Raw genomic sequence first — 288,358 nt, 5'->3', positions numbered from 1 at the left:
AATAAGGTTTGAGAAATAATATGGTTAAAAAAGGGACAAACTAGATGGGTCAAATGGTTCTTAACTGCTGTTAAAATCTAGTACTTGCTCCAAGACGTTCAGCACAACTGATCTTTTCTGTTCGAAGTGTTGAATTTTCATTGTAAAAGGCTGTCTCACTGTTTTAAAAGTAAAAATATATTAATACTAAATATGTATTAGTAATGTATTAGTACTAAATATGTATTAGTAATGTATTAGTACTAAATATGTACAATAAAAAAACTGTACTTTCACAGCACAAGGCATGTCAGCTATACAGCTGGAAATTCACTTGTGACATTGAACTGAATGTACAGTACTTAGGTGCATTAAATAAAGCTTCATAGAAAACCAATTTAAAACATATGGTTTAACAACAAAGTAAATTTAAGTTCTAGGCTATGCAACCCCTCCTCTGCTTAATCACTGCACTTACCAGTTAATAGTCTACTCTATGCACTCGGTCTTCACTGTTGCTGATGTTACTGGATGATGTTGCAATGATGTTGTGGTCAGTCTTCAGCAATGCTTTCTTTTGACAATACTAATAGGGATAACTAGGGTCGAGTATTTTGTATACAATATAATCATTAAAGAGGTGGTTGATGTTTGTCATATGTATATAATATGTTGTTTCAATAGGACAAGAAGTGGAATGTATATATACTGTAAATATACAAGCTTATTTAAAACTAGTAAGCCAGCTAGAGACAAAAGCTTCGAAATCTAGTCTGCTACCGTCTGTGTTTGTGTATGTGTGAGAAAGAGATGACAGTATTTTGGAGACCCACAGACACTAGATATACACATACACATATATATATATATATATATATATATATATAACACACACACACACACACACACATACAGAGTACCACAACACTCGCCATCCCTGCGAATGGGGTGCAAACAGCACTCGCCATTCCCAGGTTGGGGTGAAGTGGCCTGTGACCACATGCTCTAATAAATACAAATACAGGAACTCAACACTCTCCATAATATATATATAGATATAGATATAGATATAGATATAGATATAGATGATGTTTCTGATACAATTTTTTTTTCTCAAGATGGACAAGGTCCAATGTCTGGTTTTATGACACCAAACAAGACAACTGTTTTTGAGTTGGACATATGTCAGCTTTAGAATCCTTTTTTCTTAATCCTGGGACAATACTGTTCACTTTGTGGCTTAAATCTATATAACTAAAGTTATACAGTACATTGTAGATAGATGTTATTTCTAGTGCCCCCTCTTGGGGTTTTTTTTTTCTCATTTATGCATGTTTCAGAATATGACCTTTATACCCGTGAAAATGATTATTCAGGAGTATTCCAGCCTATAAAAACTCTATTTGTCAGTGTTAAGTTAGTTTTTTGCCCAGAAGAGAACACTGACTGCAAAAGTACCAAGGTGATTTGAATATTACTCAGCCTTTAAAAGCAGAGGTTGGGGCTCCTGAGTATACAATATAAATGTATATTTTCCAGTTATTTGTTGAAGTACTTTTCTGGGAATCCACCCACCTGGCTTTTCTCAAACTTAACCTACTTGAACAGAAGCATTGAAATGTTAAGAAGGTTCATAAACACACTGTAACTTTTGTCTTTAATGCATGGAAGAATGTTCATTGCAAGAATGCACCATTTCGTAGAAGACCCCCAAAACGGCAACCAAGAAACCAGAGAGCGCTAACCAGTGAACTACAAAAAAGGGTTCCTCCCATGCACACGAGTTCCAAATGGCCACTAATGTGCCAATTGTAAAAAAGGACATTTCATAGGGAGGCCCAAGCTCTTGCATATCATGGATAAGTAGCTGCTCATAAACCTTATCACAAAAAACATTGCAGCTCAGGACTAACAATGGTGTAAAGACAACAAAAATTGGGCCATAGAACAATGGCGTTGAGTTTTACAGAGTAATGAATCACAATATACACTGTTCAGATCAGGTGGACGTGTTTGGGTTTGGCAATTGCCAGGAGAACGTCTCATGCCAGAATGTAAATTATCTACAGTAAAGCTCGGAAGTGATGGTTTATGCTGTGGGGCTGTTTCAGCTGGTTTACCATGGTCGCATTAACTCTGAAAAGTAGATGTTCTTGATTACTCTGTGCTCCCTACATTTTTTTAGTTCTACGTAAATGACAAATGTTATAAGGGCAACAATGCCACCTGTCATATTTCCAGAGCAATGCTGGACTGGAATACCAAAAAATCAGTAATCCAGAAGGACTGGCCAGCTCAGAGTCCAGATCTTCACCTCATTTCTTTGCTATTTTTGTAACTTTTGTAACTTTTGTCTACATAGTGTATAAATAACGAAAAAAACTATAAAATTAAAATGAATAAATTACGCTTAAAATGTCAAAAAAAAATCTCTTAAAGGAAAAGAAACCTCTGGGGATTGCCGTTAACTTGGGAGTCCTATATGTTGATAACTTGTCCATCTGGTTTTTGCAGATGGCAAATCTTCAATTTACTGTTCAAACTTGTTCTAAATTTTACACTAGTTTCAAATACCTGAACTTTAAATTTGCTAGAAAAGGCAAAAAACTGCTGTAGCCATAGAAAATGACAGTGAAAGTCATATCTGGGAGATCATGTGGTGCTTTTACACCAGCTGTCTGATTCTGTGAACAGAAATTAGTTACACCTGGCAATCTTTGGCTGCTTCTAGCATAGAAATAACACAGATGTCTGCATAGCCTAAAGAATCATTTCAGTTCTTGCAGTAGAAAATAAAGTCACAACAGGAAATCTAAATGTGTTTAAGACACAAAAAAGTATAACAATTACATAACTGTATATCTGTATACCGAATTCATACAAACATATAACCTTTTCAATTTGGGGATTTCATTTTAGGGCTGAAGAGGCATCACTATCCTCTGTGACACCCACTGCTGTAGCAGGAATAACTAAGATCACAGAAGGCACGTGTCGTTGACAATGGTCATGGCCTTGCTGAAATTGGCATAGCTTTATTGTGAGGGGACGTGGCCTCACAGCCTGAACCCCTTTATTGTCACTCCAGGGGTGAAATGTAATAGGATGAGAGATTCAGAAAGTGAGAGATTTGGTAAGAAATCTCCAGTTTTTTTAAAGTGGCAATCATTGACACAGCAAAACCAGTGTGATTTTGCTGTGTCAATTATTGCCACTTTAAAAAAACTGGAGATTTCTTACCAAATCTCTCACTTTCTGAATCTCTCATCCTATTACATTTCACCCCAGGTGCCCCAAAGATATGGGCTGCTCCCAGGGACAGTGTTGTCTGCAGTATTGCTCCTACACCGTGACAGAAGCCGGCTCCTCTAGGTATTCTTATAGTGCAGAACCCGGTTCCTATCACTGAGCAGCACCAGCACCCACCTGATGACGCCACTTGGTGTATGCAAAGTCTTTAGCAAAGTGGGAGTAAATTATGTAAAAGAAAATATGCAGGCCATGCACATATGGATATATACTCCTTTGCATTGGCAGCATAGGAGCATACATCCCTGTCATCGGGATACATATGGTATCCCAGAGTCTAGGATGCCAGCAGACACCAGCATCCTTATAGTGAAAATCCCTTTTTCCAAAGCCCCTAACCCTCCCTTCTAGCATTCAGGGTTGAGCCCTGATTGGCTGTAGACAACTCCATAGAAACAATTTGAGCCAATCAGAACTGAGAGGTGTCCCCATGATGGAAAAAAGTAGCGCTGATACACCAATGAACATTCACAATATTTAATATCAAGAATTAAAAACAAGTAAACAATAATGGTAAGACAACAGGATCCGTTCTTATGAATGCCACCGCTAATAGTGATTTGCTCCAATAATATCCAAAGGAAAACATGTAATGGGCACCAGTTAGTGGTATGCTGGTAGTGGGTGGAATTGAATAGTTACCACAGTTGCCACAGTTGGATCACCAGGAGGAATTGTTCCATTCGGAGTGCATAAACAGCACTGTCTCTCCAAAATAGGTGAAGGTGCCAGAGTCCAGTGGAATGGAATAAATGGAGTGCGCGGTTGTGGCGCTGGGGGTGGCTGGTCCGGATCCAAGGAAATTAAAGTGCTGGGTGCAATGTCCAGGGCTCCTGACGCGTTTCCCTTTCCCTGCAACTAGGTGCAGCTTTGTCAAGCGAGCCCGAAGCGTGGCAAGCGGACACGGAAAACATTTTAAGTAATCCGCGGCCCCTTGTGGGGCTCGCTGCGCTCGCCATGCTTCGGGCGCGGTGGCTCGCTGCGCTCGCCACGCTATATAAAATCAACTCTATGCCCACTTGGATAGTGGGGAAATGAACAGGACCTTGTTAACATTGAATCCTATGAAAAAATGCATCGGATTGCATACGATCTCGCATACAATTTCGATGCGATTCGATGCAATTTTCCGACCCGATCTTAAAATCGGGCGCCCAGATACTACATAAGTCCCAGCATTAGTTACTACTAGTAGTTACTACAGGCTGGTGATAGGAGTGCTGAAGGCTGGAATGACAGGATTGCTGAGTACTGCCAATGACAGGGGTGCTGGGTATTCAGCTATGTCAGGACTGCTGAATATTTTTTTATCAGGGCCGTTTCTAGAGGCAGACAAGCCATGCAGCCGCACAGGGATGCCATGCCTGCCACCATGTGAATGCATGGCTTCGGCAGCCAGAATTCCACCTGGTTACTACCTCTTGCTTCAGTTGGTTACATAGCAAATTCAACTGTCCTTGCAACTGCTGCAATATTTTAAATGTTTTGGGCCACGGTCATGTTCACAATGTACCTATCAATTTAAGAAATTCGGAACCGCAAAGTTTATTTTTTTCACACAACAGGGAACCAAATTGTCTAGAAGTTAAAATAACAACTGACTTAATTTGCAAAGTACATAACTGAAATGACGATGGCTATGTTAGCATTAAAAATGTGTCCAATATCGTGGTGTATACAGTTTTTGAGTTCCTGTGGCCTTGCTACCAAATTCCATCTTGGTTCATTTTACCAGGATATCAAGAGATTTAAAAAAAAATGATTCTAGGCCTACAAAATTCCATTGCAGCCACTATCCACTTAATCACTTGAATGTGGACAAGTGGTACTGGTCAAAATAAAGATTCCAGGACTGTGACAGCCCACTGGATGGGTGTATCATCTTCAGGAGCACCAAACACCAGTTCATTCACAGGGAGGCTACTTTCTGTATCACATACTTTACTAAGATGAACAGTATACTGGTATCAATCAGGAAACCTTGGGGATATCCTAGCACACTGGTTAACACTGCTAGCACTCCCCTCAGATGTGTTGTTTCTGATAATGCATTTAATATTTTGGGTCAATGGGTCAATGTCAACATGTCCTATGTTTTGCACATACAATAAACGTTTTTTTTTAAATTGATAGGGGCATCCAGGAGATGCTGTCTGTGGAACATAAAAACTTCTGGATATTTACGGCACTTCATACAATAATTGGTGACCATGTGGAATGCCACACTTTTTATGCTTCAGTTAATGGAGTAAAATCAACAAGCCATCCAACCATATACAACAACCCAAGACATGGGGAGATGAAGGGGAAAGTAACTTTGCCCCGCAGTGGAGCATACATTCCATTTTACGCAAGCTACTGAAACCTTTTGTAATAGTAGCAACCAATGAAGTCAGTAAAGGCATTGTAAGCCTGAGTCTTATGGTTTCCTTAATGAACTACTGAAAAAGTAGCTAGGGAAAACAGAGATAAGAGATAGGATAAGTATACTGGACTTGTATAATAAGTTCTTTATTCCCTTTGCCAGGGTTATCAATAGATATCAGATGCCTACATTTTGGCAACCATGCTTGATCCCATATTATGGCATATGTGATGTATTTCTTTCCAACTGACATAGACCTTAAGAGATGCAAGTTATCAGCTCATGTGGCACATGACACACCAGAGTCTCATTATTTATTTTCTACTCCAACCACTGCTGGCAAGAAAAAAACGATCCTTTCCTAGACGCTCACTGCTAATGGGGATATGTCCACTAAGCACTCTATGGTAAAACAACATTATGACATCAGTTAAGGCCTAAAAAAATTGTCTAAATATACTGACAAATCTACCGTGACTCAATCTGATACAGTAATCCTAATTATAGGTGGATGGGGAAAATTTTAATGACAATGTGCAAATTGTCATCTTAGAAAGTTCCTTTGACTATTGGGGGGGGGGGTAAAAGGCAATTTGCAATAAGGCCCTTATTCTAGTTAACTCGGACGGATGCGTATTTTCGGGCAGGAACCAAGTGTTCTTAGCCCCGCCTACCGTACAGACCGATCACACCATCCGAATGCGATAAAACGCTGAGCAAACGGACCGCGAGTGGATGTTCCATGTGAACACCACCTGCATCTGTGGTAACCTCCCCCATCCTCCAATGGTCGCCCACCATCAAATGATGGACCGAGCGGTCAGGCAGCACCGAGTGCTCCAGATCACTCGGATATGTTTCCATATGAAAGCAGGGATATGGGCGGGCAGCTGACATCCGGCTATGTCAGCTGTCCACCACATTACCATACGTACACCCAGCATTTTCATGGGAACACCCATGGAACGCGGGGCGTACGCATATGGTAATGAGTCCAAACAGCCATTCACGCCCCTCTCCGCCCCCTGCTCGGGCGGTCCTGACACTCCATGTTTGTACGTGCGCCGCGTTTGCACATGCGCAGATATGCCTCTGCAACATGGACGTGCGGTGAGGTAAATGGCTCAAGAGTCCCTGGCAAGTACCAGAGCCAGATATGCACACAATATATGAGCCATGTGGTACATGCCAGCATTATACACATGTGCAGCAGTGTGTATTGCTGGGGATTCACTGAGTTTTGATAAGAGATCTGTAGAAAAGGTAGCCAGGTGAGGCACTGCCTCACCTGCCATAGACTTTTACTCCATCGTTTTGACTATAAAAATTATTAGAATAATAAAAATAAGATTTTAATAAATTATTTGTATTTTTGACATACTTTATCAATTCAAAGCGCCAGCATATGCACTAATATGACAGGAAAGGCTGTGCCTCACCTGCCTCACCCCACCGTACGCCATTGCTCTGCACATGCGCAAATACCAAACATCGGACGTCCGACCGAACACTGAGCCATCCGACTCAATCAGAATAAGGCCCTAAGTAGCTTGTTTTACCTAAGCTGCCTTCTCGCAGTGTGGGGAACCTTGTGAGTGATTTCCGTAAGTATTTACTTCCTAAAAATGTGGAAAATCTAGTTTCCATGAAAATGAACTGCAAATTCCACAATGGAGACCTCTCAAAGTACAGAGGATAAAGTGGATTCCAGTGCGGATAAGTTAATATTGTGTGTAGATGATGATATTAACAATGCTGAGGGTTGAGAAGCAATGTTAATAGTCAAAGGGGTCGATTCTATTAACCCCAAAAGGTGCAGATGATTCGCTGAGTGCGAATCATCACGAAACCCGGCACACTTTATGGCGGGCTGAATTCTCTGAAAAGTGCTGGCACCTCCATAGGGGTTCAAGCAATTTTCAGTGAATCTGGCCTTGCGAAAGTTGCAAGTTAGGGTTAATTCGGGTGCCGTTTTCAGCATGAAAACGGCACCCGAACTGCAACTCGCACTCTTTGGGGTTAATAGGATCGACCCCAAAGATTCCTGACAAGGTTTGAAAAACACTGTTAATAGCCATGGATTCCCAACAAGGGTTGAAGAGCAATGTTATAGGCAAGAATTTTCAACAAGGGTTGAAAATCAATGTTAATCACCAAGGATTCTTGATAAAGATGAAGAGCAATGTTAAAAACCAAGGATTCCCAACAATGGTTAAAGGGCAATGTTAATAGCAAGGATTCCAGACAAGAGTTAAAGAATATAGGAGGCCCCCTGCTTTTCCTCCTCCCTTATTTATTCTTTTATTCATGAGGCCTTTTCTTTAAAATGATTAATTGTATGGAGTCATACTGATGCCACAGCTTTCCATCTTGGCGCGCCATTTGCCAAGACAGGGACATGCGAGCATCTCACACGCACATGCATCCCAGATAGAAAGCTATGGCATGCTGGCAAGTTGAATGAGCACAACAGCTCCATATGTATACTTTACTAAACTTCCATGGCTATGCAGCAAATTTTCCTAGATGTTCTATATTTTTAGAATAACTGTTGTTTATTTGTGCCACTGCTCTGTCGATTCATATAGCCAGCAAGCCGTTACTTAGATTGGTGAACAATATTGTGCACTGTGTGGTTGTCACAATTGACTGGAAATGACCGGACATTAATGTTATTCAGGATAATACTACTGTTAAAAGAAAGTGGGCCCAAATGACATGACTAACTGTTTTTAACATAAAAAAGACAGATCCAAAAGCACACCAAAGCACATGAAGGTGGTTTTGAAAAATGAATGCATGATGCTCAATGTAGATCTCTAATTGTGAGGTAGAACCATAGGCGTGCGCAGGGGGGGTGCCGGGGGTGCACAGGCACCTCCTAATGACAGGACCTTGCTGCACGATTGCAGCAAGGTCCTACATCACAGAATATAAAAAAAATTTCCGGGAGCCGGCTGCCTGTAGGGGGAGCTGAAGTGCACAGACAGCTCCTCTCAGGCCTTACTGAAACAGTGCTGGACGAGTGGCCGGGTGAGGAGTGAGGAGAGGAATTCCTGGTGTTTGAATGTGCTGCAGGTAAGCTGGAACAGGGGGATTGTATGTTATATGAGGCTATGACTTTGTTTTAGAGGGGAAGGGGTAAGGTATATTGGTCTTTAATAATGATGGCTGCTTTTTTGTTATGTCATAAAGGTGTGTGTTTATCAGCTTGTTGTAAGTATACTACGTGTGCATAGGGGGGCTGTGTATATGTGTACTATGTGTGTGGGAGGGGACTCTGGGCCTTATTCTGATCGGAGCGGCCAAACGTGCGTACGTTCACAATTACCGCACGCTAGCCGTACGCGGCCGTTAGGGTTAGGTCCACCCACAAATCAGCCGCTTACGTACGGGCAGAAATACCGTAGAAGGGGAGTGGTGTACAAATGAGCGTACGGCAACGTACGCGGCCGGCCCAGCCCTTACACTCCGACAACTGGCGTACGACTGAGCGTACGGCGCCGTCTACGGCCGTCTTTCCTCCGTCTCCCCACCGCCTTCTTGCGGCGATCTGAGCGTACGCCAGCTTGCACGGACGGGTCCCTATTGTTTTCAATGGAAAACTCAGCTTATGTCACCGCTCGTGAGAGTGAGCGTACGTCCGTGCACGCTGGCATACCCTTCACATATATGGACCTGCAAATCTTGCCTCTCAACTACTAATCTGACAATTGATTAATTAATCTATTTGTTATTCACTTATTGTTTTCTATTAACTCAATTGTCTACCTTAATAAAGACTTAATAAAACTACATTTTAAACCACATTACATGTATATTTGTTATGTTCTAATGTGGCATTTTAATCACTATCTATGTGTCCCCATATTGCTGTTACTTTTAAATCAAGTTATGTTGGTGTTTCTGTATATGTACTAAATTATGTCCATAATTAGTTTGTCCAAAATGTGTAACATGTATACCTACCCTGATGTTATGTGTGATGTTTTAATCGAAAAACATTAAACATTCATGCATTTTCACTATGTGTTATTTTACTCAAAAACACACACATTTACACATCAATCATTACCCCTCACCTCAAATTACTAATATAACTTACATTACACATCTGTATGTACCTACCCTTACAAGCCCTCTAACATATTTATTATTAAAAACACAGGCAATTTATAATACAATATAAACTTTTATTTATTACAAACATAATAAGGGGGGGGGGGGGATAAAAAAAAATTAAATGCGGGCCTCCAGTAGGCCAAAAAGAAGTTGAAAATAAAAAAGGGTCAGGAAGATCTCCCGAATAAGGGCTGCCACCTCCTCCTGCTGCTGTTCAGTGTCTGTAGTGAAGGGATAAAAAAAAAAATTTATATATAACATAAACAAATGTTTGTTGTATTTGTACATAATAAAAAGTTGTGAGTTATGTGTGAAGGGCACATACATTTTTAAACTACATTGAAGATGGGTCTGCTGTAAACACAGTACTAAAAAAAAATATGTTAACACACACATACTGTACATAGTAAATAACATTAATTCAATTACTCCTTCATCAATGAATGTATGCTGTATCCCAATTGGTACTTTGTTTTTGGGGGACTGTCCTCTAACCTCACAATTAGCCTGTGCTATTTAAGGGTTATGACATTGTTGTGGCTTAAGCACTCCTTACTATTTTAAATTTAGGACATTGCTGTACAAATTATAGGCCTACAGCTATGTTTGTAAAGCATGCATCCGCATGGCCTCACACACTATTACCAAAACAATCTCTACATTTAAGTTGCACCAGTGGCAGATTAAGCCTTTGGGGGGCCCGGGGTACTTTAGAGCGGGGGGCCCCCTTGCACTTGTCATTACTGGCCGCACACTGCATGGCCGAATATTATACTGTCAAAACATAGAGTAAAGGCAGAATAAACTTGGTCAATGGTTACCTGCAGGGGATATAGATAGATATATATATATATATATATATATATATATATATATATATATATATATATATATATATATATATATATATATATATATATATATATAGACAGGGGGTTGGCGGCACTCGGAATAATAATAGACACCATATATATATATATACACACACCACATGAAAAGCCTGTGTTTGTCCCTCTGCCCCTTACTCTGGAGGAGACCTCACAGTCCTAGTGCTGCCTCTGATTAAAAACCCTCCTATGACTAAGCTGCTGCTGCTGTTCTCCATGGACCTGAGAAGTATGTAATGAGCTCCACCAATCAGAGCTCAGCACAAACTTCTCAGCCTCTGTCCTCTGGTGCAAAGTGTCATGGGACTTAGTCAACTCCCAGAAATGCACTGCACACTTGTGCAATCAGTGTGCCTTGCCTCCCGATGCTCAGCACCATAAATCATTGTCACATTGGCAGATAGGTGAAGCTGCAGCACTACCCCACCCATGCACAAAACATTTAGCAAAAAAAAAAAAAAAATAACTTAAACATTGTCTTTTTAAAAAAAAAAAATGACAACCACAGGGGGCCCCTAGCTAGAGGGGGTCCCAGGGGCACTGACCCCTTGCGCCTCCATTATAATCTGGCCCTGTGTTGCACATCATGCTGGGAACTGGAGTTACCCAACACCTGGAGCCACATAACTACCACACCACTAATGTCGGATATCTCATTGGATGTACTGTTATGTCAATTATTCAAGGGGTGAGGCATGGCCACACTCAAAAAAACCACCAAGGGGACCCTTGTTCCTGGAGAAGGACAGGACACACCTCATGGTCGCCCTGCAGTGATATGTTGCAACTAATGTTGATGTTGGATACACATATGTGGTTGTTGTGATTGTTTATGTGTAGAAATGTGTAGGTCAACATTAGACACATTATTTACTTACGGCTACTTGAGCCATCCTGGGCGCCGCTGGTTGGCTGTGGAGTGGTTGGGGAAGGCAGGAGCAAGGAGGATGGTCCTGGTCTTTGGCCCGAGGTACTGGGTGTTACTGGGGAGTGGAGAGGTTTGGGGGTGGGTGGTGGAGAGGTGTAGGGGGGTTGGAAATGGGGTGGGGAGGGGGGGGGTGGGGGTTGTGGAGGGGGTGTGGGTTGTGGAGGGGGGGGGGGTTGTGGAGGGGGGGGGGTTGTGGAGGGGGTGGGGGTTGTGGAGGGGGTGGGGGATGGGGAAATTGTGTGGGTGAAAACTGCACCCTGGGTCTCCTCTTCTTCCTCCTCCTCTTCTTCCTCCTCCTCTTCTTCCTCCTCCTCCTCTTCCTCCTCCTCCTCTTCCTCCTTCTTCTCCTCCTCCTCCTCCTCCTCCTCCTCCTCTTCCTCCTCCTCCTCCTCCTCTTCCTCTTCTTCCTCCTCCTCTTCCTCCTCCTCCTCGGCTGCCTGGTCCCGGGCTGCCTGGTCCCGGGCTGCCTGCTCCCGGGCTTCAATGCGTGCCCTTGCCCGTGCTGAAATGTTCATGTTGATGGCATAGAAATCGAAGATTGGGTTTCATAAAAAAGGGGGAAAGAAAAATTCACATTAGTCATGCTCATAACCTTCAAAATTATCATTGCTGTGAAATTTCAGACATTTATCATGCAAACTATTTGATATCCTACACCCAAAAACTGATCAACTACTTAAACCCCCCACCCCCATATACACCCCATATACACCCCCATATACACCCCCTATACACCCCATATACACCCCATATACACCCATATACACCCCCTATACACCCATATACACCCCCATATACACCCCCTATACACCCCCATATACCCCCCATATACACCCCATATACACCCATATACACCCCCTATAAACCCATATACACCCCCATATACACCCCCTATACACCCATATACACCCCCATATACCCCCCATATACACCCCATATACACCCCCTATACACCCATATACACCCCCATATACCCCCCATATACACCCCATATACACCCCCATACTCAGGAACATATTTATAAAAAGTACACCAAACATTGCTAAAAAACGCTGACATACTAGTAATCAAAACTTACATCGGGCAATATGGCGGCGAAGGCTGCTGAGTAGAACCGGCTGCCGCCGGCGCAGGTCGGACCAGCGCCGCTCAACCTGGCCCAGGCTTCTGCGGACGCCGGTTGTGGAAAATATCAGGCGGCGGGCAGCATTATACGCCCGCCGCTTGTCCGCATTTGATACATATGGGCCCCTGGGCCCCAGGTGACGATCCATCACTTCCACCAGGGCCAAAAGCTCAGATGTAGAAAAGGGCCTGGCTCTTGTAGAAGTCATATTGGCAATGGCGCAGTTATTAATTGCAGGTACATATATCACTTTTGGTGCTTGCTGATTGGTCGAAAAAATTGTTTGTTTGGTATTAACTTTATTAATCCCTCTTATATTAACAAACTGGATGCGAATAGAAACTTACGCGGACCGTTCCGATATACACACCACAACCAACAGCATGCATTCAATGAAGAGAGAAGTACTGTATTTACAGTGTGCGGAAAATAATACACGCACCCCGTCTACTCCTAACTACGCTGCTTAAAGGGGGCTCAATACACCAATTGCCATGAAGAGAAGTACTGTATATATAGTAAGCGGAAATTAATACACGCAACCGTCTACTTATAACTACGCTGCTTAAAGGGGGCACGATACAGCGATATGCATGGGGAGGAGTACTGTATATACAGTAGGCGGAAAATGATACACGCAACCCTCTACTTATAACTACGCTGCTTAAAGGGGGCACGATACAGCGATATGCATGGGGAGGAGTACTGTATATACAGTAGGCGGAAAATGATACACGCAACCCTCTACTTATAACTACGCTGCCTAAAGGGCCACAATGCAACATGTTGCTGTATGACAATTTCATACACATTACATATGTAAGGAAAGCATTATAACGTGATGTTTTGAAATGTGACTCACAAAGCATACACGAACTCCAACAGATACCAGCTGACAACACTCATCATTGGAATGACAGGTGCACACATTTCACGATGTAGCCCACAATGCTCCACAACCTGTGTAGATACATATACGGGTGATTGATCAGGTGCATTGAGACCTGCGTAATTTAAGCGGCAATTATCGGCGGGAAATATCGGCGTAAATTTGCATCTACCTTGCGGGGAAAAATATACGCCCCCTTGTTCGTGGCGGGAGATTAACATATAAATATTCAGTCAGATGCAGCCCACAATTGCTGCAAACATGTCTGACTCTGACGATTCAGCAGCAGAGGACGCTCTGCAGAGAGCACAAGCCGAATCCATGCTTCAAGCATTACAGAAGAGGGAAGAGGAGCGGAGAAGGAGGGCCCAAGAGAGGAGTCGCCTGCAAGATCAAGCGGGCCCCTCAGTAACAGGCCCTGGTGAACCTCCACCAGCTCCACAAGGGCCAAGCAGCCAGCCAGAACAAGAGGTTGCATCTCTCCAAACAGGTGTGACCCAGCAGGTGCATGGTGAGAGAGCTGGGGCCACCAGAAAACGTGCTGCAACATCTAGGGTGATGACTGAGCAGGATACCACCACCAGAAGGAGAAACCCTGCATTTGTAGAGGCCGAAATGCGAATTCTCGTGCCCAGGGCACGCGAATGGATTGAATTGGCAACCAGGAAGCCAGGTGCCAGTGCAAGGAGAAACCTTTGGGACAAGATCACAGAGGAAGTGAACCAGGTGTCACCAGTGGTCAGAACTTGGGACGCGGTGAAGAAAAGGTTAGTGTGTTTGTCAGGGCAATTTGTTCAGCAGTCTCCAGCAGGAACTGAGGCCCTTATTCTAGTTCACTCTTTCTGGCCAAATATTTCTTAGATGGACAAAACCATGTGCACTGCAGGTGAGGCAGGTGTTACTTGTGCAGAGATAATCAGATTTGGGTGGGGTTTTACACCTGCCTCACCTGCAGTGCACATGGTTTTGTCCATCAAAGAAATATTTGGCCACACATGGCACAAAAGATCACCCACACTAGGAAATGTCACGTAGCTAGGGGTACCACCTAGTCCCTTTAATTCCGGACACATATTAATTACACAGGTTCTGTGGCTGGCTGACTTCAAGACTCCACTTCACCTAATTTTAAACTGCCACAGAACCTGTGTAAGTAACATGTGTCCAGAATTAAAGGGACTAGGTGGTAACCCTACACGTAGCACAGTGGTGCACATATCTCATGGTGATATTTGTATTTTTAAACTTGTAGGTGGACTGACTTCAAAAGTGCCCTGAAGAGGAAGATGACTGACCGGTACAACCACAGCATGTCCACCGGGAGCGGTCCTATGCCTGACCATTTGGAGTTTACCCCCCTGGAGCTGGACTCCTGTGACGTCATCGATGTGGGGGAGATCAGGGGGATCTCCAATATGGACAGTGAGCTCCCGGTGGAGGTCTTTGCTGCTGCTTTTGATGGTAAGTCACAGTAATGCATTGTATTTAGAAAGATATTTTTTATTGCGTATGTGATGGTGACATTGTTTTCAATTCTTATCCTAGCAGAAGCAGAAAGTCAGGATGTACCGGCAGCATCGGCCTCTGCAGAGCCACAGGTGGAGCAGGTGGTCCAGCCTCCACCAAGACGTCGCCCCCAGCCCCAGCCTCAGGAGACATTGAGTGAGAGCCTGTTGGTGACGCTGGACAGGATCGAGCAGCAAGGGGTGGATGCTGCGATCCGTCAGCAGCAGGTGGCGGATTTTCTGGCGGAGTGGAAGGCCACAAACCAGCTGCAGGTTGAGGCGTTGAACCGCATTAATGAAACTCTGGCGGCTGGCATGCTAAGCATTGGCCAACACCTCAGCCGCCAGAATGAACTTATTGCGGAGCAGCTGTCCACCGCCAGGTCCCTAAGGGACAATCCCCCATCTGCTGCCCCACCCCAAGCTGCTCCCCAACCTTCCACCTCGGCTGACCCTCCTGTGGCGACTAGGGGAAGACGCCGAAAGCCAGCTGACCCAAAGGCCCCTGTCCCCAAGGCCCCATCTAAAAGGGGCAAAAAAGGGCCCAAATGAGACCTGGGTCACTTCCTCTGTGGTTGGAGGCCAAAGGTTTAAATTGCACTGGACATCCGCCTACTGAGTTGCCCATCGATCCATTTGCGTGCCATGGGCATGAAAGTTCGTATTTTGACCTCTACAAATGCAGGTTTTTTTTTTTGGTGGTGTGTATCTTGCTTAGTAGTCACCCTGGTTGTTGCAGTACGTATTCTGGTGTCCCCATTTCTTTCACCATTGCATTTGCAGGGTAACACATGTTTGGAGATATGCAACCTCTTGTTCTGGCTGTTTTATTATTTGTGTGTCTATTTTATTTGTTTTTTTTTTATTTCTCACATTAAAGTGTCAAGCTGTGATGCTGAACAGCAAATAAATTTATTTTACAAATTAAATCTAAATTGTGGTATGTGTCATTTCTTGTGTGAAACAAATACTAGATTTATGTGTACTTACTGACCAGGGTATTTTTGAACATTTGTTGAAGTGTGGTGGAAGTTTCCCATGTGTAACCCTCTCCATGGCCATTCCCATGTTCCTATCCAACTTTTCCCTGCTAATTAGTTTGTGTCAGCACATGTGCAGAGCAACTTAATAGGTGAGAAAGCAGTTTGTGTGCAGGTGAGGTAGCTCCTACAGTAGTAGGTAAAAGCAGGTCCAGAACAATGCTTTCCTCATGGAGTGGGTGAGGCAGACAAACAAGGGTGAAAAGGTACATTTGTGTAGGAATTCATATGTGTCCTCCCAAAAAAAAGATGTGTGAATGGGCCAAACATGATAAATTAGCTTGTGAACAAACATGCATAACTTTTAAAATATATATGATTTGACAGTGTCATAAGCAGATGTAGGAATCCTTTGTTAGAGAGATGAGAGTGCAATAATGTGATTGGTGGCATCTTACATCCAGAGTGTAGTGAAATCCAAATCATAGCAGATGAGATAGTGGTACAGGTCATAATTTGGGGTACTATACAAAGATTGTGTTGAAAATAGTGGTCATGTGCTTCAAACATTGCAGAAACATCGTTTGTAGGTGTTAGATGTGGTTTATGTTATTGTATCCTAAATACAAAACCTATGTTAGTATTAGAGTGAACACGTTGACACATGTCGACTTGTGTAGATTGAGTGTGCTACTGCGTAAAGTCTATGAAAGCAGGTAGTGAATGTGTCTGTTTATCAAATACCTACCTTAGCGTATAAAAAGATTCTTACCTTAAATTAAACAAACCTTTAAATGTGGAGAAGTATAGAAACATAAGCTTCCAATGTGTTTGCGTGCTGCATGTGTGGCTTGCAGGCAGTGAAATCATGGTTTGGAGTTAATAGACTGCAGCATTGCTTATTACATTCAGGTGTATGTGTTTAAGTACTAATCAGCGTTAATTAGCCAACTCAGGCGCACGCTGGCAAGCGGTATCTGTAGGAGTGGTTTTAGCTGGCGGTTGGCGGCCGCCTGTTCCGAAACGAACGGTGCCTTAGTCGATCGTGCGGTAGTAGCACCGCTCATTTCTGGTGCACGCCCCCGTGTACGCCCATATTTACGCCCATTTTCCCTCATTATTTCGGCCGCTCCCATCAACACGCCCCTATGCCGCCCCATTACCCGTACGCTCGCGTACAGGTTTTTTCGCACGTTGAGACAACGGCCGTAAGCGTTGTGGAGTGTTCGCGCCGGCGCATTAGCGTATTTGCACATGCGCAGATCGTGAAAAACCCCGGGACGTACGCGTACGGCCCGGACGCTCCAAGCAGAATAAGGCCCTCTGTGTACTGTGTGTGTATGTGGGTGTGCAAAGGCTGTGCATATGTATACTATGTGGGGGGGGCTCTGTATGTATGTATGTGTGTGTATACTATGGGCCTTATTCAGATGCACTCGGCTGCATGGGGGGGGGGGGGGGCGGAGATGGGCGGGGAGCGCCGGTCTGCTCCATTACCATATGGGAACGCCCAGCGTTCCATGGGCGTTTCCATGAGAACGCTGGGTGTTCTCATGGTAATGAGGCAGTGACGCGGGTGTGTGGGGCGGGTAGCTGACATCACCGAATGTCAGCTGCCCACCCAGATCCACGCCAGCGTGCACGCAAATGTAAGTAACTTAAAAGTCACTTATATAGGCGTGCACGCTAAACATCATTCGATGGTCGGTGGCCATCGAATGATGTGGGCGGACACCCGAGCAATGCGAATGGATGTTTATGCAAAACATCCATTCGCTGCTGTGCGGGCTAAGCCGCACTTTGCTGCGAATTTGCTTGCGAATCAACCTGAATAACCCCCTATGTGTGGGGGCGGGCATTTGCCCCTGGGTACTTGGGGTACAAGTGTGGTGCACCCCCTAATAAAACGGGCTGCGCACGCCTATGGGTAGAACATAGAGACCTTATCAGTTACAGTATGTCAGCCCAATAATATGCATCATATAATGTGCTCATAGCTACATGGAAATAACTAATAAGCTCATGATTGATGTTACCAATGTAATAATTAAATGATTTCAGCAGATCTGCAGAAAGGACTGGAAGCACTGGAACTTGGAGCAGCAGAAGTGACTTGTACAGTAAAATAATTCAATATTTACCATTGATAACCTGGAAAAAATATTTCTACCAGTATCCTTATAAACAAGCTGTGCCTTTATCCATTTCTATTTGTTCATTAATAGTTTCTTATATACATGTAGCTTAGCAAATTCTGTTGCACTATCCATACTTCAGTGAGTGCGTAAGCTTACTTCTATATATTAAGATATACTAAGCCAAGGAGAGATCTACTGTACTAAAAATGTATGTTTTCCAGACTGTAGAATATGTCGGTTAGAAATGAATGCTGCACATATTTGAAAATGTGACAGATACAGATAGAGCAGCAAGGGTGAGCCCCATTGACGGCAATGGACACGTGAGCATGTGAGACGCTTGCGAGTCCTAGTCTCGGTGAACGGCGTGACGAGAGGGTTTGTATAGGCACGCTGAGACAGGATGCTCTGGCGCTACAATTAGCATAGCTTCATGTGTAATACGATTACACCTGTGCATCAGCTAGGTGTTCTGGAAAACGTAACCTGTTGGTAGATCTCAAGGACCGGGTTGCCCAGCCCTTCCCTACAGTGTTACAGGGGAATTGATTACCATTTCCAACTGGTCAGAACTGCATAAAACATGCAACCCAGACCAACTGTTATATCACATTTTGTAGATTTGAATTGTATAAAAATCATTGTTTGCTCAGTGCCACTCCGATTTGAAGATGATGGCCAGAAAACACACTGGTTGTCATGAGCATTTACTTTTAGTCCCCATACAGGACCAATAGTAAACCCAAACCAGCAGAACAGTATGAATAAAATGTATTTTGTTAATACTAAGGGCCTTATTCTAGTTGGCTCTGTCCCCTCGTGTTTGCACGGTGGACTAATGTTGAAGCCCTGCACATGTGCATATTCGCTTATGCGCATGTGCAGGGCTTCCGTGCGGGTGCCTTCGAAGCAAGATGGATGTGGGCAGGGGGTGTTTATATGCGAATGCCCTGCATTTCCTGTGTGTACCCACAAAAATGCTGGGTGCGGAAAAAAGCAAGGTGTCCCCATGCGAACGAGGGCAGGAACCTGCCTTCTGGGGGTGGGCATCTGATGTTACAGTATGGCAGCCACCTGCCCAGTTCGTAACAGGACGCCGCAAGTCGGCGACCATCGAATGATTTTAGAACCGCACGCATTCGCAGTGCAATGGGGACATTTGCTGGGCGTCGGGCATTTACACGACCAGCGGCCCGCGTAACATTGCTGGCTAAGCAGCAAAATACCGCAAGTGAACCAGAATCAGGCCCTAAATTCACTCTCTTATGTAACCAATAGTTGTAGATAGCCAACAGGCTTTACATGTGATTATATATAATATACGTGTCTGTTGAATTACTACAGCATGTTTAGCTACAGCTGACATTAGTACACACAGTTAATAGGAATTTATTGTTTGTAATTACACAACATTAAATTTAGAAAAGAGAAAAGTTCCATAAAGTCTTGGACAACTGATTTCTATATGGATCTAATAAAATTCAAATGAGGTAAATGCAGATAAGCAAAGAATAATACACTTCTATAAAATACTAAAAGCCATATCTGCTTAATGGAAATGTTAAGCTTTTGTACTGACTAAACCTATTATCTGAGAGCATGTTGCTGTAGAAAAAAAAACATTTCCAGTCATTTGCAATCTGCAGGAATCGCAGAACTGAAGTACAACCAATTTTCAATGCTGTGTGAAAATCACTAAAGCAGGGCTCTCGCATCCCTGTTCTTAATGTTTTATATGATTCCTACTGTATGTAGTACATTGAATTTTTTTGAAAAGTTACTTTTACTCTTTTGATGATTTGGTATACACTATAACGCAGATGTGACAACACATTGCAAACATTGTACCCCACATATGCTGTAATGCTGTGTACACAAGGGGTAATATGATTGCTCAGTGTCTCCTTTTCATCAGCGATGACAAGGAGACACTGCTACAGGGCGGAGGGGGAGCGCAGCAGCGTCTGCTTTGATGGGAGGAGGGAGGGAGCAGCGGCATGGGGCTGGGGAGATCAACGCTGATCTCCCCGGCGCTGACCTCCCGGCACAGCGATCGCCGGGGAAAGCCGCTGCTCCTGCGACCATTTGGCAGTGCACACGGGAGCGCGCAGCTGGCAATTTATCTCTCAGCGACCATATTCCCAGCGATTTTACATGAAATTGCACCCGTGTGTACTCACCTTAAGGCATAGTAAACATTCACATATAAGCTTTGATTAGTCTAGTGCAGTGAGGACAATTATGACAGATTTCAAGGACATATATTATCCTCAAGGAGGGTGATCACTTGGTGCAGGCTGCAATTCCCTCTGTTATAGCAAGGGGCAAACGCAGGATTTTCAGAAGGGGGTTTCCAGAGTGGGGCAGAGCAAAGCACAGAGATGGACACTTAGGTGACCCAGTATATGCCGGGTCAGTTAAAGTATTATAGATAGACCAAATGTATATAAATAATAATAATAATAATAATAATAAACAGCAGTGTAGACCCCTGGGCATAGCAATGTATTGGGGCCCCTACCTATCCTCCAGTGGTAGGGGTGGGGGGTGCTATGAGCAGAAGCTTTGATGTCCCACGGGTGGTAGGGGGTATTATATCAACATGTAGGGCCTGGATCAGTAATTTCAACTAATTACCCCTTTACTGCACAGATGGTGTGAGATGAGGTGGGAGAAGGGGGCATTGGGCAGAATAAAGGGGTCCTGATACATAACTTCCAGGGTGATAGAGGATGTTTAATACGCAGATGAGGGGTGTATAGTGGAGTGGGCTTATTATTCATAATTTTCTGGTGGGAGGACAGCTTGCTTGACTGCAGATATCTCCAGTTCCCGGAACTAGATTTCTTAGCTTTTAATGGAATTAAAAACGAGAGAATCCTACCTACAGTACCAAATGGTACTAGGGACTAAGGGATAAGAATTCAGGAGGCAGAGCAATCTTCCAATGAGTATATAAAACTACATACCAGGTGTGTGGAGCTGGAACAGTAACCAGCTGCTGGAAGGCTGATATCTCTGGTTCTGGGCACAGTAGAGACAAGCTCCTAGTGTCCATCAAAGGGGGAGAGTCCTGAAATATCTGACTGGGAAGAGTAATTAACAGGCTTGGATGGGGATTACTGATTTGAAGTCAGATATCTCTGGTTCCCCAGGGCCGATTTTTAAAATTCTTGTACCCATGGAAAGAGGGCACCCTCAGCTTTCAGTCTAGGACCCTTAGATTGCTGGGGGGGTTTCTGGGTACTCAGAAATCCCCCTGCATGAGCCACTGATAGCATCAGCATCCATTTTGTTTTTGAATGCTTGACTTTCATATTAATTCTCATTTTAATAAAATAGTGGAATGTTTGCAACCCTTAACCTGTAAACGCCTTTCTTGCATGAAATATGGTTTAAGAAACGTACTGTGTTAAAATATCAATGACCATGGACACTGCGTAATTTAGACTTGATCGTACGGCTGCGTTTTTTGCATGACTGGAATTCATGACCAAGCTGGGCATGCATATGCACCGCAATGCGCACGCACGTTGTAGCCGCACAAAAGCGGATCGCCACTGGGCGAGGGGCCTATGCAAAGAAAACATTCACAAAGTCCTTTGCTAGGACAGTGACAGGAAGAGGGTGGATATGGGCAGAAGAAGGTGTCAGCTGGCTGTTTATCACACTCACGCACTCACTGTTGCTTGTGCTCTATCACACTGACGCACTCCCTCACCCCATGTCCTGTGCTCTATCACACTGATGCACTTCCTCACCCTGGGGCCAAATTTCTATCACACTCACGCTCTCCCTCACACCACATCCTGCGTTCTATCAGACTAATGCACTCCCTCACCCTGGGGCCTGCGTTCTATCACACTGACGCTCTAAATCACGCTGGGGCCAAATTTCAACCACACTCACATACTCCCTTACCTCACATCCTGTGCTCTATCACATTGATGCACTCTCTCACCCCGTGGCTTGTGCTCTATCACACTGACACTCTTCCTCACCCTGTGGCCTATGTTCTATTTCACTGATGCACTAACTCACCCTGGGGCCAAATTTGTATCACACTGACGCACAACCTCACCGTACGACCTGTGCTGTATCACACTGACACACTTCCTCACCCTGTGACTTGTACTCTATCACACTGACACACTTCTTCACCCTATGACCTGAGCTCTATCACACTGGCACACTACCTCACCCTACAGCCTGCGCTCTATCACACTGACACACTACCTCACCCCACAGCCTGCGCTCTATAACACTGATGCTCTCCCTCACCCTGCGGGCTGTATTATATCACACACCCTGGGGCCTACTCTGTATCACACTGACGCAGGCTCTTACCCTGCAGGCTGTGCTCTATCACACTGATGCGCTTACTCACCCTCCAGCCTGCACTCTGTCACACTGACGCACTACCTCCCGCCCACCCGCCGAGCAGGGCAGCCTGGCTGTTGGCTAGCTAACTGAGGGGGGGAGAGCCATAGGTGGGACAGTAACTAACACACATACAGCACTACAGTCTACCTACAGTATCTGCAGAGTGCAGCAGCAGCCACCTGTAGCTCTACCCCCCGGTCGAATCCCCTCTGGCCCCACCCCCATTGGGTCTTGTATAGCCCTGCCCACCTGCAGAGGAGGGCAGCCTGGCTGTTGACTAGCAATCTCAGGGCAGAGAGCCATAGGTGGGACAGTAACAGCGACAGAGACTGAGGGAGGCCAGTGCTGTGCTGATAGGGTATTAGCCCCTTTTGACACTCTATGACTCCGCCCAGCATTATAGACAAACTCACAGAGTGACAGATCTGGGCAAATATATAGGAGATTCTTTTAGTTATTCTTTCAGTCACCCACTTAGTCCTGGGTGTGCCCAGGAAATGGCTAGGTGTCTCCATGCGAAAACAGGCAGGCCGATGCCTGCCAGGGGTGGTTGGCTGACGTTAAATGACGTCAGTGCCTGCCCCATTTTCAGAGCCGGATGCCACAAAAATAGGTCAGAATCATTTTGTGCTCCCCGGCGGGCAGTGTTAGATGACTCACTAAGCAGCAAATTTACGCTGTACAGCGAGTCAACCTGAATCAGGCCCTTAGTAAAAATTGTCATGTGTATTATTTTAATTACTGTTCATTAAATCAACCAACCTCTATAATGATTGCATGCTAAGGTTCCTGTAATTCCCCTGCTGTGTTTTGCATTACAAGAATAAAAGCTTCATGAAAGACATTATTCTAGTTTGAATACAGTTCCAACTCCTCTTCCTCTGATCGGAGTTTGCTATGCATTATTTCCGTACATGTTTTTGTGTGTCTCAGATGCAGTAATTGACTGCTCTGAGATTAAAAAAAATAACATCAAGTTAAGTCTTAGTCTCTGTTTCATGGCCGTTAGAATTTCACCTATGGCCCTTAGCTCATTAAGGTGACAAATCAGCAAAGTATAAAGCACAGAAAAAGAGCTGAGGCCGATAGGGCATTGAGAAGAGAAAAATATTGACAGGTCATAAAGCTGGACGGAGCTGAGGACCACAGATGAAGGTTCAGGCGGCTTCACGCATCCCTGGGGCTGCCTGTTGCCCATTACAAGTCTAATGAAAGTCAGACTGATGAAGGCTTATTCCTATTTTGTGGCTCTTGGTTACAAATTTGGAGTATTTATTTCAATGTTGAAAAATTCATATATAACATTTGATAAGAACAAACAAAATAGTTTGAAACAACTTTATTTAAAAAAAAATTATAGAAATTTACAACTAATTTGTACATAAGAATATATAAGTAAATTGTTAGGAGAAGGGGACCCCTGCCGGACCCTAACTCCGTTGCCTCAGACAGGAGTCGGCAGCTGTGTGCAGAGCTAGGCTTCGCCTGGGCCCGTCTCGGCTGGGGAGCGAGTTAGGCCCGCTCCGCTCCGCTACAGGCAGGTCTTAAGGGTGGACAACACCTGCTGCCGAGGCCAGGAGAGCGCAAGGGGATAACCTAACTAACCCTGAGATGGCAAGGGACCCTAATCCCACTGAGAACAATGGCTCAACTACGGACGTAACAATACGCAAAGGTGTACCATAAATCCAAAGCAAGTGTAACAATACACAGAGGTGTCTCAGTATAACCAAAAGCACAGTAAAGGAGGTTTGGGGGAATACCCCACTTATCTGTGCGCAGCAGGACAGGTCAGCTGGAACCAAGGAAGGACAGGAGACTGCACACCGACACCGGAATGGCTGGATACTGGATACAGACACTGGGAACAATCTGGAAGCTGCACATGGACACAAGGATGGGCTGGATACTGGATGCGGACTCAGGAACAAGCTGGAAGCTGCACATGGACACACAGATGGGCTAGATACTGGATGCGGACACTAGGAACAAACTGGAAGCTGCACATGGACACGAGGATAGGCTGGATACTGGACACGGACTCAGGAACAGGATGGGAGCACCGGAACACTTCTAGCAAGACTGAAGCTATAACCGGCAGGAAGTAATAGATGAGGAAGGTTTATATAGTGAACACCAGGAAGTGATCAACACACATAGCCTGCAGGTGAGCATAGCAAGCTAGCAGTTGATGAGAACACCTGAGCCCTAATCACACACCCACACAGACAGAGTGAGCTGCAATGGCCCAGGCTGACCACCGGAGGTCACCAACGAGCAAATACCAACACAGACAGGAAAATACACAGGGAGCCAACACACAGGGGAATGCGTGAATCTGCGCATAACACCGATCCGCTGGAGGCGGATCGTAACAGTATCCCCCCCTAAAAAAGGTGGACTCCGGACACCTTAGTAGGATACGACAAAGACAGAACAGAGCTAATGTCTCCGACGAGACTTCTTCTTCTTCTTCTTCTTCTTTGGTAAATTGGTACAGGAAGCCGTCCCTGGTTTACAATAGGCTTCTTCGAAGACCATAGGGCCTTTATATACCGGATAACCATCAATCTCCGAATCAGATACAGACTCAAGCCTAGACCTCAGTACTCTAGAAGCTAACATTTCAGGGATATATCTGTTAGACGGAGTCAAGAAAGCACACCCCGCGGTAATAGCTAAGGGCTGGGCTTTCCACGCTGAATGACATGAGTTGTTCACGGGGGTAACATCACCAACGATCTCACTTGAGGTTGTGGCTATAGGGACCCCCCTTGAGGATATGGCCTTATGAGCAGATCTTTTGGCTGAATCTCCCAAATCCGAAGAAGGTTCTGCCGGCCAGGAGGTCGGCCCAGAGACATCTGAATCAACCTTATTGGGGCCAAATCTTTCTAATACAGCATCCTTAAATGCTGAGAAGTTCTTTAACAAGGGATCCTCAGACTGAACCAATTTGGACGCCCATCTGAAAGGCACACCTCTGAAGGAATATATTAGATATAACACCAAATTGTCAGGAGTGATGCCTAAAAACGGTCTGGACTCCATGATGATGACATAATGTTCTAATAATGCAACAAATTGGGCTAAGTCCCCATCAAAGACTATAGAGGTAGAAATATTATCCAAGACATCAGACATTTCACTCTGTTACCTGACTGGACTGCATATCTGGGACTATGGCCTGTGGGGCTGAGACTTTAAAGTCTGATGGTCCTTCTCGTGTGGCAGCACTAAGATGAGTCTCTGGCTGAACAATACAGTGATGCATTTCTGACTGGGCAGCACAATGGTGAATCTCCGGCTGAGCAGCACTAGGGTGAAACTCTGGCTGCGCAACACTGTGAAGTGTTTCTAAGTGAGCAGCACGATAATGAGTCTCTGGCTGATCCGCACCATGGAGAAACTCTGGCTGTGCAGTGCTACGAAATACTTTGGAATGAGCGGCACGATAGTGAGACTCTGGCTGAACAGCACAAGGTAGACCAACAGCTGTTCTCTCGAAGCCACCAGCAAGGCTGGAACTTAGCTGAGAAGCAGGACAATCAGGATTCCTCTGAGAGATGGGGCAGACAAAGTCCCCTTCTGGGGCAACAGGACAGACAGCGTCCTCTTCTGGGGTGACAGGACAGACAGCGTCCCCTTCTGGGGCAACAAGACAGACAGCGTCCCCTTCTGGGGCAACAAGACAGACAGCGTCCCCTTCTGGGGCGACAAGATAGTCAGAGTCCCCCTCTGGGGCGACACAGGCTTGAACCCCCTCTGGGGCGACACAGGCTTGAACCCCCTCTGGGGCGACACAGGCTTGAACCCCCTCTGGGGCGACACAGGCTTGAACCCCCTCTGGGGCGACACAGGCTTGAACCCCCTCTGGGGCGACGCCGGCTTGAACCCCCTCTGGGGCGACGCCGGCTTGAACCCCCTCTGGGGCGACGCCGGCTTGAACCCCCTCTGGGGCGACGCCGGCTTGAACCCCCTCTGGGGCGACGCCGGCTTGAACCCCCTCTGGGGCGACGCCGGCTTGAACCCCCTCTGGGGCGACGCCGGCTTGAACCCCCTCTGGGGCGACGCCGGCTTGAACCCCCTCTGGGGCGACGCCGGCTTGAACCCCCTCTGGGGCGACGCCGGCTTGAACCCCCTCTGGGGCGACGCCGGCTTGAACCCCCTCTGGGGCGACGCCGGCTTGAACCCCCTCTGGGGCGACGCCGGCTTGAACCCCCTCTGGGGCGACGCCGGCTTGAACCCCCTCTGGGGCGACGCCGGCTTGAACCCCCTCTGGGGCGACGCCGGCTTGAACCCCCTCTGGGGCGACGCCGGCTTGAACCCCCTCTGGGGCGACGCCGGCTTGAACCCCCTCTGGGGCGACGCCGGCTTGAACCCCCTCTGGGGCGACGCCGGCTTGAACCCCCTCTGGGGCGACGCCGGCTTGAACCCCCTCTGGGGCGACGCCGGCTTGAACCCCTTCTGGGGCTGCGCACTTCGGGACCCCACTCGGGGCTGCGCACTTCGGGACCCCACTCGGGGCTGCGCACTTCGGGACCCCACTCGGGGCTGCGCACTTCGGGACCCCACTCGGGGCTGCACACTTCGGGACCCCACTCGGGGCTGCACACTTCGGGACCCCACTCGGGGCTGCACACTTCGGGACCCCACTCGGGGCTGCAAACTGAGGCTTCGGGCCCCCACTCGGGGCTGCGGCCTCCGGGCCCCCACTCGGGGCTGCGGCCTCCGGGCCCCCACTCGGGGCTGCGGCCTCCGGGCCCCCACTCGGGGCTGCGGCCTCCGGGCCCCCACTCGGGGCTGCGGCCTCCGGGCCCCCACTCGGGGCTGCGGCCTCCGGGCCCCCACTCGGGGCTGCGGCCTCCGGGCCCCCACTCGGGGCTGCGGCCTCCGGGCCCCCACTCGGGGCTGCGGCCTCGACACAGGCCTGACCCCCCTTTGGGGCTGCATCGGCCTGAACCCCTTCTGGGGCGACACCGGCATCAGGCCGGCTCATACGCAAGCCACACGTCTGCAAGAAGTGGCCAGAATCTCCACAGTATAAGCATAGATTAAGGTTTCTACGCCGCTGACGCTCCTCTAACGGAAGCTTCGGCCGTAGATAACTTCTATGCTTTACCTGACCCTCTGGGTCTGAGGACTTGCTGCCTAATACTTCCTTAGGCAGGGCCTCATTAGGGGTTGAACGAACCCCAGTGACCTCTGGGAGGACCAGAAAAATATCAGTGATGAGTCTTTGCAGCTGCAGAAGAGACTGCTGCAAAATCTCCCACTGTTCAGGTTTTACGGCATTGAATGCCAAATTTAGAGCCGCTAATGATTCTTGCATGGCCTGCATGATATGGCCATGCAAGTTTATACACCAGCAACAAAAAACTGACACAAGAATAAACTGACACAAGAATAAACTGACACGGGCAAAAAACTAACACGGGCAAAAAACTGACACGGGCAAAAAACTGACACGGGCAAAAAAACTGACACGGGCAAAAAAACTGACACGGGCAAAAAAAACTGACACGGGCAAAAAACTGACACGGACAAAAAACTGACACGGACAAAAAACTGACACGGGCAAAAAACTGACACGGGCAAAAAACTGACACGGGCAAAAAACTGACACGGCTGGAAATCTCTGGACTGAGAGGGCAGAACCCAGCTCCAGAGTGCTGTATGGCCGGTTATAATGTTAGGAGAAGGGGACCCCTGCCGGACCCTAACTCCGTTGCCTCAGACAGGAGTCGGCAGCTGTGTGCAGAGCTAGGCTTCGCCTGGGCCCGTCTCGGCTGGGGAGCGAGTTAGGCCCGCTCCGCTCCGCTACAGGCAGGTCTTAAGGGTGGACAACACCTGCTGCCGAGGCCAGGAGAGCGCAAGGGGATAACCTAACTAACCCTGAGATGGCAAGGGACCCTAATCCCACTGAGAACAATGGCTCAACTACGGACGTAACAATACGCAAAGGTGTACCATAAATCCAAAGCAAGTGTAACAATACACAGAGGTGTCTCAGTATAACCAAAAGCACAGTAAAGGAGGTTTGGGGGAATACCCCACTTATCTGTGCGCAGCAGGACAGGTCAGCTGGAACCAAGGAAGGACAGGAGACTGCACACCGACACCGGAATGGCTGGATACTGGATACAGACACTGGGAACAATCTGGAAGCTGCACATGGACACAAGGATGGGCTGGATACTGGATGCGGACTCAGGAACAAGCTGGAAGCTGCACATGGACACACAGATGGGCTAGATACTGGATGCGGACACTAGGAACAAACTGGAAGCTGCACATGGACACGAGGATAGGCTGGATACTGGACACGGACTCAGGAACAGGATGGGAGCACCGGAACACTTCTAGCAAGACTGAAGCTATAAACGGCAGGAAGTAATAGATGAGGAAGGTTTATATAGTGAACACCAGGAAGTGATCAACACACATAGCCTGCAGGTGAGCATAGCAAGCTAGCAGTTGATGAGAACACCTGAGCCCTAATCACACACCCACACAGACAGAGTGAGCTGCAATGGCCCAGGCTGACCACCGGAGGTCACCAACGAGCAAATACCAACACAGACAGGAAAATACACAGGGAGCCAACACACAGGGGAATGCGTGAATCTGCGCATAACACCGATCCGCTGGAGGCGGATCGTAACATAAATAGAGTAATGAATGCCTGCTAATTACAGTTAAGATAAAAGGAGAAACTGTACTATTATCTTTTAGCTGTATGATTTATTGTGTAATGTCTGAAAAGGTTACTGCTGGGAAAAGTAAGCCCAAATTGATGGATGAATCAGCAGTAGTTTTACTTTCAGTGAAAGTGAACAACTATTGAGCAGTTCAAGTAAGAGAAAGCCTGAACCTATCTTAACACAGATATACATACTGCTCAATACAGTAATACCCCTTTCACATCACAGTACCAGTACAAGCTGGTTTCTTGCCAGAATTACTGGTCTTCAACCCTCCCAGCTGTTTGCCTTGCCTTCCCTTTTACCCGTGGATCAGGTCAGGGCAAAATGTGATTGATTACAAGTGGTGGAGCTCAAGACCCGGCCAGCGGCATAATGCATTCAACTAGTGAAGCTCCGAACCGGGCGTCTACAGTGTAGTTGCCGGCAGACGGGCAGCATTACCCTGCATCTATCCTCTCTGCTTCCAGCTCCACTGTTCATTTAACGGCCGCCGTGGAGCTAAGGTATAGGTCTCTCTTGCGACCAGGGTTTTGTCCATCGAAGAAGGATTTTGTCAGAAAGAGTGAACTAGAATAAGGCCCAAAGTCTGTGACAAGGCAGGAAGGAGCTGACTGGCTGGCTGTTTATCACTCTCCATTTTATTACTTTTGAAGCTTAGTGCATCTGGCCCTCTGAGAGCAGTGTCTTATGGAACAGGCAGCCTCGCTATTGGCTGCCTGTTGCTATGCTGACAGAACCGCCGCCCCCCGGCATGGATGCAGACAGGGCTGCATCCTACCTCGTACATGTTACACACACCCCTCCCCCCGCAGCATCCAATTTTCCATGTTACCCCACCCATGTGCAGGCCCCAAACACCCCATTCACCCATGCCACCACAATTAAAGATAAAATAATATTAAACAGCGTCATGCAATGTGGACAGCAGCAGGCCCCAGGAACTCTTTTGGGCCCGGTGCACTACACCGGCTGCACCGGCACTGGCAGAAGTTCTGCACATCACCAGTTGCACCAGCCCTGGCAGGTGTACACATGAGTGGCAGCTGCTCTTAGGGAGCCTTAGGGAGGTTATTCCGGTTCATATGCTCCCCCACGTGTTTGCATGGGGGAGCAATGTTTTTCTTCTGCGCATAAGCTGGATGCAAGCAGGCATGGCGAACTGCTAGTTCCCCTTCCCATTTGCACCCACCAGTGCAGGTGGGGGGCCAGGGTGGCGGCGATGGGCGGCACCCATGGGAATGCCCAGCGGCTCTGAGTGTCTGCCCCCAGCTTTAGTGCACACAACCTCCTCGGACTCCTGGACCATCAGACATGGCCTCTCACCTTGCTGGCTGGTGCCGAGTAGTGGAACACTGTTGGAAGATGCACCTGGCCCAGAGAATTGTGGACTCACTGAAGTTCGCTGTCTGTATGGGTGAATCAGTGGTGAGTTGGGACACACGCCGCTGAGCCTGGCCAGCAACTTCGGCCACCTAGATGCTGTGAATCTGCTGCCGCGGCACTGAGCGGACCTTGCCCTTCTCCTACACTGCATAACAAGGATCCCGATTCCTGCCTCCTGCCGGCTGCAGCTGCACAACCGAGTGATTTGTACAGCTGTCCCAGTAATACTCTGTGGGTGGCGCCAGCGGCAATTAATCATTGGAATTAGACATCAGATCTGCAGTGACCTGGGCCCTTATGTGGGGTCAATTAAGCCCATGCAAAAGGCCCTGGACACATCCAATAATGACAATACAGTACATCCTGTGCTGCAACTATAGGGCTTATTCATATGTTGATGCTTTTTCGATACTTTTGTAGTTTGCCGATATTGGATATTGCATGCTTTAGAACTCATGTCCCTCCATATAGCTGTGGTGTTGGTGTCTGCATCCTCGGCAGCAGTTTCACTGACCCCCAGCAGCATAATGTTACTGGACATCTGATCATGTTTTGGATCCGATGCCTTCCTTGGAGATATTAGAAATGTAGGGTGGGCATTTTTTTTACACAAGCTGCTGCATACAAACAATCTGTACACTGTGAGCTGAAATATTGCTTGTCCCACTATGACGTACTGTACTTCACACAGGCCCTTCCTGGAAACTTTAATGACACTGCTGGATGCCAGATACATGTAAACAGGGTATGGGTAAATACCGGACCAGGACAAGACCGCCGGACCGGTCATCAAAATCTGCATGTAGCAAACACCGGACGGCCCGGACCACACAGGGAGGCTGTAGCCTTCCCCATGTCTCCCTGATGATAGCTATGACAGGGGACACCCCCCCACCCCCTCCCACCTCCACCCCCGTATAAGACACCCCCTGGACATGACACCCCCCTGGACCGGACACTCCAAGCTCCAGACTGCAGATTTTGGAGTCCGGTCCGGCGGTCCGGGTTTAGTCCGGGTCTGGTTTTTACATAGTGCCATATAAACAGGTGTGAATGGAACATTCAATCTGTGGACCTGGGACAACTCATTTGGTGACAGTGAAGAATACATAATAAAGTAAATGCTCTTTATATGGCAAGAAATACATTCTCTATAAAGTACTGTTCCTAAAATATTTAAGATGATAAGCAAAAGCACAGATGATACAGCATATACAGCTAAATAAATAAATAAAATGTTCATTGGGGTAATCGAAGGCCGCGAATCTCCCAAAAACCCTTATACAAAGCCAGGATAAAGGGGGTCTCCAGCTTCCCCACTTTCTCAGCTATTACCACTCTGTACACCTCTCTAGGATTGTGGAGATGTCGAGACCCCTACAACATAAACAATGGCCCGCCATCGAGGGACATGCAGTGGGTATATCCCCGAGGGCCGCTCCCTGGCTTAGGAAGATACCCACAACACGACATCCAACCTTGACCCCCACACTACAATGTTGGCGTGGCTATAGGAACCTCCCCTTTTTTAAATCAGGTACATCACTTCTTACCCCCTTAATAAACAACCCAGAGTTTCCTCCAGGAGAAATCCTCCGGACACTCCCTATACGTAATTCGATGGATGTTTCCTACTTGGGGCAGATAGTAGATAAAACGGGACTGAGATCCTTCTCGGACCTGCGATCGGAGGCTGGTCTTCCGGCAAACCTGTTCTGGCTTTATCTCCAGATTCGACATTATGTTTCCTCCCTCCCCGGCAGGGTCCAGGGATGGGACCCTACTCCTTTTGAATCATTGATTCTCTCACAAGAGCCCCCGAGGCACTTAATATCTAAACTATATCAGATATGCCTGAGTAACCGGGCAGATGACATGCCTGCATACTCTGTAGCTTGGAATAGGGAGTTGGATGGGGCCTTGTCGGGAGACCAGTGGTCCAAAATTTTTAAATATATTTTTGCCTCCTCATCCTCAATACAGACACTAGAAACCCAATATAAGATTTTCTCGCGTTGGTACAGATGTCCGCTGACACTGCACCGAATGAATAGGACATTACCCAATCTCTGCTGGCAGTGCAGTCAATCTCAGGGCTCACATATACACATTTGGTGGTCCTGTCCATATATCCAACCTGACAGAAAAAATAACTGGCACTTCTTTACCTTTTTGTCCGGAGCTCTGGTTGTTTAACCTCATAGACCTACCAATATCCGCGTTCAAAAAGTCACTGATTAGGCATCTACTGAATGCAGCAAGGGCGGTTATTCCGTGCTATTGGAGGTCCCCAGATCCCCCCCCCCCCCCCGTCTCTCGCTGGCGCCACATGGATGAGCTGGCTTACCTTCAAAGAATCCCCAGAGTACTCCAATATAATTTCAACATGACCAAGCCTCGGCCCCAATGTGAACCTGAGACAGACCCCACACACCCACCCCAATATCCTCTTACCGTCCCCCTTTCTCATCTTTACTCTGTCCCTTTCACTTTATAAATATTCTATTTTTTCTTTGTTCCTTGTATGTTATAATATTTACTCAGTCTTCAGTGGCCTGGTTGGCCATACGGTCTTTGCTCGGAATGATTTATAGTACGGCATTTTGGGAATGTAAACGATTGTGCACTATAATTGAATTCCACATGGGAACATTCTGCTGTTTCACACTGTACCCGATTGCAAAATTTTGTTACATACTGAAGACTGATTGTATGACCCTTTGTCTTTTCTTAATAAAAATTGATTGCGTAAAAAAAAAAAAATGTTCATTGTAGCAAAATACTGGTTTATGTTGTGTTGAGAGGGGACCTTTAGAAGGTTTATTGAGCCAAAACCTAGATTTAAATTTACAAAGGTTAAATTCTCATACAGAATTTTGTACAAAGTTATTATTATGGTTCACAGGGCAGTCAAATCCCGTGTTAATATAATGGAACTTTTCCTTGTGGTTCATATGCCATTTGCCCTTTTATCAAAATGGGACACTGGCTGTGAAAATAAATTGAAACATACTGAGATATAATGGAAGCTGTAAAGCTAAGTTTGTGATATATTTATTGGCATTCAGCTGTAAATATGTTCATGTGGTAAAAATCAGAAGTTTAGAATACATAAATAACTTTACAAAGTGGAAGGAAAATTATCAAATAATTGTGCTGAAAATGGCTTGCCTATGAAGCAGAATCTTTCCTACTTCACGTTTATTTTCTTACATCAGAAAATAGTCTCGGGTATATTTTTTAATGTGTAGTTTTTTAGAAGAGGAGATTTTGCCCATGTCAACCAATCAGCAGTGGCACCAAGAGGAAGTTGCCGTAATGGTTATCCAAAACTTCCAAGTGCAATTTGCATATAATAATTATAGATCGCAAGTTTGCAGCACGCCGATGGTGGTTATAATGCCAATTAGCATGTATGCTGAACATGCACTAGTTGTAAGGCAGTTTATCCAAAGGCAACAATAATATCAACAGTTGTAGTTCAATTGTAGCAAAATAATTTCTCACCCACAGATGGTTATGGTGGCGGGGAGCTTAATCAGTTGTGGCTCAACCCGATGCTCTGTTAGAGATGTGACAGGCTCCTGTACGGAGCTTCCCCGTTCCAGCAGAAGTGAGGTAGAATATACAGGCGCCGCTGTAGCTGGTGACTGGCGGGTGGACAAATGTGATGCGGCTGAAGGAGAGCACGCCGGCTGACTCAGAGGAGGAGTTTCTGAACCTTGGAGATGCTTCAGGATACACAGGTGTGACGTCAACGCGTTTCGTACCCACAATAGTTGGAAACTTTATCAAGACAAATGATTAACCATTGGAGACACATTTGCCTTATTATTGACATATTTGTGCTTTTTATAGTCATTAAGGTGCTTTTAGTATAAATTGTATTGTATAAATTGGATGTTTTTTTCTATTTTATTATATTATATATAAATTCTTACAAAGCGTGTCCAGTGTTATTTTTGGTAATTAATTACTACTCAGAGTATATTATCCACTTAGCCAACTTAAAAAACCCTCCATTTCTCCATGAGTAGCTGCAGCTCTGAGTGGACATGCAGCCTGGAGTATGGCAGTGCAGGCATTGTATTCAGGAAGTCGGATATACATAATGGAGCATCACGGTGTGTGGCATATGTATAATGGTGCATCACGGTGTGTGGCATATGTATATTGGGCATCATGGTGTGTTACATATGTATAATGGAGCATCACGGTGTGTGGCATATGTATATTGGGCATCACAGTGTGTGGTATATGTATATTGGGCATCATGGTGTGTGACATATGTATAATGGGCATCACGGTGTGTGGCATATGTATAACAGTGTGAGGCATATGTATTATCTGGCATCACAGTGTGTGGCATATGTATAATGGGCATCACGGTGTGTGGCATATATATAATGGTGCATCATGGTGAGTGGCATATGTATAACGGAGCATCACGGTGTGAGACATATGTATAATGGGCATCACAGTGTGTGACATATGTATAGTGGAGCATCACGGTGTGCGGCATATGTATATTGGGCATCATTGTTTGTGACATATGTATAATGGGAATCACGGTGTGTGGCATATGTATAATGGGCATCACGGTGTGAGGCATATGTATAATGGAGCATCACGGTGTGTGACATATGTATAATGGGAATCACGGTGTGAGACATATGTATAATGGGGCATCACGGTGTGTGGCATATGTATAATGGGGCATCATGGTGTGGGGCATATGTATAATGGGGCATCACGGTGTGGGGCATATGTATAATGGGGCATCATGGTGTGGGGCATATGTATAATGGGAATCACGGTGTGAGACATATGTATAATGGGGCATCACGGTGTGGGGCATATGTATAATGGGGCATCACGGTGTGGGGCATATGTATAATGGGGCATCACGGTGTGGGGCATATGTATAATGGGGCATCACGGTGTGAGGCATATGTATAATGGGGCATCATGGTGTGGGGCATATGTATAATGGGGCATCACGGTGTGGGGCATATGTATAATGGGGCATCACGGTGTGAGGCATATGTATAATGGGGCATCACGGTGTGAGGCATATGTATAATGGTGCATCACGGTGTGGGGCATATGTGTAATGGGGCATCACGGTGTGAGGCATATGTATAATGGGACATCATGGTGTGGGGCATATGTATAATGGGGCATCACGGTGTGGGGCATATGTATAATGGGGCATCACGGTGTGGGGCATATGTATAATGGGGCATCACGGTGTGAGGCATATGTATAATGGGGCATCATGGTGTGGGGCATATGTATAATGGGGCATCACGGTGTGGGGCATATGTATAATGGGGCATCACGGTGTGAGGCATATGTATAATGGGGCATCACGGTGTGAGGCATATGTATAATGGTGCATCACGGTGTGAGGCATATGTATAATGGGGCATCACGGTGTGAGGCATATATATAATGGCGCATCACGGTGTGTGGCATTTGTATAATGGGCATCACGGTGTGTTGCATATGTATAATGGAGCATCACGGTGGGAGGCATATGTATAATGGGCATCACGGTGTGTGACATATGTATAATGGAGCATCACGGTGTGTGGCATATGTATAATGGGCATCACGGTGTGTGGCATATGTATAACGGAGCATCACGGTGTGTGGCATATGTATAATGGGTATCACGGTGTGGGGCATATGTATATTGGGCATCATGGTTTGTGACATATGTATAATGGGAATCACGGTGTGTGGCATATGTATAATGGAGCATCCTGGTGTGTGGCATATGTATAATGGAGCATCACGGTGTGGGGCATATGTATAATGGGGCATCACGGTGTGAGGCATATGTATAATGGGGCATCACGGTGTGAGGCATATATATAATGGTGCATCACGGTGTGTGGCATATGTATAATGGGCATCACGGTGTGTGGCATATGTATAATGGAGCATCACGGTGGGAGGCATATGTATAATGGAGCATCACGGTGTGTGGCATATGTATAATGGGCATCACGGTGTGTGGCATATGTATAACGGAGCATCACGGTGTGTGGCATATGTATAATGGAGCATCACGGTGTGTGGCATATGTATAATGGAGCATCACGGTGTGTGGCATATGTATAATGGAGCATCACGGTGTGTGGCATATGTATAATGGAGCATCACGGTGTGTGGCATATGTATAATGGGTATTACGGTGTGTGGCAAATGTATAATGGGGCATCACGGTGTGTGGCATATGTATAATGGGCATCACGGTGTGTGGCATATGTATAACGGAGCATCACGTGTGTGGCATATGTATAATGTTGCATCCTCTTTATTATGGCTGCAAATATCACCAAATTATTGATATTTCTTGAAGTGACACACGACTCGAGGAAGGCTACACCTTTTCACAATTTTCGACACACCAAGCTGAAAAGGTTAGCCATCACTGACCTAAGCAGACAAGGTGTTTCCTGTAAAACAAGAAGCACAGTTCTAAAGTAGCTATATATATTCTTTAAAAAAAACTCAGTATCCAGTGTTCTAAGCAGGGTGTTATAATTCTTCTTGTCACCCTAGGCAAAACTTAAAACTACTGGCCCCCCAACCCCACACTACCACCAATACTGTCCCTTTGAAGTTCCACAGTCGCCCCCTTTGTAATGGTGATGTCTTCCTCATAGATATCCTCAATTTTGTGTTAGGCTGACTCCGCTACCTAAACCTGCCAATTGGTAGAGCTGACCCTAGTTCCAAGCCACACACACACAGGTACTTCTTCACTGCAGTATAATAATTTATTTGATTTAATCCCTCACACCCTTCTGTTATGCCACCAATTACTTCATACTATGCCACACATCTGGTGATGAGCATTAGTGATAAACTTTGGTGTTTCATTTTTTCATAAACTTTCCTGCTAACTGTGTCTTGAGAATGTCAGTGTAGGTCCTTTCTTGCTAAAACAAATTCCATTGTGAAGGGATTAAAACTGTTATGAATAGAAATCTTGCTTGATTTGATTAGTTCCCTTGGTGACAGGACTACAGGCTGCATTAGTAAAAGTGTTCTGCGTGACAATACAAAAGCATATATGAAAAATGACAGAAGGAAAAATGTTTCTAGTTTGCATGGACTTTTATTTCATTATTATGTTGTATGTAATATACAGTATGACTAGAGCTGAAATTGAAATCATCCACTTCTGTTTATATGAAACATATATTGGATTGTAAGCTCAATAGTCAAAAATGGAGAGAGACAATAAGAGCCCCAACTAGTTTATAGTGTATTTGCTTCAGAACAATACAATAGATGGGCACGGTAATCATAGGACCAAGAAACAGCTTTGGATCCCAAATCATGAAAAAACAATGCCTATCTTAGTAAATCTAGAAAATAATGTCTACTTTGCCCTTTAATTTTATCTAAATGTAATTTATAAAGTTAAAGTGGGCTTAGATTCAATTACATCTCTGACTCAATCGCCCCCCCCCCCCTCCCCCCATTGTGTTGGCCCCACCGATGCTACTATATACTTGATAACTTACCTTCGAGAGAGAGAGACTACAGTCTTTTTAGTCCAGCAGTTGTCCCTGTTGCCAGTACTAATTAGGTATGTGAAACTACACATATTGTACTTGTTAATGACCAGGGGCCAGTGATGGGTAACAAGCAGTTAAAGGCCAGTGATGACGAACACAGGGATGGCACCGGGGGAATCTACAGCCAGTAACTGGCATTAGAGTACCACCCTTCACTCCGCCATTCTCCACCCCTATAACGCCAGTGTTCTCCTGTTCCTGGATCTGAAGCACCCAAATAAATATGCATTCTCTGCAACTAATACAAAAATGCATGACTTTAGAAAGAGGGATCCAAACTATGGGGTGACATGCATTAGGTGGGCCACTATTGGTCAACATGCATTAAGTAAACATGTGCAAAATATTCCACACAAGCAAAGGATGAACTGCTCATGGTCGACACATGAAAAGGTTGACATGAGATTTTTCCATGATGACATGTCAGACGTTGTGGTCGACCTTTGTGGTTGACTTACTGTAATTCCTGTGGCCCCTATGATCCACAAACAAATAGGAATAGTAAATATATACTGGCCTAGGACAATAATACACAATTGATAACCACCATTTTACCTATCATTCATCATTACCATATGTGCACTGAGACAGAAACATCACCAATGATTATTGCAGCAGGATGCTTTTTTTATAATTAAAATGATTAAATAATTACTCTAGCTGGTATTTTTTTTCTGGAGCACTATAGTTTTATCAGCAAATGAAAATTAGTCATACAAACCAGACGGGTTGGGACGGCAATAAAACGGATCTCCAATTATTTTGTGAAAATATAAATAAAAATTCCTATAATACTCATCTCACTTTCGAGCAAAGTGAGAAAGAAGTTAATTTCCTAGATCTTAATGTATACATGGAAAATGGAGGCGTCAGTACAAGAAATGACACAAAACCAACGGACAGTAACTCATACAGAAGTATAGAAAGTCACCACCACCCAAAGTGGCTGTCAAATATCCCCACAAATTCAATGAATACGCCAGAACTGCACCCAAAAAGAGGTATTCAAGGAACAAGTGTCCGAGACATAGAATAAATTCATAAGTAAAGGCTACAACCAAAAGGAGATAGAAGGGGTGCCGGACGGGTTCCCGACAGTCGGGATCCAGACAGTCGTTTACCCGACGTCAGAATCCCGACTGTCAAAACGCTGACAGCCGGGTGCCTGACGGCCACCCGCTCTTTTCCCTCGTGGGGGTCCACGACCCCCATAGAGGGAGAATAGAATAGGTGTCTCGCGTAGCGAGCCACCATGCCCGCAGCAAGGCGAGCGCAGCGAGCTCGCAAGGGGCTTTTTTGCGCACACGCCATGCTGTCTGACTCTGGGCAGTCGGGATCCTGACATCGGGATAATGACTGTCGGGATCCCGACTGTCGGAGTCCCGTACCACACCCGATAGAAGAACTTATTCAAAAATACGAGGAAACCGCACAGGAGGCTTTATTGAAGTACAAAACAAAGGATCAACAAAAAATAAAAACACCCTTCATATCCACATTTAACAACCAATAAGAGACCGTAGAAAACATCTTCCGTAAACACTGGCACATTTTAAAGGAAGATCCACTATTAAAACAGTATCCCTGAGAAACCTATCTTCGTGTACAAAAAAGCTGACAATTTTAAAAATCGTCTAGTAAAAAGTGCTGTCCCAGAAAAGCGATCAGGATCAAGGATAAAAACCACTGGCTTCCATCGCTGTGGGTCATGTTTAGCATGTCGATCACATAATAGCTCCATTAAAAAATTTGAGAGATTCCATTCCAGTTCAAATAAGAAGAATTTTTAAATATTTGATTTTATGACGTGCAACACTATAAACAGTTTTACTTAATTGATTTGCAGTGTATTGGAAAAACCTCCAGGAAATGAAAAGATAGATGGGGGAACATCTAAGAAATATAAAAAATGGATTTGAGAACCATTCAGTCTCAAAACATTTCAAGAAAAAACATGGCTGTTCCATCAAAGGAATAAAATGTATGATAGGCATTAGAAAAGTGGAAGGAAATTGGAGAGAGAAAGGCACAGAGACTTTTTTGGCCAAAGCCGAAATTAAATACATTTTTGATGTTGGTACTCTTGAACCACTTGGTCTAAATAATGCACTAGAAATTAAGTGGTTTCTATAAAATATAGGGCCTCTCAATTTAATATATCCCTAATCTTTCCCTTCTTTTTAAATTCATGATACTGTAGTCCATAAGAGTTCTATATTCATGATGTTCTTACCATTATCTCTTTATATTGTTATAAGTATGTGCTTAATATTTCTGTGTTAAAGAAATAATATGCGTTCCACCACAATGGAATGCAAACTTCCATCTTCCACTGTCGATATAGATGTTAGGATTAGGCCTTTTAAATAAAGTATTAAAGCTACGTAGGAAAGGAGCGCTTCACAAAGGTGGAACGCAAACAATGCGTCTCACTGGAGTGCAGTACTGAGAGACTCCGGCCACCGTAAGTAGACTCACTTCCGGGACATCGGTGCATTCCACAGAGGTGGAACCCACGCCGCTAAGACCCGGTTTCGGGGTCTGTTCTCTTTGCACTGGTACTAACCAGTTCATTGTGTACCTCAAGAGGAGTGAGGCACACATATATATAATATAGTTGATGCACATAAATACAGAATAGCGGCAAATTTATCGTTCGTCTGCACACTTCCTGGATATCTATTTCTGGCAACACAGTACTATTATATAATAATAATAATTATTAGGTTTATATTAATTTTAATATGAATTTTGTTGTATGAAATAATGTATGTGTCTACTCCAAATTTGTATATTATTTGTATGCTTTTGAATTGTATTTAATATGTGAAAACCCAAGCCCCGTACTAAACAGAAAGAGGAAGTTTCCCAGCAAGAACAGGAAAAATACCCCCGGAAATTACAGAATACGTACAGTCAACTTGTGCACACGCTGAAAAGAAGCCGGAGAAGATCAGCGTTGAACATCGAAACCAACAGAGGTGAGGGGCAGATTTATTAAACTCCGTGAAGTGATAAAGTGTCTGGTCTTTATCATCGGCCAATCAGCTCCGACCTGCCATTTTTCAAACCAAGTCTGTAACTTCACAGTTAGGAGCTGATTGGCTGGTGATAAAGTACCAGCCACATTATCACTTCAAAGAGCTTAATAAATCTGCCCCTCAGTACAGGAGGAGGAATGCGGGATCTGTGCCGAGGGACCTGCAAGGAAGTGAGCGGTCATTGCGACGGGCCTGTGGAGAGCCCAAAGTGGTGGTCTCCAAACTATTGACATACGGAGATCGGTGCATCAAGGTCACCACAGCACTGGGAGAAGTGGTACACACGGCTCCCAGTGCGAGTGGACCAGAGGCATGGCTCACAAGCCCGGGAATCTATCACCATTACTCTGTCCCAGAAAACACACCTGCTGACTATCAATGGATTATGGAGGTACCTGAAGATTTTTACATTTGAAAAGTGACTACAATTATTAAGGGCAGAAAGAAACCAAAGTAGCGTGACGCAGCTACATTTGTTTGCACCAGAGGGAGACAGAAACTGCTAGGAGGATTATACCCTAAATGAGCAACATTTAAGAACAAATGTGAATTGAAACATCGGTATCATCTATTTTAATTTTTATCTTTACCTTATATTTTTGCAAGTGATTTAGGTGTACATAGAATCACGTTATCATTTGCATTTGGTATTATTGTTTATGCCAATATTGTATATAATTAATTGAGTAAAAGTATTTAAAAAAAAATAATTCCTGCCTACATATTATATTAAGGTAAACATGTACACTCCACAAGATTACATTGGATAATTATTCCAAGTACAATCACTGGGAAAATACATTTTTGCACCAGCACATAACATAAGCCCCAAAGAGGTAGAGAGTAGCACTATCCAAAATCTATTAGGGTGTTCTCCTCTCCAGGCTTATGAGTAGCATTCTATAGTATAGTTTCCCAACTGTAGCCACAATGAACAAATGGTGACACCAGTTTTTGACCAATCACAAGGAGCAATCACGAAAAGAGGCTGATGATGCCTACAAGGAACATGTACAAAGCATATTAACCCATTTGTTTTGATCTGCTATAAGAAAAAAAAACTTTTTAAAACAAACTGTCTAAATCCAAACTAGTAATTCAACAATAACACAATTCTTTAGCTGAAAAATAAACAACACAAAAAGTTTTGGAAGGCAAGCAAAGCCATACTAAATCAGTTTGTTGTTTCTTTTTTTTTTGCCAGGATCAATACCATCTTGTATGTCTTCGACTGCATTAAAAGCAATTACAGCTTCTGATCTCTACAGGTAGAGCAGAGTGGTGTGTTTTATGCAGACTCAAAGCAGTTCTGAGCTGGCTTTCACAGCAAGACACTATTTCATTGGAAAAACCCATAATATTATAGCCCAAACACTGCTGTGTGTATTCTTTGTTTGTTTGTCTATCTATGTGTCTTTGTAATATTAGAGGTCTGTAAACATATTTTATAGCATTGGACACATTTTTGAGAAAGTTATACATTAGAGGTAATCATCAAATACCACAAAATTTTATTTTATCAAGTAAAAAAGTGTATACATTTCTCATAGGAGAAAATCTCCAGAAACCAGCATAAAATGCAAACACCATGTATAAACCTTGCAAACAGCCGATCCTTGCAGAGCTACACATATCTTGAGAAGCGTTTGATTCTGCAAAGTACACACAATGCATTTCTTTTGGGGCACAGATTATAGCTGCACACAGTATGTGAATATCTTGGTTTGTAAAAGTATTCAACCCTTTAAAGCAGTGTTTCCCAACCTAGGTCCTCAAGTACCCCCCAACAGTTCATGTTTTCTAGGTCTCCACACAGAATCACAAGTGAAATAATTGGCTCCACCTGTGGATCTTTAAAAATGCATCAGAGAATAATGAGTGCACTTGTGCACCTGCTGGGTGACCTGGAAAACGTTAGCTGTTGGGAGTACTTGCGGATCGAGGTTGGGAACCACTGCTCAGAAGTATCTCTATTACAAATGAGACAGTTCAAGGCAGTAGCTTTATTGCAAGCCAATGGGTTCTTTAATTATTTAAACTCAGATACTTTTGCATTGTGAGAACATGAAATATGTTCCTATACATTCTATAACTGTGTTGTGGAAGATCCAGCTTTACACCACAGGCATTTCTATAATGGGTGCAAGGGGGGCCCACTCTGTAAACAGTGCACCCATGTTTTCCTTACCTTTCTCTAATCCCGCACCTGAGCTGCAGTTGCGGCAAAAAAATAATCATCAAAATGACCACTGTGCATGTGCAGTAGAAATTTTAGCGGGCACCATGTTTCTAAAGACCAGAGCGTACACAGTAGGCTTTGGCACATTGCCAGAATCAACAGCAATGTGAAGAGGAAGGAGCCCTCCTAGAGTCTCTGTTAAAACACCCTTGGTTTTCACAAATTAAATTTTTTGTATTTGTACACAAATATTTTCTACTTGATGTGGTGAGTACATAACTGCATTTACAACAAAAGGAAAGTATGACAGAGGGTGAAAGCAGCAAGCAGGGAGAGGCAGAGGGTGATGGGGAGCAGTGGGTTACATGACAGGATAACAGTAAGAGGCAGTGGGTGGCAGGGATACAAGCACTATGTCCTGCATGGTGTGGTGACCAGGGAACATGTAACTTGATGATGGCAGTGGGGTCAACCTTGTTCTCTACACTGGGCCATTCAACTGAAATTTCTCAAAATGGTCTGTTGGGGCCAGGGGATAATTCATTGCTGGTCTGGGCAGAAGAGGGCCCATTAGTTCTCATGGACCCTAGTGCAATGCACCTGCTGCACCAATGCTAGTTCCACCTCTGGGCTAGATCATGTAGGAGAAAACAGATCTGCCTCCAGGGCCGCTGGCAGGGGGGTGCTGTGGGTAAAGCTGTCCCGGGTAAAGCTGTGCCTCTCTGTGGGCCCAGGCCACTCACTCTGCCCACCTCCCTGGCCAAAGTTAGATCATATCATTCACCACAGATTGGATCTCTACTACGATCCGATCTGCGGTGCTGCAGCTGCGCTTACCGCAAACATGATTGACAGCCGCCGCCATGGGAACCTTTTTGCAAAGCAGGACAGCTGAGTGATGGCTCAGCTGTCCAATAGCAGCTAAAGCAGCAGTCTGCAGCTTAGTAACTGGCTGTGCGCACAGGCTGCACACAAGACAGAGGTGGGGTTCCATCGGTGTGTGGACTCTGAAGCCCGTGGACTGGAGTGCTGCCGCTGCCTGGGGAGAGAGAGAAAGAGGAGCGTGCAGGCACGTCTCCTGGATCCTGCAGCCTGCCAGCATCAAATGAACAGTAAGCTTACAAGCTGATTGCAGTGTCTGTACACACTGACAGTGCGCATCTCAGTTTTATATTTGGATGCATGGATGTACACCAGGTAAGGGCATTGTAGCAGCATTAAAAGTCAAAGACACAACTGCAGCAAAAGATGCAATGAAGTCTGCAACTGATTCCAACTCAATCAGTTCTTGGGCCAGATGTATCAAACTTAAAAAGTGACAAAGTGGAGAGTGATAAACAACCAGCCAATCAGCTCCTTCCTGGCATTTTTCAAACCCAGTCTGGAACATACCAGTGAGGAGCTGATTAGCTGGTTGTTTATCACTCTCCACTTTATTACTTTTAAAGCTTGATACATCTGGGCCAGCATGAGTAGGGAGTATCCCACCCCCTCCATAAATTCCAACCCTCGCAAAACCCCCATTAAGACTTCTCCTAGAAATATCCTGGGCTAATTTCCTATCTCAATACACCCATGTCCATTCTCTCCGGCCACTTCATTACACATTGCCAACCTGTTGGAAAGAGCTGAGGCATTTCATAAGGGATTTGCCATGGCAAATTATCATGTGCTACAGTATGTATGAACCAAAGAAAACCATTGAAAAAAATGTTTCTCCATTTTCAGTTGGTTTCTAATCGGAATCAGTTCAATTTCATGGTAGATTCTATCCGAATGCCAAATATGATGGACTTTTCTACTGGGGAAAAACTATGGACTTCACCAGCAGATTTCTATTGACAATGAAAACTAATAGTAAATTACAGGCTTTTTAAATTGTAATACAATGGTAATGTCCATCGTTTGTCAAATTACAGAAACATCGATGCGTCCCCGCACATCAACCTTGGTTATTTTTGCTAGTGGAAAAGTGGAGTGTTATCTGGCAGTGTTATAATTATATAACTTTGAAATCCATGCAGTACAGTAACTGGTGGTCCTGGGCTCCTGTACAAAAGTGTAGCTTGGTATTTCCTTTAGCTGCATGCACTGTATCTACTCCTTTTATGGTGTATAATGCATTTTCCGCATGTGCCTGTAATATATACTGAACAATGTACGTGCAGGCACAGAGGTTACCTACACCATCTATATTTAGATTTTGTGTAATCATTCCTCAGTTTTCCCCTTTTGTATAAAGATCCATTTTTCCATCATAGTGTACCTGTGTGGCGGTTTCTACTGATGCAGAGCTATGAACAGATCTTTCGATACAATACAATTACAAGTTCCTCCTTTCCCCTGCTTCAAATCTTCAGTGGATTTATGTGCAAGGTTGAGGACGCTCAAGGCTATAGCAACCATTTTTTATGAATATCGCACTGACTTGTGGGTTTATTTACTAAAATGGGAGTTCTATTGAAGATGGGATGTTGAAACGGTCAGCCAATCAGATTCTATTATATTCTAGAAGGTGATAAAATAATTAGAAAGTAGATTCTGATTGGTTGCTATGGGCAACATCCCTTCTTCAAACTCCCAAAAGTAAAAAAAAAAAAAAACAATGGAATCTGTTATTGTATGTTGTTTTCTTGTGAAACACTGTGGTGAATATGGGCAGTGATATGGTCGAGGAGAAAGTTGGTGATTTTATTGATTTTTTTTAAATTGACTTAAGGCAAAGTATTGTCCACTGAATCAGAAGCTGAGTTCATACTCATTAGTAAACAATTTGATAATGATGCAGACACAAAATCATCCTGGGACATTAATCCCCATGTATTGTAAAAAACTGTGCCACAGTTGGCCGTTATTATGCAAGTTTTTGCAAATGTTGGGTAGCTGTGTTGAATAATTGCAGTAATGATTTGACGTTACTCGGAAATGAAGAACGCAGCAGGGAATTGAGTGCTGTGCGTAATAAGATTACTGCCTTTGAGTGTCTACACTTGAGCACTTTTAAGAGTGATGTAAACACTAATTGGATGGAGAAGTTGAAAGAACAGGTTGCTGTGTATAAGCGTGATATTATCCAATTTAAAAAAATGTAAAAGTAGTATCTGATTGTGAACAGAACTGTGCATATAATTGAATCAATGGTGGACAGAAACTTCAAGGTCAAGTACCACATAGGAGTCAGCACAGACTGAATCTGACACCTCGCAAGATGTTAGCAACATTAGAGCTTAGAGGAGGTGTACAAGACGAGGGGTTCAGGGTGCGAGGAAGAGGAAAAACAAGATGCCCACACTTGTCAAAGAAATTCTGATTTTCAATTTATCTTCTCATGTACTAAATGATATAGAAACCAGTGTATTGAATCATATGCTTTCATTTGTACCCACTATTAAATTTGATGAGTTAAAATGGGATATAGAGAAGTATCACCTTAATAGCAATTTAAATTACATGAGCCTTTTCGTTGTATAAAAGCACAGCAGAACACCTCCCTCTTTACCTTACATTCCAAACCAATTGTGTAAATTACAACAGAAGTCCACATACTGTATGAACCGATGTCTAACAATGCAGCCATCAAAATGTTTACAAGAATGTTGGACCACGATGCTAAAAGTGAGTTACCTACAGGGCCGTTTCTAGAGGCGGACAAGCCGTGCAGCCGCCCGGGGCGCCGCACGGCTTGTCCGCCTCTGTTTAGCTGCCAGGGCGCCCGCCAGCTTCCCCCACGCTGCTGTCCCCCCCGCACGCCCCGTCCGCCGCCCCAAAAAGATGCTCGACTTGGAGGGGCTGTGTCTATGGGGTGTAAGCCAATCAGCTCGCGGGCCGGCAGCCAATAAGGAGCCAGCCCGCGAGATATGATTGTCTGACAGCCGTCATAGTGAAGGGGAAGGAGAGATGCGCTATGCGCTCCCCTCTCCTCCCCTGGGAAACAGAAGCAGCGGCAGCGGCGGCGGCGGCAACGGGACGACGGAGACCCGGACTCTGCTCTCCCCAGCAGCAGCAACGGTGAGTTGTGCTGCTGCTGGGATATTTATCCTCTGGCACTGTGGGGGCATATAGGTCTGGCACTGAGGGGGGCAGATGTGTGGCACTGTGGGGGCATATTTGCCACTGTGGGGGCATATATGTGGCACTGTGGGGGCATATATGTGGCACTGTGGGGGCATATATGTGGCACTGTGGGGGCATATATGTGGCACTGTGGGGGCATATATGTGGCACTGTGGGGGCATATGTGTGGCACTGTGGGCGCATATGTGTGGCACTGTGGAGCATATTTGGCACTGTGGGGGCATATGTGTAGCACTATGGGGGCATATATGTGGCACCGTGGGGGCATATTTGGCACTGTAGGGGCATATGTGTGGCACTGTAGGGGCATATGTGTGGCACTGTGGGGGCATATCTGGCACTGTGGGGGGCATATCTGTCGCACTGTGGGGGCAAAGCTGGCACTGTGGGGGCATATATAGGTGGCACTGTGGGGGCATAGCTCTCACTGTGGGGGCATATATGTGTGGCACTGTGGGGGCATAGCTGTCACTGTGGGGGCATATATGTGTGGCACTGTGGGGGCATAGCTGTCACTGTGGGGCATATATGTGTGGCACTGTGGGGACATATGTGTGGCACTGTGGGGGCATATCTGCCACTGTGGGGGCATATATGTATGGCACTATATGTATGGCACTGTGGGGGCATATTAGTAAATGGCATCAGTTGTGCGGCAGCGGCGCGTTGGGCATAATGTGTAATAGGCATTACGTTGTGGGGAGTATTGTGTACTTGCCATCATGGTGTGCGGCGTAATATGTAATGTGTAATTGGCATCACAGATAAAAAAGTGTATAATGATTTAAGTAGCCTGTCATTGTTTGGCCTTGATCTGTGAGGCATACTAGGTAACTGTGTGGGGCTTTATATTTTTATGTCACCGTGTGGTCTTCAGCCCGCCAACTTGTGCGGGAGGACAATGACAATTCCTGCGGTAACCAATGTCTGGACATGCAGGTTGCAAAAGTAAGATGTAAGGTAATTGTTTTGCTGCTAGACCACGCCCTTATTTAAGCCACACCCCCTTTTAAAATAAGCCACGCCCCCTATTTCGCCGCGCGCGCGCCTTCGGCGCGCGCAATTTCTTGTATTTCATGTTATGTATTTGGGGGGGGGGGGGCGCATTTTTATTCTTTTGCCCTGGGAGCTAAATTGTCTAGAAACGGCCCTGGTTACCTACATATACATCATTGAATAATATCAGATTTCATTTATCAGGCTTTGCCTTCATATTCGGACATTGTCATTCATCCTGCTGACAAAAGACTAGGCGATTGTAATACAGGAACTAAGTTTTTGACTTAATATATCAGGTTTTACATGATCTCACTAGATTTTACAGTAGGGACTTTTACTCAAGACTTCTGTTGATTCTAATGTGACCTCTTAACTATTAAGTAATGTTTTATTGCTTCAGGATCCATTAACCCTGCTTCTTTACACTGTATCCAAGATACACAATGTATGGAAAATCCACCTTGCCATCTGATCACCGTGACTAGGGACTCAATATCCAGCCCATCTCTGTGTATCTGGATAGCCTGCTGCAACCCTGTATTATAAGACATTGTAATTTTCTGCTTTATGCTATGTAATTTCTAAAAAAAAAAAAAATGACAATGCACCGTTGAATAGTTTTTTGTGGAGCATTAATATTTTTAGCTTATACTGTACACTGTTATCCCCAATGAGGAGGGATTGATGGCAATACCAAAGCTGATTACTTTTAATCCATTATAAGCTGGTCCTCGTGTTTGATTTTATCATTGAATTAATGAATATAATCTTGACTAAAAACCATTTAATTGATGATGGCTCAATCCATTTGCAATTAACAGGATGTGTGATGGAGACCTGTGTGGCCCCTTTATATATTTTTTTGTAATGATTATATATCTGACAGAATTGCTTTTAAAATCAAATATATAGATTTAGTTATGATTTGGACTGGGACCAGGGAGACATTTATTGCCCTTATGACAGTACATAATGCCTCCAAATAGCCATATTAAGTTTTTATATCACCTTGATTAGTGTAGGATGTATGTACAGGTATCATTTGCGACAAGGCAAAGTTAACACTTTATTGTTTATCAAAGCGACTGACAGGAATACTTTGTTTCATTCATCCAGTTTTCAACTTAAAAATATGGTCTAAAATGTTTACACTTTATTAGGGCTATTTGGATATGTAGCCAGTTGAAGTCTGCAGTTCAGCATATTATGGCTCAACTAGCAATATGGTTCACTAAGGGCATACATTTATGTTTAGATATTTTCTGTCTAGGAGACAATAGGCGATGCCCAGGTATGGCCAAAGTATAAGGCGGTAATAGCCGAAATGGGCTCGTCGACTGTCAATCCTATTTTGATTGATTTTGGATGGGTGAATATATGAGTATCCCACCATGATTTCATATTTTATTGTGCTGTTGGGTGGTATTACTTAATTAGTGCACTCCGATATTACTTTTTTCCATTCTACTTCTACCATCCCTCACTAACAGGAGGGATATATAGGAGGTGCTGCTTAGACTCTACTAGCGGAGTTATATTTCAATATAAATAAAATATTAAATATTTCACTTTCCCTTATACTGCTGTTCTATAACTCACTTCTAGATTTGAGCCTATTATCATGTCTGATGGGTATATTAATTAATGTTTTTAGAACAAATCACAATGGTAAATTGTTCAGGGAGTCTTATTAGGAATAGCTTAATTTAGGTAACCAAAGAAAACTTGTCATTGGAATATTAAGGCTTTTACAGAGTATTGTACAGAGAGAAAGGGTGTATTAATTGAGATAAAAACAAGACTCATAATTCTGAAATTTAAAACACTGATATCTCGACTGCAATTATTTTAAATATACATTATCTAATAATTTTACATTGCTATAATAGCCTCTAATCTGTCAGTTAATTAAGCCTGCTTGTATCACATTGAAAAAGACATAAATTATATGTACAATAATATATATATAATACAATGCCTTTTTTTTGGCACCTTGATAAAGCGGCACCTGTTGCCACGAAACGTCGGTAAATCCTTTGCCTGTTGTGTTTCTTCTGCGAGTGCCGCCATCCCCCCTACAAGCCAATAATATATAAGGCAATGATCTTGTTCTATAAAGCATTATCTACTGTATTTAGTGTTCTTACAGTACATCAGTTTTACTCTATGTACTGTATATTGGGGGTGAATTGCAAACTGTAAAAGTGAAAAACGGTTATTTAATTATTAGTGTAGGACGGGAAAATTATTTAATGTAATGAGTAGGGGGGCATATAGTCATTTTTTATAGTGGATGGCTATATTTTTTTTAATATAATGTTGGTGGGCTAATAATTAATGTGCTGGGTTTAATGTTTAAATGTAATGGAGTGGAGGTCTGTGCTACTAATTAGAGTAATTAGGACAATTCTTTAAATGTTTTTGTTTGTGGGACTGGGCTGTTTAATTATTAGTATGGTAGAGGATAAATTTCAATTTATTGGGTGAGCTGAGTCATTTATTCAATGATCACGGTTTTGGGGGATAATAACTTAATGTAGTGGGAGTGAGAAATTCATTTATATTGTGGTTGAAATAATCTGTAAATGTAATGGGAGAGGGGTTCTACTTGTAAACTAGAACTGTGTACTACTGTGTGCTTATATGAAAACAGGGGTTTTTCTGGCAGGAACCCTATTAATGCAAAGAGTACAGCAAAAAAAAACCTAAACCTTAACTGGGGACTTTTGTTCTTCAGCAGGCGCAAATGGAGGATTGCTACAGAAGAGAGGTGGGGGGGAAGGTTTGATTTTAAAGTGACTGTCACCAGCCCATGAAGGATACACAATTAGCATGCAACAAACCCCTGGCTTATCTATAATGATTGCAAGTTTTGCAGTGAACATGGGATCCAGGGGGCCCATACACCACACACCCTACAGCCATTATTCATACTCAATTTTCGGTCATTCACACATACGCAATATACAGTAGGTGTACTCAGGAATGCGGCACAGGCACCATGTTTTCAGAGACTTGCGCAGTGGTCTCTGCCACAATGCCAAAGTGGGGGGAGCCCAATTGGCCCCCTCCTGCCTTAAATTACTGTACCTCTGTAACAAGCTATAGTCTGAACCAAACAAAGTGCAGTTTATGTAATAGAGTATTTCAGATACACACAGTCCCAAAGATCATGATAAGCCACTTATCAGATTCTCTCTATGGTGTAAAGATTGAGCACTCAGACACTTTTACAGCAGAGTGTTTATTATGGGAAAAGGGGAGGAGGTAAACCTGAGCACAAGTTGTACAAGAGTTGTTTTCAATATATATTATGTAAGTGTTAATTACCAAATTATATATTATCCAAAATACAGGATATAATATCCTAGATTTAGGATGGTCACAGTGTGGAGGAGCACCCCTGAAAGTAAAATGTTATACACAGGAAAAAGGGGGAAAAACGTACTGTCTTTTGTTTGGGGGCACGCTTTAACAAAGAACTTAACAGTTATGTTGGAATTTTTGTGGTATTAGTTAAGACAGAGCTTTTAATGAATTTGCGTAAAAACTTTTTGGACAAACTGACAGACTACATAAAATATGTAAAGATTAGTGCATAATTTGAAATCATTTGGGTGTCGTCATCAAGAACCCTAGTGGGTTTTAACGTTGATGATGATCTTTTTTATGCACCTGTAATTTTTCTATATAGAGAAATGAAGAATCTATAATATAAAACCAGCCATGGCCTTGATATTTGGCCTCTATAGAGAGGCATCCTGGACAGGGCCGGCAACAGAAATCTTGGGGTCCCATACACTGATATTATGAAGGCCCCACCCTCTTAAATGCTATGAACTCCCTCCCATGCTTGAACCTAAACTGGACGCGCTCCCTTACCCTGCGGCCTCTCTCTATCACATGGATGCCCACCCTCACACCGTAAACTGGACTCTATCACACTGACGCACTTCCTCACCCTGCAGCCTGTACTCTATGACGCTAACACAATCCCTCACCCTGCGGCCTGTGCTCTATGATGCTGACACAATCCCTCGCCCTGCGGCCTGTGCTCTATGACGCTGACACAATCCCTCGCCCTGCAGCCTGCGCTCTATGACAGTGACACAAACCCTCACCGTGTGGCCTGCGCTCTATCACACTGACTCAAACCCTAACCCTGCAGCATGCGAGCTATCACACTGATGCAATCCCTCACCCTGCAGGCTGCGCTCTATCACACTGACGCAATCCCTCACCCTGCGGCCTGCACTCTATCACACTGATGCACTCCCTCACCAAGCGGCCTGTGCTATATCACACTGACGCAATCCCTCACCCTGTAGCCTACATTATGTCACACTGATGCAATCCCTCACCCTGCAGCCTGCACTCGATCACACTGATGCAATCCCTCATCCTGCAGCCTGCGCTCTATCAAACTGACGCAATCCCTCACCCTGTGGCCTGTGCTCTGTCACACTGACGCAATCCCTCACCCTGCGGCCTGCGCTCTATCACACTGACACAATCCTTCACCCTGCGGCCTGAGCTCTGTCACACTGAAACAATCCTTGACCCTATGGCCTGCATTATGTTACACTGATGCAGTCCCTCACCCTGCAGCCTGCACTCTATCACACTGATGCAATCCCTCACCCTGCAGGCTGTGCTTTATAACACTGACATGCTCCCTCACCCTGCAGCCTACGCTCTATCACACTGATGCAATCCCTCACCCTGCAACCTGTGCTCTATCACACTGACACACTCCCTTACTCTGCGCTCTGTCACACTGACGCACTCCCTCACCCTGCGGCCTGCGCTCTATCACACTGACACAGTCCTTCACCCTGCAGCCTGAGCTCTGTCACACTGACACAATCCTTGACCCTGCAGCCTGTATTATGTTACACTGATGCAGTCCTTCACCCTGCAGCCTGCGCTCTATCACACTGATGCAATCCCTCACCCTGCAGGCTGTGCTCTATAACACTGACATGCTCCCTCACCCTGCAGCCTGCGCTCTATCACATTGATGCAATCCCTCACCCTGCAGTCTGTGCTCTATCACACTGACACACTCCCTCACCCTGCGTTCTGTCACACTGATGCACTCCCTCACCCAGCAGCCTGTGCTCTATCACAATGATGCGCTCCCTCACCCTGCGCTCTATCACAATGATGCGCTCCCTAACCCTGCGACTTGCGCTCTATCATGCTGACGTGATCCTCCCCCCGCAATCTAATCCTGACACTCCCAGTCCCCACTAGTGCTTAACCCTCATACCCTGAGGCCTAATCCCCCCCAGCAGCCTAACACACCCCACATAAATACAAAGACACCACTCACACTTACCTTTAAACCATCCGCAGAGTGCAGTCTCACTGCCTGTGTGGGCCTGGAACTCCAGCAGCCTCTCCACTGTGTCCCCTCCATAGCCAATTCAATAGCAGGAAGCACTGAACTCACTGAAGCAGCAGCTACATAGCTCCTCCCATTTAGCCCTGTCCAAAGTGGAACCCGTGTAGCTCCACCCATCCGCTGAGCAGGGATGCCAGGCTTCTGAGGGGGAGGCTAGGTGGTAAGTGCTGTGAGACTACTGAGAATCCTAGGACACGTGAGAGCCTCCTGTCCTGCTGCTGCTCCTGGAGGCTGTCACATATTCTGCTCACCCCACACAACACTGCTGACACCTGACAGTGACTCTCCTCAGGAGCAGTGGCAGCAGCCGGGTATATCTCATGACCCAGCCTGATGGGGGGGCCTGTTTTGGGGCCCGGGTCGTCTGTACCCCTTGACCCCCCCTGTCGCCGGGCCTGATCCCTGAGGGAGGGAACACCTGCCAGTGGGACTGCCTTAGGTGACTGGCAGGTCATAGGTAAAAAAAAAACACTGCCTAAAACTATTTTTAAGTCTGGACTACTCATGGACCAGTGGTTTGTGCTTATCAGCTAGGATGAAAAAATTTGCATACAAATTTTGCAATTTGCTATTAATTTTTACAAGTTCTAACATGTGCATTCTGATTTGAGTCTGCAAACCCACAGAAGTTGCAGTATAATTCTCCAGGGCTGTAATAAAAGGGCTTTGAACTGATCATGTGCAGTACTTTGAAACGTGCACCGTGAACAAGTACTGTAAGTGAATAAAGTAAATATTAGGCTCTTCTTTTACATTTCCAATTATGCGTAGTGTATGAAGCAATAAGACACATGAAATGGATTTTCTGATATCTCATCCATAAAGCAGTATGCATACTGTAGGCTTCTGCCTTAAATTTAAGGAATTTTATATTTGCGTTTAAAGAATGTGATTTAATACAAATCAAAGATATTGATATTAAAACCATGCAAAACTTTTAGGTATTTTATTCTTGGATGGAAGATAAGGGTTGCAATATAAGGAACAATGCTATTCTGTTGGAAGTTCAGTTGGAAGTAGTTGAAAGAGTAGGCTTCCCAAAAGGAACACTTGCTTTTCCAAGACAGAAGAAGGGCTGAGCTATATGCTTTATTAAAAATTTCATGGCCATTCAACATTAAAAGAAAGTTTACAACAGGTCCCTATTATGGTGTACCAAGTATGATGCTCCCTTTGAGCTCTGTTAAAATGACCCAGGGTAACTTTAGGCACCAGTTCAAATGTTGAAGTCCGATATACAGTACATGAGTAAAAAAGAAGGCATGATCTTCCCCTTTCAATAGAACATTTCACAGCTCATGAATAAATTGCTTTAAAGGATGTTGCTGATTTTTTGTTTTAATTGTCTTTATTTATAACAAAAGTTTTTTTTTACATTTATAACCAATCAAGATAAAGTAAGACAAGACATACAATACATGCATTCTATAAAGATAAATTCTCTCTACTTATATTTTATGCTGTAACACAAATAACTTTGGTACCGTACAGTTAACACAACACTGAGACATTCAGTTCGCTATTTACACTCAGACTGTTGTTGAGGCATACTACTATACCATATTTTGCCATTAATATAAACTCTTGAAAAGAAAAATAAATAAAGTTTTAAAACGCCAAACGGTTGTGCATAATTAAATCATATTTAAACAGGTGGAAAAAAAACATGCTATTAACTAATATTTACAAAATTCAATGAATCGTTGCATACCACCCTAAAAATTCTGAGTGGAGCAAGCGACCCCATATCTTGTGAAAATTCAAACTAGAGCCTCAAGAGGCAAAGTTCATATTGTTCATGCTCATATGTGAAATTTATTAAGTTGACCCATTCAAGAAATTTGGGGCCTTTATATGCCATTCAGTGTCATGCAATGATTAATTTGCTAAAGCAGAAAGATTCATAATGAGTGATCTCAAGTCGCCTATAATGGCCTCACTGCCCCAAACACACAGAATGATGTTTAGCTCAGTAAGAATGTCCCGAGTCACTCCCATACATACCATCCATAACCCCAAATCCCCACATTTAGGGCATACATCAGATCCTGAGCCTGCAATTTTCTTCAGTCTCTCTGGGGCTATGTACGTCCTAGGAAGTATGTTAAATTGCACCTGCTGGATCCGTATTGAATTAGTGGCTCCTTTTGGGGGCAACAATGCAGCCCTTAAGAACAGTATTTCCAAAATTGGTCCTCAAGACACCCTAACAATCCATTTTTTAAGCCTATCCATACTTAAGCACAGGTGTCTTAATTAATAACTCATAGGTCTATTTACTAAGTCTGTAAAGAGCTAAAGTGGACAGAGATAAGGTCTCAGCCATCCAGCTCCTAACTGCAAGGCTGTTGCAGGCTGTATATGAAAAATGACAAGATCCGATTGACTGGTACTTTGAGGAATGTTTATTAAGCCTTGGATGGAGATAAAGTAAACGCAAATAAAGTATCATCCAATCAGCTCCTTACTGCCATGAAACAAATAATCCCAACTGATTTACAATACAATAAAACAAGTAGTCTAGTCCATAAAATGTACAATACCTCCAGTTGTTAAATGGTTACACTATTTAAAAGCGAAAAAAGTTAATAATAGTACAGTATAGCTTTAAATGTTTCATTTAATGTCATTTTATAACACTAACCATAGTAATGATACTAAGCATATGTCATATGTTTATTTTATGTTAGTTTATATGGTTTATAATATTCAGAAACGTAATTTGTCTACATGAAATATAGTTCTATCAATGTAAGTTATGTGACATATGAAATTGAAATACTGTCCCATTCACTCAGCCAAGCATCAGTGAAGACTTCCCTTGATTCCATTTTTACATATCATTACCCCTGTTCTAAGTCATCTCGTATAGTCATGAAGTATTTATTGTTTAGGAATAGGACAGTTTGAAGGCTGTTTCTGAACTGCGTCTTTTCAGCATCTGTTTTAACATTTAACAAAATCAATTCAACCAGTGCTAATAAAATACTTATTTATGTTTAAATCTATATTTATGTTCTCCAGTATGAAGTAACTTAATTCCACCTCTTCCAGTGAACCAATAATAGCATAATGGAAGTGGCTATATCATACCATTTTGTCAATAAGGTGCTTTCCCATAAAATAAATGTACTTTTACTACATTTATTGCAAAAAAACGATGACATTAATAATAAAAGACAAGTGAAAACAACTTCCTACCATTCTAGAGTTTATGATACAGATACAGAACATTCTTTCACTAAAACAAATTGAAATCTATTGTATGATGCCATGAATAATGGTTTGTTCTCTCTTTCCAGAAAGAAAAATATATCACTTTCAATAATCTTTAGATACAAATGTCATGTTTAACCAATATAATTTTTTAAAGTCTGTAAAGTATTTGGAGCCTGGTGCTGTGTGTTACCAATAGCGTTCAGCATTTTAATAAGCACCAGAGTACATTAATGCACACATTTATGTGTTTAACACTATTTGTAATAAGACTTAAGTCTACACTGACTTTTATTGTGTCGAAGATAGCTAAATTTGGGTCGAACAGCCGTCTGACCCAAGCAGGCATCGACATGCCTGCATTCACAGGGGTATGTCCAGCATTTTTGTGGACATGCCCATAAAACGCTGGGCAGTCCCCTGCCTGCCTATCCTGGAGCGAACGCCTTGGCGAGTGATAAACTCGCCAAGGTGTTCAGTTTGGGGGTTTGCACATGTGCAAACCCTAAACACCGCAGGAGAAGCAAGTTTGGCCCACACTGAATGGGTCTGAATTGCCCCGTAAATGTAAGTCCAAAAAGGTATAGATTTCTGAGGGTTTATTAAATGTCTTGCTGAAAAGATGCAATGACTCACTGTTTACAGTACTTTTAATAATGACAGCTGATACTGTCAATAGATGAGAGCAGGCGTTTTTACTCTAAACCCATCAGACAATAAAAAATTATTAAAGGACCCCAAAAAGTTACTACAGAATGATCGCACACTTACAGTAGCATTGCAGGCACAAAACACTTGAAATGACCACTACAATAATGTGTCTGTAAGGCAGTGGGTAATGTACAGTGGTGCAAGTAGAAAAAATGTCAGTGGTACTGTGCAGCGCGCCTTGGGCATGGTCAGGGTGTGGCCATATGACAAGGCCATATGACACGGGAGTGGCTAAATGACAAAACGGGCATACCCAAATTTACAGCCCCTTTTCTTTGCACTCTGGACTAGGCAGAGGTATTTTATGTACTTTGCCATTTTAATCCCTAAAGATATATTATGATGATAAATAATTATTCTAAAAAAAACTGAATTATCTTTGTTCTTGGTAGATTTATGTCTTATGTATTTATGACAACTGTCCATGAATGTCCAGGGGATATTCACATTTTAATGGGTTTCCCCAGGACTTCTGAGAAAATAGACCCTCTTCTTTGGAAGTGAGGGTCTCTGTGGCAGGTTGACCTTGTTTGTGTGGGTAAATCTGTGATGCCCCACTCAGGTGATGCCCCTGTATAACAGTTTAAAGTACACAGCAAAGGTTCATGAAAAAGGAGGAGGCGTCACCGGCGACACGAGGAGTGAGGAATCAAGCCGGAGACAGAGCAGAGTCCGGGGCATATGAATAACATAGAGAGTGGGGCAGCCAGAGGCCTGACCGCTCCCAGCTAGCAGATAACAAGGACACAGCCGGAGGAGCAGCATGGTGCGAAGGAATGGTGGCCACTTGAAGAGAGGAGGACGGGCATTGACTTTGGTGCTGTGAGCGGCAACAAGACACGCTGCGTGGATCTCAGGCAGCGTGAACCTGCACATACACAGTGAATGCTCTCTGGGTCATTTGTTATGGCTCTATGGGGTACCAGCACAAATTTTTTTAGAGGTACGCTGTAACACCACACTTGCACTATTGGTAATGTAGGATGGAAGAGGGAGGCAGTGGGTGTTTCACTTCCTTCAAAGACACATACACATCTGTGCTCAGTGCTTCCTTCCTTCCACCTCATGCTCTCCTCTGCTGCTTTCTGGAACCACACCTCCTGTCCCCATACTGTTCTTATGTATAAAAGGTTCTTCACAGATTCTGCATCCTGCTTATTGAGAGTTGGCTCGTCTGAGCCTGACTGCAGTATGCCTGTATTATCTGTAAGTTTCCTACAGCTCAGATGCTCCAGGACCCGGGAGTGCCTCATTACCAGACATGTGCCACCTATGGATATCTGCATGTAGATGAGGGAGCCAGGAGTGTAGCCTGCTGGTGGCAACAGAGACTGCTGGGCTGATTAGGAGTGGGCGCGGAGCTGCCTGATGACTCCTCAAATGAAGTAACAGACAGTTAAACTGATTTCTCAGACTCCTTGGATCACTGGCTGAGAGATCAGAGGAGTCATTAGCCTGTTGGTCAGGAACATGGAGTCGTGACCCCATGCTGAATTGTGAGGACCCACTTTGACTTTGCGACACTCAGTTTGAGAATTTAGGGCATTGCACACTTATTTCTGTTCTGATCAAAAAGCTGGTTGTCAGGGAACCCCAATAACAATATTAATTTATCTGGGCCACCCCTTCTCTGCACGTGTAGTGCTGCTGGGCCATGTAACATAGTAATTAAGGCCAAAAAAAGACATAAGTACATCGAGTTCAACCTATTTGACTTGTAACTACTGTCTTGAGTAAGTGTGACAGGACTATTGCTCCATGCAAGTTGAAATACAGTAGCCTGCACAGTGGTTTCACACACCAATGATAGTTCCTGCTTTATGTAGTGTTTTGTGCTTTTGAGATATTGTTTTTGCATAACCTGTTCCATTTATTGTTTTACAGTATTATTTTTACATGGATTTGTTTGCTGGCAGCCTTAACCTTTGAATGGTACTGTATCTGTTTGGACTTATCTATATTAATACTCTATATGCATGCAGACATTTTTTTAATGTATTTAAGTGCTATTATTTATATGCAGACAAATGTAACTGCAGTATCAGTGGATTTGCTAATACAGGTTGAGTATCCCTTATCCGAAATGCTTGGGACCACAAGTATTTAGGATGAGAGATTATTCCGGATTTTGGAATCTTTTTTTACATACTATCCTGGTCCCATGGCGGTCCTCCGACGTCCACAGTGTGTCCCCCCCCCCAGTGAGCCCCGTGAGGGGACGTGGATTACGTAACATGTATTCTGCATCCCTTCGTGGGCTTCGCTGCGTTTGCCACGCTTCTGGCTCATATTCCGCATCCACTCGCCACGCTTCGGGCTCGTGGCTCGTTGCGCTCGCCACACTCTATGAAATCAACTCCATGCTGACGTGGATAGTGGGGGTATGAAAAGGTCAGAGGACACGTACCGCTGCCCCTCGCGGGCTCGCTACGCTCACCACGCTTCGGGTTGGCGTTGATCATGGCGTGGTGTTAACAATGGGGGGGCATTTGAATATAGTAATTACCCATCAGGGTAGGTATACAATTAAAAATGGGGTCTGGGGGGCATTTAACATTGGACCCAATGTAAAATCGGGTCTCAGGGACCATTAAACATTGGATCCTATGTAAAAATCGGGTCGGTCGCATCGCATCGCATGCGATTTGGTCGCATGTGATGCGATGCGACCGATATTTCCAACCCGATGAAAAAATCGTGTCCCATCGCATCTGATCGCATGCCTTAAGTTAAGGCATGCAATAAAAAAATTGGGCGCCCAGATATTACACAAGTAACATACCCCACCCAAATCTCTTTGCACATGTTACATTTTCCCCACCTGCAGTGCATATGGTTTTGTTCAGTTGGATTTTTTTTACTTTTTTTGTTCTTCATATCTTTTTGTTGCTTGGTGTTTGGCTATTTCTAATGTTCTCTCTATGTTCTATAGAATTGCAAAAGAAGCAGCTTGCCGAATAACTTGTGATTGAACAATCCTGATCGAAATCTGTTGATTTATGTTCAAATAAAAAGTTCTTTCAGAAGTCCACAAAACCAAATAGTCTGTAAATGATAGAGTGCCATCTCTCACAAGAAGTAAAGCATAAAATAGGAAAGGGATAATAAACTCTTGTTCTTGTTATGTAGAACATGTGGGCTTGTGGGTGAGTTTTAACCCAATAATGTAGTTATTAACAATGTTGGAAAAAGGAATACCGTTCTGAATATATTAAATACAATGACATATTTAGTGATTATCTAAAATTAATGAAATCCCTGGTTTTATTCCTTCTCCACCTCAGCTGCATAATATATGATGGTAAGCCTACAAGTTGAACCAACAACAAAATAAAACCAAAAATGGGAACTGTTGGTAGCTCACAAGGACTAGAGTTGTCTACTCTGTTTTAGGATTGACTAAATGTATTAATTAGCTACTGTTGATCACACTCTTCTCATACAAGCACTACACTCCCTGGGTCTTAATGATACAGATCTCTCCTTGTTCTCATTGTAACCTATCTGATCACTCTTTCAGTGTTCGCTTCTCTGACTCTAAATCCTCTTCACTACCTCTGTCAGTCGGATTCCTACAAGGAACTTCAGTATCACTTGTATGTGGACGATACTCAAATCAACCCCAGAGTTGTCACCAGTGGTTGTGGGCCGAGTCTCTGAATGCCTCTCTGACATCTCATCTTGGATGTCTTCTCACCACCTCAAACTCAATATTTCCAAAATGGAATTAATTATATTCCTAAAAACCAAGAACAATTACCATCCTGATATCTCCATAACTGTTGACAACTCGATGATCTACCCTACCCCACACGCTTGTTGCCTAGGGTTGCCTAGGGGTAAAACTGTCCTTTGTTCCCCACATTCAATCTGTCTCCAAATCATGTTACCATACCTCCCAACATGACCCACTCCAGGAGGGACCCTTTGCACTGTTTCTGAACATCTCCCTCTTAATGTATAATAGCCGTCATCTGTTCCTAGCAGGTAAACGGGTAAGAAAGGTGTTTCCACACAGGTCATAGCAATCATACATTAACAGGGAAGTCCAGAAGCAGAGCATTCTGTCCCTCCTGGAAAGGGTCATGGTGGGAGGTATATGTGTTACATGCATCTAAAAAACATATCCAATATACAACCCTATCTAACACAAGACACTACTAAATCTCTTATCCATGCACTCATTATATTCCACATTGACTATTGCAATAGTCTCCTAACTAGTCTTCCCAAGAACAGAGTCATGCCACTGCAATCCATTTTGTATTTTGCTGCTAGGCTGATCTTCTTAACTAGGGACTCATCATCTGCTGATCCACTCTGTCAGTCAATCCATTGGTTGCCTGTACTATATTCAATATAAAATACTTCTACTCGCATACAAAGTTATTAACCATACTACACCACTATATATTTCTTGACTTATCTCAAAATATCTTCCAACTCGACCACTGCACTCTGCACAAGATCTGTGTCTCTCTTCTGCACGGATCACTAGCTCCCAATCACTATTACAGGACTTACATTGGGCTGCTCCTACCCTATGGACAGTGCCAGATTAAGGTATAAATGGGCCTGGAGCTGAAAATGATCAAGGGCCTATTTTGCACAATAACAGGGTTGTGGCCAGCACCTAATAATGTGTGGGGCGTGACCAGTGTTCTGTAAATACTTTCAACCAATGATATATGCCTGCAAAAGGCAGGGAGCTGGCATAGGAAAAATGCAGGGAGATATATTGGCAGGTGCCCTCCAAAGGTGCACCCACAGAACGCCAATGTCCTAAGATACTTGTGGGGTGAGGTGGCACTCCTGTCATATAAAAAATACTTTGAAAGTCAAAACTTGGTAGACAACATTTCAGCACCTTTTATGTGGTCACCTAAGTTTACCACACCATATACCCCTTATACAAATCATGCAACACAATAGTAACCCCCTTATACTGTACTTGCCTCTTACACATTATGCCATATGGATTGAGACAAAATTCACACCAATCGAGCCAAAATTCCACCACAGAGACATAGAATATTCCCGATGATGTAAGGGAATCATGTGACCGGGTCACGCGGGAGTCATTCTGGCTGAGTACTTCTATAATATGGAGAACCGGAAGTTCACTATCAACCATCTTAAGTATGGGCAGAATATGCCCTTGCATGACGCTCACACTTAGGGACAAGCACCGATCTGAAGGACCCGTGGGAGCCGGACACGTGAGCTCCAAAGCGCCAAATCATTGGCGTTCAAATGGGAGAGGAAACACAGCTGTGTTAGATTATGCATCATGCATGGAGCTATATATTGCCCTGTATGGGTGCCTATGGACATTCATTACTGCCTTGAACATGACCACGGACATGGTCGAAACGCGTCGGCCATTGTTGCTGGGACTGTGCAGAGATCATCACATCACTCGGGGACGGGAGAAGTCAGACTGGGATCTTTGCTGCAGGAGACCTGGAACTGACGTTTGTGCCTGTATACCTGAATGCCTGTTTGAGAACTAATTGACCTAGTTCTCCATGCCACTTGGTAATTACAAGCCACCCCCTCTGTTAAACATCTGATGTGAATCTCTACACTTGTCTATATTTATACTCAGTTGAGAACGTGTTTAATAACATAGTTCTCAACAGAATTTGGTAATTTGCCATTTTATTGGAAAATTTTAAGTTTTTTTTTCCCCCTATATCTGTTCATATTGTATGCATTAAAAAACTGTATTACGCTATGGATGCTGTTATATGCTTCCTACATGGTTGATACTGGATTATTCTGGAGCGTGGGGTGTTAACTTCATTTCAAAGTGGATTGAAAGATAAGCTGATTATACAATTTTTCATATACACATGTCTTGAGGTGAAGGCACAAAAGTAGTTTGGGGTTGTTTCTCTACTTGTCACTATTGTTCAAATCAGGGAGGTTTTTTGTGGGATAACCTCCATAACTACTCCTGAGCTACACTTGCTGTCTTCGTCCAAGTGCGCATCATCTGTGAATCCAATTTCTAATTGCATATAAAAAATACTTTGAAAGTCAAAACTTGGTAGACAACATTTCAGCACCTTTTATGTGGTCACCTAAGTTTACCACAACATATACCCCTTTATACAAATCATGCAACACAATAGTAACCCCCTTATACTGTACTTGCCTCTTACACACTATGCCACACGGATTGAGCCAAAAGTCACACCAATTGAGCCGAAATTCACACTATGGCACACGGATTGAGTCAAAATTCACGTTATGCCACACAGATTAAGGCAAAATTCACATTTTGCCACATGGATTGAGCCAAAATACACACTATACCAAACGGATTGAGCAATAATGCACAATATTTTTCATAAACAGGGGCATTGCACACCAAAGGTGCAAACTAAAAATGTACACATTAAGACACACACCGAAATTTCCATTAAGTATTATGCAAAACGCCATAATGCCTATTAAAAATTATGCTACATACGTGCTGCTTACCTACATGCTCATTTCCAGGGGTTCCATGCTCATTGCCATGTGGAATTACATGCTCATTACCAAGGGGTAATACATTACCATTACCAAGGGGGTAACTGGGGGGCAGCCACTGCTGAGCAGAAGTGATAGCCATTAACAGCCGGGTAGAGAGCAGGGGGATGCCTGGCTATATTCAGAGCACTGAAGGTCCCGGATATTTGAAATAATACCCCTTTCACACTAGAAAATGCAGGGATTTACCCAGGAATATGGTCCAAGGATCATGCAGGGACATTCCCAGGCTGGCCCATTTTACACCAGCCTAGTCCCTGTATTTTGTGGTGTGACCAGTATCAAAGAACTTTTGAGTGGGATTCGAATGATTCTGGTCCTGTGAAACTGGGCCATTTAGTTCCAGAGAAATCTGCCCTCAAACAACATGAACAGCCATGAAATTACATTTCAAAAACATAATAAAATCGGTTTACCTGCAATATCTCTAGAACCAATGAGCCCATATGAACCAGCCTGGTATCAGATTGAAGGCCCAGTGATTTGGATTTTAATGAGATCCTCGAGCTTCTGTGATGCTAGAGGGGGAACTGGCAGCCGTTGGAACCGTGTGGGGATCGGAATTAACGGGTCCCATGTTATCCTATGGGGAATATGTTCCAGTTTGCCTGGCTGTATCTCCGGTTCCCGGGGGGCTAGCGACGTGGGGCTGGGCTCGCTGGAAAGCCCCGGCCCTCAGATACAATATGGGCCTATTTGGAGAGGGGGCCTGGAACAGTAGCTCCATCAGGCCCATTGTTAATCTGGCCCTGCCTATGGAATGCTCTTCCATGCACAATAACACTCTCTACTAGCCTCCAAACTTTCAAGCATTCCCTGAAAACTCACCTTATCAGGCCAAAATCTCCAGGGTGTGTAAACTTTTGATCAGGTTTATTTGGGTAGTTTCTGTTGTCATTATGATTTAAATAGAGTAAACACAGCTGTTTGACAATAAATGGCTTCACCCAACCACTAACCATGAGTGAAAGAAAAGCTTGTGAGTTATCATTCATATTCTATGAGAAATGACAAGAAAAACACAAATTCTGCAAGGTATGTAAACTTGTATATGTATATATATATATATATATATATATATATATATATATATATATATACAACTTTTTTATCAGGAGCACTCACGACTTTGGCAACCAGATTAAATATAAGAAATGACACACAGCAGACTGTGTTTGCAAGTCAACGTTTCGGGTGTTTAAACCCTTTATCAAGACATGTCTTGATAAAGGGTTTAAACACCCGAAACGTTGACTTGCAAACAGTGTTCTTATATTTAATCTGGTTGCCAAAGTCGTGAGTGCTCCTGATAAAAAAGTTGTCTACATACTCCTGCAAAGGACAGTGAGCACCGGACAAGCTGATATACCCAAGGAGAGTGCCAGGCACCATCTTTATATATATATATATATATATATATATATATATATATATATATATATATATATATATATATATTGAATATATAATAAGAGTGCCAAGTTCAGCACTTTTTGGCCAAATGAAATAGCCTCTGAGGTTTTTTAATGTGGCAATCATTTACAGGACAAAATCATGCCTTGTAAATGAATGCCCCTTTAAAAAAGAAAAAAAAATTCTGCCAGCATCCCGCATGGCAGCCGAACTTGGAGGCTATTACATTTATCTCTTTCCTGTTTAAACAATCTGATAATTGCCTTCCCCATTTATTATGAAAATAACATTTCTACGATTAAATAGCACATGAACAATCATACTTACCTTGCAACCATACCATACACAATAATCATAGCCTATAAATATGAAAGACACTATAAATATGCAGAAGAATCTGAATAATTTCAGTAGGATTCTATATATAATTTATTCTACATCTTTGGAGAGTTGTGCAATATATCATAAATCAACAGTTAAATCCTTATATACTTCTATTGCAATCTGTCAGCAAATATATTGTTGTGCCACTACAATGACTTTAATTAGGATTTTGTTGACACATATGGAAACAAAATCTCCAGCTAATAAGATATGATTACTGATAATACAATTGGGTTTCTAACATCTGTTCTTAGATGGAGTGAGTAGCATTAGCTTAAAAAACAGAAATCCTAAGGGAAAGATTTTACTGACTTGACTTCATAATTCCGCATTTAACAGGGAAGTTTGATCTTCATATTTTACTGGACACATACCATTAAAATAACACTTTGGCAACCTTGTAAAATAAAACTGTATTCATGTTTGATTGGTTAATATAAATGGAAATGCAAAATGAGTATGTTTTATACAAGGGATTCCTGGTTATGCATCAATCTGTAGTAAAGAAGTGCATTATACAACTAAAGCTTAAGCTATGAATGGAATATATTGGAAAACATATTTGTATTTTCTGTGTGTTCTGACATAAGACTGCTCATAAAATAAGTCAGATCCAGCATACATGCTTTCTCTATTTTAGTTATGTTTCTAAGATGTGTGCAAAAGATTTTGCACAGTGCATATTGGGCAAGATGAATGTAATGGTTAGCGTAACTGCTTTACAGCACTGAGGCCATGGGTTAGATTCCCACCATGGCCCTAACTGTGCAGAGTTTGTATATTCTCCGCATGCTTGTGCGGGTTCCCTCCGGGTACTCCGGTTTACTTCCACAATTCAAAAATATACTCCCACAATTAAAAAAAAAAGTAGGTTAATTAGCTCCCAACAAAACTTAACCCTAAAATGAAATGTGTGTGTGTGTGTGTGTGTGTGTGTGTGTGTGTGTATGTGTACATGTGGTAGGGAATATAGATTGTAAGCTCCACTGGGGCAGGGACTGGTGTAAACACTGCAAAAAAATATGTGTGCCGTGCACTATATAATAATAATTAAGTTTAAAAGACATCAAACCTCCCAAAAATTCTATTTTTGGAGGTTTGCCCATGCTCGGCATATGCACCAAGCACAGAATGACAGACTGGGGCTTGAATACAATGGTGCTTGGATATGGTGGGCAATGCCATCTTAGGATCCAACTGGATCCCTCCCAGAATCCCCGGTGGTGCTTTGCTAAATTCTCCATGCATATGGCGTTAGTAAACACCAATATGCATGCGGAGAGTGGCAAGATACATTGAAAGAAAATAGTGATGCCTGTTGCATCCCACCCTACATATATTTCACAGTCAAGATGAAAAACCCAGACTTACTAATGCAAAATCACTATATATCGGCGGAGCGTGTAACGGGGGCGTATCGTGCCTGTGTCCTCAGCAGTGCATTTACAAATCTACTTAGAGGCAACCTTAAAATGGTCACAAAGTTATCACAGCTTAAGAGTAGCAATGAAACTGTGCAGATTTTGGAAGTCACCATGACAGATGCACTACCATCGAAGTTTCAGCTAAATATTGCACAATCAGTGCAAATCACACACAGCTGATGTGTTAATGCCTGGCTAAACATTTTACCCTGATGCATACCTTATTAGAGTAGTTTACTTTTTTTTTGTATTGTCTGTCGGTTCAACATTGAACCAAAGTGTTACACAACCCAATATGTGTTTTAGTGCCGTTGATTTTTTAGCAGATTTTGGGGGTGATTCAACACTATATTGAAGAGGCCTAATTTGTCCCCTTTTAGATGGTGGGGGGGTCTGTGCATGCGCAAGTGTGTATTTGTGCACGTGCAGACTCTGAAATAAATGATTTTGGCGAATTACACACACCATTCACCATTTGACACGGGGAGGGACGGCGGTGGAAACTGGGCTCGCCCATGGGAACGGCCAGAGTTTTATGGGTGTCTCCCAAAAAACGCTGGCCATTCCCATGGGAGCGCAGGCGGGTTGATGCCTGCCAGGGGTGGGCATCTGATATCACAGGAAGTCAGTGCCCGCGCCCACTTTTTTGCGAACACCGAAGGAAATAGTAGTCAGTCTGAGAAGGCAGGACGGTGACCATCAACAGATTTCTCCTTAACGTATGCATGCAAGGGGATGTGTTAGTGATCACATCCCCTTGCATGGTACCGAGGGGATTCCACGCAGAGGGGAGCGGGCATTCAGTGGGCGGCATTTCAAAAATCGGTAAGCATCGATTTTTGCTGCTTACTGAGCCAAGCTGAATCAGGGCCTTAATGTGTATTTGTTGTGCTTATTTTAAATATAACATTAGTTTTCATGTATCAGCTCAATTTTTTTGAGATATAAACATTGATTTGTTACCCTCTTTCATATTAGGCCTATGACTGACATAATAAAACACAAAACGTAAAAAAAAATAAAAAAAAAAATATTCTCTAGAATAAACACACTAACATTACAGTAACATGATAGTGACTCAAATAACACCTTTTCTTCAAAATAATAAAATGAAACCATAAATGAAAAGAAAATTTGTTTCTTTTGTGGGACATTCTTGAATGGACTTTGGGGCCAATTTAGACTGGCTCGTAGTGGGCCAAATTCATTCCCGGCCCAATGGTTGGGGTTTGCACATGTGGAAGCCAAGGGAACAAATGGCTTCGGTGAGGGAATTCAGGCAGGAGCCGATCCGCGGAGCGACCTTTACCTGCTTGCTAGGCTGCAATTATACGCAGCCTAGTAAACAGGTTTTAACAACACTTTTGTTGGTAAGCTGCTCAATCAGAGGTGTATCAGTCAGGTGCCAAAAGGGAGGGGTAATTCTGTCTAGGAAAAAACATTTGGTATCCCAATTGCACACTGAGTGAAACATAACTACATAATAATCAGATAATACAGAGATTTTGGTTGCGTATATCTGCAGATATAGGGCTAAGCCCCCAGGCCGTACGTCAAGGCATCTCTGTTACTGGGGGCCCCTAATACTGGTTATGGGTTTGGGGGTGTAGGCCCCCAACATGCCGACACAGGCTGAGTACTCCAGGGCAGCACACACATTAAAGTTAGTGGGGGTTAATAAGAAGCACATAGGTGCTATGTAGGGAAGTGAAGGTGTGATTAAAATACAAAATATATACAATGTGATAGGAAAAAATAAGTGTTAATAAAGTGTTAGGGTGTGCTAACCTGGATCAGACCAGCCCTACCAACACAGGTAGGTTTTTCCTAAACATGTTTTAATCAGGCCCAGTAGTATGCCATCATATGTATATCCCATCTTAGCTGAGGCCCATAAGTAATCTACCTAAATAGTATACTGCTATATTGCAACAGAAATAAGGCCAGTTTCAATGTACAGTATGTCTTGTGTTGCACTGTATGTACAGTTTTTGTTATTTTATGTTCATTCAGGGGCGGAACTATTGCCGGTGCAGACGGTGCAGTGCACCAGGGCCCAAGGAGTTCAGGAGGCCCGCTGCTATTTGTACCTTAAGCCACCGTTTCCTTTTTATCTTAAAAGTCGGCAGCATGGGTGCGGGAGCCCGTGGAAGGGGGTAACAAGAACTATCGGATGTTGCGCAGTGGGGGGTGACCGTTTGGACCTCTGTTGTGGATCTGATCCATGGCACTGCCTCCCCCCAGTGATAGATGTAACAGCCGCTGGTGCGTAAGTATGTATTTATGTGTGGAATAAGGGGTGTGTTGGGAGTTAAATGGGGTTATGGAATAAGGCAACTGTGTCAGAGGCAGAACTAGCAGCAGTGCAACCGGTGCATTGCTCCGGAGCCTGCAACAATGAATGTGGTGGGATTCTGTGCTAGGGGCCACCTACATACTTTTTTCTAGGGCAGTAGATTTGTTAGAACTGTCTCTGCTCCTTCCTCTGTCTGCCCCTTGCCCGCCTGCCGCCCACACAACTGCCCTAGCCTGCTGCCTGCCTAGAGGTTGGAAAAGTTGCAGGTTTGAAATTTTTTTTTTATGTTTTAGATGTTGGGAATACCATGGAGAGGTGCAGGGATGACACATAGGGCCTTATTCTAGTTCACTCTTTCTGACAAAATCCTTCTTAGATGGACAAAACCATGTTCACTGCAGGTGGGGCAGATGTAACTTGTGCAGAGAGAATTATATTTGGGTGGGATTTTACTTCAAAGTGAGATCTATATTGCAGTGTAAAAATAAAGCAGCCAGTATTTTCCCTGCACAGAAACAAAATAACTCACCCAAATCTAATTCTCTCTGCACATGTTACATCTGTCCCCCTGCAGTGCACATGGTTTTGTCCATCTAAGAAGTATTTTGTCAGAAAGAGTGAACTAGAATAAGGCCCATAGTTACATAGAGCCTTATTCTAGTTCACTTTTTCTGACAAAATCCTTCACACAAATTTAAATAGCTGCCGAGCTCTCAGGATTCATATTTTCTGATGGTGAAGTGATACGTATTTGTTTGCTGAGTTTACCGGAGCCAAATACAGATGACCCTGAAGCATTGCACGAATCGGTCAGATGTAAAAATAAGTAAAAGTAAATCATTTTTTAAAAATAGAGTCGGTTCCCTCACCTCACAAGCATAACCAGCCCCGGGCTACTGGAGCCAGTCCTGGTTTCCGAAATACAGAAGATAAAATAATCAGGATTCCCCTGTATTTCAAAAACCAGCACAAGGCTCTTGGACTGGTCTTGGTTCCAAAAATATGGGGGACAAAAATAGTAGAGGTCCCCTGTATTTAAGTAAACAGCACCATGCTCCGACAGCTATCAGGGAATGCCACAGCTGTGGGACACTTTAGTACAAGGTCCTGTGGCCATTGCATTACCTATGTGGCTGATTAGCCCTGGCCGAGGTCACTAGGGGAGTGGGGACCCCCTCGCCCAATAAAGGCTTCCCTCTCCCAATCCACGTTGATAGTTGTAGTGTAAAAAAATGAATTAAATAAAGAATATTGGAATCTGCTGTGGAACAATAAGTCCCAGGAAGCCTCCCACCACATGCAGGGACACGGAGAACAACAAGTCTCTGCATGCAGGGTATTAATGGGCCCCCAGGGCAGGGCACGGGCCTAGGGACAGCACCTATCATGTCATTTAGCAGATTAAAAAAAACAGCTGCAATTAAAGATAGCTGACCCGCCTGCCATCTCTCGCGGGAGCCTGGAACTGCACACCACCTAGAGCCAGGATCCACCTGCAACTTCCTGCTGGAGCCTGGAGCCGTGCTCTGCCAGCACCCGCCTGCTACCTCTCATGGGAGAGAGGAGCCACAGACGACGGGAGATGGAAACCACCTTGCGACCTCCCACGGGAGCCCGGAGCTGAACACCACCGGGACCCGACTGCTGTCTCTCGTGGGAAGCAGGAGCTATGCATTGCTTGGAGCTGGGACCTGCCAGGTGAGCAGGACAGAGGACGAGAAGGACAAGCAGAGCTAGCAAGTATATATACACTCTTACACTCTCTCTCTTCTCCTTCTCTCGTCCTCTGTTACTCACTGTGCTCTATCACCCCGGCCCTCTCTATGGGGGGGGCGGACAAAAATATTGTGCCTAGGGGTGGCCTGACCCCTAAATTTGGCCCTGCCCCAGGGACTTGTAGTCCCACTGCAGGACCAGTTCTCAAAAATAAAAACCACACCATATAAAGTATCATTTTAATTACGTACAATCACATAGTGCCGAAACGCGTAGGTCCACAGGACGCCAGTCCTGCACCCACCCAGCACAACACAAGTCTCCTCCAGGAGGAGTTGAGCGCACGCCGCTCCAGCCGCCCCAACAGCCCGGATGACGCACGCCAGCTGAACCCGGAAGTGGAAGGAACGACTGTAGCAGCGGTGTGGACCTGCTGCCGACTGCACCAGGGAAGTGCGGACGCCGGTGAAGACTGGATGGACGCGAGGCAGAGATCACCTTTGCTGCAGCAACTGCGGGGTATCGGGTAAGTGTTCAGGTGCACCACCGGAGGGTTAGGGACGCCAGCCCCCGGTACCACCCTGCACTTTCCTTGACCACCAGGAACTTGTACACCTGCATGGACAGAGACTCAAGCTGGTGAACCGCCAGTCCAAGTGCCCCTCCCCACCCCATACCCACAAGTTTTACCCACAGCCAACCACCCCCCCCCCTCCCCCAACCCACCAGCAGGACCCCGGTGCTCATACCCGCACGGAGCCCCCACTGGTCCCCCAGCCCAACCAGGTCAACACAGGGAGGCAGACAAATACCAGGGCCTGTGGAAGACACAGCAGTGAGATCCACAGTGCACAGCTGGTTCCAGTGACGCCCACCCCCAGAGTGTCGACCCCTACCCCAACCTCTTATTGATAGACTTTTTATCCTATTTGTACCAGTCACAATAAAGACAATTTGTACAAGATACCTTGGTGCAAACAATCACCACACACATCAGAAGCCACAGAGTGCGCATTTCTATCCCCAATACAACACGTACAATCACATACCATACATACATACATACATATATATACCTATCTTGCTTGGTCCTCTCCAATCAAGTATGGATATGTGAGAAAAAAATTACATTCACCTGGTGCAGTGTACATCAGTCCTCTTCGGTACATGTAGGCATTGAAGGGTTAAAATTTAAAAAAGAGAGGATTGCATACCACCGGACTGAGGGGCGCATGTGTGTTTACACATGTGGCTCCTCCCTGTGAATGAAGGGAATTCCTTGAATTGCTAGATACTCCAGTTGCCTACTCTTTGTGTACTGAAGTTTTATTTTTGCAATTTTGCATTGTGGTAGTGTATTGTGTCTATTAGTGATTTGTAAATAATCACAAATAAACACAAATTAACTGGTACTGGTTTCCTAGCATGGCGCCCACGATTTGTAGTCATATGGCATCTTATGCATTGTATCGTATCGCATGCCATATAGCCGCATGAGATGCGATCCGATGCGATTTAAGCACCCTATACGATTTTTAATTGTATAAGCACCCTAATGGGTGCTTACAATGTTAATAGCACCCCCACACCATTCCCACTATCAACTGCAACCCGAAGCGTGGCAAGCGCAGCGAGCCCGCGAGGGGTGGCGGTACGCGTCCTCTGACCTTTTCTTACCCCACTATCCACGTCGGCGTGGAATTGATTTTATATAGTGTGGCAAGCGCAGCGAGCCACTGAGCCCGAATCATGGCGAGCGGATGCAGAATACATGTGAAGTTATCCGCGTCCCCTCGCAGGGCTCGCTGCGCTCGCCACGCTTCGGGCTCAGTGGTTCGCTGCGCTCGCCACACTATCTAAATTCAACTCCATGCCAACGTGGATAGTGGGGGTATGAAAAGGTCAGAGGATGCGTACCGCCACGCTTTGGGTTGGCATTGATAGTGGGGGTGGCGTGGGGGGTTTAACATTGTAAGCACCCCTTACGGTGCTTATACAATTATTAATCGTATAGGGGGCCCATTTTACATTGAAAACAACCATTAGGGTGCTTATACAATTTTAAATTGTATACCATTGTATATGGCATACAATGCGATGGTATACGATTTAAAATTGTATAACATCGGCTGCCATCGCATAACATCGCATACCATTGTATGGCTTATGGTATGCGATGCGATGGGAGCCGTGCTAGGAAACAAGTACTTTGTGTCTGCATTATTTAGCGAGTCATGCTTAATTAATCCTAAATACCTAAGAATACAATCTATACATTCAAAGTCCTTATATTTAAACTTGCATGTTTACAATTCTGAAACTGCGCACAGTGCATTAAAAATACATTAAAACATTTTCATTTTGAATCCGCTGAGCTTTGCTATAACAGCTCTACTGACCTGACTTGGACAAGACATATGGAACTAGGAGAAACTCCCAGTGCTGATGTCTTGTACCATTTCCATGCAGAGGACAACCTTATGATGCTCCTTGTACCTGGCTAATACATTCCCCAATGAAGTGCATGCCTAGCATCGCTGATGTCAGACTTATTTCAGCACGGATAAATATGCCTGAACAAAAGAATAAAAACACACTGTTTAATAGACATTTACGTGGCACCTCACACTTATAGGGCCTAATTCAGTAGTGGTTGCTAAAGCGCTAAAATAGATTTTCAGCAATTTTAGCACTTCTGCATGTGCCACAGCGCGCATATGCAAGGGCTTAAACTGGCATTATGGAAAATGTGACAGCAGTCTAAGTAATGGCAATCGGGCGATGGGTGGGCAGAGATAGGAGGTTGGGTGTATGTGGTCCAGACAACAGAGGTGTGTGCGCACTGTTTTCAGGGCGGTTTGCAGCGGCTGCTTGACATCACATGCAGCTGCATGTCAAAACAGCGGCCTAAAGCCTGTCTTTGCAGCTAGGCTGTGTAGTCAGGACCTACCACAGTTATGTGAGTGCTTCACTATTCTGTGAAGTGTTCACATTTTTTCAATGTGAATTGGGGGAAGACAGTGCATCATACACACACTGGCAGGTGAGCTGTCCACCCCCCCCAACACACACACACTTTATTCCCTGGCTGTATGAAACCCACTCTGCTCAAACTCCAAAAGGGCACCAATGTACATGTAACACTGAGTATGGCAGTGCCTGTGTACTTCACCAGTGGTTATTTGGTGGTTGTTATTTTCAACAAATGGCATTCATGTGCAAGTAAAGTATTGTAATGATGTGTACATGTAACTTAGCTAAGATGCATACCCATTGGACAAATACTATATAAGGTAAGAGAATACCAATTATAGCGAGTGGTGGTAGAAAGCATAGCTTCTATAAAGCAAAAATATTATCATACACTAATAATGAGTGCTGGAACTTTCCTGCTTCTGCAGAATGCTCTAGCTGTTGTGCTGCATTGGCATTAGACGTAATGTAACTTGAATTATAATGTGCACAGGGGGGTTTTTACTTCACATTTACCATCTGGAATAAGAAACTAAATATATATAATTTTATAAAATATAATAAATGGCAACAGTTTTGGCCTCTTTGTTTCTAATATTACTACTATACAGTAGTTGTTTTTTGTATACTAATTGTTTTGTTTATAAATGATGCTTGAGGACAATGATTAGTAGAAATGTAGGTAATACATTGTACTTCTAGTAGGCTGGTTTTAATAATATAATATTTGGATGATCTAACCATCTGTAACCAAGAAGCATGACTATATATTGAATGCATTGTTGAAACACATTTAACAGCCATTATGAATAAATAGCAACAAGAATTTCATCGACGCTTGTTTTTAAATGGAGGAGTAATAGTAAAAATCCAATAAAAGATTACACTAGTTGTAATAGAGAGAACTAATGATCTAAACCACAAAATAAATGCTCATATGATCAGCTTGTCTAGTGTTTAATCAGAGAGTTTATGTGTTGTTGAAAGCTCATCAATTTTGGAATAGTGTTAATGGTTTTAGTCTGAATTACCAGTTGCGTAGGCCAGTGTGTCGGCATCAATGAAGATCAATGACACAAAAGCCTTAAGTATTTATTTGCTATTGAATAATAAGAAGGATATGCATAAGGGAAACAAAATTGATTCCCTTTCTAGCCTACACAATAAAGTACCATTCAAACAATTAAGGTTGGGTATTAGGTACACATCTAAACCAATATTATGGTTCTGATTTTATGGTTTCACTAGTCAGTAAGTAAATAAATATTACCACTTGTAAACTACAATACAATAGTGAGGTATCTTGCAAAATGACATTTATATTACATAAAGATTATTTTTGGTCCTTTGTTTTCATATTTTTTTGTTTTTATACATGCCTGCAGGGCAAGCATGCAAAAATGCCTAAGCAAAGTTTTCCTTTGAACAGATCACAACAGCATCACATATTCCAGATTAATTTTAAGATATCATTGTAATAAAATTAAAACAGCTGTATCTTTAACCTTTACTCTCGGGGGGTAACTGACATTTTACACCTAAGTTGGTCACAGCTTTTAAAAAATAAACATGTACAATGATCCCATTCATAATACCAGTTTATAACAAGAGCTGAAACTGTTGTAATAGCAAGAGGTAAGATATAGAGGAATTAAAACATTTATTCTTCTCTGCTCCACTCACTTGCTTCGATTTTCAGATTTTGTACTATTAGCCATGGTGGATCTCTCATTTCTATAAACCCTACATGTGCAACTACTGCTGTGTGGAAACTAACAGAAGCAAATAAACCACCCGATGAGGAGGTAGCTGTACAGAATGCTGTTCAGTTGTACTCCCATTGGACAGACACACCAACAGGCAGCCATGGGGATTCCAGAACCTCCACAAGAGAGATCAGGCAAGCACAACAGGCAGCAGAGTTGGTATGGTTGCAACAGATAATGATTCAGGAGTCCGGAAATCTAGGCCGTGGGTTTGGACCAATCCAGACAACGAAGCTCAGATATCGGAGCATGGTGGTCCCACTTCTCCCCGTGGGCCAGTGGATATTTGTCAGTCTAGCCACATTGTAGTTATAAACTGCTGTTGGCAGCAACTAGAACTTAGAATCTCCCTTAATAAATTTGGGGGTTGAGCTTTTAGCTTTGTTGTCTAGATTCATGGAGCTTGTTTCCCTGCACAGTTCCATAGTCCTCCACTCCGAAACAGACTTGGGATGATTTTCTATGTTTTGGGTGTTTATTTGGATTATTTTATATGTTTGGAAACGTAAACATCACGTCTAGCATTTGGACACATGGTTCACCCTAAGCGACGTGCTGGTTTAAACCTCCCTGACAATGCATGGTACCATGAAGCTGCACTTTCCCAGTTAGCTGATTGAGTCCTCCCTCCCCACACAAAACCTTGGATGTACTTGGTTTCACTTCTGGTTTACCTCTACCAGACCTGCTCTTGATCCTCAGACCCCTTAGGCCACACTATTGCTTTCATGTTAAGGCCATCTTGGACACACTGAAGGTGTGGAATGCTAAGATACCAAACCAATTTAATTAAACATTACATATTAAACTGGGATGCTGTGAGGCTCTTAAAGGGGTGCCTCGGTATGGTGGTCTTAGACCAAAGCAAACTGTTTACGGTCAAAGTTATAGGCAAAACTAGTGCTGGTGGATGCTAATTGTAAAACATGTGTACAATCCAAAGCAATCAGCAATATAAACCTTTTATCCACCAGATAATTAAACATAAGGATGGCAGGTAAGCACATAAAAATTCTAATATTCTAGGGCCGTGATTTGTGCTCATTTGAGAACCACTGAGGTCTGACTCTGGGAAGTGGAGGCCTCAGGAGTAGGGGCTGACTGGTAGGTAAACCTGGGAGCTCTGATGAGCCTCTTGTTCATAGCCCAGAATATGATAATTGACTGTAGGTCCGAAGGCGTGACCAGAATTGAGAAGTTGTATAGTAAATATGAATTGTATATTTACAGATTGTAAAAAAGATGCAGTGTAAAACACTGATGAAGGCACAGTATGCAGAGGGTAAAGCAGAAGACTCAATAAGGGGTTGGTAATACATTACTGGTCACTTGAGACCATAAAGATACCGATGGTGCAGAATCAGATTCAATGGTGGAACTTTGAAGAGCGGTGTCTCAGGAACGATGGCAGAATATCGAATGAGCTGTGAATCAGGAACAACGGCTGAACATCGATTGAGCTGTGAATCAGGAATGATGACGGCGCATAGAATGAGCTGTGAATCAGAAACGATGGTGGAACATCAAATGAACTGTGAATCATGAACTATGATGGAACATCGAATGAACTGTGAATCAGGAACGATGGTGGAACATCCAATGGGCTGACGATCAATGGTGGAACATTGAAGGAGCCAAGCTAAGCTAGAAATAGTACCGATCTTGGATAGCAGAAATAACACAGGAGCTGGATAACCTGAAATATGTTAGCAAAGATACTGCAGTCACGGAGACACAACTGTATCAGCAGGTGACAACTGAAGCACTGGCGAGTTGGAAGCTCTTTCACTTGATCCTTATAGCCACTGGGAAGTAGAGATTGGCTGCAACATTAGCAGAGGGATGGGTGGCACAGGTGACTGGACCCAACATGACTGCCAAATGTTTGGTTCTGGAGCTAAGACATACTGGCAGCATGTAATAATGGTGGTGGCGTGGGAAGCTGCAGAGAGTGACAGTCCGACATGACAGGATGCACATACTGTTTATCTGTGGAAATAGTGGTGACCTCAGGAGAGACTGTGGGATCGCTGCACGCTTGAAGCTGACAATGCTGATGACAGGCAGACTTGGAGTGCAGAGACAGCCTGGTCAGACACTTGCATGGTAAGAAAGTATGTTTTGTTATATGGATCATGACAGGCTGCACTAAAAAATCTAATCCCACATCTTCAGACTTCCTACTCTCTACTTATGGGCATTACAACTCTGGCTGATATGTCGTCCCCCCCTCCCGCCCCCCCCCCCCAGATTCAACATTGGGTACTGTCTCTGAGAACCTCCCCCACTAGTTTCAGCACACCTTCTTCTCAGATCAAGTATAATTTAACAGCCTCCTTTTCCCAAGGTGCTATCTGTTCCTGGTATTGATTTCCATCACCTCCAGACCCAACAGATGTCCATTTCACCTACAACGGGAAAATAATCTTCTAAAAACATTCACCCTAAAGCAATGGGAATCCATCCATCCGTGCTGCAGAATCATACTTCAGAAATGATAACATGCATGTTAAACTCCTGAATGGGCTCTAGTTAACCTCCCACTAATCTTAATAAAATTTAGCCCAAATGTTCATAGTTTTGGTGGAGTCATTGTAGCATAGAAAGCACCATGTTTACTGGGACTTTCCCATTATTTGCCCCTTCTGGAAGGTGGTGTACGCTCAGGGATGTGGTACTTATATGGTGCCCATGTTGACCTATGTCAGCATAGACACACAAAAAAGTTTTGCTTTTTTGACAAATCAACATTTTAAATGGCAGCATTTAAACCATGTATTGGACTGTCTGCCAATGCTTGTCAGTATTTTGGCTGACGGTATTTTGAATGTTGGGAAATCATACTGAAGAGATGTATGTTGGAGTTTGGGTAATAGCTTTATATGTAAGTATGCTTATTTTATATTGAATACAGTAGAAAACAGGCAGCCAATGGAGGGACTGACAGCTGACCATATTACATATTACTATATATTACAGTAAAACTACAAATTCACCTACTATACAGGGCTGGCGCTAGTCACTCAGCAAGGTATGCAAAGCAGGGAGGCACCAAGCTGGAAAGGTGCTCACTCTGCTCTGCACCTTGCTGATATACAGTGTTGCTGCCAGCCCAGCAGGGGCGCAGGCAGCATGAACCATGGCTCCCCTTTCAGGGGAGGGAGGATATTTGCAGAACATATAAAAATGCGGACAATTTTTTTTTAACAATTCTAAATTTATCAATACTTCCCAAAGATCTTCAAATTGAATTTGGGATGCACAAAAAGCAGTGTGGCATCATGCCCCGTAAGGTGTTGTCCCCTATTTCATTATTATAACTGCATGTCATGCCCCAAATGCTCGCCACGAGTAGGATAAGCCCAGCACTCAAGCAACTGCTTCTCCAAGCAGTGAATAGATTCCATGCACACAGCTTCCATTCACTGTTGATCTGCAGCTAGAAGCTATACAGCAGTGTCTCCCAGCCTCTAGATTGTCTGCAGGACAGTTAGGTAAGATTTATCAGAAATTTGAGTTTGGGTTGTACACAAGCCAAAGTGTACCCAGCTTGAAATCTCAGGCAAAGGGACCCAGTGGAGAGCTGGCATCAGCAAGTGCATACACATGGCAATAACAGGGCAATGGTGGGGAGGAGGGCATGCTGCACGCAATCAGCAAGGCATTGGGCCTTATTTTGGTTCATTCTTTCTGACAAAATCCTTCTTAGATGGACAAAACCATGTGCACTGCAGGGGGGGGCAGATGTAACATGTGCAGAGAGAATTAGATTTGGGTGGGGTTTTACTTCAAAGTGAGATCTATATTGCAGTGTAGAAATAAAGCAGTCAGTATGTTCCCTGCACAGAAACAAAATTACTCACCCAAATCTAATTCTCTCTGCACATGTTACATCTGCCCCCCCTGCAGTGCACATGGTTTTGTCCATCTAAGAAGGATTTTGTCAGAAAGAATGAACCAAAATAAGGCCCATTACTAGCAACATCCCCCTACTAAATTGCATGTACAGATGCAGGGGAAGTCACTAGCAAGCAACAGGAGAGCACATACCAAGCAATATAGTGGGCGCATTAGGATGATTTGAATTATTTGTCCTAATGACTCATCAACACAGTAACGAGGAAAATTGAGTGAGTCTATAATCACACAGCTATGCTGGCACCATGTTTCTTTACATACATGATCGCAGCTAATTACAGAAATACGCCCCCCAAACATCCATGACATACCCAAGAGTTCTCTCTCTGTCAACCACAATGTGATCGAGGTGCACGCGCAGTCTGCCTACACATGAACACCAGCATGGTAGACATACATGACTTAGGCAGGGCCGGTGCAAGGCTTCTTGACACCCTAGGCAAAACGTTGGTCAACCGCCCTCATGTGCATACTGCCTCTCTCCTACATACATCCATACAATTATACAATGCATCCATATCAATCCCCTTCTCCTCTCCAGCCAGGGCACCTCTCACCCTGGAGGATTTAGGAGGGTGTATACAACTGTACCCACTGGACTCTTTTTATTGGGCTGTGACAGAAGACACAATAGATGGAACTGGTGGTGCAGCATGTTTCAGTGAATTTAATAGATGCAGTCACAGGTGTGCAGCTTACATTTTTGGGTTGTAGTTTGGACCCCTATATTGGACCTTGTGGCAATTGCATTGTGTATCTGATAACAGACCTCTCTATGGTGCATGTGCTATAGAGAAGCTTATATTTAAGTGTTTTAAAGGTATCACAGATTAATACTTTTTAACCTGTAATACATATAAACATATTAGGAAGTCAGCATTGTCTCTCGCTGTAAACTACATTCCTCAGGGGGGCAAGCTAGAAGCCCAGCTGCACTAAATCTTAATGACACTCTGCTAGGTTATCAGGACAAAAGGGTCAAGGTGAGGGTGCTTGGGCTGACTGGGACAAGTCTGAGACTGTGAGTGAAGCTAAAGGGAGAGAAGGAGGAGGAGGGGGGTGCCGACAATAACGGGATATCTACAACAAGCTCAGCTGTGACAATCTCACTGCTGGTGCAGGCTGTGTCAGTCTCCAGCAGTCACTGTGAAACAGAGTATGTACCTGCAGAACTCAGGAGGATGCAGCCAGTATTATGCACACATTCTTCTGGTGGGCGGGTGACACAGTAGTCACTCAGCTCCGTGCTGCTTCTGCTCTGCTGCTCTTCCAGCTTCTCTCCCACGCGGGTGCTCTCCCTCCCTGAGTTGTGCAGGCAGGATGATGCTGCGTCGCACATACAGTGGTATTCTGGGAAGGTGGGAGGGACTGGGCAGCTCATCAGTCACCACTCACCACCAGTAGCTGCACTGTGCGGACGCAGCATATAAATTAGTTTTAATAGACAGTGGACACAGACAGGTAACCCAGCTTTGTGCTAGTAATGGGCGTGAGGTCAGGCAGGTGGGCGGCTGCTGCTGTTGAGGGGCAGGAGGTCGGGCGGCTGCTTATAGTTAAGGCCCAGTGGAAACTGCAAAAATCGGACCTACTTGGGCTAAACAAAGTGCGCCCTCTAGTGGCCGCCGCCCTAGGCAGCTGCCTGAAGCTGCCTAATGGTAACGCCGGCCCTGGACTTAGGCCCATAGTTTTATATTGGCTGCATTACAGAAAACCGCAAAACTGCTCATCTCACTGATGGATGTTGGGGTCTATATTTTGCACCATTCAGTTCTCTTTAACAAGTATGCTGACTTTGGATTATCTGGCACGGTCTTTAATGTCATTGTGTAGTTTTGTAAAACTATTGGCCTCACTGAGGATACATGGGATCAACTGTAATTCCATGCAGGTTGCCGAGATTTTACTGCAGCTTTACATCTCTCACAACCTGAAGCCTTTTACATGTGTCCCATACTGTGTAATTTTGTATTTATTTTTCGTATGATAAAGCAATTGTTAGATTTTGAGTTGCATTCTTGCAGGGTTTCCTGGAATGTTAAAAACAATGTGAAAGCTGCTCAATCAAACTAGTAATGCCCCTCAGGTGGTGCAAGGGAGGGGGATTTAACCCCCAGCACAACAAAAGGGCAATAGTAATAAGATTTGAAAAACTAACATAATAGAAGGTAATTCAGAGATCTTAGTTACATATATTTTGCAAAAGATATGATAAGCATCCGGGCCTCGTCAAGGCTTCTCTGATACCGGAAGCTTCCTGAAATGTTATAAAGCTTTATTCTGGATACACTGAATGTCCACTATTAAGCTATAAAGACAGAAGGGCCAGAGCTTTGTACTTCACATTAGTATCTTAAGGCCCAATTCAGACCTGCTTGCTAGGCTGCGTATATTCAGAGCTTAGCGAGCAGGTTAACGCCGTGAGCAGATGTGTACGCTTACACATCAGCTTGAATGCGCCCACACAGAGGAAAAATCGGTACTTATGTACTATCTGGGCTCCCATGTTAAATGCACCCCATTTTTTCATACCCCTACTATCCAACTACGCATGGAGTTGATATTATATAGTGTGGCGAGCGCAGCGAGCCACCGTGCCTGAAGCGTGGTGAGCGCAGCGAGCCCCGCGAGGGGACGGGGTCTCATAAGAAAAACGGGAGCCCAGATATTACATATGTACCGAAAAATCATTTGATGGTCGCTCACCGTTGATTTTTCCTTTTTCAGTTGAAAGTTTTTGTCCTTACTGGGGGCAGGCGCTGACATCATCCACCCACCCCAAGCAGACAAGGGCACGTCTGCGTTTGCTGGGATCCGCCCACCGTTTTTATTGATGTGCCCGCAGTTTTTTGTGAGTACAGCCTTGAAACACTCAGTGCCCACCTAGAAACACCCCCTGTCTGTCAATCAAGCAGCGAGCACCCCAGCTAATGAAAAATTATCCAATGACATTCACTGCGGGGGGTGTGCACATGCGCATTATCGCCTATGCGCATGTGCAGACCTCCATCATCGGAGAGAGGGACGATTTCGGACCTGAAGAAACAGGTCTGAATCAGCCCCTTCATTTTTAGGTCAACCCCACTGTGAAGCAAGCCATTACTTCATAAATATAATAGTCAAGTGATACAGAGATATTACTCCTTCATTCACAGAATGGAAGTTTCTGGAAAAATGTAAGGATCCACTTGAGATGTAATGTAAATCTATTCCACCACTGTTTGCAATGCTTTTCCTTGATACTGACTGGAATGTAATAACTATTCATCATATTTTATAGAGGTAAGAGGGGAAATTTACTAACATTTGAAAATATAACCGAAGCCTGGTACAAATCCGTAGGACCAGCGTCAGCCATATTTTCTGGAAAATACCATTCGGAAATAGGGCAGATTTACTAATCTGTCATATTTATGGATTCCTATTAGGCGTCTGTATGCTGCCATATTCATTTTCGGCAGCCATACAGTATATACGACCGCTAAATACAAATACGAGTCGGAAGCCTACACGGATCAGACAAATCCATGCAGTCTTCAGTGTAAAAAATACATAAAAAACATAAATAAATGATAAAAAAATGGTGTGGGGTTCCCCCCTTCCCCCACTGCCGTAACCAGCCCCTGGCTCAAAAAGCCGGTCCTGGAAGGAGCAATCCAAATAGGGGTTCCCTTGATTTTTTAAAACCAGTACAAGGCTCAAGGGCCGGTCCTGGTTCCCAAAATACGGGGGACAAAGGTGTAGGAGTTCACGTATTTTGAGAACCAGCACCGGGCCCAACAAGCCAACAGTGTGACAAGCGCTTAATGTAGTTGTTTACATTCGGCACTTCTCACCCTGAAGTGCGCTATTGGCCACCTAGTGGCCAATTAGGAGCAGAGTTTGCGATACCAAGCCACAGGACCTCGAAAGTATAATTTCCTTCTATAGCAGGGGTGGGGAACCTTTTTTGTGCCAAGGGCCGTTTGTATGGGGAAAAAATCCTTCGGGGGCCATATGTAAAAATTGATCTTACAAGTCCCATGCTCCGGCGGCTGCTGCTGAATAGGACTGACAGTCTCTGGCTGCTGTTGATTAAGAGGAAACTTGCGAGAACTACCGACTTCTCGCAAGAATTCCCCTGTGCTTGACTCCCGGCAAAGCCGCCGGACGGGTGGGTGGGCCACTCAGACTGGCTACGGGGGCCGCATACGGCCCCCGGGCCTGAGGTTTCCCACCCCTGTTCTATAGGATACTATGATACTACTGGACAAGAGAACCGATGCTTCGGGTCAAGATACTGTAGGTAAGTATTAGTATGTATGGGGGGGGTTTGCATAATAAAGTTATACTTTACTGGTGTGTGTGTTTATTTGGCTATTGGTTCTGTGGTGAACTAAGAGTCCCAGCATGGACATTAATGCCTCACTTGCTGGGACTTCTCCAAGCCCCAGTATGTGGGGGAGGCTTGCTGGGACTCATAGTTCCAGAGCAGAACCCAATAGTTAACTCTTTCTTTTACACAAATGCCATCACCCCAGTGCCCACCATCCTGGGTCACCGAAGACAGCCCCAGGCTTCAGCAGGGTTAATCCTGGAGGTGAGACCCCTTCATTGGGGGGACCCCCTCCCCCAGGGTCCCTGCCTGGGCTGACCGGTAAGGAGTGTGGATGCTTCGGCCAGGGAACAAATATAAATAGTTTCCCCCGGCTGTGGCATTACCTTGCTGGCTGGTTAGGCCAGTTGCTAGATCTCAAAATACAGGGGAGCACTACTTATTTTGTCCCCCTTATTTTGGGAACCAGGATCGGCCCTTGTGCCTGGTGCTGGTGTAAAAAAATCAAGGGAACCCCTATTCGGGTTGTTCCATGAACTTTTAAAAACAGGACCAGCCCTTTAAGCCTGAGGCTGGTAACGGCTGCAAGGGGGGAGGGGACTAGAAAATGAGTTGTATTTTCCAGTCGTATTCTCGCGGTTAGTAAATAGTTAGTAAATAAGGAAACACCATTTGACTGGTGTATGCATTCGGATTCCTGATTAGGAATACGAATATGCCTGTCAAAAGAGTACAAATAGGCGTTTTTTTGGGCATAGTAAATGCACAAAATAGGTGTAGGCAGTCTTATTATTTTTAATACGATTGCCTACGAATACACCTATTTCAGGCATATTCGCCTTAGTGAATTTCCTCCAAAGTGTTCTTAATACAATTGGCTGGATGTAAGTGCTAATTTCACAAGTAGCCAGAAAAATAAAATGGAAAACGAAAATGGCTGTGACAGATAAAACAGGTGCAACTGAAATAGAAACTCCCCCCCATACTTTCCCTCATTTTCCAATTTATACCTCTCTGTTCTATAAATGGGGGTTCTCTTCAGTCCATATAGCATCCACGATTCTTGAACTACATATGACAGCACAAGCCTTGGCTCCTAAGGAGCATCATGACAGATAACCGTTTATAAGGCTGACATTGTAAACAGAGTGGCTTAGTGTGAGAACAACCATTTTAATATAGTAAAAGTTTTAATATATAACAATGTTTACTAAAACCTGCCTTAGGTAGTTTGTGGGTTTTAGACCCATTACATATGATCAACATCTTGGATCTGCAAAATCAACAATCTTTGCATCTGGCAACTTGGAGTACCAAATAGCTGTAAAATACACACAGTAGGTCATCTAAAATATGGAGTCTCCTACATAGGGTCCTAATTATGCAATCATTAGTGTCGCTTTTTCAGGGGTGAACAGCAAATATTAAGTATGTTTGGGAAACCATAGGAGATATTAGAAATAGCTGCTGAAATTAAACATTTTCACATCTTGGGGCCTGGCAGAAACGTTTTTGGGGCCTCTTATCCCTTTCCAGTAGATACATGCCAGTCGGCCAATACTTAAGCCTCTCCAGCCTCATTCTATGTTACACAAGCACTATGCCTATGTCTTCAGCCTCATCCCCTTTAAACATAGAAACATAGAATTTGACGGCAGATAACCACTTGGCCCATCTAGTCTGCCCCTTTATTAAACAGGTTACCTCAAACCATATTTGATCCTTATTTTTTTGTAAGGATATCAGAATGCTTATCCTAAGCATGTTTAAATTGTACTACTGTATTTGCGTCTACCACCTCTGATGGTAGGCTATTCCACATATCTACTACTCTTTCTGTGAAGTAATTCTTCCTCACATTTCCCCTGAATCTTCCTCCCTCTAGTTTAAGTGCATGTCCTCATGTTCTGTTGCTACTCTTCATGTGAAGAATGTCTCCCACCTGTACCTTGTTGAAACCCTTGATATATTTGAAAGTTTCTATCATGTCCCCCCTTTTCCTTCTCTGCTTTAAAGTATACATATTAAGATCTTTTAGTCTTTCCTGGTACGTTTTGTGATGTAGGCCATGCACCATTTTAGTTGCCCTTCTTTGTACAGTCTCTAATGTATTTATATCCTTCTGGAGCTATGGCCTCCAGAACTGAACACAATACTCTAGGTGAGGTCGTACCAATGACCTATACAGTGGCATTATTACTTCTTTCTTTCTACTGCTGATACCTCTCCCTATGCAACCAAGCATCTGACTTGCCTTCTTCATTGCTTTGTTACATTGCCTCCCTGCTTTTAAGTCCCCTGAAATAGTGACACCTAGATCCCTCTCTTCCTCAGTAGTTTCCATTACAGTGCCATTTATACTATATTTAGTCTTTTGATTTCTGAGACCCAAGTGCATGATTTAGCATTTTTTGGCATTAAACTGTAGTTGCCATGCTCTTGACCATTCCTCTAATCTACCTAGATCCTCAATAAATTTTTTACCCCTCCTGGTGTGTCTACCATGTTGCATACCTTTGTGTCATCTGCAAAAAGGCACATTTTACCCTCAATTCCATTTGCAATATCACCAATAAAGATATTAAAAAGCACTGGTCCAAATACAGATCCCTGGGGTACTCCACTTGTAACCTTTCCCTCCTTTGACTGTACTCCGTTTACTACAACTCTCTGTTTTCTGTCCTGCAACCACGCTCTTGTCCATTCAACTATCTTAGAATACAAGCCCAAGCTTTCAAGTTTATTTAACAGTCTGCGCTGTGGGAGAGTGTCAAAAGCTTTACTAAAGTCTAGATAAGCTACATCTACAGCCCCACCTTGATCTATTACTTTAGTCACCCAGTCAAAAAAAGTCAATAAGATTTGTTTGACATGATCTTCCCCCAGGAAACCCATGCTGTTTTGGATCCTGTAAATTGCTGGTTTTGAGATATTCTACAACTCTTTGTTTTAAGAGTGTTTCCATCAATTTCCCTACTACTGATGTAAGGCTGACTGGTCGATTGTTGCTTACCTCTTCCTTGCTTCCACTTTTGTGCAGTGGGACTACATTCGCTGTTTTCCAGTCCTCTGGGATTACTCCAGTAGCTAGTGACTGGTTGAATAATTCTGTTATTGGTTTTACCAGCTCCCCTTTAAGCTCTTTTAGTATCCTTGGATGTATCCCATCTGGCCCCATTGATTTATCCACTTTCAGTTTTGAGAGTTCTGTGAGGACTTTCTCCTCTGTAAATGTACTTGTCTCTCCCTCAGTTTTCTGACTATACTTGCAACTTAACTGTGGCCCCTTCCCCTCTCTTTCAGCAGTGAATACTGAGCAGAAATAATTATTAATATTATCTGCTATTACATTGTCCCCCTCAAAAAAACTTCCACTCTCTGTCTTCAGTCTTATTATTCCACTTTTTGTTTTTCTCCTTTCACTTATATACCTAAAAAAAGTTTTCCCCCCTTTACCCACTGACTGGGCCATTTTCTCTTCAGGCTGTGCTTTTGCACATCTGATTACCTTCTTAGCCTCCTTCTGTCTAACAAGATACACCTCTTTGTCCTCATTCTTCTGCGTCTGCTTAAATTTCTTAAAGGCCAACTTTTTTGCTTTCACAATACTTGCTACTTCTTTTGCAAACCACAATGGCTTTCTTTTTCTTGTGTTTTTCCTAACTCTTTTGACACAAAGTTCTGTTGCTTTTAGAATTGCACTTTATAATTTTTCCCACTTATCCTGCACTACTTCCATGTTCCTCCACTCTGACAAAGAATCCCTTACAGAGTTTCCCATCTCTACAAAATCAGCCTTCCTAAAATCACCTTTGTTTTTGTATGCAATGAGTCAGTCTCTGTCTTTATTTTGAACCATACTGCTTGATGGTCACTGGATCCCAGATTTTCACCCACATTTATGTCAGATATTCTGTCACCATTTGTAAGTATTAAGTCTAATATTGCGTCCTTACGAGTGGGCTCCCTCACCAATTGCTGGAGGGATGCTCCTTGCAAGGAATTCAGCATGTCCCTACTTCTGGTGGAACTTGCAACAGGCAGCTCCCAGTTTACATCAGGTAGATTAGCCATTGGTTAATTTCTAATGTGTGTCTCTAAGGCTTATCCCCCTTAGCATTTCTCAGCATCACCCCCCATTTCTTTAAGCCCCATCATTCTGTGTCTCTCCAGCACATACCTGTGTCCACCCAGCACCATGTTTTTAGCACCACTCCCCATGTCTCTTCATCTACTTCCCTTTACCACTGCATCTACGGTTCACACTGCCTGCTACTCTATGATCCATGTTGTCACACGTATATGCTGATAAAAACACAAATGTCATTGTGTTGGCAGACGGGCATCCTCTTTCTGCATGTGCCCTGCTATATTATGCACTGGCACAGGCATGGAGAGCACATGATTACCAAGATTCCCCCTAAGAATTGTGGGTCCCAGTATAGGTGCCCCCCCCCCCTATATTTGAGCATGAGCTGCCTAATTAATAATGGTTTAAATACAGTGAATGAGATTGTATGTGCATAAAGGGAGCGATTCACACCTGTTCGGCCCCTCTTCCAATGTTTTCCCTTCTGCAAATGCGCATAGTCTGTAATGCACATGTGCAGGCCATGGCTGCAAGTGCCTTCGCTAGCGAATGTATGTGTACCCTTACAATCCACTCGCAGCCCTGCACAGGGATTTGGATGGCGAGTGGCATGTGTTCAGTGTGGCAGCGTTAAACTGTTTGCCAGGCTCCAAACACACACAGCCCAGCGAGCAGGTCTGATTTGGGCCCAAAGTACTATCAGCATTTTGAAGCGTCCCAACAAACACGATTGTTTTTCACAATTATGTTTGTGGCCTCCTTTTAAGCAACTTTTGTCCACTACGCAAGACTCAGACACGTAGAGACTATATGTAATCCAAAACAGACTAACGTCAAAAGCATGAATACAAATATTTGCCATAATCTACCAATCAAAGCAGGACATTTTGATGTGTTATGGGTTTCCAATGTGATAACAGAAGAGAAATAACAACAATGGTGGCTATCAATCAACCATTAAAAGCCAGATAATTCAGGCATATTCTTTTTTAAGTCACAGTGTTAAAAACATTCACCATGTGTTCAATCTCAGCACGTACAGCTTGACCGCGCCTTAAATATATAGCTCTAATTTATTGACTTTCTATCCCTTGGCAGACTTAACAATTACATTACATAATGGTACATTATTTAGATACGACAACATTTTTGCTTAATAGGATGTCGATGACAAAACCATTGTGGTTAGAACTATTAGCTCCTGCCTTGCAATAATATTCTGTGTTAACTAAGCAAGCTACATGAATAGCGTATTTTCTCCTTTGCATACATAAATGAATATAAAATTTATATCTTTATAACAATGTACAGTTTTGGACTGGGGCATAAAGGCGCCCATGTTTAGGGGTGTGGCTCCAGAGAGGATGTGGACAGACACCACAGAGTATTTCTATCCATGAGAAAGTGCATGGTCAATGCCCCTTGGTAATAACATACAGTGGTGCCAATAGGGGGGTACTCTTTACCCAGACCCGGATCAGAAGAAGGGGTCCAGGGCCCATTACCCCCTTCCCCATTGCAGAGAGCTGGGCACAGGGAGAACTAACTGCTGCTGACTCTCCCCTCAGCCCAGCACACATTGCTCAGGGGCAGGGCCGGTGCTAGGGTGTCCGGCGCCCTCCTGCAAACCATAAATTTTGCGCCCTTTCACATTGCCATTGCAGCAAGCTGCAGCTGGTTTGTGGGAGCGTATGCACTGTCCACCATCCCCGCTGCCTATGGCAGAAGGACAAGATGGAAGAATAGGGGAGGATAGATAGAGAAGTTTAGATGAGCGCAAGGCACAGCACTGGCTGCGCAGGCTGTACAGAGACTGGGCGGGGGGGGGGTAATAAAGCACTGCAACACTGCACGGTCACTGCAGCTCTTTGTTATTACAGCTCTTCCTGCCACAGCACAAGAGTCCGACGACCTCCGTTGAGGAAGAGGGGGAAAGAGGAGGACTTTGGAGGACAGACAGTGTGTGTGTGTGCACTCGGGGTGAGGGAGCAGCTTTTCATACTGCCGCCCACTGTCAGACAGGCGCTGCGGGTGGCGTGCATGCAGTGACAGTGAGGGCTGAGGCAGCTTTAGCAGAGCAGCATGGCGCCTTTTCAGCATGGCGCCTCCCTGCTTTGCAGGAGCTGCTGAGTGGGTAGCGCCGGCCCTGCTCAGGGGTGTGTGCTGAGCTGGAGAGAGAGGCAACTGCAGCAACAGCCTGTCCTCTCTCTCCCTAGGTGTGTGCATGATTGTACCCGGACCCTTACGTCTGCCAGTTTAGACACTGGCCCGACCTGCGCCAAGCGGCTGAACAAACTAAGTATTTTTTACAGGATAGCGGTCATGTCCTTCCTTTTGACCATGCCCCCTCATTTTACTGGGGCCCGACAGAACTATCGGCACCCCTGAATACATATAGTTAAAACTGCTAGCAGATTAATAACAGGAATGAACTGTAGAAAATACACCATACCCCTAAACAGTATATTGATAGATATGTATAACTTAAGTGCATAGTCTGGACTTGATCCCCAGAGTTTCCCCTGTCCTCCTGTGGACCAGTCCGACCCTGACTATGCACGTTCAGTATTTGAGTTCATGCAAATCCAATTTGAACCATTTTTCTACATATTAAATCTAACTAGATACTATGAAAATGTTGCTTTTGGTTTATTTTTCTCAAAATGCCATACTAATCTCTTCTGATGGATTAACACACTGCACAAGCAATAAGATATATTTCATCTGTATAACCTTTAACATTTCAGAATGATTGCAGAATATTAAAATATAACAAACTGCTCCATTGGGCTACAGAAATATAGAACCACAAAAATAGAATATAATCAGCATGTTTCCCTGTGGGAGCATATTTCACTATATGTCTGTAAAAAAATTATAATAAAAAGCAATAAACACTAAAACTAATACACAAGCTGTTACATGTCGTTTTAAGTGTTTTGTTCATCTGCCAGATATATATAGAATGGTATATTAGAACCAATAACAGAAAATATATTATTTATCATAATAAGCTACCCGCTGTGGTTAGGGAATTCTTGAAAATTATGTATTCTGTTCTGTAATTTAACTTTTATTTTCCTTAAAATAAATGTATTTAAAAGATATAGCAAGAAGAATTCGCCCGTTAGCTACAGTAAGCAGTTATATGAACAAATACGCATTTCACACTCTGATTTATATAGAAATGATGTTTAATTGCAGCTTACACAACAATAACAGACTCTACGTATGTACATGATCATTTAATCAATTAAAAGTAAATGGTAACTAGCTTGATATTGGTAAATATTTGCTAAATATAATTCAGTAGTTTAATTAAGCACAACGTGAAACTTTAATAGGTTTTTTACTAAATGTTAATGTACATACAGATGAAATAAACCCGTGCCTGCGTTACTCGCTGCTGAAGTCAGTAGCATACACAGAGTAAAATGCCATCCATTCCAACTGACATTATTAGTGATATACTGAGACCATCGTTATCAACATTCTAATATAATGGCCATAGACTTTTTTCTGCCCAGCAGGGGTGCATCTAGTGTGGCATTCATTAGCGCGGCATTGGGCAATAAACACCCAAACATGATGATTATTTAAAACTGTTTTATTGTAACTCAAGCACAAATCCCTCAATAAATTATATATTATAGAGCGCACAGATGGGAAATAGATACTGCAGGTATAAAAGATGCTGTGTTGAGAACAAGGGAGGTGGCATATTATATGCTTGCACTTCTGAATGGATGGCTACCCTAACATTTCCTGTGGATTGTGCCTAGACAGTAATTACACATTGTAGTCCTGCCATTGTTTGCTCTGAAACTATACAAAGTATACATCTAACAATGATCACATTGATTTTAGGTAATTATATAGCATCATCAGTAACATTTACCATTTATATGTCTATGCATTACAGGGTAAAAAACCTGTTCTTACTAAAGCTCTCAGATTGACTATTCAGATTTAAAGATACAGTAACAATTTAACTCAAAAGGCAAAATACTGAATGTTTACACACATATCAAGCATAACAATTGTGACAAAGATCACATACACTGGGTAAAAGTTTATTCTTCTACAGCTCTTGCACAGACAGAACATTAATAGTTACCAATAGTTACAAAACAGCAGGCCTTTGCAGATAGAGGTGTAAAGACCACTGGGATCCATGACCCCTAACAGTAGTTACCCCATGGGTGACAATGGTTCCCATGGGGAGCCCGGTTCTCTCTGATACATAGAATAACCTAGAACAATCTGTATGTATGAGGTCCTGGATCTCAGTAACAATAAATCTTTAGGCGTATGGCTCTTAAGGTGTGTACACACGTAGCGATTTGCTTTCGATTTCCCCTATTCCACCCCCTATCGATTTGGCATTTGCTTTCACATTCGATCTGCACTTTTGCATTTCGATATCGAATTCAATTTCCATTCAAGTTACAGTGTACACATTCGATTTACTGGATCAAATTCGATATTTCCTTGCCTGCACAGTCTACTTTTCTTATCGATATAGAGAAAAATGGGAGCGCGCATCTAATTGAATGCAGATCGAAAGCATCTTAAAATCCATTCGATTTTAATTCGATTTTCCTTCTATAAGCAAAATCGAATGGAAAAGCTGGCAAAATCGAAGCGTGTATACACCCCTCTGAAATTTACTAAAAAAAAAAAAATGGCAGGTTTTTGAAAGTGAAGATTCTACTTTACATTTGTCTAGCTGCTTCTAGAAGATAATAGCTAGAATCTGATTGGTTGCTATGGGCAACATCTCCACTTGAAAAGAAAAATGCACTTTAGAAAATATAGCCCTTAGACTTGACCTGGATTCATTCCAGCCACAACCCTGCTGTTTTCTATCTATACCAGGTATGTTTATGTTGTTCCTGTCACACAATTTATTTTACTTTCAGAGATCACAATATATTACAAAGCAGAACTTTTCACCAGCTTTTTCTTCCAAGTTCCCCGTCATCCTATTGGGATAACATGAGACATTGGGCATATGTATAAAGCCTGGTAAAGTGATAAAGTGGAAGGTGATAACACACCAGTCAATCAGCTATGTTTGAAAAATGACAATTAGCAGTTGATGGTGCGTTATCACCTTCCACTTTATCAGGCTTAATAGCTCCACTATGCCAAGACCAGGGGCATAGGGAGGGCGGAGCCAGCGGAGCACGAGCTCTGGGCGACGAGCCGTGCAGCCCGCTCCCCCACTCTGCCCAGCTGAGCTCAGCTGCCACCCTGTCTGCCGCTATTGAGTCTCCTGCTGGACCACTAGCCAATAGGCGCTTGTGGTCCAGCAGCCAATCAGACGCAGCATTGATGGCTGCTGGACCGCAAGCACCTATTGGCTAGCGGTCCAGCAGGAGACTTAATTGAAAATAGCTGCTGACAGGGGCAGCTCAGCCGGGTAGAGCAGGGAGCAGGCGGGGAGGGGGTCCCCTTGACAACGAGCAAATTTAGTCCCACTTGGCAACGAGCAAATTAAGTTTCCCTTGGCAACGAGCAAATTTAGTTCCCCTTGGCAATGAGCAAATTAAGTCCCCCTTGGCAACGAGCAAATTACGTCCCCCTTGGCAATGAGCAAATTAAGTCCCCCTTGGCAATGAGCAAATTTAGTCCCCCTTGGCAACAAGCAATTTTAGTCCCCCTTGGCAACGAGTAAATTTAGTCCCCCTTGGCAATGTGTAAATTTAGCCCCCCTTGGCAATGAGTAAATTTAGTCCCCCTTGGCAACAAACAAATTTAGTCCACCCTGGCAATGAGCAATTTTAGTCCCCCTTGGCAACAAGCTATTTCAGTCCCCCCTGGAAACGAACATGAAGCCCCTTGGCATTGAGCATGAAGTCCCTGACATCGAACATGAAATTCCTAGCAATGACCATGTAGGTAAGTGGCACTTATGTGTCAGATGTGTAATGGGGATTACGGTTTGTTATATAGTATGTAATGGGCATTACGGTTTGTTATGTAAAAACCGTTATGATTACAAACCGGTGACTAACTTAATTGTTACACTATATTTGTTACCTTTATAATACATATACCGTTACCCTTAGCAACACTCTTACCATAGTGATGTAAGCATTTAGGTAAATGCTCTCCTATTCACAGACACTTTGGAGGGCTGTAAACCACATTAGCATATGAATAGATGCTCCTGCATCCATTGTACAGTGTGTCCCACACGTTGAACCAGTTCACTGGCTTGATAAGAAATAAACCTATATACATTACTATATGCTTCTCCAGACATAAATCTATACTGCATGTCTATGCGGCCCCACATGTGACTATACGTGTGAATCACTCGCTAATACGACTAATCTCCTAAGAATATATATATTGAAAAATACCACACAATATAAACTTTCTGGTTACTGACGGTTATCTTTCAGCGATAATCGCTATCCACACTTATAACAATAAACCTTTCTTTCGCATCTGAGATGCCATTATAAGTATAATGAAATGATGCACATAGACACACGGTTATATTTAAGATCACAGATAGTATATTATATGGGAAAATGGTCCAAAAAGGGTAACAGATATTTACATGGTACTTACACAATACTGTTTAGACTATACACAGGTTATAAACTATAACAACTATACATGTAAATGAACGCAGGCCCAACACCATCCTAACACCAGCATACACACATGGATACAATTACCGCCACAAAGACAGGGGAAAAGAGCCCTCCTTGGATCACATCTTCTTGGTGAGACTGTGAGATCAGAGTTAGCCTAAGAAAAACTAAAGTATAGTCTTGGGGGCAGGTAAGGGGGCGGGGGAGTCAATCTTGGTTGGCATTGGCCTAAACAAAGAGACTGGGCCTCTCTTTATTGGCCCTCCTGTCCACAGGGATATCTTCCTTTGTTTCTGGCCATGAGGCAAGAACCTGTTTTGAATTGATTTGTCCTTGGTGTCCCACATAATGATTAACTAGGTTACACAGTTAAAATATATCTAAGGTCATGTATTGTGATCACATTACAATCACCATACTGATCTTGTGTCTGTGGCGGCAATTACAACATTTCTACATATAAAGTATGGACGATCATATTCCAATACTTTGGGGAATACACAAATGTACATACAAAAAGGAATATCACTATGATTTAGCCATTAATGCATTACGTCCGTCCTTGTCCATGAATTTATGCTAATAAGACGCGGCTGCGCCTGAGTATTGCGTAAAGGCCGACCGTAATACGCCAATGGAGTTTGAGGTGCAAATACGTTTTCCACAGTCCACCCTTTGATAGTAAAATAAAACTATCACACTACACAATTAATAATTCATAATTTCGCATTAATTTCCATATTTCATAAAAATTTTAATTTTTCATACAAATTTTCACTGATGAAAGGTTTGTGAAGCGTGGATCGTGTGTGTATGTGCAGTAAGAGGGGATGTATCATTTTTGCGCTATGGCTAATCCAAGATTAATAATAAATGGGGGGAGTACATTTACTTACTGTCGGCATGTCCAAACCATGGCCCTGCAACAGTTAGAGGGTCACAGCCCAGACACGCCTGACTGGAATGATACATTTGGGGACGTGTGTGTGTGTGTGTGTAAGTGTGGTGTTCCTGCATTGATCGTGTGTTGTATAACCTTGCCGCAGGGTGTAATAGGGTGAACAACCTTCATATGACCTATAGAAGATGATGGAAGAAACATTGATGGGTATCATAACAAAACAATTTTCCAGGATGATGTAGAGAATTTCTTGAGAGAGCGGGGGACAGTCATTTCTTTGAGAATTTTACCAATGAGTCATGTGTAAGGGTCATCGCTCCACCTAAATAACACCATTCGTTTGGATTCACAAAAACACCTTTAAATGCTTGCTTGTCACAGATAAAAATAAACGTCATTGTCAGAACTCCGCCTCTCCTTATCCACCCGTTGGTAGCGGCAACACCTTGGGGAGAAAAGAGATGGGAAAAACACAAGAACAAAGTAAAGTTTTCATCTTCTGCCTGTTTCTTCTTTCTTCGTCTGGCCAGGGGATAATTAGGGTAGTCTTTCCTTTGCCTTTATCCTTCATTAGGTATCTCGGTTTATTCGTCTCTCAGTCACCCCGGAACAAGAGCTTCTAGCGATACTTCTTTCTCGTCGCTTCTAGCATCAACCACTTCCGGGACATTGACCTTTTTACAACGGGACGGATGGATCCAAGCTTCCTTTTCTGCAACCTTTACTGCTGTGGTGCTGAAAATAGTACTTGGTTCGGTCCTTCTCACCGATCTATCAAACAACTTGGGCATAACAAATTTCAGATCACAAAAAATGTCCCCTGGCTCCAGACAATCACAGTCCTTTGCAGGCAATTAGGATGTCAACACTGATAACTTTCTCTGCTGCATTGTAACTTGTTGGTTCTCCTTCATAAGATATAAACAGTCACTTTATTATCACACTTTAGCCATAATGTGGATGTCTTCTGAGCAATAAATTGAAGGGAGACAGGTTAAGTGGAGTTCTGAGAGTGGTTCTGATACTATACAGCACTATCTGCAATGCCTCAGGCCATAGCAAACCCTTATTTCAACCATAACTTTGCTCAATTTTCTGGGATCCGCAAGGAGTATAGAGTTTACCATCAATCCCTAGGAGCTTACACATGACTTGGAAGACTTTTCATATACAGTGTGTACTTTTGGGATACTATATCTCTAAACAAATACATCAACACATACTAAGAGAACAAAAAGAAATTCCTAAACAGTTCTAGAGTGGACTGTACAAAGTCAATTTGTATTACCTGCAAAGAATCCTCTAGAGGAGGAATGTGGAGATGGCTCTGTGGGAACAGCCTCTCCAGTGTCTTTCCTCAGACAAGCAAGGCATGACATTGCCGTCTTACCTGCCTGTGGACCGAACTCTGGTGCCCACCAGTAAGTTTTGACCAGTTATCACATACCTTCACTACCAAGACAAGTCAAGCCATAGGCTATCTCTGCCATGACAGTGTGGCATGCTCTGGGAGTCACTGGTTTTCCTTGTCCATCTTTCTATTCCTGTCCACATCCCTTTGGCTTCCAGACTGCTTTCTCCTGCAGGGAACACAAATCTTGCACCTCTATATAAAGGCACAGACATTTACAGGGGGAACAAAAACATTATACGCAGAGCGCGTGGCTCACCCAGCTGTCCCGCCAGCATGGCTATTATCAAGTGACACTGAATCCTTATCAAAGGTGTGGGCTTTACACTTGATAACAGCCACTCCGTCCGGCAGCTGTGCGGCTGTCAGTAGTCCTCAAATATACAACGCTTGCGCCACTGGAGTGTCAGCTACTGTCACAAGATCTCTGAGGCGCCATAGGGCTCCAAATCTCTTGTGTTACCCCAACAAACGTACTTAGAGTTGGCATAGGTATTGACTGCTTTTCCCTCAGCCAGCTCACGCATCTTGATCAGTGGCACTAATTAAGCCACTGTTGCTGAGTGAGATGGTCCAAGGCGACCCAGTCTCTACTATACCTTCTCCATCTATTACGGTATAGCCAGTGCACAATTCTCCCATTTCGGTGTCTCTGTGGCAGCTGCCATCAGTGGGGAAAAAAATTACTCATCTCTACCTCTTCCAATGGGTTGTTACCACCCTTTGGGGATATGCTGCAAAGGTCCGATTCAAACACTTCATGCCATCATGTTCGTCTAGGCTCTCACTAAATTCTACCATTCCAGCAACCTCAGCATCAACTCCCCCCTCTGTGCCTTAGAGGGCACACCTGGTAAGAGTGTTGCTGGGTTTACAATATTACTGGTAATATTTATAATTTTCAATGCAAGTTCCCATTCAGTGAACTTGGCTGATGTTTAGGCAGAATTTTGGGAGTGTCCAGACTGTATGGGGAGCAAAAAGAGCCAAAACACACCTCAACATCACATCCTCAGTCTTGTTTACCGGTAGTGCTATGGCAACTACACTGGGTAGACAAGCAGGAAGTGCTCAAGAAATTGGGTTGAATTGTACACTGCAGTACGACATTGGGTCAGCTGGCATCACCAGGTTTCTACATCACTACTTTGGTCGCACACCCAGCAAGTTATTTGCAGTGCAAATCACATGGTCCCTGTGGTCAGGCATACCCAAAGGCAGGAGTTCTGACTTGCTTCAAATTCTTAAAAATACAACACCAGGTTCCTTTTCATGTGGAACCTGTCTTGGTCTGTCTGACTCACTTAATTCCTGCATTGAAAATACCAAACCAGAGAAACATGGGATTCATTCTTGGTAATATCACCAACTGTCTAATGAGACATGGGTTTGTTGCTGGGTTTGCAACTGGTATAAGACTGGTATAAGACCTTCCTTCCATATTACAATTTCTATGGTAATGTCCTTACTGTTTGTATGTAAAGCATACTGGGGTTGTCTTATTTTGTTGTTCAGTATGCTGGGGTCTGGTTGGTCCGTTACTATGAGCACGGATGGTAAGGGTCATTAGTCTATTGGTCAGTGGCAGCCTCCCTAAGGGCATCTATTGTCATGTCCTTCCAATTCGGGAAGAAAATCTGCAGTTTAGTATTAAATGGTTCTTTTTATCCTTTTATCACCACAGAAACAACCATCTCCCTATGTTGGGTTCACTTGTTTCAGTCAGGGGTAACTATGCATCTCGAACTGTCTGTCAATGACCTGTCAAAATATTCACCATGAAATTCAGTGTTCTTTTGCTGAATGCTAAAGATTTTGTTGTACTCAGTAGTACAAGGAAAATACTTGCTCAATTGAAGATTAATTAATCGTATATTTTCCTGATTGTCAACACCATTTAAAATCCTGTTTTCCCCCACCTGGCCAATGTATGGGGAAAGACAGGCTCCCAATATGATACTCCAATCCTTATTTGTGAGTCTATGTGAATTTTCCTAAATCTCTGATAAACTTTTGACAGGCCGTTAGGTTTTGTCTTGGGTCAGGGAACTCTCGGATCAAAACATTAAGTCTGTCCTTGTCAGAGGGCAATGTATACCCACCTGCCTTACTGGAATCACCCCATCCGTGTCTGGCTTTCCATAAGGGGCATGATGGGTGCAAGGTGGGCGTACACAAGTAATTTCTTGGTTTTCTAACATGGTTGTCTCTGTGGTGTCTGGTGTGTCATACTTACCTGCCCCTCCTTGTAGATTACTGGCGTCAGCCGTCTCCTCTAACTGGGAGTTCTTATAATTCCTCCTTAACTGGGCTTGTCTCTGGCACACATTTATCGGGTAGGAGGCGGCTGAGGTCAGCATTACATTGGCTTCACTTTCCGGATCCTTAAGTGGGATTTAAAACAAGGTACAAGTTAATACAATTTTCAGATGGTACATTTATTTTAGGTTCTCCTGTGGCGGTAATTGCCCCCTTGGTAATATAACATGGGGTGTGTGTGTAGTTGTACTTCTCAAGTTAGCTGGGCCCGCGTTCATTAAACAATTTTTATGACTTTATATTTGAACTTCTGTTTGCCACAAATTTACAGAATCATTTTGCTTCAACTTTTCTTTTTTGAATGAAATTTGACAAATTTTATCTTTCACTGTGAGCAGAACTTCAGGACCAAAACTACCAGTATCAGGGAACTTTACCTCACACTCTTTGGTCAGCTTGACCCATTCATTCAGGTATGACACATCATATGTCATATTTCTTTTCCATAATGTATCCAGGAGATTCTTTGGGCATGTAACTCACGCCCCTCTTAACACTTTGGTCTATTCCAACCGGTTTCTTTACCGCACTGCCAGTTGGACCTAACCTTTCTGTCACTTATCCCTGGATACCTTATGTCCTATGGTCAATTCCAACCGGTTTCTTTACCGCACTGCCGGTTGGACCTAACCTTTCACACAGACGATCCTTCTCCAAGAGAACGCTACCTCTCCTGCCAAGAGGATCGGTGGGGTTCTGAGTTCCCCCACAAAACTATTGCCCCTTACAGCGAGCAATTCGCTCTCCGCACTGCCTGTGGTAACCACCAAAAAACCTCAACCTAGTTAATGCCTCTGATCGGCGGTCTTTAACTACCTAATAGCTGAGGTGTTCAGCAATTCCCTACAGTAGTACAGCAGGTTACGCTGATCAGCACCGATTCCACAGTAACCTCCACCGCCTTTGTTAAATAAAACAGACTTGTTTGCTGCTTTGATTTAATAGACTTTCATAACCATTGCCTCTGATCGGCGTTCTATGATTATGCTTCAGTCGCTGCCTCTGATCGGCGTTCTACGACCGGCGTTCACTCAATACACTCACTGGTTCACACAAGCAGACTTATTTTTCTGTACAGAAAATATTCCCATCATGGTAGTTCTGTCCCCGAATACTGCTCCAGGACATATTCCCTTAAAATTCAAAATATTATCTTAAAAGGTGTTTGAATTGTTTTATCAAATGCAATAACAATGTAAAATCGAATAAATTGTGATTGTATTAATCTAAAATACATTATCAATAAGTATTTGTATCATTGGTAATATATTTTGTTAAGGAAACGGATCGCTAATGCTTCCACATAAAGGGCGCAGGCCCGGACGCACGTGTTCAAGTAAACGCAAGTGCGTCTGTGGCAAGCGCGTTCACTCGGAAGCAAATGCGCCTGGGACAAGCGTGTGCACAACACTGGCGTGCACTCGGTGGTGCCACGTATAAGATACGCACACCTTTGTTTAATTGTACCACGCTCTATACAGACGCTATTGCGCACTTAGACGTTCTTGCGTCACGCACGCAATTACGCTGCATACTCATTCACACATGCGTCTGTGTCCCAATGTAGATTACATAAACACGATCGCATGTGTAATGGCGTCTAGCATGTGTCCTGATTGAGCACTCTCACACTGTATATTCAGTCAAAAATAAACGTGCTAGCATACAGTTTGAGTGTGATTTCACTGGACTCACATGCATACATCAGTAATGCAATTGCATCACAGCTTACAATTTTATAACAATACAATCACACTTTATAACTCTATACATTTATCACCTAGTGTATACTTAAAAAACAAACCAAAAAAAACTTTGTACACTTCTGGCTAATACAGATTAACAAACCCATTCAAACCCCCTCCTGCTTCTGTCCCTCCTCCTTCTCCCCCTCCTTGCAGCTGCTGCTATAATGCTTTATCTTATGGAATGCAGCAGCGCGGGGGAAGGAAACCTGTGGGTCAGTTTACAGCACACAGCTAAATTACAATTGCTCTGTTAACAACACTTCAAACACCCAAAATCCCTCATTTGTGGCAAACAGAATTTCAGCACTTCAGTCTTTATGCACAATACACAATGATTTGAGAGAAAAAAAAATTATTTAAATACAGTATAACAATTTCACCGTCTTTGGGCCTAACTCCTAGCAACTTTCAAACCGATACAGCTCGGACGCCTCTCAATTAATACTCAGGGTACACTCTCACGCGTTAAAAGTGACTCCGGCATTATGAGATGCACTCCGTATCGCTGTGCCAGTTTTAAAGATTGTAGGCCCCACGTTGGCTGCGTCAATTGTAAAAACCGTTATGATTACAAACCGGTGACTAACTTAATTGTTACACTATATTTGTTACCTTTATAATACATATACCGTTACCCTTAGCAACACTCTTACCATAGTGATGTAAGCATTTAGGTAAATGCTCTCCTATTCACAGACACTTTGGAGGGCTGTAAACCACATTAGCATATGAATAGATGCTCCTGCATCCATTGTACAGTGTGTCCCACACGTTGAACCAGTTCACTGGCTTGATAAGAAATAAACCTATATACATTACTATATGCTTCTCCAGACATAAATCTATACTGCATGTCTATGCGGCCCCACATGTGACTATACGTGTGAATCACTCGCTAATACGACTAATCTCCTAAGAATATATATATTGAAAAATACCACACAATATAAACTTTCTGGTTACTGACGGTTATCTTTCAGCGATAATCGCTATCCACACTTATAACAATAAACCTTTCTTTCGCATCTGAGATGCCATTATAAGTATAATGAAATGATGCACATAGACACATGGTTATATTTAAGATCACAGATAGTATATTATATGGGAAAATGGTCCAAAAAGGGTAACAGATATTTACATGGTACTTACACAATACTGTTTAGACTATACACAGGTTATAAACTATAACAACTATACATGTAAATGAACGCAGGCCCAACACCATCCTAACACCAGCATACACACATGGATACAATTACCGCCACAGAGACAGGGGAAAAGAGCCCTCCTTGGATCACATCTTCTTGGTGAGACTGTGAGATCAGAGTTAGCCTAAGAAAAACTAAAGTATAGTCTTGGGGGCAGGTAAGGGGGCGGGGGAGTCAATCTTGGTTGGCATTGGCCTAAACAAAGAGACTGGGCCTCTCTTTATTGGCCCTCCTGTCCACAGGGATATCTTCCTTTGTTTCTGGCCATGAGGCAAGAACCTGTTTTGAATTGATTTGTCCTTGGTGTCCCACATAATGATTAACTAGGTTACACAGTTAAAATATATCTAAGGTCATGTATTGTGATCACATTACAATCACCATACTGACCTTGTGTCTGTGGCGGCAATTACAACATTTCTACATATAAAGTATGGACGATCATATTCCAATACTTTGGGGAATACACAAATGTACATACAAAAAGGAATATCACTATGATTTAGCCATTAATGCATTACGTCCGTCCTTGTCCATGAATTTATGCTAATAAGACGCGACTGCGCCTGAGTATTGCGTAAAGGCCGACCGTAATACGCCAATGGCGTTTGAGGTGCAAATACGTTTTCCACAGTTATATAGTATGTAATGGGCATCATGTGTGACATGTGTAATTGACATTACAGTATATGGCTTTATGTGTAATGGGTATTACAAAGTTTGCTAAAATGTGCAATGGGCATTATGGTGTGTGGTATAATGTTAGGCTGTGCCCCCTTTTTTGCTGCGCAAGAGCCCCGTGTACTACAAATGGGGGGGGGGGGGCATGCCCTTGCTCCAGGCTCCATGGCACCTAGCTACACCACTGGCCAAGACCCTGCATATGTCTTACAGAGCAACACGCTTATGCCTATACTTGGAATCAGGAGCCAGTTATACAGATGATAGGCATTCAGCATGTTATCCAGTCGGTGTGTCTGAATAAAGTATGCATTTTATTTCTATGTGCAGCTAATTATATACATGATTTAGCGCTTACTTTATAGCACATTTCTGAGTGCCATATTAGGTTTAAAAAATAATCAAAGAACCTGCACTGAAATAGAGTATGACTGACATCTGGGGAGCATTCACTGTTTTACAGCCATTGTGGTTATACAGTTACTATTATTATTTGTGATTTATTATTATACATGTTCTTATCATACAAATAAAACTAAAGTTAAACTTGGTAACACATACATTAAATGCATGCATAAAACAAGACCTAGTAAAAATAATATAATACTCATATTTCTCTTATATAGACATCTAATCACTTCTGGATTTTCTCCACAAAGGAAAATTGCTTGACAGAACAGCCATTGCAAACTTTTATAGTGGTGCTGTCACAGTCAGGAAAGATATACACAGACAGCTAATCACATAACATAGTTCTAACGGGTTTATGGCATGAGATGTTCAACATATTCCACCCACTGAAAACAATGCTTTAATGCACAACATTTTATGTAGGATTGTAAAAATTAATGAGCACTCGTGATCTATGGTTTGACAAGACATCTGTTCTCATTCTATAATGATAAAATGCCCACCAATCTTTGTTGTGCAGCTATAGCAAAAACACAAAATTAATTACTCTAAATTGCAAACTAGATAAATGCTATTGTTTTTGTCACCATCGTGCTCAAAAGGCAACAGACTGCAGGTGATAGCTACAGGTATTATATTTGAGGTTATTACGTTATCTTAATTAAGGCTAGTGTGCTTCCAAGAAAACATTACATTATACTAACCAATAATTCCTTTTTTCTTGAAATACACCCAATAAAATCAGTAGCTTCTCATCCGGATTCGGATTTGTACACAACCCCGATGGTGTATAGACAAATCCAATGGTTGCTTGCAGTTCCCCCTTAGAATTAGGGAGGGTAGCTACCGGGATCATTCTACAAAACAGGGGTGAGTCAAGTCCAATTTGTAGGCGCACCGAGTCAGGGGACTGCATCATCCTACGCAGACTTCTTGGACCTGGAAGCAAAGTTTCTCAGCAAATCTGAGTAAGCTTTAGCTTATGCCAGTTGTTGAGGGCAACAACCATCACAACCAGGGGATCGGATGATGTGTCTTTGAAGGCAGCACGCACACTGCAGATACTGGCAGGAGGCATCTGTTTCCTACAGATGCCTCCTGCTGCATTAGAATTTCAGTTGTATAGTATTGCAGTCCCTGCAGCTGTGCAATACTCAACATATTGAAATGGCCATCTCTAGAGAGAGTACTCCCACTGTGCATAGTGGGGCTCTGCAACTCAACGCCTTTGACCGCTAACAGGTCTGGACATCTTTACTTACTCTAAGGCCAGCAGGTAACCCTGTCCCTCTCTCCCTTCCCACCCCATTTCTCACAGGCAAGAGGTCACCTTGATACATGAATATGTCTGTTCTTACCCTTTCTCCAGTGCCTGATATTGCAGGGATACGGCTCCCCCCCCTTACCTATATAGATTGACAAGTAAGCAGCATATCAAACCTGCAAATAAAACACACTGTATATATCTCCACACCAACCTCTATGATACGGTCATCTTAACTCCTAATTGATAGTGACCTTGCAATGGTAACATGACAAGGTAACATGACAAGGTAAACATGGCACTGTTATAGGGAGTTGGGAAAGCAGATACCTACCTAATATTAATACCCTCTAAAACAGTATTGAGCAGTCTCCCTCACTTATCTACCAAACACAGCAGTGCCAAAACAGGCGTCCGTTTGCTATATTTTGCTGCATGGGATAGGCAATAAGACAAGCAGCAGCTACAAACACTGTGAGGCTCCTTTTCACTACCCAACTTTTTCCATCCCCCATTTTTTCTTCCCTCCCCCCTCACCTACTCTACCATGTGGATTCAAAGAGATTACTAACAACTTGAAATAATCATCCAATTACCAGAGAATTTTTAAATTATAGTAATTACTGATATTATGCCAATGTCATTGTGCGAAAATAAGGTTTCTGTCAAGTACATATACCCACACAGGTTAATGAGATCTGTCATAAATAACCAGGGAATTGTATCCAAAGATATTATCATGTTGTCCTAGATGTCATTAAAGTAATTGATGAAAATGTGTGCATACAGTACATTAAAGTGAGGATATATAGTAGATTCAATGAACACACAATTATCACTATTTGCATTGAATTACTTTCAATTCCTTAAAGACATAAGAGATCTTTTTTCCATATTTTCGTCAACCTTTCGCATCAATATTATAGTCATTTGATTGCCGAGGCTCTTTACGATTGTATTAAATAGAACCATTTCACATTTATTGGTTGTCCATCTTTGGGTACTTGTGTACAATCACGGCTCCCACGATGTGCATCGCATCGCATGCGATTTTTAACAGAAATGCATCCAAATGCATTGAAATTAGTATCAAACATGTTCAATGGCCCCCAAATGTCATTTTTGAGGCTGTACCACCCCCACTATCAACGCAAACCCGAAGCGTGGCGAGCCCGCGAGGGGCGGCGGTACGCGTCCTACGACCTTTTCATACCCCCACTATCCACGTCGGCGTGGAGTTGAGAATAGAAAGCGTGGCGAGCCCCGCGAGGGGACACGGATACCTTCACAGGTATACGCGTCCCCTCGCGGGCTTCACAGGTGTCCGCGCTCGCCACACTTGCTATTCTCAACTCCACGCCGACGTGGATAGTGGGGGTATGAAAAGGTCGTAGGATGCGTACCGCTGCGCTCGCCACGCTTCGGGTTCGCGTTGATAGTGGGGGTGGTACAGCCTCAAAAATGACATTTGGGGGCCATTGAATATGTTTGATACTAATTTCAATGCATTTGGATGCATTTCTGTTAAAAAAACGCATGTGATCGCATGGGATCAAATGGTTAAAAACTGCAAAAATCGCATCCCATCGCATGCCATATGTAGTGGGAGCCGTGAAAGTACACAAGTACCCATCTTTGTTACGGTTTACTCCTGTTCACAAATAAGCCATGATACTGTACAAGGGTTATTACCTCTCTTGGTACTTTCAACCTTCTTATCACCAGGATTTGTCTAAATATGGCGCATAATGTTATGGCTGTTTCTTGAGCTATTTTCATAGTTTTAGCACTTACATCAAAAGTGCTTGTACAGCCAGATCAATTAGAAATGTTAAGAAATTCAGATACAGAAACACTTCCAGTGCTACATTCCACCTGGTACAAGACAGTGGGTGTGGTATGGCGGTCCGACAGGGGGGATCCCAACGGTCAGTATCCCAACGTTAGAATCCTGACTGCCGGTGCTCCGACAGGGGGAGAGTGCAAAGAAGCCCCTTGCGGGCTTGCTAGGTGCGGCTTGGTGGCATGCTTCGCTCGCCACAGGTTCTATTCTACCTCTATTTTGTACTTGTCACATTTGAATCAATATTGTTAAAACTTTTATGCAATGCCCACACTAAATAAATCTTGTTTTTTTATTCACAAGATTTTAAAATACTCTTAGGGGGAAATTTACTAAGAAATATGAATCCGCCCAATGCCAGACACAAACGAATACGCCGGCATCAGCCGTATTTTCCCGGAAAATACGACTCGTAAATAGGGCAGATTTACTAATCTGCCCTATTTACGTGAGTTATATTTTCCGATGGCATATGCGTCCGTATTCATAACCAGCGCCGGGTTCAAAGAGCTGGCTCTGGTTTTAGAAATTCAGGGTCCAACCAACATAGGTGATACCCGCAATTGCTGAAACCAGCACCACTCTCAAGGGCTGGTCTTGGTTTCCAAAATACGGGGGCCAAAATGAGTAGGCATACCCCGTATTTTTAAAACCAGCAGTGGGCCCAGTCAACAGCGTAATTCTGGGAAACTATTTATACTACTTCCCCCAGCCATAGCATTAAACCCACTGACTGTTCTGCCCAGCCTAGAACCCTGAAGGAGTGGGGACCCCCCAGTAAAAGTCACCCCTCCAGAATTACCCCAGCCCAGCGCTGTCCCTGGTGCTCCAATAAAATAGTTAAACTATTGTGGTATGTTGTGGAACTACAAGTCCCAGCAACCCTGCACTACATGCAGGGATTTAAATAACCACAAGTCCCAGCATGCAGGGAATTATTAGTTAAATAATACACACACACACATAGAGAAGTAAAAGTTTATTACAAACTCAAAACATTCACACTATACTCACCTATTGGACCACCGATAGCCTATCCCCTTCTCCAGTAGACTCTGTTGGTATCTGTGGAAGGAAATTATACTTGCCGACTCATCCAGTGAAGATCGCGTAATCTTGGTTCCATGTAGTATCCAGGACAGGTTAAACACCCCCCCCCCGGAGCCGAGTTTTGCCAAAACATTCAAATGAATGGTGACCCCTATTAGTATTCTTTCGATGGCGTATGCCAGGGGTCCTCAAACTACGGCCCGTGGGCCAGATGCGGCCCGCTGAGGACTTTTATGTGGCCCGCCTGGTTTGCCGCTGCCTAAGCGCTGGCGCGGCAATCACTCTGACTTTCTCACTTGCCGAGACCTGGGAGGATGGACAGGCAGGCTGGCTGGCGAATGGACGGGCGGGGGCGTGGCCTGGGACGTCAGGGGAAGCAGCAGTGTCTGCTGGTCCGACCCGGCTCCCTGCTTAAGCTTATCCTATGCGTGTGACGTCATCACGTCACACGCTGCGGCTGAGAGGAGGGTAGCTGAATCTGGAGAGAGGAGCCAGACGATGGAGGGAGCAGTGAAGTCAGGAGTGCATATTATCTTTTGGGTGAGAGGAGGCCGTGACTGGTTGAGGGTATGTGGAGGTATTACATGGCAACACATCAATTACGCCAGCACCATGTGGCTGTGGCCCACCATCCCCCCACATCATGGCAAGGACTCCTATACAATGGCTGCACATCTCACACATATATATATATATATATCTCAATATTTTTAAAATTATATATATATGTACACTGCGCAGCATACACTGTACATCCCCCGCCCCTGTCTGTTGTGATGGCTGCCGTTACTGTGTACAATTGTACACAGTAACGGCAGTCACCACAACAGACAGGGGCGGGGGATGTATAGTGTATGCTGCGCAGTATATTATATATATATATATATATATATATATATATATATATATATATATATATATATATATATATATATATATATATATACACACATATACATACATACATACATATACACACACACACACTTTACATTTTTTTTTTTACTATAGTCTGGCCCTCCAACAGTCTGAGGGACAGTAAACTGGCCCCCGATTTAAAAAGTTTGAGGACCCCTGGCGTATGCATTCATATTTCTTAATAGGAATGCAAATACGCCTGTCAAAAGAATGGCCATATACTAGCCTATGTAAATTCAGAAAAATACAAATTTATGGCCAGTAACAGCTACAAATGGCTACGAATATGCCTATTCGTAGCCATTCGGCTATTAGTAAATTCCCCCCTTAGATTTTGGAGGTCTCTTTAACATGTCAATTATAAGACCATCAAAATAACCCAAAAAAGGTGTATTTTTCTTTAAAATTACAGGAAAGTGAAAGCAAATGTGTGTTTTTCTATTTACACAATTACTTTGTAGTCCTTGCTTTAGTATTAATCCACTTCCCAAAACAGATAGAACTATGGGCTGATTCACAGTTTTATGGAACTTCGGTGATCTGCACATGTCAAGTAACTGCACTGCTCACTCAAATTTCTCATAGAGGATCTAATGGAATGTCTTTGGGCACAGTCAGCATATCAGAGATGCCTTAGAACACAAGATACCTCCTACAGACTTTGTATTATGTGGATGTACAAAATCACGCAAAGTTGCAGTGGTGGCCCATGCACTGGAAGTCCTCCCCAGGGCCCAGAGCCTGGCCTCTGCTGATGTCAGACACAGGCCCTTCCAGATCCCCACTGTGTAGAAGGCCAGATGTTCACACAACAGCAGTGTGACCAGGTCGGCCACCTCCCGGGGCTCCCGCACACAATGCTTCTGGGTCTGCAGAGCCTTGGGTTAAGGTGTCAACTGGAGTGCACTCAGCATGGGTTATTGTTGTGGTCACACGGGTACAATTAGTGAGGCAGCTATTTGAGGGGGAGGATTAGTATCTGGTCAAGGGGAATGGCTTTGGAGTGTCCAAGATATAGATTTCTATTAATTGTATATCTATATACGGTACTTATTTCAATATCATATCATAACAACCACCATCTTGTAATGTTAACTAAAATTAAATCCAGATGTTCTGAGATTATGAAAACATGCTACATAGAATAATCCTTTGCACATGTTTCTAAAATCACAAGACATGTTCAAAATGTTTGCCAGAACTGAATTTTTTGGGCCAAAGTTAAACGCAGTTAGAAAAGACCATATATGGACAGAAGGTATGTCCAAGATGACGTGTCAGGGAGCAGTAGTAGGAGTGTCCACAGCAAATAGCATAATTTAGAAGTATTGAAAAATACACAAAAAAGGCAAAGAGAAACAGCAGGAAAAGTAGAAAAAGCAGATAGAGAGTGTATAAAGTAGTCATGTATTTTACCATCTAAGACTGTGAGCTGTGTGACCTGACTCAGGATGTGGTATTGTATGAAATGAAAAAATAATGTATATATAGAATGGTAGTCTGTAATTTCTTGCTTCAGCATAACAATAGCAACTTGGATATAAATGTCAATTTCAACAGGAGTCACTTTTTGAAGCTTGCTGCATTTGGTCCATTGATTGCCTACAGGTGCGACCCATCATGACTTACTTTAAAACGTATTTCTATCCAAACTTATACTCTGCTTTCGCCATTAAACACTGACTTCATTTTTATTACTGTCGTTATGGTTATCCAAAATACATTTTAAAATAGTTATACAAATTTTATTAGAAATGTACAGCACTGCAGACTCCTAAGATAACATCATTAGAACACACTGTATGTATTTGCTCTAGGGCTGAACATCAGATGACAGGATTGTGATAGACTATATTTTTTTCATATTAGCTAAATTTGTATATGTTTTGGATGGATACATCTGGACTATTACGCTTTTATTGTTTTTTAAAATATCCTTAAATGTTTCATGAGAATACACTGTACAATAATTCAGGTATTTTGCACACCACCGGCCACTAGATGGCGCCTGACAAAGTAATTCAAGTGTTGCTCCATTTGGCTGTGCACATCCGCCTGTGCTGGCATTACTGTTATGTTGCTCCATCATTTTGACGGGAAGTGAACTCGTATTTAATATAAGCAAAAATAACTTATTTTCCCCATTGAATAGTATTAAAGCATTGCTAAAAAAAAACTAAACTTGAATAACAATAATTGAGTCCTACTACAGAACAATTGCAATTGAGATCACAATTAACTTCCTGGTTGATGACCTTATAATAGCAATATGCAAATGTTCCCATCTGTGAAATACAAACATTTTTGCAGTTTTCATTTAATTAAATCTGCACTAAAAAGATGCAACAATAGTATTCAGGTTTAACCATTATTTTGATATATGTAGCTAATTGGGTTCTCTTCTGCAATGTTTATCAGCCTAACAATCTACAATTGCAGTTAGGATACATTATCTTTGTTTAGACTAGATTGTATGTATTGTAGCCAAAAAATGAAAAAAACTTTTTGGGAAAAGATTACTTGCATTTCTAAATTGGAGGTTCTCACATATGACCTAATCTTGCCTTTTCTAAATGTATATATGAAAATTACTTTTCTCATACTGGGGCAGATATATGATGCTGTGTTATGGGGGAGAAGAGGTATCAGTGCACTTTGTGTGCTCAAAGTGCTTCTCCCCCATGTAAAAAGGGGCCGGAGACTGGTAAATCACAGGGGTGATGCGCAAATGAGCACTGACCGTTCCACCTCCTGTAGCTATCGACTTGGACAGCTGCAGTGTAGCAAAGCCCTATGCCCACAGCGGGGACAGCACTGTCCCTGCTGCTGGCTCTGCGAATCGCAGAAAATATCGCGTGAGTAGTGAGATCTCGCGCATGCACAGCACGGTAATGGTATAGTAGATCTACAATGTATAAGCCGACAGTCATATGATTGACCACTAATGGTCGAAAGTTAAATGGTCGACAGGTTTAAAAGGTTGACATGATCCAATGTTCGCCATTGAAAAGGTCGACAGTGAAAAAGGTCGACAGTGAAAAAGGTCAGCAGGTTCCAAAGGTCAACAGTGAAAAGATTGACATGGTCAAACGGTCGACATTAATTTTTCATAGTCTTTTGGTGTATATGTCGAAGTGTACTGCGTCCCCTTGCATGGCTCGCCATGTTTCAGGCTCGGCACATTATTATATGCTCCCTCCACGCCCTAGTGCAGGGGTGGGCAATAAGCGGCTCTCCAGCTTTGATGAACTACACATCCCAGTATGCCTTGTATCAGTTTCAGCATGGCCGAATATCAAAACTAAAGCAAGGCATGCTGGGATGTGTAGCTCATCAACATCTGGAGGGCCACTTTTACATTTTGTTAAAAATGCATGTCGACCTATTGAACCTGTCGACCTTTGGACCATGTCAACCAATAGTGATAACCTTATGATTGACCTAGAGTCAATCATGAGTCTAGATACCCACAGTACAGCTAGCCTGGGGGAGGAAATGAGGGGCTGCTTACTTCAGGGGACATCACCTTGTTAATGAGGCAAAGCAGGAAGTGTTATAGCAGCCACCACTGTATTTTAACAGGAACTATGGGCCTGATTCCGACCTGATCGCAGGACAAATTTGTTCTCAAAATGGAAAAAACCATGCTGAACTGCAGGTGGGGCATATGTCACATGTGCAGAGAGAGATTTGGGTGGGGTGTGTACAAACTGAAACTTATATTGCAGTGTAAAAATAAAGCAGACCATATTTACCCTGCACAGAAACAAAATAACCCAAATTTAACGCTCTCTGCACATGTTACATCTGCCCCACCTACAGTGCAGCATGGTTTTGAGAACAAATTTGTCCTGCAATCGGGTCTAAATTAGGCCCAATATGTGTTTGTATCCAGACAAACCGTACAATTAGATGCTTCATAAAATGAATGTGTAGGCTTCTAAACAGCACAGAAAAGTTTGCATGTACAGAAATGAAGGCAGTAGGTAGTTTGCTTCAGGGCATTCATTAAAATGTGCTAAGCACAATCCTGCATTATTACCACCCTTGACATGCTTTGATTTGGAACAGAAAGAATTGTTCTGTGCATGGACGTTGTTTATTCATCAGTGTGCCCATAAAACGACCACTCCAAAGTAATGTGTTCACATCAATTATACTCTCGATTTAGTATGACTTAAGCTTGGTGCCACTGCTCTTATCTTTTCAATTAAAGAGCTTTCATGGCTGCAGACTTAGCTGTTTATATGATTTGTGATCTTGGGTACAACATTAATGGTGTGCGGTAGGAGTAAAAGACACAAAAGCACATAATTTGAATATTGTGCCAGTTTATCAAAGGCAATTTATAAAATACTTTATTTTAGCAAGCTCATTTGTACAAAAATACATTTCAGATACATTGTACAACTGTATAAACAAAATAGACCAAAAAAGGTATAACAAGAAACAACCAAGAATAAAAACATAAAACCGTCTTTCTTTAGATGGTTGTAAAATGAAAAACAGATGAACTGCTTAATAAGTTACATGGAAACCAAACTACTGCAACATAATTAAAATGAATATAAACTGTGAGGAGGGTACATTGTTGATAGCAGTATGGTATGATTACAAAACAACGCGCACTTTTACAGCATATGTACACTAAAATGTTAAAACCACAGAAGATACACAGTAACAGCTGCAGATTTTACTTTTTTACCTCACAGCCAACACACACATGCCTCCTCTATGAATGAGCCTTGATAAAAATAATAAAACAGAAAAAAAGCAAACGGATTCAGTATTTAAACACGCCACATGAACAGAACACATAAAATATGAAACGCTGAAAAGCTGTCTTCATTTGTACCTTGTTTTCCCAGCTGTAATTGGAAAGGCATGAAGCACCAGTGAAAACTATTTTTTCCCCTAGCTTTTCAAATCACATCCACACAAGCACTTAATCTAGAAGAAAATAGATACTTTACAAATCTTTGAAAGTCAGCCCTGCCTATGGGCAGTATCTAGCCTGTTTTCCTCTTGACAGTTTTCTAAATTGCTTCTGCCACTCTGAATTGCGCATCAGTAGTCAGATGAGTTTTTCTTTCCTCATTATGCCATTGTGTAACCATAGCTTCCGCAGTGCAATGCCACGAGAAGCCTGTCCTTAAGGATTTCCTTACTTGGGTATTCAGGCAACTTAAGCATATTGATGCTGTAAGACACAACGCAACAAAGCCAGCATTACATATACAATTGAAATGGACAGTGGCGGGTTCTGAAATAAATCCACATTTTTTTAAATATTTATTGACTTGGTAGTTTGTTTACAAAATACTGAATACATTGGATTTTGGACTGAAACATGCTATTTACCGTGATAGATTAAATCACGTTTCAGTATGAACCCTCATACAAACCTAAGCTGGCCCTGCTCCCCCAATGTAAGTATTTTTCTTCCATATATCCATGATGTTCTTACAGTAATTATGCATTCTCTGGCGGAGTAACTTCTGAATAGTCATGGAAGTGTATAAAAATGTGAAGTTGTGTGAGATTTTAAAACCATCACACAGATCAACTTCAAACCGCAAAACTTATGCTGGGTACACACCGGAACGATTTGGCCTCAATTCCCCCAATTGTATGTAAATTGGGCATGTTTTGGCATGCTTTAGATCAGATACAGATCCGATGCGCGTCCCTGCTGGTCATTTGGTAGTTTTGGAGATCTTACCTGCTGCAGTCAGGATTTGTAAAAGATCCATTCAACAGGATACAGATCATGATTAAATCGTGATTGGACCGTATGCAGATCGTGTGCTCCAACAGATTATGCGACCATTGTACGTTCGTCCCACGATCTGTTCACAATCATGATCGTTCTGGTGTGTACCTAGCATAACTCTCTTGCACTTGAAACCTCACATTCCATGTGTTATGGGGTTGATTCAGCTTAAAGATGATCAGGGCAAATCCCCCTGCCCACAGTAACACTTCTCCTCTGCCCACTAACTCTGTATGTAGCACAGCAGCACATCTGGCAGGGGGGAAGTAAAGACTGCTGCTGCTGATGTACTTTAATCAATCTTCATTGATTAAAGCATATCAGGTATATTACACCTGCACACATTAATTAATTTAGCATACAAGTATGTAGGTGCCATAACATAATTTCTGGGCATCATAGTAACCTGAGGCCTGGGTTTTGTCATGCCCTGAATATTTTCATGAAGTTGTCAGAGAGGCAGGTGGAAAGTCTTCCATATGGAAGTCTTCCACATTCCATATGGTGTTTCTTCCATTCACGATAAGTGTGTAGTTTTACACATAATTCAGTGCTAATGATCAGACTTTTGTAAGAATAGGAAGAATAGACTAAAATAAAGCTTTTTGAAAACATTTATTTTGGTTATGACTAAATGTCATAGTTAAGGTTTCTTACTGGTTATGAAACATAGGGGTAACTGTATTCAGCCTGGTAAAGGTTTGATAAAGCAATGATAAAGTGGAAGGTGATCAGTTAAGAGTTGATTGGCTGGTGCATCATGATCTTCCCCTTTATCATGCTTAATACATCTGCCCCATTGCCCAATAAGGAAAGCAATTAATTTGGTGCCGATTTTTCACATACGTGAAAAAAATGCACTTTTTCGCCTTGTTTAAGGGCGAAGTTCAATTGACCCTTTTCAATTTAAGTGCAGAGTTTTCACCTAAGTTAGAAAGCCGGCACAGGCGAAAGATATGTGGATTGGCAAATCCACCGCTTTCACCCATTTTCGGGCAAATTGCAGGAGTTTTCGCCCATTGCCGTTATATAACTAGTCACTAGCGGAAGGCACAGCAGGGCAGAAATGCATTGGTGCATATACACGCCTTATTTTGCATAAGACATATTGTCCAGCACAATTCTTACTAAACCTATACATTCAGGACCCACATAGACACCAAGTACAATAGTGGCATTTGTGCAGCTCAGCACTCAGAGCCGGCCTTAGGCCTAGGCAAACTAGGCAATTGTCTAGGGCAGGGGTGGCCAAACCGGTCCTCGAGATCTACCAACGGTCAACGTTTTCCAGGTTACCTAGCTGGTGCACAGCTGTAGTCATTACTAACTGTCACATTTTAAAACATGCTGCATTCATTCCTACTATAGATCCACAGGTTTCCTGGAAAACATGCACCGTTGGTAGATCTTGAGGACAGGTTTGGCCACCCCTGGCCTAGGGCATTTGGAATGCCTAGGGGCAACAGCAGCTTCTGCTGATTAAAATGATATGCAGCATGCCTATATTCTGTGTGTGAGTGAGGCTGTATCTGCATATGAAATAGTGTATTCATGGAAATCACTGTAACATAGCATTCTGTATGCAGGTACAGCCACAGTCGCACACAGAATATAGGCATGCCCCATATCATTTTAATCATCGGAAGCTCCTTGTGTGTGCTGGTCATAACGATGCAAATAAGATGAATTTTCAGCAAAAAACGCACCTAACGTTAGCAGAACTGGCCAGGAGCTGCATGGCCTATTGAGGCAAGATGTATGAGGAAACATCTGTATCCAAGCCGAGGCAGAGGTCACAGTGTTAGCGGCTGTGCGAGTGCTGTCTGCGGGTGGGTTGGTTGTGCAATAGTGTTCGGCATATGTGTAAGGGGCATTATGTGTGTCATATATAAATGCATTAATAATGTGCGACATATGTGTAACAGGCATTATGTGTGTCATGTGTATAAGGGCATTAATAATGTGCAACATATGTGTAATGGGCATTATGTGTGTCATGTGTATAAGGGCATTAATAATGTGCAACATATGTGTAAGGGGCATTATGTGTGTCATTATGTGTATGAAGGGCATTAATAAAGGTTGGCATAATGTGTAAGGGACATTATGGTTATAAGGACATTAATAATGTGTGTTATGTCTAGGGTGCATTACGGTGTGGTATTATCAAGGGTGCCAAGAGAAAGGGGTAGGGGGTACAAATTACCCAGGCCAAATTCTGATGGAAGGGCCCAGTGGAGTCCCCCTCCCCTTAAGTGACAGCAGCAGCTCTTCTCCTCTGCCCAGCACACACTGCTTTGTGCTGGGTTGCAGTGTGGCCATTGAGGTGCTTAAAATACAATATTTTCTCAGGATTTTTTTCTAAGGGTATAATGTGAATAATGTGAGGAGTAATGTATCTAAGGTAAAGTGGTACTACTGTGTGATGTAACGTGAATAAGGGACACCATCGCATGATATAATGTGATTAAAGTTGCACTACTGTGTGGCATAATTTGAATTAGGGGTACTATTGGGTGGCCATGCCCCTTCCCAGCAGGAACACACCCCTGTTTGGGCAGCGCACCGAATGTGTGCACGGTTTCTATTTCAAATATTGCTGGTAGGAGCACCAAAATTATGACTGCTATGATGAGGGTTGATGGTGCTGGGAAAAGGGAGAAGGGTCAGAGGCGGAACTAGTGGCGGTGCTAGGGGGCACCAGCCAAAATCTTGCCTAGGGCGTCATTTAGGCTAGGGCCAGCTCTGTCAGCACTCATAAGTGTATACAGTGTTATAGTTTGAACACAAGGGGGGCATCCTTGATGAGCTAGCAGCAGCCATAAACAGATAACAATTCCTCAGTGCGCAGATCAACAGATATTACTATCTCTTAAAAAGCTAAAAACAGTAATACTGCTTTCACACTGCAAAACCTGCTTTGACCCGGTTTTTGAAATGTTTCAGAGCAAGTTTTACCCCTTTCACATTGCATGTTTTAAACAGTATATTACTGGTTAATTACCGTTTTTTGTATCTTTCACATTGAACCCGTTGTGAAAGGTACAAAAACGGTAAATCTAAATCCAGTAATATTCCTCCCATTCCCTTGTACCTTGCCCGTGCCCCCCTTCACTGGTACTTGCCAGCGCGCAGGGATCCGAGCAGCGGGGTCCATGCTGGGGAATGGGCAGTGGGGTCCGTCAGGCGAATGGGCAGTGTGCAGCAGGGTCCGCTCGGCGAATGGGAAGTCAGCAGCGGGTTCCCTGCGGCGGATGGGAACTAGTAGCTCTACAGCATGGACCCCACTGCCTACAGACCATGGACCCCACTGCCTACACACCATGGACCCCACTGCCGGGATCCCCTCGCGCTGGCAAGTACCAGGGGAGGGGGAGCGCTGGCGGGGGGGGGGGGGTGAGGTTCCGCGACCCTGGTGTAGGATTCAATATACCGGTTCAGACCCATTCACACTGCACAAATAATGGGTCTGAACCATGTAAGATCCTTCTTTTTACCCGTTTTTGAATGACCGTTTTTCTTGAACCAGTAATTTAAAACTGGTGCTTTCACACTGCAGCACTAACCATTTTAAAAGGCAAAAAAATCGGCAATATACTGATTTAGAGCTGCAGTGTGCCCCATTGAGAGAGCACAAGTGTATGAAATAACTCCCTAAGTTGTTACTATGGTCTCACAAATTACAATCAAGCAGTCAGGATGGCACACACAGTAACATTATTTGTAGCAGATACCTACAAGTCATTAATTATTAGATGTATTTTATAGACCTCTTCATTAACTGCAATCCTAAAGGGTAATTTTGGGTTGATTTGCAGAACTAGTGATTTATATGATGATTATCTAATCACTTAATCTATAAAAGTCAAATTAAACTGCAAATCACAAATTCTGAAGTACTCTACACAAACAAAAGTTAGTTAGAGATCAAAAATTTTCAATGTGGAATAGAAATGGTGAATCTATGAAAAAAAGATGTAATATTTAGCAAATTAACCTTGGGAATTGATAAATGCTATATATATATATATATATATATATATATATATATATATATATATATATATATATATATATATATATATATATTATAAATGAACAAGCATTCAAATAAATGTTCTGCATAGGCACATGTATCCTGCACATAAAACTATGGGTGCAGAACTAAATTCATTACTGTTCTATTACATAGATTTAATGAATGTTTGCTTGCACATATTTATATACAGCAGATATAGATATATTTTTTTTAAAACATACCATGTGCTAGACGTTGGCAACAGATTTGATGTGTATGCCACTGCTGCTATGGTGAAGTTCTGTAGCCCACTTCCTCCCATGATGTATGCAAAACCGCCATGAGGTACCCGGGAACTAAACAGAAATTACAAGCCATGGGTTACTAGGTTTTTAAAGTCTGATACATAGTAGTTATACAGTAAATACATTGTTAACATATGTACATTATCAATATAAATATCCATGTGTAACATTACCCAGAGAACTCCCCAAATGCAATTCAATCCTACAAATATGCAACTTCGACTTACACACAACTCCACATTACCCCTTACTCATGTCTAAAAAATACTTACCTGCACAGCCAGAGCACATTAAGCAAGTAGGTAGACCATGTGCTGCAATATGCACTGCAAACTTTTCGCCACCCCTTATTGTTGTTGCTGCAGAACACACTTTTGCAGGATAAGCGCAACGTGTTTTTTTTCAAGAAGGGCACATTACTATCACATGCAAGGTAGACCGTGCGATGTTGTTGGCAGTTATAATCAGGAATTTTTGCAATGATATTGCCTACCTTTATAGGACTTCATGCTTGCAGTCAACCATTGTGCGATTGGCTATCCCATTAGCCTTAATAACCAGCACATATTGGGGATTAATCAGCCATCTGAGCTGCGATAACACAATGGGATCAGGAACTTATCCCGGATCCAATGTGTTATCTCATGCTCAGGGGCCTTTTTTCAGCTGATAAAAACATACTATAATTGGATAGCGTGATAATGACCACCTTTTTATCAGATAAAAAAAACTAGTGCCCCTAATAGGATACCGACCCGGATCCACAACCTTCTTTTCTAAACGTACAATCACACAATCATCATACTGATTCTCCTTTCAATCAAAGTAACACCGATTCACATACAGGCAGCGCTTAAGCCCACCCAACACTACTGTATATGAACCAAAAGGGTTTGGGATACCCTTAAGGCAAAGCAGAGCCTGGATGACATGGTGAGCGCAGTGTATCTTCCGCTCTTAAAATAAATTGCTATGACTGCATAGGCTGCTGTATGGGATCTAGAGGAAAGTGTCTCAGAGCATGCTTCAGTGAACAGGGATGCAGCACACTGCAAAAGGTATAATTAATAATAACGAACGGTTGGAGGCGCAAGTAAGACTGCAGACAGATTTCCTCCATTTAACATAATAATCTGTAGCCCCTAGACAGTAGTACGGACAAAAAAGGAATCAGCCCTTAGAAGTACATCCCACTATCCTGCTACTTTCACAATATCAAAAAACCCAGGCATCCCCAGCATATGAAACCTTTCTACCACAAACACCACCTAACTAGTTAGGTACATAAGGGGGTATTTAGATGTGAATGCAGCATTGCGATTTCCCAAGGTGGACAAATATCTGGTATGCAGTCATTAGATCTATAGGGAGAAATTTACTAGGAAATTTGTAAAAAAAATAGGTGTATTTGTATCCAGAAATACACTTATTTTTGACATTTACTTTTCCGAAAATACGGCAATTCATATTCGTATTGATGTGCTATAAATACGAATACGAAGTGCCGTATTTTCGGAATAGTAAATGTCAAAAATAAGTGTATTTCTGGATACAAATACACCTATTTTTTACAAATTTCCTTTAGTAAATTTCCCCCATAGTGTCTAGGTTGACAATCATAAGACATGATTTTTAAAAAAACATGAGCCGACGTGTAGACTACGGCGTGGTGGGTGAATATAATAGTGTTTCCCGAGAGCAGCGAGGCACCGTGCCCGAAGCATGGTGAGCCATTCCAGGGGACGTGGTACACTTAGATGGTGTCCATATTGACCAATGTCGACAAACACCCAAAAAAAATGAAAAACTCATGTTAACCTTTTGAATGTCGACCTTTTGACCAATAGCAGTCGACCTTATGACTGTAGACAAGACAACATAGATCTAATATACCATAACCCAATTATCTATAGTACGGATTGTATCGCGCATACACAAGGCCATTATCGATAAAATTCAGCATCTTTTCTGATGGAAAGTCGTTTGCAAGTTAATTGATCGGAAGCCTGTGTTTGGGGGTGGTAAGAGGCTGTTTTCTGGAAGTGAAAAGAAAAATGCAGGTGTGCCCAGGCATTTTTTTTAGGGAGTCCTCTCCGACCTCGATCAACCTGTTTCGATCACACAGGCAGAGTAGGTTCTGGGTTATGCACAGACTGGAAAAATCATTTTATAGTGAGTTGCGAATGGATGTACAGCTTTTCACAGATCGGTTTGGATTTTGCAAGCCATTCGCAGCCTTGCACAGGGAGGGCTATCTGATCGCTCTGCAATTTCACAGAACAGCAATCAGGTCTGAATCAGACCCATCATTCACTGTCTAAAAGGGTCAAATTAAAATTTGGTTGTTATGTATAGACCAGTGGATCCCAAATGCGGTCCACAGGGCTCCCCATCAGTCCAGGTTTTAAGGATATTCCTGCTTGTGCACAGATTATGTAATCGTCACCTGTGCCTAAGGATGTGAGAACCATGTTTGGGAATCAACAGAATTTACTATTTTGCTTGCTTTTATATGTTTGTTAGTCTTTATGATAGAGCCTAATTATTTGGATGTACTATGCTTGATTTAATGGCCCATGTGTAGGGTTATTAAATTACATGTGAAGACCTTTTATCTTTAAACAAAAAAGATTACATTATATTATTTTTAGAGAGAGAGAGAGAGAGTAGCGCAACCAAATGAGTGATGATATAAAAGTAGTTTACTTGTAAAATCAAAAATACATGAAAAAAATAACCACGCCTCTATGCGTTTCGTCATGTGATGGACTTCGTCAGGAGGTGAGACAAAGTAAACTACTGTTATATGATCACTCATTTGGTTGCGCTACTCTCTTTCTCTGCATATTCCATTGGGACACCCCTGAGCCGTGGTCTGGCTCTTTCAGAGAAAAGGCTGCAGACATACTTTAAAAAGGAAGCACGTCTATTCTTTGAGTGACTGTGCGCAGTTGGACTCCCAAATATTCCCTATATTATGTTTACATTATAAAACAAACACATGATGCACCTCATCCCTAATTGTTTCTCATTAACATCATATTCTCAATACTTCCAGAAGAATTGCCCCACTTGAATGAAAACAGTTGCTATTTTTTCCTCATAACAGTTTTCTGCTGATATATAAAGATGAGTATTACTTATATGAATGAGAAATCTGCATGGCACACACCTATGCCCTATGAAACTTGGAGGTGGGGGCACGCAGACCTGATTGTCAGGTCAGAATTCACCCCTGGTCCCGAGGGTGGGGTTTTGTGCATGTTGCATATGCGCGTGTGCAAGCCCCTGGAGTGACCGCCTTTGGAGAGTTTCACACTCGTCGGGGCATTTGCTCACTGATGGGTGGTCAGCGTTTCATGGACGAAATGCTGGGTGGGCCCCTCAGAATACAGACATGTCCATGCCTGCTTAAGGTGGGTGTCAGCCCCCATCTCGGCCATCTCTGTCCAGGATAAAAGTAAGTACAGGTTGAGTATCCCTAATCCAAAATGCTCAGGACCAGAAGCATTTTGGATAACGGACTATTCATTATTCCGGAATATTTTTATATTTTAATGATGTATCTTGCATTTATGTTGTATAATCACATTAAAAAACAGGAAATACACACAAAGCTCTGAATGTGAATGCCAAGTAATTTTCTTGCACATATTTAGTGTCCGTTACATATCATATCCCCAGTATTGCCAGTTACAGCTGTCCCCAGTAGTGCCAGTTACAGCTATCCCCAGTAGTGCGAGTTACAGATGTCCCAGTAGGATTTTAGCCCCCTCCAAAAAGTCAATTCTGGAAACGATGGTGTTTGGTGAACGGATATTTGGATAAGGGATACTCAACCTGTATAGACTTACTTTTATACACGAAGGGAGGAAAAATCATTCGATGATGAGCGACTATTGAATAATTTTTCCTCTTTGCGGCTGCATGCGATTGGATGTGTAAGCATGCTAGTGCGGGAAATCGCTGCCTAACGAGCAGGTCTGAATCCGGCCCTTTTAGGTTATATAACAGTAATAAACAAACAAAATAATACAAATATTTGTCAGGCTCTTAACAGGGTAGGAGAAATTGTCGTCAGGTTCCAGTGGGGTAAGGGAGGAGGGCGATAGAAGTCTCATTATTATTATTAGACCAACAAAGCTCATCTTGTGATATTAATATGGAGTTAATACTCCAACTGTTAAAAATAGGTGTTCTAAATTTGATCAAGTAGCAGTTCTTCATTTTAAATCATGCTACCCAATAACATTTCAGCGATTTTGCATAAACCAATAAAATAAATGCTGGAGGGTGCTGTGCATGGAAAAAGCAAAGCAAGAAATAAATCAGTAAGTAAGCAAGTGTCCAAGTTAAACAAAAATGAAAGATGGAAGAATTGTGACTTGGCTTGTATGAGATTCTGGCAAAGTCTTTCATTTATCCGTATTCGTAACACTATATTGCTTCATAAACAATATAGCCATCAGAAATCAAGTCATTATTACACTCTGAGGCGAATATACAGCAGGAGACAAAAGACTTTTCAGTTATTCTTAAAAGACATTCAGGACTCATAAAAGCTACAATCAAATGTATTTGTTTTACCAGATCTATTGAATTAATTTTATGGTCTGCAGCCGGGGAAAAGAATATTTGATTTTTTTTTTTTTCACTGAAGTGGTACTAAAAGGTAGACTCAGGCGGAGATGAGATCGTAATGAATAAACTGCACATGCAGAAAGAGGCTGCACACTGGAGGAAGGAGGAATATTTATTTGTAAAACTAACATCTAATGATCAGGGAACTGGAGCTACATTTTCATTTTACTCAAGTGTTTGATCTACAATGGCTGTCAGAAATGTTTTCTATTTATTTCCAAAGAAAAACAGAATAATTCATTTTCAAAACAGGCCAATAAATAAAACCATTATATAAATATTTGTGTCTTAATATGTTTAGAGAAAGACTTTAAATCCAACTATATAACCAATTCCTGAAATGACAAAGCAAGCAACAGACTGCATCTACAAGCACCAGAACAGGAGAATGCATGTTTCCAGATATTGTAGCTGTCCATTTTTGTGGCAATCTGTTAACGCAAGCAACACAGTCATGTGCCACTATTTATTATTTCTATTACTTACCTGCCTGTAACAAATTGTAAAAGCAACACTCTCTCCTCTTGAGTTAATTCCTGTACAACCTCCCAGAACCACTGTAAAAAGGAGCGGGAAAATTTTAAATATAAACAATGTGAAAAAAATGTCCAAAAGAAATACAGGTTGAGTCTCCGTTATCCGTATATCCAAATTACCGAAATATTCCGAAAACCGTGTTTTCTTCTGAATATCCCCCCCCCCCAAACACACACCTTTTTTTTAGATGTACCCCATCCCCCGGTGTCTAAAGCGGCCATCGGAATCCTCTCCAGCGGCATCCCCGGTCCCAAGAATGCTTAGTGCGTTGACGTCACAGGCACAATGCATCCTTGGGACTGGAGATGCCGCTGAAGAGTATTCCGATGGCTGCCGAGGACCATTGGGGCACCGCCAGGGGACCAGGTTAGTATGGAAATAAAATATATTCTCAGATCTGCAAGAATCCCTTATCCAAAAAACACATATACAATAACAGATTTAAAAAAAATATTAATTAGCATACAGGTCCCATCTTGGCAGGGGATGGCGATGGCGACGCCAGCCGCCATCCCCCGTCAGCGCCATCTGCATAGCGAGAAGGGGGCGCGCGTCCCCTTCCGACGGCGCTTCCAGCCGCTCCCCCGGGTCACCGCCGGCTTCTCGGTGGTAACCCGGGGTCTCCGCCGCCTGCCCACACCACCCCTAACCCTGTCCCTGGACAGAGTTACCGTCACCCTGCCAATGGAGATTGAGACGCACGCGCGTCTCAGTCGGATGGTTAGGCAGGCCGCTGGCGGATCACCAGCGCTGACGTTCTGGCGATTCGCCAGCAAGGAAGAGGCCTGCCCCATCTGTACTTTTCAAAAAGAACAGTATGCATGCAGGAACCTCTGTGATTCTTGTAGGCAGCCCTTAGAAACGTGACAAAGGTTGTTTGTGGTTAAAAGGAAGGAACATTAAGAATATAATACATAGGACTGGACATGGTCCATTAGAGAGTGCAGTGGTTTTGCAGCTGCAGCTGTTATATAGGAGAGTGGGCCAGCCTACGTGGGTTTTAGTCGGAAGTAATAAGGTCGGCAATACCTTAGGTCAACATGGTCAAAGGACGACAAGCAATAGGTTAACCCTTCGTTGCATGATTATTTAACATTTTTTTTTATATTTTCATGTCATATCCATTTTTTGTGATGGTCAGCAACACTACTGGGCATTTTGTGAACCAATAGCGTAGTATTGCTTTGTAGCAAATAGTCCACAACATGAAACAGTTGACTGTCTGAGTTTCAAGTGTTTTATAGTGAGATGTTTGGGTATGTAGCAAATTGGCAACAGTATGCAATGAAAGGTTAACATGAAAAAGATCTACATAAAGATTTTTAAAGTCCGTCCCCCCCTATACTTTACCATCCAAGTGGACATAGAATTAGATTATAATGTTTTGCGTGTGTAGCAAAACGCTGTGGTCGAAGCATGTGGAATGAAAGTTGTACATTTATACGTGCCCGAAGCATGACGAGCCAATGTGGTACACTTATACAAAAAATAATAATAATAGAAAAACCCATGTTGACCTTTTTCAGGTCGACATATTGCTTGTACATCAGTCAGTCTGGAGGAAGAGCCTACAGTATGCAGTGACATGTGCAGGTTTCCAAAGCTACATTGTGTGGCTGTTATTGAAAGGGCCTAAGGAGGAGACCAAATATCTCTTGGTGGCCATTTTACTATATAAAATATTGTAAGGGCTTAGATGTACTTGTATCCTGCTACAGTTATCACAATAATTCTTCATGCATATGAACATTCACAAACTATAGAAGAGTTCCCTGGCAAATTTATAAATAAACAAACAGATAGTTACACAGCAATTGTGCCTTTATTTACAATTGCTCGGACAACTTATACCCCTTTCACACTGCAGCTCTTAACCAATATATTTCCGTTTTTTTAGCCTTTCAAACCGGTTAGAGCTGCAGTGTGAAAGCGCCAGTCTGCATTTACCGATTACAAATCACCGGTACTTGCAAACGGGTAAAAAGCAGAGTCCTACATGGTTCAGAGCAGTTTTTTATGCAGTGTATATGGGACTCAGCCAGCAGTTAGCACAGAGCTGTTTATCAGCGCAGTGAATATTTAATAATCCAGAGCTGCTCATTACATATGCGCATATGTAATGAGAGGCTCCTAGTGGACCATGCACGCCCGCTGCCTACCGCGCTGCCGGGATCCACAGCCAGGTACCAGGGGAGGGTGTTACTAGGTGCTTATTGTGTGGGGGCCCTGCTGCTTTACCGACACCTGTGGCTGCCGCCCCCGGGTCCCTCCCTGAACCCGCCCTGCCTACTGCATGGTATATTACTGGTTCATTACCGTGTACCTTTCACAACGGGTTCAATGTGAAAGGTACAAAAAACAGTAATTAACCAGTAATATACCGTTTACAACATGCAGTGTGAATGGGGTTAAACTTGCTCTGACCCGGTTAAAGAAACGTAAAAAAAAAAAAAAAAAAAACGGGTCAGAGCAGGTTTGGCAGTGGGAAAGCAAATAAATGGCATTTTATATATTAAAAAAATATACTCAGATGAAGCTTACAAGACAAGAGACAAGCGAAAATGGCAACCAAACAAAAAGTACCGTGCATGCGTACAGTATAAAATAAACAAAAAAGTTATAGTTCAGTGGAGTATTAAAAAAATAAAACCAGTGCCCTAAAATATCATGGACAAATGTTTAGCTCTATATAAAATTTCACAAATGACAACTGAATGTACTGTAGAAAGACATCCAATGTTATTCTCACTGCAGTGCTGTATACAGTTAGAGGTGAAAATGTAAAGTCTGGATTTTAAACATTGCAATGTTTTACCTGAATGACCTCATCAGTTCTCTCATAGCCACTGGTATATTCTGTGTTTTTTATCCAATCGTTCACATCAATTTCTGGCATGCCAGACAGAAGAAGCTCCTTCAATGACAAAATTGTCAACGCATTATTTCATGCACCAATTTACTCAGCAGCTTTGAAATTCAATGTTTTGAAGGAGGCAAATGGACACCATGTTACAGAGGTTTCTTAGCAGAAACTTACATTTTCATGAAAGCAAAGCTGGCCGAAGCTGCATCGTAATGGAACGGTGTCAAAGTGACAGAAATAAACTGCAGTTCTTGCTCAAAGATACTGGGATTTGCAATCATCCACTGTAACGCAATTTATGTGCACGCATATTTAGCTTTTACGGATTTGGATTGCAGGGTGCATACGTTCTTTCATTTGTTAGATTAGAAAGTGATTAACAGTCTGATAGATCTATTGATTGATTAAATAATTATTTATGTTTGTTGGAGCAAAACAGTGATAGCCTTACAGTAAATTAGCACCTATCGAGCTCAGTAGCAATCTTGCTGCTCACTGCAGAACGACAGTGACCTAAAAAAAGAGCTTACAGGAGCACGATGTAAACGTAGCCTGCTTGCTTAATAATTCAAACAAACATGTTTTTCTTAAAATAAACACATGGCACTAGTTTGTTCTTCGTTCCTATTTAAAGCAACTAAACTGCCATCACCAGACCCATTCAATGACACCCATATGACCAGAATCAGCATTATAACTGACTTAAAAGGCATAGATGCCTTAAAGCATGCATATTCTGGTTTTTCTTTTTAATAGTAAGTTGCACCTTTAGCTTTTAAATTGCAAACGAATTTAAAAATAAAATGTGTATTATAATCCACATAATAAATGTAAACAATTAATAAGTGTCTTATTTGTCCCGCTGTAAGTGCCATGAATAGCATTAGGAAATTAAGAGAACCGACTGTGCATATTTATCTGTCGCTAGTTAATAATGTGTATCTTTGCTATGTGCAATGTGCAGTAATGCTGGCTTCCTATCTTGCAATTACAGAAAAGCTTATTTGCATTGGAGCTCTGCACAGAACATTGGATTTATTTATTCAGTAGATTACATTTAGGAGCCAATTCAAAATATGCACAGAAAGATAATTGCAGATAATACATTATTAGCAGCATTGTATATATAAAGGCTAGATGCCAGAGGGGGGAAAAAATATCAAAATTACAACACTGTGCTAAAAACCATACAGGCTAGAAAGGAAAATATAGGTTTTGTAGCAAAACACACACAGCCTGGGCAATTTGTGGGCTGATTATAGCAATTTACAAAAGAAAATTACCAACATTTATTCTTTCGGTGCATTGATGTTTATTTTCTGACTTATTGTACATTGTGTTTCCCATTGTAGCGTCATCCAGGTAAACAGAATGGGTACAAGATTCTCGTGCAGAGGACTTTCAATCAAAAGGTATTTGTACAACAGGGGAGGAGATCAGTGAATGCCACCATTAATCTGCAGTCACGTGCACATGGAGAATGAAGACAGCGTGCACATTAAATTACATAGCTCATCTCACACCGAAAGTGCAAAGAGAAACAAATCTCTCTGGTGTAAAGAGCATCATATGTCACACGCTTATTCTAAATTAGTGACTCTCACAAAGCTATAATGGGAAGACTCATGGGTTTTGTATCTGCAGTGTGCTCAATTTTCTATTGTAATTATGTAACTTATTATGAATGTAAAATGTGTCATAACATACCCCAGATAAAATAAAGTCAAACTGCAACAAAAAGGATTCTTTCTTTACCTAGCTGCACTATATGAGGCTATGCTTGTGCACTGTTTCATTGTGTGGCAAGGCATGATGGGACTTGTAGTTTCACAACAGCTGGATAGCCATAGTTTGGACATGCCTGGCTTAGATCAAACCCTGCACCAGTGGAGTAGTTTATCATTTAAAATGGATTAAGCCCCTCCCAAAAATGAGCCTATTTGTTTATTTTGAGACTACAGGAAGAAACAGGAGCAACGGTCAATCAATCAAACAAAACAAATAAAATAAATAAACCAAAGCTATAGTGAAATTATAACTAGAACCTCATTGGTTGCTATGGCCAACATCCTCACTTTTCACATTTAGAAGCTTTAGTAAACTTAACTACAAAAGGTGTCCATACATTTATACAATATGGCCCTTTTTCACATGACCCAAGTTCCATATTGTATGTGTTACCTCTGGATCCGATCCAATGCATGGTTTCATGCGCACTGGATTAGATAAAGAGATTACCATGGCTGCCACAAGGATTTGTCAAATCCGGTAACAGTCAATGGCACTGCATACAATACATAATATGCAAAAAGAGCGCATACAGTGTATCATATGCTATACTGCAGACCGGGAGCCCGGCAGCTCCATGGCGGGTAGTTGATGGGGTATCGCATGTGAGGTATGCATGCCTTAAGGGCATCATTATCAGTTTCCTAATGGAAAAGGAATAAATAAATGGGACAATAAAGATGGTTATCTATAGCCTCGTTTTAAAGTTGTTTTACTTATTTATACAAATGATCCATGTCATTATCAATCAGTATACCAACATCAGAGTCCTGACTGTTAACTCCTAACTGATCCTCCGGCGATCGTACGCTGGAGCTCCCCTGCCGCCATTCACTGTTTGCATCAGTGACGTAGGCGGCAGGCTCGGCGATGGTCGGCGCAGCACTGGGGGGCTTGGGAGAGTTCAGGCACCCGAGTCCTCTCCAGCCGCCGCAAAACATCCCCGAGCCTCCCGCCTGTGTGATGACTGACAGGCAGCAGAGGGAAGCGGCAGCAGGGGAACTCCGGCGTACTAAAGCCGGAGCAAAGGTGAGGGGGGGGGGGGGTGGAGGGTGGCTTCCTACTATCTGTGGTGGGTTTTGCTGGGACAGGACAAACCTGTAGGAGTACAAGCCGTCAAGATCCAATGTCAGATACGGACCGTCGGAATGCCGACTGACATAACGTCATAACACACCCCAATCATTTATGGAAATATTGTCATTTTATTTGCAGGTTTAAATATGGTTATACTGCAATCAAGTGACTACAGTTATGTACTTTAATATTATTGTGTAGAAATTACATAAACATTAGTACATGATGCTGTTTACTAATGCTGGGTACGCATTAGACGATATTTTCAGCATTTTTGCAGACTCCAATGGGTCAGAATGACAAACTCTTAGTATCACCTTATGTGTATTTCTCTACGTAGCCAACAAGGTGTGCTCCTGCCTTGCGCTCTTTTGACACTGAACTGGTAATCATTTCTGATTAAACTGGCAGCTTGTGCAACAGGTAGACATTTGCAGTCTATTTACCTGCAGCTTCTCACCTATTAAGACAAGTAAATGAACAGATTATCAAAGCCTTTGAGAAAGTACTTTCATTAGAGTTCCATGTTGATGTTCTCTTAGAAAACATTGCTCATTAAATATTATCAACTTAAGTGGTCTTGTTCACCAAAGCTTCTTCCCAACAGTAACTCCACTTTCAAACATACTGAAATGTCCTTCTGCAGCTACATTAGCCATAATAATAGGAAGCAAGGGCAGTCAAGAATTCTTATACTGTATATGACCCTGACCATGCCAGAATAGAACGTTTAACTTGCTTTTAATATTTCATTAGTGTTGTTAGCTCTCAATTATCTTCTTGTTTCTGTTATTTGTTTACTACCAAGAACAGTAATGTGCACAAATGCTAGTCCATTTTCCTTCTACCGTTCAAGCATAGTTTCAAGAACCCTCTACTTTATTTTTCAAATTCAGTCCTCAGGCATCACTACCACCCTCCCATTCTGGTCAGGCTTTGTGGATTTTCCTCAGTGATAACATGTGGTATAATTACAGCTACAGGAAAAAAATATATATTTTTCCCGAACATAAGGAAACACTAATACCAGAACCCATGAACCATACTTAAACATTGCATTGTAGAAAAATAAAAATAAACTGGCAGCAAATGCCAGAATGGTAGCTATTTATCATATTAAGATAATTATATATCATCATTAGCTGGGATTGTAGCACATGTTTACCACTGTTGAAAATAACACTGCAGTCTTAAAAATAGCGATTTTAATTAAGCATAGAAGGCTGTGTGATCAATGTTTTCAAGTGAAAGCATGAAGATATAAATTCTGCTCACCAGCTCATATTCATCAAAAAGCTGTATTAGAGAAGGTGGTATAAACAGATGAAACCCCTGCAAAAATCCATTGATCTGTGGCTGAATGGCTCTTGTCATGCGAAGTTCAGTAACAAGCTGGACATATTCTGCCTGCAATAGAAAAAAATATATATTATATAAGAAAAAAAAAAAAGAAAGAAAGATATTCTACAAAAGACTGAAAATAAGAACAAATTCAATGCATCTGCAGTGTGTGTGTGTGCGTGTGTGTGCGTGTGCGTGTGTGATTACTAAAGTAACCATTCATTGTACAGCTTCACAAAAAATCTTTACATTTTTTTTTTACTAAAAAAGATATAATAAAGCTGAACAGAGACAGAAAATCCTTGTAAAAAAATGATTCTTACATCTAGTGCAGTGTGTATGTCACCAGTAACTGGGTTTCAAGAACTGCTGCAGCTATTACTAGGTACATTTTTTTTTTAATCATTTTTTTAAGCACCATAGCAAATTACTAAACATACACATAAATGCATCCGAAATATTGTGTAACAGGATTCGTTTTTATAGAATGGAGTGAAATAGAAAAAAAAAATGATATATTAAAACTGCAGTGGTATAGCGACATCTAGTGGATGACTCTAAATCTACATTTTACAGAAAAATGGTTAAAAAATAATTTAACGCACTTAAGATGATGTAATAGGTGCCCTTTACTGCAGGGGCAGCCAAATCGCTCCTTGAGATCTACCAACGGTTCACATTTTCAAAATCACCTAGCTGGTGCACAGCTGTAGTCATTAAGGTGCCCATAAACGTTACGATAACTGCGTACAATGCGACGCTTTATCGGGCGGATCACATCGCAACGCATGCGTTTTGCATGGGACTTGTGTGCGATGCGCGGGCAGTACAAAAAGTATGTGCAGCACATACTTTTTGAACTGTGCAATGCGATGCCCCCGGAGCACACATCACATCGCATCGCATTGCACGTTGCTAATCCCAATGTGCATGGGGACCTTTGGTCACATTTTCAGACATGCTGCATTCATTCCTACTATAGATCCACAGGTGACCTGGCAAACATGAACTGTTGGCAGATCTTGAGGACAGGTTTGGCCACCCCTGCTTTACTGTATGGCAAAAACAAAGTCCGTTCATGTTCTTGTGTACGTCGTACATTTTGTTATTTAATAGAGGCATTTCATCGTCTTCGATTCTAAATGACTTTTAGTAACGTTAGCAAAAGCAAAGCTAAGACACAAGTACATCATGATGATTGAGGCAGTTACCCACATACAGTGGATATCTCTATTCTGTGTTTAAACTGAGGTTTATGAAAATGAAGCCTAAAAAAAAAAAAAATCTGTAAAAATCTATAACATGGAGGAGGTACACTGTGGCAGGTTCCTAGTGAAACAGATAAGCTGTGCTCTCATACATAGGGACTCATCGCCCGCCTATGGTAGTTTTCAAATACTGTGCCATGGCACACGTGTGCCATGAGCAGTTCTCAAGTGTGCCACAGGGACAGGGATGCCGTGCCAGTTTAGGGCCAACGGCATCAGTTCAACTATGAGTTTCGGTAAGCACAGATCTCTTCTTGCTCCAGTGCTGTGTCTGTATCCTTGGCATACAGTATGAGACCGCCCCTCTTTGAAGTGGGCTTGAATCAGTGTGCTGGCCCCTCCTCATCCTAATCATCTTTTTGTGGTGGCTGTTGTTGCTCCCTCTCACAATGATGGTGTCAGGGCATGCTGACAGTGTTTAGGATTTAAAGAAAACAGGTCACAAGGTGAGGAGCTGTTCTGGTGTTCTGCCACTATACACTTTGCACATGATGGCAGCTGGGCAGTGACTCATATGGTGTATACATGAGGGCATTTTTAACACTAAAACCTGGGGCACTCCAAACTGAAAACAATTTGAATTGACATAGGTATCTCCTGTGTTTCTGTAAGCAGATGAGACTGTCACAGACTCTGTACTATACGGTATTTATCTGGGGGCCGGTGTTATTTTTATGCCCCATGGGGGACAGTGTGATTAAATAAAAAAATTTCATGTGGGGTTGTGTATTATTTTTCATGCAGGGGTAATGTATGTGTATGTGTGTCATGCCAATTTAAAATCTTGTTCAGTGTTCCATAAACGGAATAAAGGCTAAAAATCACTGGGCTATTTCATGGCTGCCTTTAATGGGTATTGTAACGGACAAATGAACAATGCATTTGTGCACAGTACATCCAACACAAAAAAAAAAAAATACAAACAAATGCATAGCTATGGCTTCTTGAATAAAAGGGTTTCATCATATTACAGAGTTCTGACATGCAGAAGTGTTCCAGAGCTTAAACACGTTTACCAGCAAACTGCAGCACATGTCCAATAGGCAGAAACAATTAGTAGACCCTTCGATTACGGTTTGTCTGCAGTACCTTATATCTAGGAATAACTATAAACTAAAACACTTTGAATCAGCTGGACACAAATGTAACCTCAACCTCCATGTGATCTCCGAAGTGTTCATTTGTGCTTTCTACACATCTCTAAAGAGCATAATTGTAAAACATTCTATATGGCAAAACACTTACTGATGTGTAATGGGTCCTAACACATATTCATGTATACTGAATGATATAGGACAGGCACTCGTCTAAGAATACCAGTAGTTTCATCATACTGCTAGATGGGCCATTTTGCAATACTCTGCCCACTACTGGAAGATTCACAGATATGGCACCACTACTATAGGGCAGGGATAATGAATATGTAGGTTGAAGAGCTGGTGAACCAGAATAGACTCCATAATTGCAGCTTACCTTTGACCACACCTTGTTACAGTGTTACATCATACAGTAGATTCACAAGCACATTGTTAATGTTATAGACATTTAGCTTGCATATCCCCCTCCCCTGAAAAAAAAAAAGGTAAAGCTGGACAATATTACAGGATAGCTACATTCCTTTTAACACATCAAAGCAGGAGTCTTCTGCTCCTGGTGGCGTGGTTTATATAGCGGTACCTATGAGGTACATGTAAATAGACCTATAGGTTCACTTTTGCTATGGGGCATGGGTTGGATCACAAACTTTCAAACAGCCTAAGCTGTGCAGCAGATTACAAGCTTTGTAACAAACTCTCTCTGTCCAACGATGGAACCATGGAGCATCTGCACACTTAAAATGTCAGCATTAGATCACTTCAGAATGCGGACTATTCCTAGTTGGTAAAGCACAGTACTCTAAATGCCTGGCATTACCCATAACCTGAACCTGTAGCACTAGATACCCGCCCATAGTGTTTACATTTGTGAAGTAAAGGAAGAGAATCTTCAAGTTAAAATAGTTACCATATCTGTCAGAATAATATATATTTACTATTAATACATGCATGAAATAAAGCTAGGATTTCTTACAGCAACCATAAAAATTGTTATGACGGCCTTCCATTCTTTAGTCTAAATCCTGTTATATCTTTGCTACCTGTCCGTATAACATTCTTCCTCTGCTCTGTTCAGTATTCTCACTCACCAAGTCATTATTCTCAGAATGTTTCCATATCACCATGATTAGCATCCTTTCAGTACCTTATTCTTTACTTCTTAAATAGCAGTCAGCTAACACGCAAGTACAATTGTGCCAAAGCGAAAACAGTATGAACTACTTGTGCCTAATCATATAAGGAGCGTGATGGTTGAAAACTCAACGTAGAATCATTTCCTAATATAATTGAGCTCAGATTCGGAAACTACAGGTTATGGTAGGATGAACCGGTATATGGAGAACACAAGGCAATTGGTGGCAGTGTTATGGTGTACAATGTGTTTTTGGGCACATTCGCTCCATTGATTGTAGCTGAAAAAAATATTTGAATGGCTTTGGGGCACAGCAGGATCTCCATGCATATGCATATGCCACCAGGACATCCACACAGACATTGGCATCGGCATGCCCCCAAAATGGAAGAGACTCTGCCATTTTAAGGAGCGGTCCCAATCTACCAAATGCCTGTAAAATGTAATTCATGCCATGGCATCCAGGACACTGCGACTGATTCAGGACTGCGTCAGAGGTGTTTTTGATACCCTTTAAATGAATTAACTCGAAGGAGATTTACGAAATTATGGGGGTATGCAATCTGCCGCCGCAATTTCCCAAGTCATCATTAACGACAGCATTGATGCGGGATCACGGCAGAACAGGCCCGACTTCAGAAGCGGTCGGGCCCGTTGTGCAGATAACAGCCGTGGATTGTCGTTATTCGTGCCGCAGATCAACAATCCACGGCCGTTTCTGCGGCCACACCCCCTTTGCGCCCATCGGCAGGTGAGACATAGAATCCCGTCTGTCATTATGTGGTCGATCTGACCACAAACGGGCCTGGATTACGGCTGTCGGCGGGTATCAACAGCCGTGATCCCACATTGCATACCCCCTATATGTTTTTAGAGAACAAGCAGTCACTTTTAATAGCTAATCTGATAATACTGTAAAGGGGAGGCAATTTCCCTGAATTTAAACAGTGCAATTCAGGTCTGTAAACCATGTGTGAGCTCCAAATATACTGATGAAGAAATGCTTATTGCAGGTTTTTTTAAAAACACAAATACGCACGCACACATAAAAAAAAAAGGAAAAAAATTCCAAGCGATTCAGTTCTAAGCTATTTGGACATCTGGTGAGGAATTCTTCACTGAATCCTCAATCATGATTCGCTATTATCTGCAATAAACTATGCTTCATCAGAACAAAATAAACATTTAATCCTAGTCTATAAACTTTGATTAGGTACGGAAGAATGACCTATCACACTCGTGCATCAAGAACAGAATTCCTAATGCCTTACCCAGAGAAAGTGTTGTTGCTCTTTGCTGAGCTTTTCTGGAGGATGTGCATGTTTTGCAGATGTATGCATTTCACAAGGTAAAAAGAAATTGCCGGAGCTTCCCTCCAGCAATTGTTAAGAGGTCAGCACGCGGAAGAAAAAGAAGAACATGCTGCAGAGATGCTCACAGCCCGGATTCCAGCAGGTAATAAAAGCTCATCCTGTGAAATAGTTTAACAAGATTTGTTTTTCTCAGTTGTTTTATCAGAAATGCAGTTAACTAGTAAAAATAGCAAAACACAAGGCTACAGAATGCTTTGCCATATTCATGGGTAACAAAGTAGCGGTCTTAAGGTCCATACACACTGGGCGACTATGCCCAGCGTGTATGGACAGCGATGATCGCATTCATCGCTGCGGGGAAAGCCGCTCAGTGCATACACACTGAGCGGCTTTCCCCCTGCCCGGCGCCGACGGAGGGGGGGGGGGGGGGGGGGAGGACGGCTTTGCATAGCGGAGCGCTGTAACCAGCAGATGAACGACTTTCCCAGCGATGTTGCGGGAGCACGCAGCAGCGCTAGGCCCATACACACTGGACGGCTTTGAGCTGAAAGCCGCTCAAACCTGCTGTTTTGAGCGACTTTCAGCACAAAGTCGCCCAGTGTGTATGGGCCTATAGCCACACTAAGCACAGCAGTCTCAGCTGAAGACTCCAATACAAAAGGAAATCCACGGATTGAACCATATGCTGATATAATGTATCGAGTTTTCCTGCAAACTGGGGTTATAGGTTTAAAAAATGAACTATTTATATTTTAAAACAAGGTATTGTATGTTGTTTTAACACAGTAGCACATATATTTTGTAATGAAATAGGTGCATATGACAAATCTAGTTGTTCAATCAGTAGTCTGTTTGGCAATTGCACATTCACTCTTTAGGCCTGTGGCTGTAGCAAAGACAGCATCTCTCCACATGAGAGTAATGTGGAGGATCCAAACCAGGTTTTGGAGCAGTAGCAGAAGCCAGGTGTGTAATCAGCAGCACCTGTGATTTCCTGATATAAGTGTTTCCAGGACAAAGTGCAAATGCTCTTGATGGTGGATTAGCTGCCCAAACGATAGGTCGGGGGTGTGGGCTATGGTAGGGACCACTAGACCATTTCAAGAGTCTGATTATGCTGTGATTTACTTGTATGCTGCTGCCTGTAACTACGCTTGCCTAAGGCATTCATCTGGTACGCTGTGACGTGCTTTATTAAATAAAGATCAGTCTTCACTGAATCTCCGTGTATGTGATCCTTGTCACAAATTAAATGAACAGTCGTTTGCATCCACCCTCAGTGTGAACCAATGTGCCAAAAAGAAAACTAACCTCTCTGTGTTTGGCTGCTAAGCAGCGGCCCGTCCATAATACTTGCATGGAGGCAAACCGTGAAGAAAGTGTCGAAACTGCACAGCCAACATCAAGGATAACAGTTTAAATGAAACAGAAAACCAGATGCCGATATGAAAGTAGTATAAAAGTGATGTGGGCAGAAAAAAAACCCACAAAAAAATAAAGAGTGAAGGGAGCAGCTGTCGGAAAGGATTCCAACATGAACAAGACAATGGACATGCCATGACAGGAACAGTAAATTGCAAATAAATAAAAGGATTTCTACAGGCTCCCCTAGACACTGTGCTAGATGTTCTTTATCAAAACACATTACGTTTACATCCATTTGTGTTCCATCGTTGCTGTCCGGCTTAATAGTTTTCATAAAGAACATTTTAAATCATTACTCTAATGTCTTCTCTGAATAAGTAATGGCACTAATACAGGACTATGAGGGCAAAGAATGATAAAGCATCATATTAGCTAAAACACACACAGAACTTTGAGAGTCTGTAAACTAAAAGCCATTTGTCAATTAAGTGCAACAATTTTATTTTAACAAATCTGCACCCCTGAAAATAAAATCTTTAACTTGATATTTGCTTCATCAGAATATTCCTACAGCTCCCCTCTCCCAAAAAGATTTTTATCATGCCGGCACACTGGCAAAAAGACTGCATGCGCCTTGTTAAATATTCATTATATTCTTTTCCCAGAACAACTCTGGCATGACCTGTAACTGGCACAATTCCTTTAATCTGTGTCAGACATCGCAATTATCACTTTGTCTTAGGAAAAAGCAGTCTAAATTTTCCTTAGCATAACCAATGTTTTATATGTGACACATAATTTATAGGAGTGAATTTCCCAGCATCTGTTCACATGCAAGAAAAATAGCATACAAACCATAACCTAATCTGAAGCTGTAAATCAACCCAACACTTCAATCATGTATCATTATTCTGTATTTTTTTGCAGACAAAAAAGTGGAGACACTTAGTGAAACATAAGGCTGGTTCCTACTAGAAGTACATCTGTGTATTTGTCACCGCAAAATGGATGTTCATAATTAAAATTGTTGTAGAGACCTGAATCTAAACATTTTTCTGCACTGACACTTTATGACAAATGATGGATAAGAGCATCGTGACATGGAATGCATATTATTGCGGTTAAACGCAGCTAATAAATGGAAAACTGTCACAGGTTTCAGCCATGATATGCCGTTGGGATAATATACTGATAATTACATGGAAATGATTTTATCCGAAGCATCATCAGAAACATTCCAAAAATACTGAATGTCTGTTATCGAAACCAGGCAGTGCTGGAATGTATAATTTCATGAAATAACAGAGATCTTGATAGCAATTATGTATTGGAAGAGTTACTTTCAAGCTAAACCATACAGGTCCTGAAGTCACAGTTCCTGTTCAGGGAATTTAAATGAATAAACCAGTTAAGCACGGTTAATGTTATGATGGATTAGTAATGTCAGTGAGCAATGACAGTACAGAGACTCCTAAAGGTGTTGAATCTCCCACAGATATCATATGCCCCAGCGGATTAGACAGGAATATCAGCACTAGGCGAGAGTGTCAAGCAGATCTTTTTCAAAGACAGTTTACAAACACATCTTGTCACTGATATCATCACTCACCTTGTTCTCCTGTGTAACAAGTATGCTTGCACCTCCTGGTTTTAGCGGCACTTCCTCCATAGCGCCAAACACATCTGTCTCAACAGAGAAAGTAAGTTCCAATCCCAGGTCACTAATATCATTATCTAAAATCCACTGCAAGTTCTTTGCGTATTCTGGGTCAATGGAAGCCACGTCCTGATAATTTACTGGAATACCTGCAGTATTAAAGTACATGGATTTCAATGAAAAGAGCTTTCTAACTGTCCAAATTAAGTAGAACATTTATTGCATTAGGCCGCCCTCTTAAGCATAAGGAATGTATAGCCATAAATTAACGTAAGGTAATTAATGCTTTGTTGCAATATAAAGCATTCAAGATAAATACATCAAATGTAACAGTAGCAATAAAGTTATATGCAGAGTTTAAAAAAAAGTGTGTGTGTGTTATACTGTAGGTTACAAAACACTGAAATCACTGCAGAGAATGATAGAAATGTGTCTTCATATTTGGATGCCAGAAGTCTTACTTACAAATATTATTTACTATTACTATTTATGTCTGCAGAAGAATGTTAATATGTGCATTAACATTTTTACAGAAATGTCTATGCTTACTGAATGAATATTTAATCGCTAATCAGGATTAAAATTATGACCTACACCATAAAAGCTTGATCACTTAGCAAGATGTATATATGTTCCTTTTCTCTCCATAGCCATGGAAGGTCCTTCATTAACTATTACACATACAGAGTACCGTGCAAATTAGACACCTCCCTGATGGTATTGCATGATGGATAAGTACCTGCCTGTAGTTCTCAGCATTGAGGACACCATTAATCCCCAACTTCATTTGCTGAAATGCAGTGCCAAACTTGCAAGGAACCTCCAGTTCCACTCAGTCATTGTTCAGTTCTTCGGCAACAACTGCCTTCTGTTACAGCCAAATACTTCAAATATGGACTCATCAGTCCAGAGCACTTGCTGGCACTTTTCTGCACCCCAGTTCTTCTGTTTCATGCATAGTTCAGCCATTTGCCAGTTTTTTACATCGACGGTATGGCTTTCTGGGCGCAATACATCCACGAAGACCACTTCTGGACAGACTTCTCCAAACAGTAGATGGGTGTACTTGCGTCCAACTGGTTTCTGCCAGTACAGAGTGGATGGCACTGTTGGACATCTTCTGATTTCGAAGGGAGGTAAGCATGATGAGTCCTCTATCTGATGCCCTAAATTTACTTGGCCGACCACCACATGTTCTGTCCTCAACGTTGCCCAGTTGCTTCTTCAAAAAAGCTTAAACAGCACACCTTGAAACCTCAGTCTGCTTTAAAATCTTGCCTTGGAGATACTTTGCTGATGCAGTATAACTAACTTGCCTCTTGTTGCTATGTTCAGTCTTGCCATGGTATATGGCTTGTCACATGAAATGGTCTTCGCCAACCTTTGTAGTAGAGTGTGACTGTTCCTCACCCAGTTTTAAGGCTCATATACAGCTGTTTCAGTTAATGACTGTTTCAACCTACATATGGAAATGATGATCATGATCACCTATTTGGTATGATTGGTTAATCATACACCTGACTATAAACCTACAAAATCTCTAACTTTGTGTAAGTGTACGAAGAAGAATTGATGTGGTTTTAAAGGCAAAGGGTGGTCACAATATATATTGATTTGATTTAGATTTCTCTTCTGTGTAATCAAATTGCATTTTCTTAATGGATATAAAAAAAAATACTGCACTAAGAATGGGGTGCAAATTGCACTCGCCATTCACAGGTTGGGGTGCAGTGACCTGTGACCACATCCTTACATAGTATAATAGAAAGTTAATTTATACTGTATATACTGTATAAACTTTTCCCGCTCCCACCTTGTAAAATGTATTTACTGATCCCCTCATGTTTGTATAAACCTGCTGAGCGGGTGTCCACATAGTCAGCGAGCTTCCCACAGACCTTTTGGCTCTGCATACCCAGCACTGGCATATAGAAATAATCACTGCACTGAAGCAGCAGTGTGGGAGAAAGCAGCATCGCAGCATGCGGGTACAGCTGCATTCATCAGGATAATTCTACATTTCTCCAGGCTTCGTCGTCAGCGGCGATGCTTGCTCCCAGTGCGTAACTATGGAGGGTGCAGGGGTGCAAATGCTATGGGGCATGGGGCCTGGGGGGGGGCCAGCAGGCAATCCCCTGCACTTTTTTGAATGAATATAAAGAGTTTGTGGCAGGTAGGGAAGGAGGCAGAGCCAGAAGACATACATGGTCGGCGTGCCTTTTCTGTTTTCTATTTGTCAGGGCTTGCTGGCAGTCAGCCCTATTCCCTGCAGTCTCCTCTGCTTCGCCTCCTACTCTAAGCATGGCGCCGCAGAGTCTGTGGGTGTGTAATCCGGGCAGGTGGAAGAAGAAGCTAGCATCGGGACAGCTGACTCATCAATAGGGAGAGGCAGGCAGGCGGTGGGAAGTGCCGGGGTAGGTGCACGTTTGAGTCAGAAGTACAGGCTCAGTGCTTCCCTCGCCTGCTGTGGGTGCATGCCCCCTCCCGCGTGGATAAGCAGGTGCAAGCAGGTGTATGCAGAGCCAGCCCCCCCTCTTGCTGCCCAGCTGATACCTCCACCGCCCCCACATTACAGCGTGACCCCTCCGCTGCTCTCCAGGTCAGAGCCTGACCCCCTCTTGTTGACCTGCTGATTCCCATCCCCGCCACATGTCACAGCCTGCCCACCCCCCTGCTTTCCAGCTTGTGCCTGAAGAGCCTGCCCTCCCTTTGCTGTCCTGCTGATGCCCTTACCCCCCACCCCCGCATGTCACAGCCTGCCCCCATGCTCTATAGCATGTGCCTGCAGAGCCTGACTCTTCCTTGCTGTACGGTGATGTCCCTCCACAACTCACAGCCTGCCCCCCCCCCCCCCCCCCCACGCTCCAGGGTGTGCCTGCAGAGCCTGACACCCCCCCCCCTTGCTGTGCTTCATATGCCTGCCTCCCCCTTGCTCTCTCCTGCATGTGCAAGATACCCCTTTCCGTCTGCAAGTGGTATCTCTCAGACAGTGTGTGTGTCTCTCTTGCTCTGATAACCTCTCTTTTTCTCCCTGAAACTTACTCTCTGACATCCCACTTCCTCATTAGGTCTCTCTCTCTTTCTGACATGGTCTCTTCCTCTCCCTGACTCTCTCTCCTTCTCTCTCCCTCTCCCTGCCACTTCCTCTCTGACAATCCCTCTAATCCAGACTACGTTGCTTTCTTTGTGACTCTCTCCAGCAATCTCCTTCTCTAACTCCCCGACATTTCCTCTCTCTGACAGTCTGCCACGCTCTCTCTCAAGGGTTGGGGGACCCCATTCAATATTTTGCTATGGGGCCCACAAAGTTCTAGTTACGCCTCTGCTTGCTCCCATACTGCTGCTTCAATGTCGTGATTATTAGTAGATGCTGGCACTGGGGCTGCTGAGACCAGGAGCCGGAGGTCTGCGGGAAGCTGCTGAGAGCTGCTGCTGCTGCAGTGCCGATAAAGCCTCCTCCATAGAAGCAGCTACCACTGGGGTACCTCTGTGCTAGAGCTGCTGCCCTCCGCGCCTCCATCGCTGCTGGGCACCTGCCATCCCCTCCACCTCCGCTGCCATTACACCCGCCTAGGAGCCCACTTTTCATCCTGCCACACTGCCTGACCAATCCAGGTGTAGCATGCCCCAGAGGGAGTCCCTGGTCGGTATTTGCAGGTAAAATACACGCTATAGCGCATATTTGCGATCACTGCAGACCACATTGTGCTAAAAGCACCACAGCAGAGAGCGACACCCCAGGAAGGGAAATGCACAGGTTTTGAAAAATGCAGGGTGCTAGAATGAACACTAGACATGTCATGTTTGAATGAAGGAAAGACGATTATCTTTTTTACTTACTCTGCTGCATGGGGAGGCAAGTGCATCATTTACATAATTATTTTGGGCCTGTACCACTTAAAGTGAAGATAGATAGATAGATAGATAGATAGATAGATAGATAGATAGATAGATAGATAGATGCTCTTTTTACCGGTACATATCTATACAAATAGCCAAGAGCTAACCGCAAACACACAAGCAAAACAATGCAATCTGCTTTCATACCAAGGATGTGCTTATAAAAGGACCTGGTGAAGTAAATGTTGACCAGTTGCCTGTGATAAAGTGCAAGTCCCAGGATCTCTCCAGCAAATCGGAAGTAGTTCAAGTGGTCTGGGTTTACTGAGGAGTTACTGTTTGGCTGGAAAGTTGTCCCTATTAGGCAGAAAAAAAAAAACTATTTTATTTCTCTTAAAACAACAACACTACAAGACATTTAAAAAGGAAGCAATGGATACAATAACAACATAGTGGTTAGTTTATTTTAATGCAACTGCAAAATATTTTCAGATTACTTACCATCAGCTGATTGTGTGAAAAGAGCATAATCAGGATTGATCATTTCAGAAGACAGTATATCAAACCACTCACGCACAACTCCTTGTCCCTATAACAGAAAATATCCAAAAATTACCAACCAAAATTTAACCTAGCAGACACAGCCACAGCCACATAATATATATAATTAAAGTAAATCAAATAAAAATACTTTTCATTTTGCATGCAAAGTGAAATTTATAAAGACAATAGTGGGTTCTCGTGTATTATCACCCGATTTCATCTGTATCACATATGATCTCGCATGTGATTTAGTGGCCGATTTGCATGCTATTCCATCCTTGCACACCCTCACTACCCAAGTGAGCCCGAAGCGTGACGAGCGCAGCGAGCCCCGCGAGGAGAGGCGTTACGTGTCCTCCCGACCTATTCATACCTCCACTATCCACGTTGGCGTGGAGTTGATTTTATAAAGCGTGGCGAGCACAGCGAGCCCGAAGCACGGCGAGCCGCACAGAAAAGGATCTCGAAGCGTGGCGAGCACAGCGTGCCCCGCAAGGAGACGCGGAATACACGTCAAGTAATCCGTGTCCGCTCGCTACGCTTTGGGATCGTTTTCCGCTGCGCTCGCCACACTTCATGAAATCAACTCTACTCCGACGTGGATAGTGGGGGTATGAACAGGTCGGGAGGACGCGTACCGCCACCCCTCGCGGGGTTTGCTGCGCTCGCCACGTTTCGGGCTGACTTGGATAGTGGGGGTGTGCAAGGATGGAACAGCATGCAAATCAGCAGGAAATCACGGCAAATCAGCCTCTATATCTCATCCGATTTTTGCATGCGATTTGTGGTCGATTTCACAGGCGCCGTGATAATACACAAGTACCGAATAGTGATATGCAAGTGCTATGATTTTCTAACACATAACTGGGTACTTGTTTCCTAGCACGGCACCCATCGCATACCATTACATAAGGTATGCGATGCGATTAATCAGGTAAATGAGCCGGATTGTACAATTAAATATCGCACAGCATTGCATGCGATGCTATTTTTAATTGTACAACCCCGATGGGTGCTTACAATGTTAAATGCACCCCATTAACAACTCAAACCCGAAGCGTGGCGAGTGCAGCGAGCCCACGAGGGGCAGCGGTACGCGTCCTCCGACCTTTTCATACCCCCACTATCCACGTCGGAGTTGATTATAGATAGTGTGGCGAGCACAGCGAGCCACCGAGCCCGAAGCGTGGCGAGCGTCACGAGGGGCCGCAGAATACATGTTGAGTCATCCGCGTCCCCTCGTGGGGTTCGCCATGCTTCGGGCTCGGTGGCTTGCTGCGCTCGCCACACTATCTATGGTCAACTCCACGCCGACGTGGATAGTGGGGTTATGAAAAGGTTCGGAGGACGCGTACCGCCACCCCTCGCAGGCTCTCTACACTCGCCACGCTTCGGTTGGCGTTCACAATGGGGGTGCGTTTAACATTGTAAGCACCCATCTGGGTGTTGGTACAATTAAAAATCGCATCGCATGCCACTATATTGTATGCGATGTATAAGATGCAGTAAGATCAAAATCGTGGGCGCCATGCTAGGAAACAAGTACCCATAACTGTGTATAAGCACTGGCATTGGTTTGTTGAGGTGTGACTATTCAAAAGCCATTTGGGGTATTAAGTATATTTAACAAATTTGACTATACAATCACATATGCATTTGCTTTAGAGATTGTAAGTGCAAACTACATCTAAAAATGGACATGCTATGAGGCCAGTTTGAGCAGTTATAGGAATATAGCCGGCCGCCTGACTGTGTACTCCTTCAGCATATCACCCCCACAGCACAACTGAGCCCTCCTTCAGCATATCACCACCACAGCACAACCGAGCCCTCCTGCAGCATAACACCTTCCAGCAGCCTAACTTAGCCCTCCTGCAGCATACACCCCCCCCCCCCCCCCCCGCGCGCAGCCTAACTAAGCCCTCCTGCAGCATAACACCTTTCCACAACCTACCAGAACCCTCCTGCAGCATAACTTCCCCTGCAGCTTAACTGAGCCCTGCTGTAGCATAACCCCCCCGGCAGCCTAACTAAGCCCCCCCGCAGCATATCACCCTCACCCTCCCCACAGCCTAACCGAGCCCACCTGCAGCATAACACCTTCCCACAGCCTAACAGAGCCCTCCTGCAGTATAACTTCCCCCGCAGCTTAACTGAGCCCTCCTGCAGCATACACCCCCCTCCACCCCGCAGGAAGTTGGGTGCAGATTTCTGTGTTGCTTCCTAGGACAGATGGATAATAAAGGCCAGTTTGAAACTATGGATAGATTTAGATCGTTATGAATGTAATAAAAGTTACGGTGATCTAATACAGGGCATAAAGGGACACATTTTTTTTATATTTATTCTGTAGTAAATTCAATCTTTGTATTAAAAAAGAAAAAATACAGAAATATTTAAACATTTGACAAATTCTGACATACCATGCCTTCTTCCCCATGGAAACGCACAGAAATTCCCTGCTTAAGTTTTTCACAGTTTGATTTAAACACCACTTCACAGCTACTCCTAAAAATAGAATCTAAATATGTAACAAGGATTAATCACACTCTCTTCAAAACAAAAATGTTTGGTTTAAGAGTTGTACGATTTAAAACCCAATACCTCTGTGAACCAGTAATATGTCATTTTCATTCACAGGCCGGTGGACCATATCAGAATCAGGTTGTCCAGCATGTAAGTGCTCATAAAACCATTCACAGCGCTCCTTAAAAGGCTGTAGGAGAAGAACATAAAAAAAGCTCTAGGAATACAAATTACAGCCATTCACCTACAACAATTTTCAGGACTGTGTTAAAGAAATTTTTAAGTTTAGCGTAGGAAAAGGTAATTGATTAAATAAAAAGGTTAAAACCTTAGAAAAGCTTGACCACTCCATGTTTTCTTTATTTCAATTACACATTAAATAATAAAGTCAATGTTCCGTAGATTTCAACTAAATAAACAAAGTGTGAATTTTATTACAAATGCCGCTTACACATAGTGAGGCAGTATTAATCCACCCCTAACGCTTGTTAAATAACGGATCCTGCTTCTGCTGCATAATGTGGAGATGTGGGCACCCGTTACAGCCTCATGTAATAACCCCCGCCCCCAACCAGCCGATAAGGAGAGCCGTTAAGTCCTGTGATGGGCATGCGCGAGATCTCGTGCGCAGCCCGGAGCCAGCAGCAGGGCTAGCAATGTCCCCGCAGTGGTGATAGGACAATGCAAATAGGCCGGGGCGATTTAACACCTAGGTGGCTTTTAATACATTTCCTGGCAGCTATATACTGGGGGGATTGCGGGGGACAGCACCGTCCAGTGTTACTCTGCAGGCTGTCCCTAGTGCACATTAAGTGAGCTAGTAATACATCTGAAAAAATTTAACCCTCCCCCCCCTCGTTAACTAACGTTAAGTGCAGAAATGCACCTAAGGCCGCAAATGGATGTTTATACTAAACATCCATTCGCAGCCATGTGGCGTCCGAGGGGGGGGGGGCAGGCAGCGTCTGGTGAAATTTACAGCCTTGCGAGTCAACCAGAATAACCTCCTGTAGGTAGTTACAGAAACGATATATTTATTTATTTGTATATATTTATCTGTCTCTCAATCAGTAGATGAGAAGGCTGCTTTTGCACTATACTGTGGTATATCTTTTCAATGGTGATTATTTCATCTACAACAAGAAGGTTCTGATCTCCCACAGTGATTGCAGTTTTCATTATTAAGAAAGGGAATTTTCCCTATGACCATTATAATCTGGTCCTATCATTACACTCTCTGTCTCAAATTGTTTTGATGTATTTGTACTAGAAAGAGTATTCTTCGATATTTTGATCTTGTTGTAAGATTTGTTTTGCTATACCCCGGATGAAGTAGTTTTCGACAAAACGGGTTGGATTTTGTTCTTAATAAAGGCTATTCTCGTGAACGGATTCTACGTCTCATTTTGAATATATACAAGCATTGGACACATGAAGAGTGATTTATCACATTTTTAGTAGTATTTTAATATTTTGATGAATCTATTGGTTGATCCTGTATAGCGCTATCCGATAATAATTAATTGTTCTATTTATATGTAAATATTTAAGAACATACTGTATCTACCACTGTATGGTACAAGAGAGAAAAAAGGGACTGCTTTCTGGGGAGCGCACTGAAAAAATGGAATCATGAAATATAACCTTTATTATATTATCGTTAATATTCCCAAATTTGCTCTGTGGGGAACGTAGTTACAGCCAAAAGTAGGGTTTAAAATAGTTTACATACACACATATACACACATAATGTGCTCAAATAGAAAGAAATAAGGTGTTTTAAAATTACACTCGAATCCTGTTTGAAAAAATGTTTGTTTTATTTACGCCGGTTATGTTGTGTCACGTATAAAACAGATGTGACTCTGTGGTGTGGTTTCTGCTAGTATAGGATATCTGATGTCCTATCAGTATACCCAATCCTTTGAGTGCCACCCACTGGTGGTTGATAGTATTGTATTGAGTGTATCACATAGAGATCCTCTTGGAAATATATTTTTATATATCCTTCACCATTTATTATAAATAATCCTTTGGTGCCACCTACTGGCGGTTAATCATATTGTGCTGGATTTCAGTGTGTTCACTCAGGCAGGACTCATTTTAATGCTCCACTGATTTTATAAGGATCATAGGAGAGAGAGATAGATGCCTGTACTTAAGTATTATTGAAGCAGAAAAACCATTTATACACAGAAATAAAGAGTATACGTGTTGATGTATTTGTACATTCAAATAAATATATCTCTTCAGTTATACTTATGCGCTCAGCTAGGTGTATCCTTTGCTGTATAGCAGGGTTTAAATTATCCCTTGCTGCTTTCAGAATACTTTTATATCTGATCACTTAGCACCTATTGGGTAATTGCTACCTGCTTCACCCTAGGTGTTGTCTTTTCTGACACCTGGGTGGTCTGTTCAGCGCTCTGTTACACTAACATCACAATTCCATACATTTTTAGGCTAACAAACATTATCAAACAGAATTACAAGCCAACGCAAGCGTTTCGCTGACTTAGTTCAGCTTTATCAAGGCCACTGTATACAATTAGCAATATGTGAATCAAGCTCACAAAAGTACTGGAATAAATATATATCAATTGGTTTTAGAAAAGTAGGGAGTAAGTGAGGGGTTTGTTTGCACTGCATGACTACCTTGAACAAACATAACGATATTCATTTTCACACATATTATAGGTTTGTCCGCTAAATGAGGAATCTGCCGAACTTAAATTGATCACCTGAGCTTTAATTATGTGCATAAATCTTGACATCAGTTCAGGACACTCCAAAAGAAAGTGAAAGTGATCAAATATGATCTTGGGATTTCTAAAAACAAACATGAAAAAATAACAAAATTTTAAACAGTTGAACCATATTCAATTTACACATACAAGAAAAAAAAGGGTGGACATACTATTCAAGGGAGCTTAATTTGAAATGGTCATTGTTGAACATGCTGTATATTTTCCATAAAAATCAAAACATATACTTATAGGACAAAGAAACCTAAACATGTAATCTTTAAAGAGTTGAGCTTATCTGTTCTAAACTTTAAAAAAAAAATGATCTAAAGCAAATATTTGATATATGAAATGACTGGCAACTTTCCTGTGTATGAATTCACTAGTCTGCAGTTTGAATACAGACTGCCACTTAGGAGACCAGCAAGCTAATCAAAAACGTTAGTTGGCCTGTCTGGAGTGGTGCAAAATAAGATAGTACAAAGCTTTTGAAAAAATGTTTTACAAAAGAACAGACAGCATTATCTGCAGCTCTAGATACTTACAAATACATTATACATGTACATGTATAGCTCGGATATACAGGTGTTTTGGTAAACAGTTGACTCACTACAGAGTGAGATTTAAACCTACCTTGTAACAAAACATTTCAGAACTTCATCGTGTTTGCAGACAAATTCAATAAAGCGCGGAGAAGTCATCCTAAAAAATAAACATCATTTTTTTTTTTTTTTACAGAGGTTGCCACTTACAGAATCCCCCATTCTCTGTGTAGCAAATAGGTGGGATGCTTCTCTCTCATATTGCACAGAGTACCCATGGATACTGAATTCTTAATGAACAGAAACAGAAGCAGATGGATGTATTTGAATAGGTCAGGTAAGAAATACCATCAGTGAGAACCCCTGTAGCTTCTAAACCCACCATCCCTGCAACCTAATACTAAAAAATAAACCTTTATGTAAATATAATGATCACTGATACTAAGGGCAGAATTAAATTAGCCATGGTAGATTACAGCGGGCTAAATGATCCCCCAGGGCTATCCCATAAGCCACAAAGTCAGGAGCTATCTGGGGTTTTTTCAACCTGCCTCAGGTTGAAAAATTGTCCCCAATAACTCTGCTTTCAACGCATGATGCATTAATGCACAAATCTGTGAACTTTTCACAGATGCTGTGCATTAATGCTTGTTTATCTGTGTTAACGCCCATTAATAGGCTACTTTAACAAACATCAACAAAGCTATCGGTGGAAATCAGATGTGCAATTGAATAGCCTCAGACATTAAAGCCTGGGGTGATCTCCATTTTTAGTGGAAGTAATTTACAGCGGATAACTGAATTCAGCCTCACTCGTAATTAGGAAAAAAAAGGCATCAATAGCTGTAAAACACAAAAGCTCTGCATTAGATTTCTATTTTCAAACAAGAGGATGGCACAGACTGATGCTTCTGTTATTTCAGGTTTAATTAAAACTAACTACTACTGCCACGTTACACGTAGCCCTGTCTAAGACACCACAGATAGCTGCCGCCTAGAATGACTATTCTAATTAACTGTTAGGCTAACAAACTGGGCACACATAGATGAGCAGATGACAAATAGTTAACAAATAGTTACTAGCATCTGACCCCCTCCTCAATGTCAAGCTCGAGAAAAAGCTAAATTTACCCAAGAGGCATCTGGCAAGAACAGCACATATAGAAGGCTTGTATGACAGCACTGAGACGATTTGCAGTCATTGAGATAACATCCTGACCATCCGCAACAGTTTCTGGAGCCCCAGCACTTCCATAGCTTTTAAAGTCATCTGTGCTTAGTGATAAAGAGATATGCTCTGTGCTTCCATTCTCTCCGATGGCTGATTGATGAGCTAGAGAAAGATCTTGAGGATCTAGTGGTTTCTGCTTCAGCAAAATGCAAGTGATGTTGGTGGAGTCCCTCTTGCTTTTAGTCAGTTCCGTGGATATGAGTACTAACCATTCATCTAAGGAGTGCCAAAGTAATTCTAAAGGCTGTAAGGAATAAAATAAAGCTTAAACCAAAATCAAAGCACATAATTAAAATACTGAAAATCAGGTTTAGGAATATAAATCAACAATGCTTACATAGTGATTATATAGAAAAAAAAAGATATAGGTATAAGGTATGTAAAAACACAAGGGGTATATCACATCCCTTTAATGCTTATTATAGTTTATCCATTAATATTAATATTTTAAACATGCATGCCTTAAACATAGATTAGCACATGCTAGTACTGTATCATACTCATTTTCCCTGCAGCAATGTGTAGGATGAGTATATAACACACTAACAGCTGCTTCATTGCTCTATTGTGCAACTATGAACAGACTCTTCATATATAACTGAGTGCAACAACCTGCAGCTAGCAGACTACTTACCTTCAGCTAAAAACAGGCATGAGGAGAGACCTTTTATAGGTCTTTGTCAATACAACCAACATTGCTATCACAATCTTCCAAATCAAAACACTGTTCACCAGAGGGGCTAAACAAACAAGTGCAGCACTTATTGCCACTCTGATCCCCCAATTGAGTTTATTTTACAGAATGGGATGGCTCTGTTAAGATGGAACCGTAAGTTACTAAAAGATGCATATGAAGTGACAGCATGTGTGTGTGGGGGAGGGGGGGGGGGTCAAAGAATGCAGCTTATTTGAAAGGATGCTCTTCAAAAGCTGATGTATTTTGGAAACTATGCACACCCATGGGTGCCTGGTGTCCCCTCACTGCCATTCAGACAAAAAATTACAGTCATGTGGTAACAACTCCAAGCTACTGGTGCAGTAACCCTGCTCTGTGGGTAAACAGAGTCCCATAAAGGAGCTGAGGTGAACTGGGGAAAATTTGCTAAACAAAAGACTAGAAACATACAAAAGCCTCTTAACATCTTTGGGCCTCTCCTGCAGGCTCAGAATTAAAAAAACTGAGTTGGAGTAGGAAGTGGGTGGGAGCTGGAGTTTCAGCCTCAATAGAATTAACTATTTAGTTGCTACTCCTCAGCCTTCCAACTTAAGCCCATTGTCCCCAGTGTCCCTCTTGTCAGTTAGTACCGGGCAAGTTTAAAATATTGCCCCACAACATATATACATATACATATATATATATATATATATATATATATATATATATATATATATATATATATATATATATATATATATATATATATATATATATATATATATATATATATATATATACAGATGCAAGTTGGCGGCACCCGGAGGCAATGAAGACAAGACACTGCAGTTGGTGATCAAACGTTTTCGATGTATTGATTTCACATCGTCATCAGGATGCAGTACAAACAAAGTGAACATAACTTTATAGGAAATACCTTCACCACGTGAAAAAATCCAAGAGAGGCTGGTCAGGTGTCAGAGCGCCCACTAGTGACGCGCTCACCTGGTTACCATGGAAACCAGTAAGGTACCGTGAAAAAGTGACATAAGGTATAATGTAACAAAATCGTGAACAATAATCTAAGTACAGTGTGGCAAGAAAGGGTTAAAATGTACAGTGTATCAAGGTACCAAGTGCGGAAAATGTGGCTAAAAGAAATAATATATAAAAAAGAGAAAGATGCAACATCGGCTATTGGCATACGGTGATGCATACATCAAAGTAGGAGCCTGTAAAGGTAATGGAGCGCAACGGACTGGCTACACAGGCGTACATCTTAACAAATTACACATATGCATATAAATGAGCGGCATAGCCTGGACCAAAAGCAAAAAAATTCAATGCATAAATTGTATAAATAGATTGTACAGATAAATTGTACAGATAAGTTGTACAGATATGTTGCATGAAACGGGCGTACACACAGAACGATAAATGAAGTGTCAAAGCAGAAATATAACATGGGGTAAGTTTAAGTTTAAAGAAAGCAGTGAAGGCCGGCAGACTCATTGAGCCCCTTAGGGGCTAGCGTACCCAGTTCGTGTATCCAGCGAGCTTCTCGCCGCAGCAGACGGAGTGAACGATCACCTCCTCTGATGTTGGCAGGCTCGTGATCAATGATGGTGTAACGAAGTGTAGGGAGACCATGTGCCCTCTCAATGAAGTGTCGCGCTACAGGTTGGTCACTGTGACCACTAGCTAGGGCAGCTTTAATCGTAGATTTGTGTCCCGCAATGCGCTCTCTGAGGGTGCGATCGGTCTTGCCGACGTACCCTAATCCACATGGACATGTGATAAGGTAAACAATGTACCTGGTGGTACAGGTTACTCGATGTCGTATGGTGATGCGTCTACCCGTGTGGGGATGGGGAAAGTCTTTGCCAGTAACAAGTGCCCTACATACAGCACAACCCAAGCAACGGTAACACCCCTTATGTTTTTGTAGGAATGTGTTCTGTTCAGACTGTGCTTCCTTAAGGCCACTGATGTCTGTCCTCATCACCCAGTCTCGTATGTTTTTGCCTCTGCTGTAGCACGGCATGATTTTGGTATCATGTAGTCTAAGGTCTGGGTCGGTCCCGACTATGGGCCACAGTTCTTTGGAAATTTTCTGGATTTGGGTACTATGGGAGTTAAAGTGATTAACCCATGGAATCCTTTTGCTGGGTGCTTCCTTTTTGGATGAAGTAAGTGCCCGTTCTCTGCTGATCTTGAGTGCTTTATTGGTACTCTTTACTTAGAAGGGCGCCCATCTCGGGCATCTCGGGGATTGAATGCACTAAAAAATCGGGTGCGATCAACCGACGAGATGCCCGAGATTTCCCATAGGGAACAATGTTAAATGTCTCAATTGACCCGATTTTCCTGTTCAATGCCTCAATTGACCCAATTTTTCCATAGGAAACAATGTTAAATGGGCCACAGAGGCCAAATAGGCACCCTGAAGTGAATAATGGCCACCCGAATTGTTAACGCCACCCCACGATCAACGTCAACCCGAAGCGTGGCGAGCGCAGCGAGCCCGCGAGGGGCGGCGGTACGCGTCCTACGACCTTTTCATACCCCCACTATCCACGTCGGCGTGGAGTTGAGAATAGAAAGTGTGGCGAGCGCAGCGAGCCACCGAGCCCGAAGCGTGGCGAGCGCAGCGAGCCCCGCGAGGGGACGCGGATACCTTCACAGGTATCCGCGTCCCCTCGCGGGCTTCACAGCTGTCCGCGTACCCTCGCGGGGCTCGCTGCGCTCGCCACGCTTCGGGCTCGGTGGCTCGCTGCGCTCGCCACACTTTCTATTCTCAACTCCACGCCGACGTGGATAGTGGGGGTATGAAAAGGTCGTAGGACGCGTACCGCCGCCCCTCGCGGGCTCGCTGCGCTCGCCACGCATCGGGTTGACGTTGATCGTGGGGTGGCGTTAACAATTCGGGTGGCCATTATACACTTCAGGGTGCCTATTTGGCCTCTGTGGCCCATTTAACATTGTTTCCTATGGAAAAATCGGGTCAATTGAGGCATTGAACAGGAAAATTGGGTCAATTGAGACATTTAACATTGTTCCCTATGGGAAATCTCGGGCATCTCGTCGATTGATCTCACCCGATTTTTTAGTGCATTCAATCCCCGAGATGCCCGAGATTTTTTACTAACGATGCCCACGATCAAAATCGTGGGCGCCCTTCTAAGTAAAGAGTACCGCTTTATTTTTGGCTATGCGAAGTTGTTCAAAGTTATAACCCCTGGCAATGAAGTCCTGGCTCATCCTGTCTATGTGTCGTATCGCTGCCTCCTGGTCAGAGCAGATCCTAACTGCTCGTAAGAATTGTGAGTAAGGGAGCGATAACTTGAGTTTTTCAGGGTGAAAGCTGCTTGCATGCAATGATGTATTGCGGTCAGTAGGTTTACGATATAGTTCTGTACTGATCACGCCATTAGCAAGGCTAACCTGTACATCAAGGTAATTGACAGTGTGCGGACTCATGTTATAGGTAAATTGTACGGGGTGTTGGGTATCATTATGGGTACTGATGAAGGTTTCAAGCGCTGCTTCACCACCTGACCATATCACAAACAGGTCATCAATATACCTAGTATAGAATACAGTGTTATTGGTAAATTCGGTATTATTGAACATGATATCCTCCTCCACCATATACATGTACGCATTGGCGTACGATGGAGCCACATTCGACCCCATCGCACACCCAGAGGCCTGCAAGTAAAATGCATTGTCAAACATAAAGTAATTACATGTCAGGACCATCTCGAGCAAGTCCAGTACCAGATCAACATCAGGTCCAGAGTACCATTGATTACCATCAATCAGACGTTTAACAGCCCCCACACCCTCCAGGTTAGGAATAACAGTATATAGGCTGGATATGTCCAAGCTGCAAAGAATGGCATCCTTATGTATAGTTCCAATGGAGTCAAGTTTTTTCAGGAACATGGTGGTGTCAAGTAAATGACGGGGGTGGTTGACAATACAGGGCTGCAGGATGGTGTCAAGGTAGGTGGAAATCTTTTGGAACAGGCCACCTCGGGCTGAAATTATTGGTCTGCCCGGGGGGCATTCAAGGGATTTATGTATCTTAGGCAAAGAATAAATGAGGGGCACAGTCGGATTGCTAGTCGTAAGGGCAGAGCAAAGTGCTGAGGTGATGAAACCATCTTGGACAGCTCTCTTGAGTCTGTCATTAAGCCGTTTAGCAAATGCTGTGGTAGGGTCAAAGTCAAGTTTGCGATATACATTAGTATCACTCAATTGTCGGGTTAATTCTGCACTGTAATCAGTCAAATTCTGGATCACAATAGCCCCGCCCTTGTCGGCGGGACGAATAATTATGTCAGTGTAATTAGACAAGTCTTTGAGTGCTTGCATCTCAACAGAGTTAATGTTGGATCGCTTACCCTTCCGATGGTCTGGCTTCTCCATATTCAATTTGACCTTACGGTCAAGGAGGCGATTGAAGGTCTTGATGGACGGATTGGCCGATGTTGGATCAAATCTTGACCGGGGTTGTAGTTTTTGTAGAGCAGGAGGTAATGGTGTTGTAGCAGATGCGTCAGTCATTCTGTCCTCAGCTTTAGCCCCATGATAAAATTCATGTAGCTTAAGCTGTCGATTGAGTTTGTATTTTTCCACAGTCCATTTCATACTGTCAAGTTTAACAGTTGGCACAAATGACAGGCCACGTTGGAGAATTTGTTCTTCAGTCAATGTGAGTGGGTGATCTGACAGATTGAAGATCATGCTTTCACTTTGCGGTGTAGCGGGGGTCGACCTGCTTGACCTCTTCCACGTCCTCTTCCTCGCTTTTTCTCCCCCACGGCGGGTTCTCCTTCTCTTCCGCGGTGGGTACCAACCCCTAAAGGGGACCTTACAGAAGTGTTATGTTCACCTGTACCTTCTGATTCGCTGTTGGTAGCTTGGTCTTGTGAGGAATCGGATTGCCAAAGTTGTCGGTAGTTCTTTGGTCGGTAGTAGCGGTTGCGATTGTGAGGACGTTCGTTGCCACTTGCCCACTGATATACCCGGTTATGTTCGTAGTCGGCATTGACCTTTGCAAGTTTTTCTTTTTTAAACTGTATTAGTTCATTTTTGTAAGTGGCAATTTGGGCTTCAAGCTTGTCAATCCACTTCTGGGAGGTGTCCTGTTGGAATTTGGTGCGGTGTTGTAGTTCAAAGGCAGTTATTTTCTCCTTAGAGATCGCCAGTTCACGTGAAGACTCTTCAATAACGAGGAGTAGCAGATCAAAACTGCATTTGTTCAGAACCGCTATCCAGCGTTTGCAGAAGGTCGGGTTGGAGCGGCCAATAGTGGGTGCGTTTTTGACACGGAAACCTCTGGGGATCCGTTTATCCTTATAATATCCGCTCAGGGTTATCCCATGCAGTAGGTAATCAACTTCTTTTTGTTTGAGCCTGACCCAGTCTTTGTACAGATATTGTAGAGGTACGGGTTCAGCAGTTTCACAAAGAAGTTCCTGAAATAGAATGGACTCTGCTTCAGCCTCAGAAAATGTCAGTCTGGTGCCTTGGGTTGCGAGGGCTATATTTTCGGTGATGGTACAACCTGGTAGGTCATCGTCAGCTGCGTCCGTCATAGCCGATGTGCAGGACCACAGATGTTGGATAGTGGTGTTAAAGGTGATTCCTGTGGGTTTTATAGTTGTAGGGTGCTTTATCCAGATGAGACAGTAGCTGCAGACTGCTGGATCATCAACGATATTTTGCAGGGGGGGAGTAGCACACCTTGTAAGTTCAGATACTGGGCTCCGGTGCCCGTCCTAAGAGACTAAGATAAGTCTCCCCATGTACAGATGCAAGTTGGCGGCACCCGGAGGCAATGAAGACAAGACACTGCAGTTGGTGATCAAACGTTTTCGATGTATTGATTTCACATCGTCATCAGGATGCAGTACAAACAAAGTGAACATAACTTTATAGGAAATACCTTCACCACGTGAAAAAATCCAAGAGAGGCTGGTCAGGTGTCAGAGCGCCCACTAGTGACGCGCTCACCTGGTTACCATGGAAACCAGTAAGGTACCGTGAAAAAGTGACATAAGGTATAATGTAACAAAATCGTGAACAATAATCTAAGTACAGTGTGGCAAGAAAGGGTTAAAATGTACAGTGTATCAAGGTACCAAGTGCGGAAAATGTGGCTAAAAGAAATAATATATAAAAAAGAGAAAGATGCAACATCGGCTATTGGCATACGGTGATGCATACATCAAAGTAGGAGCCTGTAAAGGTAATGGAGCGCAACGGACTGGCTACACAGGCGTACATCTTAACAAATTACACATATGCATATAAATGAGCGGCATAGCCTGGACCAAAAGCAAAAAAATTCAATGCATAAATTGTATAAATAGATTGTACAGATAAATTGTACAGATAAGTTGTACAGATATGTTGCATGAAACGGGCGTACACACAGAACGATAAATGAAGTGTCAAAGCAGAAATATAACATGGGGTAAGTTTAAGTTTAAAGAAAGCAGTGAAGGCCGGCAGACTCATTGAGCCCCTTAGGGGCTAGCGTACCCAGTTCGTGTATCCAGCGAGCTTCTCGCCGCAGCAGACGGAGTGAACGATCACCTCCTCTGATGTTGGCAGGCTCGTGATCAATGATGGTGTAACGAAGTGTAGGGAGACCATGTGCCCTCTCAATGAAGTGTCGCGCTACAGGTTGGTCACTGTGACCACTAGCTAGGGCAGCTTTAATCGTGACACTTCATTGAGAGGGCACATGGTCTCCCTACACTTCGTTACACCATCATTGATCACGAGCCTGCCAACATCAGAGGAGGTGATCGTTCACTCCGTCTGCTGCGGCGAGAAGCTCGCTGGATACACAAACTGGGTACGCTAGCCCCTAAGGGGCTCAATGAGTCTGCCGGCCTTCACTGCTTTCTTTAAACTTAAACTTACCCCATGTTATATTTCTGCTTTGACACTTCATTTATCGTTCTGTGTGTACGCCCGTTTCATGCAACATATCTGTACAACTTATCTGTACAATTTATCTGTACAATCTATTTATACAATTTATGCATTGAATTTTTTTGCTTTTGGTCCAGGCTATGCCGCTCATTTATATGCATATGTGTAATTTGTTAAGATGTACGCCTGTGTAGCCAGTCCGTTGCGCTCCATTACCTTTACAGGCTCCTACTTTGATGTATGCATCACCGTATGCCAATAGCCGATGTTGCATCTTTCTCTTTTTTATATATTATTTCTTTTAGCCACATTTTCCGCACTTGGTACCTTGATACACTGTACATTTTAACCCTTTCTTGCCACACTGTACTTAGATTATTGTTCACGATTTTGTTACATTATACCTTATGTCACTTTTTCACGGTACCTTACTGGTTTCCATGGTAACCAGGTGAGCGCGTCACTAGTGGGCGCTCTGACACCTGACCAGCCTCTCTTGGATTTTTTCACGTGGTGAAGGTATTTCCTATAAAGTTATGTTCACTTTGTTTGTACTGCATCCTGATGACGATGTGAAATCAATACATCGAAAACGTTTGATCACCAACTGCAGTGTCTTGTCTTCATTGCCTCCGGGTGCCGCCAACTTGCATCTGTACATGGGGAGACTTATCTTAGTCTCTTAGGACGGGCACCGGAGCCCAGTATCTGAACTTACAAGGTGTGCTACTCCCCCCCTGCAAAATATCGTTGATGATCCAGCAGTCTGCAGCTACTGTCTCATCTGGATAAAGCACCCTACAACTATAAAACCCACAGGAATCACCTTTAACACCACTATCCAACATCTGTGGTCCTGCACATCGGCTATGACGGACGCAGCTGACGATGACCTACCAGGTTGTACCATCACCGAAAATATAGCCCTCGCAACCCAAGGCACCAGACTGACATTTTCTGAGGCTGAAGCAGAGTCCATTCTATTTCAGGAACTTCTTTGTGAAACTGCTGAACCCGTACCTCTACAATATCTGTACAAAGACTGGGTCAGGCTCAAACAAAAAGAAGTTGATTACCTACTGCATGGGATAACCCTGAGCGGATATTATAAGGATAAACGGATCCCCAGAGGTTTCCGTGTCAAAAACGCACCCACTATTGGCCGCTCCAACCCGACCTTCTGCAAACGCTGGATAGCGGTTCTGAACAAATGCAGTTTTGATCTGCTACTCCTCGTTATTGAAGAGTCTTCACGTGAACTGGCGATCTCTAAGGAGAAAATAACTGCCTTTGAACTACAACACCGCACCAAATTCCAACAGGACACCTCCCAGAAGTGGATTGACAAGCTTGAAGCCCAAATTGCCACTTACAAAAATGAACTAATACAGTTTAAAAAAGAAAAACTTGCAAAGGTCAATGCCGACTACGAACATAACCGGGTATATCAGTGGGCAAGTGGCAACGAACGTCCTCACAATCGCAACCGCTACTACCGACCAAAGAACTACCGACAACTTTGGCAATCCGATTCCTCACAAGACCAAGCTACCAACAGCGAATCAGAAGGTACAGGTGAACATAACACTTCTGTAAGGTCCCCTTTAGGGGTTGGTACCCACCGCGGAAGAGAAGGAGAACCCGCCGTGGGGGAGAAAAAGCGAGGAAGAGGACGTGGAAGAGGTCAAGCAGGTCGACCCCCGCTACACCGCAAAGTGAAAGCATGATCTTCAATCTGTCAGATCACCCACTCACATTGACTGAAGAACAAATTCTCCAACGTGGCCTGTCATTTGTGCCAACTGTTAAACTTGACAGTATGAAATCGACTGTGGAAAAATACAAACTCAATCGACAGCTTAAGCTACATGAATTTTATCATGGGGCTAAAGCTGAGGACAGAATGACTGACGCATCTGCTACAACACCATTACCTCCTGCTCTACAAAAACTACAACCCCGGTCAAGATTTGATCCAACATCGGCCAATCCGTCCATCAAGACCTTCAATCGCCTCCTTGACCGTAAGGTCAAATTGAATATGGAGAAGCCAGACCATCGGAAGGGTAAGCGATCCAACATTAACTCTGTTGAGATGCAAGCACTCAAAGACTTGTCTAATTACACTGACATAATTATTCGTCCCGCCGACAAGGGCGGGGCTATTGTGATCCAGAATTTGACTGATTACAGTGCAGAATTAACCCGACAATTGAGTGATACTAATGTATATCGCAAACTTGACTTTGACCCTACCACAGCATTTGCTAAACGGCTTAATGACAGACTCAAGAGAGCTGTCCAAGATGGTTTCATCACCTCAGCACTTTGCTCTGCCCTTACGACTAGCAATCCGACTGTGCCCCTCATTTATTCTTTGCCTAAGATACATAAATCCCTTGAATGCCCCCCGGGCAGACCAATAATTTCAGCCCGAGGTGGCCTGTTCCAAAAGATTTCCACCTACCTTGACACCATCCTGCAGCCCTGTATTGTCAACCACCCCCGTCATTTACTTGACACCACCATGTTCCTGAAAAAACTTGACTCCATTGGAACTATACATAAGGATGCCATTCTTTGCAGCTTGGACATATCCAGCCTATATACTGTTATTCCTAACCTGGAGGGTGTGGGGGCTGTTAAACGTCTGATTGATGGTAATCAATGGTACTCTGGACCTGATGTTGATCTGGTACTGGACTTGCTCGAGATGGTCCTGACATGTAATTACTTTATGTTTGACAATGCATTTTACTTGCAGGCCTCTGGGTGTGCGATGGGGTCGAATGTGGCTCCATCGTACGCCAATGCGTACATGTATATGGTGGAGGAGGATATCATGTTCAATAATACCGAATTTACCAATAACACTGTATTCTATACTAGGTATATTGATGACCTGTTTGTGATATGGTCAGGTGGTGAAGCAGCGCTTGAAACCTTCATCAGTACCCATAATGATACCCAACACCCCGTACAATTTACCTATAACATGAGTCCGCACACTGTCAATTACCTTGATGTACAGGTTAGCCTTGCTAATGGCGTGATCAGTACAGAACTATATCGTAAACCTACTGACCGCAATACATCATTGCATGCAAGCAGCTTTCACCCTGAAAAACTCAAGTTATCGCTCCCTTACTCACAATTCTTACGAGCAGTTAGGATCTGCTCTGACCAGGAGGCAGCGATACGACACATAGACAGGATGAGCCAGGACTTCATTGCCAGGGGTTATAACTTTGAACAACTTCGCATAGCCAAAAATAAAGCACTCAAGATCAGCAGAGAACGGGCACTTACTTCATCCAAAAAGGAAGCACCCAGCAAAAGGATTCCATGGGTTAATCACTTTAACTCCCATAGTACCCAAATCCAGAAAATTTCCAAAGAACTGTGGCCCATAGTCGGGACCGACCCAGACCTTAGACTACATGATACCAAAATCATGCCGTGCTACAGCAGAGGCAAAAACATACGAGACTGGGTGATGAGGACAGACATCAGTGGCCTTAAGGAAGCACAGTCTGAACAGAACACATTCCTACAAAAACATAAGGGGTGTTACCGTTGCTTGGGTTGTGCTGTATGTAGGGCACTTGTTACTGGCAAAGACTTTCCCCATCCCCACACGGGTAGACGCATCACCATACGACATCGAGTAACCTGTACCACCAGGTACATTGTTTACCTTATCACATGTCCATGTGGATTAGGGTACGTCGGCAAGACCGATCGCACCCTCAGAGAGCGCATTGCGGGACACAAATCTACGATTAAAGCTGCCCTAGCTAGTGGTCACAGTGACCAACCTGTAGCGCGACACTTCATTGAGAGGGCACATGGTCTCCCTACACTTCGTTACACCATCATTGATCACGAGCCTGCCAACATCAGAGGAGGTGATCGTTCACTCCGTCTGCTGCGGCGAGAAGCTCGCTGGATACACGAACTGGGTACGCTAGCCCCTAAGGGGCTCAATGAGTCTGCCGGCCTTCACTGCTTTCTTTAAACTTAAACTTACCCCATGTTATATTTCTGCTTTGACACTTCATTTATCGTTCTGTGTGTACGCCCGTTTCATGCAACATATCTGTACAACTTATCTGTACAATTTATCTGTACAATCTATTTATACAATTTATGCATTGAATTTTTTTGCTTTTGGTCCAGGCTATGCCGCTCATTTATATGCATATGTGTAATTTGTTAAGATGTACGCCTGTGTAGCCAGTCCGTTGCGCTCCATTACCTTTACAGGCTCCTACTTTGATGTATGCATCACCGTATGCCAATAGCCGATGTTGCATCTTTCTCTTTTTTATATATTATTTCTTTTAGCCACATTTTCCGCACTTGGTACCTTGATACACTGTACATTTTAACCCTTTCTTGCCACACTGTACTTAGATTATTGTTCACGATTTTGTTACATTATACCTTATGTCACTTTTTCACGGTACCTTACTGGTTTCCATGGTAACCAGGTGAGCGCGTCACTAGTGGGCGCTCTGACACCTGACCAGCCTCTCTTGGATTTTTTCACGTGGTGAAGGTATTTCCTATAAAGTTATGTTCACTTTGTTTGTACTGCATCCTGATGACGATGTGAAATCAATACATCGAAAACGTTTGATCACCAACTGCAGTGTCTTGTCTTCATTGCCTCCGGGTGCCGCCAACTTGCATCTGTACATGGGGAGACTTATCTTAGTCTCTTAGGACGGGCACCGGAGCCCAGTATCTGAACTTACAAGGTGTGCTACTCCCCCCCTGCAAAATATATATATATATATATATATATATTAAAATGTTTCCACCCCCTCATTAAAAAAACAAGCTAAACTTCTTTATTCCCATCAGCATGTTTATCTTATTCAGTTTTCTAAAAGCTCATTGTCCAGTAACAAAATGGGACGATCCAATAAGACAATGTCTTCCCAACTAATAATGATGACATTACACATGCTGTAGAACTCTTAGGTATAAGTTACAGCTTAATGAAAGGCAAAGTTTATTGGGGTCTGAGCGACTCGTGAAAATTTAAAGCACTAAATTTAAAAGTATATGAAGTTTTACACTGCCATAAATATCCAGGGTTATTACAAATGAAGAGGCAGTAACCCGGGATATTGTGCAGTGTAAATAGGACCCAGCTGAAATGACCTGGGTCAAGCAACCTGCATTTCAACTAGTGTAGAAAGGTGGTTTAAACACGGAGTGTAGTGTAAACTGTTAACCAAGGTCGATATAACCCAAAATCCCCTCTCAGCATTGAAACTGCCGATGCTGGGAGAGGAGCTCCCCAAATGCAGTCTCTGGACCCGCATTCAATGACGTCACCAACCCAGCATTATGCTGGATAGGGACACCAATGTAAAAGGCGTCACAAGCCAAGTCATACCCCAGTTGGAGCCAGGTATATATAAAACTATATACACGTCTTTTTTTATAGTTTCTTATAATTATATTATAATATAGAATGGGTATTTTGGTTTATATTTAACAGTAAAATATTAGACTCAATAACTAATATATTCTCTCATATAAAATAAAAAATAAAAAATAATGGTCTTTGAGATACTTAATTATAAAAGTAATGTCTTGCACCAATATGCTTTAAATGAATCGGATGTTACATCATAAAGTATAGAATAAGAATATAAATACACATTTTAAATAAAATGGGTGGAAATATAAAATCAGAGGTGGATAGAGTTCTGAAAATAAAATAAAATGAAAAAAAAAAAGTAAAAGCGAAAAGAATAAAGTAAACCTAATAGCATTTGAATGAATGACAGGCAAAAGGGAACTAAACTGAAAGCAGACATGCATGAAATTAACCAAACTTACTTCCTGTTGAGAAGGGGTCTGATAAATGAGTGCATGCTTTGTCACATTCATCTCTTTTACGTCTATCTTCCTAAAAACGTCATATACTTTTCTGACCTTGAACACCTGGCTTCTTGGCGTTTTGTTTCCGTTGTAGCCCATGTCATTTCCATTACTGGGAGACGAAGGGCTAAGGCGAAAAACATGGCAAAATATCCGTACAATCCGCAGCAGACTCTTCATTTGAGCTTCGTAACTGCTGGAGAGACTGTAAATGGAAAAATAATTTCATGCCAATTTGCACTTAAAGCCATGCATTAATACCATAGCCGTATAGCCAAGACAAATGGCTAGTATTGCATTTAGATTTTTACAGTGGTTAAACATCACTGACCAATCATAAGAAATAAAATCACCTCAAAGAAAAAAATAATCAAGTCGTACAGTATGCAAAAAAATAAGTTTAATCAACAAATAAATATTTGGATAACTCATGATGCCTGCTTTAGAAAAAAAAAATTCTTCCTATTTTTGCATTACCCATCACCGCTGCAAAAAATAAAAAATAAGATGGGCTGCAAAGTTCTAAAAAGATTATACATGGGAAGACGACTCCATAAAAAAAGGGAAAAAAAAGATACCAACCATTATAGTCTCTACCCAAAGGTAGAGACTCAATGATGTGAGCTGCAGTGGGAAGGCTGCAGGCTTAAATGCATTGATCAATTCATGAACCAAATCTCCACTATTTATTATCAGTTAATTTAGTGTGTGCAGAGCCCATCCAATGTCTGTTTAAACAATGTGGTCACAAGCCATAGGGCACCCCAAAACTAGGAAAGGTGAGTGCCGATGTTAAGTGTATATATTGTTTATTAGATTAATTTTTTTAATTAGTCTCATTGTGGTCACATTCTCTCATGCACCCTGTTTTTAACTAAGATTCCATAGCTTATGCTAGCCATTTCCCTAGATGATTAGTGACAGGTGTGTTGGTAGCTGCTCACCTATAAAAGCAAAGTCTGCTGTGAGCTTCAGACCTGATAGCATGCCTGGTATCAAACATTGATGTGATAGCTATGTGTATTGCAGCCATTTTCAGCGATAGTGGTAGGACCTGCAGAACAGTGGGGTCCCTTGACGGGGGCTGCAGGCTTAAATGCATTGATCAATTCATGAACCAAATCTCCACTATTTATTATCAGTTAATTTAGTGTGTGCAGAGCCCATCCAATGTCTGTTTAAACAATGTGGTCACAAGCCATAGGGCACCCCAAAACTAGGAAAGGTGAGTGCCGATGTTAAGTGTATATATTGTTTATTAGATTAATTTTTTTAATTAGTCTCATTGTGGTCACATTCTCTCATGCACCCTGTTTTTAACTAAGATTCCATAGCTTATGCTAGCCATTTCCCTAGATGATTAGTGACAGGTGTGTTGGTAGCTGCTCACCTATAAAAGCAAAGTCTGCTGTGAGCTTCAGACCTGATAGCATGCCTGGTATCAAACATTGATGTGATAGCTATGTGTATTGCAGCCATTTTCAGCGATAGTGGTAGGACCTGCAGAACAGTGGGGTCCCTTGACGGGGGCTGCAGGCTTAAATGCATTGATCAATTCATGAACCAAATCTCCACTATTTATTATCAGTTAATTTAGTGTGTGCAGAGCCCATCCAATGTCTGTTTAAACAATGTGGTCACAAGCCATAGGGCACCCCAAAACTAGGAAAGGTGAGTGCCGATGTTAAGTGTATATATTGTTTATTAGATTAATTTTTTTAATTAGTCTCATTGTGGTCACATTCTCTCATGCACCCTGTTTTTAACTAAGATTCCATAGCTTATGCTAGCCATTTCCCTAGATGATTAGTGACAGGTGTGTTGGTAGCTGCTCACCTATAAAAGCAAAGTCTGCTGTGAGCTTCAGACCTGATAGCATGCCTGGTATCAAACATTGATGTGATAGCTATGTGTATTGCAGCCATTTTCAGCGATAGTGGTAGGACCTGCAGAACAGTGGGGTCCCTTGACGGGGGCTGCAGGCTTAAATGCATTGATCAATTCATGAACCAAATCTCCACTATTTATTATCAGTTAATTTAGTGTGTGCAGAGCCCATCCAATGTCTGTTTAAACAATGTGGTCACAAGCCATAGGGCACCCCAAAACTAGGAAAGGTGAGTGCCGATGTTAAGTGTATATATTGTTTATTAGATTAATTTTTTTAATTAGTCTCATTGTGGTCACATTCTCTCATGCACCCTGTTTTTAACTAAGATTCCATAGCTTATGCTAGCCATTTCCCTAGATGATTAGTGACAGGTGTGTTGGTAGCTGCTCACCTATAAAAGCAAAGTCTGCTGTGAGCTTCAGACCTGATAGCATGCCTGGTATCAAACATTGATGTGATAGCTATGTGTATTGCAGCCATTTTCAGCGATAGTGGTAGGACCTGCAGAACAGTGGGGTCCCTTGACGGGGGCTGCAGGCTTAAATGCATTGATCAATTCATGAACCAAATCTCCACTATTTATTATCAGTTAATTTAGTGTGTGCAGAGCCCATCCAATGTCTGTTTAAACAATGTGGTCACAAGCCATAGGGCACCCCAAAACTAGGAAAGGTGAGTGCCGATGTTAAGTGTATATATTGTTTATTAGATTAATTTTTTTAATTAGTCTCATTGTGGTCACATTCTCTCATGCACCCTGTTTTTAACTAAGATTCCATAGCTTATGCTAGCCATTTCCCTAGATGATTAGTGACAGGTGTGTTGGTAGCTGCTCACCTATAAAAGCAAAGTCTGCTGTGAGCTTCAGACCTGATAGCATGCCTGGTATCAAACATTGATGTGATAGCTATGTGTATTGCAGCCATTTTCAGCGATAGTGGTAGGACCTGCAGAACAGTGGGGTCCCTTGACGGGGGCTGCAGGCTTAAATGCATTGATCAATTCATGAACCAAATCTCCACTATTTATTATCAGTTAATTTAGTGTGTGCAGAGCCCATCCAATGTCTGTTTAAACAATGTGGTCACAAGCCATAGGGCACCCCAAAACTAGGAAAGGTGAGTGCCGATGTTAAGTGTATATATTGTTTATTAGATTAATTTTTTTAATTAGTCTCATTGTGGTCACATTCTCTCATGCACCCTGTTTTTAACTAAGATTCCATAGCTTATGCTAGCCATTTCCCTAGATGATTAGTGACAGGTGTGTTGGTAGCTGCTCACCTATAAAAGCAAAGTCTGCTGTGAGCTTCAGACCTGATAGCATGCCTGGTATCAAACATTGATGTGATAGCTATGTGTATTGCAGCCATTTTCAGCGATAGTGGTAGGACCTGCAGAACAGTGGGGTCCCTTGACGGGGGCTGCAGGCTTAAATGCATTGATCAATTCATGAACCAAATCTCCACTATTTATTATCAGTTAATTTAGTGTGTGCAGAGCCCATCCAATGTCTGTTTAAACAATGTGGTCACAAGCCATAGGGCACCCCAAAACTAGGAAAGGTGAGTGCCGATGTTAAGTGTATATATTGTTTATTAGATTAATTTTTTTAATTAGTCTCATTGTGGTCACATTCTCTCATGCACCCTGTTTTTAACTAAGATTCCATAGCTTATGCTAGCCATTTCCCTAGATGATTAGTGACAGGTGTGTTGGTAGCTGCTCACCTATAAAAGCAAAGTCTGCTGTGAGCTTCAGACCTGATAGCATGCCTGGTATCAAACATTGATGTGATAGCTATGTGTATTGCAGCCATTTTCAGCGATAGTGGTAGGACCTGCAGAACAGTGGGGTCCCTTGACGGGGGCTGCAGGCTTAAATGCATTGATCAATTCATGAACCAAATCTCCACTATTTATTATCAGTTAATTTAGTGTGTGCAGAGCCCATCCAATGTCTGTTTAAACAATGTGGTCACAAGCCATAGGGCACCCCAAAACTAGGAAAGGTGAGTGCCGATGTTAAGTGTATATATTGTTTATTAGATTAATTTTTTTAATTAGTCTCATTGTGGTCACATTCTCTCATGCACCCTGTTTTTAACTAAGATTCCATAGCTTATGCTAGCCATTTCCCTAGATGATTAGTGACAGGTGTGTTGGTAGCTGCTCACCTATAAAAGCAAAGTCTGCTGTGAGCTTCAGACCTGATAGCATGCCTGGTATCAAACATTGATGTGATAGCTATGTGTATTGCAGCCATTTTCAGCGATAGTGGTAGGACCTGCAGAACAGTGGGGTCACTTGACGGGGGCTGCAGGCTTAAATGCATTGATCAATTCATGAACCAAATCTCCACTATTTATTATCAGTTAATTTAGTGTGTGCAGAGCCCATCCAATGTCTGTATATATATATATATATATATATATATATATATATATATATATATATATATATATATATATATATATATATATATATATATATATATATATATATATATATATATCAAGAGAATAAAGCAGTGTCACTCCAGGGGTCTTTTCAATGAATTTTAGTAGAGCATATCAAAGCATAAAAACGATGTGACAGGTTACACGAAAAACATCAACTTTCGATGCCCGCAGCATCGTTGTCAAGACGACATGCAGCCTGTCGATATACATACGTATGTATATCGACAGGCTGCATGTCGTCTTGACAACGATGCTGCGGGCATCGAAACGTTGATGTTTTTCGTGTAACCTGTATCATGCATCACGCTGGTGCGTGATGACGTCATTTTTTCTGCGACGGTACCGGACGGGAGTGAGGTCCCGCTCTGGCAAGCCGCATACACATTGGGTGAGGTTACTATAAAGGTATGTTGTATACTGTTTATTCTTTGTACACTTGAAAAAAGTTCTCTAATGAACTGAAACGTTGTTACAGTTTCCTGTCTGCGAGTCTTCATTTATACCAGGAGTGCCGCACCGTCGCATGTCTATATATATATATATATATATTTCCAAGACTGCCGGCACTCAAAGTGCCGGCAGTCTTGGAACTATATCTATTTCATTGCTTGCTAGCAGTGATTAGTTGCATGGCACCTGCTTGATCTATTGGACTTTTGTTTGTGATTGCACAGCACTACTTTTATTACTCTCTGCTCCTTCAAGTAACATCATGGATCATGCAGGAGTATCGGCTTCCCAGTATGCCCCTGGGTGCCAGAATGTTTCCATTGCTATTGGAACCACCTTTACATATACACCAGCAGAGATAAGTGATATTTTGTTTGAGGTTGATCCTGCACTAGCTGCAGTGGATCACAGTATCGATGAACTGCAACATCATCTATTCAAATTACGCCGGCGGGAGATTGATTTCCAGCTGCATGGATCCTCCTTGTCGGATTACTATCGGGCCAGTAAATTGCCCCGTGGTTTTCGCATTAAGAACACTCCTACGAACTGTTAAACGGAAGTTCTATGCTACCACTGAGTTGCGACGGAAAAGTAGAGACCCTATGTTTGGGGCAATCTGACCGTCAATGGAAGTTGAAAGTTTATTTTATGTCGGGGTTTTTGGGGACATTTCCCCCAGGTTGGGGGGTTTGGTCATTTTGCAGAAAATCCAGGGATGCTATACTGAGTTACTTAGATACTGGGTGATATGTCTCAATTGAAAATTTGCTCTTGGAATGTAGGGGGGATTAATTCCCCTATCAAGCGTAAAAAAATATTATTGTATTTGAAACAACAGAAAGCGGATGTAGCTATGCTACAGGAAACACACCTCACAGAGAGTGAACATGCCAAGCTGGGAGTGTTGGGGTTCATGGTGGCAGCCTCTGCTTCATATTCATCTGAGGCACGAGGGGTAGCCATACTGGTCAGATCAGCCGTGGCCCCTAAGTGCTCACAGTTATATGCTGACCCAACAGGCCGTTTTGTGATCACTGAGGTCTCAATGTTACAGGAAACGTTTATTTTTTGCAATGTTTATGCCCCAAATGTGTATTCTAAAAAATTCTTTCGTAGATTGATGAACAAATTGTACCCTTATGCAGACTCTCAGCTTGTGGTGGGAGGGGACTTCAACATGGTGGCTCTCCCATCGATGGACAGGTCAGCTTCCACCACAAGGCGTACCCCTAAACATACTATAGATATAAAGTATATTGTTGATCAGCTGCACTTGTTGGACTACTGGAGGTTGCTTCACCCAAGATTATACATGTCTGTCGGCAGCCTATGGGACGCTGTCGCGTATTGATTATCTGATGCCTTCGTCCAGCATGTTCCTTAGGCTGCTGGATGCAGGCATCAATGCTATGTGTATATCGGACCACTCATTGATTTGGTTTTTGATGGAAACAGGCATTGATATAGGACACCACAGACAGTGGAGGTTCCCCTCGTATCTTGCTGGCTCCATCAAGTTCAGACAGGCATTAGAGGCAAGGTGGGCAGATTATTCCCATACATATCAAGATCATGTAGAGGACCCTTTACTTTATTGGCAGACAGCTAAGACAGTCATGAGGGGGGAAGTAATGGCATTCGTTAGTAAGTACAAAAAGGACCGCTCTAAGAATATATTGACAGCTCAGGAGGCCTTGACGGTAGCCTATGCGGCATATAAACAAAACACCAATGACAATACCAAGTCAGCGTATTTACAAGCTAAAACCAACTTTGACTCTATAATGGAAATACAAACCACCAGACATACATCTGACACCTCCTTCCAGTTTTATAAACATGGGAAAAAAAATGGAAGACTTCTGTCTAATTTGATTAGGGGGTCGAGGCCAACAGCAGTGGTGGCAGCCCTTAAAACACCTGAGGGAGTCAGGAAAACAGGGGGAGTGGAGGTATTAGAGATCTTCAGACAGTTTTATGAAAAATTATACACCCAGGGACCTATCGACACAAATTCACAGTCTAGATTTTGGGATTCAATTGAAGTACCACAGATTCCAGAGGGTAATAAAACCAGTTTGATGAGCCCCATTTCAGCAGAGGAGGTATCCCAAACAATTAAGAAACTGAAACCCCTGAAGCCCCGGGACCAGACGGGTTCTCAGGAGAGTTCTATAAGATACTGGTAGATAAAGTTAGTGTACCCTTGGCCAGGGCCTTCAATGCCATAATGGAAGGCTCCCCTTTGCCCCTATATTTCAACTCGGCAGTGGTCAGGGTGTTACTAAAGCCGGGGCGAAAACATGGAAGATCCGGGATCGTATCGCCCAATCTCGCTCCTTAACAGCGATTACAAATTGCCAACCAAAATTTTGTCAGATAGAATCAAGTTCATACTACCCAAGGTGGTCGCGATAGACCAAACAGGATTCATTTATGGCCGCCACTCAGTAGTTAATGTGCGGAAGGTTTTAGCAGTGATCCAGCACCTGGAAAAGGGAGGCGGCGCGGGTGATCATGTAGTGATGGCTATGGACGCCGAAAAAGCATTCGACCTTGTAACCTGGAGTCATCTATATGAGTCCCTAACGCGGTTCGGATTCCCAGAGGAGTTTGTACGACTGCTTAAACTACTTTACCATGTACCTAGGACTCAAGTGGCATGTAATGGCTACATGTCATCTTACTTTAATATACAGAAGGGAACTAGGCAGGGGTGCCCGTTGTCACCCCTGCTCTTTGCATTGGCATTGGAGCCCCTGGCGATTGCCATCCGCACTCACCCATTATTTAAAGGAATAACAGTGGGTTCCTCAGAACAGAGATTATGCTTATTTGCAGACGACATGTTGGTGTTTGCCTCGGATCTGTCCACGTCCGTCCCGACCATCTTAAAGCTACTGCTCGAATTTGGCTCGTTTGCAGGGTATAAAATTAATATCCAGAAATCGGAGGCCCTGGTGGTCCTCCAGGACCCTACGACTGTAACCCACCTACCAGTACTCTCACAATTTAAAATAAATACTCAAAAAATCAAATACTTAGGGATAAATATACCAAGTAGACTATCCCAATTGTACAAGGAAAACTTTGAACCTATAATCATAGGGATATTGAAACAATTGGAGAAATGGAAATCTCTTCCACTGTCCCTAATGGGGAGGGCGGCAGTTCTTCAGTCTATCGTATTTCCAAAGCTCTCCTATTGCATGCAGATGATCCCCATTAGATTGTCCAAATCAGACATAAAAAGGGTGACTTCAGCCTTTTTCAAATTCCTCTGGGCAGACAAGAAGCCAAAAATTTCTAGAGACAAGTTATATTTCAGGAGGGTGGAGGGGGGCCTCGGGGTACCTCATTTGGCGGCCTTCACCCACTCGGTCTTCATGAGGTACATAATTAACTGGATGACGGGTACAGATTATTATACACATCGGACACTAGACTTGGAAATGTTCCCCCAGATGTCAACAGCGGCACTCCTGCATGTTCCAAGGTCAGCCTTAACCCCCTTGGCAATTCAGAACATATTATTTGCAGACACATATCTGGTTTGGCGGGCTATCAACAAGAGACTGGGCCGTAGAAGTGAGGTGTCGCGATATGCTACTTTCTGGGGGAATCCCAATTTTCTTCCGGGAACACTCAACACCACATACCTTGGGTGGGCTAACAAGGGACTCTCAGCTATTCGAGATGTGTGTAATCCTGGGGGACAGCTAATGGCCTTCCAGGACCTGGTTGCTAAGTACTCCATTGATAATAAAGATTTCTTTATGTATTTGCAGATTAGACATTATATACAGACCATGCCCTCACCTATGATAGCAGTAGGGGCTCAGGACCCTTTGCACGCTGTTTTTGTATTAAGTTCCACTGGCCCATACCGTCTTAGATATATATACCCAAGTCTGTTGCCATCGGATCCTAAAATTAAATGGGAAGGAGCAGCAACTCAATGGCAATCTGACATACCATCGGTGGTTTCCCAGGACACTCTGACTAAACACCTAGAAAAGACCATGAAAATCTTACAGTCAGCTATGCTGCAGGAGGTACACTTAAAAATGCTTCACAGAGCTTACATGACCCAGGCACAACGCAAGCATTTCATCCCGGGGGAACTGGGCTTGTGCTTGAAATGCAGAAGCTCACAGTCCACCTTTTTCCATAGTATGTGGGAATGTAGTAAGATACGAAGGTTCTGGGATAAAGTCATGGGGTTAATTAATAAAATATGCGGACTGAAACTAGTGAAGGACCCACTGGCTATGCTGGTGGCTAATTTTAGTAATTGGAACTTTGAGGGTAAGAAGACAATATTGTACCCATTTTTGACAATGACGGTAACAGTGGCAAAGAAGGTGGTGCTGCGATCTTGGACTTCGCCTAGGGCACCAATGTTGTCGTCAGTCAGGGTGGAATTTAATAATCTGCTATTTTTTGATAGACGGGCCACGTTGCCAGACATTGAAAATGGAGTGTGACGCTTCCATAGGAAATGGGGGGTCTATATAGATTCGCTTGACCAGGCTACAAAGAAGCATATTTTCAAATTGTTTGAGGGCACCACGTGGTATCTATTGAGGACATTGTAGTGAACTTAACTGGATTATTTTCTGCATGGAGGGGGAGAGGGTGAGGGGAATGGGAGTAGATTTAGTAGTTAGATGAGAGGTTGTAATATGTTGACAAGATAAAATTGTAAACGAGATAATCGCGCAAACAAACAATCCACACCTGAATGCCTTTACAGGTTTTAATGGTAGATTTTATTGGTATACTCATTGCAACTTTGTTTATTTTTGTTGTGATAAAATAGAAAATTAGCAGATTGTGATATGTGAAACAGCTATGTAAGTATAACAGCCGGTCTGTGAATGTTACTGTATTTTCACAACTGCTTAATAAAACGGTTTATTAAAAAAAAAAAAAAAAAGAACACGCCTACAATTGGGCGTCATAGCCCTGAATTCGTACGTAAATGGATTGGGATCTTGAATCGTGCGTCCCTGGACTTAATAGTCCTTGTGATTGAAGAATCAGGTCGGGAACTGCAGGTGACAAAAGCAAAAATTGCCTCATTTCTAAATGAGCACCAAGAGGCTCTCAATGATCCAGCTAATGCAAATAGTCTGTTAAAACTTGAACAACAGTGTGAGGCCTACAGGAGAGATCTTTTAAAATTTAAGCGCAGCAAACGTAGTACAGTCAACTCTGACTACGAAGAAAATAGGGTCTACGGCTGGTTATCAGATTACCCTGAACGTCGACAAGAGCCCGGCCAACGGTGGCGGAAGCCGTGGCAACAAAAACACGGCAGAAATCGCAATCGCCAACAGAATACCCAGAATACGAGCGATAGTGAATTTGCAATATCAGAATCTGATGATGCGAATGAAAATCAATTTGCCCCTTTAGCCGAGGCAACCTCTTCCAAGGGAAAGCGCGGAAGAGGCAAGCCACCCGCAGGGGCAAACAAAATAACAGAATTAAGAAGAAATCCACCCCGGATTCCGGGCCCGAAGAAACCTTAATTTTTTATTTATCCAGCCGTGACCTAACACCCAGTAAACTTTCTGTGCTGTCCAAAGGCCTCTCTTTTGTGCCCACTAATTTTTTCGATGAATTCGACAGGCGTTGTGACCATCATCGATTGTTGAGAAAACTTTGCCTTAAAGAGTTCTTTCAAGCCAAACCATCCACGACCCAAGTTGGATTTTTTGATGAATTTTTAGCGTCATCCTCATGATCAAAGTTTGACCCAGTGTCGACGAACCCGTCGATCAAAATATTTGGACGTTTGATGGACGACTCCGTTCACAGATTTCTGGCAGCGCCTGGAAAGGTTTCCAAAAATTTGACTTCTGCCGAGGCTAAAGCCCTCCAAAATCTTGGTAGCTACCAAGATATCACAATTAGGCCTGCCGACAAAGGCGGTGCCATTGTGATTCAGGATCTTCATGAGTACCGAGAGGAGATCTATCAGCAATTGGCTGACAAAGCGGTCTATTCTAAACTTCCAGGAAATCCTACTATAAAGTTCCAGCAAGAACTGGGACTGATCCTCAAATCAGCTGTGGCTGAGGGTCATCTATCTGCCAAAGTGTGTGAGCGGATTGTGGTAGTGGCTCCGGTGGTTCCTGTCCTATATACCTTATCTAAGGTGCATAAGGACCCCAGGAAGCCACCGGGTCGTCCCATAATTTCAGCTCGTGGTTCTCTTTATCAGTCGGTGTCTCAACTGCTAGATTTTGTTTTACAACCCCTGTTGTGTCTTCAACAGTCTTTTTTGAAGGATACCACCACCTTCCTTAATATGCTGTTGAAATTCCCTGAGGTGCCACCTGGGACTTTATTATGTTGTTTGGACGTTTCAAGCCTGTATACGTCTATACCCCATGTAGGGGGGTTAAGGGCAGTTTGTTCCATTCTACACAGGCACCTGGATAATGCATGTTTTAACCATGATCTATTTTTGAAACTATTGGGCCGAGCGTAATTTCTTCCTCTTTGATGGTAATTTTTACCTTCAGCTGCAAGGGTGCGCAATGGGGTCGGCGGTCGCACCCTCGTATGCTAATATATATATATATATATATATATATATATATATATATATATATATATATATATATATATATGTTTGATCAGGAGGATGATATGTTCCTAAGTCGGCCCAAGGTTAAGCAACATCTGCTCCTGTACACCCGCTACATAGATGACATCTTCATCTTGTGGACGGGTGTTTGATGTCTGAGGTGAATAGTAGGGACTCTACCATCAAGTTTACTTATTCTATACAGATTTAAACAATATCTTGTTTAAGAGAGCGCACATGACACTAATACATTTTAAACAGGTTTGTTCATTTATTAATATACACAATCAATAATAAAATACCATAAAATGACTAGACAGAATTAGCCGTGGGGAGGATTAAATGGTGAACTGTTTCAGTCCATTTATAAGTCCAGCAATAATTTCCAGACAATACTCAATTAGCTGTAATGCCCAAGAGGTGCTCCAGTATGTAATACCACAATAGGTAACTTGGTAGATATTTAAGTGAAACTGTTATTGTTGGTAACAAATTGTAGCGCTTTTACTTAGATGATACAGCCCGTAGAATATATAGTGATGTTGAAGAATTACATACCAGCTTGTACGGTAATTGCCTCGATAGGCTTGAGGGTGCAGCGGCTGCTGTTTAGAAGGCAGACCGCAGCGTGAGACCTGCTCACTTAGCTGCGTCTGCGGGTAATCCACACACACTCGGCTGGGGGCGGACACCCGTTTGCAGTCTCAATGCCGCTGCTGAAGTTGGTCACCCTCTGCTCTGTAAATGTGCGGCTTGGAGTTCCCAGTTGTTACCGGCTCGCTGGACAGCGGGAGCAATAAGGGACGATGTAATCAGCTTTCAATCGGTTGCTGTTTTCTAAAAGTCCATACCCATCGGCAGTCTGTCAGTCAAACAGGGGGTCTCTTGACGCGTTTCTCCGTCATAGAATTTGGCGGTTTCTTCAGAAGATAACCCCAGCTAACAGAAGTTTACTTATTCCTGTAGCGAGACTGAGGCCCAGTTTCTTGATGTGGCGGTTGCGATCACGGATAATCGATTATCCACTGATGTGTATTATAAAAATGTGGATCGCAACACGTTTTTGATGGCTTCCAGCCATCACCCCCCAGCCCTCAAACGTGGGCTCCCTCGCTCACAGATGCTGAGAGTGGCTCGAGTGATCAGTGACCCCCTGATTGTCTCTGAACGCCTTGATCAATTGATTGCCAAATTTGTCTCTAGAGGCTATGATTATGACCTCTTGCAGCAGCAGAAAGCGCAAGTCTTGTCCTTGCCTCGTTCGAAATTACTTCAGCCCAGTAAACGCCAGTTTAGAGAGGTACTGCCCTGGACCAGTACGTATACAGTGGCCAGCCCATCCATTCATTTTGCATCTAAAGCACTTTGGCCCATCGTTAAAAGTGACCCTGACCTCCCTGTGTTTAGGGATGTGCCGCCTCTGGCAGCTTTTAAGAGGGGTCGCAATTTACGTGATCGTCTTGTAAAGACAGACATCACGGGGATGAATATACCCCGAGCCCCTAATGTTTATATCAAGCCTCCTGGCTGTTATAGCTGCCACAGCTGCACAACCTGTAGACACCTGGTGACATGCAAAAACTTTAAACACCGCACTCTGATAAAATGTTTGAAATCCATACAGTGTTGACCTGCCGGTCGGAATATGTTGTGTACATTATTGTGTGCCCGTGTGGCCATTATTATGTCGGCCAGACGACACAGTCGGCCATCGAATTGGGGCTCGGTGGTAGAGTCATCGACCAGCCGGTGGATCGGAATTTTAGGGCTGCAGGGCACTCTTTATCCTCTCTTAAATACTTTATGATCGATACTGTCAAAGATTCACTGCGAGGAGGTGATAGGGCGAAACATTTGCTCATCGCTGAATCAAGGTTGATCTTTCGCCTAAACACGATTCACCCCTATGGTCTTAATGACAAAATCAGTTGGAATTCTGTAACCTCATAGTTGTGTTACATGTGATCGTGGTATTCCACATAGCATTTTGTTCTTACATCATGATGGTACTCTAACTTGTATTTTTTCTTGTATTTTCCCTGTATTTTCTCCAGATTTTTTCATGTAGGTTTTTTTAATTTTAATTTATTTTCCCTTTAATTCAGTTTTGTCTATTATGGTATGGTGTCCTGCTGTTAATATGTCCCTCTCTGCCTGTGTTTTAAGTCTTCAGCGGCAGCGGCGCAGTGTCCGGACGATGTGCGTGTCACCGTCATGGCCGCAGTGGAACGCAAACAGCCGGAGGTTGCTAGGCAACCCTGCTGAATGCTGGACCCGGAAGGGAGGTAGCCGCCGTCTGTGTTCCGGCGTCTGCGCGTGCAACTGATGACAACGTGACCAGCATGATGGAGGGGCATGAGGTACAGACAGTATTTATGTGGTGAGTGTTCACTGTTTGTTTGCTGTAGGATTGTGACTCTGAAGAAGGGGGTCAAACCCCGAAAGCTCAGCAATACACATCCGTTTCATTTGTTGATTTTGCCTCCCGAGTGGCAATCATTTCTTGGAGTGTCTATATACATACACACACACACACACACATATATATATACACACACAAGCTACCAAGATTTCACAATTAGGCCCGCCGACGAAGGCGGTGCCATTGTGATTCAGGATCTTCATGAGTACCGAGAGGAGATCTATCAGCAATTGGCTGACAAAGCGGTCTATTCTAAACTTCCAGGAAATCCTACTATAAAGTTCCAGCAAGAACTGGGACTGATCCTCAGCGGCGCAGGAACAGCCTGGATACGGACAGGGTCAGCCAGCTGGCTGACCCTGTCCGTATCCAGGCTGTTCCTGCGCCGCTGACTCTGTGATGCTTACTTGAAAAACGCTCCTTGATAAAAGGTCCATGTTGGGACCGAAACGTCGGGGCTTATATACTTTTGATTTCCTTATACGGTGTTGACCCAGTTGGAATAAAAACAATTTTTTTTAATCACAAGGCTGATTTGTGATTACGGAGAGTGCTCTGCTTCCACACCACTGGGTGTGGATTCGTTTGGATTATTAATAGGGGCACGCTGTTGCATGCACCCTTGCTGGGCACCCCGCTGCTGTCTCTTTTTGGGTGAGAGTGCGGTCTTTCCACTTTTTATATATATATATTTTTTATTTTTTTTAAATAGTGGCACTCGGTTACCCCAAAACAGACACGAAGGCGTGGGTCACATCAACATTTCATTTCTCAAACAAGGAAATTTCGTCAGGATACATATATATATATTTTTTATTATGTCTATATATATTTATTTATATATTAACAGTTTCTTATAAAGCGCAGCATATTCCGTTGCGAATATATCTCCGAGCAGAAGGCGGTTTCAGCACTTCCATGGTTTGGAAGCAGAAATAAAGTAGCGGAAGGCAACATATGATACAAGCACAAGCAGATTCATTGACAATCACTCTTAAAGTAATCTGCCCCATTACCTTAAAAAATTTAAGAATTTACTATATTATATTGTGTGAACATTACCTTAACAGTTTGTGGCCATTTGTTGTGGCAACTTCAGCAAGGCTTGTAAGCATCTTAAGATACTGGCTTTCATTTAGCTGAGACAAATGTTCGAGGACCTGCCGCAACTATGTACAAAAAGGTGAGAAGTAATGCAATAACAGTGACAGCTTCTCTGAATTATGTAATTTTAAGGTACAGAATACACAAAAGTTTCTGTTTACCTACTTTAATTGCCAAGAACTTTCAATGATGAATGTTAAAATATAATTTATCAAATAATTTATACATATATGCGATCTTTGTCTGGACCAAATTCATACAGTGAATACCAATAGGTCATGAATGAAAAGGTATAATAAATCAAAAGTACTTCTAGAAAATAGAAAAGTGTAGTAAACTTCTTTTTTTTTAATATACTTTATTAATTTTTTTTTTCCATATAAATATAAAACATGTCACATTTTGATTAACAATTCTACAGGATATATTCAATCATATCTAACATATCCTGTCACCGAGTATCCATATATCACATACATTTACATACATCCTACAATTTTTGTCTATTATCCATAATTTATTATCTGTCTCGACCGTCAAAAAGGGAAATGGAGGAGAACGACTCTGCCTTTAAAATGGGGATTTTCCCATTCTTTCCGACTCCGAATTATACCATTCTGTTAGTTTTATTGCTTGTCTTAGGGATTCTTTAGTTGCTGGGTTAAGAGTTTTAATGTGTGGCTGCCAAATGGAGAAAAAGTCTTTAACCTTCCTTTCCCTTTTTAACGACATTTCAAGCCAGTCCATCTGGAACAGATATGAGATACGAGGTTCTAGTAATGTTATCGTTAGAGTATTGTTTGACACCCACTGGGATAAGATTGTCTTCCTAGCTGCGGCAAATATTTTTGCCAGTAATATTTTTTGTCCCTGGGATAGATTCTTTACCCTTGACTGGGTGTGTATGTCCCATAAGGCCCATTCTGGGGTGAGTACTGTATCTATCTCGTATTTCTCACTTATGTATCTGCTAATTTTCTGCCAGAAGGCATTGACTTCTGGGCATTGCCACATGCAGTGCATTATGTCCGCATCAGGCATCTTACATTTGAAGCATGTTGAGTCTGCTGTTATACCCATCTGCCACCTCCTTTTTGGCGTGTAATATGCCCGATGTAGTAATTTATATTGCATCTCTGCATATGTTGCGGATATTAATATCTTATTCAACCGTACAAAGGCTTTTAAAATTATTTGCGGTGTTATGCCTGGGAGATCCTTTGACCACTTTATGAACCCCATATTCCCTCCCTCTACAAGTATCTGCTTCTTAACATGTCGGTATATCGATGAGGTTTTAACCATTCCATTACCTGTGTTCTTTATCAGGTTATCCAGATTTTTCCCAGCTTCTACTACTGGTATTTTATCTATGGTACTCTGTGCATAGCTCCTCAATTGGAAGTATACAAACCTAGGTATCGATATATCGACATATTTTTCGCACAACCCTTGATGCGATAGAATGGCTGTACAATTTTCATTCATAATATGATACAACAGTCTCATTCCTGCCTTCTCATAACTTTTGATCAGTTTATTATCTTGAAGAGTTGGCGATTCTGTTGCCGTGTTATATAATAACGACTGAAATAGGGTGTTGTATGAGGACAATCCCTGTCTAGCGTGAGCTACTCGCCACGCTGTACAGGTTGCAGCTATCAGCTGGTTATTTGCAATTCCCGCTGGGTATTTTGATGGCTTCATGTGCAGTAGGCTTGTCAACGGTATGTCTGGGCAAAATGCCTGTTCTATAGCTAGGTTCACGTAATGTTTAGTTGCGTGTACCCAGTCCGTTGCATATCTAAGATTTGCTGCCAGCGTGTAGCTTTTTATACATGGTAAATTTATACCTCCCAGTGAGGTTTGTTGGGTAAGCTTATACATTGAGATTCGGGGCTTTTTACCTTCCCATATAAAACCGCTAATCGCCTTGTTTAATATCTGGATGTCTGAGTCTTTAGTCAGTAGGGGCAATGTCTGGATTACATACAGTAAACGTGGGAAAGAGATCATCTTTACTAGTTGGCACCTTCCAATATAAGACAGAGGCAGCGCCTGCCATGATCGAAAATCTGCTAATATTTTTTTAATTACAGGCGCATAGTTTGCCTGGTACAAATCCGCTGGATTCACCGTTATGACCAGCCCTAAATATGTAATATGGTGATCTGCCCACAGAAATGGAAAATCCTCTGTCCACCCCATTTTTGCCTCTCTGTGCAGTGCCAGCGCCTTCGTTTTTGACTTATTGACCATAAATCCCGATATACCCTCGAATTCCCTCAACAACGTTAGAAGGCTGGAAAAGGTTTTTTGAGGGTTCATAAAGTATAGCAGGAGGTCATCGGCGTATGCCGATACTTTCAGTTCTGTGGCTCCGAATTGTATCCCCTTCCAATCTGTTTGGAGGTGAAACATTCTAATGAGTGGGTCTATGGCCAAATTAAATAATAGGGGAGATAACGGGCACCCCTGTCGGGTCCCCCGGGCTAGCTTAAAGCTGGATGTGTTCAATCCGTTTATTGTCAAATATGCTGTAGGTGAATTATATAAGTTCCTGAAGAGAGTGATAAATCCCACCCCTAGCCTCTGCATATGAAATACCCTTAATAGATGTGCCCATGAGACACGATCAAATGCCTTATCGGCATCGCAACTCACCAGTAAGGATGTGCCCTTAACTAGTGAGTGCGATTGTATCAAAGCTGCTATCACTTGCCTGACATTGTGAATTGAGGATCTGCCTCTTAAAAAGCCCGTCTGTGAGGGATGAATCAGTTTCGGTAAGGCCAGCTGTAGTCTATTTGCCATTATAGTCGTCAGCACTTTAAGATCTTGATTTAACAGTGAGATCGGTCTATATGATGTCACGTGATTCGGATCTTTGCCCGGTTTCATTATTACAATTATTCTTGCCTCATTGAACCCCACCGGAGGTGTATTACCCTCTATAATGGAGTTAAATAAGGCAAGCATGCAGGGCAGCAATTCTGGCTGAATTAGTTTATAGTATTCGGCACTTAGACCGTCTGGGCCTGGGGATTTCCCTTTTGGTAAATTTTTTATTACTTGTTTAAGTTCTAGTTCGGTTATAGGGTCTATTAGTGCGTCACTTTCTGCCTGTGTTAAAGTGGGAAGTTTAGCTCTTTTCAAAAAGTCCATCCCTAACTTTGGTTGGTCTTGGGGTGATGAATATAAATTCTTATAATAATTTAGAAAGGCCTCCGCTATTTCCTCTGTCTTCTTATTTTGTATCCCTTCCTCTGAGGTTATATTAAGAATGCGTGTTACTGGTCGATGACCTTTGGCCACTGACGCTAGTAATTTCCCGGCCTTGTTACCCCATCTAAAGTACCTATGTTTTTGGAAATCCAAATAGTATTGGGCTTTTTCGGTGCAAATAGAATCAAATAATGCTTTTGTTTCCAGAAACATCTGACGGGTCTCCCGAGTACCGTCTCCCAGCGTTGTCGATACCGCTGTGCTGAGTTCTGTATATCGTTTCTGTATTGTTTTTCGTTTTGCTGAAACATATGATATTATGTATCCGCGCATAACAGGTTTTGATGCAGCCCAGAATAAATTTATGTTATCTAGGTGCTGAGCATTATCTTCCGCATAATTTTGGAAGTGTTGCTTTAATGCTGCTCCAAACTCGGGTGACTCCGTCAGATGTGTAGGAAATCTCCAATTACGAGACTGGGCTGTTGGCGATAGCAATGATAATTTAAACCAAGTTGGCGCATGATCCGAGATTACTATTGGCTCTATTTTAGATTGAGTCACTCTCGCCAGTAATGCATTCGATACAAGCCAATAATCAATTCGAGTAGATGTATGATGAGGATGGGAATAAAAGGTATATTCCCTCTCCGCTGGATGCTGGTGTCTCCATGGATCTGCCACATCCAGGGAGCTCATCAGCATCCGCAAAGCTGGGGAGAGAGTGTTTCTATTACTGTCATTAGATTTATCCAATTATTATTATTATTATAATTTTATTTATAAGGCGCCACAAGTGTTTCGCAGCGCCGTACAAAGGAACAATACAGGGAGACAAAAACTTGGCATAACATTGAATAAATAACAAAAATACAGTACAAATAAAGAGCACCACAGTTCAATACACATTACAGCTTAAATGTAAGTAGTGAGGACCCAATCAACATACAACTAGAGGCTTGAGGCCAATGATGGAGATGAGTATGCAGACGAAGATGGTCACTGAGTGTTGGAGTAAAGGAGAGCTGTGAGTGAAATGTGAAGAGAAGTGGGCTTTGACAACAGGAGGGAAGAGGGCCCTACTCGGAGGAGCTTACAATCTAGTAGGAAGGGGAGACAGACAGATTACAAGAGGTGCAAGCGAGGGGGTGGTGGTTAGATAGCAGGATGTAAACAGGAAACAGGCAAGGGGTCGGAGAACCAGCTGGTTTATGCAGTGGAAGGGTACGCTTTGATGAATAGGTGAGTTTTCAGTGCCCGTTTGAAGCTTTGCAAGGTCGGGGAGAGTCTAATGGAGCGAGGGAGTGCGTTCCACTGAAGGGGTGCAGCACGGGCAAAGTCCTGTACTCTAGCATGGGAAGCAGTGATCAGGGTGGAGGAGAGACGACAGTCGTCAGCTGACCGTAGAGGGCGGGAGGGTGTATGAATGGAGATGAGGTTAGAGATATATGGAGCAATGGAATTAGAGATGGCCCTGTATGTGAGTGTGAGGTGTTTGAAGAGGATTCTGTAGGGGAATGGAAGCCAGTGCAGATTTTGTTGAAGGGGAGTAGCAGAGTTAGAGCGGCGGGAGAGGAAGATAAGCCTGGCTGCAGCATTGAGGACAGATTGGAGAGGAGCTAGTTGGGATTGAGCGAGGCCAGTGAGAAGAGCATTACAGTAGTCAAGCCGTGAGATGACTAATGAGTGGATGATCCAATGTTTGCTGTTGTGTAGTATTAAAATCTCCTCCTATTATTATTTGTCCTGCTGCCCAATCCTGCAGCTGTACATATAAGTTGGTAAAGAATTCTGTATTAGGGCCTGTGGGGGCATATATTGTGGCGATCGTGAACAATTCTCCCTCTATTTTTATTTTAAGAAACAGATATCTGCCTTCCGGGTCTTGCAATTTTCCTACTACTTCATAGCCTAGGGATTTGTTTATAATAAGCATACCTCCTCGCTTTTTCGTGGGAAAACAGGTGGTGAAATATTCTGAGAACCAGCTATCTCTAAAGGTATTTGAATCTCCGTCCTTCCAATGAGTTTCCTGCAATACTGCTATGTCAGGTTTAAGACGTTTTAGATGTTGAGCTATCTTTCTCCTCTTCAGAGGGGAGTTCAGTCCCTCTACATTCCAGGTTACAAATTTAATGCATGTACGTTTATTCTCCAAACTATTAAGGGACCTAGTCATGTCAACTTATCTTTTATCTTATAAAATCTACCCTTTAGTTTTGCTACCATAATCGTGATATAACCCATCTTAAGTAAATATAACCCCAATTTCTCAACTGATTTTAAACCTTTAACGTTCATACTTCTTAGACTTGTAGTTTTACTAGATTCCTTCCGGGTCCCATAAGGGCTCTCACTTGGCCCGGGAGCAATCCTTCGTGAGTGTATATGTCCTTCCTCTCTATAAATTTATATCTCTGTAGTGTTATATAGTGCTTTTCATCCTTCAACAGTATTACAATACCAAATTCACCCTTCTGTGTAGTTAACCTTGTAACAAATTTACAAATATTGAAATCTCGTGGACATATCAGATTCATTTGATTTAGCCATTACCACAGTGACACAAAAAAAAAAAAAAAAAATTCATGTGAAAAGTATCTTATCATTGTGATCATATGTTCCCTTAGTGTGGTATGTTCTACCCCCTCCTCTACATCCCTTTGGGTACCGATTAACTTTTTGTGACTAAATTTTTTACAGTTATATATCCTTGTGATAATTAGTGTAATAAAAATTAACAAAATACATGACATTCCCTTATTTCTACATTCTATCATTACATTTAGTTTAGAGTTATTATACTTGCAAGCTCAGTCTCAGTCTCTTCCTCAGTCCTTATCTTTCGATACGGGCCCAACGCTTTTGAGGACAGAATCTATAAAGATCTGGGCTGATGAAACTGTCTCAAATATGTGCGATTTTTCATTGTGGAATATCCGGAGTTTTGCCGGATAGATGAGGCCAAACTTGATACCTGATTCAAACAGAAGTTTGCAAGTGGGTGAAAATTCTTTCCTTTTTGTTGATACTTGGGCCGAAAAGTCCTGGAATAAAAGTAACTTTTCCCCTTGGTATTTCAGATCTCTCTTTTTTCTGTACATGTCCAAAACCAGGACTTTATCCTGGTAATTCAGAAATTTGAAGATCACTGGTCGAGGTCTGCGACGTTCGGATTGATTTTCTGGCCCAATGCGATGCGCTCTTTCGATCAGCATATTTCCGGATTCCGGCAAGCAGTGTAGTTCACGGGGTAGCCATTTTGAGGCCATATCCATCAGGTCTTTTTGTTTTACTGATTCCGGCAATCCGATCATGCGCAAATTGTTTCTTCGACTCCGATTTTCGGCTTCTTCTAATTTCTCTTGAATATTTATTATTGTAGCTTCGTGAGATGCTATGGTGGTCTTAGCCAGATTTAGTTCGTCTTCTATATTAGATATCCTTTGTTCCGCCTCAGTTATTCGAGACCCTTGTTCTCTGAGCTGTACCATAGCTGTCTCAATTGCTTCCTTAATACCGGCCAATTTCTCATCCAGCAATGGCGATAATATAGCGGTAATTTCTTTAGCCGTAATAGTTGCTGCTGTTTTTTGTGTTGGGGAGTCCATGCCCTTAGATGCCGTATAATTATCTGGGGAGGCAGGTGGGCTGGTTATGTAGGAGGACTGATGTTTTGTATCTTTGCCCTTTGCAGTTGTGCCTCCCTTGCCACTCCGGGCTGCTTTCCCCACAAATTTCTCCATGAGAGAGTCTCTTCTCTTTCTGGACAGCCAGTTACTTTACTGGATTTTATGATGCCGCTGCCGTTCTGTTTACTGTATATTTTCCTGGGCTGCGTGTATGTCTTTATATGAGGCTGCAAATCCCCTCCTTCTTTTCACCTGTTTCCTTAAACCGTTCGGAGTGATCGGAGAGCTTCAGTATGTAGGGTTGATGGGGGGGGATAAGGTTCTAAGGCCTGTTTCCAGCCTTACACTGGTATATACTGATACTTGAGCTCCCAATTGTTAAAAAGTTTTTTCAGTATGTAGCAGCTCTCACCTCCTCCACAGTGCGAGATGATATAGGTTCAGCAGTAAATAGGGTACAATTTCAGGCTGCTTGCCGTCCAAAAGGGCAGAGTCTCTCTCCCCCCCTCTGTGTCTTTCACCTCTAAGTATAATGGTGATAGCCGGCAGTACTCTGCCACCTCCGCTTCTCCCGTTGTGCTTGATATCGGGGGTGCAGTGCAGCGGCAGCACCGAGTCGCTTCCGACAGCGTCCCCTGGGGCTCCCTTCACCGTCACCAGGTGGATTGTGTCTCCGGCTTTCTCCCCTCGGTATACGCTGAGTCCCGATATGCTCCGTCTCCCTCACGCCGGTATCCGGCGTCTGAGGCTGATGACGCTCCTCCTGGCGCCTCGCTGACGTACCTGTTGGAGTTCTCCGTACGCCGCTACTCTCTGCGCCTGATTCCGGTTAAGGTGGTATGCTTGTGTGGGGAGCTGGGTCTTGTTTCTCCACGTTGTCTCTCAGATCCCGTCTCTCACTCGGGTCTGTGTCTCCTTTACTTGGGCTGCTTTAGCAGGTAGCAGTCCTTGGAGCAGAGAGCACACTTCGACACGGCCTTTCCCTAGGTCCGCCCACCGGAAGTCGCTGTAGTAAACTTCTTATTGTAGAGATCAATACATATTAAGCGGAATTTAAGAAAAAACTGTTGTACACAATCAAGATGCACTCTTTTAGTATTATATATATATATAGCTAAAATGACAACAAGAATCTGGAGTGGAAAACACCTATTTTTCTGCACTTTTCTGATTAAATAGTTTTCAATCAATGTACTGTGGATGTATTTTATGGTTTCTACAGAGCTTGGTTTATCACACAAGTCTTTATGACATCTAGAATTATGTGTACTGTAAATAAAAGGGATCTGTGATTGGGATGGATGAATTATATTATACAAATAATTATAATTTATTATAATCCGTGTTACCATGTTCTCTCGAAGATCTTCATTCTGAGTCATCTGGATTAACGTCTGGAAGAGTCTTGGATGATGCTGTATGAGTAGGTCACAAGTTTCTCCATATCCACCCTACCAGGAAAATGACATTAACATGACATTATGACTATATTCTAGCATTATATTATTGAATACACCAAATGCTGAGGACATTTTCCATGTAGCTGAGGACATCAGGAAACTATTTAAATTGACTTTGTAATGTTTAATCTGTATTTTATGTAAACAAATATATATATATATATATATATATATCAAACATCACAAAACACAGAGTCTCTACAGTCGAGAACATGTACATTTGAAAAAAATCCACTGGACTAAAGTAGAATCCGGTGAAAACCTGTTAATCCCTTTTCTAAACACAGAATTGATCCACCTTGTGGTTCAACTCAGATGCCATCAAGATGACATTTGGTTATATCCTTTTTACATAATCTGCTGAAACACTTCTGGATGAAAAAAGAAATATGGCATGCCTGGGAAAAAAAATGCTTTCCTGTCTCCCTACAAACACCAATTTATCTATATTCCACCTGGACTAATAAACTGGATCTACCCTCCTCTGCTGTAGATGGCAATCAGATATATTTGTTGCAAGGAAATCATCCAATATACTAGTGGATCCAAAACTGTGTGCCATTGCACACAGGGGTGCCTCAGAACGCTTGCAGAAAGGCCCTGGTAGTCCAGGACCAAATCAAATTATTTATGGTCAATTTAATAGGCAAACTCAGAGATGTGGCTGACAATCTTGTACCTGACCACATAACGCGTCTGGCAAGAAAGCTGAGGGGTGGCAGGAAGGCTAAGCTGTGGGCAGACTGAAGCAGGGAAGTGACATAAAACTGAAACAATTTCAGTTGCATGCCAAACAAGGCCCCCGTAGATTGCGGCCTACTGCCGCGGCCTCGATTTGTGCGGGCACCCGGCGGCTGAGCTCCAGGGATGGATTGCGGCTAAAACAGAGCGCCGGACCCGCTGGAGGACCATAAGCGGGGCTCTAAGGTAGGCAGAACTCTCCCACACCCAGCGTGGCCCTCTGCCTCCTCACATTGTGGCTCTGGAGCCCCCACAAATGAGTGGAGTTCAGCAGCTCCCCAGCCACGTAACTCCTGGTGGCCATCTTGGATTCTGGATCCTGCCAAGACTGCAGCTATAAGCAGAGCCCTGCACTTGCTGCCATTATCACTGCCACCTGGGTCTGCTCCCAAGTACAGAACTACTGTTAATATATTGCCCTAAAGTTTAACTCTCCTCCTGCCTTTCCCCTGGTGCCTAACCCTTCTTATTTAAAGGGTCAGCGATAACTGTGTCCAGTGCTGGCACGGCCACTCCATCGATGCCCAGGCTGCATGGTAGCTATATCAGACATACTAATTTTCATGTACTGCTGTCTTTGATAATGACACCCTCAATGCCTTAATGAATGCTGACACACTCCCTGACTCTGGTATGACTTAATACCACTGACCAAGCCGTGACATGCTTGCAGACCAGCTAGAACTTGCACTTGTCCCACATATCATTCTGCAAATCTCTTCATCCGCTACACTCCCTGCTAAAATCATGTCTCCTAAAAAAGCAAAAGCACCAACTGGAGTTCCTCCGGTCAGCTTTTTAAAATCCTAATCCCTGTCCCCTAGCCCGAAGCAAGCTTCAAAAGAAAGACTCTGGTATATCTACATTGTCTGCACTCAGTGTACCACTTGACCCCTCTGTGGTGGGTAATGGTCAGCAACAACCTCAAGGGGATGATGCTCCCCTTACACTGGGGCTGATGAAGCAACTACTGGCTTCGTTTAAATCGGACATGTCAGCAGAATTCAAATCCGCACTCCATTCTTGCCAGCAGGATATAGAGGCGGTCGGTCCTCGCTCTGACCACCTTGAAAACTAAATAGATGAAGTACTCAAATCACACAATGAACTTCTGGTTCTCCACGAGGGAGTTCAGGCTGAAGTGAGGGCCTTTCAGGCTAAGATTTGCGATATGGAGGACAGATCAAGACGCAATAACATTAAAATAAGAGGCATTTTGGAAACCGTTACCAACTCGGACCTAACGGAATACGTGACTGATCTCCTTACAAAACTGACGCCCCTCGAGACACACTGATGCGTCTCCACTATTTCGATATAAAGGACTTGATCCTCAAGGCCGCTAGACCACCCAGCCGCTCTGCTTCTATCCTGGGAGACCTCCAGATTCTTGGTGATCTATTTGCGGCTACCCTTGCTCTCCACAGGTCATTCTACCCGTTTACGAAGGCTCTCAGAAGCGGATATCCCATACAGATGGGGATTCCCTACAAAACTGCTCCTCCGTAAAAATGGCTCTACATTGGTGGTTTCTACACCGGCTGAGGGCTCAAGACTCTTAGCCTCCTGGAAGTTAGATGGCATCACTTTGAGGAGCCCGGATGAGTTGCGTCTCACCTGGGACTGGTCGTGGCAGGCAAGTCTGATTAATGCTATGCCGCTCTCGAGGCTCTGGACTTTAATCGATCAACCTTTATACATGCATATTCAGGTCCTGCTCATACTCCATTGTTTGATGTTTGCTTTATACCTCTTCATGTTCCATTTTACCTAGAATAACCTTATTAATTAGTACTGCGACTACGTTCAGGGCCTAATTGAGATGTCCTCTACTTTCTTACACGCGCCCTATGGTAATTTTTACTATATCTTGTATTTGAATTTGTTTAATAAAATAGTGCAGGTAAATTATAGATGTTCTGTAAGGTTACCCTGTTATATTAATAGCTGTAATTTCCCCTGATTAATGGGGACTACGAGGACCACAGGTTGAGACTACTTTTTATCTAGTCCTTTCTCTTTTCAGCCCTCTCAGGAGTGAGGGTGTTGTCAGTTATTCCCCCAAACTCTCACTGTGTCACCTAGGTCGGTGGCCCATAGTAGCCCCTTTATGGAGCTATTCCTTTTTCTTTTTTTCTTCAGGCCGCTATGCTCTCCTGTATTTTTTGTTATATTCAATTTTTTTTTGTTGTTGTTGTTTTTGCTTCCCTCTAGTTTTCCTTCAGAAGTTATTGGAACGCACACATTTATCTTCATATACATAATTAGAATTAACCGTGAAGCATTGCGCTGTACTTACTGTTTAGATGGTTAAATTGTTATCATTGAATATCAAAGGCATCAATTCGCCTAACAAGAGATGCTTAGCTCTGAGATATTTTAGTAAGCTGAAAGCCCAAGTAGTTGCTCTACAAGAAACCAATTTCCTTCAGACCTTTCCTCCCCATTTTTCAACCCCTCTTATCCCCATTGTTACCAATCCAATGGCCCCAGTAAGAAGGTGGGTGTCGCCCTGTTATTTTCCAGGTCTTGCAACTTTGTATTAGAAGAACAGAACTCTGATCTTAATTTGGAAATTAGAAGGTAGACAAGTAACACTGGCAGTCCTCTATGCCCCTAATTCTAAGCAGCTTCCCTTTATAAGGAAATTCTGTAACACCCTCACTACTTGCCATAAGGGCTTGGTTATGGTTCTGGGAGATTTTAATTTGGTATTGGACCCTTTCATAGACAAATCGGTTAAACCCAATAGATATGGTAATAGCTATGCTCTTACACAGTCCTCCGCTTTTTGGAGAATCATTCATGAATATGATCTTAATGATATCTGGAGGGCTAAAAATCAGAATGTGAGGGATTATAAAAAAAATTCCCCAGTCCATAGCACTAACCCCCGCATTGATTTTGCCTTTTCTGATAAATGGGCTTTGCAGCAAATTACCAATGCCTCCATTTTGCCAGTCACTTGGTCCGACCATGCTACACTATGCATTCATTGGAGTTTATCTTCCATTCAGACACCCCCTACTCACTGGCGCCTAGGCGATCAGATTTCTATCTATCAGATTTGGAGGCACGGCAGTCGATCTCTGAGACTTTCTCTATCAGGAAACTAACTCACCAGAGGATACATCACCGTTTACCTTTTGGTGTGCATTAAAAGCAGTAATTTGGGGCTCTGCGATTCAGGCAGCTGCAGGCATTCGCAGGAGAGCAGCTACTCATGACCTTGGAACGTAATTGAATGTCCCCTTTCCCAATCATAGACAGTCTGTGGCTCCCCATATCGATTGATATATGCCCGTTCGTACTGGTCTCCTCTGTTCTACATACCCATAATACGTGGTTAGAGGTGGTAAAGTCAACCTCAGATATTTCATTACTCAGCTATCACTCCCGGCCATTGCCTCCCTGATACCAAATCTTTCTTTTACATCGTGTGTCTCTCAAGGGGTGTGAATCGTAGAAGTTACATCTTCAGGAACTCTATTATCCTACTCACAACTCCAATCTGAATAATCCCTCACCCATAAGGACTTCTTTAAGTTCCTACAAGTTAGGCATTGGTTGTTTGATGTAACCCCAAATCCTCATGTCTTGTCCACACTCCCACATACGCAATAAAGTGACTAGTGCAAATAGTAGAGGTGGTATCACTTGGTGGTACAATCTATTGATAAAACCATCGGGCTTTATAAAATGTCCCGCTTTATTGAAATAGGAACAGGATTGGTCTGAAACTATTAGTGAAAAAGAGTGGCACTAAATCTGTTTCAAAGTGCCTAAATGTATCTCCCATACCGAACAATACGATAAATTACTCCACTGTCTATATATATATTTTCTCTTTTTACCTTTGATTGTTATCCGCAGGCAGATACCAATTTAATTATAACATTTGCGGATGATACTACGGTAGTAGGACTCATTAAGGATGGGGATGATAGGTCTTATAGGTAAGAAGTTGATAATCTGGTTAAGTGGAGTATTGGAAATAATCTGCTACTTATTTTGTGTAAGACTAAGGAAATTATTATTGACTTCAATCGAGGTAGGAAGACGGAATTAGAGCCCCTTCAGATTGATAACCTGGTAGTGGAGAGGGTTACGGATTTTAAGATATTGGGGGTTACTATTTCGCATGATCTGTCCTGGTCTGCAAATATTACTATGATGGTCAAGACAGCTTATCAACGTTTATTTTTTCTAAGAAAGCTAAAAGCAGCTAAATTTTCTCAGGAAAATTTGATTAGGTTTTATAAGGGTGTAATTGAAAGTATCATATCATATTGCATTGTGGTGTGGTTTGGAAATAGTACAAAAAAAGACCTTAAGAAACTAGACAGGGTGGTTCGGACTGCAGCGAGCATTATTGGCTGTAATCTGACCTCTGTTGAGGAAATCTTTGTTAAAAACTGCAGACGGAAAAGAGACAGCATTATGCATGATTGTTACCATCCTTACAATGATATCTTTTCTTTTTTGCCATCTAAGAAAAGACTAAGAGGTCTTAAGTCCAGAACTACGCGAATGAGAAATAGCTTCTTCCCTATGGCAATTACCGATTTTAACCAATATTGCTAATGGTTCTTTCTGGGTCCTCAATGTAATTTCGTTGTTGTCCAATTTTTATGTTGTGTAACAATGACAATAAACTTATATATAATATATTATCTTATATGACTCCAGTATTACTCCATAAATTCAGCCCAGCTAACCCTAATCTATGTTGGTGAGGATGTGGATATGTAGGCTCCCTATTTCACATATTCTGGGAATGCCCATATATTTCCAGTTTCTGGAAAGCGGTGTTTGTATTAATCTCAACAGTCTTGAAAATACCCATTTCCCTGACTCCAAAATTGTCAATTTTTCATTTATATAAAATGGAGGCCTTTCTAGTAATGACAGATATGTTATGGGTCACATTTTGATTGCATCGAAAACCCTTGCTCCACCCGAATCCCAACATCCCTCAAATTGAACAAGCAGTTCACCACCACTGCGAATATGAATCTGCTGGAGTGCATTACTCTTCTTTGACCTCCAACCCATTAATTAGATGGCTTGGCTGGACTGAATACTGGACCTCTAGAACAGAGGCTCTCAAACTGTGGGTCATGACCCCAAAGTGGGTCCCGACCAGCTCAGCATGGACTTTTGTAATGTCATTCAGTGATTCAAGGAGTCTGAAAAATCTGTTGGATTGTCTATTTTAGAATCCTCACATCATGTTCTTTAAGCCAAAGAAGAGTGGTCAGCGTTACCTTATTTTTATACTGTATGTGTGGTCAGGTGCGAGCAAAGCCGCTCCTTGTGCAGTTTTACATTGCTGCCATGTATGGGCTGTCTGCTGACTAACACATGTGACATGATGACCTTCTGCAGTAACTTGCTGGGGTCCTGTAATTTTTTTTATTGTCTGATGGGGTTCCAGGGCAAAATAGTTTGAGGACTCCTGCTCTAGAACATAGCTCATACTCGATTGTTATGGAATGGGTGGTTGATCTCACTCTATACAGTAGTTCATTCTCTTAATGCCACTTATTCCTTCCAAGCGCCTTTTGACTGATGTTTATAATCTGTATTTAATGTTATATATATATATATATATATATATATATATATATATATATATATATATATATATATATATATATATATATATATATATATATATATATATATATATATATATATATATATATATATATATATATATATATATATATATGTAAAGAAGATATAGCGTGCGCCTTCAATTGATTCACCACCACCACCTTAAATTTCAGATGGACATAGACATTTCTAGTAAAACAATTTGTACAATTTATTATAAAATAATATTTGTTCCATATGCAGTCACAGTCTTCTTAATCACAATAACCCGACGCGTTTCGTCCTACGGACTTCATCAGGGGTATTACATATGACTCATATTGGCATGTGTTTTTTGATAAAAAGCTGGTTGTGCTGGTTTCTCAGTAGGATATTGGAACCGTCTAAAAACGTGTCTCTGCAATTTCCCTTTCAGTATGGAATGGGGCAAAAGAGTAGATGATTTGGAGAGGGTTTTTTTCCTCAATCCTCTCCAGAACGTATTCAGTAATTCCCAAGCTGCCACTCCAAATAGCTGCAGACCATTGGAGTGGCAGCTTGGGAATTACTGAATACGTTCTGGAGAGGATTGAGGAAAAAAACCCTCTCCAAATCATCTACTCTTTTGCCCCATTCCATACTGAAAGGGAAATTGCAGAGACACGTTTTTAGACGGTTCCAATATCCTACTGAGAAACCAGCACAACCAGCTTTTTATCAAAAAACACATGCCAATATGAGTCATATGTAATACCCCTGATGAAGTCCGTAGGACGAAACGCGTCGGGTTATTGTGATTAAGAAGACTGTGACTGCATATGGAACAAATATTATTTTATAATAAATTGTACAAATTGTTTTACTAGAAATGTCTATGTCCATCTGAAATTTAAGGTGGTGGTGGTGAATCAATTGAAGGCGTACGCTATATCTTCTCTACCCATACGTTCTTTCTCCTCCACTAACAGGGGGGACTTATAGAGGTGCTGCCGATATTTATATAGCGCAGTGAAAGGGTTATTTTCCTCTATATATATATATATATATATATATATATATATATATATATATATATATATATATATATATATATATATATATATGTGTGTGTGTGTGAATTGAGAGACAGGCACTCATGGGGAGGTTGAGTCTGCAACAGCCTTGGTGCACTGAACCTCTGGTCTCCCAGGTAAAACAGTCGGACGTAAATCAGGCACTCATCGAACTAAAGGTGCCCATAAACTAGTAAAGGTGCCCATACACTTGTAAGATTTATCTTCAGATCTGGCTGCTTGGAACAAAAACATGGTTATGGATGAGTGACAGTTTGTCAGTTTTCCAGCATTTCCAAGCAAATGGTCGACTGTCATTTGCTCTCATCCATTACCATGTTTTTGTTCCAACCAGACAGATATGCAGATAAATCTGCATGTGTATGGCCACTCATCAAAGATGATAACTTCAATCACCCGAGGATGACCTTTGCCAGCACCTATTCCATTGCGTCTAAGGAAATACATTCTGCCATATTGAGACATTGGCACATTATCCAGATGGATCCGGTCTTTGGGAAAACATGCAGTGCTACCCCACTTTTTTGCTACAGATGCAGTCGGAATTTAAAGCAAAGGATTCTGTTCACCGATGTGAGCCCAAAAGTGGAACGGACTGATACCTGGCTACGCAGCACAGTAGGTGCTTTTCCTTGTACTGGCTGCGCGAATTGCAGGTTTATTAAGGTGGCTACCAGCTTTACATAACTTTCAGACCAGATATGTAGTTTACATGATCAATTGTCCGTGTAACAAAATTTACATTGGAAAGACCATGCGAATGTTAAAAGAGCGCATATCAATGCACAGAAGCTCTATCAAAAAAGCATTGATCAAAGTGGAAGCCGCTATGCCGCCTGTAGCGAGGCACTTTGCTTCCTGCGGACATACCCTGAAGGACTTTTCTTTTATGCCGATTGATTATGTGCCCCCCATGAGAAGGGGTGGAGACCGGAATAATAAATTACTCCAGGGTGAGTGTTTTTGGATTTATGAATTGCGGGCATTGAGTCCCGAGGGACTAAACGAGGGATTTACTTTTTCCTCTTTTCTATAGGTGACTGATGGCTCAGACTTGCTGGTTTGATAATCAATGTTTTATCTTATTTATTTATCTGTGACTTTTCTTGTAAATGTTCTACCTCCAATACCCCACTTGTTGATGTCGTATGTCTATGTGTATGTTTGTTGCCTTCTGAGATTTATAGTGTAGCCGTTTATTACATATGGTTAACTCTAGCAATGTTATGGAACCTATAACGTCTGATTTCTATGATGCTGTGATGAGGCTCCATTGCTATAGCAACCGATATACATTTAGGAGTTATTTCCGGCTACACCAGGAAACTCTAGTTCTGTCCCCGCAGGCTGCACGTGGAGTATGGTGTCTGACGTCATATCCGGTACTCCGTGCAATGCTGACGGCATTATACACAGGTGAGCAGAAAAATGTATGCTATATAACCTCTGTCCTAAACAGTACAGGTAATCAGGCATTTCTCTACCCTTTGAGAAAGGTTCTACACACAAACACACACACACCGAAACGGACCGTCAGAGACGCCTTGGCCATGGAGCCACATCTGTAATGTATACTGGTATTTTCTGCCTGAGTGTGTGGACAATTCAGTCCTACCAAATGCTGCTATCACTGTTATGTGACTTTACCTTATAAAGCTTCTTTTCATTTGGATTGGAAAGTGGTCTATTTGGATTTGAATGTGGATATCTATATATCTATCTATCTATCTATCTATCTATCTATCTATCTATCTATCTATCTATATATATATATACATACATATACACACATACATACATACATACACACACACACACTTATGACAGCATCAATGTGTGCTTTTCCTTCTGTCTTATCTCCCCGTTTTGTTTTGCCTTGCCTTTCTGTACCTTATTGTTTTGTTTATCATATAAAACCAATAAAAACTAATGTTTAATTAAAAAAAAAAGAACTATATCTGTATATTCTGTTATAGTATAAAATGTAGGGACGTTAAAGTGGGGACGTGTGTGTGTGTGGGGGGGTTCTATAAGCTATTAAGCTGGGGAAGGGGGTCTCTTCACAAGTGTAAGGTTATCCCTGTTGCTGCCTTTGATGACGTTTTGTGCCCTACCCCCGTTTAAAAGTGTGTATATGTATATATTTCTTTTCAGGTTTTTTTCTTATTAAAGGGAGCACAAAACTCCACCACAAGCAGCAACTTCTGTGAACCTACACTTGTGAAGAGGACCCCCCCCCCCCACACACACACACACACACTCCTGCATTACAGAATTTTGCATCATTCTGTGTGGCATTATGTGGATTTGTGTCATTCCGTGTAGCCGAATGTGAAATTCGGAGCAGTCCCTGTGGCATAGTGTGAATTTTGGTGTATTCTTTTTGGCATAATGTGAATTTCGGCACATTCTGTGCAGCATAATGTGAATTCTGGCTCATGTGTTGAATAATGTAAATTTCATAGCATTCCATTTGGCATGATGTGAATTTGGTCTCATTCCATATGGCATGATGTGAATTTTGGCTCATACTGTGTGGCGGAATGTGAATTTTGCCTCATTCCGTGTGGCATAATGTGCTTTCTAGCTTATACTGTGTGCCATAATGTGAATTTCCCCTCATTCTGTGTGGCATACTGTAATGTAAATGTTGGCTCATTCCATGTAGTGTAAGGGGTTAGGGGCATATTGCAATGGAAGGGGAATATTTTGCACAGGAGGAGATGCCAGTAGATCCCCAGTAAGTAGGTAAAAAAAGTAGGTTACAAAAGTCCGGCCTCTCCTGCTCTATGGTGTCTGGATTCGAAAAGTTTGGGAAATACTGCAATATACTATTACATTGGATAAAGAATTCACTTAATTTATAAGGGATTTATAGATTTACTAGTTAATGCCTGTCAAAAGTTTCACAGCAAGTTTGAAACAAATAGTTTCTGTTCAGGAGTAATTTGGTCTGTCGAGTTGCCTCTAGTGGTCACTGGCTGTACTTTACCTCAGAGGTTAGGCGTATTCAGCCTTTATTATATATAGATTAGGAAAATCAGTTGAGAAATACATAAGTAGTTACATTTATGTGTGATTTAAGCCAGTGCAAGTTGTGCTGGAGTTAGAAAGAATATGTACTGTACCTGTACACAGAGATCCAATGGGGTCACACCATTCTTATCTGGTAGGTACTTAGCACCACGCGATAACAGTATCTGTGCTGTATCTCTTTGTCCATGACTGTAAGAAACACAAAAACATATATTCACGTAAAAATGATTACATACAAGCTACAAGCTGTATGCCTGATGGCAAATTAATTGTAATAGAAACAGAAGCTTAGTATACATAAAATCTCCATGCATCGACGATTACTTTTCCTTGGCTACGAACTACTGCTGCGGGAGTAATGAATTTTAAGTTATCTTCCACAAAAAAAGCATTTACTGTCATTTCCTTTCTTTTCACAGTAGCACAAGTTTTATTAGAAGAAGCAGACAAAATACTAATCACATTTAAAAGCAGCAATATCGCATAAACTCTTTTAAGCATGTATATTCGCTATTCTGCTTCAAAACATCTCTGTATGCCATGGTAGTCAAGAATAAATCATTAGTGACAGTTTAAGCGTACACAGGAAAAATGTAAAATACCAATATACTTCTCAGTATCTGCAACAGTAATTTAGGTCAAGAAAACATACAATTTTTTTCTCATTATTGCAGCTTTAAAAAATATAATATTGCTATTAACAACAAATACTACTACTACTACTACTACACTTTTTCTTTCATAAAATAAAATTTTTTGCATGTGAATAATCTGGCAGAGGTAGACTGTCAATTTCCATTTACATAAAGTTATTTGAAATGTCTACAGGTAATTAAGAAAACATCACGGTACTTGTTTCCTAGAACGGCGCCCACGATTTTGATCTTAGGCATCGCAAGGAAAAAAATCGCGTCGGTCGCATCGCATGCGGCCAAAAAATCGCATGCGATGCGACCGACGCGATTACCGCGATTTTACATAGGGAACAATGTTAAATGGCCCATTTCACACTTCAGGGTGGCTATTTGGGGTCTGTGGGCCATTTAACATTGTTCCCTATGTAAAATCGGGTCAATTGGGCCATTTAACATTGTTCCCTATGTAAAATCGGTAATCGCGTCGGTCGCATCGCATGTGTTTTTTTGGCCGCATGCGAGGCGACCGAAGCTATTTACATTTTACCATGCATTTCTATGTAAAATCGCGGACATCGCATGTCATTATAATGGCATGCAATGCCCGCCGTTCTAGGAATCAAGTATCAACATCACAAAAAAGGACAAAGCTTTAATTTCTTACTACAAATAAGTGTATACTTGTGCCTTACCTGCATGCAAAATACAAAGGCGTAGCTCCTGAAACATTAGGCCTGTTTATATCTGCACCACTATCCAATAAGCACAAAACAGTCTATAAATAAAAAAATATATATGTAAAAATTAGAAATATATTTTACAGTTTGAAGAAGTAATTTATACTTAAAATGGTCATTTAGAGGGGGGAAAGAACACATTGGCACACAAAAAGCTCCCTTAAAACCTAGAACAAATTCTGGAATATAAAAACACATAAAACATTAGAAGATTGTCATGACAACTTTTCCCCATATGGTGAATCTGTTCAACTACCACCTTTACACACTGCAACACAAATGAACTTCATCTCCAATATAGACAATGTTTGTAACAGCTCTATTGTCTTCTCAGGTAATGTTTTGCCATAAAGTGAAATCCTCCATCTACACTTAAACTCAAGAGGACACATAATGTAGAAGCTGACAATGTGAAGAAAACAGCAAGGTGAAGATAGATATTTGAGATAATCAAGGGAGTACAAAGAAAAACGGAAAAAAATCAATATAAAATAAAACTACAGTGCCTTCAAATGTGTGGTTGCAGCAAAAAACACATAATACAGTATAAATTCTGTACATAACATGTATAGATGTGCCGACATACATCTATACATACATCTAGCCTACTTGTGGTAACGTAAAAGCACCTGGTCAAATATGCACTGATTATCAGACCACAATAATGATGTACTATTGATGAGGACATTTGGCCCAAGCACTGAAAATCTGGGCAATTCAGATCTAGCTATACATGCGTTTTGCCAAATGTGACAGCCACCTGGATACTAAGGCCAAGTGGCCACATAGGTGCATGTATTTATACCTTTAATTAGCTTCTGCAAAATTACAATTAACATAGTATACTACCTTGCAATATTTTAAATGCTCAGCTTAACTTCCATTTCATTTACATGCATAGTCAAACCTACATTATGGAAAAACGAGTTTCATAGTGGCATGACCACTTTGTTGCGGTTAATAAGCTTTACATATAAATATATTTATTTCTTACCTAGAAATTATACATTCTACTCCATACTTAAAATATCTCTAAGATTAACATCAAGTTTAATAAAAGAAAAATGACAATTTATAAAAATTTCTTTCCACCTTTAAATAGTATCATTTTAATCCCACACTCATAGAAGTTTGAGATAATTTAAGAGGTTGTCTAGCAGATGCCCAGGTATTATAATAATAACAATAATTATAAGTCGAGAAGACTAAAGCCCCATACACATTAACCGATCCCCACCAATGCTGATAATGGTGGCGGGGACCCACCATTATCAGCATCAATTATATACACACTTGTCGATGCGAGACGCGACGGGGCAAACAGCGGGTGGAGGCACAGTCATGCTGCAGCCGCAGCATGGCTGTCATTAACGAGGACCTCGCTCGTCTGAACATGTCCCCATTCATTATTGCTGTGCAGATGTGCCAAACAGCCCTTATAGGTGGACAAGGTTCTTTGCAAGTCTGCTAGCATCTAGCGTCTTCTTCACATTGTTTAGTGATGTGCATCTTAATTGTAATACAATTTGACAAGAACCACTTCATGAGACTGCATGATTAATATGAGACACTTGTATACTAAATCTACACATAAAGTGATACAATGTATTAGCTTCTTTTCACACCAAATTCTGTGTTTCATATAAAGATTCAGCCATCTCACATGCTGTATACAGGTGTCTCATAAAATGAATGAGGAGTATGTGACATTTGACAGTTGTGACATTGGGGCAGATGTATTAAGCCTGGAGAAGAGATAAACTGGAGATAAAGTGGAGATAACTTGGAAGAGTTAACGCACCAGCCAATCAGCTGTGTTTGAAATATGACAGTTGGGATCTGATTGGCTGGTGCGTTATCTCCTTCCACTTTATCTCCAGTTTATCTCTTCACCAGGCTTAATACATCTGCCCCATTGTGATTAAGATGCAAATTTGCTGAAAAAAAGGCGCTTGGCACAGCTCATTCACACTGCATGTTACATATATTGTAAATATGTGTATGAGGGCACAACTGTATCATAAAAAGCTTTGAAAAAATAATTAGCTTCATCAACAAAAATCTTAATTCAGATAACCTGATTTGTTAGCTGTAATGTAAACGCAGGAGAATCTGTCAATTAAATGTTGGTATTCCTCGGACTCTAAGCTCTAAATAGCTGGGCCCCTTCTACCCACTTTCTCATAATAATCTTATAAGTGCTTGAACTCTATTACGATATACAATATGTACTAGGTACGCTTGTTTCACCATAAACAATGCAGATGATTATTTGTATGAAGCATCTTTAACCCCCCCACCTGCAGTCCAAAAATCAATAATGCTGTAATTGGTGAGCAAAGCGGTGTGTGGGCAGACATGCACTGCGACCCTAAATCAAAAAAGGAGCCGGGTCTGTACTCCGCTACTTGCTCCAACATACTACTGGATTTATTAGAGCTGGAGAGCTTATTTTGAATCAGATGCCAAGTGCCTGTTCATCCATCCAAGAAATGTGTCTGACCCCACAGGAGGCCCCTGAATTGTCTATTGACTGATGGGTGCTGGGCCTAATTTGGCACTTTTCGAGCTCCCCACATCCAACATTAATGTCAGTAATGATGTATGCAGTACCTACACAAATAATTATAAAGGATAGGTCTCGGCGCTAACAATTTCACTCAGATTATCACAGTCTCACTATAATCCACTCCAGCAATAATGACGAAAGACGCTCTTCAAATTTAAAGTTTTTATATACATTTAGGTATAGTAGCAAAAACACTTGGTGTCACATAAAATATATATTCTTAATATAGCTCCAGAGGTCCGTTGTGTCTGGTCACAAGCGTTCCCATACCTACACAAAAATAATGCATTTTTTTCCCCTCAATAGACTTTGAATTTTCGGAATGTCTAATTAACTTGCACATTGCAGACAATCTACCAAAGTGGGCAAATAGAATTTTGCTAGTGGAGAAAGTAAAACAAATGCAAATGTGTGTGTGTTTTTTTTTCTTTTCGAATCACAACCAAGAAATACTCTTGCTTAGGTATTATTCAACTTTTCCCCAACTAATCAGATTCTAGATGTTGCTTTACACAATACAGTAAGTTTAAATGCTTTTTCATACAGTATGTTTAAATGAAATAAAATTGTGTGGGAATAATAAGGTTGTCCTCCATGGTTACAGTCTAAATGGTAGACAGTGTCTAGGTAGATCGTCAATAAGTTGACATGCGCACGTTCGACATAAGCCAAAGATCAACATGAGTTTTTCATGTTTTTACCATTGTCAAATTTCATCACGTGGACCCGAAATTAGCAAGCTTCAGACCAGGTGTCTTGCTTTATCGTTCCCAATCGGAATCCATATGGATGATAAAGTATGAAAAAGTCAAACTTTCATTTGTGTTGACCATTTGGTATCTACAATCCACCATGACCTAATATTTGGAAATATAGACAATCTACCGCATGTAATGAGTGTGCCCATTAGTGTATAGGTGCCAGTATGGAGGAAATAATACATGGTAAGTCCGCTCATCAAACTGTACTGGTACAGGTTAATATGGTAACCACAGGGGCCACATGATTTGAATGAAGAGATATTTGTTCATGGGTGAATGAATGTACCAGAGTGCATCCTGAATCATGTACTCTGGGGGAGCGCTGACTGCAGGTGACAGCACAAATGTTCTTAGCCTGATGGTATAGTGCCATTCCATTGCAGTATTGTGGCTCTGCTTTGGGCATTTCCATCTAGGCTGTGGAAGTGAAGGACTGCCACACAGGGATGCCAACGGGGGACCAGTGAACTTAATAAGGTAATCGGGTGAGGGTGCACTACAGGGAGTAGGGACGCCTGCTCCATGTAACACTCTCACCTGATCATCCATTCAACATACACTGGCCTTGTTGTCATTAATACTGTGCAGTGCACTTCTTTATTTGAGTCATTGGTCCACATGTAATAAGCACATTATTGTTTTATCTCATTAAATTTTCTATTCATATTAATAGAGGTATCAGCATCCATATTCTATACTAACAGTACATGCGCACTTTGTTTTGTCATTCTTTCATCTTTAGTGCTCGCTGCGACATTTCCCGTTCCTACAGGTTATTGTACACCATTATTCCCAAGGTAATACATCTGTAATGTCATTTGGAGAATAAAGTTTGAAAATACAGAATTTATAAAAAATAAAAAAAAAGTGCTGAATAAGATATTGTCAAACTTAAATCAATGAACAAGAAATGAACAGAATGAAGCAGACTTACAGTCTTGTGACCGTTTTGGCAGGCAACATGCAGTGCCGTCTGCCCCATTGCATCTTCTACATCCACATTGCTGACATGTTGGACAAGGTCATGAAGAAGTTCCGTCCGTCCATTTACAGCTAGCCAGTGAATCTATGCATGATACAAAAAGCTATTCATTAACAATTACACTACAGTGCAACTCACTCTAAAACAAGTGCATGATGAAAATAAAACCAAAAACAACATAATGACATTCTCAACAACATAATAACATTCTCTAGAGTATCCATAAAGAAGCAGATGCCAAGTTGAACACAAGTTGGCTGTCATTACTGAGTGCACAGAACACAATGCATATTCTCACTCAGATGAAAACGTATGCAGCACTGTGGCTGAACTGTCCCCCTATTATATTATTGGTTTCATAACTGTAGTCATTAGTGCACACTTAGACCAGTGCTATCCCTGATGCAAAAGAGCTGCCCGAAGACAGGCGTAATTGCAACACTATACAGTAGGGTGGGTTGAATAGATAACGAGGATCAAAAACAATTTGTGGGACCACTTGAGAAGATGATTGCCTTTTAGTTTTTCAAAATTGGATAATATATTAGGTCAGCCAACAAGCACCTAAATATTTTGTATTTACACCCTATAAGCATGCCCGCAGAACACCACACACAACACTCTGGCAGTGCTGATAGAGGTATACTGTGTTGTTATATAGTGTTCATTCTAGTACCCGCCATCTTTGAAAACCCATGCAGTTCCTGTTCCCTGCCTGGGGTGTCGCTGTCTGCTGTGGTATTTCTAGCACAGGTCTTGTTTGCATATCAGTGCTTATATACAGACCACACTGTGCTGGAAGTACTAAACCAGACAGCGACACCCCATGCAGGGAAGAGGAACTGCATGGGTTTTCAAAGATGGCGAGTGCTAGAATGAACACTACTTATGCAGCCAATTTATAGCAGCAGTCATTGGATTGGCAATTGCCTGCTGCTTCCCTGCTCATAATGCTGTGGCTCTGCTAGTAGCAGCAGCAGCAATGCAGGGGAAAGTGGAAGGCTGTGATCTAATTGGTTTTCACTGTATCAATATGCCAATCAGAGCTAAAAATGTGAGGTATCACTGAAGTTGACGGATTCCCATGTAAAGCATATCAGTCAGGAAGGAGCCAGAGCAGGTCTGAGGAATTAAAGAAAGAACCAACCATCAAACAATTTCCAGTCAGGACTAATTTTGATAAGGCTCTGGCCTTTTCCACTAGAAATAAAACAACTCCCCCTTCTAAATGTTCTATTTCTGGGACCCCTCAGGAGTTTGATGGTACTGTTCTTCTGACTTATGAAAAAGTGGTTTTTCAATTCCATGTCATTCAACATGACCTAGTGGGGGCAGATATATTAAAGTTGGTAAAGTTATAAAGTGGAAGGTGATAACGCACCAGCCAATTAACACCTAAAGGTGCCCATACACTGAATAATTATTGTATACAATATCGCGTCTCATAGGTTTTGTAATGCAATGAGATGAGAGGAGATCTAGTACAAAAAGTATGTGCAGCACATACTTTTTTGAGTTATTGGATGAGATGTGTGACGGGAGCACGCATCTCATCACAAATAACAATTGTACCGTGTATGGGCACTTTGCAAACACAGCTGATTGGCTGGTGCGTTATCACCTTCCACTTTACCAGGCTTAATACATCTGCCCCACTTGAATGACATAGAATAAAAAAAAAAAATCCTTAATAGCAATTTCAACTTTTCAAAGAGCGGGATCTACGCATACAAATCCCAGCTGTTTCCCTGGCAAAACAAGCCGGGATTGAATACTCAAATCCTGTTATTTAAAAAAATTGGAAATAACAGAAAACATTGAATACCCCACATAGGTGTGCATTTTCTCAACTGTTTACACTTTGTTAATTTATTGATAATTAACATTATTAACATAAAAACATACATCATAGCTGCCAAAGCAGTAATAGGACATCTTTGGAAGGTGATAGAGATCCCTTTGATCAGCCAAGTAATCAGTAAAGTACATAATCACTTCCTTTATGAGACAACGAATGCTAAGTTCACCTCGTCAGCGTCTTCGATTCATCTGAAATGGTACAAATGGGCAGAGTATAGAGAAGCTCAGGGCATCACCCTGTCTAGAGTTGATTTATGGGATATGACTGCCCTGACTTCCCTTCCCCCCCCCCCCCCCCTCCCCCCATACACAGGAATAACGGTCAGTACTTGAGCTAACCTTGGTAATGTTATTTATACTGCTATGTGTCTCCCCCCCCCCTATTGTGTCTTTTTTATTCTTGTTTTTTTTTTCTCTTCCTCCCTTTTCCTTCCTTACCTCCTTTCTTCTTTCCCTTCTCTTAGGTACTTAGTAATAACACAGGTCAAAGTTTCTGCGCAGGTATAGATTCCTCTACCTCTTTAATGTACTACTTGATCATATGTACCAGGTGATTTACATGTTCATGTTTTATGTAAGTTTGTACCATGTTTCATGTACCACTCTCTTGTATGACTTATTCTTATGACCTAATAAAAATTTATTATGGAAAAAAAAAAATAAACATACATCATTTGGGGTTTAACTTGCACAAAGATTTTTAACGGTACCTCTACATTTCACTCAATTGTATACAATAAATAACTTACTGCAGTCAGGCCTTCATTATTGCAAATGTTGACATCTGCATTGTATTCTAAGAGCTTGCTCATGCATTTCTTCTGCCTGTGAATTAAGAATAGTATTTTACAAATAGGGTGTGACATTACCTTTTTGGAATAAATTCCACTTTTACACTTAAATGTATTGTTCTGTTTACTGCATTTACTATGGTTTGAAATATTAATATTCTTAACAATTTCCAAATTTCCCACTAAGGGGGTAGTTTATGGAAATATATAATGCACTAACCAATCAGCTCCTGTCAGTTTTCAAACACAGTCTATAAATGAGAGTTATAAGACGATTGGTTAGTGCTTTATATCTTCATGCTTTGATATGTTCATGGGAGGATGTGGTATAGAATTTTAATAGATTTATAATAAAAATAAAAAAATCTTTAATACTTAAAAAATTCTGCAATGTACACACCAGTGTGTGTGTCTCATTCACAACAAAACAATGAAAATCCTCACAATTTGCAGTCTCTTATAGCTGTTTTAAGAGTTTGCTAGGCTTAAAAATAGAAAGCAATACCAGCACTGTTAACAGCTCAGCTAAATTTTCCACAGGCACCAACAGCACGTTTTAGCACGCTTTATGGGTAGAAAATTACTTCTATTATGAATTATATGGTACTTGTGTAATATCTGGGCGCCCGATTTTTTGATTGTATGCCTTAGCTTAAGGCATACAATCAGATGCGATGCGATTTTAGCCAATATCGCATGCGGATTTAAGCCAAAATCGCATGCGATGCAACGCGATGCGATGCAACGCGATTTTCCCATAGGAACCAATGTTAAATGGTCCCAAATGATCCCTGAGACCATTAGGGTCAATGAGAAATGCCCCCCAGGCCCCCCCATTGTTTGTATGCCCCCTTATTGTTAACGTCACCCCACCATCAACGCCATCCCGAAGCGTGGCGAGCGCAGCGACCCTGTGAGGGGCGGCGGTACGCGTCCTCCGACCTTTTCATACCCCCACTTTCCATGTCGGTGTGGAGTTGATTTTATATAGTGTAGCGAGCGCAGCGAGCCACCGAGCCCGAATCGTGGCGAGCCCCGCGAGGGGACGCGTAATACAAGTGAAGTAATGCGCGTCCGCTCGCCACACTATATATAATCAACTCCACGCCGACGTGGATAGTGGGGGTATGAAAAGGTCGGAGGACATGTACCGCCGCCCCTTGCGGGCTCGCTGCGCTCGCCACGCTTCGGGTTGGCATTGATGGTGGGGTGGCGTTAACAATGAGGGTGCACACAAACAATGGGGGGGCCTGGGGGCCATTTGGGACCATTTAACAGTGATTCCTATGGAAAAATCGGGTCCATCGCATCGCATGCGATTTGGTTGCATGCGATGCGATTTTTCCGACCCGATGAAAAAAAATCGGGCGCCCAGATAATACACAAGTACCAATTATATTCTTAAAGCTGAGCAACATTAACCAATACAATGCTGATCATCGTTTCTCCTTATCTCAGGATTAGACCTTATGTTCCTAGTAAAACAACACCTCAAAGTGGTGCAAAGTTTTTGAAAATATTTTTTCCATTGCACATTGCTTTATTGTACACACAAGGTTATTTTTTATATACGTGTACTGGTGCTCTATAAAACAATTTAAAACAAAAGAAATTGTTTAACAAAACATCTAAGAGTCCTACAATTTGTATTACCGCTACCTGGGCCCAAATGCTTAACATTTAGGGGTTATTCAATCCCGGGTCATGACTTGGCCCACTCGACTGTTATTCGGAAGGCAGGATTCAATGTCCAATCTGCCAAATGACAAAAGGGGGGGTGTCCATGGAAACGGACGTGGATCATCGAGATATGGCCGTGATCTCGACAATCCACGGCCATTCTTGTCAAAACGGGCTTGACTGCTTTTAGAGTCCGGTCCGTTCTGCCAAGATGCCTCTTCAATGCGGTTGGGAAAGACAGCATTGAATAGGCTCCCTCCACTATTTCCCCCATCTGAATTTCCGACAGGGGATTGAAAACCCCCCTTAATGTATTATTTCTATATATTTGTTTGTTTTTAATATTATAAATGTTTTTACACATACCCATTTCGAGCTGCTAAGTGTAGAGGTGTGCATCCTGAAATATCCTGATAGTTTGGATTGGCTCCTCTCTTTAATAGCAGAACAAGGCACTCCACAGAACCGCAGCTGCAGGGAAAAAGAAGATCTGGTCAGAACGAAGTACATATACGTACTTCACATATATTCCCCCACAAAAATAAAAAAGGGGGCTACTATAGTATCAGGCAAAATATTTCAGTTTCTGTGCGATATCACACAGGATCACGTGATAAATTCCTGGAACCATGTATTATCAGGGATTATGCAATCCCCAATAAATGCCAGGATCTGGGCATAAGCCTACTGCATAGGGGCTAATAAGATTGCTGGCGGCAAAGCTATTGGAAATGGTAGATTACTGCTGCTAATAGGCTATCCCCTTAATGTAGAATTGTAATTACAGTAAAACAGACATAACAATGTAATATAAAATTCATAAAGGGTCATACAAACAAACAAAATGGAGAATAGTAATAAATACATAAACGATATGCTATGTAAGTGGCATACTAGCTAAAATTTAAGTAAAACCATTTTGCACAGTTGAGTGAAATACAGTGACTAATTTATATGGCATTTTCCATAGTACTACTTTTCAGACTGAAATCTACATAGTCTTTGCCACAGAAAATGCTGATGCAGCAAACTTTGTCAACATAATCCATCCGTCAAGCATATACATGCATTAAGGGCATCTTTACAGTATGAATAGCCTGCTTCCTGTTGTAGTAAATTGGTCTGTATTGCTACATGAACACGTCAGTGTGGGGGCTAGAGACCAGTGCATGCTATCACACACCACAGTCAGCTAAACAAAACAATGGTGCAGCTTCTTCCCCCATACATGTTACCGCTTTGAAGCATGATTCTGTATATTATTATATGTGTCCATTCATAATGTCGACATGAAAATATGGATGTAGTCATTATGGCAACATTGACCATGCTGATGTAGTAACAACATGACTGTAATGTCATTGCATAGCCCTAACAATTACCCTAATACCTATGGTGACATTTTGACAACAGTGCTATTTCTTATGTCGATAGGACCTAGAGTTTCAATAATATTCAAGTCTGTGGACTGTGAATCTGTCCATTTTAATACCTGAAAAATAGATTTTTGTAATTGCGGCCGTGATTAAAAAAAATTAATGCAACCTTTTTCAGCATTAATGTCTTGACTGAGTCTGTAGATTGCACAATTTACAGAAGTTTTATATATAGATGTGACGATGTATATGCGCACCTCCTTCTCCTTGAACCCTATCGCTCCTTTCTACTTAAGTCCAAACACTATGTTATATTGATTATTAAAAGAAGATGTCACTCACGCAATTCATTGGTTACCTCATCAATTCCACAAACCGGAATTTGGACGCGGTGTGCGTTCCAACGACCGGAAAGGGAGACGATTTTTTTGGTCTTATTCATTGTTCTAAGTACAATTTTTATCGTTTTTTATATAATAAATATAGAATTTAGGTCTGCCTCCTATAAAGATTATTTTCCAATAGAAGTATATGCTATCTTTTTAATAATGTAAGATTAATTGGGTAATTGTGTTAACGATGTATGATGCACTTCATGTTGCATGGTAAATAAACCTTTACTTTGCTCAGAGTGTCACACCTTTGAGAAAGTTGTCAGGAGACACTCCTGTTGTCAGACTGTGGGACCTACTATATTTTTTTAAATGAAGTATTTTTATTCAACAAATTATAAATACAGGACAGAGCATCAATTCTGAATATATACATACATGAATGTCAAAAAAAATAAAAAATTAGCCAGCCTAACATACTGGGCTTTACATTGTGTTAACATATAATGCTGTCACGATGTATATTCATTTGGAGTACAATAAAAACAATTGTTTATGAAAGGATATGGAGTCCCTGCTCTGTTCTGACTGGATATCAATAATTCCATTTTCTAATTATATATTAAAGTACATAATAAAAGGGAAAGGAGAAGAGAGGGAAGTGAAAAGAAAGAGAAAAAGAACATCTGTCATGCATTGAATGTGTACAGTAGGAATTCCATCCCATGTAAGGTATTGCATTCACGTATTCACACAGTGCTTATTGATATGCCGTGGTTATCAACACTCGGTTCTATAGTTTCAAGAGTGTGAGGAATGCGGGGACTCCAACCACCTATTCCAAATTTTTTCGAATTTAGGCAGTGTGCCGCAAGACATATATACATATCTTTCGTGTTGCACGGTGACGTTAACTAGAGCCTTCCACTCCACCAGTGTAGGCCCCTGACCAGCCATCCAATGTCTGGCTATTACGACCTTGGCTAGGGAGCATAAGTTAATCACATATTGACCCTCTATATTAGTCAGAGGGGTATTTTCTTTGCTTCCCAGCATACACATTTTAGGCGTCAGAGCCTGCTCGGAGATCCCAGTGGATATAATCGTTGTTTTGACAGCAACCCAATAAGAGTTAACCAGGGGGCAGTCCCAAAGCAAGTGCCATAGGGTCCCCTGTGAGAAATGACATTTTGGGCAGTCCGGGGAGGCTCGACCACCGAATCTAACCAGAGCGCACGGAGTCAAGTATGTTCTATGTAGAATAAATAGCTGGACTTGCTGGACTCTGGCGGAGACTGTGGCGTGTCGTGGTAGTGCCAGTGCCTCCTCCCATTCTTCCTCCTCAAAACCACTTACATCTGCCTCCCACTTGGCTTTTAGGGAGGGTAGTGAACCCTTGTGTAGAAAAGATAGCATAAACGAGTAGGCTAAAGATACAGTTTTAATCTGCCCCAGATTAGCCAGGAATATTTTTGCTGGAGAGGATAACAGTACGGGGGGACTGTTGTTGAACTGAGTATTTAGTGCATGACGAAGCTGTAGATATCTAAAGAAATATACCTGAGACAACCCGTACTCCTCCTTTAGCTGCTGAAAAGATTTTAGTATGTTGGCCTCATATAGCTGTCCAATCGTCACCACCCCTCCAGACGACCACAGTCTCCTGCCCGACAAGCAGGCGAGTTCAGACAGTTTGATGGAATGCCAGAGGGGGGCCTCGGGATCTATAGCAGTGTACCCCGTCAGGGACTGGACCTCCTGCCAAACCCTAATGGCCTGAACCACCAATGGGGGAGCACCCCCAGGGATCCTACCGCCCAAGAGCAGTTGTGAGGGTGAGACAGTGGGGCAAGTTTGATGCAGAAATGTAACCGGAAGTGAAGTCTGGTCACTGTCCTGTAACCAATGCCTGAGATGTGAGAATTGGCTGGCATAGTAGTACAACCTGAACTGGGGCAGAGCCAGACCCCCATCAGTCCTTGGTCTGGTGAGGGTGTTAATGCTAATTCTAGGACGCTTATTCGCCCATATCAATGTAGATAGCAAGCTGTTTAAGTGTCTAAAGAAAGCGGCCGGCACATACACTGGAGATTGTAGTAGGACATATAATATCTTGGGCTATAGGATCATTTTAATTAGGTTGACCCTACCTATAACATTTAGGGGTAATTTAGTCCACACCAATGTTTTATCTTTAATAGTGGATAGGAGTGGCTGTAAATTCTTGGGAATAAAGTCCCGGCGGTCATTAGTAATTGTTATCCCCAGATATTTAAATTGTGACACCCAACTAAGCGGGAGAGGGGCGCCCGTATCCAAGGGCGGGGGACCACGCAAGGGCATTATGGATGATTTGGACCAATTCACAGTAAGACCGGAGAATCCGCCAAATTCCTCCATCAGCTGTAACGCAATTGGCACAGACAGCCTATACTCTTTTAGGAAAAGGAGTAAATCATCAGCATAGAGTGCCACTTTATCTGTCCTCTGTCCCAGCTGGAATCCAACTATATCCTGATGGTTTCTGAGAATACAGGCGAGTGGTTCAATAGCCACTGCAAAGAGACCAGGGGAGAGAGGACATCCCTGTCTAGTGCCCCTCCCCAGGGCAAAAGGGGGGAGATATGATTATTGACAGATATCCTGGCCATCGGACGGAGGTATAACAACTGTACCCATTTTAGGTATTGTGGGCCGAAGCCCATGCGTCGCATTACCAGCCATAGATAAGGCCACTCGACGGAGTCGAAGGCCTTATTGGCGTCGGACGACACAACGGCAGAGTGCGTCTCCTCCGTGTGAGTAGCCTGGATATGTGTGAACAGCCGCCTCAAATTCGTACTGGTAGACATACCTGGCATAAAACCAGTTTGGTCCGGGTGAATAATGGACAGTATCACCCCATTCAGCCGAATAGCCAGGACCTTCGCCAGAATCTTGGCGTCGGTGGTGATTAACGAGATAGGTCTGTAAGAGTCGGGGTAGTTAAGGTTTTTGCCGGGCTCCGGCATTGCATTAATATCAAAAAGGCCGTTGAACAAATTTAATAACTGAGGGGCAAACAAGTCCAAGTACGACCTGTATAGTTCCACCGGAACCCCGTCCACGCCCGGAGCCTTCCCCCCGGGAAAGGACCTAATCGCAGTCTCTATTTCGACAACCGTGATAGGGGCTTCAAGAGAGGACCTGGCCTCCTCGGATAACACAGGTAGGTCAATTCGGTCTAAATAGTCAAACAGCTCCCCCTGTGGGCAGCCCCGTCTTGAGCAATACAGGTCCTGATAGAAATTCAGGAACACTTCAGCTATCTCCCCAGTGGATGTCCTCAACACTCCATCAGTATCATAGATCTGTGCGATTGAGTTGGTTGGGCGATCTGAATGCACCAGGTGGGCCAGGAGACTGCCTGTTTTATCCGCATTCATGTATAATCTGTGAGATTTAAATAATAGGCTGCGAGCATTGTGCTCCTCTAAGTGGGAAACCCAGGCGCTCTGTGCCAGCTCCCATCTCACTCTAGACTCCCCCGAGCCGCTCCCCAGGTGCACCAACTCCGTGCGCCGACACTCTTCCTCCAGCTCTATGCCCTTAGCTCTATGTGTACGTTTGATGGAAGCAATTTTAGATATGAGAGTGCCCCTCAAGTATGCCTTGAATGCATCCCACACCACCGGAGCGGAGGCGGTGCCAATGTTAACCCCAAAGTATCCCTCCCATAGAGTCTGGAGACCCGAGGACTCCCCAAACTGCAGCAACCAAGAGGGGTGTAGTTTCCAAAAGGACTGTCCCCTCTGGCACTCCATCTCCATCGCTAGTAGTAAAGGAGAATGGTCCGAGATGCCCGGCGACTTATAACACAGTCCGGAGCCTAGGTAATATCGAGGGAGAAACCAGGGCCAGGTCTATACGTGAGAAGGAGTGGTGAGTCTTAGAGAAGCAGGAGAATTGGGGGACAGATGGATTTTTCTGTCGCCAAGCATCTCGCAGACCAAGTGACTCCACATAATTCGCAAAACTCGAGGGGCGATCATCTAGAGGGATGGAACCAGGGGGCCACCACCTGTCTAAACCAAGGTTCATTAGTTTATTAAAGTCCCCGAGGCATATAACTGGTGTATCAGGGGATTGGGCCACATAGGTAGCCGCGTGCTTTAAAACATCATAATTGAAGGGGGGAGGAACATACACCGCCAATATAAAGAAGGGTTGCGAGTACAACCTGCAGTGCAGGAAGACGTATCTACCCAGTGGGTCCGTCTTAACACTGAGCAATACAAATTGTACCGATTTATTAATTAGTACCGAGACACCCCTAGAGTGAGTAGTGTGAGAGGCATGGTATGTCCATCCCACCCAGGGCCTACGTAGAGACAGCAATCTATTTCCCTCCAGGTGGGTCTCAACCAGGCAGGTAATGTCTGAGCCATATTGCCGGACCATTTTAAGAACTAGGGAGCGTTTAACTCTATCGTTTAGTCCCCGGACGTTTCAGGTTAAAATATTAAGCTGCGTCATGTTGGGTTATAGAGTGTGAGAATTTGAATACAGTTACAAATCCCGTAGCCATCTCGGGGGACTGCATATGCCACAGTTATCACATCAGCAAACGCCCCACCCTCCTTATCCGGGCGTAGTGGCCAAATACACATTGCATGACAGGTGAATAGAAGAAGAAAGAAGAAAGAGGAAAACATAGAAAAAACAATCCAAACATAATACACCCCCTCCCTGTATACCTCCCCGAACTGTGGCATACTTATATCCCTAACCTCGTAACTACGAGACCAGAAAGGTCAAGAAAAAGAGAAAAAAAAAAACCCTAACTAGTCGTGAAGGCAATCAGTTAATAACTACCAATGCAAGCAGCAGGGCCCCCCAGCCATGTACTGGGCCTGTGGCTCACCTAGGGTAGCACATATTTAAGGAGGTACAGTATATAATAATAAAATCCCCCCCATAAAGCTAAGCAAAAGAGTATAACAGTAACATCACAGCTATGGTTATAATTACGCTGGCCAGACGTCGCTGATTCAAGCAGACATCTAGGCATGTCCCGGAGAATGTTCAAGGATGCCGCAACTTGTCCAGAGAGACACAGACCATGTCTAGCACCCGGCTACCTTTGGGGGTCAGGCTGGAGCCAGCTGTCGAGCGCCAGGTGCAAACCGGTCGAGCCAGGCTGCCACTTCTCGGGGGCTGCTGAAGAACTTCGTCTCGCCCTCCGCCACCACCCGCAGCCGGGCCGGAAAGAGCATGGAGTAGGGAAGATTCAAGTCGCGCAGCCTGCGCTTCACGGGAACGAATGAGGCCCTCTCCTTCTGCACCTCTATGGCGAAGTCAGGGAACGTAGAGATGGTGACACCATTCCTGATCATGGGGCCTTTGGTGCGGTTCAGCCTCAGAACCGAGTCGCGATCTTTGTAGTGCAGGAATTTGGCAATAAATGTTCTGGGAGGGGCCCCTGGAGGAAGCGGGCGGGTGGGAATCCTATGGGCTCTCTCAACCGCAAATTGGGGGGTTAAGGATTCCCTACCATACATCTCGATAAGCCAGGCCTCCAGGAATGATTCTGGTGTCTGGCCCTCCTCCCTCTCCGGCAGGCCGACAAATCGGACGTTATTTCTCCTCAAACGCCCCTCCATGTCCATAAGCTTATTCTGTATACCTGCGACCTGTTGCGTCAGGGTAGCAACTGTGGTCTACAGAGGATCAACTGTATCTTCCATCATAGAGACCCGCGTTTCCACCTCTCCTACACGTTCCCTGATGCGCTGCACGTCCTGCCTGAGCAGGGACAGGTCACACTGCACCTTCTCAATTTTATCTGATAAACGTTTCTCGGTGCCAGTGATAGCATCCAGGATTTGTTGAAGGGATGGGGGCGCAGGAGAGGCATCGTCAGGGGGGGCGTCAAGGTTAGCCGGGCCCTCAGGGTTTGGCACAGCATCCACCTGTGATGTTGATGGGCCTTGCGCCTCCTGTCCCCTTGCATATTTAGCCAGCTTTGCTGCAGAGGTGTTGTGATGATTCTGTTTCACCATGCTTAGGCAGTGTGGGTCGGCTTCACCCACTCCCCAGCCGGGATGCAATCAGGACAGCAGACTGTGCAGGGTATGAATAGAAGTTATAAGGTCGTGTGTAACAGAGGCTCCCTGCAGCAGTCACTGTCCTGTGGACATATAGCAGATCAGGCAGAATAGGTGAGCCGTCTGCACCCACTGATGACTGCCTCTCATGTAATTAAGGGGCCTGCCGTTTTAAAGATGGCCGCCGGGACACTGGGCTGTCTCCTGAACGCTGCCCGCTACAGCTCCAGCCAGCGACCGTCAGAGGACCCCCGCCGACCAGCTAAACAGCGCTGGGCGGGTGACTGGCAGCATGCACCTCTGTGCAGGGAATCGGCAGTGGGGGCGCGCACAGGCGGAGGTCCGCGAGGCGGCACGGGAGCCAGGCCGCAGTTCTCACCTCAGTCCGGCAGGACAGACGGGCAGTCGGCGCCGCCGGAGACAGTCAGGACGGCTGCGGCAGGTATAGCGGAGGTATAGAGGCGGCGGGGTATGGGGGAACTCAGCGTCACCCGGGCACAGGATGGGAATCAGGATTGCTGACCGGGGAGCTCCGGCTCAGCAAGTCTTACCCGCCTGCCGCCGTAGCCACGCCCCTCGGGACCTACTATATTTAATCCGCTTTGGACCAGTTCCCTTCTTCAAACATCAAACTCCCCATTTTATGGTTTATCTGGAACACAATTCTTAGGGACACCACCACCTGCTCAATCTTGGGACTCCAACTTGGGAGAGCCTAATACTCCAGCTTCTGGAATTACAATACAGGCTGCAACCCAGTCAGGTTTATGGATACCCATCGCATCCAGTACACCTCAAACTTTGATGTCTAAGGTGGGGACTAACACCATTGCCAAGGGAGCACTATAGGAACAAGCGGGACTGCAAATAAAAATACCACTTCTTTCTTTCCCAAGTCTTTCAATAGCTAATTCAATGAAGTTTTTCTTAATGATTTGATGCTATCAATGTACTGTATATGCATCAATTATATCACCTTTTTATCAATCTATTTTATTGAAAATTTTATATAATAAACAATTGTTTACTTTATAATGTAATACCCAACTGATCAAATTCTTTCTTTAAGCGCTCCACCCTTATCTTCTTTTTTCTATATATGCTATTTGTTTGGGAGTTGACCTTCCCTTATGTGAGAGCAGCTGGCCCAACACCCCAATCCATTGGCACCCACTCTCTTTTTTTACGTATGGGTGAATTACATTTATACTTTTGTGTTCTGCGTCACCCTGGGTTGCCTCGGGACACTTGCAGGGGTACCCCGGGTTGGTGGTCCAGGACAAATGTAAATTATTTATGGTTATTGTAATAGGCAAAACCAGTGCTGGTAGCTGCCAATCATAAACTATGTTTATGAACAAAAGTGAATTCTGTCCCTCCCCACATAATTAAACCTAAGGATGACATATAAACGCAATCTATTTAATATTTTTTCTAAATTTCCCATTAACAAACATTTGGCCTGGGGGTGCCTTGAAAAAAATTCTGATATGCCAGGGTGCTGCACCACTGGTCTAGCTATATCTATATTTGTATATCTATAGCTACAGCTGGCTGCTGGGAAAACTACATCTCCCAGCTGCCCCCTTCCCAGTGTAATGATGTAGGGAAGATCACCATCTTTACACAGGTGAATATATAACACCCAGTCATAGGCGCCGATTCTGTGGGTGCTCAAGGGCTTGAGCACCCACGGAAATTGATGAGCACCCACAGGGGCCCGAGTCGTGCTGCTGGGCCGCAGTTTTACTACTCATACCCGCTATATTATACAGCACACTTCCGTCCTGCACGCCGATAAGCATAGCAAACCGGTCCCCACCACACCCCGTGCACTCTTACGTGACCTCACGCACAGCAGCCAGGCGCCATCGCCCACCTCACGCTTCCCTCTCCCTCCACTGTGCGAACACACACTGTCTGTGTCCATCTCAGCCTGGGGCAGCTGCTGCAGCACAGTGCAAGGAGGCAGCTTGCTCACCCCAACAAGCGGAGCAGAGTAGGCTGGCAGGAGCGGGACCGGCATCTGAGTGTCCTGTCAGCTTCTAGTTTCTTCTTGAGGTGCCTGCATGGCCATGAGCTGACAGTCAATCTGTAAGGCTCATGTGAGTAAGGTCAGTAAATCCAGTGCACATTGCTCTACTGGACCCAAAATAATAGCTGGCCATTTATAAAACCAGAGCTTTTATTACAGCAGCCAGGGAATAAATACATTTATGTACCTGCACTGTGGGGGCATTTATGTATTTGGCACTCTGCTGCTTTCATTTGAATATTGGAGACAACTGTGCTGCGTAATAGGAATTGGTATTATTTTGTGACCACGCCTATTCCCCAAAAAGCCACTCCCCTATATTTTTGGCTTGAGCACCCACCAGCAAAAACATAAATCGGCACCTATGCACCCAGTTGTGGAATGGCGCCTATATTTAGTAAATAATGCCCATAAATATGGTGGTCCTGTATTCAGTGAAGCAACCGGAGATATTGTTCCAATATTTTTATTTTATTTTTATTTTTGTCCTTCAGCAAGTTGTACCAGCAGAAACAGCAGTGTAAAAAAACGTCCCGGGACGTGTCTTTACACCTAATGTCTGTCTACCCAATGATCCATACAAAACTAAATTTAACGAGTGGTTCAATAAAAGGATATGCAACCTTGAATGAGTGCTTGAATAACAACATATGCAGTAAACTTTATGTCCTAAGGAAGAGTGTATCATTACATTGAGGTATATAAATGGAAAGATGTACATTAGTACTGGAGTAACCTTCCATTTTAAGGTTTTAAATGAAAGCAACCTATTGCTGATGTTACAGACATAAGGTAAAAGGATGACAGGAGAAACCACTTTGTGCTAAATATAAATCTGCCATAGATGTATCAGGTATAACCAGTTCTGTAAGAAATCTACTTTAGTTTTTATATCCATGGTTACATTTCAGGGGAACAGAACAATGGTCATTATAGCCTCTTTCAAGGTTTGGCTGCACATATATTACAGTAGGAGGTAGCACACTATTTCTCCTATGCAACTCTATGGTGTGCAAGGAAAACTCAGCTATGTTGTTTTCCACAGTATGCCATTCAAAAATGATATGACCATTACCTACAGATGTGTCCTCATACATCTAGCCTCAATACCCCAAGCAGCAGGAGATGTCTGGCGAGCCGCCAGGTCCCACTTGATTCTGCCAGTGATAGTCCTCTTTTGGGGGGGGGGATAATTAGTTGCACCAGGAGACTGCTGATAATTTGATACATGTCACTTGTATATCTGTGCGCCGCAGAGTCTGATTATGAAGCACAACTGAACTCGGCATGGATAAAAAGCAGAGGTCACTACATTGTACTCCCCCACCACACCGTACTACAACTAAGACACACTGGTTCTGATTCAGTAAAGCTCGATAAGCAGCAGTAGTTCACTTAGCAAGCCCCTTAACACCACCTGACTAAATGTCCGCCCCCTTCCCCCAACGAATCCCCATCAAATGATTTCTCTCCCCTTCGAAAATAGAAGTCAGTCTAGACTGACTTATTTCCTTCTGTGTCCACCAAAGAGGGGGTGGGCACTGTTGTCATGTGATGTCAGCCACACGCTCAATGTCCGCCCAGGCCCACCCCCTCTGGAGCGAACGGATTCGTTCCAGGGGTATGCACATGTACAGACCCCCCACCAAAGGAGCAAAAGAGAGGGGGGTTGACCAATCGCACTGGTAGAATTGCAGATTAACCCCTTGTTTAATTCGATGTAATCGTTTGATTGTATTGGGGTGTGCTGCCACTTCAACAGTAATTGGACAGTAATTGGAGGAGAAGAAAAAAGACTGTTATGTGCGTGGCGCACCAATACTGTAGATCAAGAACCATTCATAAAATATAACCTTTATTTGTTTATGTTTAAGACTGCGACATATAAAAACAATTACCATAGAGGTAAAGAAAGAGACAGAATGTTTTTAAAAGAGGGGATATGTATCCTCTCACAATAAACCCCGATGTCCAGTTCCCTTTAGTAGTGTTTGATTAGGTGCGTGTTAGTGTGTATCTTACAGTGTGTATCCACTCAGTAGGAACAGATCTGTTACAATTTTCACTTTATCAACTTAGTTACTTTTATTTAGTCAGTGTTCATTTGTATCACAGATGGTTCAAACAGTTGGGCAGATATCATTTAGGGCAGTAGGGTTCGTATATCAGATTAGGTCCATTCACATAAAGCAAATGCTGCATGATATTCCCACCAATATTGTGCAGTGTGTAGCACAGTCTTATAAATCTGACAGTTGACAGGGTTAGTGAGTCGCGCTTAAATAATGCGCTATGTCCAACATTAGATTGTGCCTGTCATAACTGTTTATAGGAACAAACCGGCTATAAGTGATGTTGCCGTTTGAAAAGTTCCTATTTGCAGGGACTGTGGCTAGTGTGTGTGCCGACGTTCCCGGCTGTGCTGGCAGCGCGTCGGTGCCTGCGGGGAGATCACAGTCAGTAGCAAGGCTGTGACTCTCACTCTCGCAGACCCGTGTCACGCTCCGTTACACACACTGCGCTTACAGAGAGAGACGCACCGGCCGGGTGTTATCTTGTGCATTGGCGTGCTGTGATCACACCTGAGTCTTGGGATAACGTGGTCAGGGTCTGACTCCACGACTCCTATCAGATGCGCTCTCTGTGAGTGGAGACCCTATACATCAATCAAAATACATTTCAGGGGGGGAAGGGGACATGGGGTAGTTTAACACACTAAGTGTGTCTGGTCAACACGCGTGTCGCCACCAGCTTCATCAGGACCTTGATCTATTGGTGCGCCATGCACATAACAGTCTTTTTTCTTCTCCTCCAATTACCCCCCACCAAAGGAACCCGCCTGATTTTGCGGTGTTCCAAATGGTAAAGAATCAGGCCCACTGTTGGCAAAAAAGGCACCTAAATCTCATTGCAGCAAAGATGTATGAGGACACATCTGTAGCCTGCTATTTGAACTGCCTTCCTTTCAGGTAAGAAGAAACTTAGTATTTTGCTATTGTTTATTTTGCATAATATCTGAAAATGGTCACACATTACAAAGGGGTATAAGTAATAAGGTCAGTGTTTGCTGTAAGTGCAGGATGTATGTGCGAATGCTGCTTTAAAAACATGGCCATTCTCTGCCTACATCCTGTGCCTCCAGCAAACTCTGACCCTGTAACATATACCCTAAAAAGTGTGTGAAGGTGGTGATTTCAATAAGAAGAATCAATACACAAATTTAAATTCATACTTCCCAAAGCAATTAAACTTATGTGGAGAGTAGGTCCGCAACACAAAATTGCTAAAATTGAAGACCATGAATTATAGAAAAGAGAATGACATTCTAAAGGGCTAAAGGTCTTCATATAAACACAGTTCCTGGTCTACTACATTTTATTTTCACATGGTTACAGAATTTGTACGGGATATCATATCCTATAAAAGTTCTAGCACAAAAAAGGTGCCCATACAATTATCCAATTTGGGCCGATTTCTATGTCCAATCCAAATTGGATGTGTTTGACATCCCCTCAGACCCAATGTGTGGTCCCATGCGTATTGGGTCGGAGTGGGGAGGTCAGATGGGATCCACATCAAATCTATTGGATCGGACCCATCAGTGGCAGATCGCTGGTGCTTTTTAGCAATGTGTCGGTCTGATCCGAAGGTGTGAGCAGCAGCAGGGTCCGTGAGGCGGGGGGTGGGCAGCGCAGGCTGGGAGCTTGTATCAGTATTTGCTGGGCGGTGGGACGGGAAGCGCAGCTGAATTTGAAAAAATAATTTTGAAAAGACTGGCTGGACACTGATTGGCTGAGAAAATTCAGAAAGATTTTCGCATCTTGTAGCATTTTAATAAAATCTAGGTGGAATGTTTGCTACTTGATACCTAGCTAGTCAAATAGAGATACTGGATTATACCCACACTTTTCTTCCAAGCATGTACTCAATTCTGGAAGGTGAACACTAAAATAAAAACTACCACATCTAAAAACAAAACAGAAAAAGATAATCTGGACAACAGAAAGAAGGAAGGATGTTTCCTCCACTGGCGCTCACAATAATAAAAACTATACATCTCTATAAAGGAATGGGCGAATACTCTTCTCCGCCTCTATAGGTTTTCAGGTGATACAGATGGACCCGCACTCAGCGTTTCCGCCAGCGCGCCTTGGCAAGGGGTTAGGCGCACCACTTTCGTTGTGCACTCAGGTGCGCGCCATACAATATACATGCAATACATATCGCCTAATGCTCCACCAATCTAGCAGCGAATTGATACCACAGATGGAACCGTGCCATTCACCAAGAATGGGATGCGCTTACGTATGAGGCGCGCTTATTGTACTTATGAGACACTCGTGCACCTCATTCCCATGAACATCACTACGGCTCCAACTGTATTCATACTGTATGTATGAGATGCTACTACACCTCCTACCTGTGAACATCTCTGCGGCTCCAACTGTACTGTACAAGCTTGGGCATATGGGCCATGTAGTGTCCCGGTTCCCTAGGCAAATAATACCTGCGGCCTGCAGTTCACATAGCTTTTGAGTCGATTGTCCAATTACTCTTGGTCCCTTAAAAAGTTGGAGGCACATATAGAAACCGTTGTAATTCCTACACCATTCACCTGATTTGGATGTATATACCCTCAAATTAAAAGGCGAAAGTCTGCAGTTAAAGAACATCTTGTTTGGTTCATTTCAAGTCCATTGTGGTGGTGTATAGAACCCAAAATATGAGAATTGTGTCTGACTGTACTTTAAGTAATTTCACAGACGGATCATAAACGTTATCCAATGACACTGCAATACGATATTTTCCCAAAAAAGGAAGAAAACTGTTTTATTCACATAAAATCCAACACATATACAATCCAATACATAACAAAAACAACTGAAGGGACGTATAGTTTATATTATTGTTGTGAGCGCCAGTGGAGGGAACATCCATCTTTCTGGTGTCCATTTATGCTAGGTGGGGGCTAACATTTCTGGTTGATTCCTATCACAGGATGCTCTGCCTGCTCCCTTTTAAATTTCTCATATCTTTGAGAAAAAGATAATCTGTTGCATTGCATGCACTAGCAATAGTCCCTTATTAGGAGAGTCTTAAGCTTGACATACACTTGTGCCACTTCTCCCCGATCCCCCTTTGAGTCACCAGGGATCTTCCCGGGCAGCATAATCGCTTCTGCAGCCTATGCAATTTGCAGGCTCCAATGGGCATTGCTTCGGGCCTGCTCTCAATCACATGTAATTTAGACGCTTTTTATTTGAATGATTGCCACAATCACATGAAAAGAGCCCAAACTGCATGTGAATCGCCTAGTGCAGGGGTCCTCAAACTATTTAGTTCTGGGACCCCATCAGACAATAAAAATAATTACGGGACCCCAGAAAGTTACTGCAGAAGGTCATTACATCACATGTGTAGTCAGTAGACAGCACATACATGGCAGCATTGTGGAGGCACAGAGTGATGCTAGGAGTCTGAAGTAACAGACAATGCAACAGGTTTTTCAGACTTCTTGAATCAATGATTAATATTAGAAAAGTCATCATCCTGATGGTCAGCAACATGGAGTCGCGACCCCATGCTGAGAAGGTCGGGACCCACTTTGGGGTCAGGACCCACAGTTTGAGAACCGCTGGCCTAGTGTATGGGCATCTTTAAACGTTCACTCAACTGAGAATTCTAGCACTAGATAATTGGTAAGGGTACTTACTACATTTTGAAAATTAATTTATATTATAATAATCCAAGGGTTCTCAAATTTGGTCCTCAAACAGTTCACGTTTTCCAGGTCAGTCTGCTGGTGCACTCATTAACACATTTTAAAAGATCTACTGGTGGAGCTAATTATTTCACTTGTGATTCTGTGAGGAGACCTGCAAAACAAGCACTGCGTGGGGTCCTGAGGACCGAGTTTGAGAACCTGTGCAAAAAGCATTACTACTATTTTCTAATACCCCAATTGCTAGGCAAAAATTATCAAATTAAAACCGAATATGTAAGTAAACATAAAATAAAAGTAAATAAAGATTAAAATGTGTTGTTGGTCAGAATATAAATATGGTGTAATTGTGAATAACAGACACTAATGTGTGGCATAACTAGAATAATGTGGTGTACACATAGTTCGATTTGGTCTATTTTTCTATTGATTTTTAGCAAAATCAAATGGAAATCGAATGAATTTGATTTACATTCTATCAAAATCGAATACAAAAATAGACTGTGCAGGCAAGACTATATATATAGTACAGATCTGTACTATATAGTCCAAATCAAATGAATTTCCCTTGCCATGCGATTCGATCCGGATCGAATCAGGATTAAATAGCAAGGCAATCGCACCATGTGTACACCCCTTAAGAGGAACTTCTGTGTTCTGTAACGTTTCAAATGCATACTACTGTGTAGTGTAACGTGAACAAGGTTGCACTACTGTCAGTCGTAAATTCAGTGAAGGAAGGGGAATGGGCAGACCAAAACCAGATTTGCCCATGGTGACAAAAAGCATAGATTGAGCCCTGCTTAAACTCACTGGAGTGTATCCAACAGCAGAAAATAATTTTTTGTTATTTGTTTAGGTAATCAACCAAGGAATCCAAATTCAGTTTCTGCTTTACATTTACCAGAAAACAAATATCAGTATCAACTAATCATATCTTACTTGGCAGCGATGTGAAGTAAACTTCTTTTAACTCTGCCGAAGGCATAGTTGACGTCAAATTTAGAATTTGAGAGCAGCTCTGATACAGATCTTGAGGACAAAAAAAAAAAAAAAAGTCACCATTAATATCAAATACAGTGGCACAATATAAAATAATTTTTACGACTGCGAACACACACATAATAAAATATATATACTACCTAATGGTAATCTAATCAGAAACACCTGCAGGTGCATTCCACAGAGCTGCTTGTGGACAGAGGAGGCAGGAGGCAGAAAAGCGCTCTGTTGTTTGAAGTCCATGCTCATCGGCTGGTGTGTGTTGCTACTGAGTGACATCACACATGACTTGAAGCTACTGTAGGTGATCAGCGGCTCGGTAATAGGGGTGATATATAGGGTACAATACTGTTGTCTTTTGGACTGAGGAGGCTCTCTTGACTTGCTGCCTGTGACTTGGAAGTGACGATTGAACGTGACATACACATATATATATATATATATATATATATATATATATATATATATATATATATATATATACATATATACTAGTTCAACCTGGTATAGATATCCATTGCTGATTTGGTAGGTTCTGGTATTTTACAGACAAATTATATTTCTTATTTGTACCCATGGATGTTTTTCTCCAGTAAATGTTTGTCCAACTTTGCCTTGAACGCATTTAATGAGCCAGCCCTTACCACCTCTCTGGGAAGAGAGTTCCAGAGTTTGACTGTTCTGACCGTAAAGAAATTCTTTCTACTAGCTGAATGAAATCTTTTTTCTTCTAATCTATACTCATGCCCTTGCGTCCTAGATTCCTTTCTAGTAGAAAAGAGGGTGTGTGACAGTTCCTTATATTGGCCCTTGATATACTTGTACAGGTTGAGCATGTCCCCCCTTAAACGTCTCTTTTCCAATGTAAATAGTCCCAAATTGCTTAATCTCTCCCCGTAGCTTAAATTCTCCATTCCCCTAATAAGCTTTGTTGCTCGCCTTTGGACTTTTTCTAATTCTATGATGTCCTTTTTATAGTGTGGGGCCCAGAACTGTACTCCGTACTCTAGGTGAGGTCTCACCAATGCTTTATATAGTGGCATAATTACCCTTGAGTCCCTAGTTTCCATTCCCCTCTTAATACATGCCAGAATTTTGTTGGCCTTTTTTGTAGCTACATTACAATGGGCACTACATCCTAGTTTGCTGTGTATTTGGACTCCTAGATCCTTTTCAAGTATGGATATATATATATATATGTGGTGAACTCCAGCTGCATGCTACTGCTCCTGAGCCCATTATTGTGGAAATTCTCTTCCAACAAAAGTCCCTAAAAACAACCTCATTGACTTTGAGAAAAACTTTTTTTTTCTCGAGTGATTGGGATATTCCCGAATATTATCTAGAATTGTTCATCTGTGGATACCACGGTATAGGACAACCATAGTGTAACTGTATCTGTGTCAATCAAGTCATCGAATGCCCCTGATGAAGTCACGTAGTTGACGAAACGCGTTGGGCCTGCTGTTGTATTGGAATATTATACATTATGTCAATTGTTTTTTCATCTAATGACTATGGATGCCTTAAATCTTAAGGGACTAAAAGGCTGATTCAGACCTGTTCATTACAGGCCGAATTCAACCCTGTCTCCGAAGGTCATGGTTTGCGCATCCACAAATAGTCGCATAAACAAACCCTGGGAGCGAACGATGGGAGGGAAGGCGGCTGGGGCAGAGGATGCCCAACGTTTTATAGGTGGTGTAAAGCACCAAAACCAGAGTTAGGTTACTTCCAGCAACCAGTGGAGTGAGCAACAGCTACAATTGTATGTTTATCCTAGATATTGGCAGCAGAAGACATCTATGGGAGGAGGTAAGCCGAGTACACGTCTGTTCCAGGGATAATAGCAGTGTTTTGCCTCTTGACAAAGGTTCCCAATGGAATTGGAGTGTTGACACTAGACTTTGTTACTGCCGTGATGAAGTTTGACCGAATAAGCTGAATCTCTGGATAGGATATTGGTAAATGCATTTTTCTGTGCATTAGATTATGTTTTAGGAATATTTACAAACAGTTTCATAGACGCTTAGACATTTCAACTTTAAAGTTTTGCATTTGTATAAACTTATTTATATATAATATTAGATTACAATGATAAAGTGATTAAGTATGGTTCTGGGATGCTGATTTAGTCTTATTTTGGGAAAGATGTCAAATACATAAGAAGTCACAAAAATATGCTCCACATATGTCTTGGTTTTGTACCAGTCCATTATGGATATATCTCGGCTCGACTACTGCAACATTCTCCACACTGGCATCCCATGGGGAGCAAGCTAAGAGCTCGCTCCCCTCCAGTCTGTTCTCATCTCTGCAACCAGAATTTACTTCCTCTCCTAACGCTCCACTTCTGCCAAGCCACTTCAAGACAATGGTCTCTGGCTTCCATTCCTCAACAAAATCTTCTTCAAACTCATCACCCTAAAATACAAGGCTCTGTCTAACTGTACTGATCCCTCCATCTAATTTTCCATATACTCCCTCCCACCCCCTCCAGTCAGCCAATGACCATCACCTCTCTTCTTCCCTGGTCACTTTATCCCATGCATGTATCCAAAATTTTGCCTGTGCTACCCCCCTTCACAAGAAAAAGCTCCCTCGATTTATTATACTTTCCCTGACCTTGCAACGCTTCAAACAGACACGGATAACCCACCCTTCGCCAAAACCAAGCACCAAGGCTTCATGTATTGGCCATTCCTATCATGTTCCCTTCCTGCCTTAAGGCCTCCTTACCTGCACCATATGCCACCTGTTTCTCCCTCACTCTAGATCATGGCTGGGCAATTGCGGCCCTCCAGATGTTGAGGAACTACACATCCCAGCATGCCTTGCATCAGTTTCATAGCAAAACTAATGCAAAGCATCCTGGGATGTGTAGTTCCTCAACATCTGGAGGGCCGCAATTGCCCAGCTCTGCTCTAGATTGTAAGTTCCTTGGAGCAGTGTCTTCTTCGCTACTGTTTTCACACAGCTGTCTCCTACTTAGCTACCATCTAAAACTGCAGCTTTTATCACGTGCAATCCTACCCCTGGTAGTATGTGGAGAAGTAATTTGCTTCCCTACATTTCAGCTGTATGGTATACTGAGGATTGCAGTGTTAATTGTTACTTGTGCACTGTTTCAGTTTTTCAGTTACTGGAATGTTTAATTCTGTGTACCCTGTATTGTTTTACGGTGTGCTATATGTACAGCGCTGCAAACCACTTGTGGCACCTTATAAATAAATGTAGAAGAAGAGAAAATAAATACACCTCAAATTTATGATCTGCACTATGGAAATATGCAATCACGGCTGTCAGTCCCTCCCTGGCCCGTTTGTGGTTTGCCCAACAGCAAATCAGCAGGGAGGATTCAATGTCCCGCTTGCCTATCGGCGAAAAGGGAGCGTGTCTGCATAAACGGCTGTGGATTATCTATATCGGGCTGGGATTGCGACAATCGGGCCTGACAGCTTTTAAAGTTGAGCTCGTTCTGCCGTGAGGCCTCTTCAATGCTGTCGGTAAAGACAGCAATGAATAGGGCCCCTCCACTATTTCCCCCGTTGGAAATAGGGGGGTATGCAATCCTCCGCTGCTAAGTCAGAAACATGTCACCCGACAAAAATGTCTCTACTACAAGTGGCAATTGTTCATGTAATTCTCAATATGGATAATGTTCAAAATGTGCTTTTTCATTAAATATTTGAATACGGTTTCAAGCTTTATTTAAAATTTAACAACATTTTCACAATGGTTACACATTTTGAATACACTACATTTTGAGAGATCCCAGAAAATAAATTTTTGGACTTTGGGGCCTATTTATCAATATGAACTGGTTGCACTAGTTTTCAAACAAAATCATACCAGAAAAACATAGCCGGTAGAGCAGTTACAATAAGCAGCCACTAAACAACTACACTTTTCCATTTGAAACATTTTACAGTACAGGTTGAGTATCCCCTATCCGAAATGCTCTGGACCACGAGCATTCCGGATAGGGGAATTTTTCGGTTTTTGGAATACATTTTTTTAGGCATATTTACCTGTCCCCTGATGGTGTCCGGTGGTCCTTCGGCGTCCACGCAGTCCCCGGGCGTCCACAGCAGGCCTCCGGCATCTTCTCTGGGTCTCCAGCGGTCCCAGGAATGCATTGTGCGTGTGTGCGCGCGCTACGGTGATGTCACCGGCGCGTGCGCACACTCGCGCAATGCATTCCTGGGACCGCTGGAGACCCTGGAGAAGATGCCGGAGGCCTGCTGTGGACGCCCTGGGACTTGGTAAGTATGAAAAGAGGGTTAGGGGGGGGGTTAAAAAAAAATTTTGAATGATTCCAAAAACCACGGTTTTTGGAATAATTCGGATAAGGGATGCACGGATACGGGATACTCAACCTGTACCAGGTTCTGTCCAAGCAATGATTGTTTTTTCATGTGTGACCTTACTATACTGTTTACACTAAATAGTAGTTAAATTCAGTATATTAGTATAAATATTGTGAATATACCTACTGTACATAGTTTATCTAGTAGCTTATCTTATTTTGAGGCTATTCAAGAAAGATAATTAACCAATTCAGAAGGAGCTCAGAACAGTTGTGCTGCAAACAGACGGGATGATTAAAGCCCCATATCTAATGGGGCGATTTCAGGACATTTTCTAAGCGATCTGGCTTAATTTGACAAGATCGCTTAGAAAATACCACTACATTGCTCCGCGTGTAGCGGTCATAGCGATAGCGATGCGTAGCCCCACGCGTCTCTAAAATCCAGCATGCCCGATAAATCTAGTTGGATCGCGAGTCAGAGACAGTGTTCACACCGGAGAATACTGGCCCTGACAGATCGCTCAACAAACATCGCAGACACATCACTGTTTCAGCGCTGTGTGCTGAGCGATGTAGCATACATCAATTAGATGAATTGCACTTCTTAATTACTTATCACAGCAAAAATATTTATAAGTCAATATTTAATATAAATGTTTTTATCTACAGTCTACAAACTTTCAAGCGTTCCCTGAAAACTCACCTCTTCTGTCAAGCTGATCATATTCCAGAACCCCCACATAACCTCCAGTAGTATTCATATCTAATTGCATCCCATCAGGATGGTCTTGCAATCTTGTGGGACTGCCATGCTATGGAATTCTATCCTAATGTATCCTCCTATTATCCCTATAGATTGTAAGCATGGCCCTCCTACAAAATGGAGCTGGGCTCATCCAGGCAGGGGCTGGCGAAACGTTCACAAGCTTCCGCCAGGGGGCGCGCGCGCACAAGACTCTTGCGCGCCCCATAGCAACGGAGCTCCCCCTGGGTCCCCGCCGCCGCTGGTCCCCATCGCCGCCCTGACCCCACCCCACCCCTAACCCTGCCCATCTCCATGAAGCGGAGACGGGCAGGATGCCACTGCACAGCCTCCGAAGGATTGGGACGCGCTTGTGACGCACACGTGTCCCAGTTCAATGTAGTCCCTGTCCGCCGGCGCTCGCCAGAGGGAAGGTTCTGGCGGGCGCCGAGCAAAGCTGACAGGAGCTACATCTGTACCTCTATGTCAGCTTGTTACTACCCAGTTTGTTTTATCACTTTCCTACTATAAAGCGCAACGGAATTTGCTGCGCTACATAAGAAAATGTAAATAAATAAATGATATAATCAGCGGTCATACAGTTAGTTTGCATAGAAAAGTAGAATAAAAATACATAATAGAGTACGAGGTAAAAAAGTATATATTAATTGCGTGGATAATAAAATCAAATTGAGTATCAATGGTTGAGGTTATTATGAGCAGCGCTGTGTGCTGAGCGATCTAGCAACGCTCAGCAAAATCTCTACGTGTGTAGGCCCCGTAAGAGCTCGGACTAGATCACTTAGAAACGAAGCATGGATCACACCATGTGTATGGCCCCCGGCGGCGGCGATGCTCGGTCCCATGTGTCGCTATCGCCTGACTAGATATATAGTATATATCTAGTGATTGCCAGTGTTCTCTCTATAGAGAACACTGGCCATGACAGATCGCTCTGCACAGATCGCTGGTGCAGCTCTGTGAGCTGAGCGATCTGTGCTTAACGGCATCACTAAGAACGGATGCTCAGTCGCCCAGTGTGTATGGGGCATAACTTCCATATACCAGGGATAATGTATAGCAGAAACTTTTTCCCTTCTGTTCAAACGCTCAACTCACAAAAGAAAATTATCTGCTAGAGAGCCTACGGTACATGATCTAACTGATGGGTTAGTAAAATAGCAAAACAATGTCCAATATAAATAAATAACATTTTACATAATATGAGCTACTCAATTCTGTGCGTTTCCATTCACAAACTAGGAGATCAATAGCTGAAATGCATATTGAACAATGGATACAGTACATATTAAACCAAAGCACAAAGTATAGCTGAACTGAGAGCCGTTATGTGAACATCGGCATTGCGTACAAACATGAATTAGGCTCTGAGCTGTGTCTGGGAGCGGAAGGCATCTAGAAGGAAAAAGCTTTTACAAAAGAAAAGAAAAAACTGGTATTAAAAGGTGGTCTAGCTAAGAAACCCAAGCACAGCTATATAAACTGTATTGCAATAGATTCAGCTATAGAGGAAGAAATCCTTGCAAACCAGGAAGTACAAAGAAAGGTGCGGTATTTACATCTGGTAAATCAAGGTCTCTCAGCCCATAAAGAGTCTATAATACGGTATGTCACTGGAATTCAGTAGATACCTTATATTTGGTGCAAAGAGGGGACATATGAAAAACCTCTTCAAGCATTTTGTTATTTTTAGTAAGCGAAAGTCTACTTTAGAGCTAATAGACAAAAAGGTAACTGTTTACACACTATACAATGTAACAAACATTGTTTGTTACAATTTCACTAAATCCCAGAACACACTGTATAAAGCAAACACACTATGCCATCTTCCAAAGAACAGCTAGATGCACAAAAAGTATTTTAGTTATACCGCTTTCAGACCGCACTCCGAACACTTATTGCCGTGTTCGCGGGGCCTAAACACGGGTCACGGTGCGGTCTGAAAAGGCCACCACGGGTCGAGCAACACGGGTGTTCAACCCTGGTAATTACCAGGGTTGAACACGGCTATGACCCGTGTCAAGTGCAGTGTGAACGGGTGCCTGGGTCGAGCGACCCGTGTCCCGTTCACAGTATGGAGGAGGCAGCACTGTCAGCTCCAAGTACTGCCTCCTCCCGAGCCCCCGATGACGCGCCGCCGCCCAGCACCGCCCCATGTGACGTCACCGACTCGGCAATATGCCGTGTCGGTGTCGGAACTTTCAGACCGCATTGCCGTGTTGCTCTGGGGATAGGACCCGTGTCCTAATCCCGTGTGCGACACAGCATTTGCGGTCTGAAAGTAGTATTACTAATACCCCTTTCACACCAGAAATGCAGAGACAAAGGGACATTCCCGGGTTGGGACCAATTCACACATACTTTTGAAGCAGGGACAACCCGGGTCGGCACCTTTCACACTGAACCCGGGATGTCCCTGCATTTCTATGAGAATAGCATTGAAAATGGCCTTTTTTAGGCTCACATTAGATTATTGATTATTAATAATTAAGACACAAAACATTTGTAGTGTTTCAGCCTTTGTTTACTTGTATAAAACAAATTAAAAGGCATATGAAAGCATCTTCCCCTCTAATGATTAATAGCTCTCTCACCTCCTCATTTGTCCAAGACATGGCACATTACAGGCTTTCAGGGTTTAAAACACACTTCTGGGGTCTGTGGTGCTACAGAACATGCACACTGTCTCCCTGCACGCTGTATGCTGTCCTTGAAAAAGCTGCTGAGAGCAGCGAAACGCGTTGGTGCGCCCCTGCATGACCTGATCACCCCTCAAAATTTGACACCCACGGTCCTTCTCTATTGGTTACCACACCTTCTATCAGGAGAATCCACTCCTGGAAAATCTGTTTTCCATCATCCTAACAACTCAGTGAGCGGAACACCAGAGATACCCATATCCCCATCCGAGGCTTCGATCCATCTGGAGGTACGCCACCTCCTTAACAAGCCCGTTTGGGGCCACAGAGGTCCAGTGTTCCCCCGAGTACCACAATACCATCTTTGGTACCATCAATATGGATTACAATACCTGCATTACAAAGTGAACTGGCCCCTCACTTTGCTACATACTGCACGGAAAAAACGACATCTCCAGGTGTGGACATAGACATCCAATCTCACAATTTCTACAAAAATCTCCAGGTGTGGACACATCCATCCAATCTTACAATTTCTACAAAAATCAAGATCCGTTTAACTGGACCGAACTGTCCTACCGTCTAAGGGTGACTATATGATCAGGGTCTATTTTAACTATTTTTTAATGTTGTTTTATTTTGATATTTTTTATACTTATGTGAAAAAGTTATAATAAATTGTCTTATCTTTTTTTACCACACACCCGACCTTTTTTGTTCATGCTTATACTAATTCTGAATCATCTTGTGTAAAATACCCATTCCTCCACAATTCAGCGCAGTCAACCACCCCCCCTTTTTTTGCCTGTCTCTGGGTGTGTCTGTGAGTGTCTACCACAACAGGAAGTTGCCCTGCTAGCAAATCAGCACTAGCAGAGGCAACACGGGAAGCAGGGACATGTCCCTGCACCTTTCACACCAGCCAATAACCCTGGAAGGACCCGGGAGCAACCCTGCTACCTAGCAGGGTTGAATTGCCGGCAAATTAACCAGGGAATTTGTCCCTGGAACCTTTCACACCAGAGCTATGTTTAAAAATGTAAAAATGGCACATCAAGTGCCAAATCATATGTAGCCCTCCTAAGAAGCAGCTGGGAAAGTTAAAGGGAAATCAGGTCTGACTTGTTCCTCGGACAAGTCAGACTTTTGTATGGGGACCTTAACCCTTTGAATGCCAACATCTGTGAGAGATGTGCAAAATTTCAGCTAAAAATGTAAGCATCACTCACATTTGGTATATAAATTAAAATAAACAATGTGCAAAAAAAAAAAGATTATATATCCTAGGTAAACATGAAAAGGTAAACATTACAAGTCATTATGAGGAATAAAAATGTTTGCTGTCCAATTTCCACACCAATTTTGACAAATTCCCTTGGCACTCAAAGGGTTGAGATGGTCCAGATGACATATTGGACAATTGTTTGTACCTAGTTTAACAGTAAACTCTTCCACCAAAGCAAAAAATACTGGCTAACTGGATATAAAATATACATTTCTTTACCAAATCCTATTATGAGACATGTGATCACATACCTGTGTTGATCAGCCATCACCATAGGCATCAAGGTGTAAACAGCAGTTTCATTATCTGTGTCAAATTAATAGCACATCAGTTATTAAAAAGCTTTAAGAAAAATATTAAAGAATTAAACATCAAAGCGAGTAAAAGTACTTTCTAAAATTCACAAAGTAAAAAAAAAAAAAAAAAAGAGATATCTAGGACAAATAAATATACGTACCAATCTAGTGTTTAGCTGGCCATACAATTATCTGAGGTATTGCATAGAGCCTTACATGCGATACCTCGGCAACTGCCCACTGAGGAAATTGATACATTGTACAGTATGCATCCCTTTAGGTATATGAGACCCCAGCTAGTGCTGCCAGATCTGATAAATCTTACGTGTAGTCCTTACGATCTCCATATCCGATGTGCATGTTACCATGCATCAGATCGGAGGATAATCATATACAATTTGGGCACTTTTCGTCGATTTCAAAAAGGCAAAAATTGTATAAGTGTATGGCCAGCTTTACACCACTGCACCACTCATTAAATGACTGAGCCAGTGTGATCAGGTTTACACACCGTACGTAGGCACTTTTTATGTTACTAACGAACCGACAGATCTGTTCTAATACATAATTGCTGCAGTCGTGCAAAAAAATCACAACATGATACGGCTGGAATACAAAAGTAGACTATGCTGATTAATTTGATGTTCAATACTTGTATATCTGTGGGGGTTATTTTGGTTGACTTGCAAGGCTGCGAATTCGCAGCCTTGCAAATACCCCCCCTTCGAATTGAGGTTTAGTATAAACATCTATTCGTATGCACGGGTAACCTCCCAAATCTTTCGATGGTCACCAGCAAAGAAAAAAAATGAAGACACCTGATGTTATCAGAGTTGCACAGGACTTGGCAGATCACTCGCGCAGGCATCTCACGCTGTGTGGCATATTGTGTATGACTACAAATCAGAATCAGAATCAGAATCAACTTTATTGGCCATGTATGCTTGCGCACACTAGGAATTTTTTGTGGATTTACAGTGCAGCATCAAGCAGGGATGAAGGTGGGGGGGTGAAGGCATTACATACATTACATTAAGACATTACATGTGGGGAACACATGCCCGCCGAGCTGCACAGCGCTTAGGCAGCCATCAGCGGCGCCACTGGTCGCTGCAACAGCCAGGAAGGTAACATTAAGTACAGTTATCACATAGGGAGCACATACCCTCCGAGCTGCACAGCGCCTAGGCAGCCATCAGCGGCACCACTGGTCGCTGCCAACAGCCAGGAAGGTAACATTAAGTACAGTTATCACATAGGGAGCACATACCCACTGAGCTGCACAGCGCCTAGGCAGCCATCAGCGGCGCCACTGGTCGCTGCAACAGCCAGGAAGGTAACATTAAGTACAGTTATCACATAGGGAGCACATACCCACCAAGCTGAACAGCGCCTAGGCAGCCATCAGCGGCGCCACTGGTCACAGAAACAGCCAGGTAGGTAACAATACAAGCAGAGAGACAGTACAGTTATCACACATGGAACATATTTGGCTGAGCTGCACAGCTCCTAGGCAGCCATCAGCGGCGCCATCTTGATCATGCTGCTCAAAGGCAGCAGTAATAATATTATTTTCATGGCAACTGAAGCATGAGTTCAACCGGATGCAGCACTTTTCTTCCAAAGCTGGCACACCCTGCCAGCTTGTTGTTCAACGGGTGTGCGACTAGTGATGGTACAGCATACAGGCTTTGCAAACAGTGGTTACGGAGGTACATGGTACAAATCATTGTAAAGAGACAGTAAACAAAGAAAATACATAGCTTTCATCGGCTTAGAGGCTGAGAGAGATGGTAATTGGTGAAAAATAAAATGATGCCATGTGCGGGTGTAAGTCCAAATCCAGTCCAAACTCCAGTCAAACTCATGCTTCTGTTGCCATGCTTACGATGCAGGCTAAGGGAATTAATCCATTGAGTACCAAATTAAATACAAAACACAGTTGGTATCAACTGGCAGATGAGCCCAACATTCGTCATTTGTACCTTAAGCCTTGGTAATATGCTCTACATCCACATTTTACAGAGCTGTGCAATTTCATGGCATAACAAACAAGGTATTACATTTTACATTGGATGTATCCATCAGAGATGAATGAATAATAATAAGCATTTCTCACATATGAGCCTGATATACAGTGACATGGATCACTGAACACTGGTATAGTCCCGTGTATGTGTATGCACTGCTATGTGTATATACTGCCTGCTCTCATTACGTCACCTTCCGGTAGCTCCACGGTGCGGGCTCTGCGGAGGGAGCGGGTCAAACGGTTGAGCTGCTCCATGGCTCTCTCCATGCTACGGGGAACGAATCCCCTACAAGGTCAGGCCGCTTCCAGCACGAAGGGAGCGGGGAAGAACGATGAGGTCTCCAGCACGACGAGGTAGTGCTGGGACAGGTAAGATGTCACACCCGCCCCATGGTGGCTGCTGCTGCCTAGGTACGTGATGGCCAGCAGGGGGAGGCATAGCCTCAAGTCATCTGCAGGTCCATCCTATCTGCACTCCTTAGCAGCCAGCAGTGTGTCAGCAGGAGCCGGCCGTGTGTGACCGGATCCTCGACTCTTCCGCCCTGCAGGGGACGCGGGTGAGGGCTGCTCGGGAAGTGTAGTCTGTGGTGGGAAGTGCAGTGAGGGGAGATGGAGCTTCGCAGACTACATCAGCCATGGTGCACTGCGGCCACGGTAACTAAGGGTTGCTCCTGAATTGTTTGTTTGCTAAAGTGTCATTGGCGCGACCAATAGGCTTTAATGTTAGTGTGCGCTGTGCTCAGCACATGGTAGGCTGGAATCACAGGGGCGTAACCAGGATGGGAGAATAAGTATGTACAGAGCTATTTATAACTATACTGAGATCAGTAGTCGATTACGGAGTGGTGAGTGACTAGTCCTGAGTGTCACTCTGTCACCTGCTAAGGCGGACATGCCCGTATTATTCTGCCTGACGGGTGTAAGTAGGAAGTTACCTTTTTCCATCCAGATGATAACTCCATGTATTACAGTCCTTATATTGTTCTATATTGTCCTGAATATACTCTATGCTCCATATAAGGTAGTGTATTGCATACCTCCCAACGTGACCCTCTTCCAGGAGGGACAGAATGCTGGGACTATGTAAAAACCGGACCCGGACTAGACTCCGGACTGCCGGACAGGACATCAAAATCTGCAGTCCGGAGCTTGTAGGGTCCGGTCCGGGGGGTGTCCTGTTCGGGGGGTGTCTTGTCCGGGGGGGGGGGGGGGGGTCCCTGTGATAGCTATCACCAGGGACATGGGGGAGGGGAGATTACAGCCTCCCCGTGTGCTCCGGACCGTCCGGTTTTTGCTACATGCCCGGACCATACAGGGAGCCTTTATTCTCCCCCTCCTCCACTCCCTGGTGACAGGTGTCACAGGCAGCCCCCCGGACAGGACACCCCCCGGACCGGACGCTACAAGCTCCAAAATGCAGAGTTTGATATCTGGTCCGGCGGTTTTGTCCTGGTCCGGATTTTACCCATACCCCAGAATGCTTGGTTACTGGACTAAAGGGCCCCATACATCAGCAATTAATTGTGACAATTTTCAGATATAGAGATGATTGCCACAATTAATTTTAGATGTGTGGGCTCCCCTTTTGGCAATCCCAATCAAAATCGCCAATCGATTGCTTAATCAGGTTTTTAAACATGTTTAATAATCTGGTATTATCTGCAGATCTTTTTTATATGTGTGGGCATTCCCAATTCGTCTTCTTCATCTATTTACATTATGAACAGCAATCGATTGGGCAATTTCCAGATATGAAGATGCAATCTTAAGATTTAGATGAAAAAATCTGCCGATCACTGAAATAAATCTGTATTGTGTGGGCAAAGTCAGATAGATTGTAAAATCCATTTATCTGGCCAAAAAATCCCTGGATCTGGAAATCCATAAATTGTGATTGCTGATGTATGGGGCCCATTACCTCTTTATTTATGATTGCCATCACCTGTTTTTAAACACTTTTCGGTACTTCCTTATCATTGTTGCCACCGCTTACGCCAGTTACGTTAGCCGCTATTCTGAAACACTACCACCCTGTGTCCACAACACCCTCCTGTTTCCACGCAACCATCTATTACCTTTAGTAAAGTCATAGCGAGTGGAGTGATCCACCAATCCGGAAGCGTGGCGAGTGAACAGTTACACTATGTAAGTTCCGTAGCGTATGCAGTGGCCGCAAAGATGAGAAAGCACCCACTTTTCTATTCATCCTATCTGTCCCGCTTTTTGCGGGACAGTAGTGTCCTGCGGTTGGGCGGGCAGTTGGGAATACCCCCTGCCTGGTGTTGCCATGCCCAGTGCTGCAGAGCGGGGAATAGACACTGTGTGTAACATTAGTCATGGTGATCAAATTACTGATTTAAGATAGTCAACAATATTTTTTTTACATAAGAAAATCAAGAGAATAAAAGTCTGTTGGTTCCACACATAATGTATTTTCGGTACTCTTTACCTAGATGGGCGCCCGCGATTGAAATCGCGGGCGTCGGGGGTAAAAATCGCGGCCATCGCGGGTAAATCGCGGGTACATAAAAATCTGCTACCCGCGATGACCGCGATTTTCCCATAGGGAACAATGTTAAAAAAGCTGATTGAGCGCGATTTTCATGTAAAATGCCTCAATGCCCGCGATTTGGCCATAGGAATCAATGTTAAATGGGCTACAGAGCCCAAATAGGCACAATTAACCCTTAAATGTCCCCCCAAATTTTTAACGCCACCCCACGATCCACGCCAACCCGAAGCGTGGCGAGCGCAGCGAGCCCGCGAGGGGCGGCAGTACGCGTCCTCCGACCTTTTCATGCCCTACTATCCACTAGGGCGTGGAGTGAGAATAGAATAGTGTGGCGAGCGCAGCGAGCCACCGAGCCCGAAGCGTGGCGAGGGGACGCGGATACCTTCACAGGTAGACGCGTCCCCTCGCGGGCTTCACAGGTGTCCGCGTCGCCACGGACACCTGTGAAGCCCGCGAGGGGACGCGTATAACTGTGAAGGTATCCGCGTCCGCTCGCCACGCTTCGGGCTCGGTGGCTCGCTGCGCTCGCCACACTATTCTATTCTCACTCCACGCCCTAGTGGATAGTAGGGCATGAAAAGGTCGGAGGACGCGTACCGCCGCCCCTCGCGGGCTCGCTGCGCTCGCCACGCTTCGGGTTGGCGTGGATCGTGGGGTGGCGTTAAAAATTTGGGGGGACATTTAAGGGTTAATTGTGCTTATTTGGGCTCTGTGGCCCATTTAACATTGATTCCTATGGCCAAATCGGGTCCATTGAGGCATTTAACAGTAAAATCGTGTCCATCGGGCCTTTTAACATTGATTCCTATGGCAAATCGGGAGCATCGCGTCGCGGGCATCGCGGGTACATTTATGGCCGGCCGCGACGCGACCGACAAGATTTCCATGTTTAACATGGGTTTCAATGGGAAATCGCGGGCATCGCGTCGGTCGCGTCGCGGCCACACATAAATGTACCCGCGATCACCACGACGGGCGCCCATCTAAGTAAAGAGTACCGTATTTTCTTCTCACTGTCAAGAGTATTATAGGTAATGAATAAATGGAGCGGGTTAGATTGATCAAAATGGTTATCTTGCCTAAATTTATCTACATAATGCAACACTCTCCAGTATTTATAAAGGAAGATTACTCTAGGAAAATAAACAGCTTAGTTTCGTCTTTTGTATGGCGTGATAAGAGGCCTAGAGTTAGGCTTGAGGCTCTGTGTAGAGATAGAGACAAAGGTGGGCTTGCCCTTACAGACTTCAAGACATATTATATGGCAGCGCAACTTGGTCATTTATGCTCTTGGGTTCAGCAAGAGGAAGGGACAGTGGAACTTACACAACTCATAGAGGTGGTAGATCCGGACTTGACTCCTTTGCAGAGATTGATGGTGAAAGACCTTCATAGTAACCTTCCATCGATCATTGTGCAGGCGATCAAAGTGTGGAGATGGGCTAATAAAATAAATAATTTTGACCTAGACATAGACACCTCTATTTTTTCCATCTATACAATAAAAGCAATTAGAGAACAACAGGGAGAGATGGTATGGCATAACTTTGGCATAGCAACAATGGGCCAACTGTATCAGGGTGGGGCTTTGAAATCTTTCTCCCAACTACAAAATGAGTACAATATACCAAATTAAATGTTTTTTTAGATACCTTCAAATGTAAAGTGCCCTAACCCAATATAGTAAGGGTGAATTGTTGTGTATAGAAGAGTCCCCATGTAAAAAGCTTCTTAAACAACTGGGCCATGGCAAACGCCTGTCTACAATGTATGAATTATTGAACTCATACCTACAAGTAGAGGAACTGGGGCTTCTACGGGCTAAATGGCGGGAGGATATTCCTCAGCTGGACGAGTTAAGCTGGGGAGTGGCCGTATCAGTTCCTAAATATGCCACCAATTCAATGCGGGTACAACAGATTCAGTTTAACATCCTACATAGGATTTATATAACCCCAGTAAAGCTAAATAGATTTGATGGTGCAAGAGCAGCTAAATGCCCCAAGTGTGGAGAAGGGGAGGCCACAGTTTGGCATCTACTTTGGAGATGTCAAGATGTAGGTAGGTTCTGGGTAAGATAATTTAGAATCATGGTTCAAATTGGATTGCCTAGGTGTCATCTAAATGAAATTAATGTAATACTGGGGTTGTGGATGGAGGGTAGCCCTGGCAAAAGTGATTATCGCTAGACAATGGCTGGCAGTTAAAGGTCCAGAGGTCGTAGAATGGATAAACCTAGTAAACTACACATATGACCATGAAAAATCTACATATGATTCTCGTGGTAAATCACAGAAATTCCAGAGTATCTGGGGGCCCTGGTACCGTTCAATATATTATAAAGTGGTGAAATAGAAATAATTGTGTAGAGCAAATACTGAAATAAAAGTGAAATATGTATACGTAATCACGACCTGTTAAGGGACACTAAAATTAATTGTGAAGTGTGAAAGTGTAAAATCGCGTAAATATAGATTATTAAAAATAGTACATAATTAACTTGATTTAAAATAAGAATTTTTTTATGTGGTAAATTGAAACATTGGCAAGTATTCAATGCCGGTGCGAGCGGCCGACGAGGGGGTTAAACTGCGAGGATCACAGAAAACCAGTGATCCTCGCAGTTTAACCCCCGCGCCGGCCGCTCGCACTATGCAACATTCCGGGGGAATCCTCGCCGTCACAGAACGGCGAGGATTCCCCTAAACTGCGAGAGCCGAGGCTAGTGCAGCAAACTCGCTGTAATTAGCCTCGATTCTCGCAGTTTATGGAGGCACATTCGCAAATTCCCCCTCGCTCAAAAAACGGAGCGAGGGGGAATTTGCGAATGAGGGGGGGTCAGTTGAATACTGACAAGGTGAGCGGTGACTGCGAGCAAAAAGTCCTGCTCGCAGTCACCGCTCGCCCACGGCATTGAATATATGCCAATGAATATTGATAATAAAGTAATTTTTGTCACAATGGCGCACTATACTCACTAAATTTGAGTACATCACATGTGAATATTTTGGAGTGTATGTAATTAAATAAGTATAAGGACACAAAAGAGGCGAGGGGGGGAAAAAAAAGGGCAGATGGTTAAAAATGGTATATTATGTGGCCCCATCCGAAAAAAATTGGCATATGTAAAAGTTGCTACAGTCATGTGTCGTATGTTGGACAAGCAGGTTAGAGGTATTAAAAAAGGAAGTTAATATACTAAGGACCTATACTACGGTTACAGGGTAAAGGACTCGGCTATGGTCATGAGTGAGGATTGGTAGGGAAGGGATATGTATGCTATGTCATGTTTTGTTTCGTTAATATGTATGTAAAAATATACGATTTTTTTTTATACCTATTGTCACATATGATTTTGTTATGTATGTTATTAAATATAAATAAAGACTCAATTTAAAAAAAAAAAGAGTGTTCTAGGTAGTCTATCTCCAGAAAACTCAGCCTTGTAGCAATATGTCTAATGTAACCCACTCTGAGATAATAGGTAAGTAATAAAGCAAGCTGCCATACAGGAAACCCCTAATAATTAGACATGCCTGAGGACCGCTACATTTGAGACTATTTGAATGATGGTAACACCTATACAATGGCACCTGCTAAGTAAAGGTTTTTTATCAACTGCCTTCTATTCACAACAAGAATTTGTATTATGTAATTATGTAGCTGGTAGTCATGTTTGAGACACATAACACATTTATATCTGCTCACTAATGCTGCGCGGAAGCGTGGCAATGCATTGCGAAGCCTACTGGGACATTCCACCGCGGCTCTCCCTTCCATGCGGTCCAGACGTGCCTAAATTGTCCAGACTTCTCCCAACAAACAGCATGTCACTGCCCTATTGACACTCACTACTGGCTCTGAAACTGCAATTGGCTGTGATCGCTATTTCAGTGCTCTCAAGAAATTACCTGGATCTTTCCCAGAGTTGAACATGACTTTGAACCAAGTTAATGTAACAGTTGAAATGCTTCTACACAGTAATTGAGGCTTCTGGGGCACTGACAGATGGTGTCATCTGTCAGTGGCCCAAATAGAGAGGAGAAAGACGCCTGAGCCATCCATAGCTGGCATACAGCCTCAAGCACAGGCTATCCCATACCATGTTCATCACCTGCAGTGCAGCCCAGAAAGAAAGGCAGCCACAGGCTGACCACAACCTATGCTGCAGCCTATACTGCCCATCTTACCTGCAGCAGACTTCCAGCAGCTGGGCTGAAGCAGAATTAAAGGGTAAAAATTAACCTGCAAAGGACACTGTTGTTTACCAGTCTTTTTGGATAAACCGGTCAAGTCAGCAAGTGTTGAACAAGATCTAGGAGTCCAAATAGACAGAAAACTGGGGTGTAGTGCCCAATGTAATGTAGCTACCAAAAAGGCCAACAAAATTCTAGCATGCGTTAAAAGGGCATAGAAGCTAGGGAATCAAAAGTAATTATGCCACTGTATAGAGCATTGGTGAGACCTCACCTCGAATACAGGGTGAAGTTCTGGGCCCCGCACTATAAAAAGGACATAATTGAATTGGAAAAAATCCAAAGAAGAGCAACAAAGCTTATTAGGGGGATGGAGAATTTAAGCTACGAGGAGAGATTAAGCAATTTGGGACTATTTACATTAGAGAAGAGATGTTTAAGGGGGGACATGCTCAACATGTACAAATATATCACGGGCCATTATAAGGAACTGTCAAGCACCCTTTTTTCTACTAGAAAGGAATCTAGGACATGGGGGCATGAGTATAGATTAGAAGAAAAAAAAAATTGTTCAGCTGGAAGGAAAAATTTATTTACGGTCAGAGCAGTCAAACTCTGGAACTCTCTTCCTGGAGAAGTGGTGGCGGCAGACACTATTAATACATTCAAAATAACGTTGGACAAACACTTATTGGTTAAAAACATCCATGGGTATAAATAAGAAATATAATCTGTCTTTAAAATATCAAGAACATACTATACAGCAGGGGATAAACTATTACAACGACCTAGGTTGAACTGGATGGACACAAGTCTTTTTTCAGCCTTACCTACTATGTAACTATGTAAGATAAAGGCATTGTTCAAGCGGGATGCAGTTATAATCCCGGCATTCAAAATCCCGACCACCGAAATCCCGACACTTTCTCCCTCTATGGGTGTCCATGACACCCATAGAGGGAGAATAGATTAGTGTAGCAAGGCACCAAGCCCACTGCGTGGCCACGTCCCCCTCTGGTCGGAATCCCGACCGCCGGGATTTCGTATCAAACCTGTTCAAGCAGATCTCCAAAGGACATGTCCAGAACCACAAGTCAGATGCAGTCAGGAGACACCAATGACACAAAGCAATATGTAGCCTATCTCCAATGTTATCCTGTGGATTCCACAGATACAAGCATGATGGAGTCGAACTTCGACGAAGTTGTATTGATGCTTCCACGAAGCATCAATGCAACTATACAGGTGATTGTGGAGACAAGCTCCTAGATGTCACACGTCAAACAGAAGTAATAGAAAGTTGGAGAAGACCACAAGCACATGTCCACAAACACAACTACTACTGTGTACTTAGTTTGTTTTTTGTTACTCCCCCCTTGCACTGTACACCATACTGCCAAGGAGAAAAATGTCAGGTCAAGTTGCAAGAACCATATCCTCTGTAATTGTCAAGCATCTCCGTCAACTGTATTCTGACATGCAGGCCTAGGAGGATGCTCAAATGGAGCAGTTTTCTATCATCGGAAAGGCAAATGCATCAGTCCTTTTATGTTTTAGCTAATGGGAAGGGCATTCTTTGAACGCATGTTTGGTTATGCTTTAGAATCAGAATCCGCTTTATTAGCCAGGTATACTTGCTTATACTAGGAATCTGATAAGGATTGCTGTGCAACAGCCAGGGTGGGAACAAATAAAACAGTGGCAGTACAGCTATATATCACACGTACAGATATACATTAGATGTATCCTGATGAGGGACATATTTACTGAGCTGTACAGCACCCAGGCAGCCATTCAGCTGCTCCACTTGGTGATTGCAACAGCCAGATAGGTAGACAGTAAAACATTACAGCTACATAACATGACAGGACAGGAGTGACATGGGGTACATATTTAGCTAGCAACACAGATCCTAGGCAGCCATCAGTGGGGGAGAGTCAGTGAGGCCAGGGGAGAGAGTTAGGTGGGGAGTCTGTGAGGCCGGGGGCTGGAATTGTGCCCTCTCTGGGCTGCCCCCGATAATGTAGCAGGACCTCTCCCCTTGGGGGCCGCCGCCACCACTGGGCTCGCCCGGAGCTGGAGCATCGGGTGGGGGCAGACATACTCCCACAGACTGCTGGAGCACAGTGGCCAGGGCCTGCAGGCTGGAATTCCGCATTGTCGCCGCTGGGTGTCGCAGCCGGCTGACGCAGCCAATGGATCCTGCTGGCTATGGTGGACTCAGCGGGGGTGGGGGGTAGTGGTGGTCATTGCCGGGGCCATGGTTGATGCCGCCACATGTCCCGGCCAGGGGAATGCCGGGGCGGACACTCAGCAGATCTCCTGTCCTCCGTCCGCATCCTCTGCACTCTCCTGCCCTCCATCTGCCTCCATCGTCCACCTCCTCCGCTGTGCTTCTCATTCGGGGGCCGAGTATGGGAGCTCGGAGGAGAGCTCCACATGCATGGGACCATCCCTGGCTCCCAGACGCAACATTTACCTCAGGCCCCAGCTACTCAGGTCAACCATGGGACATAAATATAATGTCCAGTTCCAACAAACCGAGCACTAGTAGTACAGCTTCAACACATTTAAAACAAGAAACACCTGAATATCCAGTATATAGATAATTGCCTTTAAATTGTGAACTGAATCAAGAAAAGGTGCACTGCTAACAGCCACTGGTAAGAGAATTGTCAGTGCTCACTGTGCAATCATGCAAACAAAAACATACATAATGTACCAGCGCTGGCTAAAAATTAATAACAACAATTTAATAATCTTAAAGATGTGGGACGATTTCTTCTATAAAATAAAATATTATAAAGTAGACATCACACTGCTATATTTATGTATATACATTGCTCAAAAAAAATAAAGGGAACACTTAAACAACACACTCATTTATGACTAACACAGTGTTTTTGCATTTATCGAAGCCACTAACCCTATTAAAAAGAGCACTCTGGTTCTTTACTAGACTCATCTTCAATATTACTATGCAGCAAGATAAGTTGCCAGGTAGCTGTAGAAGTCACCAATATTAAGAGCAGATGTATTTTCTTCAATGGTAGCTACTGGGGTTGTCCCAAAGGATAATGGGTAATACCTGGATAGCTGCTGCTGATGTAGTGCCATCAAGGAAGTACCTTTCAATGCATGTAAGAGTAAGGAAGGTTCCAATGGAGAATTTTTGATAGTCAAAATTATGTTGAGGAAATTGTAGGCAGTCCATAAACCAAGGTGGCAATCTGTCAACCAAACTTTCTTAGCTCAGCTTGACGCATTTCTCTGGGTTTAGAGCTTCCCAGCTTCCTTAATTATATTTTTATAATAAATTGTATTTATAGAAGAAATTGACCACCTCCCCTTTCTTCCTTTGGCCACCTTTTCTAGGCACTGTTATGTTTAACCTTTGAAATATGCCTATTTCATTTTGTATTTATATTGTGTTTAAATGTTTAACAGCATTTCCACACAGTAGCATAAGGGATGCCCCAAACAGTATTAATATAGTGCACACATTTGCAATTTTGTGTGTACAAGCACTTTTGTAATGTTTTTATACTGTACAATGCATTTTTTTTTTTTTAAAGAATATTTGGATTTATTTTATTTTTTTATTGTGTGGTTTCTTGCTTCTTATAATTGCCTATTATGTATGATCCCAGTCTGTACCTAGATAGACCACTAATTAGTGAGGAGGTCATATTTTAATTCAGTTGGGCCTAATCATAGTCTATGTCACTACATGTACCATAGCTGTAAAAATTGGGGCTTAGAAAATGTAAATATGTCCTCACAATCGGCAACCTGCACCTACAGTGAACAATACATTATTATCAGGCTAATGTTATGTAAATTTCTACTGAGCAATATTAAGAAATACATCTTGGATTTAGGGAAATAAACATGTCAAGGCCACCCTGTGAAGACAACTATGAAGCTAAAAAAACATTTAAAACCTAAAAATAAATAGAAATATACTTACTGGTATCTGTGGTCCACTATGGCTACTATCTGTAGGACAATTGAAAGCAATACTTTTCAGTTGAAGTAGTCTGCAAGGTTGTCACATGGGCGATGGTGGGGCTGTGGGTTCCATCTATGGATACCCAAACCTCAGGACCCTGGATCGTGTCATCTAGGTGTTCTTCTGGCAAGGTGATAAAATGCTGGTATAGGTGATCCACAAGTGCCCACATGACCTGGTAGATTGTGCCAATACCAACTCTGAATAAAAAGGTTATGGCCTGGTACTGCTTTGTCTGTGCTAGTATCAGTAGATCCAATATGTAGTAAAATATTACATGTGACATACGGAAAAGATTCCACAGTCTGCATGAAAACCTCATTGTGTTGGTGGTGTCTGATCTACATTCTTCATTTAATTTTGGTGCTCATTTTCAGAATAAATGTGACTCTGGATGTTATCAGCTCTCTTCTGTGCAAATATTGGAGTCGAAATCTGTCAATCTCTGCCAAGAAATGTGCTCTCTTCCTTGAACCATTGAGATGGTGGCGCCTGGTGAGAAGCTGCATCAAGTTCTCATTGTGTGTCTAAACCAGCAGAAACCTGAAAACAAAGAGGAATTCCAGGATACACGCATTCTCCTTTGGCCATCATTACGGCAATGCTGTGAGCTGTCCCCATACCTCCCCTTTTGTTCTCTTTGTTACAATGGAAAAAGTACATTACTAATGATCTTCATTGGCTTTTACAGAGGCCGACAAAAAAATATCGCAGTTCAATATCGAGTGTTCCATGTTCAAATTCATGGGTCAGACTTAGGATTTGGGTATAAAATATTATTGATGTAGGAACTCCAGTAAAAAGTGAATATGATCCATCCAATCCAGGATTCTGTCAGGACATGGAGAAGCATACTGTAAATCTAGAAATCTAGTAACATGAGACCTAGGGTATGCTGTAGGATCTAGTTGAGAGAGCTTTATGCAGCCCGGAATATTTGCTGAATTAGTATTACATGTAGCAATTACCTGGGAGGGGAGCTGAAAAAGTCCTTTAGGGTAGTCATTTGGGGCATATAAACGAAATAATGTATCAAACATCTAGACTCCCAGTAAGATATACACTATGATAACTAAAGTGACTGGACAGTGTCAATAAAATATCATTGATCTATTTGGTCAGTGTCCAGTGGACACTGACCAAATAGATCAATGATATTTTATTGACATCAGTACTTTTGTAGGACCACCACATGCATTGATTACTGCAAACACCTTGGCAAACTGTCCACAAGTTTTTAAACAACAGCAGGTGGTAAATTTTCACCAGTCGGCCTTAAGTGCAGTGACCAACAGTGACACTGCAGAAAGGCCTAGAATGCATCCGTCACACCAATTCATCCCAGAGGTTCTCAATGGGATTAAGTTATTGTGGTCAGTCTGTAGTCCGTTTCTGAAAACAACCACGCATTATAACACCACCTCTATGCTTCATTGTGCAGTCTGCCATCAGTCTTTCTCCTCTCAATGACCAAACCGTTCCATCTGATCTGAAATGTTTAATACCTTCACAAACCTGTTTCTGCTGCTGGAGCACGTTTCTCTTTTGTCTACATAGTGTATATCAGGGTCCACTTATTTGTCTAAAATAGTTTTAGAAAGATTATGGATTAGAATCCTTTACATTTTCAGAGTACTAGTGTACAATTTCTTAAGACTTGATATTAACTTTTTTATGCTTACAGCAGAGGCGTAACTCTGGGAGGCAATGGAGTCATCTGCCGCCGGGCTCCTGCTCCTAAGAGGGCACCTCTCCTCCCCTGCAACTTTGCATCAGTTAATTGAAAGTCCTCAATATCACTTCTGTGGCTGACCCCCCCCCCCCCCCTCCTAGCAGGACCATAGGTGCCGCACTCTTTATTTTAAACATAATTTTTGCCAAGTGTCACCCTGTATTAGAACCCGTGACTATTTCCACTAGACGCAGATACCTTACATGCATATTTATATTTGTGGGGGGTACCAATATTTACCTTGCCTCTGGGCAACTGGGACGAACTTACACCACTGCTTAACAGGGATATGTAATAGGGCGGAGCGAAAAAAATGAAATTGAGAAATTCAAAATCGGCTAGTGTGGGAAAGTTTGAAAAACTGGCCGCACGCTGATTGGCTGAATCCGCGTGTTTTATAAATCGGAAGCGCTTCCCGCGCCGCCACCTGGTTATTTCCAAGACACTGCAGGGACCCGGCGCCAACGCACTACACAGCGTTGCACCCACAATAGCGCCCGCAATCCCCCAGGCGCCCACACTTAGTCAGCGCCTCCCCGCCGTCGCCGGGGCTGCGGCGCTATAGTTACGCCACTGCTTACCACTCTCGCAGGAACATTGGTTCTACAGTTGTAAAACGCAGCTAATAAACCATTAAAAGGGTGAAAACTACATCATATCCCAACAGGTTAATTGACATTTTTTCAGAGGTTTGTTATAGCACTTAATTGGACAGTATTTGTTTTGTCATAAATTGATTATATACTAACAAATACATTTCTATATTTTTATCCATATCCTATCTGTTCTCTGGCTCTCATACATTTATACTGTTATCATTAACTTTATATGTGTATATTTGTTGGTTGTTTATTTTAGCAATTTCCAGATTATACAATTTTTATTCAGTGTACAATCTCTAATATTTTGCTTGATTTTTTTTTTTTAATACATTTTTTTGCTTATTGGTTGACTATTACAATTACACTGAGAGTTCCAGAAATAGGCACTAGATGGCAGGGCAGGCAAACTAACAATGGAGTGTATGCTGTGAAACTAAGAAAAAAATGTGTACAATGTATATCTATTCTTAACAGTGCAGAAAAGAAAGTAATAGTACTGGCACAGTAAAGTGGAGAGGTTGTTGTTATGGCACATAATTAAAACCTTTCTTATTGCTTTATGAGCTTTTTAAATAAAATGGCAAATTAATAAAAAAATAAACACAAATTACTCTAAAATATATATGAGATAAAACAGGTATTTATGGCTCACTGGTTATTCAGAGGTTTCCAGACCAATGTTTTATGATGGTTTTGAGGTGATTTTTTTTCTTTTGAAGGTTTTGACCAAGACTGGCAAAAAAACCCCATCACTAAATGATGTATCACATTTGCCTGATCATTCAAAAGGTATGGAATCATAATATGTTTATAATGGGGCAATTATTACGCATCTCTACAAATAATAAAATTCCCAGTAGGCATCTGTCTGTTTGTTCGTGGTAATTTAAGAATCACTGGACAGATTTTGATCCATTTTTTTCCAAATCTAAAGAGCATTTGTCCAGGAAGGTTTAGGTGTATGAAACATTAATCTATGAACAAAGTGAGCAGAGCAGCGACTATTTTAGTGAAGCAAGTCAAGAAAAAAAAAATACCAAGAGCTTTCGTGGCTTACAATACCTAAGAGATCACAATGATGTACCTTATTTCATACTATGCTGAGATTACCGTATAAACCGACTTTTTCAGCACATATTTTTTATGCTGAAAAAGTCAACTTCGGCTTATACTCGAGTGAAGGGCGGCAGGGGGACCCAGCACAGCCAGCAGTGCCCAGCCTGGGGAGAGAGGGAGCAGCAGCGCACGGCCGGCCGGGGAGAGAGGGAGCAGCGACGCCCGACCGGCCGAGGAGAGAGGGAGCAGCGGCACCTGGCCGGCCGGGGAGAGAGGGAGCAGTGGCGCCCAGCCGCTATCTGAAAACAGGAAGTAATCCGCTGCTACCGCTAGCAGGTACTTTCAGGTGCACTGCAGCAGCAGGAGCCGCATATGCCGGCTTCCATATTCCTGCAGCCGCAGCGGGACAGAGCACAGGACAATACTCAGTGGTGGGATTGGCCTGAATGCCCGCGGTCTGCAGTCTGCTGCTCCTATGATCAAAGACTTGTCCACTCCCCGCTGCTTTGCGATGGTCCCAGGGCTACTGGAGCCTTGCACTAACATGCTGTGTAAGACAGGTACAGTAACATGGAGGGGGGGGCGCTGTGTGAGAGCAGTCAAGGGGAGAGGGGGGTGCTATCTGTAACAGAAGTGTAACCTGGGGGATGGGGTAGCGTGGGGATTTGGTGATTTGTGTGTCAAAGAGGTGTCGGTGGTGGGGGGTTGGTTATGTTTGTGTCAGAGCTGTCAGTGTGTGTGTGTGTGTGTGTGTGTGTGTGCGCGTATGAGTGGGTGGGTTTGGTGCTGTATGTGCCAGAGAGGGGTGGGTTTGGTGGAAGGGGGGGTTGATGCTGTGTGTGATAGTTGGGGTAGGTGGTGTGCATCAGTGTCAGGGGGGAGTGAGTATGTGAATGTGACCCTCAGGCCCCCATTCAAAACCACCTTTTTCTTTTTGGGAAGAAGATTGGTAACTATTTTTATAGTCAGTACGCTTTCCCTTTTTTTTTTTTTTTTGTAAAATTATGTGCCTCGGCTTATATTTGGGTCGACTTAGTACAGTATACGGTAAGATGTATTATTCAGTTTCACCAGAAACATTTATGTGAACTCCATACAAAGTCAAAGGTGCAGTTCTACTGAAAGGTCTCCGCAGGGTCGCACCTCTCAATTGGTGTGCACCCTAGGACCCCACCCCTGTATATCTAATGCCGTGTATTTCCATACACATTAGAAGGCCAGAGACCCCTTCTGCGCCTGGTGGTAGCACCCACGCCCACCTGTCCTATATATTGGTTTTAATTAGGTTAACATAGAAACATAGAATTTGACGGCAGATAAGAACCACTTGGCCCATCTAGTCTGCCCCTTTTTTTAAACATGTTACCTCAAACCATATTTGATCCTTATTTTTTTGTAAGGATATCAATATGCTTATCCCAAGCATGTTTAAATTGTACTACCACCTCTGTTGGGAGGCTATTCCACTTATCTACTACTCTTTCTGTGAAAAAAATCTTCCTCACATTTCCCCTGAATCTTCCTCCCTCTAGTTTCAGTGCATGTCCTCGTGTTCTATTGCTCCTCTTCCTGTGAAGAATGTCTCCCACCTGTACCTTGTTAAAGCCCTTGATATATTTGAAAGTTTCTATCATGTCCCCCCTTTCCCTTCTCTGCTCTAAAGTATACATATTAAGATCTTTTAGTCTTTCCTGGTACGTTTTGTGATGTAGGCCATGCACCATTTTAGTTGCTCTTCTTTGTACAGTCTCTAATGTATTTTTATATCCTTCTGGAGATATGGCCTCCAGAACTGAACACAATACTCTAGGTGAGGTCGTACCAATGACCTATACAGTGGCATTATTACTTCTTTCTTTCTACTGCTGATACCTCTCCCTATGCAACCAAGCATCTGACTTGCCTTCTTCATTGCTTTGTTACATTGCCTACCTGCTTTTAAGTCCCCTGAAATAGTGACACCTAGATCCCTCTCTTCCTCAGTAGTTTCCATTAGAGTGCCATTTATACTATATTGAGTCTTTGGATTTCTGAGACCCAAGTGCATGCTTTTGCATTTTTTGGCATTAAACTGTAGTTGCCATTCTCTTGACCATTTCTCTAATCTGCCTAGATTTGTTTTACCCCTCCTGGTGTGTCTACCCTGTTGCATACCTTTGTGTCATCTGCAAAAAGGCACATTTTACCCTCAATTCCATTTGCAAGATATTAAAAAGCACCGGTCCAAGTACAGATCCCTGGGGTACTCCACTTGTAACCTTTCCCTCCTTTGACTGTACTCTGTTTACTACAACTCTCTGTTTTCGGTCCTCCAACCACGCTCTTATCCATTCAACTATCTTAGAATCCAATCCCAAGCTTTCAAGTTTATTTAGCAGTCTGCGATGTGGGACATTGTCAAAAGCTTTACTAAAGTCTAGATAAGCTACATCTACAGCCCCACCTTGATCTATTACTTTAGTCACCCAGTCAAAAAAGTCAATAAGATTTGTTTGACATGATCTTCCCCCAGTAAACCCATGCTGTTTTGGATCCTGTAAATTGCTGGTTTTGAGATATTCTACAACTCTTTGTTTTAAGAGTGTTTCCATCAATTTCCCTACTACTGATGTAAGGCTCACTGGTCGATAGTTGCTTACCTCTTCCTTGCTTCCACTTTTGTGCAGTGGGACTACATTCGCTGGTTTCCAGTCCTCTGGGACTATTCCAGTAGCTAGTGACTGGTTGAATAATTCTGTTATTGGTTTTACCAGCTCCCCTTTAAGCTCTTTTAGTATCCTTGGATGTATCCCATCTGGCCCCATTGATTTATCCACTTTCAGTTTTGAGCGTTCTGTAAGGACTTTCTCCTCTGTAAATGTACTTGTCTCTCCCTCAGTTTTCTGACTATACTTGCAACTTAACTGTGGCCCCTTCCCCTCTCTTTCAGCAGTGAATACTGAGCAGAAATAATTATTAATAATTATCTGCTATTACATTGTCCCCCTCAAGAAAACTTCCACTCTCTGTCTTCAGTCTAATTATTCCACTTTTTGTTTTTCTCCTTTCACTTATATACCTAAAAAAAGTTTTCCCCCCTTTACCCACCATTTTCTCTTCAGCCTGTGCTTTTGCACATCTGATTACCTTCTTAGCCTCCTTCTGTCTAACAAGTCACACCTCTTTGTCCTCATTCTTCTGCGTCTGCTTAACACATACACACTAGGCGATTTTCAGCTGAAAATCGCTCAAAACGGCTGTTTTCAACGATTTTCATGTGAAAATCGTCAAGTGTGTATGGGCCTTTACACACACACACACACACACCCCCACCCACAGTACCAGATTAAGCCTCCGGGGGGCCCAGGGCACTTTAGAAGGGCCTCCCTTGCACTTGTCATTACTGGTCGCAAACTGCATGGGAGAATATTACACTGTCAAAACACAGCGTAAAGGCAGTATAAACTTGGTCAATGGGTAACTGCAGGGGAAATATATATATATTACCCAATAATCCACTTGAGCTGTATAGATATAGATTAAACAATCTGAAGATTGGCTGCCTTACCACAGTGTCCCCAGAGTGTTAGGAGACAAATCCAACAATACAAAACCCAGTTGTGGTATGGCGCCTAATTTATATAAATAATGTCCATAAATAAATTGATCCAATGTTAAGTGAAGCAAACAATGAATGTTCATCCAGAACTTGTTTATTTTTCTTCAAGTTGTCACAGGAAACACAATATACAATCCCAATGCATTTTGTCTACAGTGACTTCATCAGGGGAACAATGTTAGGCTGGTTTCACACACTCCGGCTCCTGCCGGACGGTGAAAACCCGTACGGCCAAGAAGCCGTGCAGAACACAGTAGTTTATCATGGAGGGGATGGCCACAGCCCGGCAGCCGTCCCTTCCAGTGGCGGGATCCGGCTGCAACCGCGCGGCCGGGCCGTGGCTGTCCCGTGTGAATGGACACAATAGTGTCCATTCACAACTACTGAGTGCGGCACGGCTTCCTGGCCGTGCGAGACTTCGCCGTCCGGCAGGAGCCGGAGTGTGTGAAACCAGCCTAAGAGTCTTCATAAATAATGTGTCTCTCCAGATATTTCTGGTAGAGGGATATCTCCTTATTTTTTTTTTTATATAGGAGATTCTCTGGAGTAAACGAGAAAATATCTGATATCACTTACAGTGAAATAATAAGTGCTGTGAATGGTGTGCGTTTCAGCACATATGAATGGAAGACTATTTATGTGATTTTGAACTACTAATCCTCCCCAGTAGTGAGCTATCTGTAAAAACCGAAGATAATGATGTAACAATTTCTCCTCAGGTAATGGCAGGAAAACAAGGTCTCTCACTGAGATGACTGTCCCAAATGGGAAGGGCAACTATATGTACGTACATACATACATACATACATACATACATACATACATACATACATACATACATACATACATACATACCACATGAAAAGCCTGTGTTTCTCCCTCTGCATCTTACTCTGTAGGACTGTAGAAGACCGCACAGGCTCAGTGCTGCCTCTGATTAAAACCTTCCCATGACTAGGCTGCTGCTGCTCTCCTCCATGGACCTGAAAAGCATGTAATGAGCTCCACCAATCAGAGCTCAGCACAAACCTCTCAGCCTCTGCCCTCTTGTGCAAAGCGTCATGGGACTTAGTCAGCTCCCAGTAATGAACTGCTCACTTGCAGTCAGTGTGCCTTGGAACCCGAAGCTCAGCATCATTAATCATTGTCACATTGGCAGATAGGTGAAGCTGCAGAACTACCCCACTCCCATGCACAAAACTAAAAGCTAGAAAAAAAAGCTAAAACAATTTTTGGTACTTGTGTAGTTTCATGGTGGCAGCCTGCGCTACGTTTGAAGCTACGTTATCAGCGTAGCCCAACGGCTGCCTTACTTGTGTCGTTAAACAGCCTATTGGATATATATATATATATATATATGCATATATAGTTTAATATCAAAATAAAGATGCAGCTAACATTATAATGTTAACATTCTAATGGGCCCTACACACATAGCGATGTGTGTAGGGCGTCCTAGCTATGCTAGGTCGGGCTGTGCTGCGCCGCTATCGCATAGCACACAGAGCTGACAGCCCACACACAGAGCAGACAGCGCCAGTGTTCTCCGGTGGGAGAACCCTGCCGATGCCGAGATTGATGGACACTGTTCATCAATCTCGGCCAGCGATAAAGACGCGCGGGGACGCGCATTGCTGCCGATATAGTCCCCACACACACACCGATGTGAGGGCATTTTCTAAGCGACTTTGCCAAACTAAGCAAAATCGCTTAGAAAATGCCTTAATATCGGCATGTGTGTAGGCCGTATAAGAAAGCATGTAGACCTAGAGTTTTCATTTAATTCTCAAGTTTAGTCTAATGAGACTCAAATTGTAGGAATAGAGGGGCAGATTTATTAAGCTTGGAGAAGAGATAAACTGGAGATAAAGCGGAGATAAGGCAAAAGGAGATAAAGCACCAGCTAATCAGTTGTGTTTGAAAAAGACAGTTGGGAGTTGATTGGCTGGTGCTTTATCTCCTCTTACCTTTTCTCCGCTTTATCTCCAGTTTATCTCTTCTCCAAGCTTAATAAATCTGCCCCGAAATACCACCTCTCGGCACAAGTCGTGAAAAACTTGTGTCCACCTTTTGACTGTCGACCTTCCCATGGTCGATTTAATGCTTTTATCAACCTTCTGTCCATGTCAGCCTTGGGTGTGTCAACCATGAATAGGTGCCGACCAATGGTAGTCGACCTAGTGAGTGTCGACCTAGGATTCCGGATACCCTTGTTACTGGCTGGTCACTGTTTCTTCACCAAAGCACTTCTAATTGCATTTCGGCGTAGAGCCATGTGCTCTTTAAACATCCTGTCACTTTTACAGATTAATGGGCAGATTAACTAAGCTTCATAAGTGACACAATGGAAATTGATAAACAACCAACCAATAAGCTCCCGTCTGACCTTTTTTTAAACACAGCCTGTAACATGACAGGTCGCGCTGACTGGCTGGCTGTTTATCACTCTCCATTTTATCCATTTTGAAGCTTACCCCCGCTATGAACGCCAACCCGAAGTGTGGTGAGCACAGCGAGCCTGCGAGGGGCGGCGGTATGCGTCCTCTGACCTTTTCCTACCCCCACTATCCACATCGGCGTGGAGTTGATTATATATAGTGTGGCGAGCACAGCGAACCACCGAGCCCGAAGCGTGGCGAGCGGACGCAGATTACTTCACATGTATTCCATGTCCGCTCGCCAAGCTTCGGGCTCGGTGGCTCGCCACACAATATAAAATCAACTCCACGCCGACGTGAATAGTGGAGGTATGAAAAGGTCGGAGGATGCGTACCGCCGCCCCTCGCCAGCTCTCTGCGCTCGCCACGCTTCGGGTTGGCGTTGATAGTGGGGGTGGCGTTAACAATAGGGGTGTATTTAACATAGTAATCACCCATCAGGGTGCCTGTACAATTAAAAATCGCATGCCATTGTAATGGCATGCGATGTGACGCAATATTAAAATTGTACAGTGCGGGTCTTAGGACCCGAAAATCGGGTCCCATCGCATACCTTAATTAGTGGTATGCGATGGCATACGATGGGCGCCGTGCTAGGAAACAAGTACAGACTAATTTGACCTATGAGCAAGCAATATTTACATGTTTTATTACTGTACTTCAGTTTTGGATAGACAGTCAAGTAAATGTGAATGAATTGTAAACTGCCATATAACATGTGCCTCTTAAGCAAAGTACTCATATGCAGGAAAGATTCTGAATAGAGTAACAACTGACAGAGCTGTTATTTTAATAGTAAAGATTTTCGCTTTGGTCAGATACAAAATTTACCACACTCAATAAACTGTAAATAAGGATGTACAGTTTTCAGCAACTGAAATTAGCACAAATTTGAGGTTTTTCTACTGCTACCATAGCAACACGTTGCTGTTGATTGATCTCCTCCTGCACTGGCAAGGCATAACTCATGACCCATGATTTAGATTTGTTTCTAGTATTATAAGTAAAATGACTGTCTACATGCTCAATAGATGAAATATTCATACACAAAGTATACAAGTGTCTTAACAGGCTTCATTTAATAACGATTTTCTTATGGTAGATTAACAGATAAAAGTAATAATTTACTCACAATAAATCAGGGTTGCCGACCCTCCCGGGATTTTCTGGGAGTCTCGCGAAAATCGGGTCCCCCTCCCGGCCCCCCGTAAGGGAGGGCAACCCTCCCGGATTCAGGGGGACCCCCGCTGTCCCCCGGATCACGGCATTAAAATGCTGCAATCCTCGGGTCTCAGAGGAGGGGGCAGAGATAAAATGACACAATCGCGTCATTTTAGCCCCGCCCCCTCCACAGAGATCCCTGAATTCGCTGGTTTAACAGCATGGGGGCGGGGCTTAGTGATGTTACACTTAAGCCCTGCCCCCTGAGCGGCTGTTGAAACTCTCCTCCCCGGGAGAATAATAAAGTCGGCAACCCTGCAATAAATACTTTTTATGACAATGCATCTTGAAAATTCTACTTCAGTGTTTATTTAATTTTTATAATGATGTCAATTTCCTTATAATACACTATATATTGCATCCCCAGTATCAACACAGTTCACAGACGGCCACTCCTATTCCTCAGCACAAAGTACAGCTCTTATTTTTAGAATAATACCCACCCCCTTTCTGTGCTGCCCCTCACAGGATCAAGGGTCTGATCCAGAGGTAGATGCAGATGGGCACTCATCTGTGACTTTATGCAAATGCCATTACAAATCTCTTCCCAGTTGTACATCTACGTGTATGAACGTGCAAGGTCTGAGATGCTCACTTGAAGCATCTGCAGATAATATAATCCTGCATGGTGCATCTTTAGACAACGCCTAAATAAACTTGCCCCGGCCCTATGGCAGGTCTGAGAATGGCCTCCAAAGTTGTTGGAGCATCTCAGGCGGTGGTTCAAGGGGTGGGCTGTGCCTGTCAGTGCCACTACCTTTTGTGTATTTTTAAGGTAACAGCTGCAGGGACCTAGGACCCAGCATCCCTCCACGGAAGTCTATGCAGGTATAGCTTTAATTCAATAAAGACAACAAAACAAAAAACAGGTAAAATAATCCAATATAAAATTAAGCAACATTATTCAAACTGCATGGGATAAGGAAGTATCAAATGTTCTTATGCTCTGGGTGACTACTGTATATTGCACTAGTACCGGTACACACAAACATTAAGGGTGGGTACCAGGAAATGGTGACAAACAAACAAACAAAGACTGACGCTTTGGAACGTCCCCCTTTGGAATTAAATAATCCAATGTTAAAAATGTTTTTTTTTTTAAACAGGCTGTTACTCCAAATGGTGCTGTAGAGGTCTATGAGGACCAGAGTACCTTGGCTTTAAAGGTGGGTGGTGAGAGAGCGTCTGCCGGCACACTCCCCGCTCCTTCCGCTCTGTAGATAGCGGTCCTGTAGCGGGTCCACTTCACTTTACGTCGACTAGTTTCGCCACAGGTAGGCTTCGTCAGGATGAAAGTGTGAGTCCTTTTCCAGTACCCACCCTCAATGTTTGTGTGTACCGGTACTAGTGCAATATAGTCACCCAGAGCATAAGAACATTTAATACTTCCTTATCCCATGCAGTTTGAATACTGTTGCTTAATTTTATTTTGGATTATTTTACCTGTTTTTTGTTTTATTGCCTTTATTCAATTAAAGCTATACCTGCATAGACTTGGATGCAAATTAATATTTATTTATTTTTTGTGTACATCATTTGCTAGTGCATGTTTTCTAATGCATTGGTTTCAATAAAATCTATTTTGATTATATTTACAAGCTGGCAAGATCCCGTTTGTTCTAATAAGAGGTGTGTCAAGGGCAAGGTATCACTGTGGTCTCTGTTCTCACAGTGCTGGCATGCAATCCAGCAGTGCAGTTGCTCCAACTATGCCATGCCTACATAATATGTATGGTGTGGCTTTCACTAAGCTGCAAGCTAGACCAATTTGTGCATTTAACCCACCTGCCTCCAGTACACTGAGACAGATTTGTTAAGCCTGGTGAAGTGATAAAGTGGCTGGCACTTTATCACCAGCCAAGCAGCCCCTAACTGTCAAAATACAGGCTGGGAATGCAAAGTGACATTTAGAAGCTGAATGGCTGGTGCGTTATCACCAACCACTTAATCAGGCTTAATAAATCTGTCTCTCTCTACCTTGTTACATACTCTAGCTTTTTATTTTCCTGTCTCAGTTCGGCTTCACTGCATGACATCTCTGCGTGTCATGACTTTGCATGCACTGTAAAGAAGGAACAGGAAGATGGCACAATTTGCTACCATAAGCAGGGCATGGTTGGTGTGACACTGTTCCCCGTTTGCCTTGTGCATTGTCCATTGCTTCCCCGGATATAGTTAATTGATGAGAAGAGTGTTTCCAAACAGGTGACAGCAATCATATAGTAAGAGGGAAGTCCAGGAGCAGAGCATTGTGTCCCTAATGGAGTGGGTTATGTTGGAGGATATGTTTTTGTTCTTTTACCTGTATGAATTACTACTGTAACACCTGGACTTTCATTCAGCCTTTCTAAAAGGTATCTAGAGGCTGGCACGTTGATATTCACAGTGTATTGTTGCAAATTTACTGTATAGATTCTAAACCTAATCACTACTTATACGACAAGTAAAAAGAGATACATTTATTCATCATAGTTGTGTATGTGGATGATTTGTTGCTTGCTGGGCATGAGAGCCAAATAACCAAAGTCATATTGTTGCTAGGTAACAACTAAAAGGTCAGCACACCAAACACTATGGCTATAAGACACCATTTCATGAGATAACATTTTGGTCAGCATAATATATGTTGTTAGTGAAGAGTATGTTGCTGATAAGGTAACTTAAAGTTTGACATCACATGTATTAAATACCTTTCAACAAAAATGTGTTTCAAATGTTGATGTAGTATACTTGTTTGTTCATCTTGAAGCATCCAAATCTGTTGTATGTCTTGTACTGTTAAAGTAATGAGACACAGCCTTGCGTTTTAGGAGAGAGTACCCTCCTCTGTCTCTATCCAGAGCTAAGACCCTGGACTGCCAGCGGTGTGACCTCCGACCTTGAGTGCTGATGTGAATATGCAACCATATAATGGCGGGATTCTCTAATAACCCCGGCCGTACATCGCATTGTTAATAATCACATATGCAGTAACAAATGTGATTTTTAACGCAAAGACGATGGCCGGCAATGTGCAGCGGGTCCCCCCTCCCTGAACCCTTACTCTGAGGGCTCTGCTTCCTCCTCGGGTGAAGTGGTGCAGGGAGGAGGAGGAGGTCACTGGTCCGGGCAGCACAGCAGGAGGCTTCCCAGACACAGATGGGGGGGGGGCGTCGCGGATCGGCAGGGGATGCGCGGGGCGGCATGGGATGCGAAGGGAAGCCCATAGGCTTCCATGGGGTTACGCCAGCTAGAACTGCCGTAACCCTCCGCAGCAAAGCCTCAGCGGTGTTGCATTGCTGCTAATGAAAATGCGGTAAAAACCCCAAAATGGGGGTTTTACAACATTTTTTTGGGGGGGGGAGCGTATCGCCCAATGTGTCGAGAGAAAGTAGACTGGAAGTGCTCTTTAGCTAGTAAAATATATAATTTTTATTAGATCATTTAAAAAAATTGCAGTTCTATAATAATAATTGAGAAAATTGTTGCGTAACAGCTGAAGTGTTTGTGGTTTACAACTGATTGGATATTAAATCCTGTATTCCACACTTTTTCAAATGGCTGCATTAATGAGTATCAATTTAGAATAGATATTCAGTTTGATAAACGCAGCCATACCAGGCATCTTTAGCTCTGTCCTCTATACTAAAAGGACTTGCTCCTGAGAGTCTTGCATAGGAGTATATGAGAGACTATGGGCCTTATTCTAGTTCACTCTGACACAATCCTTCTCAGATGGACAAAGCCATGTGCACTGCAGGAGGGCAGCTGTAAAATGTGCAGAGAGAATTAGATTTGGGTGAGTTATTTTGTTTCTGTGCAGGGTAAATACTGGCTGCTTTATTTTTACACTGCAATATAGATCTCACTATGTAAAATATGTGAGGAATGAATGTAACACATGTGGCAGTTAGTAATGACTACACGTGTGCACCAGCTGGGATATCTGGAAAACATGAACTCTGGTAGATGTAGAGGACCGCTTTGGCCAGCCCTGATACAAGAAGTCTTCCAATGTATTCATGATCATTCATGGATTTCGCTGCAATCACTTCAATTATCTTGGTTTCTGAAGTGACAAACTTAGTGACTGACCAAAGTAGGACAATTTAACAGTATGTCAAATTTTGCTCATTTTATTAATGGGTCTAACAAGCGCCAGCTAACTTTTTTTTTATTAATTGCAGGTTAAATTAACCCCACAACTTTATGAAATATGGAATTTAGTGACATGGATGTCGGTAGCACAAATATTAATGGTGCTAAAGCACCTTCATAACTACTTACTATGGGCCCAATTCAGACACTGCGAGTGTTCGGAGCCCAACCAGCAGGTAAATGCATGCCCCACCAAACGCATGCCCCCTGCACTCACCCACCCCTGTGCACAGCTGCAAACGCGTAGGAAGCCATGCAAACAGGGGGGGGGGAATCATTCACCATGGAATAATCCCATGGCCAGGCCACCGATGATGTCAACGGGAATTCCTGCATATTCTGGGGGACACTCAGAAAAAGCCGGCAGCGCGTCCCCAAACACCAGCAGGGTGTCAATCACCCTGCAAAAGGGGAACGAAGACTAGCCTTCACTCGCTACCTTAGGTCGGACAGGTCAAGCATGCGCACTGTGTACCATGCACATTCGCAGTCATCTGATAATTGCTCGGGCAATACATGTACATAGTGGTCAGGAATTTTGACGCTGTTTGGATTGGATTGTGAGGTCGCTGATCAACAATCAACTCTGATTCAGGCCCATCATTTCTGAAATGCATTTATTATGTGTATTTTTTAGCACCAAGATACGGTACATGCTGAAATAAATAACATATGTAAAGGATCTAGCATGAAATATGTTAGTTTAGCATATTAATACCTATGTATGGGGTCAGTGTGCAGGATTTCAAATACAGTAGTGTGGGTTTGTTTGCAAGCACAAAATGGGTTAAGAAAGAGAGATGCAAGTGTTTCTATAGCAACGCTAAGAGGCCACCTCTTGCCTTGTGTTAAGCTTAGCTGTCAATGCTTACATATTGACTACAATAAACTAAGGTAAGAGACAAATAATGGGAAATAGAAATATACATAACACTACAGATAGTCTGCCCTTGAATGAAATTACATTTAAGGTAAATTCATCATATAAAAGAGAATATAACCATTGGTGAGAGAGCGAGACAGATACATCAACCTGGGTTTTTAAATACATTCCTATTGAATTGAAGAATAAATATGCAATACCATTAATCACTTAAGTATTGTTAATGCATTTATATGATGGCATAATTAGCAAATATTACTGACTCGGTCCCGTTCTTGGCCGGCTCGACGAAAAATCGGCAGGCAGGATTCAATGTCCCGCCAGCCAAATGCCGAAAAGGGGGCAAGGGCTGTGCGATACGGCTGTGGATCGTGGAGCTGCGGCCGGGAGTTTGACAATCCACAGCCATTCTCAGCAGAACGGGCTCGACTGCGTCAAGCTCATTCTGCCGAGATCCCTGTTCAATGCTGTTGGGGAAGACCGCATTGAATAGGGCCCCACCACTATTTCCCTCTTCGGGAATAGTGGCGGGAGATTGAATACCTCCCTACATCTTTTTTTGCAAAAAATCTTACTTTACTTTTGCACATGCTGTAATGCTGGGCCTATGCATTGGGATGCAGTAAATCCCGGCGGTCGGGATCCCGGCGTTCAGAATCCCGACCGCCGTAATCCCGACACATTCTCCCTCCGTGGGTGTCCACGACATCCCTTGGAGGAAGAATAAATGAGTGTGCCGAGCGCAGCGAGGCACCGGGCCCGCTGCGTGGCGAGCGCAGCGAGCCCGCAAGGGGGGGCGATCCACATCCCCCCCTTGTTGGCATTTCGGATGTCGGGATTCCGGCGTCGGGATTCTGAACGCCGGGATCCCGACCGCCGGGATTCAGTACTGATTCCGTAATGCTGGGCCTATGCATTTAGTAGCAATTCGGAGTAGTTTGCATCTCAGTCACATCTTCATTTGCAGTGAAATGGGTAGTAATTAGGAAATAATAGAAAAGTTGAATGACTGTATGTGTAGACACAACTGCATGATATGCTGATTTGTGTATCCCCAGACATTCACACTAGATATAACTGTAGTTTATAAGTGGGTGTGTACATATTGCATCTACCCTGCAGCCCAGCTGATATATCTCTGCAACCAAGCATCTGACTTGCCTTTTTCATTGCTTTGTTACATTGCTTAAAGGCAAGTAGGCAATGTAACAAAGCAATGAAGAACGCAAGTTAGATGCTTGGTTGCATAGGGAGAGGTATCAGCAGTAGAAAGAAAGAAGTAATAATGCCACTGTATAGGTCATTGGTACGACCTCACCTAGAGTATTGTGTTCAGTTCTGGAGGCCATATCTCCAGAAGGATATAAATACATTAGAGACTGTACAAAGAAGGGCAACTAAAACAGTGCATGGCATACTGTTGCGAACCTGGGTGTTTGCTCTTCTGTTCCCCAGTTTCTACATGCTCTTTCAATGTATTCTGCCTGGATTCATTAAGCCTGCACCTAGGTTGCAATCACTGTGTGTGAAACTATGGTCAGCTTTCCCTAATTAGAGACCTGACAGACTCTAGCCCAGTGTTCTGACAGCTGTAACCCCTTAGCTCCCTGCTAGCAGTAGTTCAGCATTTCTCCATTTGAACTCTCATTGAATTCCTCTATGAGTAATTAGTACAACCTTGGTGCATCACTTGATTAACCCCTGCAAATCAGCACTTTGGTATCTGGATCTGAAAGCCAGCATTCCCTATGCATGTAAGGAGTTAGGCTTCAGTGTTTTACCTTCACAATCCTATATCGCCCCCATCTCCGTTGCCACCCTCATATCAAGCCATTTAATTACATCCACTGTTTGCACAGTTCATTTACAATTTACTGGCCAGCAGCAGTCTCAGTGCGCCCCTCACACACAATCATTGTATGTGCCTCAGTTACGCAGGCACTTCCATTCATTTACATCACACTTCAACCCCTCTTTTTACTACAAATCCCGGCAGCCACCGCCCGACGCAGGCGCACTGCCTAGCCTCATCACCTTTGAGACGCAGAGTTCGCCTTCAGACTACAAATACCGGCAGTCACCGCCCGACGCAGGCGCACTGCCTGGCCTCACCATCCTGCTTACGTGGAGGTCCTGTACTACATTTCCCAGCTACCCCAGCCCTGCACCACGTCTGATCACATCCGGCCGTTTCCTCCCGTCCTCCAAGCCCACCATCATAATTACTACAATTCCCAGATACCCCGGCCCCCTACACACCTCTGACCACATCCGGTCTTATCCCCCGTTATCATCCTAGCACCCGGGCGCCTTAACTGATGCTCGCGCACGCGCAGTCCACACCATACCCGCAAATCGATTACACTCCACAATTCGGGCTCCAGCGCCCAGGACTGTGCACATGCGCAATTCATTTCCACGCCCCCGGAAGCGATTAGGACGCCAGGCACCTCAGCTGCAATGAAGACATACAGCCTATTTAAACCGCAGGACACAGCACTCCAGTTCTGCCATTGAAAAAGTCCCAATCTGGGATGAAACGCGTTTGGCTACACCTCACTTGGTAAATATTTGCTAAATCTTCCTATACTTTATTTTGCTCCAGTTGTCACTGGTAATTACTTTTCAATGGTATTAATTTGTTGTACTAACTGTCTGTAATAGTCACAATAAATTAGCACCTTTTAAAAATACTACCGGTCCACCTTTCATTTACTACACGTGCACCCCCAAGTCCTCTTTCACCCACCACACGGATACATTAGACTCTGGAACCGTGCCAGGACTCGGGGCAATCACGTACCATCGACATCAGCCGATACATCGATACCATACGGTAAGCTACTACTACCTTTTCCTACTTACCACCTGCATACCCTGAACCATTCACATTATTTTTGGAGGTACACACATCCACTTCAGGATCTGACGTGAAGGGATCTGAGTACCGTGATACCACCACCTACTGGTGAGCCAGCAGGCATTGCCTCACCGTGGGACAGTTTATCATTTCCTCAACCCTACTCGGGGACCTCCCCGCCACTTCACCAGCAACACCCAGCCTACAGTTATTGTTTCCAGTCTCTACATCATCTCAACACCCAGCCTACAGTTATTGCTACCTGCTTCATTTATCAGAACACCCAGCCCACAGTTATTGCTCCCAGCTCCCCACTTCCCATACATCAGACTATTCCCTCCCCCAAACAACCCCAGAGCGCCAACACTCCCCTCTTCCACTTCGACTTCAGTGTTTTACCGCCTACTAGGCCTCTCTCCACTTCAAAGCCTACCTGGAGAATTGAAATCAAAGGGTCTGATCATTTGACTATGAATTATTCAATCCTGTGTCAGCCTGACTCTCTCTGAATCACCTGTCTCCAGTCATCCATCAGCTAGGTATAAATAGAGAGATCTGGGACTCCAAGCCTGACCATTCCTTTACAGTTACACAGCTCAGTGTGAGCCTGGTATCTGAGCCTCCTTTGTGTATCTACTGACTTCCCTGGTTTGTGTTAACCTCTGCTTCCATCAACCAGCACCTGTATGCTTCCATCTTCCAGCACCTGTGCGCCTCCAGCAATCAGCACCTGTGCACCTCCTGACGTCCACTCCAGTCTCCTGGTGAATCATTCTGGCCTCCAGTCATATCCTGTATCCAGCCAGTCCAGTCTGGTTCAGTTGTTTCCAGTATCCAATCAGGTACAGTCCTATCAATATTTTGTCTCATCCATAGAACAATAATAAACTGTACAATCCAGTCATACAACTATACATTCATCATTCTGCTCTCAATATCAACTCCCTGGTGATCCAGTGGTCAAGATATGGCTTTCTGCTGAAGCCCCAGTTCGATTCCCAGTCAGGGATTGCTCTGTCTCTTCACCTGTTTCCACCCTCTCGCACAGACTTCACACATACGCTGGGTTCACAAAACTCATAGCCTTGACACATACATAAAAAAACTTACCAGGAACGACTAAAAGATCTTAATATGTATACTTTGGAGCAGAGAAGGGAAAGGGTGGACATGATAAAAACTATAAATATATATATACAAATATATCAAGGGTTTTAACAAGGTACAGGTGGGAGACATTCTTCACAGGAAGAGGAGCAACAGAACATGAGGACATGCACTGAAACTAGAGGGAGGAAGATTCAGGGGAAATTTGAGGAAGATTTCCTTCATAAAAAGGGTAGTGGATAAGTGGAATAGCCTCCCATCAGAGGTGGTAGAGGCAAATACAATAGAACAATTTTAACATGCTTGGGATAGGCATATTGATATCCTTAAAAAAAAATAAGGATCAAATATGGTTTGAGGTAACATGTATAAAGGGGCAGACTAGATGGGCCAAGTGTTATACTCACCAGGAGGGAGTGACGGATTCTGACAGAGGCTTCTTGGAGCACATCCAGCAAAGGGGTACAAGGACAGGAGAGCGGAGTTTCCGTGCTGATAGGCTGCATGGAATCCCAGTAGATGGGAGTTCGCAGAGCACACCAGCGAGCCTTCGTGCCTATAACAGCCCTTTTCCCATAAGACTTAATGTGTCTACCGCCCGGTACTAGTATGCCGCCAGGACTTATGTCGACAGTGAACTTGACCCCAAGGGATCCAAGCAGCTACCGGTAGGAGATGGACCTACACTGCCTACAGCAACCTAGCCTAACCCCAAATGACTAACTTAAAGCTGGCACAAAAAATGGCACATAAAGCATGCAAGCACAAGACATGGACTAAGGGGACAACTGATTAATCCTGTTAAGCGTAAGCTAATTAGACCCTGGTGCCTAACAGGAACGGACAAGACAAGAGCAAGACCAAAGTGTATTCTAAAACAGGTGTGAGCACATATGGTATATACACAGACTGTGACCGGAACAATTTAGGTACAAAGGTATACCCACTAACAGATGTGAGCACAAAGTATATACACAGACTCTCTCAGCAACAGCTAAGATATATGAATCAATCCTGACACAGAATTGAGTACATGAAGAATACACACAGACTGACACAAAATAATCAAAGTATGTACAAGCACAGCATGTGTGGCCTGACGCCACTGCCTCCACAGATACCCCAGTGGGGCCGACTACAGGTGAAAACTGTAATAGCTGATTACTCTCCAGCACCAAATTGCTAAAGATAAGCTAGATGATACTTGCTCAGCAGAAGAGGAGGGTGACAGCAAGTAAATAGTTCAGGAATACCCTCTGGAGTTCAGGCAACAAGTAGTTACTGACAGTGACCAGATAAACCAGCAGAGCAGAGTCTCCACAGAACTCTATATCCGGCGGCGGGGCAGCCCAAATTAAATACCTATAAAGACTTCCCAGCCACCTGCTGCAGAGTGTCCGCCCCTGATTACAAAGAGCAAGCTGCTGGATGCTGCTTCAGGTGGGCTAATGCCTAGCAGCCACCGGGACCTGTATCCTGGGAGCCGGCCGGACACCAGAAGTGCCGTCAATACGGCACCTAACACCAAGTGGTTCTTATCTGCCATCAAATTCTATGTTTCTATATATTTGCATGTCTGGCTGTGTGTACGAGCATTCTGCTGACTGCCGTACACTGGCTACAGCCAGTGCCAGATTAAGCCTTCGGGGGGCCCGGGGTACTTTAGACAGGGGGGCCCCCTTGCACTTGTCATTACTGGCCGCACACTGCATGGGAGAATATTACACTGTCAAAACACCGAGTAAAGGCAGTATAAACTTGGTCAATGGGTAACTGCATATATATATATATATATATATATATATATATATATATATTTGTCCAGGAGGACCGGCACTCGCCGCTCAAAAGCAACTGTCCTGGTGCCTTTCCAAAGAAAGAATAATATAAGTCCAGTAGAGGGACTTATGTTGAATTATTTCTGAGTGCCATCCCTCTACTGGACTTATATATATATATATATATATATATATATATATATATATATATATATATATATATATATATATATATATATATATATATATATATATATATACACACACACACACATACACATAAATACATACCATATGAAAAGCCTGTGTTTGTCCCTCTGCACCTTACTCTGTAGGAGACCTCACAGTCCTAGTGCTGACTTTGATTAAAAACCCTCCCATGACTAAGCTGCTTCTGCTGTTCTCCATGGGCATGTAATGAGCTCCACCAATTAGAGCTCAGCACAATCCTCTCAGCCTCTGCCCTCTGGTTTAAAGTGTCATGGGACTTAGACAACTCCCAGGAATGCACTGCATACTTGTGCAATCAGTGTGCCTTGGCTCCTGATGCTCAGCACCATTAATCATTGTCACATTGGCAGATAGGTGAAGCAGCAGCACTACCCCACTCCCATGCACAAAACCTTTAGCTAAAAGCGACTGACCTCACAACCAGACAGTCAAATTTAAATGCCCGCCCAGTTGTACCAATGACCTTTAAAGTGGCATTATTACTTCTTTCTTACTGCTGCTTATTCCTCTCCCTATTAAACCAATAATCTGACTAAGCTTCCACATTGCTTTGTTACATTGCTTATATGCCTTTTTAAGTTACCTGAAATAGTTACTCTTAGATCCTTCTCTTCCTCAGTAATTTCCAATATAGTGCCATTGATACTATATTTAGTCTTTGGATTTTTAAGAACCAAGTGCATGATTTAGAATTTGACATTAAAGTGTAATTGCCATACTTTTTTTTTTTAAATAATGTTTATTAATTTTTGCAAAGATAACATACATAACAATACAAACAGACAACCAGTGCGTCGGTTACATTCTGTAACAAAACAGCTTCCCTCCTTTGCCCCTTATATGTATTTATATGTGTTCTATCATCTTGTGTCTTTTACATGTGATTAATATACCATCACGGGTTTTTAGACAATATAGTATGGCGCGAAGCTAGAGACAGTGTGTCGCCCAACTTCCCCCTCCTTTTTTTTTTTTTTTTTTATTTAATTTAATATAAATTTTAGTTATTAACCCCTTCCCGACATTGCCTTTTTTGTTAATTTTTTTTTTTTTCCTCCTTGCGTTCAAATAAGCGTAACTTTTTTAATTTTCCGGCTATATAGACACATGAGGGCTTTTTTTTTGCGGGACAAGTTGTACTTTGTAATGGTACCATTTACTATACCGTATAATATTCTGGGGAATCAGGAAATAATTCAATGTGGGGTAAAAAAAAAAAAAAAACGCCATTCCACAATTTTGCGCTGGTTACGGTTTTTTTGGAGTTCATAGTTCGTTTAAAATGATGGGTTATCTTTATTCTATGGGTCGTTACGATTCTGGTGATACCAAACTTATATAGTTTTCGTTAATGTTTTACCACTAAAAAAAAAATAGCAACTTTTACGGTTTTTCTAATTTGCGTCGCGTCGCCATGTTCTGCGGCTTATAACTTTTTTATTTTTCCACCTACGGACCTGGGTGAGGGCTCATTTTTTGCGGGCTGAAGTGTACTTTTTAATTAATACCATTATGGGATATGGGCGACTTTCTGATCTCTTAGTTATTTTTTTTTGGGTACGCGATGCGACCAAAAAACGTAGTTTTGGCGTTTGGAATTATTTTCCGTTTACGCCTTTAACCGTGCGGGATAACTAATGTTATATTTTAATAGATCGGACTTTTAGGAACGCGGCGATACCAAATATGTTTATTTTTTTTATTTTTTATTTATTTTTATTTGTGAAATGGGGAAAGGGGGGTGATTTGAACTTTTAATATTTTTTTTTATTTTTTTTTATTTTTAAACTTATTTTTTTTTTTTTTTTTTTACTTTTACTACAAGGCCCCCTAGTGTACTTGACCACTAGGGGGCGCGATCGCCTGTACTAGGTTCAGCCATAGAGCTCTATGGCTGAACATAGTGATTTTCAGCACTTTCTATTACATCCTGCCTCAGGCAGGATGTAATAGGAATACTGACACGGCCAGCACAGGGGTCTACATTAGACCCCTGGCTACCATGGCAACCGATCGGCACCCTCCGATCTCGCCGCGGGGGGCCCCGATCGGCGCCGGAGGGGGGCGCCCCCCCTCCGATCAGCTATTTAAGCACTGCGGGCGCTTTGCCCGCGGTGCTTAAAGGGTTAAACGGCCACGATCGGCGAACTCGCCGCTCGTGGCCGTGAGAGCAGGTGCCTGGCTGTAATATACAGCCATTACCTGCTCTCTTTCAAGCCAGCTCACTCCGTGAGCTGGCTTGATTCCCCCGCAACTGACATATGACGTAAATGTACGTCATATGTCGGGAAGGGGTTAATACTCGTTAAACTTGGTGTTTTCATTTTATTTTTTAAGCTATTTTTAAACTATTTTTGTGCTAGTTTTTCCCAACTATCTTGTGTCTTGTCCGTGACTTATGTTTTCAAAACAGTTTTATGTGTTAAGTACAGTAAATTTTAAGATATTTACCTAAATCAATGTTCATTCGTGTCTCTATAATTAGGGGACGTCAGCCAGGGGTTCCATATCTGTGTAAATTTATTCATGTTGTTTAGACTAATATGCAGACATTTTTCCTGTGATGCTGTATAATTGACCAATGCCACCCAACTATTAAAGTCCGGGGCCTTGCTGGCCATCCATTGCCTGGCCACCATTACCTTGGCTAGCGAGCACATAGCATTAACATACATTCTATTGTGTCGAGAGATACGGTTGCCGTCCATTATATTTAAAATACAACCTTTAGCTGTAAGAGTTTCTCTCGGGACCCCCGTATTTGCAATTGTCTTGATAACTTTTTGCCAAAACGGGTTAACCATTTTGCACTCCCATAAAAGATGAAAAATGTACCAGGGTCGCACCTATACTTTGGGCATGTTTCCGATACTCTGGCCTTGAATTTGACCATCCTCAACATGGTCATATAGGATCTATGAAAAATAAATAATTGAATTTGTTGCGTACGGATCCCATTTGTGGCCCTGGGAATGGCTAACATAGCTTCTCTCCACTCCTCCTCGCTTATCCTGCCCATCTCCCTTTCCCATTTCCCCTTCGTCTGCCCCAGGTTTATATAAATTCTGGAGACTAGTTTGCTTTTATCCCCTTTCTTTATTATTTTTTGATGGAAGACTCACCAAACACTGGGGGGGGGGGCATTGGAAAATTGTACCGCCAGGGCCTGTCTAATTTGCAAATAACGGAAGAAATGCGTCCTCGGGATAGCAAACTCCTCCACTAGTTGTTGAAAGGACTTTAATCCCTCTTGCTCATATATTTGTTTCAGGGTCATGACGGTGTAAGGTTCCCACGTTTTTTTATCTGGAGATCTGATAGTTCATTAAATGTGATAGAGTCATCTATTGGGTGCTCCACATCAATGAACCTTGATTCCACAGTTTTATGTGCTTCCTGCCAAACCTTAATCGCTTGCGTCACCAGGGGGGGATCTGTTGCCTTGTAGTATTGTTCCCCAGGGACTTATTGCCTTGGTCCTTTGTTTGACCAAGGTTTTGGCGAGGTCGCTACCCCCTTCTTCCACTATCCACGGTCTTAATTGCGTCGCGATGTAGTATCCCCTGAGGTCAGGCAGTCCCAGCCCCCCTTCTCCCTTTTCTCGCATTAAGATATTCAATTGTACCTTTGGCTGGGCATTTTTCCGCACAAAGGAGGACAGCATATTATTCCATTTTCTAAATAATGACTTGGGGAGAAAAATCGGGGATTGATGTAGTGTATATAATAATTTTGGAAGAACAATCATTTTGACTAGGTTAACTCTGCCCGATACCGTTACCGGCAGTCTACCCCAGGATTTGAATTTACTTTCCATCCATCTGACTGCGGGTTGTGAATTCAGTTGGATATACTCCTGGGGGTCCCTCCTTACCCAGATCCCCAGGTATTTAAATGATTCCACCCATTTTAGTGTTGTTGAGAATGGGGGAGGGGAGGGGCAACCAAAGGCGAGCAAGATCGAAGATTTTGCGGTGTTTATTCTGAACCCTAAATGGTCCCCATATTCTTCAATGATTTTCATCACTATTGGTAGGGATTGAGTATAATCAGACAGGTATATTAACACATCGTCTGCGTATAATGATACTATATCTCCCCGATCTCCTCTCCCCAATCCCCTGATATTGGGGCATTGTCTAAGCAGACATCCCAGAGGCTCTATTGCCAGGGCGAACAGGACAGGGGACAGAGGGCACCCCTGTCGTGTCCCCCTGGCAAGCTCAAAGGGTGCAGAAGTCCAGCCGTTCACAGATACTCGCGCCAGTGGTTTGGAGTACAGTAGTTTTATCCATTTTATAAAATTTGGACCAATACCGAAGGCTTCAAGAAACGCCCATAGGAAAGTACATTCCACGGCATCAAAGGCCTTTATCGCATCCAGTGATATAACCACTGGATCTTTATCACAGGCATCTATCAACTGTAAACGGCTGTAAAGTCTGCGTAGATTGACGGAGGTGGCTTTCCCGGGCATAAAGCCCGTTTGATCTGAGTGTATAATTTTCAAGATGTGCACGTTCAGCCTTTTAGCCAATATTTTGGCTTCAGTAGCAACAGAGAAATAGGCCTATAGGAATCTAGTTCCGTCTCGGCCTTCCCCTGCTTCAATAGGACCACAATTTTTGCCTCCAACATGGAGTTGGGGATGCTATTCCCCTCGAAGCATTGTCTCAGGGTCTCATGAAGTATAGAGGCCAATACCTCCTCGAATTTTTTGTACACCTCAGATGGTATTCCATCTAGCCCAGGGACTTTGCCTGCTGGGAGATCTCTGATAGCACACCTCACTTCTTCTATACCAATGGGGGCTTCCATTGCCAGACTATCTTCTGTACTTAAGGTTGGGAGATCGATTTGGGCAATATAATGCTTTATTTGTAGGGTATCGCGCTCTAGCCGGCTGACATATATTTGATTAAAATAATTTTTAAATTCCTGGCCTATCTGTGGGGTGGAAGTAATTAAGTTCCCCGCTACACTTCTAATGGTGCTGATATTGTTTGGGGGCTGTTCAGCTTGCGCTATATAGGCGAGATATTTCCCCGCTCGATCTGAAGTTTGATAATTATTCTCAGATCTATAGGCCATCATTCTTAGATTTTCTACTTTTATTATGTCCAGCCAATCTGCTTGAGCCTCCGCCCATGTCTGCTGGGCTTCGGAGGTATTATCCGTTAGATATTTAATTTGAGCCTCTATACAGTTCTTTTCCTTCCTTTCAACCCGGTTTTTCCTTTCTTTTTTTATATTAGATATACATTTTTTTAGTGTTCCACGTATAAAAGCCTTAAAGGTATCCCATGTTACTGCCGGACTAGCCGAGCCTTGATTTATCTCTCAAAATTCCCTCCATTGGTTAACCATTTCTCCCTTGTCAATATACCTTAACCATCCTGCGTTGAATCTCCAGAAGCCCCCGCCTCCAGTGTCTGCGTCCGAGAATTCCATCACTAAGGGAGAGTGATCGGATACGCCCCTGGGCTTATATTCAATCTGTTGAATCTGGGGCATGAGGCCTCTGGAGACCAACACAATATCTATCCTGGAGAATGTTTGATACGTCGCTGAATAGCAAGAAAATTGCACAGCCTTGGGATTGCGTTCTCGCCAAGGGTCAACCCACCCCATGTCTTGTACAAAATTTGTGAATCCCATATTACTCTGGGGAGTACCCGGCTGACCTTTCCTCCATCTGTCTAGCTGAGGATCTAGCGTATTGTTGAAGTCCCCTAGACATACAATGTTGGAACTTGGTGAGGAGATTGCGAAATCAGAGGCTTTTATCAACACATCAAATGTAAATGGGGGGGGATATAAATTGCCAACAGAAGCAGAGGTGTGGAATTGATGACACAGTCAATAAACACATACCAACCTCCTGGGTCTATACTGACCCTATTACAAATAAATGCCAACGTTTTCCTAATAAGGACAGATACGCCCGGCGAGGAGGAGGTAAATGGGGCGTGGTATATATGTCTCACCCAGGGTTTTTTGAGGGTCATCAACTTCCCTCCTACCCAAGTGGGTCTCGGTTAAACAAACAATATCTGCCCCATAGTGCCTAAGTTGGTTTAAAACCAGAGGTCATTTTATTTTTTTCATTAATACCCCTAACGTTCCACACCAGTGCCTTAATCATCTAGTATTGGAGGTAGTAAGTTTTATACCTCGTATTGTACCATAAGGTGACCATGTTGTTTTTTTTTTCTTTCTAAACATTGTTCCTGATATACCTCCTTGACGGAGTTGTGCCTGTACAATTTTCATGCATACCACATACATACAAACCCCACATATATCCCCCCACCCCCGCCCTGTATACCTAACTGCCCCTGGCATACCTATACCCCCGCTCCATGCCCATCCTGCTGACAAAAGACTACCAACCCATACAAGAAAACAAAGAAAAAATAAAACAAAAACAAACAAGAATACATCAAAAACAACATAATTACCAACATTGACATCCCCCACATGCTGGAAGGCTACTAGCAAGGCCACCAATATGTGGGGAGCTCCCTGGCAGAGAGGCTGAATTTTATGTCACATTTTTGTCGTCTGACTAAGCCGTCGCCAGCTCACGGTCTCCCGGGGCCCGGCTATCCAGCCATTTGGCTGCTTCATTAGGGGTATGAAAGAAGATAATTTCATTATCTACTACGACCCGTAAATCTACTACGACCCGTAATTTGGAGGGAAACATCATGGAATATTTATAATTGCATTCCCTGAGCCTTTTTTTATCTCGCCCATAGCCTTATTCTGGTTGGTGCGGCCGGGCCGTACGCGTACGTTCCGGGGTTTTTCATGATCTGCGCATGCGTACAATCGCCAATGCGCAGGCGCGAACACTCCACAACGCTTACAGACGGGTCTCTCCGTGCGAAAAAACCTGTACGCGAGAGTACGGGCATTGGGGGCGGCATAGGGGCGTGTTGAGGGGAGCGGCCGAAATAATGAGGGAAAATGGGCGTACATATGGGCGTACACGTGGGTGTGCACCAAAAATGAACGGTGCTACTACCGCACGATCGCCTAAAGCACCGTTCATTTCGGACACAAAACAGGCGGCCGCCAACCGCCACCTCAGACCACCCCTACAGATACCGCATTCCAGCGTGCGCCTGGGTTTGCTAATTTACGCTGATTACTACTCAAACACATACACCTGAATGTAATAAGCAATGCTGCAGTCTATTAAGTCCAAACCATGATTTCACTACCTGCAAGTCTTTCTATACTTCTCTACATTTAAAGGTTTGTTTAATTTAAGGTAAGAATCTTTTTAAGACCTGCTTATATATGCTAAGGTAGGTATTTGTTAAACAGTTATACACATTCACTACGTGCTTTCATAGACTTTACACAGTAGCACACTCAATCTACACAAGTCGACATGTGTCAACGTGTTCACTCTAATACAAACATAGGTTTTGTATTTATGATACAATAACATAAACCACATCTAACACCTACAAAGGATGTTTCAGCAATGTTTTAAGCCCATGCCCACTATTTTGCACATTAATTAATTCAATCAATTAATTAATTTTCATAATTATAGTTGAAAGGCAAGATTTGCAGGTCCATATATGTGAAGGGTATGCCAGCGTGCACGGACGTACGCTCACTCTCACGAGCGGTGACATAAGCTGAGTTTTCTATTGAAAACAATAGGGACCCGTCCGTGCAAGCTGGCGTACGCTCAGATAGCCGCAAGAAGTCGGTGGGAAGACGGACGAGAGACGTCCGTAAACGTTGGCGTACGCTCTGTTGTACGCCAGTTGTCGGAGTGTAAGGGCTGGTCCGTCCGTGTACGTTGGCGTACGCTCAATTGTACGCCACTCCCCTTCGATGTTGTTTCTGGCCGTACGTATGCGGCTGAGTTGTGGGTGGACTTAACCCCAACGGCCGCGTACGGATAGCGTACGTTAATAGTGAACGTACGCACGTTTGGCCGCTCCGATTAGAATAACCTCCTATATTTGGCTCTGTCCTTCTGGACTTCTAGTGCAAAATCTATCATTTACGGACAATTAACAAGAGAAATACCTATATTGTTTTATATACACTGTATTTAAATCAGTGTTGGTAATTAATTCCAATAGAAAAAATTTCCATACTGGCAATAAAAATCGCTGGCTCCTTGGATACGGGGTCGCACCCATACACCCAACATTAACTCCCAGATAAATCCATAATATGTCATAGGTGTTAAAGATACATACACATACAAAAACTTTTACACATACAAACATATATAAACATTAAAAATATACTGAGGACAATATGCAATAAGTTTTAACAATTACAATGTGTGCCTTATCGTCAGGTATAACCCAGATCATATATCAAATTCATAAAAAGACTGAAAGTGAATTACATTCATTTAGACCCTTAGGTGCTATCGTGTCTAATTTAGCTATCCACCTAGCTTCCCTCTGGAGGAGTGCCCTCCCTCGATCCCCCCCTCTTTCAGATGGGGGTTCCCAATCGATGATCATATAACGTAAAGTAGTGATCTGATGATTTTCTCTCATGAAATGTACCGCCACTGGTTTATCAGAGGACCCGGTGCTGTAGGCCAATCTAATAGAGGAGCGATGTTGAGTCATCCTCTCGCGGAAAGTTCTAATTGTTTTTCCGACGTACAAATAGCCACATGGGCATTTTAGGAAATAAATCACATGGTCCATCATACATGCCAAACGACGATTTAGTGAGATTTTTTTACCACTCTGTGGATGATTGAAGGATCGTCCAGTGATAAGCGCCCGACAGGTTATGCACCCCAGGCACCTAAAACATCCGACTTGTTGTGACAACCATGTGGGTTTAGATTTAGTTGAGGTAATGGACATGTTGGGCCGCAGAAGATAATCCTTGAGATTGCGGCCGCGTCTTATGCTCAACAGGGGCGATGTTTTTTCCATTTTAGAAAAGGCCGGGTCAGATGCAAATATGTGCCAGTTCTTTCTGATACCTTGTTGGACCTTTCTCAAGGCCGTTTCACATTGAGTGCTCAGTACCATGCTAGGCACCCTCCTTTTCTGTAACCCCTCAGAGGTTTGGAGACGAAATTTCCTTCTTGCTTTATTTAAACAATTATCAATGTCCTGCCTCTTGTACCCACGTTCCTTAAACCTGTTGCGACATTCCAGGATTTGTTCCTCTGCTTTTGTTGAGTCAGAGTTATTCCGTAGTATACGTAAAAATTGAGACATGGGTAATTTCGATTTGAGGGAATCAGGGTGGTGGCTTGTGGCCCACAACATCGTATTTCGATCGGTGGGCTTACGATATAAAGTATAGCCTAATTTGCCATTATCTTTGAATAGAGTCACATCTAAGAAATTTATAGACGAGTCACTTATCTCCGCTGTGAATTTAATAGGATGTTCTAAACTATTCAGGTGTCCGACCATATCATGGAAGGATTGCTCAGTACCATTCCACAGCAGGATTACATCGTCTATAAATCTCTTGTAATACAAGATCTCAGTTTTAAATCTGTGCAGTATGTGTTCATTTTCATATTTCTGCATGAAAATGTTTGAATAAGCTGGAGCCAAATTCGACCCCATAGCGGTCCCCGATAACTGTACATAATAATCACTCTGATATAGAAAATGATTGTTACGGAGTACCATCTCTAACAGCTCAATCATAAAACCAATCGGGGGACCGCTATAGGGTCCAGCCAGCATCTTCTCTTCAACAGCTTGTATCCCCATATCATGGGGTATAACCGTATATAACGAGCAGACATCGAGTGAAGCCAATTTACAGTTTACAGGAATATCAGTCAATTGAGTAATATCCCCAAGGAGGTGGCCAGTATCACGGAGGTAACTTTTGTCACAAGTAACAAACGGCTGCAGGAAATAATCCAGGAATGGTGCTAAGGGTTGTAAAATAGACCCACGAGCAGAAATTATTGGCCGCCCAGGCGGGTCGACCAACGATTTGTGCACCTTTGGTAGCAAGTAGATCAAAGGGCACAAAGGATAATCAACAGTCAAAAAGTCTCTAACATTATCATCAATCCAATTACTAGTATGTCCAATTTTAATAATTGCATCCACTTCTCTCTTGATCCGGGGCATCGGGTTGAAGCCCAGTTTCAAGTAAGTGTGAGAATCGGTCAGTTGTCTTCTGACCTCAACATCGTATTTGGCAGAGTCCATCAGGACAACTGCGCCCCCTTTATCCGCATTACGTATTGTAACCGCATTATTCTCTCTTAAGTCACGTAAGGCCAATCTTTCAGCCTTGCTTAAATTATCAAAAGATATTTTTTGGTCTTTATTATCCAAGACCTCATGATTAACCATTCTCACAAAATTCTTTTTACTGATGTTATTAGATGGGGGATCGAATGTGCTTTTGTTTTTAAATAGTACTTTGGATTGCAATTGAGACTGGCCGCCCCTGTTGTCGAAGAATTCTCTTAATCTCAATTTCCTCCCCATTTTGTGTAGATCAACAGACCATCTAAATGGGTCCATTTTATTTGTGGGGATAAAAGATAAACCCTTGGACAACAGGGAATGTTCGGCTTCCGAAAGTTGGTGGTTCGACAAGTTAAATATTAATTCCCTTTCCGTCCCTTTTTGTTTTTGTTTTTTTCTTGAGATCCTCCCCCTTCTTGGGTGGGGTCTCCTAATGCATTTATCCTGGATCTGGTTCCTGCGCCTAAAAAATCCCCGGAAGGGGGTCTTTCATTACCAGAAAATTCTCTATCAGAGGAGGAATATTGATTGCTAGAGCCAGATTGATCATTTCTATTACGGACCTGTCTCCTGTTGCCAGTGAATCTAGGTTGTGTATTTTCACCTGTCAACCATCTATAGACTCCATGGTGTTTGTAGTCCATTTCAACACTCTCAAGTTTCTTTCTTTTAAATGATATTAATTCTGTTTGAAATCTATCAATCTGGGTCTGCAATTTTGTCATCCAATCCTCTTTTTTGTCATTTTTTAATGTTGCAATATGAGCCCCATCATATAGTCGAATTTCATTACGTATTTTGGCCAGTTCAACGCCAACCTCCTCAATAACCAAAATCAATAAATCTAGTGAACATTTATTGAGCACCCCACACCATCGGACACAAAACGCAGGGTTCTTACGTCCGATGGTGGGGGTGTTGCTCACTCTAAAGCCACGTGGTATTTGTTTTTTTCGAAAATACTCGGACAAAAATTGCCCATGTGTGCTAAAATCGTTAGGTGTGTATATTTTTGTGCAGATTGTGTTCATTTGTTCCATGATGGCCCATAGTCTGGGGATCATGGATGATGCACTCCTCAGTGAGGCAGAAACCCATTTGGTTAGCCTCACTGATGATGAAATTGAAAAGGTTCTATTTAATCGTTTAGATTTTGACAAATTACCGGAGCAGACATCGATTGACATTTACCATGTCTTAGTAGACTTAGGAGACGTGAAGTGGAATTAACCCTCCATGGGCAATTTTTGTCCGAGTATTTTCGAAAAAAACAAATACCACGTGGCTTTAGAGTGAGCAACACCCCCACCATCGGACGTAAGAACCCTGCGTTTTGTGTCCGATGGTGTGGGGTGCTCAATAAATGTTCACTAGATTTATTGATTTTGGTTATTGAGGAGGTTGGCGTTGAACTGGCCAAAATACGTAATGAAATTCGACTATATGATGGGGCTCATATTGCAACATTAAAATATGACAAAAAAGAGGATTGGATGACAAAATTGCAGACCCAGATTGATAGATTTCAAACAGAATTAATATCATTTAAAAGAAAGAAACTTGAGAGTGTTGAAATGGACTACAAACACCATGGAGTCTATAGATGGTTGACAGGTGAAAATACACGACCTAGATTCACTGGCAACAGGAGACAGGTCCGTAATAGAAATGATCAATCTGGCTCTAGCAATCAATATTCCTCCTCTGATAGAGAATTTTCTGGTAATGAAAGACCCCCTTCCGGGGATTTTTTAGGCGCAGGAACCAGATCCAGGATAAATGCATTAGGAGACCCCACCCAAGAAGGGGGAGGATCTCAAGAAAAAAACAAAAACAAAAAGGGACGGAAAGGGAATTAATATTTAACTTGTCGAACCACCAACTTTCGGAAGCCGAACATTCCCTGTTGTCCAAGGGTTTATCTTTTATCCCCACAAATAAAATGGACCCATTTAGATGGTCTGTTGATCTACACAAAATGGGGAGGAAATTGAGATTAAGAGAATTCTTCGACAACAGGGGCGGCCAGTCTCAATTGCAATCCAAAGTACTATTTAAAAACAAAAGCACATTCGATCCCCCATCTAATAACATCAGTATAAAGAATTTTGTGAGAATGGTTAATCATGAGGTCTTGGATAATAAAGACCAAAAAATATCTTTTGATAATTTAAGCAAGGCTGAAATATTGGCCTTACGTGACTTAAGAGAGAATAATGCGGTTACAATACGTAATGCGGATAAAGGGGGCGCAGTTGTCCTGATGGACTCTGCCAAATACGATGTTGAGGTCAGAAGACAACTGACCGATTCTCACACTTACTTGAAACTGGGCTTCAACCCGATGCCCCGGATCAAGAGAGAAGTGGATGCAATTATTAAAATTGGACATACTAGTAATTGGATTGATGATAATGTTAGAGACTTTTTGACTGTTGATTATCCTTTGTGCCCTTTGATCTACTTGCTACCAAAGGTGCACAAATCGTTGGTCGACCCGCCTGGGCGGCCAATAATTTCTGCTCGTGGGTCTATTTTACAACCCTTAGCACCATTCCTGGATTATTTCCTGCAGCCGTTTGTTACTTGTGACAAAAGTTACCTCCGTGATACTGGCCACCTCCTTGGGGATATTACTCAATTGACTGATATTCCTGTAAACTGTAAATTGGCTTCACTCGATGTCTGCTCGTTATATACGGTTATACCCCATGATATGGGGATACAAGCTGTTGAAGAGAAGATGCTGGCTGGACCCTATAGCGGTCCCCCGATTGGTTTTATGATTGAGCTGTTAGAGATGGTACTCCGTAACAATCATTTTCTATATCAGAGTGATTATTATGTACAGTTATCGGGGACCGCTATGGGGTCGAATTTGGCTCCAGCTTATTCAAACATTTTCATGCAGAAATATGAAAATGAACACATACTGCACAGATTTAAAACTGAGATCTTGTATTACAAGAGATTTATAAACGATGTAATCCTGCTGTGGAATGGTACTGAGCAATCCTTCCATGATATGGTCGGACACCTGAATAGTTTAGAACATCCTATTAAATTCACAGCGGAGATAAGTGACTCGTCTATAAATTTCTTAGATGTGACTCTATTCAAAGATAATGGCAAATTAGGCTATACTTTATATCGTAAGCCCACCGATCGAAATACGATGTTGTGGGCCACAAGCCACCACCCTGATTCCCTCAAATCGAAATTACCCTTGTCTCAATTTTTACGTATACTACGGAATAACTCTGACTCAACAAAAGCAGAGGAACAAATCCTGGAATGTCGCAACAGGTTTAAGGAACGTGGGTACAAGAGGCAGGACATTGGTAATTGATTAAATAAAGCAAGAAGGAAATTTCGTCTCCAAACCTCTGAGGGGTTACAGAAAAGGAGGGTGCCTAGCATGGTACTGAGCACTCAATGTGACACGGCCTTGAGAAAGGTCCAACAAGGTATCAGAAAGAACTGGCACATATTTGCATCTGACCCGGCCTTTTCTAAGATGGAAAAAACATCGCCCCTGTTGAGCATAAGACGCGGCCGCAATCTCAAGGATTATCTTCTGCGGCCCAACATGTCCATTACCTCAACTAAATCTAAACCCACATGGTTGTCACAACAAGTCGGATGTTTTAGGTGCCTGGGGTGCATAACCTGTCGGGCGCTTATCACTGGACGATCCTTCAATCATCCACAGAGTGGTAAAAAAATCTCACTAAATCGTCGTTTGACATGTATGATGGACCATGTGATTTATTTCCTAAAATGCTCATGTGGCTATTTGTACGTCGGAAAAACAATTAGAACTTTCCGCGAGAGGATGACTCAACATCGCTCCTCTATTAGATTGGCCTACAGCACCGGGTCCTCTGATAAACCAGTGGCGGTACATTTCATGAGAGAAAATCATCAGATCACTACTTTACGTTATATGATCATCGATTGGGAACCCCCATCTGAAAGAGGGGGGGATCGAGGGAGGGCACTCCTCCAGAGGGAAGCTAGGTGGATAGCTAAATTAGACACGATAGCACCTAAGGGTCTAAATGAATGTAATTCACTTTCAGTCTTTTTATGAATTTGATATATGATCTGGGTTATACCTGACGATAAGGCACACATTGTAATTGTTAAAACTTATTGCATATTGTCCTCAGTATATTTTTTATGTTTATATATGTTTGTATGTGTAAAAGTTTTTGTATGTGTATGTATCTTTAACACCTATGACATATTATGGATTTATCTGGGAGTTAATGTTGGGTGCATGGGTGCGACCCCGTATCCAAGGAGCCAGCGATTTTTATTGCCAGTATGGACATTTTTTCTATTGGAATTAATTACCAACACTGATTTAAATACAGTGTATATAAAACAATATAGGTATTTCTCTTGTTAATTGTCCGTAAATGATAGATATTTTGTATATACAGGCTTAGCATGTAGGGCCAATGGGAATGCTCCGCTATGTGCACGTGATCGGAGGTTGATCACGTGGGCGGAAGCCTGTCAGCGTCTATGCGTTCCAGGAGGAGGCGCCATGCGCTCCACTGACAGGAATATAGACAGCGCTGTTTTTGCTAACAGACACGCCGAACTCTGCACGTGGCTAATGGCGTGCACCTTGTTTGTTGTCATCACAAGGTAAGCTGGGCTCTTTTGTATACTGGACTCTCACTCATGCACTGAACTGCTTTATCTTTAGATGGATACTATATATGCACTTGCACTTTGATTAAAGTAACTTATGTTGTTGCTTTGGGTCTATTTGATCCAGTAGTGGGTATTATATGCCATACATATATGGGTGAATTATGCTTCAGTCTATACGTCTATTGTGTTTATTGTGATGAAATGAATATATACCCTTAGAAATCTAGTGTGTTTGATACATATTCTTTTTTATATCTTATTATAGGTGTATTTTTCATACGATATATGCACTGATGGCTGTTCACATGTCTTGATAATGGCTCAATTCTAGAGCCGAAACGTTGACCTAATGTTGTGGCAGCGTGCTTGAATAAAATGAATTATTGAAAATTTCTACAAGTCTGGAGAGTGGCCTCATTCCTGTACCCACGTATATATTGTTGCCTCACCTGAGGCTAATTGAGTGGACACCCCAGCGCTAATGGATCTTTATTAGTGAGTGCCGCCTATACCCCCAAATATATATATATATATATATATATATATATATATATATATATATATATATATATATATATATATATATATGGAGTACAGGAACCGGCACTAGCAAGTGTAGTCTAAACGACTGCTTCAGTTGCCTTCTGTCCCTGCTCACAGGGATAAATAGTAAAGGGTACAATTGCGGCACTCTGAAGACTTATAGTAGATGAGCAAAAATAATGCAGACGACTCCTAGGAGTGTAATCAACGTTTCGGGAGGTAAATCCCTTTATCAAGATATGCATAAAAGAAAACAGTACTTACATATATAGCCATGTGCAGACAGACAACACCCAGTGCTCACAACCGCACGACTCCCCCTCCGGAGACCCGATGACGTCATAGACGCGACCCAGCGTCGGCGCACCCAGCGTGTCCAAGGGGAGTGGCGGAGATCTCCGTGTACCATCACCATGGTGATAGTCAACAAAAAGTGGTCTACGTGAAAAAAATATCAAAATATCAGGACAACGCAAAGCGGAGTATAAATGCAGTACATAATAAACGAATAACTGCGTACATCTAAAGTAAATGGCAGAAGCAGTGAAAATCAGGAAAAAAACAAAGGGGTCAGGCTGGATCAATTAAAGGAAACAGGAAAATGGTAACATCTCGTTCAATCCAAGAGGTTGAACAGTCTGTAGCCTATGAATCCAGCGCGCTTCTAACTGCAGGAGAGCGCGATTTCTGTCGCCACCTCGGATACTATCAGGAATGCAGTCTATTATTTTATAGCGCAGATTGGATAGTGTGTGTCCTTTTTCTTTCCAGTGTCTCGCCACGGGTTGGTCAGATCCCTTGCCTGATAAACAGGCCCTAATACTGGTTTTATGCATTGCGATGCGTTCTTTCAATTTGCGAATAGTCTTGCCTATTTATAAAAGTCCGCGGGGACACTTAATATAATAGACAATGTATTTGCTAGTGCAAGTGAAGGGATACTTGATTTTAATCTTCTTCCCTGATCTTGGGTGGCAAAAGGTGTCCCCTGTCTCCAAGTTGCTGCAGGTCACGCAACCTAAGCATCTAAAATTGCCATTTTTGCGCGTGACTGTATTTGAACTCACACTGAAATCAGAGATGTCATTGCGAACTACTTGATCTTTAATGTTCTTGCCGCGTCTGTACGATGGCATAATGCGAGTTTGTCTCAGTGCCGGTAAGTTCTTATCTGTGCTGACAATTGCCCACATAGATCTGGCAGCTTTCATCAAGTGGTCGCTGTTGGTAGAGTAATCTTGGGTCCAGATGATAATATCTTTATTATCTTTATTGCGGGAGTTAGTCAGTGCAGCATCACGGTCCATACTCAGAATTTTTTCTTTGTTTTTTTTCAACAATTTAAACGGGTACCCTCTGTTAAGGAAATTTTTTGTCATGTTGTTTATCTCTTTTTCCGCATCTTCTTTGGATGTGCAGATGCGAAGAGCTCGCAAAAATTGCGAATGCGGTAATCCCCATTTTAATGGGGGAGGGTGATGGCTGCTACCTAGCAGCAGAGTATTGCGATCCGTCAATTTATGAAATACTGAGGTATGGAGAGAATTGTCAGTGGTGAGGGATATCGTTACATCCAGGAAATTTATAGATGTATCGTCTGATTGGAAAGTGAATTTAATGTCAGGATCCATCTCATTGATGGTTTGCATCGTGTCTGAGAACTCAGTACTAGTTCCATCCCACAAAAGTACGATGTCATCAATGTAACGATAAAAGGCTTTAATTTTGATTGCCACTGTAGGGTCTGTGAAGAATAGATCTTTTTCCACTTCGTGCATGAATATGTTGGCGAAGCTAGGGGCCACACAAGACCCCATCGCAACGCCAGACCTCTGAATATAGAATTGCTTGTTAAATATGAAATCATTTTTGGACAAAGCTAAGTTAAGGAGGTCAATAAAGAAATGCGCATCTGGACCATTATAAATGCCACTAGTAGTGACTGCCCTTCTTACTGCCTCAATACCCCATTCCAAAGGTATGCTGGTATAGAGGGATACCACGTCTATGGTGCATAACAACAGTTTTTTGGGTAGTAGAGATATGGCTTTCAAATTAAGTAGAAGAGAGGTAGTGTCTTTTAAATACGTCGATTGTCTATGTACAATCGGTTGGAGGAACAGATCTAAAAATTGTGCGGAGGTATAGAATAATGAATCACGGGCTGCAATGATCGGCCGGCCCGGTGGTTTTACTGCATCTTTATGCAGTTTAGGGAGTGTGTATAGAATCGGGACTTTGGGGAACTCTACTGATAAAGCTTCCCTAATGTCATTGGGAATTATGCCGTTGGATACACCATCTTCAAGCAATCTGTCTAGATCTCTCTTAAATATCATGGTGGGGTCATTTTGCAACAAGCCATACACCTTGGTGTCAGTTAATTGGCGGTAGATTTCAGATTTATAGTCCTCGAGGTTCTGTACCACTATCCCACCTCCTTTGTCCGCAGAGCGGATCGTGATATCTTCATATGATTTCAGATCTTGAAGTGCTTTATGTTCCTCTTTAGTAAGGTTGGACCAATTCTGATTGGTCATGTTACTACTCTCTTGTATGGTAGTTTCCATATAATTAGTAAAGCTCTTAATGGCACAGTTCGTGGATGGTGGATCAAATGTTGATATTTTAGAGAATCTGGGAATGACGGGTAGAGTAGCAGCGGAGGGTCCAAAGTATTCTTTTAAGCGCATTCTTCTGCTGAATTTATATAGGTCAATATGACTGTCAAATTCATTGGGTAAATGGGTGGGGACAAACGAAAGACCTTTGTTTAACACACTGATTTCTGCTTCTGAAAGAATTCTTGAGGACAAATTAAATACTATATTCTCCTTGTGTATTTGCGTTTTGGTTTCCCTGGCCCACTGGCCGCCACGCCTGGTGATTTTTCTTTTGGTTTGGCTGTTTTGCCTCTGGTGGTAACCCCTAAAGGGGGACGTTTGCTGCTGGTGGAGGGCTGATCTCTTGCACATTCTTGTTCGCTGGAAGAAGGGCCACTGGAGCCTTCAGTATCAAACCTATATTTACGGTATCTCCGATTGTAGGGCCTGCGTTCGTGTGGCTGATTTCTGCCGTATGCCCAACTGTATACGCGGAATTCTGCGTAATCTCTTGTCACAGTTTCAAGTTTAGCTTTTTTAAATTGAATCAGTTCTGAACGATATTTCTCAATCTGCGTGGATAAATTGGATAGCCAATCTTGTGATTTGTCTGATGAGATTTTAGGTAGATGGATTGTTTCAAAGGTTTTAATTTTCTCTCTGGTTTCCACAAGTTCCCTCTTTGATTCCTCAACTACCAACAAGATCAGATCATAAGAACATTTATTTAATACAGATGTCCATCGTTTACAAAATTCTGGATTATGGCGTCCAATTGTGGGTACGTTCTTTATTCTAAATCCTCTGGGAATTTTTTTATCCCGAAAGTAATCTGACAAGGTTATGCCATGTAACTGGAAATCGATTTCTCGTTTTTTCAAACGTGTTAGCTGTGTCATCAATTGGTCGACGGTATAGGCTTTGTCGGCATCGGTCAGTCTGTCAGTGAACAAGATGGACTCTGCTTCTGAGTCTGTCAGCGCCAAGACATCTGCGGAATTGAGCGTGAGGTCCTTGAAGCCAGGGACTGATTCCTGTGTCGACATTCCAATGTGTCGACAATCATGTATAGAGCAAAAAAGTCCAGAACCGCAGTGAAAAGTGAAGGTGTAGATAGAAGATAAAAGAGTATATCCGGATCTATCTGCACATGGCTATATATGTAAGTACTGTTTTCTTTTATGCATATCTTGATAAAGGGATTTACCTCCCGAAACGTTGATTACACTCCTAGGAGTCGTCTGCATTATTTTTGCTCATCTACTATAAGTCTTCAGAGTGCCGCAATTGTACCCTTTACTATTTATCCCTGTGAGCAGGGACAGAAGGCAACTGAAGCAACTGTCGTTTAGACTACACTTGCTAGTACCGGTTCCTGTACTCCATTTATATCTGTCTTTTGGCCGTTTAGGCCAGACAGAGACAAGGCACAGCCCATTATTATTACCTACCTTCATCCGGATATACTCTTTTATCTTCTATCTACACCTTCACTTTTCACTGCGGTTCTGGACTTTTTTGCTCTATACATACTTGTCGACACATTGGAATGTCGACACAGGAATCAGTCCCTGGCTTCAAGGACCTCACGCTCAATTCCGCAGATGTCTTGGCGCTGACAGACTCAGAAGCAGAGTCCATCTTGTTCACTGACAGACTGACCGATGCCGACAAAGCCTATACCGTCGACCAATTGATGACACAGCTAACACGTTTGAAAAAACGAGAAATCGATTTCCAGTTACATGGCATAACCTTGTCAGATTACTTTCGGGATAAAAAAATTCCCAGAGGATTTAGAATAAAGAACGTACCCACAATTGGACGCCATAATCCAGAATTTTGTAAACGATGGACATCTGTATTAAATAAATGTTCTTATGATCTGATCTTGTTGGTAGTTGAGGAATCAAAGAGGGAACTTGTGGAAACCAGAGAGAAAATTAAAACCTTTGAAACAATCCATCTACCTAAAATCTCATCAGACAAATCACAAGATTGGCTATCCAATTTATCCACGCAGATTGAGAAATATCGTTCAGAACTGATTCAATTTAAAAAAGCTAAACTTGAAACTATGACAAGAGATTACGCAGAATTCCGCGTATACAGTTG

At 42.9% G+C, this 288,358-nt stretch overlaps 1 protein-coding gene across 3 annotated transcripts; it reads right to left on the bottom strand.

Annotated features, from left to right (window-relative positions):
- Positions 1-113,440: 113,440 nt before the first annotated feature.
- HACE1 (HECT domain and ankyrin repeat containing E3 ubiquitin protein ligase 1) lies at positions 113,441-236,478 on the bottom strand. Of its 3 annotated transcripts, none has more exons than XM_083176967.1 (24): positions 236,020-236,476; positions 233,752-233,806; positions 224,442-224,531; positions 208,315-208,419; positions 206,227-206,302; positions 203,570-203,701; positions 199,261-199,343; positions 198,026-198,122; positions 187,375-187,476; positions 179,127-179,233; positions 164,196-164,442; positions 150,628-150,971; positions 149,588-149,656; positions 148,952-149,039; positions 146,289-146,400; positions 146,108-146,205; positions 143,643-143,730; positions 143,349-143,498; positions 139,254-139,450; positions 131,404-131,535; positions 127,216-127,314; positions 124,350-124,420; positions 119,160-119,273; positions 113,441-114,326 (listed from the first exon to the last, which is right to left on the bottom strand). In XM_083176967.1, the coding sequence occupies exons 1-24, from the start codon at positions 236,093-236,095 to the stop codon at positions 114,224-114,226; spliced, it is 2,835 nt and encodes a 944-aa protein (XP_083033093.1). In that variant the 5' UTR covers positions 236,096-236,476; the 3' UTR covers positions 113,441-114,223. The 3 variants fall into 3 exon arrangements, with proteins under 3 accessions (XP_083033093.1, XP_083033094.1, XP_083033095.1); XM_083176968.1 differs by having other exon boundaries at positions 164,292-164,442; positions 236,020-236,475; XM_083176969.1 differs by lacking the exon at positions 124,350-124,420 and having other exon boundaries at positions 236,020-236,478.
- Between the last annotated feature and the right edge of the window lie 51,880 nt (positions 236,479-288,358).

Source organism: Crinia signifera, chromosome 3 (assembly GCF_055691185.1).
Source record: "Crinia signifera chromosome 3, ASM5569118v1, whole genome shotgun sequence".
NCBI classification, from domain to species: domain Eukaryota; kingdom Metazoa; phylum Chordata; class Amphibia; order Anura; family Myobatrachidae; genus Crinia; species Crinia signifera.
The sequence above is the reverse complement of the archived record's forward strand: the minus strand, read 5'-3'. Positions and strand labels throughout refer to the sequence as shown.

What these genes read in the sequence shown, in the direction of transcription:
- HACE1 (XM_083176967.1), bottom strand. Translation starts at nt 236,095, where the DNA reads ATGGAGAGAGCCATGGAGCAGCTCAACCGTTTGACCCGCTCCCTCCGC. An exon ending in CACCGTGGAGCTACCGGAAG is followed by an intron (nt 233,807 to 236,019) that starts GTGACGTAATGA and finishes AATTTGACACAG; the next exon opens with ATAATGAAACTGCTGTTTAC. An exon ending in TTTCACACAATCAGCTGATG is followed by an intron (nt 143,499 to 143,642) that starts GTAAGTAATCTG and finishes TCTGCCTAATAG; the next exon opens with GGACAACTTTCCAGCCAAAC.